A 258448-nucleotide genomic window follows, 5' to 3' on the forward strand; every position below is an offset into this window, starting at 1 on the left:
TGGGTGTGATTTTGATAAGTGGCTACTAGTAGTGCGTTGGTACTGTAATAGGTAATATCGCGTCTATAGTTGTGATTATAATATGGTTGAAGAGATACTTATTTGTTTAGAATACTCGTTTTCAAGAACTTAGAACCAATCGGCTAAGTCATCGAAGACTAATCATCAATTTACAACGAATCTTAATAGATATTTATCAAACTACCTGAAAGAATACCTGGTTGTACCCTGAGTATATCCATCCGGGACTCACCTACTCATCATCTGCTATGGATGATGATTCAATTGCATGTGCAGGATTTGCAAACAATCCTATTGTCTGCAATAGCAACAAAGAGGGGAACAATCAGAAGAGAAATGACAGAACATGAGAAACAAAAACTGCTCCAAATGTCGATGTTTATTCTTTGTCCATCTTCCAAACAATCTAATAACTACTGCATTGTCTCAAAGTGTACAAAGGACTGTATGTACCTAGAGCAACTAGCTTTTTGCATCAGGCCACTTCACTAATCCTTTCATCTACAGCACTTTGATCTCACCAATTCAATTTTATCTCACACACATTTACAAATATTACAATTGTTACACAGTTTTTTCTAAGAAAATTATCAATTTATATAATTTACAGAGCTCGAGAACAAAGACAATAAAGAAATTGCAGGAGTAGATCAGAACCAGCCTGATCATCAACATCATCATCAAAACTCACCACCAGCGCAAACAACATCTCAATTCAAGATCCTCCCCAACGCCATCGGACCAGTCGGAACAATAGGAGAAGAAGGAAGAGAATTCCTCCCATTTGCGAGTCGAACGACAGAAGTAGGAGAGGAATTCTCATTCTCGGGAACATCGACTGTGAGGGCTTGGAACGCGCGAGCAAAAAGTGGGGTTTGATCCCGAGAATCGGAAGCGGGGCTTTTGTCTGCAGTGGGAGAGGAATCTTCATCATCGACGAGATTGATGGGTTGCTCGCGGGATCCAGGGGCGGAGAGTCGGGACGAGGGCTCGGGAGCTGCAGATCGCTGTCTTTGCCGGGGAGCTCGTACTGCAGCGCGATGAGAAATCGCAGCGGTGCGCAGAGGGAAAGGAACTGATGGTCTGGGAGCAGCAGATCGTTGTCTATACTGGAGAGATTGTGAAGCAGCAGCACGAGTAATTGCAGTAGCATTCAGATGAGCTCTTCCCTGCAACTCTCTTCCGAGGACTTGACGGATACGCGGAAGCGGAAGGTGGTTGTTGGCGAATCTTCGCGGAGCTTGAAGATGAGCGCGAGTGAGGGCGAAGGCGGCGTCGCGTTGTAGAGCTTGAGACTCCGGATTTGGGGAGTGGTGCGGAGTTTCTGTGGGGATTCTGGCTAGGATCAGTCCGTTGGGTAGGAGGATGCGCTGGTCTGGGGGGAGGAAAGTGTGGTGTGGGAAACGGGTGGTGCTGCCGGGAATACAGATGGTGCCTGCTGGGAGACGGATGGTGCCTGGAGGAATTGGTGGTCTTGGGGCTCGGTAGATGGGTGCTTGCATTGGAGCTAGGACGGGCACTTGCTGTGGTCGTGGTAAAGCTTGTACGGGCACTTGCTGTAGTTTTGGTGGAGCTTGGGATAGCACTTGCTGTTGCCCCTGTGGAGCTTGGACGGGCGCCCGCACTTGCATCCGTGCCTGCAATTCCAAATCTAGCCTTTGCAATGGCGCAGCCATTCTATCTACTCTTGCACAACATTCGCGATATCTTGTCCAAAAGTGTCTAACTGTTATCGATCTTCGGGGCCAGCGTTCCGAAGAATGAAGATCGCCGCCAGGTAGATGGCGTGCTTGTTCGGTCATAAATATGTTATGAAGCTCGGTGCTGGATAAGTGTCGCGTATACGGTGATTTGTAGAGTAATTCGAGAAACTCGAGCTCAGGGTGGGTCCAAACATAATGATACATGGTGGGCTTTGGAGTGTTGAAGGCTGGATATAAATATTCGGGGTTTCTAACTAGGTTGATTGGTCGTAGTAAGAAGTGTGTTGATTGAGTAGATAGTTTGGAATGCTGAGATAAATTCATGTTGATATTTTCCCTCCACTTTATGTGTGAGCACGTGGATTGTTCAGTAACTTTTCTCGGACAATGTCTTTTTGATTCAATTCGAGTTTCTTTCAGAAGTTATTAGGCAAAGCATTTTCACACAAAGAGTATTTTGATATTAACAATAAGCTCTTGTGCTCTTGTTACTAGTGTGGAGATTGTTCAATTATTGACACGAAAATGTTCACTGATTAGCTGAGTATCAAGGATATATATTTGCGCTCTCCTAAAATAAACGAATAAGACTGTACACTGAGTCAAATGAATAGCATCTAAACAATATTTATATCATCATATAAGTATGGTAACGGCCTAACTCGTGTTTCGATGTTTCTCTTCCATCTGTTAACCATAACTACATACTCTACTCTTTAAATATTTCTAACCGAACTATTCCAAAGACATAGGTAAGTAGACATACCAAGCCCCAACCCTAATCCCCACCCACAAAACTAACCATGCGTACACTTCTCATCCCCTTCCCCCCCACCGAAAAATCCTTCCTCCTCTCCCTCTGCACCCTCCACAACATCCGTCTCAACCACCGCACCAGCCGTAACACCTGGCCGCAAATAATCTTCGCCCTCGAAGTCGAAGCTCCCCTCCACTACCCCGGTGGACAACACTTCGATACCGACCCTTGGCCCCCCAGAATCTACATCACATTATATCTTAGAAGATACGTCGAGCGCTGGATGCGCGAGGCGAAAAGAGATGAGATAGCGAGGTTGAGGGCGGAGGGAGGGAGAACGCTGACGGAGATTATTGACGAACATAATGAATCGGGAGAGTGTGTGAGGACGAATTTTGGGGGGTGGGTTATGGAGCCTGGATGTGTGTAGCGTAGTTTGAGGATGGTGGGGGTAGTTTCGCTTAGATGAGTGCTTGCTTCGGCAAGGGCTTGGCGGATAGATAGATTGAAATAGAAGGAATTACCATTTTTAGATAGAAACTGACATATGAACATGATGAGATAGAAGTGATGAAAAGGTATGAGTGATTATTGAGGTGAGGTAATCCAATTTCTTTTGAACATTTGGCCTAAGATTAGATGATAGTCTGGCTAATTGAACACGGTCACGTGAAAATTTGTCGCCAGATTAGACGACAGCCTAGAGATGTTATTTTCCAAGCAATCTCGTTTGATCGTAGTGTGCTATTTTGTATGCTATCATTTGAGATTAGATATTAATCTATCAGTACTGTAAGAATGATGGTATAGTAGATGCGGCAGTTTCCTAATTGATTCGGTTCATCCATAGCTAATGTCACGCCGACTGTGCGACGCGCCTATGAGTGTTTTAATGTAGGAGGTGCTAGATTTCTCTGATGATATACTGCAGATGGCGGCTTTTTTGTGTATATAAGAGTGATCTGTTTTGTAGCTAGCTACCAGTCTCGATGACCAATTGGTTATACTCATCTTTGTGCTCATGACTATAGAGATCTCGCTCTTAGTTTCAAAGAACCACTGGTTATTTCTCCAGAAGTGAATTCAAGTAATCTCCAAGATAACAAGAGTCAGATACAATTAGATGGGACGATCGCGCCGTCTACTCATCTAATTCGAGATGTGAATTTATTGATAATTCTACCCATGCACTGCCCCATCTGCGCTAATTAGACAAGCTCATATCTTCGCAGTACGGCTGGTCTGCCGTTATCTCCCATTAAACATATGACCATCAAGGTCATTCACTAACTTTTTCAATTAAAGTAGAATCACTCATAACTTCTTCATATCCCACTTGGGCTAATTGGATAAGTTCATGCACGCACAATTCGGTTAAATCAAAGAAATTTTTAAGCGAAACGGGAAGTTCAAAGGTCATCTACCCAGATATTAAACACAGTGAATCCATTTACAGACGTTGGGAACGCATGAAAAGTAACATTTACCGAAGATAAGGTAAACATCAAAGATTGCGCATGCGGGGTAAATCGAAACTGAACTCCAACGGCTGGCTATTTGAGAGATCAACTTTTTCTCTCCCACAATTTTATTTCTTTACCCATACAACAATGTCCACCACCTCCACCTCCACCCTTTGGCTCTTCTCATACCTATTCAAATATTTTTTCTTCCATCCGCAGTCTTTCTCTTTCATTAATTAACCAAATCACCATGGTTCGACAAAGTCAGAGAAAGAAGGCGCGCCTTCCAGAACGTTTTCGCAATGGAGAGGATCAAGAAGATTCTTCTTCATCCCAATCTGCTGCGCCAGCTCCCACCACACCTGCTTCAATTGCTTCTGCATCCTCAACTGCTCCACGACCAACTCCTTCATATTCTTCTTCCTCCTCACCAAATTTTACACTTGACTCTCCTACTCCGGTCGTTAGAAGAGCTGGTAAAGTCTGTAGAGAAGAACAAAAAGCTATGTTGCCGACAAGAGCTGAGGTAGAAGGTTCGCCGGAATCAGATGTCGAAGAATCTCCAGATTCTAGTGCGTCAGCTCAGCCAATTGAGCCTGCCCAGCCGCCAGTTCGCACGCCTGCTGATGACTATGACATCAATTCGCCTTATTTTGGCTTGAACCACACACCAGAGTGGGATGGTTTGGGAATCAATATCGATGATCGAAGCCAGGAGAGATGGTTTCCTCCCGTGAGTTTGATCAATTCATCTTTCTTTTCATAGCTAATCATAATGTTTTCCTAGGGATTGATGGCTCCTCCTTCTTACGACTCCCTTTCCAGCGCTGCGAAGCTGATGCTCTTCCACGAGCTCACCAAGATGATGTCATTCAAGAATCTCGTCTCGTTCCTCGGAATCACCGATCTTCAACTCAACGATTTCGCCAAAATTTACGAAGCCGAGACCCAGCGGGATGAACTGGAACGTGAGCTCACACATCTTGCGATGAACCGATTGGACAGTATTCGAAGAAACGAGAACCGCTGTGTCACAGTTGAGGATTTCGACTTGGCTTTATTGGAGGAGGTCGATTGGAAGCTAACAAATACAGTTCTTGAATCCCCAATCTCGCTTTCGGACATTGGAAAGGCTATCGGCTTTCTTCAGAGCTGTCATGGCTCCCAAATTGCTGGAAATCAGTTGAACAATGGCCGAGGCAGAAACAATAACACGCTCTCATTGTCTGAAGTTAATGAAGTGATTACGGAGATGGGACGATATGCTCGGCTTGGTATTAGCTTTCACTGGGACTTTGAACATGAGTTGGGCTTGAGAGAATATATCGCGAGCGAGACTATTCTTGCTAGGGGTGTTGGAGGAGTCGTGCTTTCTGGTGACGAGGCCGAGCAACCAGCTCAACCTCCCACTGGTCGACCAAAGAAGCGGGGCAAGCATTTCGCTAACAAGCCCCTTCGCAACAAATCAGATCTCTTGAAAATGGTCTTACCTTCCAAGTTGCAGCAAACGGAGAGCATTGGAGACGAGGCTGGAAAGAAGGCTGAGGGTGGTGGTTTGAGCAAGGGAAAGGGTCGGGGAAATTGATAGTCTCATCATCATTTGTAGCGAAACGTTAGGACTTCTTCATAAAAGCATCGATGAATTTTTCAAATTGACTCGTCTGAACTGTTTATCAGAGCAGAGTTCCCAGCCCTTTAAAAAAAAATGTTAATTCTTCTTATCATTATACTACTCGTCTATAAAATGTGACTATCATTCACATTATGTTTCGAAGTCATTATATGTTGAGAGTCGCAGGTAGGTGATGGAGGGGGAAGTACAACATATATATTAGACTGCGGCCAACAGAGTAGTATGTTGGAAAGAGATTCATATTCAAGATGAAGGCTCGCTCTATATCCTCTAGCTAAGCAGCCTTAATATCCATTTTGGCTGGCTGAAGCTACCTATCTTCTTTGCAACTCAGTTATATTCCTTCCATTACGTCTTCTCTGTGTCGCAAATTTACTCGGCGTCAAATCCACATTCTCAGCTTCTCGTTGTGTGGCCATTTAAGCAAGTTTGGATTTTGATAATTTGATTTCGCTATAATTTAAATGTATATAGAGGAAGAGGCGGCTTTGAGAGGAGAAATAAAGCTGTAGTATTCAAAGTCGTACAATACTATTAATGAAAAAGGCCTTGCTCTCGTATTAAACGTATTCAAATCCTGAATGACTAAGGGCGCGTTCGAATTGATTTTTTATATATTTAAGGAAATCTCTAATAATGATAAAATGACAAGGATATTTGTAATATTGAAAGTAATATATATTAAATATGTTTGAATAAAGCTAATATATTTGAAATAATATTAAGATATATAAGATTGAATAGAAAATGTCACGAGGATATAGTTACTAAGTCAGTAGAAGTCTAGACTAATAAAGATAATTATCAAAGGATTTATAGTTAAGATAATTAACGAAATTCATTTTGAGTAATTAATAAGCTTGATATATATTAAAAGGAATTTTATTATTCATAATATTGAATATAAGTATTATGAAATTAAGATATAAAAAAGAGTTTTGATATTATAGAAGGAAATTTATATTATATATAATTTAATATATACTTGAGGTTAACTAAAGTATATAATTAATTTTGAATGTACTAAAGCATATCTATTTATTTATTCCTTATTAAATAATTCAGTGAATAAACGAGTTTATTCGATATATTCTCTATTATAGAATCTTAATAGAAAATAAAGATAATCTTACTGTTTCTTAAACATATTAATTAATAGTGTTTAAAAAATTTATTATTAATATTCATATGAGGAAGGTTAAGAAAATTGAATATATTTATTATTTCAAGATTATTAAGCTTAAAATTTTATTGATTTCAATGTTATATTCACTTTGAAAATATTTGAAGAATTTTAGTTATATATTAGATAATATATTGGGTCTAATATTAAAAAAATCGATCTGGACAGGCCCTAATTAACCTTAATAAGTATTAATCATGTAATATTTCATATCGTCGCAAATCCGTGATCAAGTCGCAAAAGGATTGTATGATTACAATGACCAAAAACAGATCATTAATAGTTTCGCTTGAAAAGACACATAGGTAACAATATTATAAACTTATGATGTAAGTATACATGAGGCAAAAAAATTCACTTGAGGGAGTAGCGCGCTCTGTAGAGTCACTAGTTACTCGATCTTTGCGCCGCTGGTGTTTTTGAAATATTGACCAGCGACCACCCTAGCCCGAAGGCTTATACCTGGCTCAAGGCCTGACTTAACCATTACAGTCGGTCAGGAAAGTGAAATCACTTTCTACCTGGGGCGAATCTGCTTAAAGCTTGGAACGACTCGTGATTCCCTAAGTCAGGTGTCTATTATTCTACGTCCAATCCAAGCTTCAAGGGAGTGAAAGGCGGGAGACCCACGCACCTTTCTCTCCTCCACTTTACGGTCATGCACTGATACAGATACACTCTGCCCAACTGGGTCAACGTAATATGAATAATGATCGATGAAGACTGCCTCTTCAACCGGGTAACGCATCCTCTAGTAACTTGGTGTGTTTCAGGCTCCCCAGGGGGTGATTTCGATTCCCAAGATGTTCAAGTGTTACCCACCACACCAGCCGTTGCTAAAACATTTGTTGAAAATGCGAAGCGTGTACTCTACCATTGAGCCAGCAGCCTGTGGGTGTTCGATACCATACGCGAGTTTATTCAAAATTATATCTATCAAACATGTTTGTCGAAAAGTGAATTGATAATGGTGAGCCACGGCAGATCTGCTACAGCCTAGCACATGACCAAGTTGAGTATGGATATTGCAGTTCGTCACGTTTTGATCAATATTATCTCGAGAGCGTCTTTGGAAGGATCATGTTTGGATACCACAGTTGATGCTACCGTCAAATCCTCAGATTATGTTTCTGCCCACCGCAATGTGTCAAAGTGAAGGCTCGTGTTACACATAATCATAGCCTGTCTCTTTTCTTTTCTTTTCATCTTTTTTTCATGTCCTGCAGTATTCTAATCAGATTCCCATTAACTTGACCAAATTATGGATTCTTATAAACAAAATTCTGCAAAGTCATCGTTTGGACCCCTTGCATTGAGTGAGAGCTAATTTGGCCCAAGAACACCAGACGCTGTATTACAGATTCATTATAGCTTGAATCTACTCACCTCTTATTCACCTCAGAGTGGAGTGTTCACAGTAACAAACCTGGCTTGACTTAACACTCATGTTATTTTGGCGAACAGGCCCACATACATACTCATACTCTCGCGCGAAAGTCTTGATAAAAGAGTGCTCAAAATTTTGAAGTTCTGGATGCTTGAGGAATAGCAAAATTTGATTTCTGAGTCTGTCGAAGATATGGCAGACATCATTCCATGCCTTATCATAAATGTTACGAAGTGAAAGTTCGTCAGACTTCGAGACTTCATAATCTGGTACAGCCTTCCAAGCCAGGATTGAATATCAGCAAGTTGGATGTCACTCTTCAAGACTTGATAGGCTTACTCTGGTATCCATCATAGCACATCGTTAACGGTGTAAAATTTTGGTATCTATTGAATACCTAGGTACAGAATGAGATTTTGCTTCCTTGACCATGAATGTGACGCCTCTTTATCTCTGGTCTACTATGTATCGCCAATTGTAGGCCTTAGAAGTATTGGAAGCGTTATCTATTCAAATTATTTTCACAAACTATGGCATTTGGTAGATATCGACGTCGTCGGAAACTGAGCTTTTTCAGTGAATCTGGCCGATCGCTAAGCTCGAGACCCGTACCATGAGAGACTTATTAGATGATGAGAAACACAGAGGGCATTATCAAGGTGTCGCATTTTGTCAGTGATGGCGAGTAAAGTCCGGGGGTTGTTCAGAATGGTGATCTTATATTTCATTTCATTCAGTTAAATCTTCCTGGCCCAAAAAATGACAGGCAGATAAGGTACATTGCACGCTTTAATTATTGTGGAACTACATAGCAGACGCTCATGGACTCAAAATATGTAGACAGAGCTAATATGAGTACCTAGGTACTTGAAGCATTCTAATGCTACGGTACATAAAGTAATGAAATTTAGCCATCCTCCATGTTGGCTAGTTTGCAGGTACAATAAAAAGGAGTATGCTCTGCAGTCGACTCTCACAATATGCGGCAAAAGATCACAATACTCAGTAAAACTCTGTGTTTTATCAGTAATCGTCCTAGAAGGTTTCTATACCGACATCTTAAGTCTGTTGATCAATCCCCCAAAAGCACCTCCCCGCCCCAATCGTGACAGCCTCAACATATAAAACCCTTCGGTAGCACGAATTCCTCCAAAAATTCTATTCGAGAGTTGCGATTAAGTTGGACGTGATCGTTTGGCAGTTCCAGATAGTAGAGAAACAAAATATCTGCTCAATTTCGACTTCTTGACTTGATAGCTCGGGGTCTTGAATTACCTCACGCTAGTGGCGGATATCCATTTTAATTGTCCTGTCATAGATCTGGATTCGCCGAGCCAGTTTTCTTCTGTGATTTCGCAATCGCACTCTTCAGCCTTGTGTTCCTCGTGCTTCTCGATGTTCTGCAAGATATACGACTCATAGCGTTTTTTGTCTTCTATGAACTTATTCTTAAGGCTAGGGTTGATCATGACTCTGTAGTCAATGTGAATTCCCAAGGGTGTCCTATTAGAGTGCCACCGCTGTTTATTATATGTCAGTCAATGAACTTGTAGCATTTTGGGGGGATAATACATCAATGTAGCATTTCATTGCCCGCCTCAGCTGCTTGAGGGGAATATTGGAATCAAAAGGAAGTTTTCGAGGTCCCAGCATAGGCCGATGCGCCATCTTTGCGCGCTCGAACAATCTAATACATGCTTGTACATCGACATGTTCCTCGCCCCATACACTCGAGAATGACAAGTCGTATGAAGGTGTAAGATTATATTCGGCAATCTTGCGAAGGGAAGTTACTGAGCTGCGGATGTTGCGTGGCTCAACTACATTTCCAGATCCCATGAGTTCTGTGACCATATACCACTTCTCCAACTCAGTAAACAACTTCCAGATATGTTCATTTTGGGCGATATGGGATGGATTCGAATACCAAGCCAAGTTTCTGATGCGCTTCACGTCGTCATCCGGAATCCACCTCACGGTAGTATATAGAAGAGGATTTGTGCTATTGGCCAATTGATCCTCTGGCGACGCCCAAAGCTGACCAGTCATATTGTAATCGATAAGTAAGAAGTCTCGTTCAAAGTCGAACCATACATATGATGTATCCTCATCTGGTTTGTCCTGTCCAGGCTTGCTGCAACGAAATGCGCGGCGATAAATTTGCGAAGCGACAGAGAACGATTCATGATTGACGCGGAGAATAGCAGGGATCGAAGTGTATGATTTCATTGCTCGTGTGGCTGCATCTTGAATGATGTGAACGATGCGCGGCTCAGGAATTGTGCGTTCCCAGATGGAAAGACGGATCTCTTTGGGAAATCGACGAAACGGAGGGAAAGACGACGTATTTACGGCGGAGGACATCGTGGTGTAAGTGTTCATCTACCGCAGAGACAGTGACAAGGAATTTGATGGAAGAAAGGCATGTTGTTGAAGTGAGCGCGAAAGGTTGCTGTTGAAAACGGGAGGTTGAATAAGAGAAGAATGGCAACTGAAAGAAATGGAAACTAATAAGCTTTGCCTTTTTAAGCACTTCTGTGCAAAATTTTGTTTGTGCAAGGTACTCTAGGCTGTGGATTCACTATAGAAATGTTCACATGTTCGAACTATATAAAGGTGGAAGAGGGTGACTCTCATCTCATCAAGAGTCTATCAGAAATCTCCATTCATTGCAATAGCCTTGACCGCTTCTCATAAGCTCACTTGCAAAGATGACAACTGCAGCAGAGGGATATTCCTTTATCTCACAATACACTCGCATGTTTCTCTTACTCTCTATCCATTTGGTAGTAAGTGTAGGGTTTACTTCTAAGTTGTTAGTATAACATGCCCACGTGCAACAAGACGCCTGCTAGTCTACTGTTGTGATCATGCTTCTTTTCCTAGGGTTGATGAACCAACTGATTGTTGTGAGAAGTGTCCCAGAAATAGTAAAAGATGAGGAATACACAACACGTCAATTTTCCCTTTCCCTTACCAACATCTGTAGGTTCATGAGCTACAATACATTGTTCGTCTCTATTTCTCATTCTTGTTCTCATTATCACATGATCCAAACCCATCTCTAAATCTCACCAACAATCAACCCCAACATCGAAGAAGAACCAGTAATATCAATCGCAAGAAGTTTTCCTCCCTCGGTATAAACCCCCTCATTCTTTCCACTCTAACTAGCATACGCCCAACCCAATCCATCATCAGCTCTACCCAACTGAACACTCGTTGGACCAGACAAAACAGTCTCATTTGCACTTCTAGCCAATGTATCGTTAACTCCACCAATAACCACACTCATATCATCATCCTCAAGATCAATCTTCAACACACTGGCTCCAGTTCCATAAGCCAAATAAGCAGCTCTCTGCTCGGGATCCAGTGCGAAATCATCGGCTGCATAAGCATTAGTAAGGATCTCTACTGGTCCTGTGACGTTCAAAGTGCTAAGCGAGAACGGAATTCGTCCAAAGGTCATGAGACCTGTGTTTGTGTAATAGATATATACTTGATCTGTGTCGCCAGTGGTAGGAGTCAAAGCTTTAAGACCACTAACACCAAATGCCAAAGAAGTGGAAACGGGTGGTCTCAACTCTGCGAGGTCTAGAAGAACAGAGTATTCGGAAGTGAGAACGTTGATGGACCAGATAACTCCGAGGATGAGATCAGTTGCGATGATCAAATTTTGGGATTCGGAAAGGGTGGTGAGTCCATTCAGAGATCCGGCGCCGGATATAATTGCTACTTTTGAGACAGAGGCACCGCTGTTGGTGGAGGGGACGTATGATGTGAGATTAACAGAGTAGATGGTGTTGGCACCTGTGAGGGTGCTGGCTACTGAAGAGAGGGTGAAGTTTCTTGTGATGAGGTAGAAATGGGAGAATGAACGAGTGTGCCAGTGTTGTTTGAATCTGGTGCAGATGAGGAAATAGTAGGGTCAGTGTAGTAAAGGTAGGGATTTGTGATATCAGCGGCGAGTATTTTATCACCAGAGGTTATCACAATATTTTCGAGCCAGGTAGGATCAGAAAACTGATGGATTACGCGGGAAGGGAGATCTGGGCGGGGAGCATGGCGGATGGTGGTCGAAAGGGCGGAGGAGAGGAGAGAGGTGGAAACTAAAAGATTTCGAGATGAGAAATACATGATGATTTTGTGATTCACTGAAAGGAAAATCAGAAATTGCAAATAAAATAGATCAATCGAGTTCAAAGCAACGCCAAGAACATAAAGAAGGAATTGACACGAGAAAAAGATCAGCTCGTTTGTACCTGTAGATCTTCATCCAGTCATTGCATCTTCACCCGAACCGTCCAGCAACGCCCGTGTGTAGAACACGCATGCATCTCACAAATATCGAGGATATTCATCCCCAGCTACCCAAATCAGAGTTCTTCGCCGTTGGCGAAAGCATGTCTTGATCGCGCCCAGCAGTGCCAAGGAACTACCGTCACAACGACACCCCCAATTACTCGATTGCGGGGTTGTCAAATCGGTATTTACCTTTTTAATCGTGGATAAGGATGTCAATATCCGTGGGAGATTCCAAAAAGACCTATAATTAGGCGAGAAAGGGGAGAAATGGAATAAGATCCTAGTACGTGGCTAGGTGACTCGTGGACTAAAGTGGAAACAAGCATATTTCTCGGGACCGAAAGTTTATTGCAGAATTTTGATCAAGTGGAAACTATAGTAACAAAGATCTCTGAACTCATTTGATAGTCAAGATTACATGATGATGATAAGCAGTTGTAATGTCGTAAACAGATAAGAAGCAAAATGGCATCATCGAGAATCTGACGTTGAGTCGGAGGTTATTCGGTACATTAAATATCCGATAAACTATGAGACCTCGAAACCCAAACTTAAAAAATCGCATTGCAAGCACACTTTTGACATATAATTCGAAGAATTCAAAGCAAATATCATTTTCTTATTGCTACTATGTTTATCTTATACGACTTGATAGTCTTCGTGTATTGACCGAGATACGTGCTGCTCCTTGACATGCACAATGCTTACGCCTAGTACGCATTTTGTGCCTTACGTTCATCGAAGATCTTCAAAGCTTCCTCAGCGGCTTTCACGCCAGAAAGTGCCATGGCACCAAATGTGGGACCCTGTAGTAAGAAGCTAGTCAGAATTTGTGATGCTGGGTTGAAAAAAGGTCAAACTCTTACCATGCGGTTTGCACCATCGACCTCTGACAATTCCATGCCTCCGACAATCAAACCTGGAACAATTTCCCTAGTTCTTTTGACGATAGCGTCTTCGGCGACCTGAACCATTGGTGTCAGTTTATTTCCATTAATGAGGGAGCCTCGATGCCTTACATTCATATCAAGTCCTCTCATACCACCGAGTTCCTTGATCTGATTCATTGAAACCAAACGCTTGACACAGAACGCGCCAAATGGACCATCATGCCCAGTGGTAGAGATGACAACAGGAGCATTGATTGTGTTTGGATCCATGCAACTCTGGTCATCATGATGCATTGTGACAAGTGTCCAATTTGTCACCACTCCTGCGACTCTGATCTTGCCGTCAGTAGTTTGACGTGTAATGAGATCCTCAACGGCGGTCGCATTGAACAATTTGATGTTAGGAAATGCAAGAACTTTGGATAGAAGAGTTGATGTGAATAAAGCCTGTTGACAGGTATCGTTAGTACCATGATACATGTTGAAACAAAGAACATATAGAAGGGCATGGATAACGAAAGTTCTGAAACATACAGCATGCTTGACCACAACAAAGTCTCCTTCATCTTCAAACGGAACACCCAGGTCAGTCAAGAAGGCATCAGCAGGCTTTCGCATAACCATAGCACTGAAGAGTTGTCCACCCAACCATGCTCCTCCACCCGGAGACACAGAAGCCTCAATGATGGCAATCTTGAGATCGGGACGAGCCTTGCCTAGCATGTAGGCAGTACTGAGACCACAGGAACCAGCACCAACGATGACGATATCAGACTCTGCATACGTATCGAGATCATTGAAGTAGCGGCGGGTCATTGCACGCGAGACTTGAGATTCACGAATAGGAGCAAATGTAAATCCTTGGTCCCATTTCTCAGCAAGCTCAGCCAGTGTCTTGCCTTGAATGACTGCCTGCGAAGATTCGATCTTAACGTCGAAGGCTGATTTCAATTGAGCTCCATCAATAGGAGCTGTTTCCTCGGCGAACAAAGCTGATGGTGGTGCCATTTTCGATATTTTTTTAGATATTACCTGCGAGAGATTAGTGACGTCCACGAGGACGGAATGGAAGAGCATGATCCTTTCGCTGGTATTATCCAGATCAAGTTCATATAACCGTATAATCTCAGAACGACCCCTCATCAACGGCACTCTCATATCATCTCACTGAGTAAGGTGGTAAATGAGAGCCAGGCTGACTATTTACAGGATCGAACACCGGTTCATGCGAGAGTAACTTATACAATTGATGTGATACCTTGATCCGCAGAGCGGATAATCTCCATGCTGAAGGACTACATGACTTCCAACTGCTGGAAGTGAGTTGTACTTGGTACGAGTTGTCGTTTGCTAGGATGAGTGGACGATGTCAGTGATTCCCTCCAACTGAGTGCAAGATGACTGACAAGAACGTTTGTTTAGTTTTGATACGTAAATGGCGAGATTTCTGGAAGATGATGAGGAGAGAGAAGATTGTGTTGGGAATCATACAAAGAATAAGTAGTACGAAAATCATGAGCTAAGTGAGGGGTAAACTTTTAGTGGCCCCGTGCCCAGGAACTAACTTCTTTAAGATGCATCACCGTCGCTATCGCTGTTATCTGATTGACTGATCGAAAATCTGGGATGTCAAAGAATTATCTCACTGGACTGTCAAATTTTGATCATCAATCTAATTGTCATAGTATGTAACAGGCACACTTTGATTGGAGTGGGCTCACAGCTTTCTGCAGTGGTTCGCGAAACTTAAAATCATGTCAAAATTCACCGAATCACAGAGGTGAGTAGAGACAATACCAACAACCACATCCCATGAGTTTTCACATGCACTCTTGAGGCAATTACTTACCTACCTTCCTAGTTAGAAAGAGCCCGATGAGCTTTCTACAACGATGACTCAGCGCAGTGTCGTTCGATTGAGAGAGGAAATGGCAGACTCTGTATACATCTACATCTAGCAGTAGCCAGCAATGCCTGATTCCATTGAATCGCGCTTTAGTGAGCCTGGCAATTCTTCCTCCCTGAGCGAGAATAAAGGATACCTGAACTCTCAATGTTCAGGCAAGACCAATCATCTATTGATCGCTCTCATTCCTATCATAATTAATCTTTCATGCTTTGTACTTCTCAATGACTCTCAAGAAAATGTGATGAATCAATTGATGAGAAACTCAGGAACAGATGATACTTACAGTTTTATTTTCTGTTTCTGCAGCAGGTTATAAGATCATTATCAAGGACCTTTCTTACACTAAACTCCGATGTGTGCTCTAGCTGTGAATGAGCGAGATGCCTGGCGACATTGATTTCAACAAACAACTTCGGTACAACAGGATACCTTTTCTTGATGCAGAGCTCAGTCACACATTCCCGATCTCTTCTGTCTATGCAGACCTGGTACTGGAAGGAGCCACCCTAATACTTCAGATACCCTCAAATAAAGGCATGTGCTCCGGTGTCGAAAGGTCTTCCGCAAACTTATCAAATAAACAACACATATCGATACAGTATATAGCATTTCTTAAATCAATATGGCTATAAATGAGGTGAGGAGCTCCATTAGTCACTGTTGGTATAGAGTTTAAAACAATTGGATATAGATTACACGTCTACCGAAACCAACAGTCGCCCCGACCAACACGCCGGGACCCCCCGGGGAATATGTTTTCTCATTTGGGCGTCACCACTATGTGATCGACTTATCCAAGGTACTTTGGTTGGGAGCATATATCGATTTGGAGCCAAGAGATAATGCAAGTTATACTCAGCCTGGCTATGAGAGCAAATACGAATCAGATCATTCTGTGCCCTATCTATTCATAGCTGCCCAGGGAATCATAAATGGATATCATTGCTGTTTCAATATGCTCCCTCCCGAGCTTTCACATTACTATAAACTCTGCCAAGCGCTTGAAGTTATATCAGCCGAGAATTTGTCTTCAAAACCTGCGTCTCTACAGGAACTCTAGAAGTCAATTGTATTGTATAGGAGATCAAAGACTTCCCAAGATGACAGGATGCTCCACAGGTCAAGAGCTGGCACTGCTGCCTTCAAATTTGTGTATTTGATGATAATGGGCGACTTCCACATCGACTCAAAGGCTCTGAAAGCAACGCAAAAACTGGCAATACAATTCGTGAAGACCGTTTTATCTAATCAAGATGATTTCATGTGGAAAATAAGAAAGGTGGTTCGAGCTGCATATCAAGTCCGTTTCAAGACCACTCCTGGTGTATTTAAGATGTTGAATGATTTTGGGGGGCAAACCGCTTCGAAAATGCAAGATTTTGAAACAAATGAGGCAGCGAAGGAATAATTAGAGAGGAAACCGGGGGGGGAGCACACAGCGTCGATACCACAGCACAAGAACTAGGACTGTGATAATAACTTTGTGTATTCAGGCTTATACAATTTCAGCAATTAGCAGGAATATTTGGGTTAGTAATATCAAATTCTATACACTTTAGACTTGTGTGTTTCAACCATTTGCATTTCTCCACGAAGTCTACAACATAAATGCATGTAATAACAAGTGGTCTACTCTCAAACATTCGGCAGGGCATCAATCTGTCAATTGATCAAAAATCCCATTTTGACGTCATAAAAGGCGCGAGACAGACAAATGTGGCGATGCTTATGTATGTGGTGGAGAAGGTATTATAACAACAAGTGACTCCGTTACGTTTATAAAGCTTGAATATTGCGTTACAATTCTCAAACTAAAAGTCGATCTACTAGATTAAGAAAACGACTGATATTCATTAATTCAAGATCTCAGTCCCTCAGGACAAAATTGACACTCTTCAACAAAACTTTCAATAGCTACTTTTCCTGGCGAGCTGCCTTCCGAGTCGACGTCACGATGGGATCAAGGACCTCCGTTATCCGAAATCCAAAGATTAACTGATAAATGGATGACCTGGGATTAGAGGAGTGAAGAAAACTCACTGAATCAGTACCCGCAATATACAACCAAAATCGATGTATCAGATTTCGGAGAACTGGACATCCATTTCCTCCACCAGGAAAGTCCTGTCAAAAATGCCATTCCATTATTATTTGTTCACGGATGTGAGATGAGTCTCCAACTCCTCATTCTAAAATCATACTTAGAAACAACCATCAGGGCCGGGTTCCTATCTTGAGGTCCTCAAGATTCTCCCCCACTTGCAGAACCCCATCTCCACACCCCAGTTTCCACATCATTGCCCCCTCTCTCCCAAATTTCGGGTTCAGCTCCGGTGTCAAAAAGAGAGGATTTCCGATGGCTCAATATGCGGAAACTCTCAATAAGTTCATGACAAAACTTGGGTATGATGAATGTGTCACTCAAGCGGGTGACTGGGGTTCTGGATCACGAGAGCGATAGGAAAATTGTATCCGGAACACTGCAAAGCAAGTCATCTTGACATGGTATATGCGCAGCCTCCACGCTATTCAGTAATCCGATTGAGACGATTGGAGATATCTTTATGCCCTATAGCGAGCTGAAAAAGAGAACTATTGAGAGGAGGAAATAGTTTCAGGCTGAGAGTAAAGGTGCAGCTTCCTATTTCTTAATAATATCATATACATTCGTGAATTCAGAGCTGATATAAACAGGCTACAGTGTACTCCAATCCACCAAGCCCCAAACCCTAGCATACGGACTAGTCAATTTACTAGTTGCGCTTCTAGGCTGGATATACGAGAAACTACACGATTGGTCTGATGAGTATCCATGGACAAATGACGAAATTCTAACCTGGGTGAGTATATACTACTTTAGCACCACAGGACCAGGAGCTCCTCAGAGAATCTACTATGAAACCACCCATGCACACGCCAGAGGATAAGGAATGTACGGTTGGAAAATTACAGCAATGGACAGCAGATGTGAAATTGGGTCTGGCATACAATCCAAAGGATTTGGAAAATGTTCCAAAGCTATGGGGAAGGACGCTTGGAAATGTGGTTTATGAAGTTGAGAATGATAGTGGAGGCTAAGGTTTTCAATTTCCCCCGAAAAAGGGCTGTGAATCTCACCGATTTGATAGACATTTCTACTCTCATGAGAAACCGGATCTCTTGGTGCGGGACTTGAGAGCTATGTTTGGAAAAGGAGGAGGAGCTTTTAGTATGGTAAATGGAAGGGATGGATATTGATGAACCTATTAATAGCAAGTCTTGGCAGTGATAATTAATGCGGAAATATTGGAATTCTAGATAAGCTCAATATCTGATCTATTCATAAGCTCCAGCACATCAAAAAGGAGTTTGCTGATCACGTGGATTTTTCGTCAAAAAAGGGGGGCTTAAAACATTTTGCTCTCTAACACAAATCCCTCACTACAAGCATGTCCTCACAAACTAGATTCTAATTTTCGGATGACACTTAGTCATTCTGTTTCTCTGAATTTTCATCACAAAAAGCAGAGCACTTTTTGGTTCTTTGATGATTCCCTTTCGTATCCTGTGTGTACAGGATTTTTTTCTTAAAAAAAAGACATATCAATACTAAACTCATAACCTATACAAAGAAGCCATATTTGCCTTTATAATTGAATCAACAGCCCTGAATGACGTTGGTATTCTATCACTTTCGTAATTCATAGATCCCGGGTCTTTCTCGAGAGATATCTCATACTAGACGTACGTAACATATACTAGCCGATTAAAGCCTACCACGGAGCTTCTTCGAAGATCTGTGCGAGCCCCTTATATTGATTCAATGGCGATCCATCTTCATGATCTGGAATCCACGCATCGAAAGAGAAACAGTAAAGCCTGGGCTCGGGCGCCTGCTTCCCCAAAGTTTCCCAATCAGAATTGGTATCAAGCTCGCAAAGGAACGCAATTGTAAGCTTCACACCCTTCCAGCGTTTGAAGTTTCCCTCATAATCTATTTCTTGCAAATACCTTAGATCACCGAAAAAGTCACTTTCCTTAATCTCAGCATCGACAAGCACATCTTGAATGCGATGCATACGAGATCTCTCAATCAAGCGGCCAGAATTGTCCCAATAGTTGTCATACCACATTTCTATGTCAAGGTCGATCAAATGATACCCCCTCCTTTGTCCCGACCGGTAGCGAATTGCAAAACCGTCACCTGGAACATCTGATACTATCCAAAGAACTTTAACATCAGGACACCTTGCGAAAAGACCGTTCAGAAATTCTCTCAGATTTCTCAATGTACTCTGCATAAGCCAATTGAAGTCAGTCAGAAATGAGGTGATTGCAAGGCGCTCAACGTTGGAGAAATCTATGCTTGTTCTGTAATAACTCAGCAACACAAGATCTGCGATATTGATCATCAGGGTGTCTCTCACAGAATCGATGTAAGTTTGAACGAGATGTCTATCATTCGCCCAGAAATGACGAATTGGTACTCCCTCAAAAAACCTTCGCATAGTACCGTGCGGATCTGGTGTCGATAATTTGATGTGTTTCAACTGGCTATGGACCATTTCTCGTGAGAGTTTGCAGGCATTCAAAAGCGGCAGTAAATGGCTCACAGGTGATATCTCATCGTTGATTGAAACCAAAAACTTGCTAGGGTGCGGACAAACTGCAAAGTAGAAATCTACCACTTGTGAATTGCGATCAGGAATAGCTTCCTTGAAGACCAGCATCCGTAGCTCGGGAGACAAAAGCTTGAATTTAGGGAAAGTGGGAATAACATTTTCGGGTGGTGGGAACGATTGTTGTGCAGAGCTGTGATCTGGGAAGGTTTCGTGGGATTGAGTATCAATGGGTGACTCGGAGAGGAAAAGCGGAGAAAGATTTGTTAGAAACTTATTGCTACACACATGCAATTGAAGATTCAATGGAATTGGTACTTTGCGGGTTTGTCCATTCCATAGTGAGGAAAATTGGGAAAATTGGGTGCCAGACCTGAATTTCTAGAATATGGATACCGATGAATGAGGCCGAGGCTGAGTGGAAGAGTATTGTCGTGGGCGATTCTCGTGGTTTCGAAGTTGCAAATGATATGTAGCTTAGGGGTCAAGATTTCGTCTTCGATGGAAAATGGTTTCCTAACTGTATATTGCCACGAAAACGAGGTTGGGATGACTGGCAGCTTGGAAAAATTGTCTTCCGCAGAAGTTCTACCATGCCACTTCAAGGGATCGAAAGATAGGAATAGGAAATAAATATTGTTTGTATGTATAATGATTTCTTGTTCCAAAACCTGAGCTTACGATGAGGATTTGCAGAATTGATCATGTTTGATATTGTAGCTCCTGTGACCTAAGAAACCGACAAGCTAAATTGATAGAGAGTTTCGGTGTTGCAAAGTGCTCATGTAGAAAGTGCTATCAAGTGCCGGATGCATAAGGCAAGAACTTTGCACATGTGATAATCAAGCTCTATCCATTCTGGACATAGTCCACTCTCAAATTTACCACAATATTTAATAAGTTCTCGAACATTTGAAGAAACTCGCAAATTGAGTTGCATGATTTTCATCATTGTGAAGAGAAAAATAACCAGCGAAAAGCGTATTTATGGTATTCTATCTCGATGCATCTAAGTTTAGGTTCGTTGAAAAGAGGATTGATTTTATACTTGATGAGCGAAGGGATGAGCGTCTTAGACCCATGATGTTTTAAATGGACATCTTGATTCTTTGATTATTAGACTGCAAGCTTCTCAACTACCGGCTTTGAAATAGGTGCTCATTGCGCCGGCCAGTTATTGTCAACTCATGTCTAGTAGAACTACAGGTTTTGTATATATTAGACTCAAGTTGCCGCGCTTAAGACGTTATCTTCCTGTTCTACTCTTCAAGTGAACATGGCATCAGAGGTAACTTCTACAATGCTCCTTAGTTAGAAATTCTGGTAAAGTGGGCTGGAATGATCAAACTATCAAATGATACACAAATTACTTTCCAACATTGAAACATGGTGATGGTGTTTAGTGACCAAAATAATGAATCATCAAGTCATGAAGCCTACCCAGAGTCTAATCTTCACATTAATCCTTTAATTTGCATACTATAACGCAGCTCAGGGCATGGCAGACGATCACGGGATCGTTACTTAGACGCGGCACTCAAATAAACATCACAGAACTGAGTCCCCACACTCGAGACAACATACGCAAGGAAGTAATTCTCATAAAAAAGCGCGACACCAGCTAAATTAGAGAACATCTCCTCCGTACCTACTATCCACCCACCACAAATCAAAACATCCCATGTTAAATCAAACAATCCAGCATTCTTCACCAACTAATGTCCTGCCTTCTATGCTCCAAAACCTTGTCACTTCTACTGTAAATCTTTCCACAGCCGGGTCTGGGACACTGATGAGCGTGACGTCCTACTCCGTGAACAGATGCCATGTGGCGTGGAAGATCAGATCGACGAGAGAAAGTACGTGGACAGAGCGTATAGGTAGTACGTTGGGGGCCTTGTTGTCCCGATGGAAGAACGGGCTGTTGAATTGGTACTTGGGCAGGTACATAGGAATTATTGTCTAGATTAATGAAGGGTGGTGGGTATATGGCCGGGCTAAGCATAACGGCCGGTTGATTGGGGGCGATGGCATCGGTATAATCAACGCTTGGGAATCCGTTGAAGAAATCCAGTTCAACATCATTCATGTTCATGCCTGTGAAGTATCCATTCTCAGCAGATTCTTCGACTGGAAAATTAGCGATGAAGGATCCTGGAACCGAAAAGTTGGGACGGTCGGTATTAGGGTACAATGTAGCCGCACTGTTCCAAAACCCGAATTGGGTATCCGGTCCCGTGACTTCTAAGACGGGATAGATTTCATGTTCGAAATGTCCACTGAAGATCGGTGCGGGTTGAATGCCATCAAATCGATCTCGACGCGTACATGCGCAACATCCGTTGGCCGCCGACTATAAAATTTAATTGAAAAAAAAACTCACCCAATCAGCCCGTTCTCAAAACCCATGCCAGGGTAAGGAAACAGTAACAGGCTAATATTTAGGGAAGTTCCTTGTTAGTCGATTGGCTCTGAAGCCATCTCTGATTGTCTCGTGGCGTGCAGCTTGCATGACGGCGATACACTAAAGGCGTTGATTAACCGAGTGTTACTGTAAGCAAATAGCAAGGCTATCGAGGCTGTCCAATGAAGCTCGAAACTGGGTAGGGGATAAGTCCGAACTATATAATTCTTCATTGCGCTGCGAAAAATGTTGTGTTGGCACTGCGTACTCGCCCTTGGCTTCGCCTTCCATGGTAGTATTATCAGGCTGAGGGCGCTGACCCTCATGTCACTGCAAAGCAGTCACTACGAAAGATTCATGCATTTTAAGTGGTTCTGATGCTTGGGTGAAAATGTATTTACATTTTTTTCAGGTTTCTGCATAAGGGTTACCGTCCAATCTGAGTGTTTATAGAAAACGGAAAATTATGAGGAATGAGAAAACAGTAAGAGGTACAGTAAATCCATGTGCTTTTGCTACTTTTCAAATACTGAGTATATAAGTAATCGCTGTATGAATGTAAAAGCAGTTACCAAGAGAGCAGAGGGAAGAAAAGCGTATGAAATATTGGCGATAAAATTGATGGACAACTCTCTTTTGGTAGCAAGGCTAGGGTGAGAACTTGACGTAATCACGTGTGGTAGGTGAATGAGATTTAGTAAAGAGTGTTTAGTACGAAAGGACCTACCTCTCAGAACTTTTGGCGTTGGAGCACTTCTGTTATTTGAGGGGGGGAATTACAAGATGTGCGGGGTGTCTAGACAATATTGAAAGGTGGAGAGGAATGCCGAGTACATTTAAAAGCTTTGACAGGGAAATGTTATATAAAGAGAACGGTGGAAGATTCATATAAGTTATGAAGGCAATATTGTAACAAACGGTCGTTACAAAACTATAGATTTAGTGGACTTTCACCTAACCTTAAGTTTAGTTGTAAGGATGATTAAAGAAGACACATAGAATATTATTGAAAGGATGGCTCAGATGCTAACATTGTCATGAATTTGTGTCATAGAGCTGATCATATCTAGCTCAAAGCAATCCATTGTCAAAGCCCTGCAGTGGTCCATCTACGCAGAATCGCCGTTCTGTTCCTTACTGGACCAACAACTCAACATCTCTGCTTCCCTTCTTCTGCTCCCATAACTCCCAAAACTTAGTGGCAATATGCTTTGGGTTATTGACTGGCTCTTGTTCGCTGACTGGACCTCCAATCGTCACTAGAGCAACATGCACCTCACCCTTCGTCTGCTCAATCAACAGTTTAACCAAATTTGCCTGTGCAGCCTTTGCCATACTGAGCGAGAATACAGGTGCAAAAGGCTGATAAATAATAGGCGAACTGGTGACAAAAAGCGAAGGATGAGACTCCGGCTTCTCCTTTGCTAATGCTTGCAAACCTGGAAGCAACACTTTTGCAGTTGTGTACAATCCCAAGTTTGGAATTTTGAAGTCCTCAACAATGTCGGCTTCGCTGTACTCGCCGAAATTTCCGTAGCTGACGCGGGCCGCATTGTAGACTACTACTTCTGGGGACCCGACTTCTTTGACGGCAGTCTGCAGAGCGAATGTTAGACCGGGGGTATCGATCACATCAGCTGTGTAGGTGTGGATCTTAGCTGATGGAGTTGCGGCGGCAATAAAGTCGCGGGATGCAGAGAGGGTGGATTCAGAACGTGCAAAGAGTGCAATGTGTGCAAAAGTGTGGGTCGCGAAAAGGCGGGGGATGTGAGACCCGATCATGGGGCCAGTACCGACAATGAAAAGAGGTCCTGGGAAAGACATGATGGTGTTTCTTGTTGATTTGAAGAATATTTGTTTGTGTTTGGGATACAGAAATGGAGGAACTCGATTTTAAAGTGGTAGAAATAGGTATACTGTGCCGTACGCTTATGTGGAGGTTCTGCTTGTGAGAAGGTATATTACCATATACATATATTTTAATCGAACCTGCAGGCCCCACAACGGGACGGCCGTAGATGCACTAATTAGACCTTATTTATGTAAGGATTCATTCTATGGTCACTCACAGCCAAGAGCTGCAAGCACCCCATAGTTCTGGGATTGAGGTATGATCATAGCGTTGGACGTACGGGTATCTTGGTAGTATTCGTCAGGACCTAACTAGTTGCCACGATGTGATGGTGAGATTCATATATCCTTGTCCTTGACGAACAAAGCATATACCGCAGAGTAGCAACAGAGTCACGGCGTCACGGAGTTGAAGGGATTCTGGCTGCTTTTGACGCCAAGGTAAGGGAGGAATGGGGTATGAGCTGCATGAGCTGCATGAGCCTATGGTGTTGTGTTATCATTGTAGGATCTGTCGTCATCCATGGCATGATCTGGTGATTGAGATTTATCGCCGATATTGCAATTAATGTGATGAGAGACAAAGAGGTTCTTAGGTATCCTAGAATAGTCTCCCTCCTATCCAAAAACACAGAGTACCTAGTTGGAACAATTCTGACACTATTGTGGCAAGTGCTTGTCAAGGATTGTAGAATAGCGATGTTGGATCGTTCACATACCCGAAATAAGCATGTATTCTGGCATTATGAAGAGGAGTGCCCAGGGGTAAGATCATTCACGACTGAAATATAAGTCAGCGACGGTGATGAGCGCAGATAATTCCGCAATCTATACAAATCGAGGTGAAAAAGGTTGTATTGCAGTCGGTAGTGGAATCATTTTATGGTAAGTTAACCTTTATTACTGTATCGTCTTATGTAAGCATTTAAGCTTCTCCGCAATTGAACCGTTTCGGGGGATGACTGCATTAAGGTTAGTGCCAACTGGAAGTGTGGTTGGATAGAAAAAATGATATCCCGAGGCGTGCAAGCACAGTTTTCTCTCAACGGTATGATTTTGGCCATTGTGCACTGTGGGCATCACATAGTACTGTATGACAATGAAAAGACACTTGTTGCTTCTTGTCTACGTCTATCTAAATCATGGTATTTTTACATTGGCATATAGATTGCAAAACTCGGTATAAAGTTACATGCAATTGCATTTCCCTCACGAAGTAACCAGTATATCAAACTCGGGTTTACTAATTCACGCCTTTGGATGGACCAAAGGAAGAAGCCCAAGGATCATACGAGTCTGATGCCATCAGTTCTTGCATATGTCGTCGACGAATACCTACATTGCCACCGTCAAAAATTGGTAAGACAATGGCTGTGTTCAATAGAGCTGCGAAGGGCTGCTCGGTACTATATGCAGTTCTATAATGGATATTTAGTGACCTTCATACTTTGTGGAGAATGGTGGAATAGAGAACTCACATTCCAACAGCATTGATGGCCTCTGTAACTGCTTTGACGCTCTCTTCCGAGCAATAAATCTTCGCAGCTAATGCCAATTCACGTCTGGCATTATAATCACCTGGTCCATTCTCAAGAGTATGAGCTGCCTTCCATGTCAAAGCTCTGGAAGCTTCTGCCTTCATTTTGATGCCGCTTAGGAGATCTGCGAAAGCTTGTCTTGATAACAGATTTGCTGCCCCTCTACGATTATCGGCTTTGGCAAATGCTAGAGCTGCCTCGAAAGCAGCTCTCATAACACTAACACTCATCGCCCCGACCAAAACAGCAGAACAATCGAATGCTCCAGATACCACAGGAACACCTTGACCTGGTGGACATAGGACGTTCTTGGTAGGAACTCTTAAGTTGGTATATTTGATATGTGGGCCAGAGCAAGCAGGGTGTCCGGCAGTTGGTACATGTTTGAGTGTTTTGAATGCGCCCTTTTCATTACGTTCAATATCGGCTCTGCTTACGAGCAGTATCATGATTGCGTCGGCGGGGTCATCTGAAGTAACACTTGGATCACGGCAGACTACACATTGAAGGTCTGCACCTTCAAAGTCCCAGCCTGCACAATTGGTAGCCCACATCTATTTGCCAAATTAGTTTCAGTTCTAGATGCGGCATCATCTTTCTTAAAGTTTTTCTTGCCTTTTCTCCATTAAGTACCCATTCATCACCCTTAAGTGTGGCCGTTGTGTTGAGCCCCGGAGCACCCTTCTCCAGAAAGTTTGCAACTCCTCCTGGTTCGGAGAAAACCAAACTTGCTAATGGTGCCCCTTTGCTATTCAAAAATGGTTCCAGAAGTTCTTTATGCTCTTCTTTTCCAGCCAAATTCAATGGTGTCAACCCCAATCCAGTTGCAAATATTGTCAAAGATGCGGAGGGGTCAACAGCATACATCTCTTCAACTAAGATAGTTGCTTCAGTTAAGCTGCCACCTGTTCCTCCAATATGAGGTCCTATCAAGCCTTTGATCATGCCCCCAGTTGTTGCATCAGCATAAAACGGCTTTAATGATTGAAATTGTTGCTCGTCTTTCTCCGCGGAGTAAACCTTCTTGATTTCCTTTAGAGGGCCAGCAGCGAATGTAGCTGCATGTTTTCGGATGCCATCCTCAGATGCAGAGAGTTGAAAGTCAATAGGCATATTGTAAAGTTTTTTGAACGAATGGTTTTTGTGAAAAATGCTGTCGGAAAGTTTGCAGAAGAAAAGTATCTGAAACTCTTTGTTCGTTTGTCTGTTTGCAAGTTATTTGTAGAAAATCGGAATTGGGAGTTGTTGAAATACAAAAATAATTCGAACTTTATGAGGGGTAGTATTCCAAAATAAGACTACGGCTGATGTAAAGTGCGGAATTCTCAAATCGGCGTGATCGATTATATGCATATACCCGAGTTCGTTGGAAGGATGTTGGTGACAGGGTTTATCATATTATCGCTGACATTCTGACAGGCCATTTTTGACATGCCTCTTGGCCGATGGTTTTACAGGCATTGCCAATTTGTCAAGCACTGCATGCCACGATCCTATTGTAATACAAGTATCCTGCATTTGAATCTCAATATGTTTTTCATCACCTCAACGGGCAAGATCACAACTCTGTTGGGGATTCACATAGGTAGGATTACCGACATGTATAATTTGTTTTGAGAATGATAGTTGTTGACCCTTCTTCATCATATCTACTGTGCCATTGCCGTGCAGCCCCTGACGTTAAGTATTGGGTTCGCTCGCTTTTTTTCTCTGCGCAGAAGCTGCATATATCTCCTCGGAATAGCAACCAACTGTTTGTTTATTACTCGACTCCTTTATTTACATTTCTAACCCAGTCGACTCGCGATGTCAGCTACGGACCCCAATCTACCGCATGATTCCAAGGTAGATCAGATACTGGGAGTATGTTCTGCTATGTTGGTGATTACTACAGTAGTGGTAGCAGCAAGAATCTGGACCCGCTTGAAGCTTGCTAAAGGTGGACTTGGATCCGATGACTGGTGCATAATTGTTGCTTGGGTTTTGGCTATAGCTTTTGATCTTGATCCAATAAATCGTGAGTTCTTTCTGAAAAGATATACAATGATCTGCTGTTTGCTGTCGAAGTCATGCCATTGCCCTTGGGATAAAGCAAATGTCAAACTCATGGCTGTCACTGACCAGTTTCACAGAAGTAAAATTTGGGTTGGGTCAACACATATATGATTTGCCTGAAAATACAAATTTCAGTGCATCTCTAGAGGTGAATTCAGAAAACTCAGCTATGAATATCCCATCATGTTAACACAAATCCAAGCTTTATTGTTTTGGTGAAATCATCTATTTCATCTGTGTGGCCGTCACAAAAATAGCTATTCTCATTCTATATCTTCGTCTAGCCACTTCCAAAGTCCTTCGAAGCCTCATCTGGGGTGTAATGGCTTTTGTGGCCCTTACATCTTTATCCTGCGTTGTTGCGACTATTTTTCAATGTACGCCGATTTCTAAGGCTTGGGAGCAACCTGTTACGGATAAGGGAAGTTGTATCCAGATCAATGCTTTGTTCTATGCCAATGCCGGCTTGGATATCTTTCAGGACTTGGTTATATACATTTTGCCAATGAGAATGTTGTATTCGATTCAGATACCGAGGAGACAGAAATATGTACTTATGATTGTCTTTGCGGTGGGAGGATTCGTGGTTGTCACGGGCATGATTAGACTTTACTATTTGCAAGGTGCTCAAGCATCGCAGGATCCTTCTTGTGAGTACTTTTCCTATTGATATCAGCAATTCTTTCAGGAGGTTTGTTGTCTAACAGTCATCTAGATGACAATGTAGGTGGTGCCGTCTGGTCCTCCATCGAATGCAACATAGGTGTAGTGTGTGCCTCTCTCCCACATTTCAAACCTCTTTTCGATCGATTCTTTCCTTCATTAATGGGTCGATCCGCCGGCGCCTCAAATCACAATGGTCACTCGGGGCCAGAATTAAGGAAAAATCATGTGAAACAAAATAATGAATATGAGTTGGAAAATGGAGGCGTGAAGAAGAAAATGTGGAAAGATACCTATGAGGGGAAGTATAGGAAAGATTTGGTCAATAAGATCGAGGGAGGTGATACGATATACTGGGGGAATGATAGCGAAGAAAGTTTGAGGGGAGTGACGCCGCCAGAGACGGAGGGTAATAATGGAGGGGGAATCTACAAAAGCACGAGGATTGTGGTTAGTAGGTTGCCGGCTGAGAGGTGAGTTGAATTGAGGGACGGAAGGCGATGTTTGGTATGCAATGAAGGGTTTTTGGAATGGTATATCACGGGTTGGCATGGAAAGGCGTTGGATTTAATGATGGTATTACATATGGACTTGAACTTTAGGTTCAGAAATTCTACAAATAATAGATAGACTCTATGAGGACTTATGCTTCGCGGCTTTGAAATTTTGTAAATTATCTAGATATATATTTTGTACATTGTATTATTAGTTAAACATACTTGAAACCTCTTTTTTTCTTGCGAGTATTTTCTCAGCATACCCCTCCATCTCTATCACCTCACAATCATGCGACGTATTTCCCACATCCCATTTTCCATCCATCTCACTCCCAAATTCCATCTATCTTCCCCCTAACGTTACAGCCGCGGTTGAGAATAAGTAGATACTCACGTCAGACAAAACCAAAGCAAACCAAACCAAACAGAATAGTCCTAGTCAAGTCCCAGGATCGGGTATTAAAAATTCGCCTTCTAGAACTCCTCGGAGTTTAACGTTTCATTCACATCCAAATCAGATCTAAATTTACGCGAAAGGTATTATGTCTTTCCTTTTTTAAGAACCTGGGAATTCTGCAGGGGATATCTATGATGCATATGGATATACATGCAGGGTTAGTAGGGTGTAAAGATCCCGATGTGTGGGTATTGGTGAGGTAGTGTGGTGATCTGATTTCTTTATTGGGGAATGGGGGAATGGGGGAAGCTAATTTGTTGAAGGGGGGTGGTACTTTGAGGTTTCGTGGGTGGTGGATTATAGAATTGGATATGTAAATGGATGTTGCTTTCGTGAGGGAAATACAAAAGATAGGAAAGAAAGGCAGGTATCGATCTATCTATACTTACTCACTAGGTATTTTACGATGTACGTATTCATCTATTGAGTTTTGAAAGGAATCAAATACTAGGTAGGTAGGTAACTGGGTAGGTATGTATCCAAAGATCGAATTCGCCCATCCATCTATCTTCCTTCTAGATCATCCATTTCCCCATACCAACCAACTATCTACCCTCCCCACACAATCAGCACCATCCTATGCCATCCAGGCCATCACCACATCACATGCTACCCTACCAGTTATTCATTACCTTAACCTTACCTTAGCTAGCACCTACTAGGTGGTATTCCTCTATCTCGGGGTACTCCAGACGAGCATCCCCATCGCCATCCCATCGCATCTCAGACCACTCAACATTACCATTCTCGTAAATCTCCAGCTCGGATATCCAATATCCAACATCTGTCTCTCCAAAGTCACACCCTACTTCGAAGGATTCCCATCCACTACTCAATAAAAAAATCCCTCTCCCCCCTTAAGAAACAATACCACCGTAGCACACATCTCTCGCACCAAATATAATTCTAAACTCTAAAATTCCAATACCAGACCACACTATACCATACCACGACACGACACGACATGATAGAAATCAAGCTTAAATCTTTATATCTTAAATTGCCGTGCCCAAAAGGTGCATGCATATACGACATTTCAGTAGCGAGGCGGTATTACCGTAAAGAGGAAGAGGAAGAGGCGTAAATTATCGGCACATGTTTTTGTTTCGGAGCGGGATGCATCTATAGATGTGGCGTTTATATATGAACTGTGAACGCGGTGGGAACGGGAGGGAATCCATGTATGAGTGTGGCACAGTGGCACAGTGGAGGGAAGAAAAAGAAGAATGAAAGAGGAATAGATTGTATGTTACTTGCGAGGGGAGAGTTTCGTGTACTGGATTAATCTTTTTTCTTTGTGAATCATGGACACGTACATATGCATTCTCTTGATCTTATTTACTACTAATCCTCGTTTATGCGGAAATCTCTAAGAAAGTTTGAGACATACCTAGAAAATCATATCTGATACAGATTACTACCTAGTTGTCACAGAGTCCATATTACCCCCCCCCCCCCCCCCCCTTCTCCTCTCAATCTATCTTTCCACTGCTATATCATACAAGTTCATACTAACCACCAGTTACACCACCGAATTAAAATATATAAATCCAATTAATCCCCTCTTTTAACTTAGATTTTAAATATTGAAAGATATCATCTCATCTAAATCGCTTCTCGCATATATTCATATATACCATTTTGCATTAGTAGTTTTTCGGGGCGTTGATTGTATGAATCAGTACAAGTTAAGCTTTTTCTAGGTAGATGAACTTTGGTTCATTTGTGATTTTTGGAAGGATATGTTATGATATAATGAATGGATGATGGGTGGATGGATCGTCGTTGTGGTAGTGGTAGTAGTACATTGTCTATCACCAACCAATATTGCATCTCCACCACCACCACCACCTCTACCACTCAACAAATGATGAATCTCTCTTCCCGCCATCATGAATACCATCACTACTAATCTCGCACCTCGATGCTCACATCTCGCACAACTCAATCTACTCACAACCACCTAATAAGTAGATATATATCAAACACTCACTCGATAAACTATGTACCTCTATCCTCCGTACCAAAAGCAAAAAATGAAGGAATTCAACTAACCCCATGAGATTCTATGTAGTACAGACTAACATTGAAATCTCAATACAAACTGGAGATACGCATTCCTGATAAGTAACAAGCTGCTGTGATTTTGAATCTTATAGATAATGTATTGTATGAATGGATATTGAAATCCAGAAAACAGATATACTTAGTACTGCTCCGAACTGCAGCGAAGTAAACCGAAGCGAAGAAAAAGCAAAGCTAGGAAAGTAACTCTGTCTCTCCTAGAAATCCTATGCAAAAACAAACACAAGCACAAATTCGACTCTCGAGCTCCCAGTTCCAGAATCCAGAACCTAAACCCATCAATCCACAAACCTACCTCCCCACCTACCCACCTGCTTCCAATATCCCCTAAGAAAAACTTAACCTCAACCAAAAATCTCATGCGTAAACACGATCTGGAATTTGACAAACTGTTCGTGCATGTATATATCTATTGGTAGAATCTAAGATTTATATGTAGAAAGACAACGCTGATATCGAAAATGGGCTTGTGAACGGACTTCTTGGGGGGTGAAGATACTGTAGGAATATCAAGAATCAAATTGTTCCTTAGGCTTCGAGTCACTGGACTCGGGGATCTGAGAATTTCATCCTTTTGATGCTCAGTTGACCAATGTTATTCTAAAAATCTGGATTCATTCACCCCTGGCGACTAGAAATCAATTAGCCTCTTTTGTAAAAAAAAAAAAAAAAAAACACACCAGTACTACTTTCCCTTCAGCTTACTCAATTGCCATGAGATGAGTACAATAGCTGTCACCTACAACATGACAAATTACTTGCAGAATCACTAACAAAAGACCAACATAACGGGGGGTAAAGTTAAGACATTCATAGCATTAAGGATATCTATTTCTATTTCTCATCACCTTCAGCTGCCAAAGCATCGATTCTCGAGGCCCTCAAACTACCCGATTTCCCTTTTGTAGAAGATCTCAATGATCTGGTACTTGCGGAATCAGCATCGCCTGAGAGTGGTGTGACCGGTCTCTCACTATCTAGAGATGAGAGACTGGTGAAGCTACTTTCCCTAACTAATGGCGATGGAACATCAGGAGTAGAGGATCTGGAACCTCCAGTTCCCATTCTGGGAGAAGAAGGTGCCAGTTTCTGTCCAGTGGTTGGAACAGGAAGAGTCTTCTTTCTCCTACGTTCAGAGGCAGTAGATGCGCTGCTGGCTTTCCTTGTTTGACTACTGCCGGGTCTTTCATCGGCTTCCGCAGTAGGTGTTGCGCTTCGAGATGAGTTACGAGAATGAGAATGTGATCGTACGCTTGCACTCCTATCACGTTTCGCTGCAGTACTTTGTCGATGAGGTCGATGATGAATCTTCTCAACATCCGTCGCATGGCCTGAACTCCATCCCCGATATCCGGTCCACCATAACCATCCACCTTGTTGCTTTGCTAGTTTCCTTTCCCGGTCCTTCAATTTCTGTCGTAATATTTTTCGCCGCTCGTTTTCCTTTTCCCAGTATTCCGTACGATATATATCCCAATTCTCTCTAAAATTAGGAGAGAAAGGTTTGGGAAGCAATAAAAGCTTCACGTAATCTCCACCAGGGGCCAAGTCTTCTTCATAACGTTTCGTATCATCATCTTCATGTATATTCCGTAGCGCATGATGCCCTCCGTTCTTCGTAGCCTTCTCCGATTCTTTCAATAACGATTGATCCACAAAACGATATGAGCTTCCACCGCTGCTTCCCGAGAACAAGCCGTACGAAAATAGAAATGATAATGCCGACAGTAATTCCTTCCACCACGATTGCTTGATAACCACCAGCTTACAATTAAATCCTCTGAGCCCTCTGTTCGTAATACCCACAAATCTCCGCGGCCATCGAATCCCTCGCTCCCACTGTCCAGTTCCCCAGATTAACAGTGCGGTCACTATACCGCCCATGAAACACATTTTCTCCGTCATTTCCACGACCCAGTATACAGATCCGCCTACACCACTACCATCTTCTCTCGGTGCTAGGAACAAGGCATATCCAAACCATATAATCCATAGCCCCAACAAACTCAAAAAGAACGCATGTTGCCGCCTTCGTGTGCGAAGTTGTAGCCACTGCGCGCGAAGTGAAGCTTCGAGGATTAGAAGATTAAGGTAGATCTGCGGAGGAGAGGAGGGAAGGGATGCGAGAGGATCGGTAATGGAAGGTTCGGACGGTGTAACGCCAGTAGTTGGGATAGGAGGAATATGGGCTCCTGGCGACGGAGCGCCTTTGACTATCTGGTCGAGATTAGACATCGCGATGGATGAACGTCTGTAGTATTTGAAGCTATGGCACTATCATCATGCTCTCCTCGTAGCTATGTGGAACTGTGGAATTGGAGGCTTGTGCGCAACGAGTGGAAAATGTTGGGAAATAGGAAGTTATATTGAAGGACGAAAAATGAAATGCGCTGTGTTTGGTAAACAAAGTCCAATATCAGCTACCAATAGAATAAATTTGGAGTTGTGGAGCAATATGGGGTGGCATAGTTCACCGATAGGTACTGATGTTGGGTTGAGGTTCAATATTCTAGAAGCTCGGCAATCCAGTGATATGTACTGGAGTGTCTCTCTTTTGGATACTGTCATGCAAGCAGCTGACACCGTCATCGGGTGTAGATGGAGGATGTTTTTCCTACTCGACAATTATATCTTGTCTTTCTTAAATCCATCGACAGCCGGTAAACATGTATAATAAATATAATAAATATAATAAATATTTCCCAAACCACTCAATATTATATAGTCGACGCAATCCAAGTATATTTTCCCAATAGGGTCCAATCGGAAAGAAGCAAATGCGAATAGAGGTTCTATGGAACTTCGGCTTGTGGTTGCTCCGATCACCGAGTTTGGCTGATCGCATTCGCATTCGCAATATAAGGATGACGACCTTAAGAACTTACCTAACAAATCGAAGATACATCAAATAAGCCCTTAAATACCCCCCTCGATTGATTGAATGATTGAATGATTTCTACTGCTTGCTACTGCTTGCTACCTTCCAAGGTTTCCCTAGAGTACCTACATCCAGTATACTTAATCCTCACAGTATCCTCTATTCCATCCAAGTCCTTACCCCTACAAATCATAAGCCGGCTGGACATTTAAAGTGGCGTTCACCGGCCGTACCTATTCCAAAGTCCTTAACTCCGCCGACAGTGGAACTAACATTACTCTCTTTATAAGTAATTGAGAGGTGCAAGACTTGCCTCTCAATCATTCAAATTGTATCAACCAAATCTCATATCGCTATTATTGCGGTCAGGACCATCAGACACATTCGGTAGTCGAAAGTCTGCTCTCCCATATCTGAAACGACTTTCCAATCTTACCACCTACACTACAATGGCTACCTCGGACACTGAGGCTTCTCGAAGCCAACAATCTCCACTCGCTTCACGCCGCGAGAACTCCAAGGAAAATGCCCCAGGAAGAGGCTTTTTTCCTTTAGGTTATAAGCCAGCATTCAGTCAGTGGTGGGCAAGCGTCTCACCAGCTGTCGCAGAACATACTGTATTGTCCTTCGTTCCATATCTACAAAAGCCACCTACGCATACTCAGACTGGCTCTGCCCCAGTCTCAGCTGGCACATCAACAATATCAGTAAACGATGATCCGAATGCTGTATCTGCACCCGTACGAACGAATTCTATAAACGATCCTCATGGCCCGAGACAATGGCATTCGAATCTTGTAAAATTGAGTGGGAAGAACAGGGCATTGAATGAGTTTTCCGTGGAAAGAGTGGGAGAACAAGTCGAAGATACATTAGTAATGCTACATGGCTACGGTGCAGGTCTCGGATTCTTCTACAAAAACTTTGAAGGGTTAAGTCGAGTGCCAGGCTGGAAAATATACGCTTTAGATATGCTAGGAATGGGACGAAGCACCCGGCCACCCTTCAAAATAAGCGCCAAGGATCAAGCTGGCAAAATTGCAGAGACAGAAAGTTGGTTTATCGATGCGCTGGAAGAATGGCGCGTTCTAAAGAAACTCGACAAATTCACACTTCTAGGCCACAGTATGGGTGGTTACATGGCTGTTGCATATGCACTCAAATATCCTGGGCATCTCAACAAATTGATACTCGCCTCACCAGTGGGAATTCCTGAAGATCCCTACGCTACCTCAGCAGCCATGCCCGAGCCCGAAGAATCTACTCTCGAAAGCGAATTTACACAAGATCAAGAAGCAGATATCGTCTCTTCATCTTCCTCTTCCAATCCAAGCAGACGCACCACTGGTGACAACAACAATTTCGGAAACATGCGCAACAAACGCGAAAACAACAAATCCAAATCCGAACCTGCCAAGCGACCCCTCCCCTTCTGGCTCACCTACCTTTGGGACGCAAACGTATCCCCCTTTTCACTCGTCCGCTGGGCCGGCCCGTTCGGACCCCGTCTCGTCTCCGGCTGGACATCCCGCCGCTTTTCCCATCTCCCCAATAACGAAAACGAAGCACTACACATGTACGCCTACTCCCTTTTCCGCCAACGCGGATCCGGCGAATACGCACTCCCCTATATCCTCGCCCCAGGGGCCTTCGCTCGCTCCCCACTCATCCGCCGCATCCACGGTGTAGGCCGTCAACCAATTGTTCCCTCTTCCACTTCCTCCTCACCCCTCACCCAAAAAGAACACGGCTACCCCATCCTCCTCATGTACGGCGACAACGACTGGATGGATGTAGCCGGTGGCTACGCCGCCGAACAAGCCTGCAAAGAGGAGCGCGAAAAAATTCTCGCTACCGCATCGAAAGAGGAAAAAGAACTTGAAAACGGGAGCGCAAAAGTCGTCGTTATTCAAAAAGCAGGCCATCATTTGTATTTAGATGGATGGGAAGAATTTAATGAATTCATGAGAGGTGAGATGAAGGAGACGACGGTGGATAATCGGAAGATGAAGAGTGTTTTAGAGAAGTTGGGGGTAGAGGTTGAGGAGAGATCGTAGGGCGTGTGTTGTTTTTAATAGATAGAAGGGAAGTGGATCTTTGGATCTTTGGATGGGATTGAGTTGGGTTCAGAGGGGATATGATGCGGTATCATATCAGATATGGTATCTAATACAGTTGGAGCTTTAGTTTTAATTTTGAAGGTCAAGGAATACAGGATTGTGTGTGGGAATGGAGTTTTGGGGACAGACTGATTACTCTAGATTTACATGGAGAATGGCGAGTAGAGCGAGCAGAGCGAGCAGGGTGTTTTGTTTTTTTTTGATTCTCTTCTTTCTTTTTTATATCCATACTTGTAAAACTACAATACATCCACCCAACCACCAAGCAGCAGACGTATTCATGGAAGATATAGATCCATACATTTAGACCAATTCAAATGAGATTGAATGCACAGTATTACACTTTACACCATAGTATAATTTTGCGAAGACCCTCACATTCAAAATCCCATACTATCAATATCACTATCACTATCACTATCACTATCACTATCACTATCACTATCACTATCACTATCACTATCACTATCACTATCACTATCACTATCACTATCACTATCAATATCATTATCAATATCAATATCAATATCAATATCAATATCAATAATCACCCAAATTATATACACACATAAAATATCCAACACCATTGCTCGCTAGAACCTGCATCTTCCAAAAGCGGCCTGGGTATATAATATAACCTCCACACATGCGCGCCTGACCTGACCTGATCAGTCCGATTCCCATGATTACGCTCGTGATTACATCGCTATATCATCATTACATTTTACATTATCCCTGCTTCGTCGTTCTTTCGTTTGTGCGTTTGTTTCTTCGTTTGTTTCTTCGTTGGTTGGTTGGTTTACTCATTCAAAATTTGGTACCGTTAACATATGGAAGGAGATTTTGTGTGCCTAGCGTGCGACCCTCTGGTGATGGGTAGGTATAGTTAGTACGGAATGATGATTGGGGAGTTTCTTTCTTTTTCCTTTTTGGGGGAGTAAGAGAAACGGAAAGAAAGCAATAGTAGCAGGAATACATACTAACAAACCAAACGATCAAACTCGGCAATTTGAAGTTCCCAGACCGACCCGTAGCTTTACTTCGACCTAGAGCAACCGCAATCATAGGGGCGCCATCTGTTTTATACGCTACTGGATTTTTCGATCTCAGTACTAGATCGAGATTTTTGGCTAGAGCGTGGGCCTGTTTATCGGCGTAGACGAATTGGCTCGGTTGCGCATCGATAATGTCACCTGCGGCCCAGACATCTTCTGCACTGTGGACGCGGAGATGTTGATCTACTTTGACGAAGTTTTGTCCGTCGAGTAGGTCTTTGGGGATGTATTCGCTGTTGGGGATTGTGCCCAGCGTGGGTAGATAGAGGTCGCAAACGAGTTTTCCGCCGTTAGATAATGAAAGTTCGGTTTGAGTAGTGGGGAGAATTTTCGTTGAATTGATTCTAGTTCGAAGCCTTACGTTGACGTTCATTTTTTCTAGTTCTTTCTGTGCTCCTGAGGCTATGGGGCTGGTAACTGCGCCTTTTAGAATTTCATCGCTTGATGTGATCTATTTTTCGGTTAGTATATCATCATTCTGGAGACTAAAACTATACGCGACAGTACGTACTAATATGATATCCTTGGTTTTTCCAAATTCGAATCCTAACTCTCCGACCGTTTCCACACCCGTAGGTCCTGCACCTCCCACTACAATAGTCTTCGCATTTGCAACCTTTTCTCGAAATTTATGAAGTAATTCTTTAGTCTGTTCATATCCAGAAGGAGCTCCTTTCCAAGGCACTTCGCCTATGGTGTGGCTACCGGTAGCAATAACCAACGAATCGTATGATTGAATCGAGTCGGGACCCGCAGTAGTTCTTATTGTGACTGTTTTAGCGACCGGATCCATACTCGTAGCGGTCCCTAAGAGAAACTCGAAGGATTCGCTTGGATATTTGGAAAAGCCAGGCGCAATCTCTGCGAACATCTGGATATAGTGTTAATTACGCAGCTAGAAATTGGGAAAATTTAACACCAAGAATTGGCGTACCTTGTCATCTCCAAACTGCCCTGGAACAATTGCTATTGCCGTCTGTGAGAATAAGATCGAAAGCACGAATAGATATATTGCCACAAACCTCGTACTGAAGCCATATTCCAATATAGATGTGTGGTTGGCGAGACTAAAACTATCTTGAGTTCAGGAACCGCCGATAGAGTCGTTTTCAAAAGCCTATATAGCATTAGTTACACTCTTCATCGCATCACATAGGCAAATATACTGACTTATGCGCAATTGTCAGCCCAACATAAGAAGCACCGAGAATCAGAACAGTTTTCGACATTTTTCTGCTTTTGATCAGTATTCTTTTGAAAAATGAGGTTCTGATCTTTGGTTGTCTTTTGAAACATTGAAGAAATGAAAGATCGTGAATAGTTATAAGAAAATGTGTGAGTAGTAGAGATGAGATAGGAAGTATCAGTGCTGAAACAATAGTTTGATGTCAAAGAATGAGTGTAGCAAAAAGTAATAACCGTTAGTCCTTGTGCGTGGAACATTCTGATATTAATAGCAATGATATTTTGTCTACCTAATACCTATCAGTAGAGCCGCGCCACGAATGGTTCGTCGGTGTGATATTGAAATTACATGAAATCCTAAAGGCTAGATAGTCAAAAATATAGAGGGTCGAAGAAGGGAAGGCGGAAAGGAAAGGTCCACATGAGCGAAAGTTTGTTGTGATATTTATGAAGATGTTTAGGACCTTGGAGCAGAGAAGTCTACTAAGAATGATTTAACCCGAGACCCTGTAATATAACAATTGGTCTGAGAAGATCTACGTCCCTGCACGGACGAGATCCCCAAAGATTTCCTTTGGAGCTCCGTGCGATAGATTCATCTCGATTAAGCCATCTCGTTTCGGACGAAAAGTCTTATGCCAGCCAATGAAAGTGGTGGATCTAGATCAAAACACGTAAATTGCTTGATTTAAAAATGGTCCAAACATTGCGGTTGACTTAGATGTCACCAATTCCACGGGGAAAACATGTGGAAGATAATGCAGGACACGATAGGAGCAAGCTTATTGTCCACTCGATATCACACGGTGTGTGGAAAAGTGCTATATTCTCGAAATCATATGCAGGAGAGAAGAGGGAATACATGCTAGGTAGCCTCCTTTTTCCACTCTCAGTCCACCTCAGGCGAAAGACCCGTGGCAATACATAAGCTCTCCTTGTCAATAGATTAATGATCAATAAATAAAAGTATCAATTGACAGGGACCTCATCTTCAATCGCAAGAGAAACAAATCCGACATCCCAGTGGGAATATGTCATAATGATATTGGTGCCCATATCAGCTTCCTAACCCAATTACTCAGCCATGCAACCAAACATATCAGGTCATATCCATATCCATATTTCCACTTCTTGGGTATCCACAGATTCCCAATGCTTTCAAGTTACCCTAAAATTTCATGAATACCAAAGAAATCCTCCCATATCGTGTCCAAAATATATCTGTTCCAAACCATATCAATGATACCTCCCCTTTCCAAACCTCGTTAAAGAATATTATACAATCATAAAGCTAATTACCTCCATCCAGGACACATCGCTCGCTCCTCTCACCCTGTCATTTCCATCATCATGATTCACGACCAGCTGCCGGTGTAGGTGCACCCAACAGATTAATACAATTGGTCAACAACAAGGCAGCTTCATGCAACAATTGCCATCTCGTTTTTTCAAAAACGCTTTTCAAAACCATCAGCATCCCAGAACATCCATTGAGACCAGTCAACTTTTTCAATTCCTCAGGATTATCCACCGAGCCGAATCGTCGCAAATAGGCTCGCATATCCCGAACTTGGTCGTCCATTGAGTTTGGAGAAGGGACTGTGACATTAGTCGATCCTTCGAGTGCATATCCGTAGCACCATACAATCAAAGCAGCAAAATACATAACCCACGGTCGGTTTAGAAGAATATCGTCGCGAGCTGAATAATCAAATGGCGGATCCGGTTGTGCATGATCATATCCGTGGGAGACTGAGGTAGGTTCGTTGGGAAGAAGTACTGTGCAGAGAAATTTGATTGCATAAAATGTCGCATCCCTAGCTCTAGCGGTCGGTGCCCAAGCATCTTTCATTCTTTTCTGGGCACTGTTTAAGTCCTGTGATCCAATTGTGCGGCCAAGAAGACGTTTTGCTCTTGCAAATATCTGACAGTCAACAACATCAACGTGCATTGCCATATGTGCGAGATGATGAAGCACTGTCCTTGACTGATAGACAACGTTGTTTTCCTTACCAGTATAAGCATAAGGCCCTATCATCGTTTCAGATTGTTGTAGCAAAGACATGTCGAAATCTCGTTTCCAAAGGTCAAATGCTCGAGTCAAGGATCCTCTCCATTTATCCCGACCGCCTAACGCCTGCGATACACCCAATGAGTTGACCTGTAGATCACGCTGATGCATATGCCAGCTAACGCTCAAGAGTCCTGCCATCAATATCGTACGACCAAAAGAGTTTGTTCGCACTGTTTGAGCATTAAGAGTTCGTTTCAGACCTTCCAAAAATGATATAGGCTTGACTCCATTGGCTTGAAGGGTTGACTCCAATCGACCAACTTCAGCACTACTTGTGGCATTCCACATAGCTTCATCGCATGGCAAAGGAAGACGCATCTCGTGAGCAACCATAACTGTAGAATGTCCGAACATCGTTGCGTGCGTGGAGTCGATAACAAAGGCCGCAAATGCGGCCCGTCTTGTAGCTTCATTCGTAATCCAATGATTCCACCACTCGTCAGGTGTGTTAGCTCCTGATGTTGACGATTGGCGTGAATTATTTTGCCCTTGTTCTCTCGCACTCGGAGGCGAATCCAAAGCAGAACGGCCTATCAATGAGCTACCCCGACGCATCAAGGTGATGGTGGTTGCGTGATGGATGTGGGCTCTTTCGTGGAGCGCTCTGGTGGAATACATTTTTTCATATACTTCCAGTAGTAAAAGAGCCTGGAATACCCACAATTTTGCTGGAGGGCGGAATTGTTGGTCACTGAATATCTCCCATCTGAGGTGCCATGCCAAGAAATTTGACAGTTCCGCGCCAGCCTGCGTCACATCTTCAGCGTACGTGTTGTCAAGAAGAGACGCGCCTATGGCCATCATTGCAATTAGAAGGAGGTTCGGTGTGTTATCTGGAGAAAACGTTGGTTTGTGTACTAAAACGAACATTAGCGACCTATACTTGACTTCGATAACGAAACGTAGAAACCCTACATATTGGCATTTGATCGCTAAAATGATACCAGTAACTACCGATATACGTTTGCATCATTTTTCTACTCATCATATGACTGTCATTACTACGGTCCCCATCGAAAAGTGCATCCTTTTTCTGCTTAACAAGGGGTGCGTTTCCAGTCTCATTGAATCTTTCCTTGATCAAGTCAATAATGGCTTGGCTCTTCTCTTCTGACAAAACTGTCTCCGGCAAGCTAGTGTCAAGCAAACTATTTACAGCCATAGGGTGATGGGATTGATGAGAAGTAGGAGGATAAAACCCTCCAAGGCCAATTTCATTAGTGAAATAAGGCGCATAGTACTGCGCTGTAGCGTCAGGGTAGCTGCTAGAAATGTAAATTAGATACTCATCGAACTGGGTAATTGTGTTAGGATACTCACTTTGCGTAAGGCTGTTGACTCATCTGACCCATTTCGTTTTGTTGGCTACTAAAAAGGTATGCTACAAAATCTTCGGGTATGGCGAATGGAGAACGATTGTAGCATCCTTCGCCACCGAATACCGGCATTGTATTTGACGTAGCCATTTGATCTAGAAGCACCATATCTGGACCTGAATGCTGAGCTTGACTGATCTCATTTGAATACTCGGTAGAAACAGGAGTTTGAGATTGTAATTCCGGCTCACGTGAGGGCATCGTGGTTGCAGTCACATTCGCAAATCCTGGTGGTGGTAAGCTGAAAGGAGGAAAGTTTTGTTGGCTTATGTATGCCTGCGGACTATGTGGTTGATTGCCATGGTAGTTTTGGTTGTTTGGGGCGTTCGGTAGCATAGCGTAATGGCCAACATTTGCTTGCAATGGTCTGGAGAAATTTGACGACCTCGTATCGGGAGTTCCGAAGCTTTGATGTCGTTGAACTCTACTATTAGAACCGGCAGATGATGAATTTTGGCCCCTCTGGATCATATCAGAGTCGGAGCGCTTGTACTTGGCAGATGGATATCCATCTGCGCCGTTAACTGCGCTAGCACCAGAGTAAGTTCCGGGTGCTGATTTGGTCACTGGCGAGTATGAAGTGGGTCGAATATCTTGTGGAGACTGGTATGGTATTTGCGTTGTCCGTATCTTGGACCCCATTAGACTCGGTCTTGGTACCTCAGGGGACGCGGAACCTTGAGGTAACTGTGGTTGTGGAATCTGCGATACTGATGACCCTTGACTCAACATTGAATCTTTTCTGTGTAGTTGTGAACCTTTTGCAGTATGCCGGTCTCGATGCCTATTACATAAATCCTGTCTGACAAACGTTCTCGAGCATCCCTCAAAGTCGCAGTTGTATATCTGTTTCGGGGTATGGTTTAATTGGTGGCGATAGCTAAATGGACAAGCTGTCAGCAATATATTCACAGATGATTAAGACTGTGTAGACCTTACAGATGCTCAGCTCTAGAATAGCTCTTCCCACAGCCCGATGTAGAACATTCAAACTTCTTGTCTAGACCTTTGCGACTTCTCCTTCGTTTACGCAAGGGACCGTCATCGCCAGAAGTGTGACCTTCTGCAAGTTCTCCAAGCGAAAGCTCGCCTTCATCTTCTGTGGTTTTCATTGATGTACGGCTTCGACGTCTACCGCGATTTTTGTCGTCAATTTCTCCATTAAACCTGTGTTGTAGCATGGGGTCGGCCATTTGAGACATAGCAGGCGGATCGATTTGAGCCATGATATTATTTTCTGGCAAATTAAGAGGATATGCAGTCAATATCGAAGTCATAATCTCATAATATCTTGTAGTAAATGTCGCAATATGTACGGTGTCTTGGGTTGCTAATACTCTGTCGGAAGGTCTTTGAAAGCCTTAGGGAGTTGAAATTGGCGCATAGGGTGGCGAAATCACTCTACTATCGTCCGAGGTCAGACTGGATGAAGCATTTCATATATGAAGAAAACAAGACAGGGCAAAGCAATGTGAATGAGTGAAGATAAATGGTTAGCTAGACATGATGCAAAATGCAGCAGTATAATCCAAGACTCTCATGCGCATCAAGCAACGCGGGGAAATGTGCTGTAAGCTCCCTGGTCAACACGAGAGTACTCTATGTCGGACGGATGATGGAGTCGCAACGTGAGATGTGGCTAGGTCATGCAAGAACACACGCGGTGGACCGAAGCTGACGAACGCGCATAGGGCGCTTGTATGAGATTAGAAAAGGAGATGGAAATAGAAATTAAAGATTAACATGGTATACAGCTATAAGAATAGTTTCCGATTACTCACTCATGCTTCAAAGTCTGTGTTGTCGATCATAGAAGGAGAAATAGAGGGGAAAAGGCGATGTATCTCGTGCTAAGTTTTGAGTTTGTGCTTGTTGAACCTAAACCATAGATTCTCAAGTGTCTGGGGCCGGAAGCTCTTCTTTTAGCGGATCAGTTGAAGCTGCTGTGGATCTTGTGGGGACATTAACAAACTTGGCTTGGTCAGGTTGTTAGACCACTTTTTCTTTTTCTTTCGTCCTTGTTATGCTCGCCTTCTATCGGTCCGGGGAATGAATGTTGGTCGTACTGATTTGATGTTGTGTTGGATATCGATATACGATGTAATCTCTTCGCATATTGATTGTTTGAAATATCGACTGAGAGAGAGGGGCAGGGGGAGAGGGGTGGTTTTCACAAATCTTATATGTTATAAGATTCAGTTGTTGAAGTGGAATCCGTTTCCTTTGGGAACTTCTTTGCTGAACGATGTTGAGGGTTAAAGTCCATGTTGATTGACCACGACGTTCATTTGTGTTCGTGGAATATTGTTCCGATGGGTTGGGTAAGGTTAAGAACTGGTTGGGGTTATGTAGGATTGAAGGCTTTTCCAAGACATCAAAAGTAGTTAAGACTTGGTAAATAGCTTCTCTGCTTACAGATTGAGGATCGACTTGTGCTTTACGCTTACCAGGCTTAGGCAGGCTTGCAGTGCCAATCCGACGGAACAGGCGATGTGAAGATTCTGGAGTGGTTGGATAATATCTTAACCTTGAAATTTGATTTTATCAGCTGCATGTACTTGTTCTTTCTTGTGCCGTGTGAATGTCTTAAAGTAGAATTTCTGTTCATCCACTGACCTTGTGCTTTTTTGATTGCTTGAGGAAGGGTCACAGTCATTTAGATTCCCATCTCGCTAGATGTCAAATATACATTAGACCTTCTCGTGGGGAGTTCTAGTTACACCCGTCATAAGTCTCCATGTAAGTCATGTGTATTGTGTGGCTTGACGCCGGAATATTGATGAAAGACCTCGCAGGTAGATAATTTGTAGTATCCAACTCGTCTTGAATCAACGTCCTGACTGAGACTTGAAGATATACCGTCCGAAGAAGAAGATTGGCTCTTCTCTACCTTGTTGCACAGCTGCCTGGGTCTAAATTGAGTATAAGTTTTTGGATTAGATCTGATTTCCATCCTTCCTTAGAGAACGATATACGGAGTCCGCCAAATAGAGAAATTTACAAGGAAGAAATGAGGGGTACCTAGGTATGTTTGAGTCTTCCTTGCGGGACTGGAGCCACAGTGACATCAAAATTAGAAGCATAATTAATCCAGATTTATTTGCTATTGTTCCGTGTGATGAAAACTTCTCTGAAACGATGTGAGGAAAGTTACGAACGATATCGCCGTCCTCCGACGAGGCTCGCTTGACTCCCTAATCCTTATCATCCCAAGCTATGATCTAATGCATTGATTGTCAATTTTGATGTGGAAACATTGAGCTCCCCTCTGATTGACTTTGCCGTTCGTGCTCGTACTTGTACATCTCCGTGGAACAACAATACCAGTTCTACAGATAGCTAGCCACTGTAGCTATCAATGGCTTGTCAAACGAAGAGATTGGACTGCTAAACTTTGGAATGCTAATAAATCCCTAATGTGCATTAGCATTACCCGTAAAGTGGTTCTGGATGTCTTGATCCGCTACTAATAAATCCGGGGTACGTAAACTTTACTTAGCAGTATCCAATTTCTTAGCCCCAGTAAACTTTCCTGTTGGTGTGTCGGATCTTTTTTTGTTCACCAGGTCCTTATGACGATCTTTCAACTTTCAACTGAATCTGCTTTCAACACCCAAAAAAATCCAACGATTTTCACTACCAATGCAATCCAAAAACTTGAATATCGAATTTATCAATCAACAAACCAAAGTACAGATTTCAAGCTCCTAGGACCATCTCTCGACCTCTTCCAAGATGCGCAAAGGACCCCGTCCGCAACAGCCTGATGATTCAGAAGCCTCAAGTACCAAAGAGAAAGGAAATCCAATTTCAACGCCAGTTACGAACGGAAAAGGCAAACGGGTAGTAAGCAGTGCAGTTCATGCAAATGTATCGGGCGCAAATAGCACACCCAATGCGTCTGGTGCTATGGCAGGAGCTGCGGGGAGTACCAATACCGACGGAAATTCTAAAGTATTATGAACCACCATCATCACATTTGAAGATCAAGCACGTAGGCTAACAACAACTTCCTTCACAGATACAATGGTCGGAGTTCGACGCATCTTTTTTGCACAGGTATCGATACGAATACGGATTAAATACACCTGCTGCCTTCAACAGTGCATACAATCAAACTGTTCTTTCTCAATCGAGTATTGGCCGCATGTCACCAAGTATGGTTCGTAAGAATAAGAGGCAGAGCAAAGAACAATTGGCCAACGCTGTACGCAAGCATTTCAACAGTCAGTCGGTCAACGAAAATGAATGTGTAGCCAAGACTCTATATAAAGTTCGATATCAGCGTGGGTCAATATGGTGCTATTCATAGCTGGTAGCGACACCGTAGCTGATTGTTCATAGACAAGAAATTCCGCATGAGATTTATGCCACAGGCGCGGCCTACGGAGCGATCTCAGCCTGAACGACCTGCCTAGTCTAGGTATGTAGAACAATTTGTGAGCAACTTAGCTTCAATTCGATCGATATTCAGCGACTATCATCCTAATTCAATAATACAACGAGCATACGACGGGCGACGGGGGGAACGAATGGCTGGTGTTATAAGGACAATCGGGTTAGACTTGTATAATACATTGTATAGAGCACTTTACGGAGAGCCTTTTTACTTCAGGGAGTTGGGGCTTACGAGTTTTCACTGTGGAGTTTAGTTATTTATTAAAATAATGACTGTCATGACCAACGAGCAATAGAATGGAATTAGTACTCCAAACTAATCAATTCATCTACTAATGGAGAGATGTTTGTTTTTGTTTTGCATTTCGAAACTTCTGATGACTTCTGATAACTTTCAGCCTTGTTGCGATTTGTAATAAATGACTGGGGTCAATGACGCTCATCCAATCATAGTTGGTCTATCTCAATTGCCTCGCCGGCAAAGAAAAAAATATTGGAGCTTTCCAGAATGATCGTTGGTATTCATGATAGTTTTAGCTTAACTTCAACAATACATTCACCTGAACTAGTTTTTTATTTGTTCCTATGATCATTGCACTGCACATCTTGATATATCTCTTGCGTACATGGTGAACATCAATCTTTCATAATGAAGACAGGAACAACAGGCCTTCTCTCAAAGGCGGCCAATCCGTCTCGAATTTTATATTCCACACCAGCGAGTCGTCATTGTACATTGAGAAGAGATGATCACAAGCCATCTCAAACACGAAGTCTTTCAACAATTTGCGCATCGAGAGGAAGATGTAGACCTTCTCAGAACGACCTGACATTAAACTCATTACAGCGACGGGTGAGTATCTATCCTATCAAATTACTCAACGTCACATAACAAAGTACTAACATAAAGTTTTCCTAGTCTTTTCATGCGACAACGAGAAACCAAGCCACGAAGAATCCATATGACGTTCTCGGAGTTGACAAAGGCGCTTCCGCTTCAGCCATCAAGAAAGCATACTATGGCCTTGCTAAAAAGTTTCATCCAGACACCAATAAGGACCCAAAAGCCAAAGATAAATTTGCAGAAGCGCAATCTGCCTATGAACTTTTAACCGATCCACAGAAAAAGGCAGCTTGGGATCAGTATGGATCTGCAGTATTCGACCAAGGAGCAGGACCCGGACCTGGTGCTGATCCATTCGGCGGTGCGGGGGGGTTTGGAGGATTTGGTGGTGGATCTGGTGGTTTCCCGGGTGGAGGATTTGGAGCGGATTTCAATTTCGAAGATTTGTTTAAAGGTTTCACTGGAGGCAAACGGGGCAGAGGTGGTGGTCGTAACCCGTTTCAAGAAGAAATACTTGTGGGAGACAGTATTGAGGTTCAAACGAATATCTCCTTCATGGAAGCAGCAAAAGGAACCAGCAAAACCATCAACATATCTCCATTATCTACTTGCAAAATTTGTACTGGAAATGGTATGAAATCTGGGACGAAACGATCGGCGTGTAAGTCCTGTGGAGGAACCGGCACTCGCGTGCATTCTATGGGTGGTTTCCAAATGGCTTCAACATGTAGTGCCTGTGGTGGCCAAGGGATGTCGATTCCACCTGGAGGAGAATGTCGGTCGTGTTCTGGAAATGGTGTCGTGCGTGAGCGGAAAAGTATCAGCGTTGACATACCTGGAGGTATTGAGGACGGTATGCGCTTGAGGTTAGATAGGGAAGGTGATGCTCCAGCTACTGGTCAGGCTGCGAACCCCAATAGCCCTTCACAACCTGGTGATCTTTATGTACTCGTTCGAGTAGCCACAGATCCAAAATTTAGTCGCTCTGGGTCCAACATCTTATACACCGCAACTATTCCTTTTACAACTGCATTACTTGGAGGTGAGGTAAAGATACCAACATTGGATGGAGATGTCAGTGTTAAGGTGGCAACTGGAACCGGCACTGGAGACAAGATCACTCTAGAGGGCATGGGAATGAAGAAGTTAGAGGTACGCAGAGGAGGTAATGGCGACCTGAAAGTTGAATTTAAGGTCAAAATGCCCAAATACCTAAGTGCCAACCAGCGAACAATCGTGGAAATGCTCGCCGATGAGATGGACGATAAAACGGCGAAGCGAATTATGAACGTTGGCCGTGCATCAAGTTCTTCGTAAGTTCAGTGTCATTGTTTTCAATCCATACACTGACGGAGACAGGCCATCTTCCCAATCAAATACTGAAGAGAACAACAAGCAAGAAGGCTTTCTTAAATCCGTCTGGCACAAATTCACAGATGGTGCTAATTCGCCAAATGAAGGCGATAAAGAAGATGATTCCAAGAAGAAATGAAAGAAATGATGAAACTCGCTGTATAATAAATGGCAAAGGTCTAGAAATGCCACTCTGTACAAAGGATAAAGGGGTAAAAATGAAGGAGCATGGCGTCTCCTGATGGTAGGAATGATGAATGGCTGTCAATTTACGAATGCATGTCTTCTAGAATGCCGTTTCGAATATATTCGTGGCCCATACTTATTAGTATAAAATGAAATGATATCTCAACTCACAGCAGTGACATGACTAATGATATATGGAACTCTTCAATGAATATCAGATATCCTTTAGGGTCATCTTCGCTTGATACCCCGTTCAACCCACTTCCGAGAGTATTTCATCTCAGCCTACATGCACGTCGACGACTGGATGTAATGAACCTGGGAAATACGAGGCTTTCCTACCAATCAAACCGTAATACGCATGGCTGCCGTGACGACTACCGTCTGCAAAGAACATACTAGCAACCTAGTACTTATTTTGCATGCTGCCTTCATTTGTGTGCAGAGATAGAGCCTAAATAGCCCAATACTAGACAATCTGTCCATATGAGTACTCCGATTAGTAAATGATGTCTATTGAATATGGCGTATCTTTTGATATATCTTGTACTGAGTCGAGGCTACCTCCTTATCTAAACAGGGCGCTTATTACATACGCTGACACCCTATAGTTTGAGAAACACTCATTCATCGTCAGGTCAATGGTGGGTCATCACCTCATTGTGGTTGAAGAGAGAACAAACTGTTGGGTTGATGGTTCATCACGACCGTCTTCTTGTTTTTGTGCTTGTTGTGTGTGATTGATATCAATTCAATTGCATCCATGTATTGATTGATGATGATGATGAGGATGATAATGATGAGAATGACATCCATATATGGATATAGTACGAAACGGAAACAAACATCCAGAATGTTGGGTGTATAACAATCATTTATATACAAAATGTTCTCTGGCGCTTATCTGAGTAAATCTGGGTCTCCTGAAGGGCCGCAGAAAGAAAAAGAAAAAGCAGTGTAGATTCCCTGTATTGTAGCACCAGCTAGTGCCCTGTAGTCCCACACACTCCATAGCACCAAGTAATGATAGCTTTGGGCACCTGCTTAACATCGATTGATTCTACTTCCAATACCTAGATAGTCACAAATATTTGCTACTCTCCTTCAACATATCAAACTACATAATAATAAATCAATATTGTACTTTGATAGCTTTCTAGGTATGACACAGCCATGACATACATGAGTGAAATTTTGCGCAAGGATCGGACCATTCTTTCAAGATACTGCGCATCCAAATAAATTAACAAATTAACAAGTCTTACCACTGACGACACCAACCCCTCCTCCCCACCGCTTTCCCATCCACATTCGACGAATATCGGTGTACACGATATTGTCCATTATATCTGTTTGATACCTACAGTCAAATCTACTGAAGACCCTTTGAAGTGATATATCTCCTTCACAAATTTTGCCCGGGTATCGATAATCAGGGTGTCGAGCATCATCCTGTCAATCTTCGAGATGCAAGCCCCGATGATATCAGCGCCTCTTAAGGCAACCAACGAAATCGACTGGATACAGCCGTTGAAGAATTATATCAGACAGACATATGGTGACGACCCGGAACGATATGCGGAGGAATGTGCTACCTTGAACCGCTTGCGACAGGATATGCGAGGAGCAGGGAAGGACAGTGCTGCCGGAAGGGACCTACTCTACAGATATTATGGACAGCTGGAGTTATTGGACCTGCGATTCCCGGTCGATGAGAATCACATCAAAATCTCCTTTACTTGGTAGGTTGAATCAAATGAGGGGAATCAGAATCTTACTAATAATGTTGCCAGGTTCGATGCGTTTACACACAAAGCAACTGCACAATACTCTCTGGCGTACGAAAAAGCTTCGATCATATTCAACATTTCTGCCGTACTTTCATGTCATGCAGCGCATCAAAACCGATCGGAGGACTCAGGTTTGAAAACTGCATATCATTCTTTCCAAGCATCTGCCGGCATGTTCACTTATATCAATGAGAACTTTCTCCATGCACCATCTACGGACTTAAGTCGAGATACGGTTAAGACTCTGATTCAGATTATGCTTGCTCAAGGCCAGGAAGTGTTTCTTGAAAAGCAAATTGCGGATGGTAAGAAGGTTGGACTATTAGCAAAACTTGCTAGCCAAGCAGCCTATTTGTATTCTCAAGCGCTGGAAGGAACCCAGGACAACGTAAATAAAGCCATATTCGAAAAGGTTTGGCTTCTGGTGGTACAAGTAGGTGCTTTCAATCTTTTCCAGTTTTATAGAGCACACTTCGATCATAGTGGTGATCCAATAGCAAATTTATACTAACACAAATAGATCAAAGCAAATTACATGTCATCTCTAGCTCAGTACTATCAGGCTCTAGCGGATGATGATGCAAATTCGCATGGTGTAGCTATTGCACGATTACAGGCAGCAGAAATATCATCTAAGGATGCCAGTAAACTTGCAAACAGCTTCCCTGGAAATGTGCCCGTCAATTCAAACTTCACATCAGAGACAGGCACAACCTTGATAGAAATTAACAGGCGTCATCTTACCAATGTCCAGGAAAAACTTGCTGAGCTTATCAAGGATAATGACTATATCTATCACCAGACTGTACCAGCCGAAGCGGCTCTCACTGTGATCCCAAAACTTCCTGCTGCTAAAGCGATACCAGTTAGCGAACTCTATGCTGGTCAAGATATTCAACGTATTACGGGACCTGACATCTTCCAAAAGATAGTGCCCATGTCTGTGACGGAATCGGCTAGCTTATATGATGAAGAAAAGGCTAAGCTGGTACGGGCAGAGACGGAACGTGTAGAAACTGCCAACAGTGAGATGGCTGCAAGTCTTGATTATCTCAGATTACCCGGAGCGTTAAAAGTTCTCAAGGGCGGTTTTGATCAAGAGTTAAGCGGAGGCGAAGATTTCAGGAACTGGTGCGATGATTTAGCCGGACATGTCTCTCCAATGTCAACCTATAATTCCTTGAAATCTAGCAAAGAAGCCATAGTCTCAATATTGGAAAAGAGCAGCAAACAGTTGGATATGGAGGAGAGCGTCTGTGAGAAAATGCGATCAAAGTATGAGGGAGAGTGGACTCAACAACCGAGTTCTCGGCTCACATCTACACTTCGAAACGATATACGAAACTATCGAGAAGCTCTTGAGGAGGCTTCTCGTAGTGATAATCTGCTTTACTCGAAAATGTGCCAGCATGAAGTTGACTTTGATGAAATGCGCTCTGCTGGTGAACTCGGCGAGTCTGATGTGCTCTTTCAGAGAGCGTTGATTCAGGTTGGTGGAAGGTCGAGAAACGCTGCCGGAAGTCCCAGCACACGTGAAGGAAATCTATTAGATGATGATTTCGATGATGGAAAAAAGAGTGTCGCAGACCAGATAGCCAAAGTTGAGGATACACTCAAGAAACTGAATTTGGTCAAGCGGGAAAGGTCGCAAGTTCTGAAAGATCTTAAAGAAAAGGTTTGTTGGATGCTTCATATCTAGATTTGGTCTCGCTAATCAATAAATAGGCGCATAACGATGACATATCTCACGTTCTCATCCTCAACAAGAAAGGTATCTCAAATTATGAGAACCAGCTTTTCCAAGCAGAGCTTGAGAAGTATCGACCCCACCAGAGTCGTTTATTATCTGCGAATCACAAACAATCATCACTAATGAAGGAGCTCACACTCACATTTAATGATCTTCTGCAAGATAAGAGAGTCCGATCTGAGCAAAGCAAATATGAGACCATAACCCGTCAACGAACATCAGTAATGTCGAAGTATAAGCGAATTCATCAAGAATATTTGGATCTACAAGCAGGTCTTGAAGGTGCTAAACAGTGGTATGCCGAGATGAAGGATACTGTTAATAGTCTTGATAAGAATGTCGAGACATTTGTCAATAATCGTAGGTCAGAGGGCGCTCAGCTTTTAAATCAAATCGAGCAAGATCGGGCTAGCAATGCAAATGGACATGCGGATAGGGAGCGTGAACGTCTTAGGGGATTGATGGAACGCATGTCTATGGACCCATCGACCTCGCCAACATCTAGCAAACCTCCTCGTAGGGGATCCAATGCGTATAGTAATACATCTCCATCGACAAGATACCCAAGTACAAACTTTGCGGGACAGTACCAGGTACCAACATCGCCGCCTCCACAAACTACGACTGTACCTCCCGCACGTGGCTCTATACCAGCCTCTACCAATGGAGGATATTACCCTCAACAACAACCTCAAAGAGCCGACCCATACAGCTCCGCCCCTGGAAGATCCTCGCCATATGGACAATACAACCCAAGCGCGCATTCGCGTAATCCCTCTCAACCTCTTTCACCTCCACCCAACCAGAGCCAATTCCCACGTTCACCTCCACCACAGCAAACTCAATTTCAACAGAATCAACATCCATACGCAACAATGGCACCGCAACAACAAGGGCAATATGTACCAGCTGGCTATGTACCACCACCTCCACCACCTGGACCACCACCCCTTGGTCCTCAGCAAACGTATCATCAACCTAGTGGCTCTATGACAGGTCAAAATGATTATGGGTATGGAAACAATACTACCTCTCATCAACGTGGTCAATCACAGCAAAGTGCGAACGATCCTTGGGCTGGGCTTAATGCATGGAAGTGAGGAATGTAGAGTCTATCGGGGCGTTTTCAGTCACAGGATGAGCGGATCATTCAGGGAAGTACACCTTGGCTTATGAGGGACATGGCGCCGAGGAGGAAGGAATGAGTAAATGAAGAATGTGATACCAATTCATTGCGGCGATGACACGGGGGAAGGCAGAAAATGTACTTATATCCAGTGAATCTCAGAACCGTCTGGTCTACTTGATAGTCTAATAATCATCACGTAAGTAATTTTGCAAATGCATATACAGAGCACGCTTATAGTCAGTATGTCAAATGTGGCCGAACATGGTCATGGCTACAATTTTTTACAACCCGTGAGACAGGATTACATGAGCACTATGAATGTTTAAGTTGATGAAAGAAATATTTAATCATCTTTCCCATGATTTAACAAATCAAAAATGGGTGTCTGAATTGAATTTCATTTTAACTGAATCTTTAATTAAACTGGTACACATTTTGAGGTGGTCTCGAGGGGGGGTAACTCAGTCCCGCCGGATTACGTTTATCCGAAGTTCGGGTCACCGATATTACCGATGGGCTTAGAAAGCAGCTTCGAATGTCATGACGAGCAGATAGTGGTGGTAGGGAAGCTCATAGAATACTAATTGTCACCGACTACGATTTACCATTGTCATCCACATCAACCATTTTTTCACGTTCTAAATCAGCGGTTTTTATTCTTTTCTGGTATACAATTTAAAGATTCATTGATCTTCTGTATTCTATTTCTTAATTATCCATTCACTCCACAATCAAAAGCTATGCTTTACGGCCAAAATCTACCGTGGCGGATTGCGCTTCGAAATGTAACCATTAAACAAAATACAGAAGTTTCGAGTACAATATTGAGGAGGACAATCAGACAGTATCATGGCAGAACCGCACAATCGTCGGTCTCTTTACGATCTCGTTCCATTCAGTCGGGTCTCGGTGGCGTCGCGAGATTTTCAACATGTCCTGCTCTGCGAAAAGATGTCCCGAAAGACTTGTTCAATCAAGCAGAAATAACAGCAGCGGAAGAGAAGAAACAGAAAAAGGCAAAGGTTAAGACTGAATCAGTTGAGGAAGTCAGTGGCGAGAAGGCAATAGAAACCAAGATCAAGACAGGCGAAGCAACGTCTTCTGGTAGTAACACTTCTTCTGGAAGTGCGGCTGATGGGAAAGGGAGCACTGCCGGTGGTGCAGGAGATTCTGGCAATAATGATGGCGGAAAGAAAGGTCGCAAAGGAGCTTCGGAAAAGGCTTTACAAAAAGCTATGGTTCCAGAGGTATATCCACAAGTGATGGCAATTCCAATCACCAAGAGACCTCTTTTTCCTGGATTCTACAAGGCTGTCACTGTGCGAGATCCCAATGTTGTAGCTGCTATTCAGGATATGATGAAGCGGGGTCAGCCATACATTGGAGCTTTCTTATTCAAGGACGACAATATGGATAAAGATGTCATTGAGAACATTGATGATGTACATGATGTTGGAGTTTTCGCACAAATTACTAGCGCTTTTCCTGTTCACGGAGATGATTCTGCCTTGACTGCTGTACTTTATCCACATCGTCGAATCAAGATGTCTGCTCTGATCAGTCCTGAGCGTGAGAACTCTGATGCAAATAAGATCGAGGGCACGCAGGCTGAACCACCTGTTCCCGAGATCATACCTCCAAAGGCTGCAAAGGAGGAATCTTCTGAGAAGAAGGGTGATGTTGTAGCTAGTTTCGAAGAAGGAACGGTAACGCAGAAAGCTTCAGACCAACCTGTATTGCCATACGAGCCAATATCGTTCTTACGCAAATACCCAGTAAGTTTTGCAAACGTGGAGAATTTGACCGAAGAGTCATATGATCCTAAAAGCCCCATAATCCGTGCTGTTACAAATGAGATTGTAAATGTGTTCAAGGAAGTGGCAACTCTCAACAGTCTCTTCCGAGATCAAATCTCCACATTTTCAATGAGTCAGTCATCGGGCAACGTTATGTCGGAGCCTGGAAAACTTGCGGATTTTGCTGCGGCCGTTTCTGCTGGCGAGGTCTCTGAGCTTCAAGATGTGCTTGAGACTCTCAATATTGAGGAGAGATTACAAAAGGGTTTGACTGTCTTGAAGAAGGAGTTGATGAACGCTCAATTGCAATCTAAAATTTCAAAAGATGTTGAGAACAAGATTCAAAAGCGTCAACGCGAATATTACTTGATGGAGCAGTTGAAGGGTATTCGTAGAGAGCTTGGTATTGAATCTGATGGCAAAGATAAGCTCGTTGAGAAATTCAAGGAGAAGGCAGCCAAGCTTGCCATGCCGGAAGTAGTCAGGAAAGTTTTTGATGAGGAAATCAACAAACTAGCACATCTTGAACCAGCTGCGTCTGAGTTCAATGTCACGAGAAACTACTTGGATTGGTTGACACAAATCCCATGGGGTCAACGCAGTGCAGAAAACTTCGGGATCAACAATGCTATGACAGTACTTGACGAAGATCACCATGGTCTGAAGGATGTGAAAGATCGTATCTTGGAATTCATCGCGGTTGGCAAACTCAGAGGTACCGTAGAGGGTAAAATCTTATGTTTTGTTGGCCCTCCCGGTGTTGGTAAGACAAGTATTGGTAAGAGTATTGCCAGAGCTCTCAATCGTCAATACTACAGATTTAGTGTGGGAGGTCTCACAGATGTTGCGGAAATCAAGGGTCACAGAAGAACATATGTTGGAGCACTTCCTGGAAGAATCATCCAGGCGTTGAAGAAATGCCAAACTGAAAATCCATTGATCCTGATTGACGAGATTGATAAGATTGGTAGAGGTCATCAAGGTGATCCAGCATCTGCACTTTTGGAATTACTGGATCCTGAACAAAACACCTCTTTCCTCGACCATTACCTTGATGTCCCTGTGGATCTTTCTAAAGTTCTCTTTGTCTGCACAGCCAATATGACCGATACTATTCCTCGTCCTTTACTTGATCGTATGGAGATGATTGAATTGTCAGGATACGTTGCGGATGAAAAGATGGCCATTGCGGAGCGCTATCTTGGACCCGCAGCCAAGGAATTGGCTGGTTTGAAGGAGGTTGATGTTAACCTCAGTAAAGAAGCCATTGAGGAACTCATCAAGTCGTACTGCAGAGAGTCTGGTGTTAGAAACCTCAAGAAACAGATTGAAAAGGTTTACCGTAAATCTGCTCTGAAGATTGTCCAGGACCTTGGAGAGAGTGTTCTTCCTGAAGAGGAAGCTTTGACAGAAGAAGGCAAAGCAGCTCTAGAGGAATCCAAGAAAGATGAGACTGATGTCAAGGAAACACCTGAAACAATTGAAAAGGAGACTACTGAGGTACCTCGAGTAAGTCTTAAGGTTCCTGATGATGTACATGTCACCATTGGAAAGGATAACCTCAAGGATTACGTGGGTCCACCAGTCTTCACTTCGGATCGTCTATATGATGTTACACCTCCTGGTGTAGCTATGGGTCTAGCTTGGACACAAATGGGTGGCGCCGCATTATACGTTGAATCCATCCTCGAAAGTGCCTTGTCCCCCTCCTCCACCCCTGGTCTCGCTACCACCGGTAATCTCCAAGCTGTCATGAAGGAATCCACCACAATCGCTTATTCCTTTGCCAAATCGGTCATGGCCAAAAACTTCCCTGATAATCACTTCTTCGATAAGGCGAAGTTACATCTTCACTGTCCAGAGGGAGCAGTTCCAAAAGATGGACCGAGCGCGGGTATTACAATGGCTACTTCGTTGCTTTCGCTAGCACTGGATAGACCGCTTGATCCAACTATTGCTATGACGGGTGAACTTACTGTTACGGGTAAGGTACTCAGGATTGGAGGATTAAGAGAAAAGACTGTAGCTGCAAGAAGGGCGGGAAGCAAAATGATTATCTTCCCAGATGATAATATGAGCGACTGGTTGGAACTTCCAGCTGTATGTTATTCTTTCTTTACTTATCTGATTGTAAAAGAGAAGAAAATGCTAATTTGAGGAAAAATAGAATATCAAAGATGGAATTGAAGGTAGACCCGCCAAATGGTATTCGGATGTTTTTGATCTCGTCTTCCCAAATCTGGATAAAGAGGCAGCGAATGGGCTTTGGAAAGATAGATTAGTGAAGAAGAAGGGGGAGAAGAATGGAGACGATGAGTGAGAAATTCATTTACTCCATTGGATTGGGTATATGAAGATAAAAATGGGGATATAGTGTAAATGGTAGAAGAAGAATCTGGTGAAAATTACCGTTGTGGTATTATGGCACTGGTGATATTGGTGCTGGTGTGTGCGTGCTTGGGTGTTGAGCAGAGGTGGAGGGGTGGATGGATAGGTGGGCATTTATGGCGTTGGTTAGGGGTTGTTTAGTTTTTTGTTTGGTTTTTAATGATGGATGGATGGATGGATGGATGGACGGATCTCTACTCTAAGAATAAAAATGGATTTACAAATGGATTTTGAGGGCATTGAGGCATGGACGGGTGGATGGGGTTAAAAGCCATTGGAGAGAAGGGGGTAGATATGGATTTGTGGATTGCGGATGAGGGAAGGTATATATGACCTATGTTCATTGACATTTCTTGGTCACTCTGAGAGGGAAGGGAGGGAGATGGGGAGGGTAGGGAGAGAAAGGATGGAAGGTGAAAATGTGAAAAGGGGAAAGGGGAAAGGAGAGAGGTTAATAGTTTACGTGTGATATAATTGTATTTTTATTTTCATTTGAGTTGAGTGTGTATGTATGTATGTGTGTATATATGTATGTGTGTATATGTGTATATATGTATATATGTGTATGTGTGTATATATGTATGTGTGTATGTGTGTATATGTGTATGTGTGTATGTGTGTATATATGTGTAAATATGTGTAAATATGTGTAAATATGTGTATATATGTGTATATATGTATATGTATATGTCTTTAGTGTACTGAATGAATATAGAAGAGAAAATCATGGAGCATTGGGAATTGAGAATTGAGAAACGTATGGTAGCTGTTATTGGATCACGTCCATGATAGTTTTTTTCTGGGGAGGAGGGTGGGGGGGAGCACTCTGAAGAAAACAAATATAATGCTAACTTTGAGGATTACCTGGCGATTGATGATTTGAGTTTTACGAGACTTGTAAATTCTAGGTTAAAGTGAGATTGGATAGATTTTGGGGGGGTTATTTGTTTCGGGGTTTGACTTGAGTGTTAGTTTTTGGTTCTTGGTATTAAATGGAGATGTGTGATTTATATGTTTCAATACTTTATAGGTGATTAGATGATTAGATGGATAGATTTTATAGTTAGGGTTAGGGTTAGGGGGGTAGGTAGATGAGTAGGTTTAGTTTATATGCGTTTATTTATTTATTTATTTAGTTAATGAATAGAAGGAGATATTGATATATTATATAGAATTGAATTGAATTGAATTGAGATTTAGTATTTAGTTTTATTTTTGATTTTGTAATTATTTATAAGTTAGTATCAGATATGTAAATATGTAAATAGATAGATGAATGAATAGATAGATAGATAGATAGATAGAGATAAATATATATATAGAAAGATGAATAAATAGATAAATAGATAAATAAATAAATAAATAAATAGATAAATAAATAGATAAATAAATAGATAAATAAATAGATAAATAAATAGATAAATAAATAGATAAATAAATAGATAAATAAATAGATAGATATATAGAAATAGAAATGAATAAATATATATATATAAATAAATAAATAAATAAATAGATAAATAAATAGATATAGATATAGATATATAATCTAATTTTTGTATAAGAGATGACTTATTTGTATAGGTTACTTAGGAGGGTTAAAGATTGAAGAGAATGAATGAGTTAAGATGGGATGAGATGAGGTGATTGGTTGATGTTGATGTTATACTCTGGAATCAAAAATACCTATTATTATACTAAAACTACATAACACCTACCTAACTTCTATCTTTCCTTTCTTTCCTTTCTTTCGTGGCTATACCTACCTAGGTATGTATACCAAGCATCCTAATCCAAAATCAAACCCATATTTAGAAATCCAATTGCCATCTTCAAAATAGGAGCAGATCGACTTGGAATCTAGGAGCTCTTGCTCCTTTCAATGTAACTTCGCTTCTACTTCATCGTGATATCCCCTCCGATCGCGATCATGAAATCCATTGCGCGAGATGATTCGCTGGGGTTTCTGCATGAATTTTACAGAGCTGGGGGTGGTATGGAAATGTATGGTGAGAAATGTGTGTGGTACCAGATCAGATCATTAGCTTACAACTTGCGCGCCGTCTGCATGATTCCCTCGAGCTGATGTGATTATTTTGAGATGGCGAGGAAACACATGGTCATCGTATGCTCTTGCGAGATTGAGAGTTCCTTTGCTCTCGGAAGAGGTTGGAGGTTCCGGTGTGTGGTGCTGGGAATACTGGGTATGGGGTTGGGGGGTGGTATTGGACTGAACTGGTTGGGAGGAGTGGGGGCTGAGTGGTGGGATTCATGTAAGGAGTGCGGGGACCTACAGGTTATTTTAACGGCAGGCGGGGCGACCGTTGTAGTTTGAGGGGGATTGGAGATGATTGAGAGGAATGATTGATTGAATGATTGATTGGATGATTCATTCATTCATTCATTCATTCATTCATTGAATATTACTTACTCGAGTAGGTGGTAGCTCGTTTATTTCGATTCGTTTCTTCGGGCGTGTGCGGTAGGTAGGTAGGAGGTAGGTTACCATGTTTTTCATACATACCTAGGTGGGTTATAAATATCATTTTGCATCCGATGGATGAATGGATGAATGAATGGATGAATGAATGAATGGATGAATGAATGAATGAATGAATGAATAGATCGATGCAGTAAGCCAAACTTCACAACCCACCACTGGTGAAACGGAATCTTATGATTCCTTCACTCAGCATGCTCGTATCCCATTTGTCGCCATCCTTTCCCGACTCTCAAGGTATGAATGTATGAATCGGATCTTTCCAGGTTACCGCCTCACTCCACGACTAGGGAATGGGAGAAGCACATGATTGCTACGTGGGCAATTGAAACCAAGAAGCCTCATGGCGACCCAAGGAGTGGCTTGTTTTTTTTAGGTTCATGCCCAACGAGATGGTCATTGAGAAGTAGACGGGCGGTTTTGTGATATGATTACGAACGACGGCATGAGGTTATTATTCTAAGGGGAATAGGCAGTGAGCTGATGTTTCGGGTATTGATTGATACGTACGTGAACGTCAGTGATACTTGGTGTTGTTGTTGGTGTTGGGGGGAATGAGAAGAGATGGGTGGGTGGGTGAGTGAGTGTGAGTGAGTGTATCACTAGATACGTATAAAGCATAGAACAGAAGGCTATCGGTATATGGATATGTGTTGGAAAGTACACCGACCTCCTACCCAGGTCATCGTACAAGGCTATGTTTGATAGTAGGTGAGTTGTAACACAGTTTAGAATGAGATTCCGTGGTCACGAAGTAAGTTTGTGTTTTGTGTTTCGAGTTTCGTGTTGAGATTGGAGATTGGAGATTGGAGATTGGAGATTGGAGGGAAGTATGTGGTGTATTTGTAACAATGAAAATATGATGAGTAGGTGTTGTATGAAATATCTGATGATATACACAATCTTGTCATTGTCATTGTCATTGTCGTCCACTGTGTCAGATCAGGGCGTTCAATATCAACGTGAGGCAATTGAAAAGAAAAGAAAGGAAAGATTCAAGAAGAGGCAACCAGTGGGGAAAGAGGATAACAGAGAAGAGGATACACGTTCGTCATTCCCAAACCAAAATCTCCATAATGTTCCTGAAATTCCGGGTGTTGTCATCCACCCACGCACTCAATACCTAACCTAGTAATTCATACTTACTTATGCCACCTCATATATATCTCTGGGGGAAAATACACTCAATCTCAATCTCAATCTCAACCACATCCATATCCATATCCATATCCATATCCATATCCATATCCATATCCATATCCATATCCATATCCACTCATCCACCCACTCACTCAACTCAACTCACTGCATGGGTGCATGTGCATCATACACACAGCAAATAATGATACGGTATTTGATCTTCTTGTTTTTTCCACGTTCCTTTTAATTGGAATTGAGAAAGAGAAAATAAGTCTACATACAGCCTTCTTTTCTCTCTCTTTGCATTGCATCGCATCGCATCTTCTCATCCCTTTTTCTATCCTTAAAATATACATACCTATCCATCTCTACAATTCTCTACAATTCTCTCGGGGGAGTATTGTGATACGAACAAGGCAGGGGAATATTTCAACAGGTTGACCTTATTCACGACCTCCTCAAGAAATCTTTCAATAAATATCGTCGTCAATATTTCCGAATAGAATACTTTTGTTCGCCTCTCATTCTTTGCTTGTATGCTTCTTTGAATTTAATGATACCCCTTCGTCTCAATACATTGAGAAAGCATCGTCTGTCTTCTCTTCTTCATTTTACCGAATACCTGCTTGCTACACTACACAATCAATTCTACTCCGTACAGTCATCTTACAAGCCTACCGAATCATTGATGTGACCTTGCTGAAAACTTTATATTGTTTATCCTTCTGGAGTGTTATTCCTTTTCCGCAGATGTAGGAATCGATTCTCTTTGCCCAACACTTCAATTCGGGTGTACTGACATATATCCCAGTTTATGGGAAAATACTGGCTCAAATTTACGAGAAGGATGATGGCACAAACGGAGCCCGGTTCGCCGGAATCGAACAATCACAGAATATCTTGGTTTCGGAAGTTCATATTTCCCAAGAAGGATGAAAACCACACACCGCCGAGTTCTCCACCGAATGAAGCTCAACCGCCAGGATTGGGTCGTCGACTTTCGAGAAGGGTTGTCCCTGGACTTCCAAGGGCAGGTACCTTTAAGAGACAACAATCGGAGCTGAGAGACAGATTAGAACCAGTCAAACCGAATGCTGGTGAACGGCGGACAGCTTCAGTCGATCGTCGACTTAATAACTCGCATCGTTCGTCATCAGCGGCTGTAAATCATGGACCAAGAACGAGCGCGCCTGAATTTCTAGAAAGAGTGGAAACCATCGATAAGACGTTTGACAATGTATCTGTGCGACCACCTACGCCAACCACAAATGAACATGAGAAAGAGTCTCAAGAGTATGTAGATGTTTCAAAGGAGGAGAAACAGGGTTCATATATCGAAGAGCAATCAGTATCTACAGATACATTCGATGAAACAATACTTGAAGAGCTGGAAAAGAAATGGATTTTGAATCTGAGTATGCATTTTCGAGATAAGTCTAAAAGAGAAAAATTCTTTGTTACTTACGCAGAATCACCAACACGCTGGCGGAGAGTTACAATTTCTCTGGATTATAGAAATGCGCCGAGTAATTCGTTGGAGGAGGAATTACAAAGGACAAGGTTCCAAAGAGACAAGAGTGCGCGCATATATGAGGCCATCAGGGAATCACTCCAGGACATACAATTTTACGATACTGTGACAAATCTCAAGTTAGAAACACAGGATGAACGACTTCATGTTCATGTTGTGGAGGATCTCTCCGAGGTTATTAATTTCCCTCCCATAAAGGCTCTCAATCACCTTCCATGTCGCAGATTTCTAGAAGCAGAGCTTGAATTTGATTCTCATCTATCTGGTTTCGTCTACAAGGTTACCGTGGCCGGCCAAGTTTTTATCAAAAAGGAGATTCCAGGACCGGATCAAGTGGATGAATTTTTGTATGAGATTAATGCCCTTCATCAACTTTCTGGATCTCATAGTGTTATTCAGTTTGGTGGTGTGGTACTCGATAATGAAGCAAAATACGTGAAGGGACTTCTTATTAGCTTCGCTGAACAGGGTGCATTGATTGATGTTATTTATGATGGTGATAATGGGATTCCTTGGGCACGCCGGGAACGTTGGGCTAAACAAATTGTTCATGGGCTTTCCGAGATTCACGAGGCGGGTTTTGTTCAAGGAGATTTCACACTGTCGAATATTGTCATAGATGGGGATGATAATGCGAAAATAATCGATATCAATCGAAGAGGTTGCCCAGTTGGATGGGAACCTCCGGAGGTCGCTGCGTTAATAGAAAGCAACCAGAGGATTTCGATGTATATAGGCGTCAAATCCGATTTGTATCAACTTGGAATGGTTCTCTACGCCTTGGCCACCCAACACGATGAACCGGAAACTCAGAGAACGTTGAAATTATCGGACTTTCCTCCTGATGTGCCGGACTATTTCCTGGAAGTTTGTGGTCGTTGTCTTAGCGATGATCCACGAAATCGATCGCAAGCTGCTGCTCTGTTGGACTATTTTCCACATATTGATGAGTGTCATGGTGCACATGATGATCAATCGCCAACTCCAATTGTGATTGATGTTAGGCATGCCGATGAAGGGGAACTTTTGGTCACTGTTCATGATAATAACGATAGGCGAGATAGCATTTCTGATACACACGACTACGATGTACCGGAAAGGGGCCGATCGCGATCTAAACCTTATTCACCACCATTTATCTCACCCAGATCTCCAGATGCGGCGATTACATACTTGAATACACAGGATATCAAGCCATCACAAATCCAATTGCCCTCATCCACTTCCGGATCTGATTACACGCACGATCCAATCGAGCAACATTATAATTACCAAAATACATCGACCATAGAAAACTCCACCTTAGAAACTCGACAGGAGCAACATTCCGATCGCCCTTCATATTCAGAAAATGATAAAACTGATATTCAACCCAATTCAACGACAGAACCGCGAAACACGGCAGCGACAAATAATTTATCAATGGCATTTGCGGGGGATTTAGCACACATTGGAACAGGTGTTGATAGTGCACATATGGGAACACTTTTTGGAGCGGTCAATTTAGATGATGATGATTTAACGATAGATAATGATGGGAATGGTGTCTTGTTTATGACGTCGGAGGAAAAGATGGCGGTTGCATAGTTAGCATAAGGATGGAGTGAGACCTCGGGAGGCAAATGTGCTTTGGATAAATCTTTTTCAGCAGCCGGTATAATGAATTTTTTTCCCTTCCAACGGATTGCGTGTGTTATTCTGGGATCAAAAGCTTTTGGACGGTGGATGGGAGTAGGTATGCTATTTCGGAAATGTACGATATCAGGAATGTGAATGGGATTGGAATGAGTTAGACTCGATTGATTCGATGACATGAGGTCACTATCGCACCTTAAACCCTTTCACTTTTCTTTTTAACATGGTTATTGTAGCCGTCTTCCGCAATATCAACGTCGATATCAATATCTATATTTCTTTCCTCGAAAATGTCTACAAACCCCCCTTCGGGTCCGTGATCGGCTACGGAGGGCTCCGCCCAATAAGCTAACGTAGCTAGCATGAAGATCATTGGATTTCTATTGGATTTCTCGACCCCCAGCGTGTTCCGACGGATTGGGGGGAGTGATAACCAGAGCGATAAGAGCTTATCTATCCAATTGTATTACTCGATTAGAATAGCTTTTTGAATCGTCAAACTTTTTCTCTTACGCCTCGACAAATGTCAGTGTTGGGTTTTTCCTTATCGCCACGATTGCAGATGTGGTCAAGCTGCGTGGGCAGCGAGCTACGGTAAGGGGCGGACTCCATTTTTTATTTTGTCTTGCTGGTGCTGGTGCTGGTGCTGGTGGGAATTGGGAATCTAGAGTGAGGGTTTGTGGAATTGTGACTGGGTTTGGGGGGGGAGATGGGGTGTGGGTGCTGGTGTCGTATCTAGGCGTGGAGAATGAATGAAATTTGATGGGTGGGTTGAGCTGGGTAACCTAGTGTGTACGATACTAGATTAACCTATTGTTTGTGAGGGGGGCGAGCTAGACTTCCTTCCTGTGATATGATATGATACTGGCAGCTTGGAATTTACAAACTACAGATTGGATTTCAGTTTCTTGGGATTTCCGTCCGGAGTGGAAGTGGATGTCTCCGATTTTTTCCTCGGGGGTTAATTTATATTTATTCGCATACTTACTTATCGGCGAGAGCTGTGGTTGGGGTTGGGTGGAGAGGATATATAGAGTTGACGATCCTCTTTTCTTTTTTTTTAAATTGCTATCATTGTGTTTTGTTCTGTTATGTTGTCTTATTTGCATTGGATTTATTGCATTTGTTCAAGTGCCTTCCACTGCGTTTAATTCTCTGGACTCCACGATAGAACGATCTAGTATCTACCTAGCTTGGAATTCCGATTTTGACTTTGAGATCGTCGTCAAAGAAGCTATCTACGCGAGTAATAGCCTTACTTAACCGCAACGCAACTTCGAAATTAGTTGATTGATACTCGACAATTGTGTCGTGGAAAGAGATATAATGGCGGTTACGATTGATAGTGGACCGCAGGATGGACCGGATAGAATTGTGCCTGAGAATTCGAGGGAGAGGACAATGGGTGAGAGGGTGAGGGGGACTGTGAGGGCTTTTACGACGAAGGAGGGGTTGGTGGGGAATTATGATTATGGTAGGTTTGAAATTTGAATTGGGGATGAGATGGGATGTTCTTTCATCTCGTCCTCTCTGCTTCAGTTTTCTCATAAATGATTCCAAAACTAAATCATCATAGCTTTTCTCTTCAAACCCAATCTTCCCTTCATGAAGAAATCCAAAAGACGAGCTCCTTTTTTCGGCCTCCAAGATCGTATGCCAGTATTACTAGGTCTTCTTCTCGGATTTCAACATGCTCTAGCTATGTTAGCTGGTATTATTACCCCTCCTATTCTCATAGCCGGATCCGCATATTTCGACACGAAAACTACTCAATATCTCGTTTCTACTTCTCTGATTGTGTCGGGTGTTCTATCTGCGGTTCAGATCACTCGGTTCAAGATTATGAAAACACCTTATTATATTGGTACGGGTTTGATCTCGGTCGTGGGTACTTCGTTTGCCATTATTCCTCTTGCTTCAAAGGGATTCTCACAAATGTACGCAAATGGTATGTGTAAAACGGCGGAAGATGGAACGCCATTACCTTGTCCGGAGGGTTATGGTGCATTACTTGGAACAGCGTCATTATGTGCACTTCTCGAAATAGGACTCTCGTTTATGACGCCTAAACTTCTCAAGAAACTTTTCGCACCGATTGTTACGGGTCCAACGGTTATGCTGATTGGTGTTTCGCTTATCCTGACGGGATTGGAAGGTTGGGCTGGAGGAAGTGGAACTTGTATGTCGAGACCTACTTCGGGGGATTATATGTTTTGCCCTTCTAATGCTGCACCGCATCCACTTCCTTGGGGATCTGCTGAGTTTATCGGTCTTGGTTTCTCGGTCTTCATCACTATTATCATTTGCGAACGTTTCGGATCGCCAATTATGAAATCTCTCGCTGTGGTTCTCGGTCTTTTGGTCGGTTGCATTATCGCAGCTGCATGTGGCTATTTCGACAGCAGTGGAATTAAAGCAGCTCCGGTCGCTTCTTTTATCTGGGTTAAGACTTTCCCACTGAGCGTCTACGGTCCTTTCATATTACCTCTTCTAGCTATCTACCTCATCCTCATGATGGAAGCTATTGGTGATATTACCGCCACTTGCGATGTATCTCGTCTCCAAGTCGACGGTATCCTCTTCGATTCGCGTATTCAAGGAGGTGTCCTCGCAGATGGTCTTAATGGCATGTTAGCCGGCCTCTGCACCATCACCCCCATGTCAACCTTTGCTCAAAACAACGGAGTCATCGCCTTAACGCGTTGCGCCAACCGCAAAGCCGGGTTCGCCGCATGCTTTTTCCTCGTCGTCATGGGTGTCTTTGCCAAGTTCGCAGCGGCGATCACGTCAATCCCGAATGCGGTTCTCGGCGGCATGACGACCTTCCTCTTCGCGAGTGTAGCGGTCTCGGGTCTGAGAATCATCTCGACCGTGCCGTTTACGAGGAGAACGAGATTTATCCTGACGGCGAGTTTGGCGTTGGGATATGGAGCGACGCTCGTGCCCACGTGGTTTTCGTACGTTTTTACGTATACTGGGGATAATAGGGCGAAGGCGGGATTCTTTGATGCGATTGTTTTGGTGATGGAGACGGGGTTTGCGGTCACGGCGTTTGTGGCTGTGGCGTTGAATTTGGGGTTGCCGGAGGAGGATGAGGATGAGGAGGTGGAGAGTTTGGCGGGGGATTTGGGGGAGAGGGAGGCGGAGGAGAGGGCGTTGGAGGGGAGGGTGGGGGAACAAGGGAGTGGGAGTGGAAGTTTTGAGATGGGGAAGGCGGGGGAGGTGGGGTTGGGGAGGGAGGGGAAATAGTTGCTGAGAGGGTTGGATAATGAGTCGGGTTCGTTCATGTGTGTATGTGGGAAATGTTGGATAAATATGGGATTTGGGAAAGGAGTTTGTGTTTGACGGCTGGTAAATCGGATTTGGTGATGAGAGGAAAGGATGAAGAATATCTTTTTGGAGATATTTACTAGAGATAAGCTGAGTTGCTGGGCTCAGAAGTTATGAATTGGAAATTTAATATTATGATATATGTTATGTTCATGTCCAAATCGGACTGTTGCTTTGCTTTGGGGTTGAGAGGATGATGTGCGTTCATACATAAGGTGAGTGCGAATGTAAGGTTACTGCTGTATGCAAGAATAGCGGATCTGATGAAGAATGATTTATATCACGGGGTGAGGTTTAATTTATGATGATAAGCCGGAATGTATTGAGAGTAATGGATTAAAAGCAAAGTAAGACCTTTGATATATAATATAGTCTCTATAAGCATTAAATAGATATACTGTGACGTATCGGGGATTGGGAAATCTTGAGCTATGATTTGGTTGTAATGATAGAAAGAGAGGGATGGATGGATGGTAGGTATGGATGGTTACACATTCACACACACTTCCTCCCTCATTCATGATTCCCCACACCATCCATCAAACCTCTTTCCCTCCCCCCAAAACCCAACTCATCTCGTACCTGCGCCCGCATCTCCACGCTAGCAATATAGTACCATACTGTCTGCCCTGCACGGAGTCTCACAAGTTACAAACCATCCAACACTATCATAATTATTCATCCCATCTCATCCCATCCCATCCCATCTCCTTCCAACTCGGTACCCTCCCTCGTACTCTCATACCCTTCGCTTCGGTCCCCATCCCATTCAAGGACCCGAGCGACCGCGCATACATCGGAATCCAATCTGCATCTGCATCTAGATTCTGCAGGCACACCTCAAATCCAGAAACCCATCTGCAACGGCAAGATTTCCCGAAATGGATATGTTTCCGTTGATGGTGCGCAGGCAGGGCGTCTGATGATTCGTGGATCCTGGATGTGGAGATGTCGATATGGATGGGTGGATGGATGGGGGGGACTTCGTATTCCGACCATGCTCTTGATTTGAATCTGTCGTGCACACTTTGAATTTGGAGTTTTTTCACAGATGCAGGTGTACCTGGCCTGGATACGAGGATAGGTAGGTACCAAATTCAATTTTTTTCACCCGCGTGCTTAAAGAAGTGGGAGTCCTGTCAGTCATTTCATGTCAGCATTGCAGATAGCTATCCATAGAGGGCCCCAGCACGAACGAAAGCTTCACAAATAAGTAAGGAAATAGGTAAGTAGATTAGGAAGAGATAAATACATAAGTAAGCAAGCAAGCCACTTACAAAAAATATCCAGATGCACAACCGCAAAACAGGTACACCGGTATATTGTCTCTAACGGTTTAATTAAGGTTACATAAATCTCTGTGCTGTGTATCTCGTACCGCATCGTGTGGATGGATATACAATTTGCGAGGCACTCCAGTCCTGTCCAATCCACTCTTGGATGAGAAATACATGAATGTCAGGAATTCCCCGGGGGTTTTTGTTGATTTTTTTGAGGAGGGCGGTCTGATTTGGACTGGTTTGGATTAATCTTTATTGAAATTCGAAAGAGGTGGGAGGGATGCATGTGTTACTATCGTAGGAATCCATCCGACTGCGCTGGCTTTGAATTTTTATCTATATATATAGATATATACACATGCAGAGATATATTCCCTCGCCGCAATTTTTGTTCGTCATTCGTTTTACTGTACTGGGGTTCTCTTTTTACATACGATATAACGGGTGGTTTTATATTACTTCTTTACGTTTTGCAAATCATCGCGCTCGTTGTCACTGCACTGTTTAAGTGCTTGGGAAATTCAAGATTTAATCGTTTATTAATTTTTCTTCACAATTCATATAGTTCTTCAAGTGGAAGTCCACAGATCTTCATCATGAAAGTCCTGCGAGTTATAAGTTTCGTCGCACAATTTGCGATGGTGGTGAGAGGAGTATCTCCAATTTGTCAAACGCAGATTGATCCGAGGAGTGTTAACGATGCTACACGTTGTGAGTGGTTTAATTTATTTTCGTTATGTTATAATTTATTAGAATGCACTATGAGAATCCGAAAACCTAATTCTATCCAGATCAATGGTGCAAAGTTCAAATCAACACCTGCGAAACCCTATGCGGTGGATTTACAGATGAAAATACATGTGATATAGTACGTATCCATCATCTCTCATCCCATCTCAAATCTCTCCCTTCATACACATCTTCCCTCAACCCCTAACACACACCCTAGAACTCCCTCTGCTATTCCTGCACCTGTACTTCCAACTCCTCTCCCGCTCTCCAACTCTACACCTCCACAATCCCATTTTTCGTTTGCGAATATATCTATTCAGAATGTATTGCAGCCGGAGTAGATGATCCCGCTGCTCAGAAAGTATGTCAAGAAACCGAAGAACAGAATTGTGGAACGATAAATCCAGAGATGGTTTCTTTTCCCGCTTCGGCTTCGGTTTCGGCTTCTACTTTGCCGTCGATATTGTCGGGGATACCTACTCCGGTACCGCAGATGACATCGCAAACGGGGATAGATACGGGGGAATGGGTAACTAGCACGACGGAAACGGTGACGCCGATTCCGACCCCGACGGGAACAACGACTGTGTGGAGTACTTCTACGGCTTCTTCTGGGAGTGAAAGTGGGGGAAATGGGACGGTAAGGAGTGGAAGTGGAAGTGTTACGGGGAGTTTGTCGTCGTTGTTGGGGGTGACGGGGGTTAGTAGTAGTACTGCAACATCGACGGTGTCGAGGACGAGTAGTTCAAAGACGGCGACGGGAACAGCGACGGGAACGAGTACACCGAGTACGATTAGTGAGGGTGGCGCGGAGAGAATGAGAAGTGGGGGAGCGTGGGTAATTTGGGGTGTGTTGATGGTTGGAGGTGGATTTGGGGTTATGGGATTGTAGGGTTTAAAGAGTCTATATGATTTATAGGAGAGCGAAATGCTCTGAAGTGGGGAAGATGCCGGTTGATAATGAAGGAAATGTGGAGGGCGAATGTCCCAAGTTGGGGGAGATGTCGATTGATCAATAGTGATGGAAATGCGTAGGAAATGCGGAGGAAATGCGGAGGAAATGTTAAAATCCCACAGTTAAATGAGGGTGAGAAATCAAGCGAGAAATGGAAGGGAAGTTTCCAAGGAGATTAATACCCATTTGAGTTTATATGAACGGGGCGGGGGGGGGAGGTTGACAGAAGAAGGCATGCACAGCTTTCCAGGCAATTCATAGCCATTCAAATCTCTAATTATAAATACAAGCGATATTACCTCATCCAAACTGCTCTCCCTCCGTACCCTATCCCCAACCCCTACAAATTCCTCAAAGAAGCCACATCCGGATTACCAAAGTGCTTCCGTCTAAACTGCACGATTTTCCAGGGACCAATTTCTGAGCGCGATACTTCTTCCTGCAAGGCTGCTATAAAAGCTTCGTGTCGAGGAACACGCAGAATTCCATTCTCTTTAGAAATGGGATTGGAGGCCCAGAAATGAAAATTCAGTCCGGAGTATTGACGGAATTGGAGGAGAGAGCGTATCCATGGTGCGGGATTGTCGAATCGTGTTGAGAAAGGGATGTGGTTGCGGGGACGGGGACGGAAGAAGGTGCTTTGTGCTAGAGGAGAGGGGGGCGTTAGTAAGAAAAGGGAAGGCAGGGATGGGGGATTAATTGACGAATTGAAAGAAAGGGGGAGAGACGAAGAAGAGGAGCTGAAGAAAATAACTCGCCGACTTCCGGATAGCTCATCCCGATATCGATTCTGGGCTCGGCTTTGTAGCGGAGAGATGCAATATCAATATCCCAACTCGAGTCACCGAATGAGACTTGCCATTTTTTGTACATTCGATCCCTGTTTTCGCGGTAATAACAGGCGGAATATTTGAAGCACCATGGTCTTTTCCAAAACCTTGAAGTGTTGTCATATAGATGGAGCTGGTATGACAAAGTAAATCAGTATTCATAGCTCCGATAAAACAGACAAGCCCCAAAAAATCGAAGAAAAGAGAGAAGAGAAAAAAACACATACTGTTGATCGAACCCAGGGACAACTAAAATAATTCATAATCGCTTCCCAAGCTCTAAACTCCATTCCCTCATCACAATCCTTCATCGCCAACGAATACGGAACCGGTAATCTAATATGCGTAATCGCCGCTCGATCCCTTTCCTTCAACCCGAAAACAAACTCCTGCGCATCCTCCAAATTATCAAAATGCAACGCGTTCTTCGCAAAGAAAGTTGCTCTCGCTTCGGGAAGCTCCAGATTCATCTGTTTGCACACCAAACGATGAGAAGGGAAATCCGAGCGACTAGTTCTCGCGCACAACGCATGATCTCCTTCTCCCGCCGGACAGGCCGAACTTTTGAGTCCGGTGGTCGCCACGCACGAATGATACTTAAAAGATATCGACGACGACGAAGAAGCATTTTCATCTTCAACCCGGGAAATATGCACTATATTCCCCTGCACGACATCCTTCCAAATCGTATCTCTAATTTCCCTCGGAAGACGCAGAAGCGTGGATTTTCTCTGCGTCTTGTAAGCTCGTATGTGCGCAGCTTGTCTTTTCGCACTTGCGATTATCCGAAGCGCTTCTTTCTCCTCCTCTTCTACTATTTTCCTCGCCAGCTCAAAATCATCTCGTTCATCGAAAAGTATACAGATTCGCTGATATTCTTGAATCAGATCATCATGGCCTTTCAAAATCTCTCCAACTGTTGCTTCAAGAATTTCGCGTGGCATTTCCACATCTTCATGAAAATTCTTAATAATCTCTATAAATCGTTTATAAGTCTGTGATTCATCTGGGAATCGATCCTACGCTTTGTGATTAGTCTCATTGTCTATATTCCAAAAGCTAAGCTTGGATGGCTTGGTACTGTGAGCATGTGTAAATAGTTTCGGATCGTAGAACAGACAGTGGACTCCTGAGTCTCGAACAATAATCCTGGTTGATAAAATTGAAGAGCATTGGATTCCATAACGATGATTTCGTTCTCGTTTTAATTTATGAGGGAGAAAAGTTGGAAGAGAAGATAGATTTTGGCAAGTCAGCAATATAGAATTGGGTTGACACGGAGCTTATATACTTGTATTCACATTCCTACCTAGAAAGACATGTACCAGGTACGCATTTTTCTATTTAGTTTAGGAAGTACCGTGTCACATGACCCTCGATCAAGCATATTCGGGATGCTTGCCTTCTTTGCTTGGTTCGCTCTCATACCTGAGAAATAGAGATAATTGAGGCATTGACTTGAAATTTTGTATATATTATTATTAATTCGATAGAAGACTTTTAAGAGTCAGATTTTGTACTTCATAAGTAAATTATTTCATGGACATTCTGGTATGCGCCATGCCAATAAATTTCCAGACTCCGATCCCCTCCCATTTCCCAAAACGACCTTCCAAATTTCATTCATTATACAACTATTGTAATACACGATGAGGAAATAGTTTTCGTCCCGCCACATTCACTTGATATTCATGAATTCCATCTCCTGCACCAACATATCTGTGAATGGTTAGCATTGTTAATATGAGAAAACATACAAAAGCACATACAGTAGCCTACTATCTTCGCTCCAAGCGAGTCCCATGGTGTCCACTGGCTCACTCCTACTCTCTCGCTCTCGTCTCAATATATTACTATCGTTCCTCACGTCAAGACTAAGTCTAGTAAGCGCATCCAAGGGACGCCATGGCTGTCTTGATCTTTGAGTGGATGCTTGATTCTCCTCCTCTTCCTCTTCAGGTTGATCTCGAGAGTACCGTGTTCGATACACTTCTTCAAGTTCAGCCCAAGCATTAGGGGCTGCTTCATAGCCAATGGTTGGAAGACGAGGAGCGAGTGACAGACGCTCTAACCCAGAAAAGGTATCTGCACTTGTCCGTACGGTTCTGTCAGACTCGGCATCCACGGTGGTATTATCTAATACTGATGATGCTTGTTGTCGCCTGATCACATTCCTAATTTCGTTCTGTACTACACGCCTTTCACGGTCCTGATTCTGTCTTTCTATGAAGGCTCGAAAGGAAGCCGGCGTTCGGTCTGAATTGACAAATTCTCGTAAAGCACTTGGGAGACCAGCTGTAGATATGCGGCGTTCTGTGTCAGCAAAAATATCTGTGATTCTACCTCCTTCCAAAATGCCCCATCTAGAGGTGGTTCCCATTTCTCGGGCCTCACGGATTGCATCCCTTTGTCGACGAGCTGTTCGATGTGCCTGTAATATCTCCATCTCGTCAGCAGTTGGTGAGAGTTGGTGTCTGTTTGTCAAATCACGGGCCAGGCTCGTTAGTTGTTGCTGATCAAAATCCAAGCCTAGGTAGTCTGGCATTGCGCTGGTAGAAGCCTCAGAAGGTGACTCTGTGTGAGAAGCACGAAGCCTTGCATCTAGCCTAGCCTCTATTGACAGAGTATTATTTGAGCGCTCAGTAACCCAGACTCGTTCAACGCCCTCCCCGCGAGAATTTATATCGATTACCTGCCTGGAAGTGAACAAATCCCGGACATCTGCTACTCCAACACGTCCGCTAGCTTCAGTCCAAGCGAGTAAATCAAAATTATTTGGTGAGAATCCCATGGCTCTAACAGCCCCAGATTCAACATTAGGTCGTGATGTAGTAAAACTAACTTCCAAAGGATCGACATCGTCTCTAGTTAGTTGTTCGGTCAAGAATATCGATATAAGTCCATATTGAGTGGCCACAGCAAGATATTTGCCCGAATTAGAAAAGCATGCTGCAAATGAACCTCTCATGGCACTTTTGTCCGATAGTCGTTGTCCTTCGAGCTGAATCCTGCCTGAAAATACCCACTCATACTCCTCATTCATATGCGAAGTAAAATGAGTCTTTGAGACCTGTTTCGGCTGCCTTTTGTGGATATATAGGAATGGATCATCGCATCTATTTCAAATTAATAAAGTGTCAACGTCTAGTGAACTTGAGGAGCATACATTGCAATGAGGATACTCCCTTTCGGTGATATTACAGCGCGGTTCACATAATCAGGATAAGTGAGAGCATCCATCATCTCGGAGTCATGTAAGTTGAGTATAGCAACAGAACTGTCGTTGAGCGCTGCAACAGCAACAGGTTCCTTGTATGCCATGGGCAACGATGATTCTGAAGGGAACCAAAGTGTTATACAGTTTACTACGTCGGAACCTATCTTCTTGGACACATGCGGAGTGGTAGCATCAGGACTAGATCTTCGGGAGTCATCGGTGGATTCCCTTTGAGTTGGTCTTGCTGACGGTTGTAGGATGAGAGGTAATCGAGCATCGGCATCAGCGCTCAAATCCAAAAGCGAATCAGTCTTTCCAGGTCTCTCTCCTTCTCCCACATAAAAGCTTGTGAATTGTCCTCTATCTCCTCCGGCGCATACCCAATCCTTTACGGCCGTCAAACATCGCGGCTCGTATTTTAAAGTTGCGAGGAGCTCGCGCTCGCGAGATTTTGTATCGAGACAGATTATGTCGTGCGAACTCGGGTAGTAAATAACATACTGTTTCGGAGAGCTCAGCAAATCGTGCAATTGCCAATGACTATAAGAAGTTAGAAACCCCATCAATCTATTCGGCAGATACTAGCAACTGCTATGGAAGGCAGTGTAATTCCGACTGATTTTTTTATAAGAAACAGTAGTTGATGGAAGCCTTCAACAATTCTGCAGCAACGAAAAAACTTCAACATCTTTGGATCTGTTTCGAACGTGAATGCGCAAACAGAGTATCTTCCGTACCTTGGGCTAATGGAGGCTCGATAGTATCTCCGTGGCGACAATCGAATTAGGTCATCAGTAGGATGATATCTATCAAAGTACAAGTGATCAGAATGCGAATCAGAACTGAATAGTCATAACGAGCATTACGTTGTACAAACTCACGAGCTTTCTTCTTTGACAGCCATACTGTCATGCATTCAAGATATTGCAGCCATGCACAACAGGATGTAAACCAAGTATTCAAGTAGCAGGCTGCGATTAAACTGTGAAGATACTGAATATTAATTATGCGCTCATATGTGGTCTTTCAACAGACTCCTATTCTTTTGATAGAAGGGATAATTTGAAGGTTTCCAAACTGTAAAGTGTATTGAGGAGATACAGAAACAGATGTTGTGATTGATATATGACAAGCTCAAAGTTTCAATATTCATTTCACGACGTCAAGTTCACTAGTCTCGGCAACTATTCTATCCCGCATTCTGAGTGGATAATGACATAAGCACATATTCGATAACCTGATAACCTCATAATCCTTGCCACACCAAATGTGTCCGTGTGTCTTTGCATTCGAGCACGTGCTTGTGGTTTCGATGATGTTCTACCAATTGACCAAGAAAAAGACGCTAAAACTAAAAATGACATTTTTTCATTGTGGCCCGCCGTTGATTTATTATATTTTCTCCCTCCATCGCCTCAATCTTGCTAATCATCTACTCACACCTTTCTTCTACCCATTCCTTTTTCTCATACTTAATTCATATTACTTCTACAATTGAGTTTCCTGTATTATAGAAGCAATACAAATAAAGATGTTTGCTTCCAGAATTTCCAGAGCTGTAAGTTTTCGAATTGAAGCAGAGTAACTGCTATGACATTATCAACACAAAAGCTAACATTTGTTGCTCAATAGCTTCCAAGAGCAACTTCATCCGTCACACGCACAGCACCTCTCCGCACACCATTAGGATCATCGTTTGCTAGACGATGGAACTCAGATGATGCGGATAAGAAGGTCAAAGGACCAGTCATTGGTATCGATTTAGGTATGTTTATTCCACGTAGTGGCAAGCAAGTTTTTTCGAATCACATACTAATCTCTTCACAGGTACCACAAACTCAGCGGTTGCTGTGATGGAAGGGCAAACTGCTAAAATTATCGAGAACTCAGAAGGTAATTACTACCTCCCAATTTCACTGCTGTTGACCCGCACTAATTCGATTCCTAGGTGCCCGTACAACTCCATCCGTAGTAGCTTTCGCACAAGATGGTGAGAGATTGGTCGGTGTGTCTGCAAAGCGTCAAGCTGTTGTCAACCCAGAGAACACTTTGTTCGCAACCAAGCGTTTGATCGGACGAAAGTTCACTGACGCTGAGGTTCAACGTGACATCAAGGAGGTTCCATACAAGATCGTTCAACACACAAACGGTGATGCTTGGGTTTCTGCTCGCGGCGAGAAATACTCTCCATCGCAAATTGGTGGATTCGTCTTGCAAAAGATGAAGGAAACCGCTGAGGCTTACCTTACCAAGCCTGTTCAAAATGCCGTTGTTACCGTTCCAGCCTACTTCAACGATTCCCAACGTCAAGCCACCAAGGATGCTGGTCAAATTGCCGGTTTGAACGTTCTCAGAGTCGTAAACGAGCCAACTGCTGCCGCTCTGGCCTACGGATTGGAGAAGGATGAGGACAAGATCATCGCTGTCTACGATTTGGGTGGAGGTACTTTCGATATCTCTGTCCTCGAGATCCAAAAGGGTGTTTTCGAAGTCAAGTCTACCAACGGAGATACTCACTTGGGAGGTGAAGATTTCGATATCCACTTGGTTCGCCACTTGGTTCAACAATTCAAGAAGGATTCCGGCATTGATCTCTCCGGTGATCGTATGGCCATTCAGCGTATACGTGAAGCCGCTGAGAAGGCTAAGATCGAGTTGTCTTCCTCTATGCAAACTGATATCAATCTTCCTTTCATCACTGCCGACTCTTCTGGACCAAAGCACATCAACCAAAAGCTTTCTAGATCTCAACTCGAGAAACTCGTCGATCCATTGATCACCCGCACTATCGAGCCAGTAAGAAAGGCTTTGAAGGATGCCAACCTCGCCGCTAAGGATATTCAAGAAGTTATCTTGGTCGGTGGAATGACCCGTATGCCAAAGGTCAGCGAGTCAGTCAAGTCCATCTTTGGTCGTGACCCCGCCAAGTCCGTCAACCCAGATGAGGCAGTTGCCATGGGTGCCGCTATTCAAGGTGGTGTTCTCGCTGGAAACGTTACCGATGTCCTTCTCTTGGATGTCACCCCATTGTCTCTTGGTATTGAGACCCTCGGAGGTGTATTCACCAGATTGATCAACCGAAACACTACCATCCCTACCAAGAAATCTCAAATCTTCTCTACCGCCGCCGATTTTCAAACTGCTGTCGAGATCAAGGTTTACCAAGGTGAGCGGGAACTTGTCCGCGACAACAAGATGCTCGGAAACTTCCAACTTGTTGGTATCCCACCTGCTCACAGAGGTGTTCCTCAAATTGAGGTCACTTTTGACATTGATGCCGACGCCATCGTCCACGTCCACGCCAAGGACAAGTCAACCAACAAGGATCACTCCATCACCATTGCCTCCGGCTCTGGTCTTTCTGATGCTGAGATCCAAAACATGGTTGATGACTCTGAGAGATATGCCGAGTCTGATAAGGAGCGCAAGGCTGCTATCGAGGCTGCCAACAGATCTGACAGTGTTCTCAACGACACCGAGAAGGCTTTGAACGAATTCGCCGACAGACTCGACAAGACCGAGGCTGATGGTATCCGTGAGAAGATTACCGCACTCCGTGAGTTCGTCAGCAAGAGTCAGTCCGGAGAAGGTACTGCCACTGCTGCTGAGTTGAAGGAGAAGACCGATGAGCTCCAAATGGCTAGCTTGAACCTCTTCGATAAGATGCACAAGGCCCGCGCCGAGTCCGGTGAGGCCAAGTCAGAAGGTACCGAGGGCAGCGCATCAGAAGGCGAGGCTAAGGACGGCGAGAAGAAGCCTTGAAAACATTAATATAGGCATATTTCATCTCAACTCTTTTTAGCGATATCCAGGGGCACACATAGAACTACCGTTCATTGTATTTTTGTACTCATATGTTGCATATAGGCAACAATTTCCCTTGTCATAAATACTCCTTTCTTTTACTCTTCATAGCTTTGGGAAAAAAGGCGTTAGAGCAACCAATACTGTTCGCTAGATTTGAGCGTTCAGGGAATGTGTTATGAGGCAAGATTACGGAAAATGGCATTACTCTAGCTGTGTATAAAAATTAGGATAAGACGACGAATAATATGACATCCCCTCTCATGACTCATTTCAAAAATCCCAACATCTAATTACACTTGACATTGATGACTCTTTTGTGCTCTACTTTAAACTGATGTTTGACTTTGCATGAGGCTCATGCTCCGCCCTTTCGAGTGAGTTAAAAATAAGATAAGATATGTTACTTGAATACCATAATGAATTGATCAATGGTCTAAACTTGAAAATAGTTGCGCATTTCTTTTGCCAACTCAGAGATGATTAACAACTTGACAGAGATAGCATGCGATCCCTCCTTATGGCTGGCAGGCTCATTGAACTATTAGAATTGCCTACTCAATGAGACTTGCCACAATACTACCTCAATGATACTACTAGTAACCTTACAAGACCGGTACTTATCAGGTTAAATGGAATCTGTCCAGATGAGTCAAAAGACTGTGGTGGAATGCTTTGAAAGCATTGAAGCCTTGAATGGGTGCGAGGGGAGCAAGACAAGGCTGTATATTACCCCGCTAGTGCCGGAAGTGGTTAGACCAATTATTGGATAACGAAAGCTCGCCCTAGCAAATTTGCCCACCCACTCAAAGCGATATTTTAAATAAGAACTTCACGTTGAACATCGAACCACCCCACAATCGAAGTCACGATCAACCACTCTGCCATCGAAATTTCGCAGAGATAATTAAGGGAGCTTGATACAGCAAAAAGCTCGTATCTTGGGGTCGTGATAAGCGCATTGCATCACCCTACAAAGGCAAAAAGCACACCTATCAAAAAAATGTCTAGAGTCGCAAAGTGAGAAAATTCGCCATTTTTAACCAAGCCTCAGCATAATCTAACAAATGCCATAGTAATCGCGATTGGGCTGATGATGAGGATCTCGAGGATTCTAACGAGCTCCCACAGTCAACCACCACTACCAATAAAGATGGCACACAAACGATTGTAACCTGGAGATTCAACGATGATGGAAAGAAGGTCAAGACTACTCGCCGCATCAGATTCACTAAAGTCAAAGAAATCGTGAACCCAAGAGTCGCTGAGAGAAAGTCCTGGAGCAAATTCGGATTGTCCCAAAAGGATGCTGCAGGGGTGAGTTCAAAAGGGTTCCAATCTAGGGGGAAATGTTGACTGATTTGTTTATAACTTCAGCCTGCTTCGGATACAACCAGTGTAGGAGAGAACATTATATTCAGACCAAGCACAAACTGGAGAAAGGATGCCAAGGAGGAGGTTTCGGATGCCGGAGCTATGAAGAACAAGTTGAAGGACAAGCAAGTCAAATGTCGTATTTGTAGCGGAGAGCATTTCACAGCCAAGTGTCCTTTCAAAGGCACAATGGCACCTTTGGGCGAGGAAGGAGCAGTCGATGTTGCAGCTGGTCACGCAGATACTCCAGAGGGTCCAGGTGGTCTTGGTGCTGGCAAATCTTCATACGTACCACCCCATCTCAGAAATGGCGGTACTGCTGGTGGTGAGAGAATGGGTGGCGGCAAGTTCGAGAGAGATGATTTGGCTACTCTACGTGTCACTAATGTAAGTTCTCTATTTTCTGTTAACTTATTTTCCTTCGCTAATCCACAGATTAGGTCTCAGAAATGGCCGAGGAACAAGAACTTCGGGATATGTTCGAACGTTTCGGCAGAGTCACAAGAGTCTTTTTGGCAAAGGACAGAGAAACTGGTTTGGCAAAGGGCTTTGCATTCATTAGTTTCCAGGAAAGATCAGATGCTGCAAAGGCTTGCGAAAAAATGGATGGCTATGGTTTCAAGCATTTGATTTTACGAGTCGAGTTCGCAAAGAAAGCTTCATAGATATATCGACATTTATGAAAGGGCGGTTATGTGTAATGGAATATCATTGTTTCCTTGCCTTTATTGGTCATGGCTTATGGATTTTATGAACTTTTCTTCATGATTAGAACTGTTCTTACCGCAAGTATGGAAAAATCAATCACGCGAGATACCTTTGAACCAAAATACCGTCCTTGTACCTGAATATTGAAATGTAGCCCAAGACTACAAGTGAAGATGTAAAACACTAGGGTAATCAGCGCCGCATTGTAAAGCCTCGATTTGAATCAAATCCATATGTACGACACCACGTTGTTCTCTCGAGTCATTATTGAAAGTTTTAGTCCGAGAGCCTTCAATAGCGCAGACACACAGACATCATTGCCTATCACAATCTCCCTTTCATCTCAAGTCTCAAATACTTTCTGAGCCACTGACCAAAAAAAATATTCTCAATAGTGTGAAGCTTAAGATCAAAATCGAACCAATTTCCCATCTCATGTGGTATTAAAACCGAGGCCTTGATGCTCTAGAGTCTAGAGTCAGAGGCTTAGAAAACCGGCGGGGGAAGCAGGGTCTGATATATATCTGTGTCTGTGTGATTGCTATTTGCATTGCCACTGATGCATGCGCAGGTGCATGTGCGACATCCACCCGAATTCTGCACGGAGTCTTTATTATAAATTATGCCATCCATCGGAGATTCTAAGATATCTACCCCCATGATCCATCGTTTGAGAGTTCTCTTTCTGCACCCGGATTGGATGAAAGATAAGATTGTAAGGATTCTCCGCATGTTCTTCCTCATTGCCCCCAAGTGGCCCCCAAGTGGCCAATGATGGTTCCGTATCAGCGGCACGGCAAGGTCGTACTCTGTAGATGTGGTAACTTGGTAAGAAGATGAATTGCAGGACTGGTCTAAGTGAAAAAGATGGAATGCGCTTTTCATGGAATCGAGGCTGGTCACAGCACAGCGAAAATGCTTAACCGCAGACCGTTCGGCTTTAATCGCCGTAGTACCCTCGTGGAAATGTTTACTTCCCTCTCTTTCTCTTCTCGTTCTTACTTTTGCTAATTGCTGTCTCTAATTTCTCTTACTGGTTAATACTGGTCCTATTTACATATACATCTTTGTCTTCGCTTGACGTATTGATATGAGATGCATCTTACTTTCTTTTGAACCCTTCCCACTATCTATTGAATTCGAGAAAGCTAGTAGTGTCTCATTCACTCCACAATCTTTTGCAGTCTTTTTTTGGATCTACATTATATCTCCCTTTCCTTTCGATCTCCAACGAGTTTTTTTACGTCTGAAGTCGCAGAGACCACTTGCAACATGCAAAAACCTCCCGCCTGGGTAATAGCCGCTTGGCCTGAGCCCAATTATGTCGATCCAGAAACACATGGATGGGGGAATGTTATTCTGAATATCGTGTTATACATAGTCCTTTGTTGCTTTATTTCACTGAGGATATGGACGAGGACAAGACTGAGGGCTTCTTTTGGGGCGGATGACATGATGATCTTATTTGCTATGGTTGGTTTTACCTATTCTTCAGGCCAGAGTCTGCGCGTGCAAAGAAGATTGGTGTGATATTATACGATTGGAGATGCTAATGTCATGATGATGTAGATTCCTACGACCGGGTTCTTTGTTCTGAGTCTGCTGGCAGATTTGAAATTCATGTGGACCAGACATCAAGTATACACCCCTCTCACCATACAAACCCTTGTCTGTAACCATCACTAACAATAATCTAGTACGACATCCCAAGCTCACATGTGGAATTTGGACTGAAGATGGTCCTCTTGATAGAGATCATGTTCGCATCAGCATGCACGTTCACCAAATTATCCATGTTAATGCTTGTTCGTCGCATGTTAACCAGTGCCACGATATTCTGGAGACGGGTGACTCTGGCTGCTATTTGCATAGTAGGGTTACAAGGAGCCTTATTTTGTATTGTGTTGGTGTTTCAATGTAGGTTAGTTAAAATCATTGCTTCTTCCTTATGTTTGATATGCCAACGGAGGGGGCAAGTGTCGAGATGTGCAATGATTTACATACTAAAACATCATAGACCCCCGCAGGATTACTGGAAAATAACAGACGAGCCCCAACCAAACTGCATAGATCAATCCTCTACACTCCTTTTCGCCGGAATTATCAACACTCTTACAGATTTTCTCGTGGTCATCCTTCCCATCCGTACAGTGGTTAGTCATCTCATTCTCCTCATCCAAAAACCAAATTCTAACTAGAACAAAATAGTACTCAACAAATCTCCCCCGTCGTCAAACCCTCATCGTCTCTTTCCTCTTCACCCTCGGTTTCCTATCATGTTTTGCAGGTGTCATTCGTACATACTACATGTACCAAGTAACACAAACATATGATCAAGTATGGGCTTCTTTCCCCGTATGGGTTTCTGCAGCTGTAGAATTATATGTTGGAATTGTAAGTGTCTCAATGCTCTCCTTTCCTATACTTCCGGATCCTAACACTTCCCAACTAGATATGCACCTCCATTCCGGCCACCAAAGTCTTCTTCGCAACCTACATTCCCAAAATCTTTAATTCCCACCCCTCTCGCCCCTCTCAATCTTCTTTCAGTGCCCCAAATATTTTCAAGAGTATCCCAGTCCCACCTTCCGGCTTCGGCATCACATCCACCTCCCAATCCACGCACTCTCTCCCTAAATCAAAATCACGCTCCAACTCCAACTCCAATGTCCTCAGCAATCAAAGCTCCCAAATTCCCCTCTACGGAAGCGAAGAAGACACCCATTACGACAACGACACCGACCTCGACCAAACCATCGGAACGAGCATTTTCGAACTCGGCACCTACACAAACCGCTCGAGCAAATCGAGCAAAACAAGCAGCACATGCCCGATCATCGCAGATGAGGAAATGCACATCGGAACCGCATCCGTCATCTCACCGCTAAACAGCAATCCAGTCCTCAACAGCACCCACAATATCGCGAACCTAGGCCGCAATATCCTGGGTTCTGTGCGACGAGATAAATTATCGCTTGGCAGCGATCGCTCGCGCAATCGATCGAGGTCGAGGAATCGCTCGAGGAATCAGGAGAGAGAAAATGATGATCTCTATTTGTCTCTCTCGGAGGAATCAGGACGGAAGGAAAAGGAAGGGGGCTGGGATATACATATTGATGTGGTGAGGACGGTGGAGGTGGAAGAGGAATGTATTGCGGGGAGGATATGATACGATGTGATGCGATGTGATGTGCTAATTGATAATGGATAGGCCCTGGAGGCTCAACTTGAGATTTTACAGTCTTGAGAGTCAAAAGTAGTCTTGAAGGTCGTTGGTTGATGTTTTCGTGTATATAATTTCTTCTTCTTCAAACAGTATTTTATTGTATGTATGTATGTAGCTTGATTGTTGGACTTTGTATGTAATGATCCTAATGAAGAGATTTTGAGATATTCTAGCATATTACATATGATTTGATTGTGAGCCTGTGGTGGATACCAAGCTTTGAGCAAATAACCTGGAGAACTGATTCAACCGACATCAATTCTGATGAGAATATCTAGACTAGATACTCAGAATCTTGTTATGTTTGCCACACCAAAATCATCGCACATCAACATCAAGAAACGTTCAATTCACGCAGCATCACATCACAAGGTACTTTGAAATGAGGTAACGCACAATCCATTTAATTGCTACGTCAAATCCCTCTCTCTGCCCATCATACCCGCAACCGTCCCCTATCCAGCGAGTTTTTGCGCAGCTCCATAATCGAAACGCCAGCCAGTCATAAAAGAGTCTAGCAGCCAGAGCAAGTTATTCCCTCCTGTGTACTCCGCTAAAAAAGAAAGCCAAGCCCCATATATGCCCCGTAGCAAATACAAGTCTTGTGCCATTAATTAGAGAAACGAGGATACTATGTATTTAGCCGTGTGAAATTATTCATGCTATTTCGACCGATACGTGCGGTATTCATGAAAATGTATGATTCCGCCCGTCGAGAAAAAAAGACCGAATTTGACTATGGGTTGTGTTGCATAAATTAAAACCGATCTTCGACTCTTTCCAAGTCGTCGTAAGATAATGTGAATTCCCGCTACAACAAAGTTAGTAAACCATACTAGGGATAGAATATCTCTATACTTACTCGTTGTCTTGACCAAGTCTTTACATCGAAAAAGATGTAGTAGCCTTGCTCCATCTGTTGGGTAAGTTGACGAGGAACCATCAAATCATCCTTGGTAAGCCAAACTTGCATCTTTTTATGATACCGCCAATTCCTATTGCCACTATCAAGCGAAGAGTGTATTAGTAAATGAATTGCGATGGAACAAGTACTTTACTTACAGCTCCCTAGCTGCCATAAGCTGCTGCTTGTCCCCCGGATTACTGTAGAACATAAACAATAGGGCTTCTTCGTTGAAATTAGGCATCTTGCTTTCGAGAGGAGCAACATTAAGAACGCGATAACATTCAGGTAGGTTGAAACGAGTGACATCTGGTCGTGGGGGCTCGTTGTCCCATAAAGAGTAAATTTGACTTGAGATAGGTCTTGTGAACTGTTAGCATGGCTGAGATATTTGTTTCGAAAGGCAGAAGGCTATCCAGCCAGTACTCACTGCTCGGAATTCAGATCGAGGCCTAAATGGCTGATGTCAGTTCCAGTAACAAGAGCAGCATAGTCGGGAAAATTGTTCATCATATAGGAAAATCCCTTGAGTCCAAATCTGTCGGCATCACTCATGTGAGCTAATGGATCTTGTACTTTGGATTCCGCATTATCAGCACTTCTTGATAGAGAACTAGGGTCGAGTTCTTGTGCTTGAGTCAGGGTTGATGGGCCATCTGCTCGAGAGTTGGTCGCTGTAGGCATATTAAATTGTTGATTGTCGTCTTCTCTGAGTGATATTGGATTTGACGAGCCAAAATTAGTATCTGGAAAGCTCTAGACAAATTGATCAGCAGAGGCTCAATAAATTAAAGGGATTATTTATAATACCCCGACTTCATTCTCTCCAAGGCGTGGTAAACCTTGCCGGCTGGTGTCTATTGGGGATCTATTTGTGGATGGGCCTGAATAAAAGATAAGATTAGCCGAGCAGGACAATTATATATCACCCAATCAACATTGGCAATTTACTCACCTGACAAACTTGCTGGTGAATCAATTCTATTACCTGGTGCCACTCGACCACCAGTGGATAATGCACTTAAAAGACCATTACTCCTGGCTTGCTGTTGCTGTGGTGGGTTATTAGAACCAAATCCCAATCCACCACCGGCTCCAAACCCCACATTTTGTAGTAGACCAGAGCTTCGATCTTGGCCAATCTCTCCATTCGAATTCCCCAGAGGTGGAAAATCATCTGCGCTTCTCGGTTGTGAAGACTGACCAACTGCATTTTGAGCCCCAAATCTGAAACCACCCGAATTGTTCGATAATTGAGTTGATGAGTTGAAGAGCTCGTCTTGTTGCTGTTGTTGTTGCGCAGCATGTTGTGCGGATAATCCAGCTGATTGCTGTAACCGTATATTTGCTGGGCCAATATTACGTGCTCCTGCCGCTCCCCATGTTGACTGATTGTGCTGAGGCTGGTTTCCTGATAGTGAGGGAAATTCACTAAATGATGTGAGCAAAGTCAACTGTCAAGATTTGTAGTGTTGAGAAAGAAAATAATGAAACTCAGACAGGTTTAAGCAGACGGTATAATCTGTACTTAATGCAACGGAGCTATGAATTGTATCTCTGACGTATAAAACCTGACTGTGTATGTTTGAAGATTTTTGGGAATTTTAATACCTTCCAGGAGAATGTGGACGTGGGGGGTCATCATATCTTGAACGTGTTTTCCCCATATTTGAGTAGTTGTTGTAGGAAGGAGGGAAAGGTTGCGGTAATAAGATGTGGTCTCTACAAACCCTGGGAAGTACAAAAATCAAAAGTAGAAACAACTTACGACAAATCTAGTGGTGTTGCTGGTTGCGAAGATCCTCCTATTGTTTGTGCAAAGCTTGCCATAGGTCCATTGTTTGGACGTGGATTTCCTAGACCTGCTCCCCCCATCGGTACACCTCCAAATGCCCATGTCGCTCCATTGTTTGCTAGAAGTCATAGACAAACATCAGTATACATGAAGTCTCCTCCTATTCTTTCAAATATGAGGGGTGTGAATCGTACCCATTTTCCCACTGGGTGGTATCCTATTTGATACGTTCCTGTTCTGCATCTGCTGTTGATTGGGGAATCCATTGGGTATGCCACGCATGGCCTGCGGTCCTACACCTGGGAAAACAAAGTCAGCACATTTCCGTAACTAGTCCCCCTGTACAGAAAGTTCAATGAAAGCCCATGATAGCTGCAGGTTAATGCGCCCAAACACTTTCTAGCCACACGAGCACTCCCTTCGCCTTCGGATGTCAGATCTCGGTTTCACTCTTTCAAACCACGCCAGCAGACCTAGCAACTGCCCCTTCATGGAAGCTCTCTCATCCGATCTCATCTGGGTTGTAAAATCCGACTTCATGCAGAGCTTGTGCAAGATTTCCGCGGTCCATCCATAATCCAAGCCTTAGGGCAGCGCCTATATACTGCTGGCAGTCCGCTAGATCCCGTATCCTTCTGACAGCCGGTATTCTCTCGCATTTGAAATATCATCCAATGCAAGCTGTCTCCCTTCTCTCTGGCAGCCGTGCAGCGGGGCAGCTGTGGGGTGGAAAAGGGAGTTGGAGAGCCTCATACCTGGTCGATTCATAGTCGATGCTGTGATTCCCGATATCAATGACTTTGTATTATTTTCCGAATCAGGACGATAACTTGTGCGCTTCTGAATGTGCTGTGATAGTAGAGTCGTTGGTTCAATTAACCATTGAATTTCATGAAGCTTGGGGAACCTTATTGCGCGCATGGGCACATGCCTCCCCGTAGTCTACTTCTGGATACCTAGGTAAGGTCGGTTACAACTTACAAGGAACCAACAACAAGAATACATCACATCGTCTATAAGAGATCATCAATGCATCAAACGTAGAGTATAGAAGATTGAAATATGTATATAAAAGAACACTCACTTCAAAATTTCATTAGTATTTACGCTACTATCGATTACCTGCCTAGATGGTGCTTGTTGAAACTGGAATCCAGACAACCTTATGCTCACATGTATATGGAGGTAAATCTTTGAATATCTATACAAATGTTCATTTTATTGTTCACTTCGCACAACGCCAAGGTCAATGGTTGCTCAGTAATTCATTAGAATTTTGGTGTCGAATTGACATTATTGGGTTGTCAGATTTTACAACGCAGGAAGCATTGACATACGATCACATACTCTGTGCAGGCAATGCTTCTCTGTAGCATCTGATGGCCATTGCTTCACCCTAGGGAAGACGGGACCCCGCCCCTGTACCCTCTCCTTGAGGACTACAACCACGCGGTCATTACGACTACGTTACTCTGTACTGAATTTTAGTAAATTGTCCCATTTCTCCTTCTCTTGAATTTCCTCATGGAATGGTTTGAAGACGATGTCCTCGAGTCGGATTGTTGGATTGACTCTGAAGCGCCGTCACGACAGGCGTCTGAACGAACACCACGCAGCTATTCCAATTAATGGTATTCATACGATACGTTTGGTTTCCGAAAATTCGTCTTATTCATCAATAACCCCCAGTTTGATTGTTCCAGGAAGACTGTTCGCTCCTAGAGTCGCCTCCATATTCATTTTGACTGTAATCATTACTTGTCTGAGCAGGAGACCACCCCGAGCTGCTAGCTACGTCGAAGTCCGTGGCCACTGACTTTCCCTTGTTGCTCATTTGAGGTGAGCTATCACTCTGGTCACTGATGTCCATAGCAGAGAAAACTGCCTTCATGTCCTGCACATCTTTGCTCTCAGCGTTCTTTGGCGAGGAGGTTCGATCCTCGACAAATTTTCGTACAGATCGAATTATTGGATGATACAGTTCGTCATTTGGCAACCACCAATGCATGCAAGAATTATCTCGAAATAGTTCTGCCATTTTGCTCCTGAACGCGAAAGTTTGTATGAAACTGGTTGTTGTATTAGCAGTAGAACATCTGTGAATAGTAGTGCACATTACCCCTGAGACTCTATCGTTGCCAACTTTCGGCGCATCCACATATTATATGCTTCATCTTTGGATAGGAAGAAGACAGCAATACCAAGACCCCCTTGGAGACCAACGGCTGCCCCTTTTGGTGTCTCTGGATGATGCAAAATTGACTCATACATCTGACATAAATCTTCGGACAACCTGTTCATAACTTCAAAATCGGGTGGCATCTGCATCGCCTGAGCGGTATGCAGTCCATGCATCAAGGCTACAGCATACCGATCCATTGTATCTATGTTAATCGCCCAGAGCGGCCCACGATAAAGTACACCTGGCATGCATGGATCAAATAGACTCCCGGGTTGTGCTGGGGGAAAACCAGTGACCAAATATCGACTGTCCAACAGCGCTGGGTCCATATTGTCCTTCCAATCTTTCATCCGCTGTGTCATCTTTGCATTTTCAAAGATAAATTGTTCATGGGTAATTTCTCCTTTTCCTTGCTTCGCAAATAAAGTCGACATGTCTTTGCCTACAAGACGCATTGCTGAAGCCTGATGCTCCAATTTCCATACGAGGCTATCTGGTTCTTGCGCGATTCGACTCTTGAAATATTCCTGTGCATATGAAAACCATTCTCGTGAGATGGAGGCATCAAAACCACCCATGATTCCAGCCATGACATCGAAACGTGTGTACCACCCGAAAATGGCGCGGCCTATACTTGTCTCAAAGATTGTTTGCGGGGAATATATATCTACCAATATTTCGTATGCAGCTTTTTGATGGCCTAAAAGATTTGCCCAGTCCCCAAGATACTCCTGTAAGTAATCAGCATGTCATCCTGGAGAATTTGTTTGCGGTACATACTTCGATCGTTGCCAATTGTAAGATAGCTAAAATTGTACCTGTAGTATGCTGGGCACCTTTCTTCAGTGAGATTAAAAGTAACGATACTGCTTTATTGTAGTATTGTAGAAAGTCTTGGATTTTGCCTTCTTGTTTCTCTACTGCATATTGGAAAGCTGCAAACCCTACCACTGCGTAAAGAAGAGCTTCATGGCGGATGGCGACATCTAATAACAATTTGTGAATAAAGCCCTCATTGTTGGACCTCAAGCTATAATGCATGAAGGTGATATTTTGGCAATAATATGCCAAGTAAAATTGTAGATCGGGTGGTAAATGCGACCAGCTGCTCCTCGAGTTGTCGGGTCCCAAGTCATTTGTGAATGTCTGGTCGTAGAATTGCGGACTACCGCTAAATTGATCAAATGAAGAATAACCAATAGAGCCTTCAGTTGAAGGCGTCGGGGAAGAGCCTGTTTCTTGTATCAAAGAAGGAGTCTCTGAGCTTTGCCTTGTGCCAGTTTTAATACGAGTGGAAGAATGCGAACTTTGTGCGCTGGCATTGAGGTTCGAACTATTTTTCGAATACTTGGATTGGCTTTCAATCTCATCTTCATCTCGGATAACTTCCAGACGCTCAACGTCTCGGTCCTCGTATTCATCCTCAGATGAACCAGGGCTTTCTGATGGCTTTGATTGCCCAGCTTTAGATGAAATGTTTGCCGCGCCCTTTGCCGATTTCTGCACATCAGGGTATACACATTCTCGATTGCCTTTTGTGCATCCTATAGGTTGAGGTTAGCAGCATGTTACAAAATATAAGCTCATAATCTCACTATCACATTTTGGGCGGTGTTCGTCACACTGGAAAGTTAGCGCCCGTTTTTTTTGGAAAATTGCAGTTGTTAAGTGAGTACCTTCACTCGTCTACTGCGACAAGTATAACACCCAGATCTTGTCCGACGATGCTTCACATGCTCAATTCCCTGACTTGATTTTCGTCGATTTGATTTCGGAATGGGCCCAATCATTGTTATATCCTGGGCCCCAAAAAGATAGTTCAGATCCGCATAGGACCGGGCCGAACTTAGGAACTGTTGAGAATGTTGTGCTTGAGGGTCGCGTTCGAGTGTGAGAAGATGTTGACCCGGTATTGATTGCTTAGGCAGGTCTAAACGACCTGTACCCGTCATGATGATAACGAGATGTGGTGAGCTACGAGCAGCACCTTTCGTACGAAATTCAAATAGATCGGAATGTAAGTTTAGTTGTAGTGTCCTAAGCACCTTCTACATCAAACTATTCGCTCTATTGTGGAATTTGGAGCATCTTTCGGGGATACTCCAACGTTGGTGGGGACTGTAGAGGGTATAATCTTCAAGTACAGCAGTCGATGATGTATGAATGGATCAGCATATACATTTATGGAGCACACGGATAGCTGAAATTTCGACCGTTCTGGAAGTACCCAGCTTATGCACAGTGCCCTTCCGTGGTGATGTCTGTCGATATGGATTTGGAACTGGTTGCGGTGTACAGATCTTTTGTCATGTGGTGTGGATATTAAAGTTTAAATAAGATAAAATGACACCAAACTTAATCCACAGAGCAATCGAAGGGTTTCTGGAAATGCAAGCCTAGCTAGCTGCATCGGAATTGAGATGCAGCAAGGCGAGGGGTTTTAGTTGTCCAACGAATAATATGATCTGATGTCAGGATCAGGAATATATCCAATGTTAATATAATGAGAGAAAGGGGATTTTATCTGCCGGAGGTCGCATACGTGTAAGTCCTGACAGGAGTAAATGGGTGATTAGAGTCCAGAAAGAGCTGATAATGTCGAGATTTGATTACTGGTGTAACGACTAGACAAGGGAACTCGTGTGCCTCATTAATCTCGAGAGAACCTTTAATGCGTCGTAGACCCAAATTCTGGGAGTTGCAATCTAGGGTGGAGTTGGTCAAAGGTGAGAATTTCTGTGCATAGGAAAGTACGGTAGTGTAGTAATTCTTTTGTGGATTTGGGACATAAGGATCAAAAGAGAATTGGATTGTGGGTGAGCTGCAGTACAATGTGGAGATGAATTTAAGGAGCGCCACATTTTCTGTCTGTGCAAGTTCTGGTGACAAGGTCCAGGGTAAGGCCAGTCAAAAAAGAACAATACAAATATTTGGATTCCAAAATTTCAGAAGCTGTCCTCTTGGATGCCTCGACGTGCAGCCCTGAAATCACCGAGTTGAGTATTTTTAAGGTTTTTCATGACGTGCACTAAGAGAATGGAGAACAGCTTCCATTCCACCACCTAGATGCATGAACCAAGCATGCATAGGTTCCAGAGCCAAATCAATGGAAGGGCAACCCTCGTAGTACTCAAGCTCCACACAGCACTGTCAGGCTAGTACTAGCAGCAGTCATCACGGCGAAGATTGGTAGGTCATGGCTGCTACTTTTTCGGAAACAGATCTTATCAGGTCAACAGTCATGAAGGATCAAGATCTGAATAGGATTCCAGAAATCCAGAAATCCAGAATTCAAAGAATCCCAGCTCAAAATCCCAACACATCGATCGGAATATAGAAAACCTAGGACTTGGTAAAAGTTTGATGAGGGGCTGGAACATCAGCTCAGTGAGTGCATGAAAGACCTTCAGTGAGAGCCGGGGTAATGTTCCAGATGGGATGGCATCAATATTGAACTCAATTTATAGCGTCCGGATTAGAGTCGGACGAGGTGATTGGCAGTTGTGTAACAGACAACAACGATCGGGACAACCCTGTGCCGTGCCGGTAGTGGTGACAGTAATTCGATGCATTTAGCTCATCACCAACGTTCTTTAGCCACATCAAAGGGAGCATACTAGCATTTTACCTCACGCTGCATTTCTCAAGCTTGGTGACCAACATCAATGGGTGTTTTGCAACCTGCCAATGGTGCCTGTACATTCCAGCTAATATGTAATCTCATCGTCGGAGAACAATCACCACGATAAGATTCTATTGGTCTCGGAATTAGGAAAAGCTGTCTAGTGCCGGAGTGTTCCCAAAGCAGTAAATTGGTGGCAGGAAGTCGACCAGGTAAGGACGGGCCGACAATCGATCATGCCCGAACCAAGGTGATGGGACTTCCATTCCTTCGTAAGTGCATACCGAGCTGGAATTTAGATCAATGACTTAATGTATGGGAAATAGGAAACGGCATTATTTTCTGATTATCAGACCTTGATTTCAGATCATCACACACTTCGTCTCGTAATGTTGTATCTGAATGCGTGTGTATATGCTTGCTATTGATATGTATGCTCCGAAAATGTCTGCTTTCTACCTGGTTGACCATGTAGTATGAAGTATGGTGGTATATTGTTGCTGCTCTAGCTTCACGCAACACCGAGGTTGATCTGCATTGTGTGAAAGAAGAAGGCCAAGAACAGGGCTCCGGAAGGCTTGTAAGATTCATCCGTGGAAGAATTTGTAGATCATTCTGTGTACGGAGCATGGCTATGTTTGATAAACCCCGTACTAGTTGAGCAACGAACCACACACAGGTGGGCCATGGTGATACAAAATGACAATCGTGTGAATGGTTCCCCAGCCATCTTACATGTACACACATACGAAACCGATAATTAGGCACAATTGCGGTATTTGCGGTATTTGATAGGTGGGCAAGATCTTGCGAGCGATGTGAGAAGGGGAATTCTCGAATCTATCTCGTCTCTGATTCATTTACCTAGGTAGGCTAACTTATAAATGCATGCATGGCAAAATGACCTAATTAGTTGAAGAATGAAAGCGGTGTCACACAACCTTGGGTGAAATGGTTAATTTCCAACCGTGTTTTCGTACTGCCCACCTTATCCTCACTCTCTCACGCTCTCGCAATATAACATATCATCATTCTGCTTTGACGGTACGCATAAAAGCCCAATGCTGAGGACTTTCAAGTCTACCATTCGAGTACGATACGAATGCATCAAAATCGGACAAAATCCACTTCTAATTGGACTCATATGTACTACCTTTGTGGTGCTGGACTGAATCCTCATATTAACATAGTGAAGGTGGCGGCTCCACGGGCAAAGCACTAGAATACTTTTAACTCCACCACGAATCCTTAATTGTGCCATGTGTCCTTCTCTCATGGCAAGTTCCTTGGTGTGATGTCAGAATGTCAGACTTGCAGCGCAACTTTTTTCTTAATTATATAGAATTGGACCGACGCATCCTCATGTTCTTCTGTTCATCATTTCTCAGCCCATACGATCATGCTTTTGGGTCTGGATTTACTCTAAAGAATTGATCTACCTGTCCACAACGTACGATACGATCATCACCTAATAGATTTGCAAGGCAAATAGTAATAATTTACTGGTGGAAGTATTTACCATAGATTTTCGTACTACAGTGCTCCCGCCCTACCGAACGGTCCAAAATCACACCGAGAAGATTTTCAAACCAACTCGTCATTCCTAGCTGTACAACTGAGAATCGAGATGTCTCTATAGCAGCTTCTTAAAGATATGTGATCGAATATATACAATACCAGTCTCTACCACTAGCCCTGAAATGCTGCTGGATTAGTTCGTTCGCATACTGTACGAGTGTACCCTAAGCCCCATGCCGTTTTGTAAAGAATAATGGGGACTTCGTGGAGACTGCCGGGGGCATTTACGTTACTCAGCGACGATCATGGCATGAGCCTGGTAAGACTTCGGCGATTGGTCTTCCATTGCTAGTTCGGCCACAACCTTTCGCACCCCTCGGTCGGCACCGAATCGAGCAAGAACCAGTTCCACTTCAGAGCTTAATATCGACCCATCACCCCCCCCCCCAAACTTCCTAGTGTGATTGACAAATAAGGCTTGTTGGATATATAATACGATGCTATAAATGTCAAGTCTTTGACAGGCTGATGGTGTATGAACGAGTGAAATGAGGTCTGAGAAGTCTGAAAACTGTTTATAATCGTCGACTTGCAAGCCCGTTAACATCAGTCGAGCATGCAATGAAATTTCCCTGAGTAGACAGTCGATTTGCTTCCTGTTGAACATCGTATGCACAAAGACATCACATTCACGTGCAATATAACTCTCTGCCAAGTGGCTGCAATCAGTTTGCAATCCTAGTCTATTTAACAACAAGTGCTGGTTCAACTTTTTTTTTCTTTTTCTAAAATCCATGACAATGCCAGATATCTTGAATGAGTGAGGGCATATCTGGGAGAAATAATAACCACCCTAGGCTTTTGGGCTAGATGGTTCTTTGAAGAAACTTTAATAATCCCAATCCTACAAGGGAACGAAAACCTCAATGGAAGGTAACGAAAAATAACCAAGGAAAGGAAATGCCATCCAAACGGTCAGGATATTCGAAAACGCGAAATTTCATCCACCACACCCAATTAAATCCTAATATCCCAAACGAGGAGGACATTCCAAAAACAAATGGAAGAAGAAATTTTTCATATCACATCCAACTTGAGAGCTTGGCTCTTCTCCAGTTATGTACTGTTATCCAAAGGAAGGGACCCTATGGATATCTTAGTTTCTTATTCGTGGCTTCGGTCTGTGAATCTAGGATGACTGATTGGCCACCATACACCCTCACGATCCCGAATTTTAACCGACGGTACACTGAGCTCTTGATCAGTTTTATTTTCATAGGCCCAAATGGGTTCTCCAGAAGCATACTTGGTCGTATTCAATGTAGAGTCATAGCTTTGTACAGGTGGTGCAGGGTGTGACGCGGTTGCAGGTGGTGTGTAAACATGTCCGCTTTTTGATCCTGCGGGACTGTGTTTGCCAGTTTCTCGGGAATAGTACTTGTTTTTAGGCGATGCAGAGTATAAATCGGTTTCAGGTGATGCGTAATTGTCCCTGCTTTCGGATTCTGCGGTACTATTTCTGTTAGGCGGCGGGTATTGATTTTCGTGTCTCGACGATGCAAATCCAGAGTCGGTCGCAGGCAAACGTGAATTGCCTTCGTTTGTCGGAAACGATGCTGCGACTTCTGCAGATTCATACACGCCAGGGCTTGCAGAAGGATGAGGATGCGACAGCGTTAATTTTGAGAATTCTTCGTCGTCAGACCATCCCGTATCTGCGGAATAATCCTCGCTTGTAAGCAATGCGGAGCCATCGTTGCTCTCGGATACTGCTGCTTGATTTTCTCCCGATCTTTCATGATAACTCTTCCTACCATTACTTGCTATCCGCTCCCGGCGGATTTTCCCTAGTTCAGGGTTGTTCAGCGGATTCCTATATTCTACATCATAAAGAGCTGTCTTTGCCTTGCTCTGGGGATCTTCACGTCTTTCCCGCTGCATTCTATTGTATTCCAGTCTTTTTGCTTCCGCTGCTTCGGGGTGGTTCCTACGCAGCGCTTCCTTTATATCCCGTGCACTTTTGTTCTTCCTCTCTCTCAGCGCTTTTCTTGCTTCGGGGTCTTTAAGCGCCTTTTGATATTTCTCCTGATTATATGCATTTCTTCTATCTCTGTTCTCCCTGTCTATTTCCTCTGGGGTCTGCATAATTTTGATTCGTGGGTGCTAAAATCGAAGCCGAGAAAGGCTAAGTAAACGATTCTGCGATGCTGGGATCGTTAGTGAAGTGCTGGGCCTTGGCGTGATGATGTGTGGTTTGATCTTTGAGCCAGTGTCTGATATCGAGCTATATGGCCGAGACGGAGTGGTGATGGCGGGATCTGGTAAATGCTTTGATATGGAGAGGTAATATGAAGCTACGATATGGAAGTAATATGGAGAGCGATATGTAGCGGAGTGTATTGTTGAATGATTTGACGAGCTTCGTGTTCAAGTATTTCGCTTTGGAAACCTCATGTTAGATATTTCGATATGTTTTGTATTCGATTATCTTGCTCTGGAAATTTGTGTTCGAGTTGGTTTTGGAAATGGAGGGAGAGGGGATACTTCTAACCTACTTGAGCACATTTGACCTTACTTTAGCGAGCTTTGAGAGAAAGATAATGACTACAATATCCTCGATTTGTGACTAGGAATGGTCAATTTGACTCCCAAAAGGAAGTTTTGACTTCTTATCAACATAATGACTGCGGAGAATGAGATTCGTTGGTGGGGAGAGGTCACAAGTGACTGTAATTAAACGATATGACGCGGGGGTTTGAACTCTTGACTCTAAACACTCATAATGGTTTGAAAATATATCTTTGTGATTGAATATATTGACACTTGATGACGAGAAATAGATATCTTGACTCCCAACGGATATTTCCTCACCCAATATCAACAGAGTGACTAAAAAATATCTTCATGAGTAGAAATAAGCTTATAAGTGACTCAAATGAATGATATGACGTATATTTTTCGACAGTTTTTGACTGCGGATAAGCAGGATGATTGAGAAGAATTGTCTCCGTAAATGGGGATTGGCAGATGGATGACTTGAAATGACTATTTTGACTGTTTATTGATAGACCTTTGGCTCTAATAAGCGTTGTGATCCAGAAAAGTCATCTCCAGGCCTAGAAATGAACATATTGAATCATGACTAGTTTTCTACTCAAAATGCACAAGGTGACTATAGATAACTACATCGATGAATGTGAGAACTACGATGATTACTGTGTTTCAAATGATGTATGATTTGAAATCGTCAACGTTTGTTGTTATGAATATCATATATGACTGGAAATATCGACAGTGACTCTTTATCATAGCATAGTAGAGTCGCGACGGACATATTCACTTGTATGATCACGCCATGATTAAGTATAGTAGTATCCATTATATGTGAGCTAAAAGGTGACTCGAGATATTGTATTCTGAGTGGCGACGGGAAGAATGATAATGCAGGGCAGTAATTATATATACCCTTTGACGCACCGTGAAGAATCCGAGCTCTGGTGTTTGCCTTTCACTACCCGTGGTCTATTTACCCCGGAATCCCACCAACGCTTTTTGGCTGGCGGATGTTGAGGATTCATACTGCCCCCTGACTTTTTGACAGCCCCTTCCCCTTTGTCGCCCGCTTAGTGCTAGTAGAACAAGAGTAATCTCAGCCTTAAGTTAGAGTACTGCCACCAAACCCAACAAATCTTCTATCCGGTGCATGGTATATTCATATCTCAGAACTCCCTTTGCATGAAGCTTGATAGAGATCGCCCTAAGCATGATAGGTAAATGATGCACGAAGTATTCAAGCCAAAAGGTATCAGGAAGGCTTAAATAGCTCTCCTTTATAGGTACGCGGGTACTTGATGTACAATTCATCAATGAGCTGGGCTATTATTTTTCAAGCTTCAAACGAAGTTTCCTGGCAAAGAATTTTGAAAATTCAAAATATTGAGTACTGCATGGCAAACCGTACAAAGCTGAAAGGGGGAAATATCAAAACATCCGAGATTCATTGTCATTAGTCTCATAATGTAACAAGCTCGCTTGAGCCTTCGTGCAGCTGACTCACCACTGTTAGATCTTTGTTTTCACATCTCCAACGCCCCCTTAAAACTCTACATGACCTCTCTTATTACCCATTGCCAACGTGAATGTAGTACTATCTTGACTTCTTCCATCTTATCTAGCCCCAGGGTCTTCAGCTTCCAATCCAGCAACCATTATACGTATCTGGATCAGATTTTCGGAAATTTCATAGGAAACCTACAATATCCGATGCCAGAGCTACTATACCTTTTACCTTATCTGAAACTCACCTTGAAATTTGGCGAGTGGGGTGCTGGTGAAAGTGTTTTGAATGTATCTTTTCGGTGAGTGTTGAATATTGAGACCCGAAAATTGAGATCAGTGAGTTTGAATATACCACATAGTAAACCATAAAATAGACGCACTTCCATTAATGGTGCCAGTTGCCTTTTTCGAGGTCTCGTCTTCCTGTGCTATATTGACTTCGCTCGTGGTAAACCAAGCAAAATATGGAATCATTGCACGACTACAGGCTAATCAACGCACCTATCCTTTCATGGCTATATAGTGAGTAGTGATTTACTGCAATTTCAATACTATGCGCATTTACATTTGAATGATGCGAAATTGTACAAATTTTTGATGAAAGTCTGATGTGTCTGAATAAAGTTTAAGGATGAGGAGGGGTACGGAAAGGAATAACCAAATGATCCGAGGTTGCTGCGGACCCAAATTGTGTTGTTTACTCTCACGCGCAAATCAAAATATAAAATAAATATTTACGACTTTACGACCAACAATATTACGACTCGATACCGCCATAATGAGGATAGTAGAAGTCATTATAGATGTATGTCTCATAAACAAACTCCTCAAAATCCTTAGATCTCTTGACTAACTCATGTGTAGGGTTTCAAATCGTACGCTGTGCGTACTGTAATTTCAGGATGGTAAACAATGCAAACGAAAGATTCTTTGGTACATATTCTTACATCTTATTTAGGGATGAGAGTTTCAATTCGATTACTGGTCTGAATGGTAGTGGTAAATCGAATATCCTCGACTCAATATGTTTTGTTCTTGGTATTACGAATATGACAACAGTTCGGGCGCAGAATCTTCAGGTATATTATAACCCCTCACATGGGCATGAAGCGTATTGACGAACCTCTTTAGGATCTAATATACAAGCGTGGACAAGCCGGAGTAACGAAAGCTAGTGTGACGATTGTTTTCGACAATCGAGACAAGAAGAAATCGCCCATCGGTTTCGAGGAATATGCTCAAATCAGTGTTACTCGACAAATTGTCCTGGGAGGCACCAGCAAATATCTTATCAATGGACATCGAGCACAACAACAGACTGTGCAAAACCTTTTCCAATCCGTTCAGCTCAATATCAACAACCCCAATTTCTTGATTATGCAAGGACGAATTACAAAAGTGTTGAATATGAAAGCGGTTGAAATTCTTGCCATGATTGAGGAGGCGGCAGGGACACGGATGTTCGAGGACAGGAGAGATAAGGCTTTCAAGACGATGGCTAAGAAGGAAATGAAGGTCCAAGAGATCACCGAGTTATTGAAAGAAGAAATCGAGCCAAAGTTAGAAAAGCTGCGGACGGAGAAACGGGCTTTCCTAGATTATCAACAAACACAAAATGATTTGGAGAGACTCACGAGAGTGGTTGTGGCGCATGATTACTTGAAGAATCAGGAAAAAGTTGCCCAATCAGCTAATGATCTCGAGCTCAAGAAACAACGGGCGATAGAATTGGAGGAATCGGCGAATCGATTGAAAAGCGAAATCTCATTCTTGGAAGAGGATATCAAAAGGGTGAAGGCACAACGGGAGAAAGAATTAAAGAAGGGTGGGAAAGCCTCAGCTTTAGAGGAAGAGGTTAAGAAATATTCTCATGAATTGGTTCGACTTGCGACGGTAATGGATCTGAAAAAATCGAGTATGGCGGAAGAGCAGGAACGAAAGTTGGTGACTCAAAAGATGGTTTCCGAGATGGAATCTCTACTCGAACAGAAAACCAAAGTTTACGAAAAAATACAAGCGCAATACGATAAGGCCAAGGAAGATTTAGAGAAGCAAAATCTAGAAGCAGAGACAAAAGAGGAACTTTTGCAAACTTTACAAACTGGTGTCGCATCCAAGGAAGGCCAAGAGAGTGGATATCAAGGACAATTGCAAGATGCAAGAAATCGAATGAGTGCTGCATCTACCGAGCAAGAACAAGCCAAATTGAAGATTACTCATCTTGAGAAGCGAATCAAAGAAGAAGAGCCAAGGTCGAAAAAGGCTAAAGAGCAAAATGCTGGACTACTTGGGGACCTTGAGGGATTACGATCTCAAGCTCAGAAACTCGAAAAGGAGCTTCAAAAATTGGGCTTCGAAGCAGGCAAAGAGGATGATATGTACAAGCAAGAATCCACTATTCAGCAGAACATCCGAAGAATTCGGGAACAAGCAGATGGCTTGAAACGTAAAGTAGCAAATGTGGACTTCAATTACGCAGATCCTACTCCAAATTTCGATAGATCGAAAGTGAAGGGTTTGGTGGCTCAACTTTTCACAATTGATAAGAACCACACAGCTGCGGGAACAGCCCTCGAAATTTGTGCAGGTGGTCGTTTGTACAATGTTGTCGTTGACACAGAAGTTACTGGTACCCAATTACTTCAAAATGGAAAACTAAGGAAGCGAGTCACTATCATCCCTTTGAACAAGATTGCCGCTTTCCGAGCTTCAGCAGAAAAGATTGGTGCTGCTCAAAAAATTGCTCCGGGCAAAGTAGATCTCGCACTATCCTTGGTTGGATACGATGAAGAAGTTTCGACTGCTATGGATTACGTATTCGGAAATACTCTCATCTGCGCAGATGCTGCTACAGCCAAGCGAGTTACATTTGATCCTTCCGTTCGCATGAAGAGTATCACATTGGAAGGTGACTCCTATGATCCATCTGGTACACTGTCTGGAGGTAGTTCTCCCAACTCGAGTGGAGTTCTAGTCACGATGCAGAAGTTAAATGAGCTTAACAAAGAACTCAAATCACAAGAGAGAGAGCTGGCTGACCTTCAGGCCACAATTGCCAGAGAGAAGAAGAAGATGGACCAAGCACGAAAGATCAAACAAGAATTAGATCTCAAGTCTCATGAGGTCAAGCTTACGGAAGAACAAATCGGAAGCAACTCCTCCTCGTCCATTATCCAGGAGATTGAGAATATGAAGGCTAGCATTATTCAACTCAAGCAAGACCTGGTCGATGCAAAGAAACGACAGGATGAAGCTACAAAAGATATCAAACGTATTGAGAAGGATATGAAAGAGTTTGATAGCAATAAAGATGGCAAGCTTGTTGAGTTGCAAAGCTCTCTTAATTCTTTGAGAAAGGCACTCACCAAGAACTCTGCGGCTGTTAAGGCATTACATAAAGAGTTGCAAAGTGCCCAAATGGACACGGAACAAGTTGGAGGTGATCTTTCAAATGCTCAAGAACAACTCCAAGAAGTTGAGCAAACATTGAAAGCCCAGGATGAAGAAATTACAAGTTTAGTCTCCGAACAGGCCCAGGTTAAGGTTAGTAATCATCTCAAAATCGTATATACAAAACTAATGTGGTGTAGGATTCGCATGATATCTCACAGGCACATCTCGACGACGAACGAGCTAAATTGACAGGATTTGATGATGAATTACATTCTCTTGAGCAAGCATCAAGATCAAAAGCTTCTCGTATTACCGAAGAAGGTTTAGAAATGCAAAAGCTTGGTCATCAGATTGAGAAATTTCACAAAGAGCAACAAGCGGCTGTGCAAACAGTATCGCACATGGAACAAGAGCACGAATGGATTGCTGATGAGAAAGATAATTTTGGTCGAACTGGAACTCCTTACGATTTCAAGAGTCAAAATATCGCAGAATGTAAAGCTACATTGAGGAATCTTACCGAGCGCTCTCAAGGGATGAAAAAGAAGATCAATCCTAAGGTCATGAACATGATTGAAAGTGTTGAAAAGAAGGAAATTGCACTTAAGAATATGATGAAGACGGTCATCAGAGATAAGAAGAAGATTGAAGAAACTATTAGCAGTCTTGATGAGTACAAGAAGAAAGCTTTGCTAGAGACATGGCAAAAGGTTAATAAAAATTTCGGACAAATCTTCGCCGAATTATTACCAGGCAGTTTTGCAAAGTTGGATCCTCCTGAGGGAAAGACTATTGCCGATGGATTAGAAGTCAAGGTATCTCTTGGTAAAGTGTGGAAACAGAGTTTAACAGAATTGAGTGGTGGACAAAGGTATTTACTTCTTCAAGCTTTTTGGCTCAATACATCTGCTAACTCACAAATCACAGATCGCTAATTGCACTTTCACTCATCATGGCTCTATTACAATTCAACCCAGCACCAATCTATATTCTCGATGAAGTAGATGCTGCGCTTGATTTGTCACATACACAAAATATTGGTCGTTTGATCAAAACTCGTTTTGGTGGCAGTCAATTTATTGTTGTTAGTTTGAAAGATGGCATGTTCCAAAATGCAAATCGCATTTTTAGAACGAGATTTAGTGAAGGAACGAGTGTGGTGCAGAGTTTGACGGCGGCAGATTTTAATTGATTGGTTGTTGAGGGGGACGGGAATTGATGATTAAATAGGCAGGTTGTTCATTGAATTTTGGTCACTTGGGTCGATAGTGATATGGATGAATGTATGGATGAATGGTTGGATGGGTGGTTGGATGGATGAATGAATAATGGCGTTGGTGCTATATGTATGGCGTATTGGAATTGGGAGCAGGCTTTGGAATAGGCGAAATCCTTTGAATGTTACCTACCTTGGCATGAGGGGGAAATAGAAGGGGAGGGGTGGGTGGGGAGAATAACTGAAGTAATGATTGTATGAATGAATATGAATCTACAGATATTTACACTGAGTTTTTCGTCGTGATGTTATGATGAAATGATGGTGGTAGGAAGATGTTGAGATGGTTAGAGATGGATGACTTGTGTTTGTATTTGCATTTTTGGTATTTAGTTTTTGTTCACCTATTTAGGTAGGTAGGTAATTTCATGCTATGAAATACCTAGTAAGTAGAGAACTTCCATCAATTGCGACGTCGATTAGAGAGATGTCGCATATCGCATCTTATCAACACCCATTGTACCGGTAAGTAGGCAGGCTAGATGAGGTAGCGCAATTTATTGATTAAATTGATAGATTTATAGATCGATGCTAAGATATTCATTCAAATGACCAAGGGTTTAAACTGTAATGGGTGAGGTTTATTTGTTATTTATTGATGTATTGATGTATTGATGTATTGATGTATTGATATATTGATGGATGTATTTGATATGTGGATGTGTATATGGTATGGAATGGGACGCGAAAGCCAAGATGTGGGATGAAGTGAGATGGGTCTTGTCTGCTTTGGTATGTGTATGGATGGGATGATATATCACTTGGGTTTGAAGCATGTGCATGTGTAGGTATGTTATCGACGCCTTTTTTGTCGATAGTGGATGGCATGGGATGACCGACATGTAGGATAGGATGGATGGATGGATGGTGTTCCGTTTGGTTTTTTCATGCATGCATGTATTGCATCCATTGCGTGGGGAGAAACTTGGGAGGAACTAGACTCGGCTCGGCTGGATTGGATTGGATTGAACGAGGGGAGGGGAGGGGATGGGAGTTTGAGATTGGAGTTGGGGGTTGGGGGTTTTCACATGTTAGTTGGCATTCGGTAGATGAGATGGATGGGGAAGTCGATTGGAGCTCGATAGCTTGGTTGCTTGGTGCGTCGGTTGTATGTTTGGATTTGGATTTGGATGTGGAGGTTGTATGCGTAAGTTTGAGAGTTGGAGTTTGTAGTTGGAGTTTGTAGTTGTTGGTCGCGGGTAGGAGAGGGGGAGAAGGGAGGCGGAGGCGGAGGGGTGTAGAATCTAGGGTTTAGAATCTAGAATTTAGAATCTAGATGTAATGGGGATCATGGGATTGAATTGGATTGGCTTGGGATTAATAGATAGATGCGGCTAGGTGCGGTTCGGTGTGTAGAGCCGAATCGAGGATGTGGGATATGGGATCTGAATATGGAATATGGATGTGATGTAATGAAATCTAGATGCGATGGGATGGACTGGGCTACAATGATAAGATGGATTGATTTACGGATAGACAGGCTCGGTAGATAGAACCGGGTTTAGTGCAGTGTATGGTATAATCTAGGTAGGTAGTAAAATACCTACCCAGCTCCCTAGCAAAAACTAAATGTACATAGGTACGTAAAGGTGGCGAAATATGAGCCTGTCTCGACTCTCGACTCTCGACTCTCGAGCTTGCCTCGGTGCTGCACCTATGCTCCTATGTATGTAAAGAATCCGTTTCCATGAATGAATAGTTCGGAAATTAGATAGGATATCTAGCTCTAGGTGGTAAGAGCTCTAGAACCTCCTCATCATATAGATTTCGGTTTCCCTGTTAAAATCATTAATTCTTCCACTTTTAAACCCTCTATTTATTCATTGAATCTTTTTATTAAATAAGAGAAAAAAGTTAAAATTAATTAATTAATAAATATTTTAATTAAATTTAAAAAAAAAGAGCTAGTTTGATTTTAAATATTTCATTCAAGAAGTTATAAGTTATTAAAGATAAAAATCATTAATGTTTTAAAAGAATCGTTTATTTTATATAGAAAAAGTTTTACAAATTAGAAATTTTTAAGTTTTTAATTTTTAATTTGTATAATTTATAAACAAAAATAAAGAAAATAAAAATTACATACTTTTTTCAATAATATATAATATTAATTGCTTATTTTGAAATTTTGAAGGTAAAATTTATTAAATTGAAAAAGTTATTAATTTTTTTAACTTTTATAAGAAAATTTCATTTTTTGTAAAGATTTTTTTATAAAACTTATAAAATGTAGTAAGAGGTTTTAGAATTCTTATAATAAAACTTGATTATATTAAATTAGAATACATCTAAATCTCGAATATATTAGACTTTTTTATAACGTAGTTCATTAGTATATAGGTTATATTATTATATGAGCTACTTTATTTTATATATAAAATTCGTCTGTATATAATCGTATACTTTCTTTATTAGTAAATAGAATTTTCCAAAAACTCTTTATATAAATTTTAACTTTTTGATTATTCAAAAATCTAGTTATTATTAAAGTTATTAAAGAAAAAGGGTATTTATAATACAAAATATAATAATTTCAAACTAAAATAAACTATTTAATAAAAACCCTAATTCTATAAATATTTCATTTTTATTATAATTCTTCATAATTTCTTCTTTTAAAAATAATAATTAATTATTAAAGTATAAATATCAAGAAAACCTTAATTGTAATACTTTTTTAAAGTAGTCGTCTATATACTAATAAACCATATTAAATTTTTATGAAATTATATATAACTATTAGATATTAAAGCAAAACCAAAATATTAAATTGATTTCTATAAAATCAATATAAGTTCTAGTAATAGATTTAACAAAAGAAGCTATTTTTTAAATAAGTAAGTTTGATTAATTATAATTATATAATATTTTTTAAAATATTAAGATTTGAAGTTAAAATCTGATAAAAATATTAATTAAAACATTTAAATTACTAATTTTTATATCAAAATCTTGTTTATACTAGATTTTATTAATTGAGTTTTCTAGTTTGATATAGTTAGGTTTTATTATAGGTAGATATCTTCTAAGGTACGAAAAATGAGCTTCGAAAGTGATTCGTACGTAGAGTAAGAATATTATTAACTTTTATAAATAAAAGTCTTTATATTATAGTAGTAGTAGTAGTAAATTTATAATCGATTCGTTCTATTTAGTTATACTAAGACCATGCGATACACCTGTTACGGAGGTACCCGCACCGCAACATGGATTATAAGATAAACCTAAGGCCTTGGTGTTGGAACCTACGAAAACAGCACTGTAGGGACAGTTGGATTAAAGGGTAACGAAAGATAGCGGTAACCGAATCAATAAGCAATGATTAAAAGATAGGTACCTATCTTTTGTTGGCACCTATCCTACAGTAGGCACAGGAGGGATAGCGGTTACAGGTTATCTAGTAAGCACAGGTTAGATAAGCAGTAGTATCATATAGGTCACGGGGCAAGTGTCACGTGATGGATAGACAGGATAGGCAAGCTATCCAGGCTATCCGTGGATAGACAGGATAGACAGTCTACCCAAGCTATCCAGACGAGAACGAAGGTCTATATAAGGGAATGGGTTTCATTACAATGTAGAGCTTCGTGCTCAAGATCAATCATTAGTTTCATACTATAGTTACGAGAATTGCAACCAGTTACAACCTTATTGAATTCCTACTTGAAGTCTAGTCTAAACCACCTCGAGAGATCTCTAGACACTTCCACGTGACCCTAGAGGCAGCTCCCGTAACAACACCTATATATAGTTCTAATTAAATAAAGTAGATAAAAAAAGAAAATAAAAACTTATTCCTTTTTGAACTTCCTTATTAAGATCTACAAGCAATCTTTTAAACAATCCTTTTAAATCCTTCAAATTATTTATATTATAGATCTATTATATCTAAAAACCTTTCCTTTATTAAATCCTTTAATATACTTATAAAAACCTTATACTTTCTATTCTATTATAATAATTCCTTTCTTTTTATTCAACTCTTTTCAAAATATTATAAAACTATAATTAATTATAATGTTATATCCCTTTCAAAAGGTTATCTTTGTTCTCTAATACTTCGAGTCCTTTAGAAATCCTATTATAACCTTCAATCTATTACTTATAAGCCTTATATCCACCTTCTCACATAATACATTAATAATATATAATTTCTTTTTAAAACTTAATATCTTCTATTCCCTTTCCTCTTATCAAATTACCCTATCAATATAGAATATAATATATTAAAATCTACCAAATCACTTTATCAATACAAAGAACAAAACTATATTATAGAATTAGATAATTAAATAAGATCGAAATAATAGATATAATAATATCGAGATACTATTACTTTAATAATATATATTCTATATTGAAGAGTTACTACTTCTTGTTACGGGAGCTGCCTCTAGGGTCACGTGGAAGTGTCTAGAGTTCTTTCGAGATGGTTTAGACTAGATTTCAAATAGGAATTCAATAAGATTATAATTGATTGCAATTCTTGTAACTATAGTAATAAAACTAATGATTGTTTTTAAGCACGAAGCTCTACATTGTAATGAAACCACTTCCCTATATAGACCTTTGTACTGAAATCGACCAACAAGTCGATCGGCTTTTGATCATATGACATTTGTCCTGTGATTCCTATTGTCCTAGTTTGTCCTTTTGTTTTAGGGCTAATCCTCTAAGGCATTACTAATCTTAGTGGAGCCTTCTTGTTTACTGTGTTCTGTCTTTCCTAGAACCTATTATCCTGGGAACTATATTTTAGATTTCTAGGGTATCCTATAACTAATACTATATATATGCCTAAGGCGTCTCTTAGGTGCCTAATATCCCCCGGTATACTACAACTGAATCACTAAGGCCTATAATACCATTATAGCTTATAAGTCAGTGATTCTACAGCCTGTTACTAATCCGTTGTAACACTTCTTTAATTATAATTAATAGTATATTATTTACTATACAAGATAATATTGAAATCAATATTTCGTAGTAATATTATATATTGATATAAAGTACTATATATCTAAATCAATATATTATAAATGTTTTTCGAAAGGTCTGACTTTTCTTTTTATTATATAGAATAACTATAAATATACTAATAGAATATTAAATATTATATTAATATATCTTTTATAAAATAGTTCTTGAAAAAAGTAAAGCCTTTTAAAGAGTTTTCATTCTTTATTTTCCTATATTCAAGAATCTTTTTCTTTATAATTAAAACCCTTCTATAAAGTCTCCAAATATTAAAAAGCCTAGATTATTATAGGAATCTATAATTTAATCTCTTTCATTAATTATATTCAATATAATAAATTTATTAATAATAATATTAATATTAATAATTCTAATATAAATTTATTAAACTCCTCTCCCCAATATCAATAATAATATCTCCTCAACTCAAATAGATATCAATTCAACAATTTTAAGAAAAAATAGAAAATGATATTCTAATTCAAATATAATAAAGATTAATGAGTTTTTCTAAGAAAATTTTTTCCTTAGTTTTTTCGTATTTTTCATTATATTATATTTAAAGATTAAGAATTATTAAATTATTAATAAATATATCAACTATATCTCGATCTTTTTTTATTAAAAAATAATAATTAATTGGTTTTATATATATTATTACAATTCATCTTTTGAAATCAATAATATTTGATTAGAATTCTCAGAACTCTATGGATTTGATTGATTGATAAGCCCCTATTAAGCGACGGAGCCCATTTCTCGCACCTTAGGGGATAATAGATAGCCTTACGCATTTCGGAGTGGAAGCCCGCGTCCGAGGTTTGGGTTGTGAGTTTTAGGGTTGTGAGGTTTGAGGTTTGAGAAGCGAGTCCGAGTCCGAGGTTTAAGAACGAGGCATGGGATTTGGGGGAGTTTCGGGTTGGAGAGGAAAGTTTGACGAGTGATGATAGATTGTAGAATGTAGTTTATACCTATATTACAGTGTACACACTGAACTCTAATCAACCACACTGTGATCGACTCGTACTCGTTTTGAAATCCCCCAGTACCTACCTAGTCCGTAAGAATGAGCGTACGAATCAACCACGGAAAGCGGAATATAAAATACAGATACGGACAATTCGATTGTTAGATCGAAGCCGCCTCCGCTGCGTATTTTGGAGCCGTAGATTCCTTGTTGGTAGATTTCTAGATCCTGTGTGTTTGGATCAAATGCTAAGATCAAAGATGAGATATACTCGTACGGGTACCGGTAGATAAATATCTCTTTTGAATATCTCTTTTGAATTTCGACTCGAAAAATGGATGGAGGGGTTGATTTGTTGGGAAGCTTGTAAGAGAGAGGGATAGAGAGATAGAATAGAATACGCGTGGTGTAGTAGTGTAGTGGTGTAGTGTCGTGTTTAAGCTCGAGGTTAGGAGGTTAGAACATTAAATCTATATACTAGAGGAGCTAGAAACCGGATCATCGGAGAGAGAGAGAGAGAGAGAGATGGAAAAAAAGAATTGGGATTTTGTTGGTAATGCATTACGATATGATATGATAGATACGGTACGGTACGGTACGACATGATGGGTTAGATAGATATGTAGATACGATGAATACGGTGATATGTATCGTAGCTCGAATCTACATCTACGGACTCGAGACGGATTAGTACATGTGTATGCGTATATGTATGTTACTAAGCTATATACGACGTATGCAGTATAATATGGTTTGGTATGATATGCTATGATATCTAAGCTCGCAAGCACACAGCCACCATATTTCTTCACGACGTACAGCTTCGTTTTCGGTATGGAATGCCTGGTGTGCAAGTGAACTGCATTTACATGCGCATTGATATGATGGGTGTAGATTGCATTACAGACCAATCCTCAGATACACTTTGAAATTTGGAGTTTAAAGTTTACTTTGGTTTGGAACTCAATTGAGTATTTGAGCATCTGAGCATTTCGAGTTCGATTTAGGTTAGGGTTAGTGTTGTTATGTATATATGTTTACCTGTGTGTTGTAGGTAATGAAGTCACAGATTATATAAATTTCGAGATCAAGTTTTTGCATCTTCCAGTTTCAGGGTATTTCCTATTTGTAGGATTATCAGTGATCTTTTGATAGGTGGTGAGTGGTTTGAGTGGATAAGGGAGGGTTTCGATTCGGAGGGTTTTGTGGATAGGGAGGGTTTGAGGGTGTTTTGATGGAGAGGAGAGGGAAGAGAGAGAGAGAGAAGGTTGAGTTATTACTTATTATTCTTCTTCTTCTTCTTCTTCTTCTTCTTCTTCTTCTTGTTATTATTAGTGTGGAAGGAAGTTTGGGAATCTTCAATCTTGGGAGTTTCTTGGGTAATAGTGGTGGGGATGGTGGGGATGGTGGGAATGGTGGGCATGAATTGGTTTCGATTGAAATAAATAGAATGAATAGAATAATAAAATGGAACATGGATAGAAAACTTGGAATAAGGGTCCTGGGGTATTTACTAGGTAGAGAATTGGATGTAATAGATCCCCCCCCGTTTATAAGTGATGAATGATGATACTTTTGTATCAATGCTTGAGCAAGGAGGACCCAGTGAGTGTCCACTGTTAAAATGTTAATTGAGTGGTTTATATCATTATATGAGTGTGATTGTTGTATTGGAGACCCCTATTATTATATCTTGTCCCTATGTTATGTTATATCATTTCATCATGTGAAGTTTCTTGGTTCGGGAAATTAGTATGGAGATTGAAGATTGAAGATTTTCATCAGGTGATTTTCTATGTATTGATATCTTACACTCACACCATAATGATCCTATACATCTCGATATCGGCTCACACTATACTGATCCTATATATACTGAACACATCTCATATTATACTGATTCTGTAAACACTAGATATATCTCACATGATATCAATCCTATATACACTGAACATATCTCATATTATACTGATTCTATATACACTAAACATATCTCACACCATATCAATCCTATATACCGATATACCGAATATATCTACTGATACCAAACTAAAAATGGCTTCCCGATTCCACAGACCAAGAAACTTCTTAAAAGGAAATTACTTGATTAAATAAACATCACCCACTGACCCCTACCTCGCTGAAAATATAATCAGGGGCCCGGGGGTTACATTACGAAGTACATCTAGAAGATTATCTAGAAGAACGTTAGCGTGTAAGACCAGATGAAATTGAATTCCTGTAACGAAGATCTGGAAGAGAATCTTGTGGCCGAGACCACGACCCTGATTTTTTGGTAAAAGTGGAATGAGATCGAATGAATGGATGGCATGGCGTGGAAGAGGGAGGGGCTTGGATGGGTTGTACGTCGTACCTTACGGATTATGGGGCAAGATGGCTTGGATGGTGCAGAAAGGAGTACGGTAGTACCGTAGGAGAGGTGGAGATGGGTATGTATAGGGTGAGGGACCGAGAGTGGTAGTTGAGATAGGAGAGATCTTGGAAACATTAGAAAGATTAATTAGAACGATGTGATAACGTCAATTTCCATGGTAAATATCTAGATCACTGGGTGACTACGTAGCTAACTCACCAAGGTAACAAATGGGAGGTTCCTTTGATATGATGTATATGATAGGTATGTTGGTAAAACTGGTATACTGGTATACCAACCATCAATTGAATCGAACTGACCGACTCAACTGACCGACTCAACTTGACTGATTGACCTTACGGCACTCACTTCCTTCCTTCAAAGCACCATCTGTGACCCGTGAGCCAACCCAACCAAGCCAACTTGGAACTTTACCCGTTTGCACAGCCCATTAAGATCATCCAAAAGTGGAAAGCAGGACGCGCCTTCAGTTCCAAGGTTATCATGCTACCTAGGTAGCTCGATCTTGGCGTTGATGGATTAAACTTTTTTCCTCTCTTTCCTATTGTTATTTTTAATTCGAGGATCCTGGAAATTTTGATTCAAATCAATCGGTGTGTGCTGGGAGGGTGAAGAACGTTTGGGATTTTGGTGGAGAGTAGAGAGAGGTAGAGTGGTGAATAGACTGAATAGACTGAATAGACTGAATAGACTGAATAGATTGAATGGACTCGATAGACTCTCAATATCGTGGATCTTGAACCCTTGAATGAGAAACGCGTAACTGGATATTAATACATCTCCTTTCTCTAATTCGCTTCAATGATATTTATTATATCCTCGATTACTTGTACAGACACACAGAAGCATGAATTACATTTGCCCCCCTTCTTTTCCATGATACCCTTTGAACCCTTTTTGTTTCTAGTTCACCCATGAAGAGAAAACCCCACTGAAGATCACGGATTCATGCCAAGGTGTAACTCATTGCTCAAACCCTGGGCAGGCTGTTATTATTAGCTATGTGTCTGTACAAACGGATATGATTTGTGCTACCTCGTTATATACTCTGTAGAGTCTTCTCATGTGACCGCTGATGACTAACTCTCGTATATCGTTCTCATCATCATTATACGAAGAAGAAGGTGTATTCCGTAGCAAATGGAGACAATCTATCTTCACATCCCCTGCTTATCTATCATACTTTTGTTCTACTCGAGCACATCAAAACTCTAGAAACAACAGAAACAACAGAAACCACCGCGCATCAAGAATGATTTCTCCCCACTAAACGACGAATATCAAACGTGTGTCTGACTAGGGGATCCAATACCATCCGCGGGAACTTGATCGTCGTATTGGGTTTAGTCTGAGATTCAATCAAACCCAGGATTCTGATTCATCCACACAGACATACGCGGATTTGCTCTTCTTCTTATTATTATTTAAAATTCTTTTTATTATCAACGCTAGGTAGATACACATACCCTTAGCACTAGGAAACTTGGAGCTTAATTTCTTAAATTGGAATTATTTCCTGGAAATTCGTGTGTGCTCCTATCTTGCATTTGACGCTAGTACTTTGACAAAAAAAGAACTGGTACGAGTAACAAGAGCTACTTCAAAAGTCTCAAACGAATAATACTTTCGACTTTCTGTCCACTGCCTTCCTTCTATCTTTTCCCTTCTCAACGCCTCTCATCATTTCTCAAATTCATATCCAATTCATTCAACTTCTCCCCAAGAATTAAATCTGTTGCATTGACGAGTTGCTGCTATCTTCTGCTGCTGCCTCTATTCCTTCAATCCTATTCTTGACATTTCATTCCTTCTCTTCTTACGCTCTTTAATTCGCATCTTCCATGTACATTTTCTGGTAATACCAATTCACTTCCATGTCACAGAGGCAATTAGACATCAGAAAGCTAACATCTTTCACTAGAACTTAGATTGCACATAATAGTGCTTTTTGTCTCAAATCAACTCACTCACTCACCATGTCGTCACTCATTCAACCATATCTCGACCTTGCCCTGCAGCAACTCGAAATTTACAAGGACCAATTGATCCAACAACTGCCAGTTATCTCTACGACCACATATGTCCTAACGATTCTGGCAATCTGTATACCCCCTATTGCCCTTTTAGTGTTCTACGAACTCGAACAATCGCGACAATGTGCCGAACAACCTAAAGGTTGTAGAAAACTGGGATTGAAAATTGACAGCAATCTTACCAATGAATTCGATCCCAAATTCTCCGAGGGACGTCCTCCCAGTACCGAAGAAACATCTGCAGAATGGTGGAGATTGAAGAGTATGTGGATTTATCCAGTCAAGAGTTGCAAGGGGGTTGAATTGGGTAGAGGAACCATTGTTGCAAGTGGAATGGAATACGATCGTCAATTTACCTTTGCTCAATTGAAAAGTCCATTTCCCGTCGCAGAGAACGATCCGAATTCAAAGAAAGCAGCACATCAATGGGAATTCATCACTCAACGACAATTCCCATTGTTGGCGAAAGTTAGAACCGAAATTTGGGTTCCGGATCAAAGCGTGGATTCATATGCTCCTCATATCGATGATGTTGAGAGTGGAGGAGTTATAATCATGAGTTTCCCATATCAAGAATCTGGATGGAGAGGAACCGTTGCAAGTTGGGGTGCCAAAGTCATGGGAACAGTACCTGAAAAACAATTCCGTGTGCCATTCGATCCTTCGCCAGTACAAATTGAGAAAGCAGGTTATACTGTTGAAAAGATGACAATCTGGAAAGAAACGGTTGATGCTTTGAATGTGGAAATTGAGATTCCAGAAGAACTCAGATATTACCTTGGTATCAGCAACAAGTTGGGTTTGTTCAGAGTCAATAGCGCAAAGCCGAGAGAAGTTTTCAGAAATGCGCCTTCAAAGGAAGACCTTGGATATCAACCAGTTACTGGATTTCAAGATGCTGTAAGTTTTTCAAACGCTGAAAATGTACTGTATGATTTCTTTGCTAATTCGATATAGTACCCTATCCACCTTATCAACCTTGCTAGTATTCGTGATGTTGAAAGTAAAATGCCAAAGGTTAAGGGGGCACCAAGATTGTCTGCAGGACAATTCCGTGCCAATTTAATCAGTATGTTATTCAATCTCGCAATCTATTCGTTTCATTACTAACATCTTTCAGTTACCGGACCTCCAGCTTACCACGAAGATGATTGGCGACGAATTAAGATTGGTTTTTACGAATACGACGTTTCTTGTCGTACAGTAAGATGCAAAATGCCAAATGTAAATCAAGAAACTGGAATTAGACATCCATCCGAACCCGATAAAACTTTACGAACCTTCAGAGCTATTGATGAAGGAGCCGGAAAGAATTTAGGATGTTTGGGTATGCAATTAGTACCTACTACTAAAGATGGAGCACTGAGGGTTGGGGATGAAATTACGGTGTTGGAAGTTGGTGAACATCATTATCAAAAATTATTCCCGGAACTGAATAATTGATTGCTAGGCGAGCATTCTTTGTAATGTGTTGGCTGTGTATCAAGAGAGTACAGGAGTAATGGACATATAAAATATGGAATGGTAGCAAGGAGTTTGGGATTTATTAATTGGTCGGCTGGATGGATGGCTGACTGATTGATTGACTTTACATACAATTACTCTTTTTTTCCTCTTCAACTTTTTTTTTCGATTCGCTCTGTTTGTATGTGTGTTTGTGTTTTTGTCTGTGTCTGTATTTTTGTTAGTGGGTTGGTGCTTGAAGATGCGCTACTTGCTTGCTTGCGTGTTCTTATGTGTAGATATGTATATCTTGTAAGCGGGTTAGAGATTCCGGGGGGTTATTTTCTATTTTCTCTTTCTTTCTGTGCTTTTGTGCTTGTGAAGGAAGACAGAGAGAGGTAGATGGGTGTATGTAAGGGGGGGTTAGTGACTATGATCGATTATTCATTTTGTAATTGCTTTTTTTGTTGTATGTTGGTTTTGAGATTTGAAAGTTGGGAGGGGGGAGGAGAGAGGGATGGAGATAGGAGAGGGAGAGGGAGAGGGAGAGGGAGAGGGAGAGGGAGAGGGAGAAATGCAAGAGGGGTTAGGAAAGGGGGAGTGTCTTTTGAAGTGGATATATGGATATATGGATGGATGGGTTGAGATGAAAGTTGAGATTAGGAGGTAGGGAATGGTAGAGGGGAAGTGGATATGGGAATAAGGAGTGAGGAAATAGAAGAGAGGGGAAAGAAAATAAAAGGAAGTGTGTATGTATATATTTATGTATGTGTGGATTTCAATGTTATATTATGTTCTATAAGTAAATATCAGTATATACATGTATGAATGTATCAGACAGATGAATCTAGAAATATATCATGAGAGAGATGTAGAGAGAGATGTAGAGAGAGATGTAGAGGGAGATGTAGAGAGAGATGTAGAGAGAGATGCAGAGAGAGATGCAGAGAAAGATATAGAGAGGAGAAGAAAATGAGAATGAGAGAGATAGGGGAACAGAGACAAGAAGTAGAAATTCTAACGTAGTTAATTTTTCTATTTACAAAATAGGATTTTGATTCTAATTTATTTTTTTAAATTATCAGATAAACAAAAATTCAAAATTAATATATCTTATTATTTTTAAAATTTCAAAATACAAATATTATTAAAAAGATTTCATGTTAAAGATTGTGTATAAATCTTTAATCAAATTTCAAATTTCAAATCATATGATTCATCAATAAGTCCTTATTAAGCGAAGGCGTCGTAAGTTCGCACTCTAGGGGCTAGGTATGGAAATTCGAATCGGAAGTCTGCGAGGAGAATTAGAGAGACCTTGTGTTTGGGTACTTGTGTTTATGTTTTCGGGTATGTAATATGTTATTTTTCGATGGTCGTGAGATTCGGAATGAGATTGTGAGTGGAGGAGTCGGGGTGGGGAGAGGAGTGTATATCTGATGTTGATGTATGGAGGGTGGTGTGTAAGGAAGATGGAGATGGAGATGGAGATGGATATGGATACATATCCTTAAAATTACGAAATGATTCCATGTCTGGTTCTTGGAGGGTGATAGTTTAGAGGTTGAGGTTCGAGGTTCGAGGGGATTTGGATATGTAGGTATGTGCGATCTGGTTTGATAGGATTTAGATTAAGAAAAGAGGTATATACTTGATCTGGATAGCGGGGATGGTGGTTTGATGTGAGGACTGAGGACTGAGGGGGTTTGGAGGATATACTGATGTGATGTGATGTGATGTGTATAAATCGTAATGTGACTAGGTAGGTAGTAGGATGTATAGATTGGAGATTGGAGTTTTGGTTTATATCTATCTGTTTATTTATTTATTTATTCATCTATATACCCCTCTCTCTTTTTCCTTTCCCCTCTTCCTCTCCTTCCCCTCTCCTTCTCTCTCCATCCTCATACCCCTTTCCTTTCCTCTCTTCTCACCCCTCCCCATCCCATAGCTCATAACCCTCACCCCCAAATCTACAACTTTGACTCTTTTCCCTTTCCCTCTCCCTCTTTCTTCTCCTTCTCCTTTGAACCAGAAGCAGGTAATTCCACACCCACAATATTCACTTTACTATGTTCGCAAATGGCTAGGACTTCTCCGGTTCTGCGTTTCATTGTTCCTAGGGGTTGGGGTGGAGTGTTAGTTTTATTCTTTTTATTTGGGGGTTTTTGAATGTGGTTTGGTTTAATGTTTTTGGTTTCTTCTCAGTGGTGGGGGGTGTTGTGCTTGGGAAGTTTTGCTGTGGAGTAGGAATAGGGAGTTTTGGAATGGGGATTAATGGTTTTGAAGACTTCTTCAATTGGTTGGTGGATGGTGGATGGTGGAGGAGAGTGTGCTGAATCTGTTGGGATTGGATTTCTAGACTGAGGTAAAGGGATGGGGCTATGAAATAGAGTAGAGGGGATGAATGGGTGGTGACGTGATGTGGTTTAAGGAATGGAGAGGGTAGATCGAGAAGGGGGGGTAAGAAAAAGAAAGGAAAATATGTAAATAAACCAAAACCAAAAGTACCACCTCATCCCATCTCATCTCATCCAACTTTCCAAATCCAAATCCAAATCCTTCTCAAAAAGAACACAAAAAAAACAATAAAACTAACCTCTCAAAACCACATTTCTCTTTCCCAACCCCCCCACAACTTCACACTCTACCAAAACATCATTCTTCCCTTTTTCTTCTCCTTCAGATTCCTCAAAAATACTAATTCCCTTGATATAAGTACATCCCAATCCTCTACTCACACCACCACCACCCCATTTCTGAGCACTGTAGCGACCCATCAGTGCAACGGATGTGCAGGCATCGAAGACGGTTGCGATGCAGCCGCCGTGGACGGTGGAGTTTGCGTTACTGGGGGGAGAGGGTTAGTGGGGTGTGGAAATGGGGGATGGAGAAGGGGATGGGGAGGGGGTTGTAGATAGGGTACGAGGGCGTGTTTTAATTGAGGGCCCGGATCCGTGCATATGCGTAAATAATGAGGGCCCTCATCAAAAACACGCCCTCGTATAAGATTATACATTTTGGAATGACTTTTTGGACGGGAAGAAGCTCTTGATGAATGAGGTGATATGATGGGGAGAAAGGAAGGTTTCAATCAAATTCTCTCCAGTTCTCAATGAGATTTCACAAGAAACAAACTGAAACCCCCTCCCCCCACAAACAGCAAGAACCCAACACCTCCCAAAAAGTCACCTCCTACCCCCGTTCCTTCTTCCCTTCCTCCTTTTAAGAAAACAACCAAAAAACAGGACAAACAAAAAAAACTAACCAATGATGCACCGTCGGTTTAAAAACAAACGTCGTCACATTCTCCAAATGATGTTCCGCATCTGTAGAAAGTGAGAGTGAAGGTAGGAGATCATGACCCCATCCCTAGAAAAGAGGGAGGAGATGTGTTAGTTGTGTTTTTTGGGGATTGAGATGTAGGTGTTAATATATATGTAGGGGGACCGGGAATGTGGAAATGTGAGAATATTGATGTTGATGTGAGTGATCAGGGATGGGAAGGGGAAAGGATAAGATGGACTGGACTTCCAGCTTGGAAGTTGTTGGGTTTGATCGTGAGGTTAGATTAGGAGATCAGGGGAAATTTTTGGGTTTGGAAGACTGAAGAATTGAAGGGCGAGAGAATTGGAGAGATGAATGAGGATGAGAATAGGAGTTGCGCTGAGGGGCATGGAGATAAGGTGAAGGGCATGGAGATGGGATAGGAAGAGGAGATGGAAAAAGGAAAAGAGAAAAGGAAGGGAAGAGTATGCAAACCCGCAACTTGCAACTCGCAAAGCTCAAATACGCAATCTCCCTCTCAATGCCATCCCAATCCCAATCTCAATCTCTCGAAGCAGGCATCATGACAAAAACCAACTCCAAGAAATCTGAAACACACATCTCCCTCTCTCTTGCCTCTCCACCAAAGACCCTCAAACAATCCCTCTCGACCAAATAAACCACAACCAAGAACCACCTCCAAAAACCACCTCCAAAAACCACCCCCCTCCACCCCCCCAATCCCCTCCCCCCTCTCCTCCCACTTCTCCCCCAAACAACACAAAATCAACAACCACACAAAAATCAATATAAAATCAAACCCACAATATACCCCTCCCCACTACTCTTCCACCCCTTCATCAAGAAACCCAACCTTTTCAATCCCACATCATTTTTCGCGTCGAATGTTGTTTGCATTTGCATTTGCGTTTCTGAAGGCATGTTTCTTCTCCTTTTTCTCCTTCTTCTTATCTTGTTTCCTTGGTTGATTGATTGATCGATTGTTTGTTTTCGAGATTGAATGGATTAAATGAACCAAATCACTCAAAATCAAAATCAAAATTAAAAGATACCAGGTAGGTAGGTAGGTAGGTAGGTAGGTAGGTAGATATATATCTCCGTATCTCTCAAACACAAAACCAAATTCACAAGCAGTAGAAATCAAAGAGTCCGCCCCCCCCCCCCAATTTCCACCCGCCATTTCCATTGAACCTCGGCACACATGCACGCTCACACATGCACACACATAAAACCCCGAATCCGAATCCGGGGTTTTAGTGCCCGTTGTTGGGATGTGATAGGATGGATATGGGTATGGATACTGATGTTAATGCTGATGTTAATGCTGATGTTCTATCGATATAAAAAAATTGATCAGATAGGAGAACATGAAGATCTATACTAGGTGTGAACATGCACATACGGTTTCGAGATTCGATAAAATGGTATGAATCAAAGCAATCCTAATGGTCGATGATCCGTCAGATCTTTTGTACAGATCATATGAAAGTTACACATTTCATAGCAAAGTCAAACGTTATCACATCCCACAGAACAGCTTTGAAAACAAGTGATGTGAAAGTAACAGTTTTAATTCTTTCGACTCAAATATTTATGAGCCATCATCATTCCCTTTCAAAATATAAAGTCGTTCTTTCTTTCACGCTTGTCTAAGATACATAATCTGAACCATTTATCATCTTGCTCAGTTTGGAAAAAAGCAACCCATTCCACCGTCCGTTCCTTGATTTTAGTATCAAAATCACCATGTTGACCAGTATTACCAACGCCCCAGTCTAGAACGACACACTAACCCACGCTTGTTAAGAAAAAGAAATGCAATTTTTATTTTTGCCATTCAATGAAGGCATTCGGATCATCCACTCCATACACGAGAATGCTTATGCGGCATCTGCTGAAGGAACAGGTTCCGCGATACGGGTTACCTGACTGCCAGCTCGGATAATCTTTTGACCAGCGGTGTCACTGACAAAAGAAATGTCCTTATTCTCACGTTGAGCACGCTTCCAAATCTCGACTTCACATCCACCACGTAGGACACCTACACGCATGGTTGAAAGAAGGTTGTGGGCAGCGTTGGAATGATTATAAACACCACCATTGAAGATCGCAGTTGCATCTTTGCCGATACCAGATGAGATAAGTGCCTTGCCACCTGGATGTTCCTTTACGAAGTCGGTGACATCGTGAATAACACCAGCAACAGCCACGAGAGCACGTCCATTCTTAGCTTCGGTTTGATAGGTATCCCAATCGATGATTGGCAATTGTTCAAGAGGAATACCCCAGTCAAGAGTTTGTCTCTTTTGATCAAGTTTCTTTTGAAGTTGTTGAAGACGGCCCTTTTCAATTTCGTTGGACTTGAATTGCTTCAGATCATAGGCGAGACCGAGTTGCTTCCACATCCAGATGGACCATTTAGTTGGGTCATATTGATGCCATTCGATAGCATTACGGTAATCGGACGGGAATTCGTGATGAAAGTTGTGGTAACCTTCTCCGAGAGTGACGAGAGCAGTGATGACGTGATCACGAGGAGAATTGCGGTCATCGAAAGGTTGGTCGCCGAGCCAATGAGCCAAAGAATTGACACAGAAAGTTGCCTGTTGCACAACGAAGATTCTGAGGATGCCGGCATAGATGAAACCACCGAACCAATCACCCCATCCAAGACCAGTGACGAGACATGGGAAGACCATACCCATGAAGATGACAGCCTTGATGTAGTTGCGATGTTGCCAAACGACAACTGGGTCATCGTTCAGATCAGAGATATCAGTACGTCCAATACGCTTGGGGTTTTGTTTCATGACCATCCATCCGAAGTGAGAGTATAGGAGACCTTTTCGTACGGAGTATGGATCCTTATCGGTATCGGTGTATCTGTGATGAGCTCTGTGGTCTCTTGACCACCATCTGATAGAACCTTGGACGGCTCCAGCTCCAACAGCTGCGAGGAAAATCTTCAATGGAAGTGTGGCAGAGTATGAGGAATGTGCCCAGTGTCTGTGGTAACCTAGAGGAATGCGTTAGATGTGATCGATCATGGGAAATAATCTAGTAGAACCTACCAGCTGTGATACCCAAACCAGTCATGAAGTAGTAAACAAAAGCCCAGACAGCAGTCTTCCACTGCAAAGGAGTCCAGTAGGTCATGATCATTCCGTATATGGGAACAGCGATAATGAGAGTGACGTTAAGCCAGTTAACGTGTTTATGCCAATTTGCATTGGTAATTGGCTCCTCGGTGATGTGAGGCTTCTTTGGGTCGTACTTTTTGTTACGATTTGGCTCGGAAGTCTTCGCCATGCTCGAAGGTTGCGACGCGTTCGAAGCCATCTTGAGAGAATGTCGATAATATGGGGAGAAGAAAGCGTGGGAGAAGGAGGAAAGAAACGTATGGACAGAGGAGTGGTTGAACTTATAAGTAGATTTGATGGTGTTTGGAAATGTGCTAAATTGTACTTTCCGAACAAGGATATGTAGGGATGGAGAATTGAATGGGTAAGGAAGTTCAAGGGACTGGGTGAATCGGTAAGTCGGTTGGGTGATCAAACGTAAGGTAAAAATGGAGACTTTTTATTTGATTTTTATGGTCGATTTTATTTTATTTTGATGGGAAAACCTAGAAAATACTCGTAACAGCAAGCGTGGAGCTATTTTCTTAATTAATCTTTCTTTAATTTTTTTTAATTGTTAAGCTTGTCAATCAATCCAGGTAAAATCTTGAACTTCGCCACTTTGAAGGCAAAAGAGGGATTAGAATTACAGTGTAGACCAGGGTGAGAGGTTGAAGAAGGTCTCGAGGGATTGTAATCTTCGGTTTATCTTCCCCTTGCAAATAAAAGCATCGACGTTCATACATGGTTGGATCTTTTAATGAGAGTTTCAAGACAATACACAGTAGGAATGAGTGAGTTACATTTGGGGAAAGAATCATGTCCTGATTTATTACCGTGAAAAATGAATAAAACATAAAAGATAAAACATAAAACTACGGGTTGGAATATTTCCTCTTTCTTCTTCTTTCCTCGGTGATTTCCTCGTTGGAATTAGTCATTTCTTTTCCTATTTATTACATGTGGTGGTCATTGATCATAATCATAGACAGGTTGGCAGGCCGTGAGTGATTATTGATATCCCCCAAATCCTCAACGTCCCAACAGATTTCAGCATTGTGGTTAATTGATTGGTTCATGAAGCGAGCTTAGATACATTCACAGGAATCTCCTGCGTAGTGAACTTCTATCATCGGATCAATTAGGAAGTTATTACCTAGATAACTGCATAATACCTGTTTTTTGGATATCATATCAAACGTGATGAACTCTATCCAGGTATGTGGTATATATAGTTTTATCATTAGGAAATTCTAAAATGTCTCAACCACGCAATCTATCAATCAATATGATTATCAATTCAATTCAATTCCATTCCATTCAACTCAAGTCAAGTACCAAAAGTCAAGATTGGGTACCGGATTAAAAGTGCCAGTCCAAGCATAAGCACAACCACAACCACAACCACAACCACAACCTTACCTAGCACAAACAACTACACAAGCCACATGTGAGACCTTCTTTTGGACCCTTACTCTTTAAATAACTTTGGGATCCCACTAATTAATCTCTTAACAACCTAACATCTCACAGCCTTAGACATACATGTTGGACTCGGACCTGCATTATCGTTCCATGTCCGGGCAGGTCGGGAGGACCTGGTAGGTTTACCAAAGTTGCATTTCTTCCTAGAGTCAGAGATAACTTCTTCAATATAAATATGCTTTCCTAAATCCTTAATTCTTGTCTATTCTCAATGAGGATATTTTGCCCATGAAAATTAAATGACCCCGTTTCCCGTTCGATTCCCATTTAATACCTTTCTTCTCCATTCCAGTCTCTCCATCGCCAGTTTATGCAACATCAACGAACCAAATCTTGGTCAAATCACCATGTTCCATTGGTCGGAAATTCAAATATTATTCTTACCCAATCAAAATCATAGAATTGAAGATGGACCTGTCACTTCACTCCCGATTCCCCAACATGGAACAGCCCTCAGACCACATCCGGTTTTCACCCTTTCCCTAGTGGTGGACCAAGTATCAAATCACTTTTTTGTTGAGAAGCGGGCGGAATAGGAATAAACTTACCACCGATAAGATTGTCGAGGAAAATATACACGAATCCTTCTTTTCTCCACAAATTTCATGCATCGAGAATAATCCATGCAGCCACCTCCACAGTCACATCCTTTACCGAGGCTGGGAATCTCATCGATTTTTGCCACCGAAGCGGTCGTTGGTTGGTCCATCTATCCATTCTTTGAGTAACAGCTGGTTGGTCTATGGCGTGTTCACGGAAGTTATGGATATCCTGTCTCAGTCTGGTACCACAGTGGACACACGATCAACCCACTTCGGATGGCGTGGTGTTTGATAAGATCGTAAGGATCAATGGGGGCAAAGACTTTGTTGGGCATTGAGTATGCGAACACGAGAGGGGGAGAGGCGGGGTCGTGGATTCAATGCAGTGTAGTGCAGTGTAGTGCAGTGTAGATGATGAAGATGTTTGGAATGGTGTATGGAAATCTCACGACAGTATGTCGGGATTTGAATGGAATTCTACAATGTTCTTTGATTACCGAAAAAAACTGGATGGCTAGTTGCCAGAGATCTGGAAATATATGGCTCTCTTCAAAGCACAGCAGATACTTCACACCAAGACCTCATCGCTATACTTCAAGTAAAGTCATAGTGATCAATCAATCATCTTTCAATCTCAATTTATATTTATTTACATTTTATATCTCCACATTCCTATCGAAAGATTGTCCGGGTTCCAGACCCCCTCAGATATTGCACTTGATGACTCCCCTTCTCCACCCTCAAAATGGAATACTCTTATAAGTGGCAAAACAACTAAGTTTCATGAGCTTAGGATAACCTTCAATGAATTCTCCACTACAACTATATGGCGAACCCCCAGACCCTGTTCTCAAGCAACTCTGTACAGTAGTCTGCCACCACGGCAGTGGTCCCCGGAGGGTCAGCGAAGCTTCTTCTTGTATGGGGGCAAGCCCCCAAACCCCTATAGCTCGCTTCGCTCAAATATCAAGTTTATGTTGAAGATCTGTTGTTTGGAACATGAAACTTCATGTAAAGTCTAGGCGAATTTTGTTCGCTAAAAGGGTCTTCTCTCTAACGTTCCTGGTGTCACTAATGTCTGTATTGGGCTTCTGAAATACATTCTTGCATGACAAACACACAGTGCGAGAAAATCATTGGTTGTCGAGACACACAGAAATGACAGTGGTTTGAGAAATCACTGTTCCCCTGATAATTCAGCAGCGGCAATCCAGAAATGGCTCTTGCAACAATAAATGCGACGGAGCTCGGAGCAGCTCCTCATGTGACAAAACCTACATCTATCAAAAGAACATTTAGAGGAGGACGGTTTCGACGGCTTAGAAAGTGTATTGTCTTTCCGAATTATATTTAAAATGAACCCCAGGTTAATAAGTATGCGCTTCCGCGTCAGCCCACGTCTGGGAAAGAACTCCCATTCCCCTATCATTTCTGGTACAACCTCTGAACATGTTGGCTCATATGTTCACCTCGGCTACTGAGAAGAACTGGAGGAGTCGGTCGAAAGATCAATCATTGAAATGAAGATGTACCGTGGAGAAGATGGTGTGGTCTAGAGCAACTAGAAACATACTCGTGGAGAAACAAACTAGCACAGGAAATGGCTGGTTGGAAGACTACTCTTGAAAGGTTTCTTTGGGTGGAATCGGGGTGGCATTACAAATGATTACCACATACTCGGAGCTCTCGTGGAGCTGTGTTGTACTCAGCTCAAAAGAACTTTTCATATTCGACTTTCTTGTTTTGCAATTCTTCTGTCAGGAATTGGGCCAAGATTCCCGAAGCATGTTGTATTTATGCGTTGGCTTAGGATGGGTTTACAATGAGATGTATTCAAGCCTAACATATGGCAGGGGGAAGTGGAAGACCCTTAATTGTATAATCAAGGGAGTTTTGAGCAAGGGGAGTTTGAAGTATTGTATGGTTTGTGGGGTCGGATCATGGTGCTAAACAAAAGTATAATGGCGATGTAGATGCTTTGGGCAAGTTAAAGCTAATCTCTCAGGAGCTCATGCTGATGCTTGAATCAACTTGATGTTCTAGCAAGTATAGGTTGTTTTCTTCCTAATAGAGATGAAGGTTCGCAGGTACTGCATGGAGTTTATATAGTATTGATATCAAGTAATATTATCTACATATCAAGAAATAGTCATAACCATATACTTAAAAGCGCATCTACTTCTTAAAACCATTAATTATGTTTCATTCTATAAACTAGATCGACATATAATAACCTCAAATGCTATATAAGTAAAATATAAATCTAGATTGATCCCACACACCAGGGCGGGGTGTCATATTAGAGCGAAGCGAAAAAGCCTGCACGGCAGTGGCCCAGCGGAGCGTCAATCAACTTTAAAGACGATCCTTCACTTGAGCATGACTGAAAGTGAGATGAGCTTTTCTCATTCTTTGGGGCTAATTATATGATAGATGATATTGGGTTTGAATCTGTTAAGACCCAACCGCCAGCGAGATTTATATGATCCTGATTGGTCAAATGCGCATGATGAGTCAGCAGCCCATCCTTCGCCCTCATCGTACGTACAATAACCTCGAGCTTCGATTTCACACAACACATGATAAGAATTATAAGAACTTTCTGTGGGTTGTCAAGTAATCATTCTGCATGTCAAGGCATAGATATGAACGCTTGTAATATCATCACTGCCACTGTCTGATTGGGGCGCTTTCCTTGGCTGCTGCCTATGCCTCTTTCATCAGTATCGAATTTCCAAAATTGAAATACACTTCTCCCAAAATAGTATCATAGTTGTGTGATGCTACAAGAACTATCTGAAAGCCATGTCAAAAGTCCCACCTGTTCAATTGGATGAGGGAACCTCAGACATGTCCCCTGCGACGTCGACCATCACCTCATCTTCGAAACCACAACGTGTACTCGCTTGTCTGCGTTGTCAACAGAGAAAGATAAAGTGTGATCGCAGATACCCTTGTTCTGCTTGTATCAAGTCACGGGTACAATGTATACCAGCAACACAACTTCCTCGTCGGCGACGACGCAGGTTTCCAGAACGAGAACTACTAGATCGTCTTCGTAAGTACGAAGATCTTCTACGCCAAAATAATATCAAATTTGAGCCACTTCACAAAGAATCTCCTCAGATAGAAACTCACAATGATTCCGATGAACAGTCAAAAGCGACTACAAACACATCATCTCTATCAACTACCAATTCTGAAAAAGTAGATGGGGCTATGTATGTAATTTTCAAGAAGCTAGTTGACCCCCACTAACAGTATCAGGAACCTGTGGCACGCTATGAGCCAAGAAGTATGAATTCAAGTCCTCTCTTATGATACTTTCTTTTCATTCGCTGACGGTGGATTAGTTTCGAGAACCTGATAATATCAGTGATTCTGATGATGACGATGTGCGTGAAGCCGATGTGAAAAAAGTATGGGATCAAATATCTGACAACGATAATTTTTTATTTGGATCGCGTGTATCAAACGTCGATATCTCTACTTTTCATCCAGAACCAGTTCAAATTTTCAGACTTTGGCAAATTTACCTGGAAAATATTGATCCGTTACTCAAGATTACGCACACGCCCAGTCTCCAGGCACAGATCATAGGAGCTGCTGGTAATCTCCGGAATATTAAACCTCAGCTGGAAGCGTTAATGTTTGGTATTTATTGCATAGCAATTTCGAGTCTTTCCTATGAGGATTGCCAGCTTTTGTTTTACGCACCGAAACCAGACCTCTTGATGAGATATCAGTTTGGGTGTCAGCAGGGTCTATTAAATAGTGGTTTCTTACGGAATAGAGATGATCGGGACACCTTGACCGCATTATTTTTCTACCTGGTAAGTGTAGTTGGCAATGAAATATGTATTTTCTAACCGTGTTAGATGTCTTTCAGAACCAAATCAGTCCCTCAATCTCTGTCTTCCCTGTTGGCAATTGCTGTTCGGATTGCACAGCGTATGGATTGCCACAACGAATTGGCTTTATCTAAACTTAATCCTCTAGAGGCTGAAATGCGACGAAGACTTTGGTGGTCACTTATACTTTACGATACTCGTATCGGCGAAATTGCTGATTCAAAGCACGTCAACTTAAATCCCACTTGGAGTTGCAAAGTCCCTCTTAATGCGAGCGACTCGGATTTCCATGTAAAGATGAAAGATCCTCCGCAAAGTCAGCCAAAACCAACCGAGGCGATTTTCGCCGTTTTACGCGGCGAACTGGGAAACTTTATTCGAAATACCACATTTCATCTTGATTTTAGTAATCCGGCTCTAAAATCTGCAGCTAAACATCCTCAGCATAATCCTACTACTGAAGGCAGCGAACTCACTGATTTAGAAAAGATGGTTGAGGAAAAATATCTCAGATTCTGTGATCCGAAAATCCCACTCCATTTCACCACTATCTGGACTACACGAATGAGTCTCGCCAAATGGCATTTAGTAGAACATTGGCACTTTTCCGGAAAGAATCACTCCTCAAAAGTAGGTTTAGTACGCGATTCTACTATCGTCCACGCCCTCAATATGCTCGAATGCGATACGAAACTCATAACATCTCCGCTCGCGAAAGGCTTCATGTGGATGTCCAACATGTATTTTCCCTTCCCGGCATACTTCCAAATCGTGCAGAATTTCAAACGCAGACCGCTGAGTCAACAGGCTGAACGCGCTTGGGAAGCAATGACGGCGAATTATGAAGCGAGGTTTAATTCTACTCTGTATGATGAGATTCCTGGACCTTTTTTTCTCATTTTTGCGAAAATCATTCTGCAGGCTTGGGAGGTGAGGGAGTTGGCTTTTAGGAGTATGGGAGAGGTGGTTAAGGAACCGGGGATTGTGGGGAGTGTGAGGCGGAGGATGGTGGAATTGGCGGGGTTGGGGGAGGAAGGGGGGAAGAGGGGTGGGGATGCGGATGCGGATGGAGATTCGGATGATTTTTCGAGGGTTTCGCCGATGGCTTTCTATGGGCTGGGTGAGGATTTGCAATCTACTGGATTGGGAACGGCATCACCTGGAGCGGGGGCGCCTATTAATGCCCAGGGAATGGGGTTGATCGATGCGGATATCAGTACGTTGGATTGGTCGGTAATGGATTGGGGAGCGGTGGATGTGAATATTTCGTCTGAGGAGGGCGGGCTTTCTTTTTAGGAAATAGGGTGGGAAAGCTGTGGATGTTGTATTTATAGATTTAACAGTTGCGGGTAGAGTGATCATCGGTCTCCCTTTCCCCTCTCCCTCATTAGATGAGATAGGTAGATATATATATACTCGACCTAACTACTCCACACAGATAAATCTCAATCTCAATCACAAACATGAACATCCATGGATAATCAGAATCCAAAACTCCATTGTTCACCTGTCTATTGAATACACAACTAAAGCTTCGGTATGAAATTAACAACTTGGATTCCCTCGAAAATCCCTTTTTCATGGAACTTCCTCCCCCCTCCCCCCCTCCTTCCCTATCATCTAAACCCCTTCACCCTTACACTCCCACCCTTCGAAATTATATCCAACCTTTCCCTTTTTCTCTGTCTCTTTCTTTTCCTTTTCCTTTTTCTTTTCTTCTTTCTCTTTCTCTTTCTTTTCCCTTTCCTTTTCCTTTCCTTCTTCTACATCAACTCCATCCTTTAGAACCCCCTTTCCCGCCTCTTTCAAACCTTCTTCACCTTCACCTTCACCCTCTCCTCCTCCGAGAAAAAAACCCACCCTCCCAAAAACACAAAAACATAGAAACATATATCCCCATATCCTAAACCTTCCAGTCGCCAGCGATCCCTTTTCCGACGAATCCATCACCCGAATCCATCAACACGATGAATAGTACCGGGGGCGACAGAAATTTGAAGTGAGGCGCTATCCGCCTCCTAGCAGCTATTATGTATGGTATCAGAGGATTTGATGATGGTGATATCTATTTGTACTAGTGAGTAGTGACTAACATATTGTTTGAGAGAGATGAGAGAGATGAGTAGGACGATTATACTTACTACGGATGTTCTGTACACCCACCCAGGACCTCAAAAAACTATATACATATATACATATATATACCGTTCAAGCTAAAAAAGAAGTTATCCTCGCGCCAGACTCCCAAACTCCCAAATCAATCGAATTACCTATGCGGGATTAATTCTACAACTCTACAACTCTGTTTTCGAATCTACTTTCAGATCTGTATATTCTAGTACCTACTACCTACTTATCGATAAATCATAATGTAAATATGGAAACATGGGAGAATCTCTACTCCGTAGGATCATTTTAATTATGTATTTTCATTTTCCTCTCATTTTCATTTTCATTCAAAATACAAGTATAAATATAAAAAAACATGAAAATAAAACAGCAGATACACTAACACAAACGATAGGATAGATAGTGTTGCGATTGGGGGTAATGGGGACAAATATGAGATATAAAATATAAAATACGAGTCAGAAGAGCAGATCCTTTGCAGCTGGGGGAAATTTCGCCAGGGGAGGGGGGGGACTCACCAGTTGTGTGTAGATTTTCTCGGGAGAGCGGAGAGGAATGGAAGGGTTTAGTGAAGAGATATGAAATGGGAGATTGAGGATACGAACAAGACACTTTTCTCAAAATCGCATACAAAATTTATAAGATTACATTTTCTTTTCCGCACCCAACGAAGACTCTGGAGAAGAATTTTCCTACGCCTAACGCTGTGTTTGGGAATTTTTTTCATCCCAAGGCCAGCTCAGCGATACCATCGAAGCAAAACCCAAGTACAAGATCCAATACTAGAAATATTGCAGATCCACCTAGAAACTATCACCATCACTTATGGATTACTGCATCTGCTCTCCCGCTCAACCATCCATATATATCACCCGCTCCAATCCGAAATTCCTACACAGATGAATCCCAATATCTTTCTCGTCCCTCGATCTCGAAATTCCCCCTCGCACATCCACTGTATCTTTAAGATTATTTCCTCCCCTCCTCTGGAGTCTTTCTATACTCCTCAAACCTTCCGAAGGAGAAAACCACGGTGGGCTTTCTAAGTTCTGATATTACGGATCTCGATGCCGTCAAGATTATGTGAGGAAAGCAGGACTGAGTACATGGCACCCAATAAGTACATATGCCATGTCACTTTTAGAAAAAAGAGGGGCTGTGAGTGAAAAGAGATAGTGTATGGAACGAAGAACGTGAGGATTAGGGATACGAGTTATATTCCCTTTGTCTACGAGAAGTAATTATCAGACTACTGTTTATGCGGTTGCGGAGAAAGCGGCGGATTTGATTATGCGGGATCGTGAGTTTGAGGTCTGAATTCTGAAGTGTGTTTAGAGATGGTGCGGTGCAGGTTATAGTTGAAAATTGCAATATCTTATTCTTTTTGATCATTCTGTATATTTTGCATACTTGAAAAGCGATGCTCTGGATATAGCCGATTTTTGAACGCAAACGATGAATACAGGTATTCTATATTTGTTCTACAAGCGAAGGAGATCCGAGTGTTTTAAGAGGGTAATTTCAGGAGGTTCTTTCATCGTCCCTTGTGAGGAACCTTCCAAAACGCCGTACATGATTCAATTCACTGAGCTCGAAACTTCACAAGCTCTATACAAGCAAAAACAATACTGTCAAACATATAGTCTTCTTCAAAATCTTGAGCATCTGAATCTGGGAGACTCCTTGGCTCACAGGTCTGGACAACAAATATTGAAGAATGCCACTAGAATCTGACCCTAATAAGAGAGATAATTTGTCTGTCAAACCTAAGAAATGTGGCATGGAAGGGCGTTGAAACTAGAATTTAGCAAAATATTTTTATTATCCATTGCTTTCCCGTACACTAGTAGGCGGGATTCCCAGGACATTCCAGATATAGTGCAACTTTTATCATTCGTAATTTTTGATACAACGTACTATCAGCGGAACATATAGTCAAGCATTCTTCTACAAGCAAGAATTCCATGTGCATTAATGTCATTCATTCATGTCAATTGAGATGTCTAAGATTGACTAGTCCATGCTAGATTGAATCCAGACTTTTCTCGTTATTCGAAATCTTAATTAGCAGGTAAGCGTTCAACAACAGCTGCCATCTCCTCATCAGTGTAAATTCGGAAACCCTTCTCCTTGGTAACACTAGCCAATTGCACATTCTTCGAATCTAATTTCTCTTCCATGACCTGCTTCAACGTCTTCAACACCAAAGTTTCTGCCTCTTCAATTGTGAGTGACTAAAGTTTAGGTCAGCGAAAAATCATCTATAGGTGATCATGTATCTTATTATACCTTGTGAAACTCGTTCTGTAATTCGGCTTGAGCGCCCTCTGAACCTGAACCAATAGCCTTTGCATCATATCTATAAAAGGTTCCACTTGGCTCAGCATGATATAATTGTGGTCCATCTTCATCGTATCCGGCAATCAAAAGAGCAACACCAAATGGTCTACTCATGATACTCTCTTCTCCATCCGCACCCTCACCAAATCTCAATGCCAAATCACAGATAGCTTGAGTACAACTCTCGACTCTCAAAGGCTCGTTGTAATGGAAGCTGTGATTTTGGGATTCGACTCGGGCGTGTTCTACCATTGATCGTGCATCTGCTTGAAGTCCCGACATGGCACATCCAATGTGACGATCGATTTCGACAATCTTCTCAACGGAAGAGGTTTCGAGTAAAGTAGAGGTTACGCGCTTTTCGACACCGAGAACCACTCCGCCTCCGGTTGCAACTCCTATTGCTGTTGATCCTAATTTGATGGCCTCTAGAGAGTATTCTACTTGGAACAAACGACCTTCCGGGGAAAAGGTGCTGGAGTTATATTAATATTGACCTGAAATGTGGGATGCTTGTTGTAGCTAAGACTTTGACATACTTGATACCTCGATCTGCGAATTTGTTAGTTGATTTAACAAAGGTATAGGCGCCGCAGAAAGCCTTCAAGTAACTCACCATATTCAGATCTTGCAATAAACATCTTGAGAAACAGCCGCTGGCAAAAGTAAGAGAGGGTATATGCTTGTTGACGAAGAGATGAGGTTTCGATAGAATGCGCTGACTGTATGAAAATAAGTAACTTGAAGGTATTCGCGGAGAGATAATTTCAGGACGTTGACGTTATGAACGAACAGCTTGTTGCAGAGGTTGGTAGCTATCAGATTTAGGAGCTACTTTAGGCAAGCACAGGCATGCGAAGCTATCAAATGGCCCGTTCCTGAGGTTTTGGTAGCAAAATAACTAGGGTCAAATAGGCTTAGCGTAATCTACACGTCTCTCAAGGAAGTTTATTGTATCCAAACGCGTGAAGGGAGGGGAAGATAGGACTTATAGAAAATAAATTAATAGTCACGGCAATGGAGATATACGGTTCACTGTCGCATACAATTAATTACCATTCTCAATTTAATATCTTCTCGACTTCTTCGTGCTTATAGTTTACAAACCCAGATGTGATAATTATGTCTGCGCAAGCTAGAGTTTCTTCACAATCTGAGCGAAGGTCGAATGAGAATCCTAGATCTCGCCCGCCGTCCGCACTGGCTGGCACAAGGAATGAGAGACCAGATGCACGTCGACGTCCTTCACCGCCACCAGGAGCTACGGAATCGAATCATCGGAGAGCCCAATCGAGCTCACAACGGAGTAATAGAGGGGTAGAGGAGAGGAGGACTGAACGGGTACATATCTCAAGTAGAGAGACAGTGACGTCTAGAACAAGAAGTCCTGATCGTCGCGCACCTACGGAACGTCCTAGAGCCAATGATACATCTAGATCGCGCGGGGAAGAGATTCCGCTAAAAGCATCAAAAGCCGAAACTCAACCTGGTAAGATACGTTCTGAGGGGGAACATATGCAGTTATTCTAAAAATTATGATTTTAGTATTACCATGGGATCCTCAAGTATCCTTAGTGCCGCATACAACTGCGCCATTAGCGTCCAGAATCTCCATTCCACCACTTGCTTCTCAAGCTCCCCAAGCCTTGCAGCCTCAGCCCCTTCACGAATTGTCCCTGGAAGTACAAGAGGCAGCTATATTGGAGGATCTTCTGTTTGTTTTCATGGGATATGAAGGGCAATATATTAGGTTTGGCAAGGCCTATGATCCCCTCAATGAGAAGGATCGTCTTGCGGGTCCCAGCTTTAGGATATTACCTGGCTTGGACCCTAGTTTACAGGACCTAACCACGACTATGCTCAAGATGGCTACGAATTACGGAGCAACAGAGGCTTTTGTTGAAGTACAAAGCCGGGAGGAATTTGGAGCTGTCAACCATGCATTATGCGCTGCCATGAGGAAGCTCCTACAAGATTACCTCATCTTGATCGCTCAGCTCGAGACCCAATTTCTTACCAATCCATCGTTTACTTTACACGTTTTAAACCTTCATACTCTTCCTACGAGCCACATGATGCTTCAGTTATCTTCACTTGCCCATGAAATATTGAAGAGAAATTCCATGCTTGAGGAAGATGAGGAGGATGGGGACGGTATGGATGATTTTGAGAATATCTTAGAAAGTCTCCGTGAGGGTGGAGACCTTGGGCTTGGGAATATTCCAGGTAAAAAGATTTGCAAAGGTGGAAGTGTTTTGGGTCTCATCACAAAGCGACTGGAGACAATGTCTGGCGATCCGGCCGCTCGATCTCTCCTGACTTCACTGTTGAGAGATGCTAGTCGACCTTATATGGTGATGCTCAACGAGTGGTTGCATCACGGAAGCATCAAAGACCCTCATGCGGAGTTCCTAGTGAGAGAACAGAAGAGTATAAAGAGGGAGAGGTTGGAGGAAGATTACACCGATGAGTACTGGGAGAGACGATACACGATTAGGGATACTGATGTACCTCCTCAATTGGAAGGCGTGAAAGATAAAGTTCTCTTGGCCGGTAAATATTTGAATGTCGTCCGTGAATGTGGGGGTGTCGATGTGAGCAAAGAGGTGAAAGACGTTCCTCGATCATTTGATGACAATCGATTTCTGGAAAATGTCAATAGTGCCTACGCGCATGCCAATGAGTCTTTACTCAACTTGTTATTGACTGCTCATTCATTACCTGCACGTTTAAGATCATTGAAGCACTATTTCTTTTTGGACCGCTCGGACTTCTTCTCTTATTTCCTCGAGCTCGGTAATTCTGAGTTGCGAAAACCTCTTAAAGCTGTTAACACTAGTAAGCTTCAGTCATTACTGGATCTTGTTCTTCGACAGCCTGGAAGTGTTGCTGCCCAGGATCCTTTCAAGGAAGACATCAAAGTTGAGATGAATGATATTAGCTTAACGAATATGTTGACCAGAGTAGTCAATATATCGGGTATTGAACAGGGAGAATCACTACAAACTGCTGCTCAACCAGTCACAGAAAATGATAAGGCTGCTGTGGGTTTTACTTCTCTTCAACTCGATTATTCTGTCCCATTTCCAGTATCCCTTGTCATCAGTAGGAAGACAGTCTGGAGATATCAAGCACTCTTTCGATATTTGTTATCTTTGCGTTATCTCGAGCAACAACTCGTCACCTGTTGGCAAACCCACAACCGAGCCGCTACTTGGTCTCACAAAAGCTCAAATCGAAACCTTGAATTGTGGAAGCGAAGAGTGTTTACGTTGCGAGCACGAATGCTGGTATTTGTGCAACAACTTCTCTATTTTTGTACATCTGAAGTCATCGAACCAAACTGGCAGGGTTTGATGGCTCGACTCAATGCAAAAGAAGATGATAAAGTAGGGAAAACACCAGCGGTCAGAACAGTCGATGAACTCATGCAAGATCATGTCGACTTCCTTGATACTTGTATGAAGGAGTGCATGCTTACGAATAGCAGACTTTTGAGGGTATGTTTACCTATAACTATTGCTTCGTTAAGCTCTACTAATACTCTACAGATTCATTCTAAATTAATGTCAACCTGTACGATGTTCGCAACCTTCACTTCATGGCTCTCAAGAGAATTGGAGAAGATTGACACAGATTTACTGGGAACAGAAAGACCTAGTACAATGAACTCACAGCAATGGGCTCGCTACCAGCGTGATCGAGGTGCTAGAAATGGAGAACCTAACCGGGGGAACCCGTCTGCGGAAGGAGGTTTCGATGAAGCTCGACTCGAAAAGATGTACGAGATCATCAGAAAATACGAGTTCAACTTTAGCAAGCATTTGCAAATTTTGTTGGATGCTCTTAACCATTATGCTGCCACAGAAACTGTGGTGTTACTGGGATTGTGTGCAAGATTGAGTACTGCCAATCAAGGCACTCAATTTAATGGCTTGCGAACTGATGAAGACGGTGCGGGACAACAATAGTGTTTTTGTTTAGTTGGCATTTTTGTCGGTCGAGAATTTGGCATGGCATGTTGTGATGATATCCAGGGATGAAAATATGGAGTGCCGGCGTTGGTTAATACTCATGTTTATTGGCGGTGTTGTTGAGATACTGGAAGCGAATCCTTTGTGACGATTTGCGTGTAGAAATAAAACCAGAGATACTTCAAGCTACATAGTGGAACACAACAACAACAACAACAACAACAACAACAACAATAACAACAATAACAACAATAACAACAATAACAACAATAACAACAATAACAACAATAACAACAATAACAACAATAACAACAATAACAACAATAACAACAATAACAACAATAACAACAATAACAACAACAACAATAACAACAACAACAAGAACAACCTTAGATCGTGTTCGGTTCAACATTGTAGAATAATCCCATTGAAGTTTGACTCCACGGAGTTCATATATACGACACTGGGGTATTCGTCTCCACACCGTCGGAATATCATGGCTAAATGTGACCTTGTGCCGTGCCGTAGGAGGGGCAATGTTCTCGGCGCCCGAAAGTTTTTGTGACAAATTGTGTAGGGAATACCAACCTCCGCGAAATTAAATGGTGGTACTGGTGTATTGTACAAGCAAACACACTTCAAACTGTGAGACAAAGCTTCCAAGCTCCGAGAAATCGTTAAAAGGGTACTTAGGTAATAGGTATGTATTGATAAGATAGATCTACTGCTCTTTGAGAATTCATGGTTCTATTGTTCATTGCACCCATCATTGGAAGAAAAACTATGAAATGTGGAGTTGATACATCATCATTGGCCCAAATTTGGTTTCGATTGACATCTATATAATTTTCTAGAACCTTTTCTACCACCTCCCTCTCTTAGCTTTGTACATCTATCAGTACTTCACCACCAATTTGTTTGCAGCAAACCTCAGTAGTACAATCATCAACACAAGATAATCCAAGTACATGCTGCGAGACGTAGCAGATCGTTGGGCTCGTAAAAGGTATTTCGGCTAGTATCCATCTAGTCCTCTTCATTCTTTATTATCATTTCGAGGATCTAGTCTAGCCTACTTGACAAGAGTATATCTTCACAAAAGACAACAAAAAGGTACCATACTTCACTCCCGGCCCTTGCATTCAATCTGCCAATCTCTGCTGCGTTACTCAGGGCTTTAATTCTGCTATTGGTGAAGGCGTTGCGGGGTTGGTACAAATTTGACAACCTCACGGTTTGTCGCCGCCTTCGCCGCCTTCCCCGCCCAGATATCTTAGAAGCTTCATTGAATTATTGCTAATATCGTTTGTTTTCAGTTTCTATATCAATACGACAGCGACACCATTTGCAGATTCTTAACTTTCAAGATGCACATCAAAGACATGCTCTCGGAGGCCGAAAGGTCGGGCAACCCCTCTTTCTCTTTCGAATTTTTCCCACCAAAGACTGCTCAAGGTGTACAAAATCTTTACGATCGTATGGACCGCATGCATGGGTTAGGACCTAGTTTCATTGATATTACCTGGGGTGCAGGTGGCCGTCTCGCTCAATTGACCTGTGAGATGGTAGGGGTGGCTCAATCGCAATATGGATTGGAGACTTGCATGCATTTGACTTGTACCGACATGGGAAAAGAGAAAGTAGATGAAGCGCTTAGAAATGCCTACAAAGCCGGATGCACGAACATTCTTGCCCTTAGAGGAGATCCACCGAGAGAGAAGGAAAAGTGGGAGGCAACTGAAGGAGGATTTCAATACGCGAAAGATCTTGTTCACCATATTCGTCAAACATATGGCAATCATTTTGATATTGGAGTTGCTGGATATCCCGAGGGTTGCGATGACCAGGACGATGAAGATCTGTTATTAGATCATTTGAAGGAGAAAGTTGATGCGGGTGCCACTTTTATTGTCACTCAAATGTTCTACGATGTCGACAATTTCATTGATTGGTTGGGAAAAGTCAAAGCAAGAGGTGTCAACGTTCCTGTAATCCCAGGAATCATGCCCATTAACACATACGCAAGTTTCCTTCGAAGATGTAACCATATGGGGTGCAAGATTCCACCAAAGTGGAGTGCAGCTCTCGAAGAGGTCAAGAATGATGATGCTGCTGTGCGAAACATCGGAAAAGATCTAGTTGCTGAGATGTGTCGTCGAATTCTTGACGCTGGAGTATATCATCTACATTTCTACACCATGAACTTGGCTCAGGCAACTCGTATGGTGCTCGACGAACTTCGTTTGACTCCATCAAACCAACGTCCATTGAAGCATGCCCTTCCATGGAGACAATCTCTTGGCCTAGGTCGTAGAGAGGAAGATGTTCGTCCAATTTTCTGGAAAAACCGAAACAAGTCTTACGTGGCTAGAACCCAGGATTGGGATGAATTCCCCAACGGTAGATGGGGAGACTCGAGATCTCCTGCTTTCGGTGAATTAGATGCTTATGGAATCGGGTTGAAGGGCAGCAACGAACAAAACATTAAGCTCTGGGGTCAGCCCAAGTCTATCAAAGATATTGCGGAACTATTCGTCAGCTACCTTGAGACTGGCATAGAAAGTCTTCCTTGGAGTGAAGCTCCAATCTCAAGCGAAGCAGATATCATCAAGTCTGATTTGATTGAGCTCAACCGACGTGGATTTCTTACCATCAACTCTCAGCCTGCTGTTGATGGTGTCAAATCATCTGATCCTGTTTATGGTTGGGGACCTACCAATGGCTATGTCTACCAGAAAGCTTATTTGGAACTTTTGGTTGCTCCTGATATGATGCCAGAGTTAGTGCGTCGTATTCAGCACGAACCTGATCTGACATACTATGCTGTCAAGAAGACCGGAGATTTGCAAACAAACGCACAAAGTGATGGACCAAATGCTGTCACTTGGGGAGTATTCCCTGGAAAGGAAATTGTTCAACCTACTATTGTCGAGACCATTAGTTTCTTGGCATGGAAAGACGAGGCATTCCGTCTGGGAACAGACTGGGCTCATTGCCATTCTGCACTTAGCCCAAGTCGTGGACTCATTGAATCTATTATGGACTCATGGTATCTTGTCAATATTGGTAAGTTGATTCTCAATCTCTACTTTTGAGATTGCAAATGAAGCTAACATAAAATTCAGTTCATAACGACTTTCATAAGTCACATGGGCTCTTCCCACTTTTCGATGGGCTCACTGTAAAGAATCTCAACGAACCTTTCGAAACTTCCGAGAATGGTGACGTTAATGGTGTACGATTTATCGAACCCCAAACCGTCCCACTAACAAACGGAGAGGCTAATGGCCATTAATACTTTTAACATGATTGATTATACTTACTTAAACTTTTCAACACGATTTTACGATTCAACATGCATGAGGATGGGTTCACAATGGTTTTATGGCATTTAACATTGCATTTAGCGCTGGTGTTTATGGGCAAACTTCAACAAGTTTGGCGTTCAAAAAGGGATTTCAACGATCTCTAATATGGAATGGAATGAAAGGGAATGGGTGGGGTTTATAAAAGCAACGGCCAATATTTTTTTAATGGAATGGGGCACGTACTTGGACGGACTTGTGATATCATTGCCTTCAACGGCGCTTTTATAGATGAGCGATTCGTCAGTGTTTATTGTTGCAGACAGCTTCTTTCGAGATCTTGGTATTGGAGCACATGATACATCGAACTAATTGAAGATTGTTTCTTAGCATACTATTTTGAGATTTTATCGTTATGTGAATGAAGGAATTTTGAATGCTCTGGTAGCCATCTCGCTGAAAGTATCTAGATAGCTCGACTTTTTTGGTCACTGGATAAATAATTATCTTGCAATTCCTTTCAATCTTCGACGTTTTCTCTGTCTTCGCCACATGCTGCTCAGCTGCGACCTTAGCACCCCGCATCCCATCTCACCCCATCTCATCTCACTATTCCCTCCGCACACACACATCTTCTTTCATTTCCTCTCCTTTCCTCCCCTCTCGGCCCGCTCACAAAAACCTAGACACAAATCCTCTCCATCCTTCCCAACTCATATATCATATCCTACATCTACTAACGATTATTCCCCATCTTCCCATTGTAATTCAAGATCCCCATTCCTCAAACCCCCTCTTCACAATCCCTCCTACAATTCTACTTCTAGCTACTCTACTCATTGCATATCCTATTCACTATAAAGAAGTACATATATTTTTACGGCCATCTCTTCTCACTTCCTCAATCCCTCATCTCACACACACAAAACACAACACAAATCAAGAAATCAAAACAGTATACAAGAAAGCCCTTTCATAAATTTTAAAACTTTTTTTGATTCTATCTAGTAGATAATATAATACCCCCCGAATTCCTTCTCTTCCTAACAAAAGAATTTCATCAAGAGGTACCAATCAATCGTTTTATCTTAACCCATCGCAATATACCCATGCATTCCACCCCAATTTTCCCCTCAAGCTGTGTAACGCAATGTAAAGTAAGCAAATAATAAACAAACACCTGAAAAGAGCAAGCGAGCGCAACCCCCGAAAAAGCTGAGCTGTGAACAAATAGAGAAGTCTTGTATATTAAAAGATATACAGCCCTTTCTATTAATCGCGCCCCTTTTCTGTCCCGCCAACTATCTCATCCAGCAAGCAAGAAGCTAAAGCTGCATGAAATTGTAATACCAAAGTCTAGGGTTCCGGTGTGGTGATATTGTATTTTTTTTGTCCTTGTCTGTTGCGTGAGCGAAGGCCAATCCTCTTTTCTTCCACCCAAATCGTCTCATATGCTTTTCATCGCCCCGGTCAAAGGACATCTCATCTTCTCCCCCAACAACCCATCATAACAACGTCTCTATAAACAAGGTACCAATTGAGAAAAAAGCAAGGCCATCTAATGCAGCGCTTCAAGAAGCTGGTATCCGTTTGTAACATTTTCTTTCATTTCCCCATTCCCGAAATCTGAATGAAATGTAATATTGTCCTGCTGAACAGGGACAACAAAAGCGAATGAAATAAAATCCGCAGCAACACAAAAATTGCTGGGCCTCTAATCACAACTCATCCCTTCGCCGCCAAATGCAATGCTAATATATAAAACCACGCAAACTTTTCTTGAAATCGAATGTACTCTGTAAATCTCGACGCTGTTGGATGGAGCGGAGTAAACTAAAGGAAAATGTAACAACGCCCATGCAATGCAATGAAAACCGTCTATATGTTGCCCCGCCCAAACGTATTATTCGTGTCATTTCGCTCTTAAATGTTGGTATGTACACCCTGCACCGGAGAATCGATCTTTGCGTTTACTGGCCTGAACAATTGAGCCATGTCTAGTGTCAAGTTCGCTACTCCAAAGTCCTTGTCAATGTCACTAATTGATCCAGGCTCCTCTCCTCGTTTTGCTGTGTCAGTGGAGGCCCATCGCTTGGAAAACTTCAGCAGTTGAATCACATGTGTGAATCTTTGGTCCGAAGGCATCTGCCAATCGGGTTTTTGAGAAAGCATACACTTCTGAAGCCAGTAAAAATGTGCACCATCGCGACAGAATCCGAAACGGCGTGAGTAAGAGGATCCTGGAGGATATTGAACACTGATATCCTCGTCCCAAGATTTCTTCCACTTTTCAAAGGCAGTTGTAACAGTTTTTAGAAGTTGATGAGAATGTGGAGATTGGCCGTCAACGGGAGTTGCTCGCCCACTGTTGTTTGCACTTGGTGCTCCACTACCGCCTTGATCTCCGCCCCGGACAACCCAATCGTTTTGACTTAATGGTGTGTTTGCTCCACTGTTCAAGGATGCAGTGATTTGTCCAGATTCTTGTGACATCTGTTTTTGAGCAGTCCACAATTGTACATGAAGGGCATGGATTAGAACAAATTTGGAGAATAAGTTCGTGGTTCCTGGCTGCATTTCATATGTGTGATGCATCAGGGTTCTAAGCACGGTGTGCATTTCCGGTTGCTTGCGTCGACGGTTACCTTCAGGGTTCTTCTGGGCCGAGACCGCGGCGCCATTGAGCCCAAGAGCATCGGCGCACTCTGCAGAAGTACGAGCTTCCCATGCAGCGTCATCGGCGGGAAGAGGAAGGCGAATCTCCAGCGCATCGAATGAAGGAGCAATATTGAAGAATATAACCAAGGCGGAATCCAGCAGGAAGATCATATACAGTAGCCTCGATCTCTTTTCCTGCTCAACCCACGCGTTCCAATCAAAGTTTGCAGCAACAAAAGCATCAACGTTTACATGACCTTGGTGCAAAACGCTGAAAGGGTTCGTGGTCATTGGTTGGGTAAGACCCGCCCTTCTGGCCAAAGAAACAACCATGGGGAAGTCACGTCGGGCTTTCTCGCGCTGTAGTGGTGTACCATGCCATGTAAAAAGCACTTGCATCAAGAAAATTGCTGCGATTTGTTCAATTTCAGATTTGGATGATCCAATTGGTTCATTGGAATATTCAGCATTTGGCGCGCGAGAAATCACCGAGTAGACTTGAGAATTGGACTCTATAACCATCTTTACAATCTCCATCATCTCGCGGACTTGGGCTGGACTCATACGATCAGAGTAAACTGCACCAATGCAGATCATACCTAGTAGAAGACCTTCATAAGAATCGGTGATACGAAATGTTGACATGTGGATGATAGGAAAATGGCCCTGGAAATTGCTGAACTGTTCAAGAAAGTGTTTAATATTATCGGCTGAAAGGAATTTTCTAATTTCTTGGCTGCGAGCATTGAATTGTGGATTTGTGGTAAGGCAAAAATTTAGCAATTGACTTGAAATTTGCTGGAGCGGATCATTTGGAGCTGGAATGTTCCAATTGGAGAAATCAGAACCGGGAATCTCAGAAGCACCAGGATAGACACCAGTGAGGAAACCATGGTTAGAAGGTTCTTGTTTTATTTGTAATTGTGAGTTCGCGAGGTTCGAGTTGTATGGTTCTTGTTTTATCTGCATTTGTTGATTTGCGAGGTTCGAGTTGTTGTAAGGAGTCATGAAGTTGTTTTGACCGTTCGATTGCATGTGAGGCCATTCGAGTATCGAATGTTGGCCGGCGTTCGCTCCTGCATAGACAGGCATCGGAGGTCGTCCGTTAGAAACAGTTGACATTCCCTCCATCGACTGCGCGTGCAAGTTAGCAGTGTTGCCTTGAGAAGCAAAATCGTAGCTCTGACTGTAAGAATGACCATTCTGTCCATTTGGCATACTGAATGCCATGGCAGGGTTCATAGCGGAAGACATAGTACTCGGCATCCCTCCTCCGTAACCTTGATCAAAACTCGATCGACTTGAACCGCCTGCAGCAGGTCCACCAATTCTTCGGTCTCTATTATCGGGATTGCCTAGTCGCTGAAGGTCGTTCGAAGCTTTCGAAGCTTGATCATCTGTTAGGTTAGAGCTAGCATCGGCAATACTTCCGTCGGGAACAACACCAAATGGGTGCATTGAGCCATCATTTGGCATACCGTTATTTGGCATGCCATTCATGCCATTCATACCCATAATATCAGATTCGGGGCCCATTGTCTGATGTGCCTTTGGTCCCGGGTGTGACTTCTTTAGATGTGCTTGTGCATGAGACAAGTGACTTGCTCCTGTAGGGTTTCCACGGCGGATTGAACATTTTTGGAAATGTCGTTTCAAAATATCACTGCGAGAAAAGGTATCACGACAAAGTACGCACATGTACGGACGATCTCCAGTATCTAGGGGATGTTAAAGGCTTATACAATAATTGACGGACATGATATTGGGATGGGGGGGTACTCACGTCTCAATAAATGACGCTTGAGATGCTTGGCGTGAAGGTACGTCTTGGTACAATGAGGACAAGGGAATTTTCCATCAGCATCCTTTGCGGGGATCATGGCATTTTTTGTGGATCCAGGACCAGTAGCAGTGACCTGCGGGCGACCCGGAGCACTAGGTAATATCCCTCTTCGACCCTGCGAACCCACTACATGGGTAGGAGGTTCCTCTGCAAGCACTTGCTGTAGCATATTGGGCTGAGAGTAAGCCGAATGCATCGACAGATGTTGTGGGACATTGCTTGCCGGCATTGGTCTCAGAGGGGGGCCTCTACTACTTGCAGGAGCTGGAGCAATTGGCTGATTGTGTGATAAAGCGCCAGACGATTGGGGCATCATCGAGGGTGAAGGGCGGTATTGATGCTGCGGGGGTTGCTGTGGATAAGAATTTCCATACATCATTTGTGCAGGCCTTGATTGTGCCCCAACCTGTTGATATCCTAAGCTAGCAGATCCTGGAGTGTTTGGAGTGCCTGGAGTGCGGGGAGTATGAGGCGCGCTCCATGATTGCTGTTGCTGCTGCTGTTGTTGTTGCTGCTGCTGCTGCTGCTGTTGTTGTTGTTGCATGGCAGCGTGTTGCTGCGGTTGAAGAGGCGGCAACGTGTGAGGAGGCAAGTTCGAATTATGTTGAAGCTGGTGCGGTGAGATACCAGGAAGCGGCGAATATGGCGAGTTTCCGTTGCTCATCGCGTTTGAATGATATTGGGCGTTGTCCATTACGAGTATGGACTTTTTCGTTCAAACTTTCTTGACTGAACGATCGATTACTCAATCATAAAAACCTTTCGCTGTACCGTGTATGTGACTGACTCTTGATATCTAGTTCTTGTGATTGAACTGTGATAAACTGCGACCCAATTGGTTTGGTCGCGTCGAAATATGTACAAGTGAAGTTTTCGAGTTTTCTTTTTTTTCCGTCAACAGATGTACGTATTGCAGTGCAGGTCTTGTCAATGGGATTAAACCGTAGAAAGTTTGAATGGTCCCTGCGTCAAGAATGATGCGCGCTGTAACCAATATGATATCAAGGCCGTTATGGAGAATAGATAACACTTGGGGGTAGCTTGAACGAAGCGCGACGAAGTCTTGCTTTGAGGCTCAAGATGTTTGCTCTGAATTGTTCGTGTTCGAAGCAATAAGTGGATCCAAAGAAGACTTTATCCGTCCAAAGATGGGCGCAAATAAACGCGGTGGTGGGGAACTTTTTTTTTTTTTCCAAGTATGAGGATGCGGTCGATCAACAGGGTCCCTTCAACGCTTTTTAGGAACCAGAAAAAAAATTAAGAATCCGCCAAAGAAGTTTGAAAGCTGTCGCTCTGTAGCACGGCGTCTATTAAACTGGAGATTGAGGGGGTGGGATGCGGGAAGGAAGGTATGCTTGCTGCCTTTTTACCTTTCCTCGATCAATCTTCAGACCGGATGGGAAAAGTTATAAGAGTGGACACTGAGTAGGTTTGGTGGGTTGAAAGATGGATGGTAAGAAAGGTAGTAAGATGGAGAAGAAAAACGACGGACGACGGATTGAGTGGAGAGGGCGTCACAAGAAATTTTCACTCTCTCGGTCTCTTCTTGAAGAAAAAAAAAGTAAAAGGGAAAAATCGAATAGTACTAGGTAGTGTTCGGTATTTAGTGCGGTGAATGAGTAAGGATTTTCTTCCCTGAATCAATAAGATAATGCCGCTTTATGGTAGATATGTTCCTCTTTCGGTGATAGAATGAATGAAAGAAAGTGGTTTCCAAACCAATATTCCTTCGCATTCATGGATTGAAATAGAATAGTTTGGTTTTATAACGGTGAGGATGGGATGATGGGATGATGGTTGAGAGCAGAAAAATGCATTAGCTTAACAAAGCATTGACATGGCAAGCACGATGAGTAGACAGGACAAGGTAGAGACAGGAAGAAGTACGGGTTAGAGTTTAGATGTCTGCTTCCGAAACTTTGGTCTGTGTTCATTCACTTGGTCGTCGAGTATCAATACTTTCGAGAGTTTAAAGATTTAGATTCACTATATCTTGCTTTGGTAGATGTTTGTTCAAATTTCAGACTCGTGGTGTCTAGGTACCCTCTTGTCAATCTGTCACTACAGTATGTTTCTTCGTAGAACTGAGGCATCTGGTACGTTGTATGTACCTCTAAGTATCTAGACGCTGCTGCTCGATTATCTTGAGAGTTTCCATACCATAAGCTTCTCTGTATGCAGAGAGTGAGTGTTTTATTACTTGATACAGAGTAGAACGTAAATAGTTGCCGCTGACTATTGTCCATTCTCTCTAGCTCAAGATACTTTTTCCATGTCCATACGTAGCAAGTACCTGTCTGTGTATGTATGTATGTATGTACTGCGGTCTACAAACGGTTCCTTCTAAAAGTTACTTTCCCAAAATCGGCATCCGAATCTCATTGACAGAGAAGGAATCAATCTTGAGTCGCTATGTTTTCGGTCCCGGACTAAATGCTGCAACTGTACAAAACTTTCTACCGTATATGTACCATGACTTGGTTGAGCAATGAGTAATGAGTAGACAGTTAGACGCTTACCAAACTCTCTTGTAAAGGGGGTTAATGTCATGTTAGAAAAGTCACAGATTTCTAACCATACCTAGCTAGGCGTTTAGCAGTTACCAGACAATAAAATATACCCTGGTCCTCGAATTCCGAAAGAACAAGAGGAATTCTTCTACTGTGCATTCAAAGTTTTGCCGAATTTCCTGCGTAGGCGATGGAATAGATGAAAATGGCATTGTCTCCCGATTCCTAATTCATCTCGAATCAACAAACTTACGAGGCTTACATCTACCGGCCGGCATGTGAGCAAGGTTGGGGTCGACTCACAGCTCGCCATTTCTTCCTAATGCTTTTTGTTTAATCATCTTTTCTATGGGTGGCAGCTATACTTTCCGCTTGTATATGAGCTACGTAGGTAATAAACAGTATTGATTCGACAGCATGGCTGCGAGAAGTAGTTCGATGGTGCTTCGAAAGAGCTTCCACTAATAAAGATTGAGCCTTCCCAAACCTCTTTTTCCACATCCCTCGACGCATCCAACCATCCATTTGTGAATCCCGAAGTTTCTTCGCACCGTCAAACTCGCAATGCTACCTAACACTCTTCAATAACATGCCACCAACGCACCATCTGATAACACAAGAAACGGTTTGCTCCGTGATATCATCTACCTCAAACAGCTTAATACCCAGCAAGCCAAATGCAGCACCATGTACTGTGTACAACACATTCAAAACATTGTCCTACTAAGTCCTACTTGGTCAATCAACTCACACGCTACCGCCAGCTCAGGCCCTGATGCATTTCATCACTTTCAGAACAGCCACGCTGCCTTCGCACACTCGTCCACGAATGCTATGCGGCCAAGTATGATCGTGAGGCAATGAAACTCAACCAAAGCCGCACGTCCGGCTGGTGACAGGTCTTTTCCCGGATAGAGACACCCTACAAGTTACGAAGTACTCCTTTAATGCTCAAATTTCTTTTTTGGGCAAAGTCTATATTCAGAAGATCTCTCCAATAGGAGCACAGATTCCGAACTCCCGAGTTGCCATGGCCACTGAAAACAAGAAGTTGGCCATGGGTTCCTCACAGTCACGACGAATTGGAAAATGGAAGTTGACGATCCTTTCTTTTCCACCTCCAACGCTGATCAAGTTGTGTTGGTGAGAAGATTTTGTTATTTTATTGTATGGGTTTTCAAGCAGCCGTCAGAGTGTTTTCTGCATGCCGCTTTTTTATTAAAGTCCCGGCACACTTGCCGAATTATGTGACATGGATTCCAAGAATGTTGTACTGCGTGCTGCGTCATCTAGAAGAAACACACAAACGGTGTGGCGGTACGGAGTAATATGTGCTAGGTACCTGCTACCAACCAGGTCGATACTGTGGATGTAATCTTTTGATTTTCATTCATTTGTGAAAAGGTTCGGGATTTCTTATCGATTCGGCTTATCACTGGTCAATCTTCCTGTTAAACTTCTCTTGGTGTCATAAGTTCATAACATCCAAACTTTCAAGATCAATGTTGTTGTTGTTGTTGACTACCTAGTCACCTAATGTTCCGAAATTGGGATCTATATGATTACTTACCACTATCGTCTTCGTCGTCGTCATCAGGAAGTATTCGGATTGCTCTGAGCCATTGATAAAAATAACAACTATCCCGCGACCAAGCACAACAGCGGCTATATGCTCGGTTGAGAGAAATGTTATCCTTTTCTGTGTGGCGCTACCACTGCATTATCGACATGCTCAAATCATCCAAGGCGGCCATGTTTACCACTCTGTACGGGAACTTAAGAATCAGGATAGGCTCTTAACTGCTTACAGGCTTGGATGAAAGTTAAACCTAGCTTCTACTTCGTTTCTTTGCTTCATTTGGGTCGTCTATCCGTCCTAAACCATGCAGCACTCGTCCCGTTCACGAATCACCATTGGTATTCGGCGTTTATAGCATGATGATGGAACAATCCCCAATTTTCAGATAGTTGGGTGTTCTCTACATATCTCAGTGCTACTGCAGTCTGCAGCTCTCAAGGTTTCTACACTATGAACGCATAATATTTTATTCAGAAAGATCAAACGTCAAACTGATACCCTCTAAGAAAGCCAAGTCATTGACCAACTTCGTATCGATAAACTTCAAACCTTGCACCAATGAAAGCCGCCATGCTAACACCTAAAGGCTTCTAGTGCATTCTCGATCTTATCTTATGGAAACTATGTAAATCTCTAACACGACTCATGACTCGTGACTGGTGCAATATATCGCAATATTGGAAGTATACCGCCCAAATTCTTAATGCAATACCTACCGCACTTTGACTTTTCTTTACCGAGGTTCAGGCGATAAGCTGCTCTTCTATCGAGAGCGGAGAGCAAGTCTCGATCTCCAAAAACAGTTTTTCTTCCGTACGCGTGCGTGGCTGCCAGCGATCAAATATAGCTGGCTGGCTGCCCTACCTTCGATATCGTGAGGGTTGGGAATTTTAACCCCTTGCTATCCGACAACAATTTCCCCAAGTGCTCTTTTCGACATACCACACGATGGTAATGGCGCCGAAGGGATTTTACACCGCTCGCCTCCACATGCTGACTGGAAGATATTCTATGAATCAAGTCCTCGATGTACAATGTCAGGTGATTGTAAAGGATTACATGAAGTACCTACGTTTTGTAGACACATCATCCGGCCTATTGAAAGCTTGCTAGATGGAAGATTCGAAAGGGTTGATGCACTGGAAGACCCGCGTACGAAGCATCCATCATGCGGTGTAACAGGAGTATTTTCCCTGTACACAAAATCAGCAGCATTCACAGCGTTTTAAATCGTCTTTGTTCATGATTCGTTAATCTAACGATTCTGATCTGAGAGAAAGTCAGGGTCGAATCTAACAAATTGCATTATGAGCTTCGTGTCAAAAGGATCGAACCAAAAAGTCTCACCAATACATAATTGGATTGCTAGATTGCCAGACAACTCATTATTTAACGGAAGAGGCTGGCAGGTTACATTCCAAAACGAGATCTGCAAGGATTTATGCTTGATCCTCTCCCAAGTCAACCTGTCAAGCAGGGGGAAAAGAGGTCAGACCCATTTCTTTGCGCTTCCATGCCCATTTTTTTATTCTTCAGGGCGCGCCGTTTCCGCTACTGTTGACAGTGTTGATTTCTCTTCTTCGATGTCTTGCTGTTATAACAATAATGCCACGTTCCTAACTTCTTACGAGTCATGCATGGAAAAGCCCGTGTTTCAGTGCATCAAAAGTGGGATGCTATTGTATCGTCCGAATAAGCATTGTTGAGGCGGTACTGTGCGACAGAAGTTGTGTATATCAATACTCGATATTCCACTGCCTCGCCTCGCGACCTGGTACCACAGACTTATTGCCAAAACTGTCCGTAATATATACTCGAGGTAATGTTTGTTCTCTGAGCAGGATGATACGATCTGAATATAGCACATTTTAAAATTAGTGTGCTCTCGATCAGACTCTTCAACTTCAAGTGAAGTAATTTCAAGGATCATTTGATTCTTTCACATGTTCTATTGCCTCGCTCCTCTTAATTTCTTTTACTCTGTACTATAGGTCTACCATGACCGCTATGATCACAAATTCTGGACTTCGGGTCTAGATTGAACAATAATTCATTTCCACCGATAGCTTGAGTAGGTGTATTCTCTTACACTTATTTCTGCTGTCTTCGTATGTAAGATGAGGCGGATTGAAAAAGTTTCAAACATTAATTGACATCCAAGAAGATCTTCGCTTCACCTTGTCTCGCCTGGATTTCATGATAAAATCTCGTAATTCGGGTCACATGATTCACCCTGCCTCCAGAATTCTGGATTGATGATCGTTCTATATATAAATTTTACCGAGATAAGAAGAAGTGGTGCCCCTTACAAGGCTGTGTAATTTCCTATTGCCACAAATAAAAGAAGCTTAGTATTTGAACCATCGATTCTCTGCTTTCTTTTGCAAATACACTCACTGACAAACAAACAAACCACCTTCGTTTTATTTCACACAATTCTACAAGCTCAAGCTTTTTGATCTCGAAAACCTTTGAAAATAATATCAACCACCTTTCTCATCACCAATTCACTCCTCGTTCAAAATGCAGCCTTCCATCTTCCTCGTTGCTTTCGCATCTATTGCAGCAGCCGCTACTGCATCTTCTGATTCCTCATCTGCAACCAGCGCTGTCGCCCCACTCGCCAGCGGCACCTTCACCAACGGAACCGCATCCAACGGTACTCTTAGCGGCTCCGCGACTCGTTCTCCTTCGGCTTCATCTACTGGAGATGCGGCTGGTTCAGCAACTAGCAAGGCTGCTGGTTCCGCCAACTTTGTCTCAGGAGGTGCATTCGCCGCAGCCGCTGCAGGAATGGTCTACCTCTTGTAGTTTTCGATCGATCTTTGGCTTTCAAATTGTTGTGATACCCGGGTCATTGCATGCGAGAATGTCACCCTCTTGATTACTATTTGGCATGCATGGCGTTGCTTAGGGTACTCTTCCAGATAAGATTGAGTGTGCATTGGAGGAGCTTCGGAACGGTGGAGAGCATAAGGCTTAGACGGAGACGTACATTCAGATGTGGAGATAATATAACTATCCTGGCATTCTTTACATGCTAGCTTCAATTCTATCATACCCTCTTTAGACTACCAGTTGCCAATGAATGTGATAACTTTTAAATATTAGACGTCATTGACTATCCTCTATCTACGAATGAAAAAGCAGTACTCATAAGCTTTCTGAGAGAATCGTATATTGAAGATGTTTGAATTTCAGAATTTCACAATGATATCAATTTGCGTTCAGACACGAATGGGCCCAGAAGATATAACAGCTTCATAGCCCATCAATGTTCTGGTTCAACTTCCGATTTTAAATACCGATTGTTCAATTCGATAATGAATATTGAATAGAGCATATATTTTCGATGACCCGTCCGTTCTGTCCTTCTGGGACTAGCTTCAACAAATTGATTCTCCATGGATTATCACCAACCACGATCTAACCTTTAAACATCGGAACAATAGACCATCAAAAGCAATGCTACTATGATAAATGACAGAGTACAAGGCGTCTTACAGAAACGATCATCCCCAGCTCGCTGGAAACCAATACCAAGCACTAGACACGACTGTAGAACATAGCACCAAAACAGCTAAACATGCAAACGAATCTAGATCCAGCTCCTGTGACTTCAATTTCATGCATGCAATAGGATATGGATGTCCTGGGCGGATCTATGCCTTTGTTTGTGCGAGTCGTAGCAGAAATATCGCCATCGTACCACCGCACTAGCAGGGCTTCAGGCTGATAGGTATTCCAAGCAGCTTCATGCTTGAGAAAGAAATGACTATCCCGGAGAAACATGTGTCGCGTCTAACATGCAACTATACATTCGGCATCGGCATAGTGCATTTGTGCCGCTTTGATCAGCATTGGTGGTGTCGCACATGTCATATTAATCCAATCATAGATTATTAGAAGCCATGATATGCATTGTTAGACAAATGGAGAATAAAGGGAGAGCCGATGGGGCCTAGAATAGCTTCAGCTTATTTCTCGGTTCGGTATGATATGTTGGAGACTTTAGGTTGGGCATTTCATTTGGAGCATCGGGCGCAAATCCGATATGCAACAAAACTTCTTGTGTGAGACCCGAAAGACCGTTAGAAGGATGATTGTGTGACAGGTGGTTACTCAAGTCATGTGGTTGCAATAAATTCTGGATATACATTGACTTGCGCATTAGGCCTTAATTTTTACCCCACCTGAAATTTATACGGTAGCCGAAATAATTTATCGAGTTTTCGAGATTCTTGACTGATGAGGAAGTAATCTGGAGCCGGTGATTGCATCGCCATTGACAACCTCAACATAAGATGTCGACCTCTACAGTTATTCGACCTGCAGTTCGCAGTCTGCTACGAGTACGAAAGGCAGCAAATACCCCGCCAGCATTCCTCCTTCCCTGCCTACAAAGCTCCTCCACAACTTCATCATGCACTCAATCCACCTCCTTCTCTACCAGCAGCACATACCTATATCCCCGGGATATGAACCGTCTGCGCGGAGTATCTACACAAAGACGAACGGGGCCCCGTCAACCTCTCTCAGTATCCAATGCGAAACTACCCCAGCCAGTCCTAGATGAATCGAAACGATTAAAAGTTAAGGTTGATGAGAATCACGGGTTATATGATTTTTTCAGACATAAGGATAAGGCACTTAGCACGCCAGCTGAGGAGGGAAGTCATGGTAGACCATGGAGCGCAGAGGAGCTGAGGGGGAAAAGCTGGGAAGATTTACACTCTCTTTGGTGGATTTGCTGTAAGGAGAGGAATCGCATTGCCACGGAAAGTTACGAGAGACAGAGGTTGGAGGCGGGTTACGGCGATGAGGATGCGGAGAAGAGGGATATGACTGTGAGTGGTTATCTCGGCTTATGTCCTATTTGGCTCATGTGCCGCGCAAATTTAAGGATTGAGGATAGAAGCTAATTTCGGGGATCACAGGTTCGGAGAACACAGAGAGCTATCAAACAAGTTTTGACTGAAAGATATTATTCGTGGCAAGAAGCGGAGGTTATTGCGAAGGATGATCCAGAAATTGACTTTTCAGGCGAAGGACCATTATACACCCCCAGAGATTTTGAGGAAGATATTGAGGAGGATGTGTTGGCTGAAGCTGAAGGAGAGGCAGAGCCAAAGCCTGCTCAGGTTACGGCTTAGATCATGGAAGATGTATGATAGAGGATCATACCCCTTGATCAAAAACAATGAGTCTTAGGGAGGGAGATGTGTCTCCAATTGGCATGAATGATTTGGTTTCCTACAGCCATCATCTGTATAAGTAGAAACGCATATGGGGCAAAACAGCTATGGCCGCATTATGCATTTATGTGAATCTGAGAAAAGGATTATCTGTGTCTAGAACAATTGGAAAGATTGATACTGTACAAATAGAATCTTTCAATACTTGGTACTGTTCAGAAAGATATCAAAGTGAAAGTTTCAATATATGTGAGTACCGTTAGAAATTCAAATTAACAGATTCCATGCACCAAATACATATATCAATTTGTCAAGACCCAAATTCAATCGCGACAATTTACCAGGAACTCCACAAATTCGCCCCTGAGCATAATTACACCAAGACAAAATCTACCAGCAGCAACAACAAAGCGGTACTCCAGTTTCCCCTTTAGCGAGGCCAATCAAGAGAATTGGTGAAGCAGAACGACGTTGTACGTCTCACCGACCATTTCCATAACTGCCCTTGCAATTTCAGCATAAACCACATTTGCGATTTTTCCTCAGCAAGAAAGCTTTCTATATTCTTCTTCTTCTACTTCTTTTCCCAAATCAACCCTACTACCTAATAAATATCAAGATTCTAATTCAAGATGGATGAAATCGCCCCCGAATATGATGTTGTCGTTTTGGGCACTGGTAAGCTTGCTTAACCCCGCATCGGCTGGAGGGGCATGGATAGGAGCATTTATGCTTTTTTTGGAGGATATATGGCTAATACTGAACTCTAGGTTTGACGGAATGTGTTCTTTCTGGGTATGTCGACTTGGGAAAAGTTGATGAGGTTCTATACTGATGTTTGGGGGATAGAGTTTTGAGTGTCAAGGGTCAAAAGGTCTTGCATATTGATCGAAATGATCACTATGGAGGGTATGTATCTCAAGCTTGCAAAATGGGTAGATAAGTCAACAAAAGCTAATCTCTTAATAGTGAAGCTGCTTCCGTCAATATCGAAGCTGTGAGTACGATTTTTGGGTCTGCGAAGCTCTGTTCTGACAATCACGATAGCTCTTCAAGAAGTACGGAAATTATAATAAGGGGGAGGAGCCATGGAAGAAGTACGGACGTGCCAATGATTGGAATATCGATTTGGTGCCAAAGCTTTTGATGTCCTCGGGTGAACTCACAAATATCCTCGTTTCAACTGATGTTACGAGATATCTTGAGTTCAGATCTGTGGCTGGAAGTTATGTACAACAAGGTACTGGTCAAAAGGCCATGGTTGCCAAGGTTCCATCTGATGCTGGTGAGGCTTTGAGATCATCTTTAATGGGCATCTTTGAGAAAAGAAGAATGAAGAGTTTCCTCGAGTGGATTGGCACATTCGATGCTGCGGATCCTGCTACTCACAAGGGTAAGATGGTTGAAACATCTCCTATTCAAGAATTTACTGACAGAATCAAGGACTCAACATGAGCACCTGCACCATGAAGGATGTTTACGACAAATTCGGACTCGAGACTGGTACTCGAGACTTCCTTGGTCATGCTATGGCTCTATACCAAACCGATGACTATATCAACGAGAAGGGCACAGCTCCAGCAACCATCGATCGCATTCGTTTGTATGGAAACTCAGTCGCCCGTTACGGAAAGTCCCCATACATTTACCCAGCATACGGTCTCGGTGAACTTCCTCAAGGTTTCGCTCGTTTGTCTGCTATTTACGGTGGTACCTATATGCTTAATGCAAGCATTGACGAGTTCAAATATGATGGAGATAAGATCTGCGGTATCAAGGCTTCTATGCACGAGAAGGATGCTCAGGGAAATGACTCCATCATGAATTTCGAGACTAAGACAAAGAAGATCATTGCAGACCCATCATACTTCCCTGACAAGGTTCGCGTTGTCGGTCAACTCTTGAAGGCGATTTGCATCTTGAACCACCCACTTTCTGGAACGGATAATGCTGATTCTGCCCAACTTATCATTCCTCAATCTCAAGTCGGACGCAAGAACGGTATGTTTCTTGAGGATTAAAAGCATTGCGGTATTGTGACTGACATTTATAGATATCTACATTGCCGTTGTTTCCAGCGCCCATAGTGTTTGTCCAAAGGGTTACTACATCGCCATTGTCTCCACCATTGCCGAGACCGATTCAAACCACCATTTGGAACTTGCGCCAGGTCTTGAGCGTCTTGGAAAGATTGAGGAGAAGTTCATGGTAAGTAATTCTTCTTGTACCACTATTCGGCGTGCCCAAAATTCCTCAGAGCTAACATAAACTACTAAATAGGGCCCACCAATTCCTCTCTATGAACCACTCGAAAGCGGCGAGAAAGACCGTATCTTCATCTCTAAATCTTACGACGCCACATCCCATTTTGAAACTACTACAGATGATGTTAAGGATATCTATCGCCGGGCTGAGGGACATGATTTGGTTGTCGAGGGTTTGAGAGAGGGTACTAATTTGGTTGGAGGGGAGCAATAAATCTTGATTGATGATACATGCATGAGCGGAGAACATTCAGAGAATTGAGGAGTAGATAGTTAAGGTTATACGTACATAGTGAGGATGAATATGGATAGGAGGTCCTTGAGCTATCGAGTGGACAGAAAGCTTATGTATAGGAATGGTATAAGGTACTTTTTTTGCCTGTGCAGTTTTTGATTTATGTTTATAGTTTTAGTAATTGTTTGATTCGTTTGTTTATGCACAGCCAATCTTCTTTATAATAGCAAGTCCTTATTTTTTTCAACTAGGAGCGAAGATGAGAAAATTTTCAATATCTTTTTTTATGTATGGACGTGTATTTTCTATGTTTTGATGTTCGTTTTAGTCTTTCCTTTTGCCTTTGCCTCTATCTTTATGTTATCGAGCTTGGGCTTAGCCTTCGAAAGGGAGAGGGGGTATAAGTATGGTTGGATGGGAGATATGAATGGATACAGGGGAGAGGGATGATGGCGTGCGAGGTGTGCATGGGCGTGTTTTAAGCTGCGAGTCTCATGATGTGATCCTATTCTTTATAGTTCGGAGGAAGGAGGGGGAGGTATGAGGGAGATAGATAGAAGGCTTGGGGTGGTGAAGGGGGTCCTGGATTGCCCGGTTACTAGAACAATGAATTCGTGTCTGGTATGCTTGGGTTTGAGTTTTGGTTTGCGTGAGTCCGTGTCGGGGAAGAAAGGGGGGAATTTCCGGACGTTGATGATGGATGGTAATAGTTTTGGTGGTTACATTTGAATGTGTTTGGATTGGATTGGGCTAGGTCTAAACTTTTGGATGGGTGTGGTTAGTTTATTCTGAGGAGTTGCGGGTTACTGGTTACGGGTTACTTGGACACTTAAATTCTGTTGGATGAGGCGTAGTCTGGACTCTGTGTTGATTGTGAGGTGGTGGTGGGTGCCTGTGTGAAGAGTTGTGTTGTTTGTGAAGAGGTGTGTATTTGGATTTGGATTTGTAGAAAGAAAAGTCTGAGAGATCTTGCCCGATATTGTAACTCCACGGACTGACTTGGGCTAGCGATTCGATAGATAGAAGCCTAGGTTGTTCGCTAAGAGTTGGTTAGGGGGGTGATGGGACGATGGATGGTTGGTAGCTGGGCGGTGAGTTTATGTTGGATTGCAGGTGAGGTGCTTGGGGGGTTGCTTGTTTGGGTTGGGTTGGGTTGTTGGTGGAAGGATGGGGGTATGAGGATGGGAGGGAATGGAAGGGAATGGGAGCAGGGTGTATGTGTGAGGGAGAGAATAGAGGGGGCTTTTTGGATATTGTGTAAGCGTGTCTATCTTGCTTATTGCATCATATCATCCATTCGTTCGTCGGTTCTATTTGCAACCAAGTCAAGATTGGATTTGGGTACTTGATCACCCTGATACAAAAAAGAAAAGAAAAGTGAAAGTATAAAGCAATAGTAACGGCCGTGAAGAGGAGCCACTTTGGGATAAGTCGACGTTCGAGATAGTAAATCTGGAGGGGGAGATTTAGAGGTAGATTGCAATGAGTGGCTTCGATGAAGGTGGATTTGAATTAGAATGATAGGGGATTGGGTAGATGGTTTATTGGTACTTTAGTTTAGTGGTGGGCATAAAATGAGATAAGCCGGGAAGAATGGAAAATTTGGATGAATGCATGAAGCAGTGAACACTGATAGATGTGTGTAGGTATCCGAATTTACGCAAAGAGAAAGCATATTAAGACTTCTTTACAATTCTATGGTGTTTTTTAAGCCAAGATATATTTCAGCTATAAATCCATCAACCAACCCCTACAACTTGAATAACATGACCTGACAAACCCAAAGATCCCCTACAAAAGTTCAACTAAACAAACAATTGCTCTCCCCAGCAACTTCATAGCCCTTTCTCATACCGCTACCACAGATCTCGACCTCAAGTTACCATGGCCAGAAAGTGACCGCGTTAAACCGAGGAAGGATTCTTGTTATCCTGATTTGTGTATATATACTCCATCTTCCTCTTCCAGATGATTGCCACCCATCGTACCCTATCAAATTGTTCTTCCTTCTCCATCAAACCCCCCGATCAACAACGCAGAGGCCAAGAACGTTCTACAAGGATTATAGAAATCTCTCAATACATGGAGAAGGAGGCTAGTGGCGAGGGATTTCTTTAAAGGGTTACTAAAGAATAGTGAGGTGGTCGGGATGTCGCGAGAATCAGTTGAAATGCTTTCAGTGCTTTGCCTCCACCAAAACTTGAAACGGAGATGGATGTTGACGCTGAGTCGCTGACATGTGGTCGCTCCTGGTTACCTGTCGTCTATTGCAAATAGAACAATCAATTAGCAGGAGGATTAAGCTTCGATCTATTTGTTCTTGTGTGTGAATAATCTTTAGAGGGAGGAAAAGCTTTGCACAACCTAACCACATCGACATTGAGCCCTTAATACTATGACAATCATCGTCGTCCTCGTTAATTACTGGTGCATTCATGCAAATGGAAGGAAAATGAGTATAGTCCTTTGATTATATTCTTGCCGCTCGTATCGTCCTCTGTTGTTGCAGCCGCTAACACATATGACGATGGCTAATAGAGCGGGGTCGTGGTATGTGAACACGCATGGATGTCGTCATTATGAGTTGTGGTTGTTGAGATGTACCTTAAAGTATCGTTGCCATTCAGCTAACGAATAAAGAAGACACTATAAGGATAGAAGTAAGGCGTCATGAGAAAGCAATCCACAGTTAGTGACTCAACATTGCTTCCGGAAGTGATTGTCTCGATGCCGACTGAGAAACGAAAGCAGAAGAAGAAAATGAATTGGGAGTTCGAAAAGCTCGAAAAGTTCTTACTTGACACCCCGTACCATGGGGTTCTCCGTGATACGATCGCAATGCAACGTAGCTGGAGGTACAGAATATGTATGTAGAAACCGAAGCCAAAATTCTGTCAGCGAAAGGATTGGATATATGCTTATCAATCTCTGGAGCTTAAGCTAAACCACGGCTTGCTAGCTCATGGTGAGATGTTCCTGAGACTTCATGCACCGTGCGAATGTTCAGTTGGGTACTGGCGATTGGAGTGCCGAGTACTTGGCTTGCTCTCTCGAGGCCGCATGGTCCAATGATGTGCTGTGTATTCGTCAAGGAGATAAGAGCGATGGAATATGCCGACTTGTGCAGTGATTGTGATGCCAGCAGTCTGTTTCGTAGTTTGATCAGAAGTATTGTTGGAGCAACACACCTTGGTTGCTAAGGTGTAATGAGACGTTGGGATGCAACTTAAAGGTTGGCTTGTTCGGAGATTTGGTGCAAACAGTCTTCTTCAAATGAATTCCAAAAGATGATTGTCCGAATAGATCTGCACATTGGCAGTGAACAGCAAGTGCTCCTTAGTCGACATGTAGGTCCCGAAGTACTAAAATAACGATGATCAGTGAATAGCTCCGAGCCAAATCTCAACCACTACGACGAAACTAAAAGTCCTGTTCTTATGTTGAGCGGCGTGGAAGGAACAGTGATGTCTAAGATTAAAGAAACGCTATCACTTGCGGATCAAAGAAGTGTTTTCAGGAGAGCAACAAGTTATGGACAAATGATGCTAGCAGCAAAGTGATAGTGGTTGTAGTTGATGAAGATGCGATGATAGATTCGATGAGGAAGTCGGCGGATTGTGTATTGGAAAACTAAAGCAGTAACAAGAACTGTGACCGTAGGACTCAGCATATGAACTGCTCTCTCCATTCCTCTATTGGGTCCATAATTGACTGTCACCGGAGTAGAAGCGATCCTCTGAGCAGATATAGTGCCAATTACCCAAGAGAGTGGAGCAAATATCAATCTCTGCAACCAGAACTGAAGTCTTGTGTTGATATAGCCGACCAGCTATCATTCTGCAAAGCAAAACACAGCTCATTCATGCGAGAGAGCAACAGGAATTGAGGTTGGGTATTGATACAGCTGAAAGGCCACTAATCCGAAGAGCGAAGCAAAGCTCAATCCCTGTAACAATTTAACGAAAACCGAGATTGGGTATCGACACAACTGAACGACTGTTACTCTGGAGAGCAAAGCAAAGGTTGATCAAAGTCGCGAACCCCGAAATCCTTGTATCGATATAGTTGACCGGGGGAGGGTCTACGCTAGTGCCATCGGGCCACCTGATTTGAATATTAGGAAATGAAAAAAGGCCTGTATTATATTTAATAAGAGATGAAAGCTTACCGGCTCCCTCCACGACCCTGTTATTGCCAAGAACCATTTTAACGCCTACTTGTCTCTATCGTCCGAAACGGTTGGCTTGGAAGACTGGACCTCGTTACCAGCATAATAATTGTTGTTAACAATATTCTGCTGGCCCATGACTGTTGGCTTTACTGCCTTGAGTGTTGAACCCAAGGTTAGAAAAACGGCCGCAACAATACCGTGACTGACCAAGGCCCGAGTCTTTGGGGTTGATTATCGCCATCCAGCGGCGATACGTGAGCTGAAAGAGGTAAACATTGCTTTCCAGAGTGATCACTTGTCTCGATGAATCGGGGGGGGGGGGAGGGTAAAGTAGAGTAAGTATAAAAACGCTGTACTTTTGCTGTTGATATCAATCGAGAAACGTGCTGGGGAAATGGCTGAAGAAAAAAGAAAAGAAGGAGAAGAAGAGAGAAAAGGTGGGAATGTGAGCACTTAAGTAGTCTGTGACATTTGTTTGTTGTTCTTCCCTCAAGTGCATTTGGAAAGTTCTTCTTATGGCAGCCACGGAGATCATGGGACTCGTTGGGCAATAGCAGATTGGCGATCGATGATGACGACTGACTATTATTGGACTTACTTCCTACCGGATCTCAATTAATCCCCAATAAGAACGCAAATGTAAGGACTATGGGAATACCTACCTTAAGACAACAAAGTGTGCAATATAATGGCTGATCAAGAAAGAGCGACACATATAGTCAAGTAGAATACACAACTGATAAAATGCTCGAGAAATGTATACGCACATCGACTAAGGATTTGACTTCCATCTCACATTTCGAGGTCTGTCATCGTAACGATCGAAACAATCAGGTTCCAGTCCTGTAAAACGACTCCTAAGAAAAACAAAAAGCACTCGATGGTACTCTGCCATTTCACCCTTTGCCTTCTACTTCTGAAATGCGACATTATATCCTTGAATGCCAGAATTTACTACCCAGCATACCTACCTAGTAGGCAGAGCATTGTGTGAAATGAACATTCGGTCCAAGAGAATACATTTTCGAATATATCGGGAACATCGAACGCCCTTTGCTCCTCTCCCGTCTTTTTCTTCTCGTCAATATTTCATTGCCAGAATCTTTACTCGACTCTCTAATCATCCGGCATAGTATTGAACTCCCCTATTTTCCCCTCGTGTTTCTCGTTGTATAATATAATATCTTCACAACAATATATTCTGAAACTCTTCTCTCTTCAACTATTTGCAATAGCAGAGTATAAACATAACGTTGAGAGAATTCTTCGATCCAGCCGATCCTGGCATCACCAAATTGGTGACGCATGATGCATCAATTGGCTGTCGACTTGATCGAGTATTGTGTGCTGGTTTGAAAGGATGTTTGGGATGTTTTGAACAATATTCATAAAACTACCCTGCGGTGTGCGCGCGCGTGTGTGTATGTATGTATGTATGTATGTATGTATGTATGTATGTATGTATGTATGTATATATATGTATGTATATATATATGTATGTATATATATATGTATGTATATGTGAATAATGAATAGAAACTACCTACTGGTACTTCAATCCTGCGGTACGTATTACAATGGTCTGTAGCTTTCGTGATATGGATATCTAATCCAAATAGATCGTTGTTGACATGCTGCAATTGTGATGCAAGTTGGATATCCACAACAATAAATACTCTTGCAATACTTTGTTTCGCAGAAAGTAATAACATGCTTCAATATTGGTCATATAAAAAGATAATACCATTAGGAAAATATTTCATATGCAATTGTGTTAAGTCTAGCGCGATTGCGATACTTGTACATTGCCCTTATCCCACCATTCATGAATATCAAAAGAATTCAGAGTAGTCTATGTAATGCCAGTCGACGGTATGCGATTCAGAACTCGCTGTACAATTTCTATCTTCCTCGCGCCTGCGGTGTTCAAAAGACTCTCCAGATGATTGTGACTTGATGGCTCGATCCACTTGCAAAAGCAACACTGCCATTCCAACAAAATCCGTTCATCCCCATTAATATTCCACACATTGACGGACCCCAGCAAAAACACTTGCGAAACGGCTGCTTTTGATCTCGATATCTCCAAACACCATACATCCCGCGTCGGCAACCGTGAATAATGGTGGATAAGCTGATTTGATTGAATTATGCGGTTTGACCAGTGTGAGGACCCAATCCTCACTTTTTGGTTTCCTCATCAATGGTTACAATTCCGTCTTTCGCTTGACCGTTTTCTCTCTTCATTTTCTCCTCCTCCCCCCCTCTCCTTCATCTGGGCAAACCCCTTCAGCACACCTCCTAAATTCCATCTAATAGTACATTTTGGGTTATTCTCGCGCGTCTGACTCTCGATATATTCGGTCTCGACACCATGTTTCTTGAGTAGAAGACCCGTTTCTTTGAAGGCTTGTTCGAGCTCCTTGTTTTCAAACTTGATTTCAATATATCATTGCTCTATATGTTCGCCGAGGCATTGTTTGAGTCGCCATGTGGAGAGGCTCATGCCTAGCAATAGACCTGATGCAGCTGATGTCATTGCGACAAAGGTAATGAACGGGGTCGTTCTTGAAGCGCTGGGCAAAGCGTTGAAGGTGAGATTTTAGTGGTGGCATAATAAATTGAGAGCTCTTTATTACTAATTGATGAATGGGATGTTTCTGGGCGGGTAATTTTTTTATAACTCGTGTCCCAAAGAAACGAAACTAAAATTAGCTAAGTCATGTGGTAACATTAGCATCAATGAAAGTGGTTTCCGTACTTAATCATCGCACTGGCTACGGCCTACCAAACAATTCCACCCAATATTGTAGAGAGAACCTTTCTGTATACTTGGTCCAGCCAATTGGAGTTATTGATATTGTAAAAGCTCTATTGAATTCTACTTGAGCGAGTATGATGTGAGCCAGAATTGAGAAGGCTGCAGCTTCACTCGGTTGGTTGGGCTTACATGATGGGAGACAAATTTGTCTTAGACTGCGTAATTGTGATGATTACGGTGTGCAACTCCCTAGGTCGTCTTTATGCTACACTAAGCTCACAACTTCAATGTATTCAGCCTTGCCCGGGGGTGCATGTAGCCATAAAACTGTTCTTTGATGGCTTTTGATTCCCCAATCTTGAACCACATCTATTCAGAGTTTACACTCAATCTCATAGTATGCTCTGCATTGAACACTTCAAACAGATTTGCGAACACATCATTATTTTCAACTTTGAAATAAGCGCGAGTGTCTGTACCTCCCATGCCAGTCTTTGTAAGTGGAAAATATAACAAGAGTCTGACAATCTGACAATTCCTTTCACACTTTTGCGTCGTGCTTCTAACACATGCACCTGTTGAAGTACATCCCTTAAAGCGTGTGGATATCAGATTCTACAATTCCCGTAGTACCGTATTCCATTGACTTGACGCCTAGTGCGCACTTCGATGTGGAAATCAAAGGAACGCGCGTATCTTGTACACAAAGTTCCTACATAGGCTGGACAAGCCGTTGTAGAATAAAAAAAATTAGTGGACAGACTCCATTTTGTTTGTATGAACCAAGACGGTTCGGTGCAGCCACAGTGAGATAGCTAGCGATCTTGTCTCTGTTATATTTCCAATCTTTTGGAAGTTCATAATGCATAAATATACCATGAATCGGCAGTGGGATTACAAGGTGAGGACATTTAGAGGATAGTAACTTGTCGAGTTGCCAAATTGCCGAGGGCAGCAATATCGATAGAAGTCCATCACGGAAGTGTCTCCTCTTCATAGCTTTCAAAGCACTGCCGAAAAGAGCCCCCTGACAGGCGACGGAAAGTGTAGAAGAAATCTTAAGGCAAGGCTCCTCCAAAAGGATTTCCAAACAGACAATGCGGATATATTTGATGTATGCAAACAGCTTCCAGTTATTTTACCGGCCACTATTCGTAAAGGGGGTGAGTATCGTTGCTCAGGCGTCGACCCAAAGCTTTTCTTGGAATCTCCCCCTCAACTCCCCGGTTCCCCAGTTGTTACAGCCTAACCCTCAGTATGTGCAATCCCCGTCTCCCCCCACAATTGGCCATAATACCTTCAAGGTCTGTACAAACACCTCTTAAGCTCTAGTTATCGTTTCCAAGTCGATTCGTCTCTCTCTGCTGTGCTGTGCCACTGTTTACTCTGTCTGCAACACATCCATCCCTCACAACGAATTCAGTTCTCTTTCTCAACAACCGTAAACTTAGGCATCTTCGCTTTATCCTGCTCGGTAGGTTCAAAGCCAAGCTTCTTTTCCGCCGTATCAGACAAATAGAGACCGATTGTACCCCAAGCGATGAAGCTTGCGCCTATCATTGCGCGTGTGCGCGAAGGGAGTGCTCGAAAGGATCTGTTTGATGAAGAAAAATTAGTTGAGAATAAAAACGGGAAACAAGTATGAGAGTCGAAGGAGAGACAGGGAGAGGACATACGACAATAACGACATTTTCGAAGGGTGAACGGGACTACAGTACCTAGTATTTACCAAAACGGACGTGTAGGATTTGTGGTTATTGATATTGAAAATCGATATTCTCGGCTTATTCCGAGACATTTCGGATATCAAATATGAATCCGACATGCCGATGATGGTAGGGGTATTCAAGGTTATGCGAGACTAAAAGGCGTACTTGCATCGGTGCCCCCGCGCAAATCCAGTTTGTAGTTACCTACCTAGTAGCTACCTAGTAGCCACTGAAAGACATATAATTGATTGTCTGTCTTAGTATTATATCATGATCAGCTACTACATAAGTTTTGTTGCGAGTCTTGGAAGATAAGTGTCAGCCGCTCTGAATCAAATTGTTCGATTAAAGTATTGATCAATCCCGGAGAAGCCTTCATCGAAAGTTATCATCACCTCCCAGTCGTCACAAATGGCAGATGTCAAAGCCCCTCCAACGCTCTCCTCAGATTTCTTGTCACTACCCGTCGAGCTCATGAGATTTGTGATCCTTTATATGGACTTACCCGCTATCAAGTCTACCCGTTTGACTTGCAAGTTTCTCTCCTTTCTCAGTACACCATACCTCATCCTTCCCAAATTCCATGGTTTCGCCCATCGTCCCGATTTCAATCGTCTCCTCCAACTATGCCGTCATCCAACCTTCTCATCCTGTATTCAATCTATCGAACTCAATCTTGGCGACATCGATGAATTTCATGCAAGGCGGAATGCGTATTTCCTCTCTCCAGAACCTAATATATTCAATCCAGACACTCGTGCAGAACTAGCTGAAGAAGCTTGGTTTCGATATTCTAGTCTCAAGTTCTTGAAAGAGGAATACAGCTCCCGAATATGTGATCCGGATATATTGTCTGAAGTCTTCCGTTCCCTGCCTAATTTTTCAGCCCTGTCTGTTTCTATGGCCAATTTCCCCTTACCCGATGAACCGGCACTTTCTCTACTAGCATCGGTTTGGAGAGTTCCTTCGACGAGATTGCTCCGCAGAGAACTGACCAAGGAGCGTTTTACCACTATTCTAGTTTCACTACTCCGCAGTGTTGAGGTTCTGAAGCTCAGAAAACTGTCTCATGATTGCTTACCATTTGAGTTTTTGGCGCAGAACAAGGCTCTATTCGAGTCTATAACACCTATCTTTTACAATCTTACAGATTTACGCTTGGCTCTGGATTATAGCGATATACCTAATGATTTGAGTTTCCAAGAAGTATTTGCGAACATCGCTACATGCTTGAACGCTGCTACGAATTTGGAGAATTTCAACCTGTGCTTTCAGTCAAAGCGTAAGATTGATATTACACTACTGCTTGAGGAGCTTTTGTCAAAATCTAAAGAATCGAATCATATTTTACCTTCCCTTCGAAGCCTACATATAGAAGGCGTGTCAAGTAGATTCCATGCACTGGAAAGCTTTCTTACATCATTGGCGTCTACTCTCGAAGTAATAGAGTTTGGAGGAGATGGATGTCATGAGCCCAATCGATTTTCTAACGGAGGGATACATTTACTGGATGGGAAATTTCGAAGATTATTTGAGAATGTGGAGAGAGCTGTTGGAGACTCATTGACGAGATTTGTTGTTAGGGGTGATTTAGTGGAGATCGAGGGCGGGGGTTCTTGGTTCCTCAATAGGGAAGTTGGATGGCACGGGGCTATGGATTGAGATAGGGTTGATGAGACAATAACAAAGTGCGAGATCAGCAACTGCTTTAGTACTCACGCGCTTCGCCGTTACGTACTCAGCAGCGACCCCGGAAAACACCAAGCCGAAGGAACCACATAATGTTTCACGCACTGCCAATACTGGGGCCTGGCTCTCAGGCCATAATGCCCTGTGGTTTTGGTCAACTTCTCCTACTTCCACTTCCGATACAGATGGGGGTCTGAAGACTTTTAATACGGCCAGCCAAATGGCCCATGCTTATGGTTCATCTCTGACTTCTATCATCAAATCTGTTATGGATATTATACACACTGTGTATAGATTGCACGCCTCACTAAGGCCGTTGATACGTAGGAAGTTAGCACGTGAGCTGAAGGTAGAAGCGGGTGTCCAAGGAGGAAATTTTCGATCGGATATATCACTATTCCACGTTACTATTGTGGAAACAAGTTACATTATCCAGTCGTCGCTGCAACCTTGGCTCCGAGTGTTGTCGTGCCGATGTGAGCATGAGAGTGAGCAATCATAAGATATGGCGGTTCTCGGTTTTGGCCTCACCTCTTCTATAATGAAGCGGTGATATCTTGATCGAGCCTTGGAGATTAATTTAATAACTGAGAGTAACCAAAACGGGTACTGCTTGCTCGAGCACTATCTCATACAGAAACGCCTTTTCAAAGCGGATATTCTGGACTTGTTAACCTGTGGTCTGGAGGATGATATTTTTATGTTGTGTTCTTGGTCTGATTTGACAAGATCTAGAAGTTCTGCTCCGGGGATTGCATATAACAGTGGAGGCTAGAAACCAAGGCTTTATATATATCTATAGATATGCTTCAATATACAGGCTTTATTAAGATGCATGCGCAAGACTTTAATTCCAATTCGCGTAGCCCTCCACATCAGGAATATCTAAATTCAAACCATATAAGTACATTCCGTAGGTAGGGAATGAGGGAGAGACAGTGGTATGGTAAGGAAAGCTTCAATACCATCTATCGCTAAAAGTCCAATTGGTACAAATTTACTCTAGTTTTTCCGAGATTTCTGTTGCCAATCCAAACGATTCGGAAATAAAACAATAGCTATCGAATACATCCTGGCAGAAGCAGGGTCGTGGAGGAAATCAGTGAGTTTCTGTCACCTACGATACGATCGATATAGTTTCATTTTCTAATCTCCGTCTTGGGTTGTTATATGGTATCGACATAGAATTTCCGGTTGGTCGTATCAGGATAAGAGCTTTAGGCTTTATTCTGTTGATTGCGAAATGCTTTGCTTTCTGATATCATGGCTGTTTAGCTATACAGGCACGGAACTTCTTTTCTCTTGTTTGTAGTAATCGAGGTGCAGAAGTCAGTATTCAGTCGATCGGTTTACTTTGATCTTCAAAGTTTTCGTTCCTGCATGCAACCTCTCATTCACCATCTATTTCCCTCCTTCCACACTTTCACATCCCTACTAGATATCCCCCTCCAAAATAATATTAAAGTATTCCCTATCCCATCCCATCTCCATACCCTCCCATCCCAAACTATCCCAATCCCTATTCCATCCCGACTCTCCACTCTCCACTCCCCTAACCCCCGATCCCCAAAAATACAAGAATCCGAACTCAAAACTCAAACCCCTATTCAATCACGCAACACTTAACCGAATGACGTAACAGACAGTGCTCCACTATCACCATCCCCTTCCTATTCCCATTTCACATCTCATTTCCCATCCCCCCATCCCCATCCCCATGCCAATCCCGCTCCCCATTCGATACATCGAAATGCTATATCGAAATCCCAGAAACCCCAGAAACCCCAGCAAATCCCTTATTTAAACCTCACTCTCTTCCCTGATCAAGTTCCCATCCACGAACGTATATACCCACCCCAAGCCATCCCAAACCCAAACCACAGCATCGGATTCGGAATTTTTCATCTCAAGAACGCGGGGATTATTGAAGATTCGCTCTAGGCCGTATCTAGCTACTTGGATATCTGATACCAGGTACCCAGGAGGTATGACTTACATATAATATAGTGTACATCATACCTGCATCATATATACATGCATATTCATACATACAGATACATCCCAGGGACTAGCTATATGTAGCTAGGTAGGTATATATATCATCTCAACATCACAAATATGAATCCTAACGTCTTCCTCCTTCAGGACACGGCATCAAAGACACCCCAAAATAATTCCTTCATATAAACCAAACAATTCATTCAACATCTTAAATTTTATTTTCATATTCTAATCACTAATAAGCATCTTTTCTCTTCCTTCCTTCCCTATCTTATCTTTTCCTTTCTTATCCAAACCAATCCAATCAACCCCGTCACCAGTCCAAAAACGCCAGCCCAGTGCCGCTAAACGCTATCGTATACAAACACCAATACGCCTTCAATTTCTAGAATTTTCCCAACCCTCACATCCAACTCCATCCATGCATCATTTTTCGTTGATCTTTTCGTACACTCATTTTCCTTCCCATTTTCCCTTCTCCATTACCATTATCCCCTACTCATCCCGTACCGACTCCGAATCCGAATTGTTTTCTGAAGATGAAGTCGAATCAACCTCAATCACCGTAACTGCAGGGACCATCTTGTTTTTACTATCTTTTCTCCTTGCACCAATCCATTGATCCCCTTCTTCCTCAACCCCCTCATCCCTTCTCGTTCTCTTAACCATAAAACATTGAGCCGCTCCCACCACTGCCACAAGTGCACTTCCAAGCCAAGCCAGTGCTGTGAAATTTGTCTTACTACCAAGCGCATACAAGTATCCCGCAACAGGTGGAGCTACAGTCCTACAAGCTGCACCTGCCGATGCTGCAAGGCCATTGACTTTTCCGAGAACGTTTGGAGAGGGTGTAGCTTCTTTGATGAGGATGAGAAGAACGGGGTATATTAGTATTGAAAGAAGATTGCGGACAAATAGAGTCGTGTAAAGACCAATAAAGAGATACGAAGCGGGAAGATAGACGAGGACAGGTACCATAAGATACGCAATTGGATGTAGGACGCTGACTACAATGAAGAGTTTATAAGTGCCGAGAAATTCTGCAGCCCAAGGAAATATGACTGCTTGGACAAATAACGCAATAATGCCATTTATAGACATAATTACACCAACTTGTTGAACAGATAGACCAAGACCTCCAGGCATCATAAATTCGCTAGTCATGATGGATATGCTTTCCCTCGGGCCCTTTGTATCTTCAAGGAAAATGGGAAGTAAATGATCATATGTCATGGAGTGATATGTGAATATTCCCAATGCGATAATCAAAGCCACAACATTTTTGTTGAAAATTTGGGGAGAGATCGATTTAGTGGGCGTGTTTCTCCACTCACTATCATCACTGCCCTCGAAAGTTCCGTAAGTTTCGGCGCGCAAGTCGACCGCGGGTGTTTTAATGGCATCGGCAGTGGCCATCAATGGGGTTTCCTCGGAATGGTATGTATCATCTGGTAGAGAAACCCGAGGTTGCATATCCGGATGTGTCTCTTGAAGGAGGAAGTATCCCGCTAGAATACTGATGAATAGTAGACCAGCACACATCAAATTTGGAAGCAAATATGGGAATGTGTTGAAGATACCGTCCGGTGCGAAAACGTTTGGAAAGGTCGATGTAGGATCTGCGAATGTGCCACCAATCGCAGGACCGATAATAGTACCTATACTCCAAACAAATGGCATGACTGAGTATGCTCGAGCTGTGAAGAAAAAATTAGTTCTTGATCTCTGTGTAATCGCCAGAATGGAATCAAACTTACGCTCATGTTCTTTCTTGGTGACCATTTCGCCAACCATAGTCTGAATAACGCCTATATTTCCATTCAAGAAGCCTCCAAGAGCTCTGCCGAGGAGCGCGACCCAAATGTTTGATGCAAATCCAACCATAATCATACTCAACATCGTTCCGCAACATCCTGCTAGCAATACTGGCTTTCGTCCGACTCTATCAGACAATCCTCCCCAGTACATGCCCGTCAAAGATTCCGCCAGCGCAAAGGCTGAGATGAGAAGGCCCGCATAGAAAGAAGCATCATCTTCGTTGCCGACTTTGAATTTCTTTACGAGTGCCCACGCGTAGGGGAAGATAGAGGTGAGGGCAATAGGTTCCGCGAGACGGACGATTGCTGAAACGATGTTAATAATGGGTTTCGAATTGATCGTGGCCGTGGCGCAGTTATGGAATGTGGGAATGAAACCTACCAAGGAGAAAAAGTTGAGCGGTAGGAAATTTATCGGGATCCTGTCGAGAATTCCGAATTCCTCGGGGCATTGCTCGTGAGCCAGATATGACTTTTCTGGCTTTCGATGACGATCAAAGATTGAACCTTTATTAGTAGAGAGAGAGAGAGAGAGAGAGAGAGAGAGAGATGTTCAATCTGAGAGTTGTAAAAACTTTTCTATCGACGTCCTGAAAGACTAATAGGCAAGAGAGAGGAGTTGGAAGGGAATGTAGGAAGTGCGACGCAATAGGTGAGGGTGACGATGCTATTAGGATTTTAGATAATGATAATATTGATTGAGTTTGCGGAAACGGAAGATCATTCAGAGATGGAATTAAATGTTTGATAGCCAAGTGCAAATGGAGGGGGGAAGGAAGTGTTCACTCTATATGTCGGACTATCCTTCTGTTTGCGCTCAAGCTTCCGCACTGAGTGTTTTAAGAACCACATGCAGATCCATAAATTTTCCCTACCTACTTGACTTGACCTGGTACCTTACCGCTGTGCATACAGAGATAATATATCTCGTTTATCCTTACCCTTTGATTTTCTGAGAGCGTACATCGTATACGTTGTATTGTTTCCTTGATTTTGTGGTGGGGAGGGAGGGGGGGAGAAAAAGATTGAGCTTGTTGTCGCTGTTGCTACCAAACCTTTTCGGAGATTTATGCCGCGACTCTGCCATATCCCATTTGGATTGGTGTTCCTCTAGATCGATAATAACCATGAAAAGATCTACTGGAGTAATAAATAGCTCGAAAGGTCGGCCGATATTTCCTACCGCTAATGCATATGCATGATAAGGTGTAGCCGACTTGCTAGTGGAGATTGCTAGTGAATATTGCTAGTGGATATTGCTAGTGTGGAGTAATATGTGTAATGTGTTAGTCGAATGATGGACTAGAGTCGTGTTATTTCATGCGGACAAGGATTCACAGGATGTTAGACTGTCATCTAGACTTATTCGTCTCAATTATTGGATGAATCGAGGTGAACGAGATAATGGATTGAACGCTTATTATTACCTAGTGGGTAACATTGCAACGCTAGAAGGGAGTATTGAAAAGGCTAATAAGTTATTAATCGGCACAAATCATAGAGTAGACCATCAAAATGTAATGTCATGTACTCCGCCCGGTACTTTGAATTCGACCTCCCAGGTAGATACAGTAAAGAAACACTGGAGTACAGCTTTGACCACGCTCTTGTGATGTGAAAGATATTTGGAGTAAGATGCTTTAGATTCAATTGATGAGGGAATTAGTCGAGGTAAAGTCCCCAGGTCGTGTTGTCAATCTTCCACCTGTGTTCTACCTCGCCTGAATATAGCAGCACTGGAGAATGTGCTTCGTGTAGTTCGTGTATCGTGTATCACGTATGTAACGAAAGATATTCGGAACATGGGGGAAGATTGAAAGTAAGCCGGCATCCTAGACCTAATCTCAATACCTACTACACACAATAAAGTTGTATACGAAAGCACAAGTGAACCATCGAATGAGAGTGGTGCGATTTGACACTTCAGGTATTTGATCCTCTCATCCTCTATCCTTTTATCTTGTTTACTCCCATACTCCGAACAAACATCTAACATCTAACATCTAACATCTACCATCTACTTGTATATTTACTTTGAGAATGACTTCAAACTTCCTGACAAGTCAATCAATCAATCAAACAACCATACACAAGTCGTCATAATTAACTCACTCAAAAGCATGTTTTCACACGAGGTTTGAGATTTTGAGGTTGTTTTGAGTGAAGGTATGAAAATACTTTTTTTTTCTTTTCTTCTCCTTGTCCCACCGTTTCTTTTCCATGTCAAGGCGGGGAATGAGTTTCCCTAGAACGGTACACCCCCTGTATAAAATTCAATGGGGGCGAATCTAAGACATCCGAAACCGCTTTTGCAGGGACCAGTGCGTGCATTGATACGACGCACAGATCAATGGATGATACCTCCTTCTGATCTCTTATTCAGACACACCTCAAGTATGGCTAAATATGGCTAAAATCCTTTCTTTATGACATATTTTTCCTTCTTCGGTCTTAGTATCGAATCTTCTAGATATTCCGACCCGAGACTCTACTTCTCTTATCCAATATCAGTTTTCTCACCGCGACTCCACTCAGCCAACTTCTGAATTTCCTAGTCAAAATTCTCCCAAGTCATAATTACTTCCATTGTGATTTCTTTGACTAACATTTTCTGATGATACTACGGCAATTCTTACCCTGTGAAGTGGTACGAATTTCTACAATTGTTCAGTTCAGCCAGTGGCCAAAGCAATCCATGGTCAATGAAGAGTAGCTCTTGGTGAGCCGTGAAGTCGTGATACCGGTGACACCGCACGAATGCATTTCCTCACGATATTCTCATAGATGCCCTCATGCAGATGAAGAGATAAATGCTTTCGTACCACTTTTCCGTCTAATTTCTTCCAACAATGCTCATGGTTATTTACCAATTGAACAAAATGATTCGACATTGACAAACGGAGTAAATTCCACCTATAGGAATATCTTCCGATCATGTAGCCACTACATAACATGGGAGAATCATGAAACGATATCTGGATAAGATGTTAGTCTGCTACCAACACGCTGGCAACGCTCGAGCTTACTATAGTGTTGATGTTTGGTAACATCTTTTTTACCTGCCTCGACATGTATAAATACTGGCATGCCAAAACACTTCTCTCGGAAATTATTGATCGAGAATCATGAAGAGCTTGGGGAAGTGAACCGAGAGAATGACAGCTCATACTCGCATATTCTTAATACATTGGATGGTCTATATGTTGTGCCCCTAGTAAGTGCTAACTCCATTTCTGTCATATTTTCTTCAACACCGATATGAGTTCTTGCGATCCTGTCACCTTTTCTCTATCTACTTGCGCGCGTTCCTCAGTCAGCGATGTCTGTTATCGGCTTGTGTAAATGCTGCTGCTATTATTGCATATTGACCCTGGATCTCGGAATGTCACTGGGTTTTGTCTCGTTCAATTGTCGGATGTCCCAATATAGATGATGCCACCTCATATTATTTGAACTGCTGGATTTTTTTCACATCACGAGAGTTTGGATCTTGACTGGGGTCTCAGTCGAGATAATCCAAATGCATATATGGCTACATAACATTTCACAGCTTAATGTATGACCAAGGATCTCCTGTATCGTCGTTAGAAAGCTGAAGGTACTCTTAAACCTCAACCTCGAACGCCGTTTATTCCATCTCAAGAACTCGCTACCAAATTTTCAATCAATTGAAATATACGGACAGATTTAATTTTCTGCTTGCAGTTCTGCATTTCGAGCTCATCTGATGTTTACTCAGACTGAGGTTTGATGCATCTATTCTCACCCCTCGTATCTGATGTGTTCAAAGCGAAACACAACTTTAAAGGTGGTAGTTCATCTTCTCGTATTTTTTTACCTAAGATGGTAATATAAAAGTTTCATTGAATTACAAACTCACCCCACCCACAATATTGCATTCTTCCTCCATACTCTTAGATTTGTTTGCCCACGGAAATGTCAAATTCGACACTTTTGTGAAATCTGTTCTCCTCATCGCGAGCCTACAGTTCCACTGCCTCACATCTCGTAGGGATTATGTGGGGTTATATGCATTGGAGATCTCGGTATTTTGTTACATTTCTGCGGTGATACAGCTTAGGCGTGTTGATGATAATGCTCGGCAAGGTCATTTGATGTGCACAAAATAGGAAGAGGCAGATCTGCATTATGGGAGGCGAATCCACGATCTTATCATCTGAAGAGGAAATCATCATGTTGGGAAATCATTGGGGACGGATTTTTGATGAGATTTGGAATGTGATCACATTGGATGAATGTGACTCATGTTCATCTGAAGATGCCTATGACCAAACCTATTCTTCTCGCAATGTTGCACTCTCAAAGTTATCGTGCTCTCCATTTGTCTTCATTAGTTATGGGATCGCTTACAGTGGCGAAAGGGTGAATAGAAGGGAATTGTATATTTACCTGGTACCCATTGGGTCCGAAAGTCTCAAACGGAGTGGAAGATTTTTGCCCGTGTGGTTGATCTACAATTTCATCGATGATTTCAATATTTCAAGGGTTGAAGCAACAGTCCTTGAAATTTCGCCTTTTAGCGATCTATAAATCCTCTATCCTATCTTCCCTTCATCCCGATCTTCTGATCTTTTCGGTTTTACTTTCTTTCCATTCAACTAACCGATGAACTTATCACTCGATACACGTACCCGCTGTGAATACGCCTGCTTAGACCCCTTCGAAAAATGGAGTACATAAGGCTGCCGTCTCATTCCCACACCTTTTCCCCCCACCACATTCATCTAATCCATATTGATGATCCACCTAGACAGCTAGCTGGAAGCGAAAAGCGAGAAGTTCTGAGAATGCAAGTAAGCGCTTTTATATACACACTACTTTGTCTTGAGAAATTTTACTGGGGCAATTTTCGCCATCTCTATTTCTATTTAGTTATCTACTTGAGATCAAATTACCCTATGCTATCTTTTTCTTCTTCTTTCCTTTCCATTCAATTGGTTTTTATAGATGAGGTATGTAGCTATACTTATACCCCTATTAATCGGAAATCCTTGAACTCGAGTAGAACTCATCATTTCAGAGCAAACATAAATCGAACTTGGAGAGAAATTTTCGAAATTTAGAGAATAGAAAAATGGTAGTCGTAGTCGACTCTTAAATCTCCCCTACCTTATGTTTTGGAATCCTCGTGGTGGTGAGAATGAAATGTGCAGTAGATTGTCGATGTCTATTCACATCATGTCTTTGATATTCTCTTCTCACTCGCATCTGTGTACACATTAAAATGGAATTCCAATCCATCCCATTCCCAATTCCTAAATCCAATTCCAATCCCAATCCAAACATCTCGAATCCGAAATCTGGATGTTGTGTTGTTTCACATATACCCAAAATCCCAAATCCATCCATACACATCAAAAAAATAACTACGTCACCGACGTCATTTTATTTCATCTCTCGTCATCATCATCATCATCGACGTCATGAAGTTATGCGATATGCAACAAATTTTGGGGGGGATTTGCTTTTTGTGATTGATGACGTAGATGTGATACATATATATAATATACATTAAGAAGAGGGAGAGAAATGAATTATTATCGGGTTGTTAGTTGCTTGGGTGATGCGAGCGATAATGAGAGGAATCAACGAATCAATCATTCGTTCATTCATTCATTCAGTAGATGGTTATTTGTTCATCCAAAAGATTGGGAAGAGGTAAGTTGAATTGATTAATTAATACGTATATTATAGGTAATAAATAGAAGAATGAATGAATGAATGAATTTAATTCTCCAATTCGCTCATGAGTAAACTTCATATCAAGTTTATTGATACCGGTCGGTATAAACAACATCGTGTGTATGTGTGGTTTTGTAATATATACATACCAACCAACCATTAACCATCATCAATCATTGCGCGCGCTCCTACTCCCACATGCGCATCTGCAGATAATCTACATACCATTTCCTGTGCCCTTCCCTCGTGTCTCATATCCCCCTTTCACCCATTCACACTCACCCTCGCTCATTCTAACCCCAACCCCCAACCATCAAGAAAGAAAGATCCATCCTTCAATCTTCAATCTTCAATCTTCAATCTTCAATCTTCAATCTTCAATCTTCAACCTTCAACCTTCAATCCTCAATCTTCAATCTTCAATCTTCAATCTTCAACCTTCAACCTTCAATCCTCTTCCAACTCCAATCAACACAATCATATCATAAGAAACCTTCATTAACCAATCAATACTCAACGAGTGCTCAAAAAGTACTCAATATTCAAACTCAAAAAGTACTCAAATCCCCCAAAATTCCAATTCCCTCCTTTTCATACCTAGTAAGTAATCTCCAAACGCACCAAGCGCATCAATCAATCAATTCCGACCTAACCTGAACCAACCAGTAAGTACCCATTGAATAATAACAATATAAACAGCCAATTCCTAACTAAATAATAACCAATGAATATCGTAACTCCATCGCTTATGCTCGCTAATTTTTTCGAAATTATGTGTGTGGGGGTGATATTTTGTAAGGTTGATGGATGTTTCGCTCCATCTCGTTTTCATCTCCTCTCATGATTTCTCGTTATAAGGTATTATTACTTCTGTTTTGTTCCGTCGCGTCATGTGTGTTTGCGTTTTGTTGTATATCAAATACACACACACTTTTTATTATTTTTCGTTTCTCTGTTTCCTCAAGTTCCTCCTCTTTTTCTGCCCTATCCTCTTAAAGCTTAACAGGAAACCTTTTCCTCACCCTCCCTCCAAACTTGTAAATAATCATCGGCGCCGGGATTAACGCCAGTGCAATAAATCCCAAAACACTATTTCCCCATCCATACCCTAAATTTTCATACATAGCCGGTCCTACAAGTGGTAAAAATGCTCCGAATAAGGATCGTGATACTGTTAATGCTGCGATTCCTGACGCAGCAAAGGATGGAAAGCTGTCGATGACGTATGTTTGAATGGGAATGAAGATTCCCATCATACCGAAACCGAAGGGGATGAGGCCGATTATGGGAACGATCCACTGGAGGGGATGTTAGACTCTTTGAGAAAGGTTGAAGGGGAGTGAGAGGTTAGGGAGGAAAAGGAGTACTTACATGAACGCCACCCTCAATGCTCCAACCATACCAGAAAAAACTAATCGGTATAAAACAAGCAAAAAATATACAAGCCGGTAATCGCATTTCAGGCTCAAAGATTCCGTTATTTGCTTTCGTCATGCGGACTACCGTAACGTCCGAGATACGAGCTACTACTACGAGACCAAGGAAGAAACCAAAACCTAGACCTATGTACTAGCTGACAGTTAGATTGGCCGTACAAGGGAGGAGGGAGATTTTGGAGGCGAAAGAGATGAAGAGATATACTCACGGCTAATCCACCCAATTCTGGCGCCCAATGATATTTATCCGTAAAAACAGTCGTAATAGTAGTAAACAATAAATACAAAAGCCCATAAACAACAGCCATATACAAACTCAGAATAAACACAATAGGACTAAAAATTAACATTTTCAGGGGTCGAATCATGGCATTTGCTAGAACAGAAGCGTTTGAATGATGTGCTGAATTACTTGGATCGTATACGCTGCGGAGATCAGATCGATTGAGTTCTTTGGAGAGACGCGCTACTTTGCGCTTTATAAGGAGACGTGGGTTGGTTTCTACGTTGAGACATTCGATACCGATAGTTATGATGGTCCCGGCAATGAAAAGAATCCAAAACACCCAACGCCAGCCGATTCTTTGGGCTACGAAACCTGGAGAATGATTAGATGTACTGTAATTTGATGAGTATAAGGAATGGAGAAAATACCTCCAGCTATTGGACCAATAACAGGACCAAACAAAGGACCCAGACTGAAAAGTGAAGTCGCCAATCCTCTCCTATCCGCATGAAATAAATCCGCAATCATTCCAGCACCGATGGTCAAACAACCCGAACCACCCAATCCAGCCATAAATCGAAATCCTATCAATGTACTCAAGCTAGGTGCCAATGCACACCCAATCTGCCATACACAAAATATTATATTACCACCCGTAAGAACATATCTTCTCCCATACATCTCAGACAAAGGCGCAAGTATTAATGGCCCAACGACATATCCCAAGACAAAGATGCTCACGGTGAAAGAGCTCAATATCAAACTGGAATTATGGAACTCCTTGTCTGCAAATGTTACACCGGGCGCAAACATACTAGAAGCGAGCGGAGATATAAAAGTAATGCTCGCCAGTAAACCCGTCAGCACCCATTTCTTGGTTTCCGGAAAATTCAGAGGCATTTCGGGATCGTTCTGGCTTTCCCATCCTACGATACCGTTTGCGAGATTGGAGATTGGAATAGGTCGCGGTGGAAGTTTGGCGCGCGGAGTATGAGATCGATGGGCTAGGCGGGCGAGTCTGGAACCGCTGGAGGATTTCGAGTTCGTGCTGGTTTTATCGTTCGAGTCGGAGTTTGGATGTGCGCGATGACAAGATGGTCCGACTTTTATTGATTCGGTGGTTGTCTAAATGAGAAGGGAATGTTAGTTAGGTATTTCGAAAATGCGCAATGCGAGTGGTTGTTTCGAACCTTTTGCCTTTCGAGATCATCGATGTTGCCTTCATCCAATGTTTTGACCGCTTCAAGATTCGAATCTCGGTCGGCGATGGAGGGATTTGCAGAACCATCATTTTGCGGCGAAGGGTTTCTCGAATTATCGGATTGGTATGTAGTTGATTCTGTTTTCGTTCCATTTTCATGTTCCTGTTCATGTTTCTCCTCTGCCAATATTCCTTTCTCGAGATCCTGAGGCAAACTCATTATTGACCTCTAAAAAGGCAGCGCAGATGGGATTTCCAAGAGTAAATCAATAGAAGAGCTTCTAGTAAAGACTCTGTGGGGGCTGGGGAATTATTATCATCGGCAGTTATGCATTTAAGGGATGTATGTACAAAATATCGCTGTAGGGAAAAACGTTGAAGATCGATCAGCGGTATAACGGTTTAAGACAAAAAAGGTGGGAGGGATATGGGGAAATCTGATGGTCGGTGAAGACTCCGTCCAATCCAGAGGGCAGGAATCAAGACTTGAAAAGGATATAAGGGTAAAAATATGGGCGAGAATCCGATGGATGCAATGTGCAAACAAGACTGAACTGAACTGAACCGAACTAACTACGAAGTACGGAGAGAGAAAATTACCGCAGCGGATAAGAAATGAGTTTTGTAGACAGAGCTCGTACACGCGATCGATCAATCAATCCTACCTTGACCCAACCGAACATGTTTGATTTTTAGTGTTGACCACATGTTATACCAATGGCTTCTCATTTGCTTTTGGAAGGAAGCTGTCAGTGTTCTTTCCTATTGTCTTGGTATGATTGTTGGGTTGTGGTCGGGTACCTTTTCAAGCTTGGATTCCATGGGCTGCCAAGACTGCTGGATGAAGGAAAGAACCTCAGACCGTCAGACCTGTCTTGCTTGTTTTCAAGACTCAAGACTCAAGACTCAAGACTCAAGACTCAAGAGTTATTTGTTTATTGTTAAACTATATGAACGAGACTAGACCGGAGCCTAGTTTGGACAGCTTGGACAGCTTAGACTTTGATCATGACAGAAAGGATGGAATGGAAGCTAAATACGTGATCCCCGGGCTCGGGTTATAAGGATAGAGCCTGGTTGAGAAAGGAGTAACGGCAGGGAGCAAGGTCGATGATATTGAGAGAGGAAAAAATGGAAAGCGAATGCAAGCTACCGAGTTACGAATATATCAGAGACTTGAATTGTATTTATACCTACCTAGGTACACACACACACGCACACTATGTATGCTACGTATGTTAGAAGAGATGATGAAGAGATTGACTACTTGTTTTGATTGCGAACATGTGGTGTGTACACAATGTACATGGCAAAGTCATGAACTACACAGTGCAGACGACTAGGTACCTACTCGGTATGGAATTGAGCCATCAGTAAGCTAGAAAGACAGACCTGGTAGACCACAGCCACTCTGCCTTGTCCATCACTTTCATGCTAACCGTGATGGTGTGGTAACAGCCGTCATGGTCAGCAACAACTTGGTGAGACTTAATACCATTTAGGAAGGCTCGCCGTGTTGATGGTCCAAGCACCAAAATGTACTCGAAGTACCGGCATTCTAGATTACATAACCATGTCTTGAAGCTTATCAGCTGAAAATTCTAGCTCAGCTCCAATTCGAGTATCCGTGGATTGTCTATCAACTGGAACTGGTTCTTCCCGATTGCAACTCAAGCTTTATTGACACAATCAAGTACCGACTGCTGTCTTGACCATACCAATCCGTGCCCAAGGTCTACGGCAGAAACAATCGAATCTTCTTCAAGATAGAATCATCCATCATCGATCAACGATCAACTAACCTATTTCGAAGGCAGGATGCGAGATACTTCAAATAGGTTCATTCATCTCCGGCCGAGAATTTCATCACTGCTTGGAATTTGCTATCATCACTTGAATAGTTACCAAGCTTCCTCATATAGAATCGCTGAAGTTAAATGAGTCTTATCGTTTGAATTGTTCGCTCTCACCATTGCTTTGCATCGGTTTTCTTCCACGTGGGAAGAATACTTATAAAATGGCCGGAAGCAATTGTTATGACCAAGACCATCAAAGAGCGTCTTTGAAGCGTTGAAGAAAACTGCAAAGGAATCGAAATGAAAGAACGTTGTGATTCTCGGAGAACAATGAAATCAGATCTCTCTTTTATCCTCAATCGCATCTACATTCTTAGTCTCGTATGCGCTTACTCGAGGAATGCTAACACTACTGCTACATGTCTAACACTCTCTGCTTTGGATTAACAAATTTTCATCAAGATTTTAGTGTAGTGAAAATCCGTCTCTGAAATCCGTATTTTGTTGTCGACATTATGGCAGAAGTGTTCCCAGACAACTCACACCAAGGTGTGGTGAAGGGTGGAGTATCAAAGCCATGGGATCCTACAAGTCTAGCAATTGGGGGAGCTATGTGTAAGTGTCATTCTTGACTACAGTCCTGCTTGTCTAAAATGATGAATCTAGTGGCACCTCGAGCACCAGCTCCAAGTTTAACTGGCCCTGTCCATCCATTGTTTGCACGCAATAGATGGGAAGTCTCTGATGAGGACTACCAGCTCTTAATGCCAAGTATGCGACTTGCCACACGACTTTTAGAAGTCGGAATGCCGTATTTAGCAAGTTTTTTGCCATCAAGCATCATATTTGGCTCGCCGCAAGAAGTATCGCACGCTGAACATAGCCATCTTGTCTGTCCAAAAGTGATTCTGTTAAAACAAACCGTTTTGATCAAGGATCTCCAAGCAGCAGAGTTGGAGCTTGAAGCGATCGCAAGATGTATCAAATGGAGATTGAATGATAGAATGCATGCGACTCGGAATTGGAATGGTGTCACAAGAATAGTAGATTACGGAGAAGCAGACTTTCACGAACTCGATGAGAACGAGATCAGGGAATCGGATTTACAAGCTGCTCAAGCAGGCCAGGTACGACGGCCACTCGTTATTTCCATTATGGATTTATTATTAGTACCAATGCGTACCCACCCAGTTGATTCCGAAATTCGCCTTAAAGCACAGTTTATGGCGGCAGTTACAATGGTTCATGAACTTGGACATGCAACATTCCTTCAAGATTATCGGTCTTTCAACCCACCTTTTGGTGATGAGCCTTACGTTGAGAAAGACGTGGATAGCGAACTAGGAAGGTCTTTCGTGAGCTGGATTTTTAATGGTTTCCATCCTCAATTTTGTGAATCTTATGACCAAGATGCCAAGTTTGGTAGTCTGGGGTGGTCGTTGTATTGGCAACCTTTATTTAAAACCAATAAATTATTTGGCAGAGACAAAGAACACAAGCGGCCATTATACGAAAAACTCTATGCAATTCCTGTCAATTATCTCTCAAATACATTTCGGCAGACTTGGTGGGAAGCTAATCAACGCGGTGTCCCTCTACATCAACTTGCTGCGACCTTGAAAAAGAGCTTAAATTTGGATTACAGTGACAAAGCCGGGGCTGCCATCTCCGTGAAGGCAAATTGGTGGATGGATCCGATTGCGAAACTTCCTAGATGGAAAGGCCACTATAGAATTACAAAGTTCTCTTCAGGTCAGCCTGTCCAAGGACTCGTAAAGGACCAAATCGTCGCGCAAATGAAATTAGAAAAGCAGTCCTTTACGTTCACTCTACATAATGAAATAGATAAAAATTACGATGCTGAGCTTGAAAGATTGCTACGAGAACAAACCCCCTGCTCATGGGAAGACAAGGTCATCGCAGGGAACGATAACAGAACGGTAATTGCTTATAGCATCGAGACGCACGATGATGGAATGCTAGATGAGGATATAGGTTACATTCAAGATGATGATTCTGAAATCGTGACGCAAATCGAAGTTCGCTATCGTCCGACGACAGATTTTCAGCCTAGGTCGACAAAACTGATTCCACCAAACAAATTGGTGGAAGAGGCTCGGAAAGAGGTTTGGGCTGAGATAGCTGCCGAAGAAAAAGCAGCAGCCTCTGAGATGTTCTCATCAGGTCCAAAGGTCAAAAAGCGCGGAAGCTTGAACAGTTTTCTCTCAGGACCAAGCAAACGCTTGAGAACATTTGTTGAAGCAGATAAGGTGGATGAGAATTCTACACTTACAGAAAAAGTTTTGAAAGCACTTAGCCAAGCATCGGCAAATGAGATTGGCCATTGGACAAGAATCCAAGCATGGTATTATTGCTTGCAACATGGCCTTTCGTTGCTCCAGTTACCTAAAACTGCTGCAGCACAACAAGCAAAACTGGACAACGGTACGGAAATAGGGTATAAAATCATGCGGAAAATACAGTACCATCTACTAGAGAAACTTTGGGGAGAGATTCATGACAATGGCTTAAACCCAGAGTCGGTTCTTGTAGCACAGTACATCCTTGGCCTGATAGATTTCTTTTTGGATGAAGATATTGACAGTTTAGCTATAAGATTGAAACTACTTATTCCAACTACTCCTAGTCAGAGGGCGGACGTCAGAGCTGCGGCTAAACGTTACTTTGAAAGAGTAATCAATGGCGAGGAATTGAGGCAGCCCTCACCTCGATTCGGCCTCACTTTAGAGCAGCAACTAGCGCCTCTACACAAGTTGGCTCCAGAACCATCCCAGTGGTCAGAAGATGATTTAAGATCTTGGTGTCGCCACAAATCAATTCCACAGTGGGGATCCATCTCTGGCTTGATCACCCGCATCAATCGTTTCAGAGAGGAAGAGAAGAACGTCAAAGTGGGTGTAGCCGGACGAATTAAACCTCCTCCTGGTAGGACTGATCGTACTGGCACTGAAGTTTATCGTTTCAGCGCGGTCCTCCGACATAGTTCTCTTGATGCTCTCAAAAGCTCTCTTTTTATTGCCGGTAATTTTCCTTCAGACACCGAACTCGATCTCTGGGTTAATTCGGATCATGTCCTTCAACCCGGTCCCTTAAGTGAGCAGATCTCCACCGTAGATTGGAAGCGTCTTGTTCTACGCGCATGGCGTACAGCAACTCCTAAAGAACCAATCAAAATCAGCCGAGAAGAGCGCATTGAAAAGATAAATAGACATAACGAACTCATCGACAGTAAACTCCGAAGTGAACAGCGAAAGTCTACAAAAGAACTGATAAATGAAGAAATAGTAATAGAATATCCACATCCCGGTTCCGTTCTCAACAAAGTCACGGATATTTCTCAACGCGCACTCGCTTTAACTCGTATTCGTAATGCGCCGGGTACAATACCAGGACAGAGTTATAAGAAACACGATCGTGCTCATTTAATCAAGGGGAGACATTTGAATGATATGATGATGGATTTGGAAGATTTGGAGACGAAGGTGAAGGAGAGTAGGGAGAAGAAAACGGGGAGTGGTGATATGGAACAGAGGGAATCGAGGCATTGGAAGGAGTTGAGCGAAAGAGAGGCGAGGAGAATCACGAATATGAAGTTGGTGGAGAATAGGTTCACGAAGCAATGGGGGACAGGTGAGAGGTTGGGTGTGGGCGAGGAAGAAGTGCCTGAGGACCTTAAGGGAAAGAAGGGGGAGGATGTGGAGGAAGATGATTGGCATGAGGATTATGTGTGAGGGTTTGCGGATGTGCGGTTTGTCTGTTTATCTTGTTGTTTGTTATGCTTCTGTAATTTTTATTTTCTTCGTAATGTATCGAATGAGATGGGGTAACATAGTATGATATCTCGTTGTCCATTTACATTTCTCTATACTCGCCAAGCTTATAGAGAACTTGTTTGGTATCCATTTTAAATGTGAGTGAATGTTTCATACCGAATACCATCATATTATCACCCCATAACCGACTTCTCTTCGTAACTCCCAGTGATATTTCTTCAACTAATGCTATTTTATTTTATTATCTTCCTCTTCCCATCTCCCCAAATCAGATGTTCTATCTCTACCGACCTACCTACCTATCTCTCTCTCTCTTTCTCTATACACCAATTCAAAATCCACATTCACTCAATACACACACACTCTCTCCATCAAAAATCAAAAGCGGAAGAAGGTAAGGAGAAAAGCCCATCCATCTATCCATCCATCCATGAACTTCATATTCTCCTCTTCCTGCCCTCTTCCACCCTCCCCAATCCCCAACCCACCCCCAAAAAACAAGTAAAAGCAAGCAAAAGAGATAAACAAAAAGGGAGCGAACTAAAGACCTCTTACAAATATGCACCATACATAAACCAAAGCAAGAATTCTACTACTGAACTATAGTTTAGATTGTTAGCAATCATCTCGTTTTTCATAGAATAGCTATAGATTTTTTCTCATCTATTAAACTACAGTTTATACTATTTGATAGAAAAGTATATACAAGTTTTATCTATATATTATTGTTTATAAATCAATCTAATTTTTTTCAATTATTATTATAATACAAATAATTCGAATTGAATTGTTCAATTTTCATTATAATAAATTAATAATTCAAATTAAATGATTCGATAATTAAATATATTCTCAAATTACAGATAAATCTACATATATAAATTTAAAATTATAAAATTAAACTTTAATAAAATATTTTAATTTTTCGTTTCTTCATTTATTATTTGTTTATTCTTATTAATTCATTTTTTATTTTTTATTTTTTATTTTTTATTTTTTATTTTTTATTTTTATTTTTTATTTTTTATTTTTTATTTTTTATTTTTTATTTTTTATTTTTTATTTTTTATTTTTTATTTTTTATTTTTTATTTTTTATTTTTTATTTTTTATTTTTTATTTTTTATTTATTATTTATTATTTATTATTTATTATTTCTTATTTATTGTTTATTATTTATTGTTTATTATTATTAATTTATTAATAAATATTCAATTCCTATAACTTTTATATTAAACTATTTACTTATCTTATTATAAACTTAAAGAACTATAAGTCGGGTACCCTACTTTCTGTTACGGGAGCTGCCTCTAGGGTCACGTGGAAGTGTCTAGAGATCTCTCGAGGTGGTTTAGACTAGACTTCAAGTAGGAATTCAATAAGGTTGTAACTGGTTGCAATTCTCGTAACTATAGTAATGAAACTAATGATTGTTCTTGAGCACGAAGCTCTACATTGTAATGAAACCCATTCCCTTATATAGACCTTCGTTCTCGTCTGGATAGCTTGGGTAGACTGTCTATCCATCACGTGACACTTGCCCCGTGACCTACATGATACTACTGCTTATCTAACCTGTGCTTACTAGATAACCTGTACCGCTATCCCTCCTGTGCCTACTGTAGGGTAGGTGCCAACAAAAGATAGGTACCTATCTTTTAATCATTGCTTATTGATTCGGTTACCGCTATCTTTCGTTACCCTTTAATCCAACTGTCCCTACAGTGCTGTTTTCGTAGGTTCCAACACCAAGGCCTTAGGTTTATCTTATAATCCATGTTGCGGTGCGGGTACCTCCGTAACACTTTCGGGCCATTCTCCTTTTGAGCTACTTTTTTGTTACGGGAGCTGCCTCTAGGGTTACGTAGAAGTGACTAGAGATCTCTCGAAGTGGTTTAAATTAAACTTCAAATAGGAATTCAATAAGGTTGTAATTGATTATAATTATAATAATAAAATTAATGATTATTCTTAAGTATAAAGCTCTATATTATAATGAAACCCATTCCCTTATATAGATCTTCATTCTTCTTGAATAATTGAAATAGTTAGGCACTTTTAGAGTATTATTGTTTTTGAATTGTTTATTATAGAACATTAATCCTGTAACTCTTAATATTCTAACTTATTCTTTTGTTCTAAATTAATCCTTTAAAACATTATTAATCTTAATGAAACCTTTTTGCTTATTATGTTCTGTTTTTCCTAGAACCTATTATCTTAAGAACTATATCCTATATTTCTAAGGTATCCTATAACTAATATTATATATATATCTAAGGCTCTCCTAAATGCCTAACATCCTTTGATATACTATAGCTGAATCACTGAGGTTTATAATATCATTATAGCCTATACATTAATAATTCTATAATCTATTACTAACCCGTTGTAACACTATCCCCTTTTTAATCTAACATTTGTTCTAAACGTTTATATTAATATGTCTTCCTTTTCATCTACTTAATGATTATAATGCTTCTTTTCTTTTTCATTATATCTCCTTTAAATACTAACAAAAGAAAAAAACAAATCCATCTTGCTCGTTTTGTTGAACAAAAAGGTTTCGAAATGTCCTTATATTCGTTGTATAAATGTACTAATCATAAATGTATTATTTCATCTTTTGATTTATTGTAGTACAATGAATACATTCGTAGTAGTAAGAAATGCGATGTTCAAGGTCTGTTTGAAAGTAATTAGAAAAGTTTATCCTAATAAAAGAAGAGATTGGATTAAGAAGAGGAAGAGATTATAATTAAAATTTTATGGTTATAAAAACAGAAGTGTTTTTTGTTGAAGTGTAAATTCGAAATGCTTTGTTATGATTTACAGATTTTCAATGAATTAGTAGAGGAAGAAGAGAAGGAAAAATTGGAAAAGGAGTGTATGGAAAAGGAAACTATTGATACCACTATACTCATTTTTAATGGTTTCTTTTCTTTCAATTTCTTCAATTCTTTGTTACCTCCACTATCTAATACTGAGTTTGAAGTTTTATTAGTAGATATGAGTACTTTAGGTGGAATACCTATAGTTTCTTAGAACAGTTGAGATTCTTCTTGAGTTCCTATATATTTTCCGAATATAAATAGTCTAATTATTTAATTAAATATTTAACCTTGTCTCTAATATATTTACAATCTAGTATTGTTTCAATATTGTATATAACTTCTAGGTTAACTGGTTCGATTTCTATGAATAATGTATTAAATATTTCTAATAATGCTAATTTGAGCAAGGATATATGAAATACTAAATAAATATTTATTATATTTGATAATTTCAATTAATAATTAATTGTTCCTATTACCTTATCAATCTTAAATAATTTTAGTTTCTTGTAATCGAGTTTATTATTTAGTCTTTTAGTTTTGATATTTCGTTATAATAAATAAACTTTATTTCCCTTTTTAAATATAGATTTTATATTACATTTTGTATTATAATAGATTATTATTTTAAAAGAAATAAATCTTAGATTAAAAGTAAGTTACTTTTATAAATCTTTTAATTATTCGACTTATATTATTATCGATTTAGTATTAACTTTTTATAGTATTAATATTTAATATACTTTAGAATTGAACTTAAAGTTGATATATACTAATATTATTTTTATAGTTTTCATTTTCAATATATTATATATAAACTATATTATAAATAATAATTCTATTTAATTGTTTTGTTAATAATTTATATAGTATTTAAGATATATTTTTATTATTTAATTAATCCTTTCTATTTGATTATTTATTTGTAAATAAAAGGCTATCAATAGCTTTCTCTTAATATTTATAAGTATTAATAAGGTAGCCCAGAATTTCAAGGTAAAGAGTTTATCTCAATTCGAGATTATCTCATCTAATATTCTATATATACTTATTATAATCCTAAGAAATATATATATTAACTGTTTAATATCTTATGTTTTTTTGAATAATATTATATATATAAATTTGATTAGTTTGTTTATTATATTGAGTATTATATTATATTTGATTTTTATAATAGAATCTTTTGAGAATAGTAATTTAATTATAAAGTTCTATATAATAGATTTCCATAATTGAGAAGGTATATTTGAGATCTGGAGCTAATTATATAGGACATATTGTAATAACTTATTATATATACAAGTATTATAATTTCCAATAATTTCTTCAATTATCGTTCTCATTTATAAGAAATAACTAATTTCCTAGATTCTTATAAATGTTCTTGTAATCCTTTAATATTTGTATGTTAATAATTTATATTATTTTATTATAAATTCCTTAATTATTTGACTCAAAATGTATACTTTCTTATAAAAGTATATAATTTCATTTTCTATTATCTTATATATGTGTATAACTATAGCATTCTTGTTATAATATAATTGGATTTGGTTTCTAAGATAATTATCTTTCAATATATAAGTAGCTATAAGTTATAATACATTGTAAATTAGTGATTCGCCTTTTTTCTTGAATATTGTATATAACTTATATAACTTATTTTCTTGATATTCTAGTTTTCAATTAAAAACATTGACTTTAGTGTATTTTGATCCTTTAATATATAAGATCTTGAAATTATAATTGGTTATAATCTTCAACCATTTAACCTATCGTCTATTTAACTATTTCATTATAATAAAGTAAATTAAGTTTTTATAATCTATATATACTTATATTGAATATTTTAATCCTTTCAAATAAACTTGCTATTCTTTAAATGTATTAATTATTATCAATAATTCTTTATTATATATTTCGTAATTTAATTCGACTAATAATAGTTTTCGAGAATAGAATATAATTAATTGTTATTTCTTATTCTAGCCTAGTTGACTCAAAACTATATCTATAATAAAATCTGAGGAATCCGTTTCCATTATAATTGGCTTTTCAGAATCAAATATTAATAATATTAGTTCTTTCGTTACTATTTGTTTAAATATATTAAATGGCTTTTATACCTTAGTAGTTCATTCGAAACTTTCTTAATCTTTTTTAATTAAATTAATTAAAAATGTTATAATCCCTGAATAACCTTTAATAAACCTTTGATAAAAGTTAACAAATCTTAGAAAGAATTATAATTCTTTAATTATATTTGGCTATTTCTATTCAAACATTGTCTTAACTTTATTCTTATTTATCTTGAGTTTTTGATTTGATATAATAAATCTTAGAAACTCCATTTCCGTAATATAGAATTCATATTTACTTAATTTATATAGCAAATCGGTTTTGACTAAACTTTTAAGAATATTATTGATATTTTTGATATGTTGAATCTTATTATTTGAATATACTAGAATATTGTTTAAATAGTATATATAACAAATGTTCAAATATTATAATAGTATATTATTTATAAGTCTTATAAAAATAGCTGGTATATTAGTTAATCTGAATAGTATAACTTAATATTTGTATAGCTTATATCTTATTTTAAAAGCAGTTTTTTATTCCTTGCCTTTTTTTATTCTAATCAAATAGTACCTGTTTTGTAAATCCATCTTGGTAAATATTGTTGCTTTGTTTAAGCGATCTTTTAATTCTATAGTTAATAGAAGTAAATATCGATCTTTCTTTATAAGTATATTGAGCTTTTTGTAATCTATAACTAATTTCTTAGTACTATTTTTCTTAAATATCCATATAATTGAACTTGTTATTTGAAATATAGATTCTCTAATCTATCCCTTGGTTAAATTGTTGTCAATATATTCCTTAAGTGTCTTTAGCTTATCGATTGATATTGAATAAATTGAGATGTGTATAGGCATTTTGTCTTCCTTCAATATTATTTTATGATCCTATAGCTTATATTCTGGTAAAGCTTTATGGATCCCTGGTTCTTTGAAAACATATTTGTATTTCTTGTACTGTTTTGGTATTATAAACTTCTTTATCTTGATTACGATTTCCTACTATGTTGTTAACTTCTGCATTTATAGAGGAGGTGTATTAGTCTTTGTTCTTAATGAAGGACTCTAAACTAGATGTCCTATATCGCTAATATTATTCACATTCAACTCTCCTTGGCGCGTATTATGTCTCGTGAATACCTTAAACATATTGTTATGACTATTCTTACACTAATCAAATGTTACTATTCCTTATAATCAATTTGTTCTGGAATTATATACCTTCAACTATAGTATTTCTAAGATGATCTATTATTGACCTAATAGTACAACATTAAGCTATATAACCTTCAAATATTAGATCATATTTATTTATACTGGTTGTATCTCCTATAAAACATTCCTATTAGATCCTACTAACTGTCCATCAACTAACTACAATTAATAAGGGTTTTGTTTCTTCTAAAGTAAAACTCTTAAGTACTTTATAGCTTTTAATATAATAAAATTTCCTGTAGCTTTTAAATCTATTATGATTTACTATATTTGTCCGTTTATTTTGATTCTATAGTATATTTATTTTACTTATCCTATAGCATTCAACTATAATGTAATTTGCTCATTTTTGTTATTCTAAATAATCTTATTCTCTAATATTACCCACCAAGGCTCTTCTTCTTCTAAATAAACGGCGCTAATTCCTAATCTAATCTTATCATTGAGTAAATCTTTCTATAAAATATATCGACACATCCTTTAGATTACTCTCATTACTGTCTTTATCACCGGCGATAGTAATATGGCCTGGGTCTAGATACAGTACTCTTCTTCAACCTTTTTATAAAAGAATAGAGTTTGATCCTCATTATTCTTCAACATATAATAATAAAAGACTTCCCATAGCTCCCCTTAGCCTAGCCATTCTAAATGTTTATTATTAATTTTCTCCAAGAAGAATAAATTTGTAATAATTTCGAACTATAGGATTCAATATTAATCGATATACCGGACCTTATAAATCTCACTCTTTTCAGTATTTATTACACTAAGGTTATAGTTGATAGTTTCTTCATTAATATCTTCAAATCTCCAAATACAACGGTTCTATTAGTTGATTTGTCGAATAATTTATAATTCTCCTAATTATGGGTCTTTGTTTACCTATAAAAGGTATTTAACCTCTTCTTCTTCTTCAAACTCTTCTTTGTAAACTAATAATAGTATAACTAGCCCTATTATACTAACAGTATACAATTATAACGTAAAGGTAGTATTAAATTAACCCTTATCAAATTTATTCTTAAAGTTGCCCTTTTTACCCTCTGTTTTCTTACTTCAATATTTTACTATTTGATACTCTACTTTTCCATATTCAAAGTATAAGTTATTTTCTCACCTTTATTTCTTTTCCGGATTATTATTCCCATCTTTATAATATATAGTATTGAGTTCTATAAGATCTTTATATTTTTATGAATTATAATATAATCTTCCCTCATTCTTATAGTAATACCTTTACTTTTGATTTCCTTAGGGTTTGTATAATCTGATTCGATAAAGTCTTAAATTAGATCGTTCAAATCTATACTTTCAACAAATCTTTCTAACTCTAATCTGATTTCTAATTTGAGTCCTTTACAATAATAACTTATAATAGCAACTTCATTTTACTTAATTATTCCCACATATCTTTGAAATTCTATAGTATACTTCAATACTAATCCTATCTACTTAAAATTGAAGATCTTATTTTCCACTATCTCTAGCTCATTAAAGTTCCTAAAGATTCTACAAATCTCTATTTTAAATCCTTTAAAACTATTGAAGATTGTTTAAATAAATTATATATAATCCTATTCGTTATACTCAAAATAATTTCACAAATATAACTGAATCTATTTACTTACTTCTCCTTTGAAGTAGAATGTAGTTTATATACTCTTGGATTCTATAGCTGTAAACTTATCCTTATTGAATTGAAAATAGATTTCTAATTACAAAAGGAAAGTATCAAATTCCTATTAATTACCTTAATACTTATCTAATAAGGCAATCTTAAAAGTGTTACGGGAGCTGCCTCTAGGGTCACGTGGAAGTGTCTAGAGTTCTCTCGAGGTGGTTTAGACTAAACTTCAAGTAGGAATTCAATAAGGTTGGTAACTGGTTGCAATTCTCGTAACTATAGTAATGAAACTAATGATTGTTCTTGAGCACGAAGCTCTACATTGTAATGAAACCCATTCCCTTATATAGACCTTCGTACTTTGATCGAATCGTCAAGTCTACTCGACTACTCGAGTCGACAAGTCGAATCGACTTTCCTTCACGTGACACTTGTCCTCGTGACCTGGTAAGGCTACCGCTTATTTAACCTGTGCTTACTAGCTAATCTGTAACCGTTGTGCAACCTGTGCCTACTGTGGGGTAGGTGCCAATAAAAGATAGGTACCTATCTTTTAATCACTGCTTATTTATTCGGTTACCGCTATCTTTAGTTACCCTTTAATTCAACTGTCCCTACAGTGCTGTTTTCGTAGGTCCCAACACCAAGGCCTTAGGTTTATCTTATAATCCATGTTGCGGTGCGGGTACCTCCGTAACAAAAAGTTTCATTAATAATAATCTCCTATAAAGTATTAATCATTTCGATATTATTAATGTTTATTATTGGTGTAGATTAATCTATAGTAATATTTCTGATTGTTATATTTCAGCAATAGATTATTGAATCGGTACTTAAAGTAAAAAGAGTATTTAAAGTATTACGGAAACTGCCTCTAAGGTTATATAAAAATAATTAGAGATCTTTTAAGATAATTTAAACTAAATTTCAAATAGGAATTCAATAAGATTATAATTGATTATAATTCTTGTAATTATAATAATGAAATTAATAATTGTTCTTGAGTATAAAGCTTTATATTATAATGAAATCTATTCCCTTATATAGATCTTCATCCTTTTTGAATAGTTAGAATAGCCAGGTGCTTCTAGAGCATTGTTATTTCTGAGCTATTCATTATGAGACATTAATTCTATGACTTTTAATATTCTAGCTTATTCTTTTGTCCTAAGCTAATCCTCTAGGACATTATTAATCCTAGTGAAGCCTTCTTATTTATTATATTCTATCTTTCCTAGGACCTATTATCCTGAGAACTATATCCTATATTTCTAGGATATTCTATAACTAATACTATATACATATCTGAGGCTTTTCTGAATGCCTAGCATCCCTTGATATACTACAGCTGAATCACCAAGATTTATAGTATCGTTATAGCCTATACGTTGGTGATTTTACAGCCTATTACTAACCTGTTATAACATTTTTATATCAAAAATGGAATTTTTAACTTTCTTATTTATGAATAGAATTCATTGAAAATTTATATATATATAATTTAGATCATTTTTAGTTTATTTTGAAAATTTCAGATTTTTAGGAATTTTCTATATTGAGATCTAGAGCTTCAAAATATCGATTTTTAAATTTGTATGAGAATTATATATAAATTTGAAACTTTTATAAAATCTTTAATAATTTTTTAATAAAAATTGTTAAAAATAAATTATAAAAATTTATTACAAATTTATAATATATTTATTTTAAAGGATTCAGAAAAAAAAGAAAATTTTCTATAAATAGATATTTAAAAGAATACCCTTAAAATTGTAGGGATTATTTATATTACTTTAAACTCATTGTATATTATATCTCTATATTTATTAATTTTCTTTAATTTTCTTTTAATAATAATTATCAAAAAGTTATTAAAGATTTTATAAAAGTTTCAAATTTGTATATAATTCCTATACAAATTTAAAAATCGATATTTTGAAGCTTTAGATCTTAATACAGAAAATTCCTAAAAATTTCAAAATTTCAGAATAAGTTTAAAATGACTTAAATTATATATATTTAGATTTTTATTAGATTAGATTATATATTGATAGAGATATTAATAGGCCAAAAAAGCGATTTTTAATATAAAAGAGTGGCCCAAAACAGAGGTGGCCCGAAAGTAGAGTGGTCGACTTAATAAATACTAATAACTTTCTCCTAATTCTTAATTTTCTAAATCTACTTAATCTGTTTATTTTCATTTTTATTAACAATAACTTTATTTATTAAGAAATATTCATTTTTAATTACAAAATCATATCTATATCGTTTATAATCATATCATCTATATATATTCTTATATTCAAAGAATTTCTTATTAAACTCAATAATAATATTTCAATTTGAAAGAATCGTTATTATATATTCTTATAATTCAAAAAGAATACAACTTGATCTAGAAATATCAGGAAAAATAAGTTATTATTTTAATATTATACTATTGAGTCTTATTATTAATATATATTCTAAAAATTATTTTGAACGAATAAATCAGCCTTTATTAATATCAAGTATAAAGATTATAAAGATTTTCTTTTAAATATTAATAATAAAGTATTCAGAGTAAATAAGTAATAATATTTCGATATAGATATTGATAAATTATATTATTCGCTTTTAAACGATCTATAAATATAAGTATAAAATAAATCTTGATTTAATAAAATTATTTCAAAATATAAGTTTTAGAATAATAATACTTTAATTCACTAAGAAATCCTATTAATTGTTTTATTTAATACTTAAAATATATTCTTATATAACAACTCAAATTAAATATAAAGATAAGAAAAAAGCTTATAGCTTGTATAACAAATATATAGAGTCTGATAGAATATTTTTAAAGAAATAATCTTTATAATTATATATATAAACAAATACAGATATAATTAGATCTAATAATATTATTGTTAACTTTTATTATATTATAATCTAATATTATTATTGAATTACTAATATATTGCTTTTCGGAATAGACTATGTATTATAAGATATATAATTTAATTATTAAATATTACTTTCTTTATTAAATTATGTTAAAGAATTTAAAGTTTTTATTTTAATAAGATCTAAAGAGTAATTGATTGTTTGTAATCTTAAAGGTTTCCTTTAATCTTAGGAAAAATAAGAAAGAAGATAATAGAAAAGAATATATTTTATATATTCCTATAACGTAGTTCATTAGCATATAGATTATATTACTATATAAACTACTTCATTTTCTATACAAAATTCGATTATATATAATTTTACACTTTCTTTATTAGTCAATAGAATTTTCTGAACCTTCTTATATAAAACCTAATTTTTCAATTATTTCAAAAATCAATTTTTTTTTTAACAATTTCAATTATTATTAAAGTTATTAAAGAAAAAGAGTTTTTGTAACGCAAAGCGTGATAATTTCAAGTTAAAATGGATTATTTAGAAAAAAATCTAAATGTTAGAAATATTTTATTTTTATTATAATTTTTATTTATTTTTTCTTTCAAAAATAATGATTAATTATTAAAATATAAATATCAAGAAAACCTTGATTTTGATGTATTTTCGAAGTGGTCCACATAGTGATATGGCCTATATGCTCATGAACCACGTTATATATAAATATATTCATTACAACTGTTGAGAATGAGGGAATGAGGGAATGGTTAGAGTTGAGATGAGATTAGAAGGGGAAAAGTTCTTTGTTGTGTGTTGGGAATGGGTTGGAACTTGGAAGGATGATTGATGGATGGATGGATGGAAGTATGGAGATAGCTTCTTTGTTATTGTGTGTGTGATATGCAATGGGGAGGGGTTTTTTGTAGAGGAGATGTTTGGTTGGAGTTGAAATATAACATGCTCTGTGTATTTTTATTGGAGGTAGGACCTTATGATTGACTAGTATAGGATTCTTAATCTCTTGAAAGTCATCTACAGAAGTATTAAAGAGATTGCGCTTACCTGGTATACAGTCCTCTCACATCCTTGGACTCGGAGTCTGGGCCGAAATTGTAATTATGCTCGGTATATTTTCATCGATTTATATACCAGTTATTCCTCGCTTGTAATCCTGAAACTCGTGAGCCTCTACAATGATCTCTGAGTATCATAAATTAACAATTACCTAAATGTTGTATCAACTTTCAAGTAAGACCATCTAAATTCATCCAAGGTCCTCTACTCCAATCCAACTCATTCAACCAATCCAGATTCCCAAATGCTCCCACATCATCACCTATTGCATCTATATCGTCTACTCCCATCATACCCACATCTACATTCCCATTTCCGTTCTCACCTCCCAACCCAACGTTTCCATCCTCAACCAAGCCCATGCCACTCCTTTCCCCTTCTTGTCCCTGTCCCTGCGAGTGCCCACGCCCACCAACCCGCTGATTCAAAATCTGATCCAATATCCTCTTCACCAATTTACTCATGCGTCCACACAGCAAATAATTCCCCGCACTGGGTTTAATCCACTCAAAAAACCCCACCAACAAACTTAAATTCTGCACAATTTCCGAGGTCGGGAGTTTAATCGTCGATTCCTGCGGGGCTTTCATCTGTTTAAGGATTTCGACACACAAGACGCCGCTGGAGGGAACACCCCAACACATAAGCATCCAATCGTAATCGTGATGGTGTTCGACGAAGCGATCGCGTTGCACCCAGAAGAGAACGGTCAGCTGGAGCATTTCGAGAGCGCAGGAGATCATGGATTGGCCCGAGAGAAGGAGAGACTTGTGAGCGAGTCGTTCGAGCGTGAGTCGTTGTTCGAGGTATGTGAGTCGTAGAACGATGCGACGCCATAGTACACCGTCGGATATTGAAGGAGAGTTTACGTCGTTGGGACGGTAATGGGTGTAATAGGGGAAACTATCGTAGGTTTCTTGTAGACGGGCTAGAAGATCGGTAATGCGGGTATCGCTGATATTACCGGTGAGAGATAATTCGAGGATCTCATCGGTGATTATGGTGAGATAACCGTAAGCCCGAATGTACGTTGCGTTTGTCAATCTGCCTTCTTGATTCCAGCCATTGGCGTCTAATTTCTCCGCCGCGTTTCTTAGTGCTTCGGGACCTTGAGCAAATATTGCTTCGTCGATGTCAAGAGGGAAGCGGAAACGTGTATAGCGGTAACTTAGAGCTGGTGGACGACCTGTAAGGTGAGCAGAACTTTTATCGACATTGAATATTATTGTAAATAAACGTCTTTTACACTCGGATAAGAATGTGACGGGTCCATCATTATCTGGTTGGCGATGCAGACCAAGTGCTGTTGACATGCTGACCAAATCTCCTATTTGTCTCCAGACAATCAAACTCGCATCGCCCATAATCACATTAGCAATAATAAGATTTTGTGTCAAAAGTCCTACCATGACTGTATTAATGTAGTCCATATAATTAGACAATGTAACACAAGCTTGAATGCAATCTTTTAACTCTAGAGCGAAATGTTTTCGATCTTTCCTTTGCCCAGGCTGAGTTGTGAAGAAGGGATCTCTCTCAGAAAGTGACAAAATGGATTGACATAGAGCTGCAATTATGAGTCCCACGGATTCCCATCTCATATTAGGTCCTGTAATACTATCTAACCAGGGTTGGTAATCCTCTGCCTCCTGTAGATGATGCTCGGAGTTCCTGCATAGATGCGTAGATATACGTTCCATATCATCGAGAAGTCTTGGTTCCTTGAATTCCTTTCCCCACTGGGACCACAACGAATGTGCTATTTGTACTGAAATCTGTCTTGGGGTATAAGAACTACACTCGCCCATCCTTTCCAAAAACCATCTTAGCAAATGGTCACATGTTCGTTTGTCAGGCAGTTTTTGCAAGATCTTGATTCCGAGCTGGATTCGTGGGGATCCTCCCAATGCATTTCCGGGTAGCATGAGAAAATTATGACTCTGGAGACTGTCATAAGATGGAAGCGCACCAGAGTCATTGGAGATTGGTATATCGTTACCGATATTATCCCGATTTTCCTCGAATACAGCGGAGAAGTTTGTTGGGCCAAAGAAACCCCCGGATTGTATTCTTCCTGGTTCTGTAGGCCTACTATCAGGCGAAAGCAGATGATCATGTGAAGATATAATAGAAGGAGTTGGAGTGGGAGTGGGAGTGGGGGTTGATAGAATACCGGTAGTATGTTCGTGCTCCCTACTGGTATTGGAGTCCCCTGTAGGTGGTCGACGGGCCATAGGTGCTGAGAGGTATACACACTTTGCCGATGCTTTCCGTCGCTTACATCGATCACATACGGGAAGACTATGATCACAAGAACTTTTTGCTCTTCTGCATGGCTCACACGCGGGCTGTTTGCCATTTCGTCTTCGTGGGACAACTTCGTGTCCGTTCTCTCTGCGGATCGACATATATATTGCGTTTATAGACTTCTGTGAGGAATTATCGCATTGTAATGATAGCTATTTGAATTTTGTATGTAGGACTCAGAAGATGATGAGAGAAATTGAAAAGATGTGTCGAGATGAGACAAGTTGATAGAGGAATAGCAATACTGTTCGTGACGGAGTCCAACATCGGTACTCGGAGTAAGCTAGATTTTCAATTGATCCCGGCCCAAATCTAATCATAAAAAATCCAGCAACATGATTATCTGTATCGAGTATGTCTACACCGTCTCCAATTACTCTATCGATACTGAAGATAGTTCTTCGATATCCTAGTAGCAGTACATCATTAGATGAACAAAACCACTCGAGCATTTGGAGCAGAAGGTACAAGTGTTGTTAACGTTGTTGAGGTACATTTTCCTTTACGAGTCTCTTGCTTTAATATGGGTTGTAACTAGGATATTATCTTGCCACTGAGGAGCCTCCTATCGCGATATACTTTTCGACTTGCTTCACAAGAAGTTCCAAATGTACCGTTCTTATACATCACCAACGACAGTTTAATGAGTATCGTGTATGACCTGTACCTACTTTTTCCTCATACTGGTGGATTCTTAGACGTACTCATCAGACAACAACTGCTCCGCAGATGTCTCAAGGGTGATAGCATAACCATAATCAATATGCTATATGTCAACTTCATCAAATTTGTTCGTCGTAATAAACTACCATTGTGAACAGATCCAAGTGGACTTACTGGGTCTTACTGTTGCATCCCCGTCTGGAATAGAGTAGAGTACATCGTTGATGAATTTGACAGACAGTCAAATATTTCTCGACGCTCACCACAAATTTTGACAAGATCTAAATTCTGGGCAAGCAGACATTTCACCATTTTGAAAGCTGCCCGCATGGTTGATAGCAAAAGCCACATCAATTGTCAGTTCTCGAAGGCTGGGTGATTCTATATCTCAAATATATAACATGAGATTGAGAGCCACTTATTTTGAAATATATTACGCGCCTTCAGTCAGTAGAAACTAACATCTCAAATCCCCATTGGAAGCATTTTCTCCCATCCACAATGTTGTCAATGTAACCTCGGGATTTATGGGTACACAAGGACAATTATCGACTTTCCTAGATAGTCTTGGAAATCTTTCCAACTTATTTACAGGAGATCAATGTTCCACCAGATCAAAAACAAAGTTGCGATTGGCTCATTTGCATCCAAGCCCTTTTCTTCCTACTCTTCATCTGAAATCCTAAACCTCCCAGCACAGACAACAACCGGCATTGAAACGCACGGCATTCATATCTCCATTGGTTTCACAGCACTCTCAATCACTTGTTTTTGTTGAAGAAAGGTTTTCCTTGTCAATTAAATATGTGCCATGCCATGGCTCGTGCGACAATAATACCTAGGTATTTCCTAATCGGGGTTTGATTGCGAGAGAACACTTTGGTGGAAGTGCTTCTCTAGTCTCAAATTCTTCAGTCTGATCATGCCCGGGAGTGCGGACGATCCACTACAAGTGCTTGGGTTCAGCCACTACACGGGATGGTTTCCATCGCTCGACATAGCGGTCTGAATTAGAATTCGTGAAGATATCCCAAAAACGGAAATGTAACGAAAATACTACAAAGGGTCGTCTTTCTTATTGATGAACTTATAGGGCTGGGAAATCTTATATATGATCTATTTCTCGTTGATTTCTGAGTATAGCATTCTTGTACACATTCATTCATCCGTCGGTTAATCAATCTTCACTCGATTCATTTCAAAATACAATTACCAGTACCAGCTGCGCTGTCTACCATTCTTTCATTACCATTCAATATCATTTAAACCAAATCGAATCAAAATGTACTCCTCATCCATCCTCCTCTCTCTAGCCCTCACAACCCTCGCCTCCGCATCCAGAATCTCCTCTCCCCTCTACCCCCGCGCAAACTCCAGCACCTCTAGTACCTCCTCCACCTGCGTCCCCGCCGGCGCAATCCACATGATCGTTGCCCGCGCCTCCACCGAAGCCCCGGGCGAAGGAATCATCGGTTCCGTCGCCACCATGGTCAAAGCCTCTCTCCCCGGCTCCGACTCCGAAGCCGTAGATTATCCAGCTACACTCACGCAATACCAAGCCTCCGAAGCTTCGGGCGTAGCCGCCATGCAGAAATTGGTCCAGGCGTATGCGGAAAAGTGTCCTGAGAGTAAGATGGCGGTCATGGGGTATTCGCAGGGAGCACAGGTGGCGGCGGATGTTATGTGTGGGACTTCTGAAATGGGGTTTACGGGGAACACTCAAGCGTTGTCGGGGAATTTTAGTAGTAATGGTGAGATTTAATTTTTCTTGTTGCAATTCGGAACGTAAGAAGAGGGAACTTGACTAACGGAAATTCAGTCGTGGCAATGGTTCTAATGGGCGATCCATCTCACGTCCCAGCCGAAACATTCAACGCCGGTACCGCCAAGAACAATGGACTTTTTGCCCGTCAAAATATCGCGGCTTGTCCTGCCGAGAAAACAGTCTCTTATTGTGATGATCAGGATGAGTAAGTTATTTTCTCCCCCTCTCCCCATCACCATCCCCTCATCCCCCGAACCCCCAAAAATTTCTATCGTCCCCTCTAACACCTCAATCAGATTCTGCGACTCCGGCACCTCCCTCCAAGTCCACCTCTCTTACGTCACCACCTACGGAACCGCCGCGGCGAAATTCATCACTGATAAAATGGCTGGTGAATCTACTTCCACTTCCACTTCCTCCACAAACGAGACCACAACCGCAAATGCAGAAAGCACAGAAAGTCTTACGCGCGCAGCCGCTACTGGCAGTAATACTAGTACGAACGATGTCCCGAAGATGGGGGTTTCTTGGGGTATGCTGCTGCTTGTGTTTTTGGGAGCGGGAGTTTTGATTTAGGATTTGGGTTTGGATATTTTGTTTTATTTTTTTATTATTTTTTTTGACGATTACGTGGATTTGAGGGAAGGAACTAATAGGTATGGCATCGTTCTATCGTTTATCGTTTATGGGACATCGGGACATGGAAGGCGAAGACGTATACTAGGCGTATGGGACGATAAAAGGAAAGGAAAGGAAAGGAAAGGAAGGGTTAATTGATATCCATTTTTATTTCAATCTCTATCTCTTGATTATCAGATTTTAAATCGAAGATTCGAAGATTCGATGATTCTACTAAATAGATACCTACCCAAAAGTAATTGATCATGTCATATCATATTATATAAATACTTCAATTTATTCAATATAACATGGTTTATCAGTACATATACTATATCAATATATGCACCACTTCAAAATACATCAAAATTAGTCTTTTATTAATATTTTTATTTAAATCATTAATTATTAGTTTTTCTCTAAAAAAGTTTCCTTATAAATAATAAAAATGAAATATTTATAAAATTTAATCTTTTTATAGATATCTCAATTATAATTCAGGAATATCATACTTTATATTATAAAAATCTATTTCTTTAAATAACTTTATTATTATTATAAGATTTTACTATTTTAATTCATTTTTATATTATTTATATAAATAAATATAATATATATAAGGAAAAATTAAATTATATCAATAAATAAAGAAAGTGTATGATTATATATGACCATTTTTTATATATAAAAATAATAATGTATATACTGATATAATATACGTACTGATAAACCACGTTAGAATATATATAATTAATCTATACTATCAAATCATCAGCCTCAAGCAATATTTAATTCTCATATGAAATGAAATGAGTTTTGGGTTTACCATGTAATATGTATGATATGATATTATCATCTTACGTGATATAAGATTATGATATGGGATGTGTGAATCTGACTCTGCGTTATAATACATGAAACTCAACAAGTGAGTATCCAACCAACCAACCAACAAACTAACTAGCAGATAACTCCATCACCCATCACCCATCACCCATCTACAAAATAATTCAGCATATCTCATCATCACAACCTCATCTCCTATACACCCTCAAAGACAGTATATCCAATAGTCTGCTAGTTTTCCGTCCGGACGACGAGCTAGACGGATTGAATAGCATTCTTTAGGCCTACATAGATCATTAGGGAGGATTCAATATATACTGTTTAAACTAACTTACCTAATCTGATATTATAAAGTCTAAACTATAGTCCGGACTTTTAAACTGGATAGAAATTAGCACATAATACATTGAGTCTATTAAATCAATGATATCTTTGTAACCGAATTGGAAAGTTGAAGATGTACTAATTTGTGAAGTAATATCAATCACATGATCTATCCAGTTCAGTTCATCTGGACTTTTGAATTAGCAGTTCAGCTGATTGGGGATTTTAATATTATAAACAGATTATTTAAAATATAATTAGACTTAAGCTTAACTGTTTGATTTAAATAATCTAGTCCGTCCTGTAGGCCGGACTATTGAACACACTGCTCGAAGACTTCCTTCCCTCTTTGATTCAAGATTATATTGTAATGCGTGACTCAATCTCTACTAGAGCCCCCCAGGACTTCGATTGTATCTTTGTCTTTGTCTTTGTCTGCATCTCCATCTCCATATCTGCTTCTAGGGACACCCGAGCTTGGATTCGCGGGAATATTACTCCCGTTCTCACTCTCATTTCCCTCTCCGCTACTCCTAGGTGGTATGTGACTTTCTGTATTCTTGTCATCAATATCATCAATAAAGAAAACATGTCGTTTCACCCCATCATCTCCATCTCCATCATCATTCCCATCCTCATCCTGGTTATCAATCGAGCCACCTTTCCATCTCGAACTATCTCCCACCCCACTCCGCCCCGACCCCCTTTTCTATTCCGGACATGGGGTTCTCGGTCCCGGGTGTGCAGGATAATGCAAATCATGCTTCGCCTTCCTATGAGGATGTTTTTTCTCCTTCTCCTCCATCCTATCCATCTCAGCCCGTTCCTTTCTCGTCACTCTTCCCTGTCGTCTCGTATACCTATTCAAACTCTCACATAGCCGATCTAATACCCATTCACTCTCGCTAACATCCGCTAACATCGGACTATCCTCACCAATCCAATCCCATTCGACCAATCCCTCATCTTCCTCTTCCTCTTCAACTTCCTTTGCATTGTGCGTGCTGAATCTGATTAAGCGAGTGAACTCCACCCATTCCTCATAACTATATTTCTTTGGTTTATCAGCTCGTAGATCATTCGCGACGCGTTTAATAGCTGTTGCTAATTTTCGGGCTAGATCATGTTCGGTATGTTCAGGAGGTTCCTCGATTTCCTCAACAACCTGACCAAGAGATGATTCCAGATCTGGTTCGACGTCGTCAATTATAGGTATTTGTCTATCATCTGGATTTTGCACATCGAAACCATGACGAATACGCTTTTTAGCTTCTCTCTCATTGGTCTTCTTCGATAACCATGCATGTATTCTTGGATGATTCATGAGAAAATCATGCCAAACTCCTGCTTTAGGCATAATTGTCCAATCGGCTAATGTAAATGTACCACGATTGATGGCTGCTATAACAGTAGAACTCATATCCGAAATGAGAATCGTCATTGTAGGTATCGCAATCAAAGACCAAACGACAAAGAAGGGTTTCCCAGCATTGGATTTTGGTGCGAAATCGCCGTAACCAATAGTCAGAAGAGAAACATAGCAAAAATACAAAGCTTGAAAGTATGTTAAGTCTTGTTCACGTTTTTCGGCTCTCCAGAAAACAGTGGCACCTCCGCACCAAAGAATTGAGAAAGCGAAAATAGACATGGACAGGGCGTAGTATTGCTTGAATTTTCGGACATTAGTCTGGATCTGGCGCATAGCATCAAAACGATCCTTTTCTTCTCTGAGCAGAATTAATTTCTCTCGACGCTTAGCATGCTTTACTCGAGGAGTCTTGTTTTCGGCATGTTTAAGAAGCTTAGCGTCGCGACTAAGAGGCGTGAATGAATTGTGTTTCAGCCCAGCTCCACCTCGACCACCAGACGAGTAAAAGCTCCTTTGATGGAAAGTGATCTTTTGGCCTTGAATATCAAAATGACCATACCGGTCAAGCGAAGGACGACGCATTGAACCTGAGCCAAAAACTCCGGAAGAATCTCCAACTGCACTACGACGAGGTATGTCGGATTTGGGAGGTAAGCCAAGACGGTCGCGGATCTCTTTCTCATTCGTGACAGACCGACCAAAAGTTTCCTGTTGTTGACGCATTGTATGATGCTTGACAATCTTGTCCTGTGACATACCAGAAGCGAACTTGCGCAAACTATTGATCATAAGACCAAGGAAGATGATACCAATGACAGCGTATGGAAAAAGAAGCCCTCGACCAAGACCATTGTTAGGTACGAAATCTCCGAAACCGACCGTCAAGATTGTGACATCACAAAAATAGAGAGCATCAGCGTATTGAAAGCCACACACTGTTTGGTAAACTCCAGCTCCACCAGCTAACCATATAAAGAACATCATGGTTTGTAAGATCAAAGTTCTTTGATCGTCGTCGAGTTCAAAATGTTGTGGGTAATGCCCTAGGAAATAGCCAAGCATATTGACCATGAGAACCATTGATCCTATGAAATATAATGAAGCTGCCATGACTGCGGACCAGAATCCCTGAGACCAAGTTTGACCAGGACGAATAGGTGGGACGTACTCGTTCATAGCTAATAAGATACCAATAAGCTATGAAATACATGTTAGAGTTGAAATCAGCACAAGGACCTCAGACTCACGATGCCAGTAGACAAGTACCAGAAGATTATCGATAGAGGTAATGCGACGATATACCTAACCCTGCGCATAAAGTTTAGGAGCAAGAAAAGATTGCCAGCAAACCCACATCCAAGAGAGATAGCATTAAGGATGATTTCCCTTAAATCTCGAATTAGTAACATTCGTGAGTTTCTTCAAAGATCTCCCACCATTCTGGATCAGGTATGCCAACGCCATTTTCGTCAGCACCAAATGGCAATTGTCCATCATCGGGTAGGTCAGCCCTCCATTTTGTAACCAGAGCGGAGATTGACAAAACATTTGCCAAGGGTCCAATTGTGGCAGCGATGAGAGGGAATGCAGTTGATGCAACCCACCAATCTCTATTGGACTATATGTTAGTGTATAAAATCAAGCAAAGAAGATGAACTCAACGAACTGTGGTAGATCATCCGTCTTTGCTCTGAACTTGAATCTCCCAATTCTCAGTAGACCCGGCCTTGAAAGTTCATTACTCAGAGTGAGCCGACTACCGTTATGACCGCCGTTGGGCATAGTGTGGCCATTGTTCATGAAGCTGGCTTCAGAATTGTTACCACCCATTGTCATGGTTTATTGAGCAAGATCATCATGTCTCTGGCGCATGTCTTACCTCTCGAGTAGTTGCGCTTGTTACTATTGACCGACGGATTTTGTAATTGATTTTTCTTGAAAGGGCAGACTTCAATTTTCCTCACTTGGTTGCTTTACCCAGATAATCTATTCAAGAACTCAAATTGATATTGGCCGATGTCTTTGTTCCTTGGCAGTTCACCGAGCTTAACCTTGACTAGGTATATGTACGCTAACGGTGAGTTGAATTGATGTACCTACTTCTCTCAAGGTTTGAAATCCAAATATCTTCAAAATTAAAAGCGGTTAACTGGAATCAACGTAAGTACACAAAAGATCGAAGAGAATGTAAAGTAAACTAAGTCTCTGTAGTGGGATGACAGCTTCCCAGAAGTTTGATCGCCATCACGCTGCATGCGACATGCCGCCGGGGGTGTATATATACATGCGGGCTAGATTACGTAAGGTCAACTAATGCATGAGAATGTGATCTAGATCGTTCCCAGAACTTCCATTGTGTTAACAGGGGGGCTATACCGGATGAGTATCAAAGACAGCGATGTTACTGTAAATGCAATTCTATTAATTTAGAATGAGAAAGGAGAAACCATGCAGAATGCCATTCACATTGGAGTCGGGTAAAGTTACTCATTACGAAGTAGTCTCTCTGTGCTGCTCATAATTCATCGAGGAGACCTACAAATATTGGCACATAGGTACATGAAATTTGTGCGGGGAAGCTGCTTGCGAAGAAGCAGCTATCACTCAAATAGATGAAGCCATTTAAAGCTGTAGAAACATTTTCAGATTTCTCCAACACACGCCATTCGTTAGAGCCCAAGAATATGTGTGACGAGTTTAGTCGTGCGCGGACGAGATAAATGATAGGCTTTCGTGGCTTAAAACATCCTGATTGGCGTTTAAATAAAGTTTCTCTTCGCATGCTTTAGATCTATATCTAAATGATGTTATGACAAATGAAAAAGGCGCTCTCATCTACTCCTATTATCGCATTAGTGTTGAGACGATGAGAGTAGCTTCAAGTCTCAGTGCTCGCTGACATATAAAACAATTCCAATGTACAAATTTTGCTTTTCTATTTTTTCAACCCAACTGATATATACCCAACGCCTTGCCTTCAATTGGCCCATATTTACTAAAGAAAAAAATATTGTCTGAAGAGACAGAGATAGTATGTACTCATTCGGCCTCTTCTCGACCACCCACCCTTTCCACAAGCCTGGAAGAAACATTAGCAACGATGAAAAGATATAAATCTCAGACGAGGGAACGTACCGGAATATGCTAACTGCAAAAGTCATTCCCCATGCGAGCAATGCTATAGTTATTATGGCACAGAGTGTTTTAGCTCTATGGCATACCACACCGTTGTATCCCGTATTTCCGACTTTACAGCTCCCGCTATCATCTGATATCGCATCAAAAGCTAATGTCAAATTAGAAGCCTCAAGAATAATGAAAAAGAGATCTAAAAGAACGAGTCGAATTTTGGCTTTCGGTGCTCGAAGGCCTAAAGGTTTACCCGTATATTCATCCCAGGTCATGTAGAGAGTATACGGAATTGCAATCACATCTACTACAATTGCCATAGTTGTAGATGGACTTTGAGAATAGGAGTATTTGTTCGAAAGATGATGAACCGAGGCTGCAATGCTCAAGGCGATTATTGAAGTTATAAGCACAATGAGTCGAAAGATAAGGGGAACATAGGGGTTCATGAGAATGGTTTGCTAGATGCTGTTAGCCAATCATTCATTACAAAAGTAGAGAGTGGAGCTTACCTGCACGCGTTTCAAAAAGGTTTCCCGTTTCCTTTTGTTGTATATGAGAGATGTAATGTTATCGTCATCGTCACCTTCACCCTTCTCAAGATCCCCGCACCATGGTCTATCGTAACCGGGAGTTAAATTATTTAAAAATGACTGATCGACTAATTTGCGATCCTCTCCTTCGGGCACACCATACGATGATGCTTTGATAAAGGTTCGCCATACAGCTGCATTTGGTTGTACCCCGGCTCTGAGAATGACAGGTTCCGCGTCTCTAGCATGATCCCATTTCCTACCTCTGACCGGTTCGCGCAGACCTCCAAAGAATCCCGTCTCTACTTTCTTGTCGCTTATGGCATTATACGTATCATCATCGGATTCAACATATCCATCGAGAGATATTCTTCGCGAAGATTGAGTTGGTGTCGAATTATGCTGTGCTGGATGTATTCTCAAAGGGGTGGAAACTCTTTTGGATTGTAGCGATGCTGGATCGTCCTCTTCATATGAATCTATCCAGGCTTTTGACAGGTAAGCTCAGGTCGAAAATTCGACTGTGGGCCAATAACTTACAAGGAAGTGAACGAACCTCTCTTTGAGCTGCTCGATTCTGTGCATGCGTGCTAGTTGTCGATTGTGTGTTTTGCGTACTGTAGGTCCTATATGAGGCGGACGAGTAGGTTTTGGGTCGAACAGCATGCTGAGAACCAGCTCTCTTTTTCCCTTTCATGGCAACATTCTCCGATGAACCGACGCTCGCAGAATCCGAGAATTGATGTGGGACTGAAAGGGAATCATGTTGAAAATTATTATTATATGCTTCGAATGGCAGTCCCAGGCCTGGTGTGGTCCGTGGCAATCTATCTGATGTTGCCATAATACTAGGATCCTCCCCAATTTGTGTGTCGCAGAGTTAAGACGTTTGAAATTTTCGACACTTTTTGCAATTCTTTCTTCAAGTCCTAACACGCGATGGAGCAACCCTGAACGACGCTTCAATCGCGGTCGACCCCTCTCCTATTCCTGCATTGTTGCCTCTCGTAATAAGAATTGAAACACGAATTAGCTTTTAGTTATGAATTGAATACGATAAGAAAGGAAATTGGTTGATTTGATTGAGGGGGAAAAGAATTGAGTAAATGAGTGTATGAATGAATAATGAATTAGAAGAAAGAATTGAAGAAAGTGACAAGAGGAAGTTGGGATTGAAATTTTGGATGTTTGTTTCGCGGTTAGTTTAAGATTAGAGATGTAGTTGCAATTCTGTAGCTATGAATAAAAGATTAAATGATCTACGGAGGACCACACAAGCCCATTAAACATCTATGGGATTACATGGATTTTATGGATTATTACCACAAACGAAACGCTGTGAAGATGGGAGAGCAAGGGGGTGAGGAATGATAATAAGGATAAAAATGATGATAATAAGACAATTCAAGGTATAAATTGGAGTTTGGGAGCATGGGGGAGTCTCCAAGCTTTATAAGGATTCCCTACTAGGTGTCTATAATTGTAGGCAGTGTTGTGAATATGTATGTATATGTATATATATATACACTTAGTGTATACATATATATTCATGGTATTCAAGGTGTTCACGATATTCACGATCTTCATAGTGTCCTGCTAGGTGAGTAGATCCTCACGTGGCACTCTATATATGGATCAGGCAGGTAATAACATCTCTACCTAGTGAGATATTACTTGCATCGTGTCGTATTGGTGAATCTTCACCCACTTCTTTCCTCGCCTCCTTTCCTTCCCTTCCCCTCCCCCTCCCCTCCCACCATTTCTCCCACCAAATACTCAAAATACCTATCGAGCCTATCATCTCACTCCTCACTCCTCACTCACCTACCTAGTACACATCTATCTAGATCAACCTTTTCTTCTCCCCCACTTGGAAAATATTTAGGTATTTATTCACTAGGTATTCAAGGTTATTCTCATGCGTCATTCTGCCTACCTACAAGTGTGAAAATGGATCTTATCTTAGCTCAGCCTCCATGAATCCAGGCAAAAAGGTTTTCGATTTTTAGGTTTTTTTTGTAGCTTGATGTTCATCTACCGGTAGTTTTCATCAGTGAAAAAAAGAGAAAGAAAGAAAGAAGTGCAAAACGCTACTCACCTAACCAGCACCATCTTCTCATCTTAACTTTCATACATACTTCAATGCAATTGAAGTAACAAACGGCAATTCACGCGCAGACGCATAACGGCCATTTTACGTATAACGCCTAACGATCTCGTACGACATAATACCCATCTCGAGGAACGGAATTGTATGATTGTATAAATTTTCCATCGAATTTGCTGGTCCACGAAAAACGAACTATGCGCCTCTACCTACTTCCCATCTCCACAAGGCGAACCCTCATTTACTGCCAGCGACTCAATGCCACCACTACAAATGAGGTTTCCCTACTAGATAAGACAACTACAAAGGCGAATAATCTTTGGAGTAGTTGGGAGAAGAAGGAATCAGGATGGCAGAAGAAGGTGGTCGAGTTTGGGAACAAGGCTCTGCAAAGGATACCATATGAGGAATGGGGTTTAAAATCGATTCCTCCCTTGTCTAAACGAAGGCGAGCAGAAGAGTTGGGCGATAGAGAGAAAGTTGAGATCTCATTTCCCTCAAATTTTCTTCCACAGGAAAGCATTTCGAAAATCTTGCAGATACTTGGCACAGAGAGGAGGCAACTTCATAAGACGAGGTTATGGGGTTCAATCATTGGAATGCCTTTGGTTGCTCCTTTCGCACTTGTTCCGATGTAAGTGCAGCTATAGCCTCGCCGATAATATTCGGGAGCTAATATCACTCAGTATCCCAAATTTACCTTTCTTCTATCTCTGCTTTCGTGCATATAGTCATTGGAAAGCGTTAGCAGGGTCTAAACACATTGACTTCCTTTTGAAGAAAAATCTCATTGCACCCAAGCCATCCAAGATATTAGACGAGTTATATTTGAATAACAAGATTCCGTCTCCCGACTCGAAAAGTGCGGCTGATACACTATCATCAAATTCGAATGTATCGGATGTTGAGACGATGCTACTTCATGCTTCTGATGGAAAGGAAATTGCCAAAGCATTAGACATACCAGAATTGCAAATGGAACTTGATCGAGCAGTTTGGCAAGTAGAAAATGATCTGGAAGCTAAAAGGAAAACGAGGGAGGAAAAGGACCAATTGGCCTTGACCAAGGAGGAGGCCAAGAAATAATAGACACCTTGTTGTACATTCGTAATACAACCGAACGTAACATATTAGCATAGGGTAGTCTAGATTATGGCTACCATAGGAGAAATGACGCATTGTAAGCATAGCGAGCGTGTCACGCGCCCAACAAGATAGAAATACAAGAGACTATTCACTACCCTTCAGAAGAAAATCGTACCATAGATCCATTAATCGCCGATCAAGGCAATTAGTTTTCTGGGTTATCAATTTTGGCGATGGATAGACTTCTAGACCTTTACCTAATAGAGAAAGTACTAAAAGAACTAATTCCGAACTAAAATATCTACCGACCAAGTAGATAAACCTGCCCTTGCTGTGCTGTACTCAGCTGTGAATCATTCACATTACCCAACCCTTTTTATATTCATTATTGTTGTCTACCGGGAAAATTCTTCAATTATATCCAATCTCACTTTGGACCATTCCAACAAATTTCTAGCCTGACGTGCAGTCCCGATAAGAGATAAAAGCGGCAAATATTTATATTCCATACAAGGATTAGAACGATCTAATTTCACCTTGGGATTTTATAAATATCGCGACCGATTACGTCTCGATCAACGCGACTTAAAAACATGCCCCCACGACGATCTCGAGACAGCGATACTATCGTTGTTGATAAAGATGGTGATGATGAGTGGGCAGCACCATCTTCACCTGAATCAATAGGATCTGATATTGATTTCGCACCACGAAACAAAATGGCGGCCGTTAGTCCTCAAAACCTCGAGTCGCCGGAGCCAGAACTGGCTGACGAACCTGCGATCGCGACGCCCAGTTCAGCATCTAAACGATATAGCCCCAGCACACCTCCGAAGTATTTAAATCAAATTTCATTCAGAGATCCAAACTCATCAACAATGGAGGAAAGATTACAAATGATGCCTGCAAAACGTGCTCTACCTTGGAGGGAAGGAGTCGAAGCGGGCTCTGAGATCGAGACTGGAGGAGATTCCCGTAGGAAGCAAATTAGATTTGGTTGTTTACTCGCAACTCGAGGCAATGTAGTTGAGGATCCTTGCCTCTCATGTGCCAATGCTCGGGGAAAGTTCACCTTATGTATCGCACTGCCAGGATTTTTCAAGGGAGCATGCGCTAGCTGTCAATTAAGTGGCAGACCAAACCGCTGCAGCATCAAGACTAATGAAGAAAGTAAGTTTTTCTTTCCAAGAAATTAACACCAATTACTAATTGCATGCCGATCTAGTCGAACCCGATGAATTTACTGCAGAAGACGGAATTCGTGTAACTCCAGAACCTGAATCCTCAAGTACACGGAGAGCATCAGCAAAGAATGCCGTCAAAGAGACGCCAGATAAATCTAGTACAAAAAATAAAGCCGAAGAAAACAACCATTCTGGTCCGCCAGCAAAGAAAGCCCGTGTCGAAGAACCAGAAAAGCCAATTCAAACGGGATGGCAAGAACCTCCTGTAGTAGACACAGGTTTGGGATCTACAAAGACGCGCGGAGGGCGCCCACCTCGTTCATCTTTATCCTCATGGGCACCTGTCAATTCTCCGTCTATGGCTACGCGCAACTCGTCCACACCCAACACTCGAAACGGCGGTTTACGCAAGTCTGTTGGCAAATCTGCCGAGAAGGAACCGACTGCCAAGGAACCAACCAGAAAGCCAAGCAATACTCCAAGTGCAGGTACTCCTCAGTCAGCTCCGAGTAGACCGGCATCTACAACTTGGGCCTCTGTCAACCAAACCCAAGCAGGATCCCAACCTACATTTCCAAATTTACCTAGACCACAAATTCCAAAACCACAACATGAGCAGTCCAAGCCAGAGCAACAGCAAGATAAATCAGACCCGAAACAAGCCAAACCACCACAAGCTCAACCACAAGCTCAACCACAAGCTCAACCACAACAACCCCCTCAAACTAGACTACAGCAACATCAAGCTCAAGTACAACAACAGCAGATTCAGGCCCAAGTCCAGCAACAGCAACAGGCGCAATACCAATCTCCATTTCCACCTCCACCTCCACCTCCACCGCCAGTCCAACATCAACCCCAACCCCAACATCAACCCCTACCCCTACCCCAACACCATCCGCAACCTCAACTACCCCATCCGCAATTTCAAGTTCAACCTAATCACAGTCCCAGCGTCTTTGCAGGCCAGCAACAAGTTATCATGAGTAATGGATCAACTATATCACAACCCCCACCCCAGAAAGCGGGCAACAAACGTCAACAACGAGAATACCAACCAACTTTTGTTACTACTCCGAATGGACTAAGTTTTGCCGCGGCTCCACTCATAGAGACTTTGCCAAAGCGAAAGCAACTACAGCTAATGGGAATTATCAGTGGTCTTCAAGGAGGTATTGATAATATTCAGAGAGAACTTAATACGTTGAAGAAAACACTTGGCGTGGAGGATGATGATAATTGATATGTTGCTTTGATGATATTCTGAATTTCACAAGCATTACGGCATGAGCGTACATACAATTTGTAAAGTAGCCTATATTAAACCTAATAGCAATAAAAATGCGTGAATCTAGAACTCATACTTGTTGATAATCTCACGATGTTACAGGTGATTCAAATGATACAGTAGTCGTAATATGATATCTGCAGTGCTCTGAAAAGACTTCAAAATGAACTCTAGATGCCCAATGTAGGAGATCAGCTAATTCGATGAAGAATCTCTTCATAAGCGAAAACATGCGAGCGTTCAAGCTGTGCCCTGAAGTCAAGATATCAAATCCCCTTCAAGTAGGTACCTAGGGAGCTTCAACAGATAATATTGAATCAAAAGATTTTCTCAATTCACGCTTTATGAATCCTGTATTGTTAGGGAAGGAATTGAGGAATCGATTTCACGGTGATGCTTTACATCTAATTCATAATTTTGTCTAGGAACCCTTTGCCGAGTCAGTCTAGTTAAATGTACGGTTTCGGAACATAGGCACACTGATAAGAGCAAAATTTAAGGTTATCGCTTAGGCCTAACCACCTCAAGCTAGACAAATCACTTACTTAGCTCTGCACATAACAAAATCTCTCGCTGTCAAGTCCCGCTGACCAGCTAGTAAACCACATCATATAAAATGGAACTTCGCGACCGAGGTAACGCATCTACCAAAACAAGATATTCAGCCAACGGACCAGGACTCTGGACGCGACAGCCTGCCGACTACGCGCCAACTCCTGAACCGCGCAATCCTTCTGAAGCAAATTCAACTTCGCCGTCACCAGAAAGAAAATCAAAACGAAAAAGAGAGGAAAGAAATATGCGTCCCAGGAGACATAGGGCGCCTTCGTCCAGAGTGGATATGACGGATGATGTAGAAATGAGTGAGACTCCAGAGAGAGGTCCAGGACAGAACTACCCACAGAACGGACAATCGCCAGAAAATAGGAATGAGGAAAGAGTCAATGGACGAGAATTAAGCGTTGGAGATACCTCTGCAGACGACGCAAACGATAAGTACTACTCACTTGGAAATCATAGAAACGAGCCGACTTTCCTCGACCGCATCAAAGTTCTACCCGAAATGCGCGATCTACCATGGCGCGAAGACCAGGAATTACCACCGGAAAGATCGACTGAGAGTCAACGCGTTCAGCAGAGGGGTGCATGTATGGTAGCCACCAGAGGAAGAATCATGACAAACCCATGTTCGCATTGTAAACAGGGCTATGGACGATTCTCTCACTGTATTGTGTTGGACGAATGGTTTCAAGGAGCTTGCGCAACTTGTATTTTTACAAGTAAAGGGAATAAATGCAGTTTGAGAATTAAAAATCTGGGTATTTACATCCTATGCTTTATGATCTTGTCTGGTGAGAATACTTTTACTAACCCTTGGATGTTACAATTGTAGGAGATCAAGATGCCAGAGCTTTAAGATATACGGAAAAACCCGACCCCTCCACCAAGCGAAAGCGATCCGAATTCGAAAAGCCAACCATTGAAGAGGAGAACAGCATATTCAGTAAATTCAATTCACCAGGTCATTATGTCAGTCCATACCCACCTCTTCCATCCATACCACGACCACCATTAAGAACCCCCGGATTGAAGGAAGCTCAAGAAGCAGAATTGGATTCCCTGTTACAAGCTCAAATTGCCCGCGAAGAACTCGATCAAGGAAATATGGATGAAGGCGAACCCGGCGCAAATGGGCAACATTCACGAACAGCTCCAATAGTATTGCATCGACCACGATTCTACGAAACTCCTGCGATTAAACAAGGCATGCAACAGGGAGGTCCACCTCTTCAAAATCATCAATTCGCCCAGCCGATACCAATGCATAATTTTCCCAATAATCCAATTGTTCAATATCCCATCTCAGCTGACGGTTCCATGATGAAAGAACGGGCCCTTATCGACGACATCCCAAAGACTACGCAAAAACAATTTTTTACTGTTCTAAGCGGAGTGGCAGGAGGACTCCAACAACTACAAAAAGAATTGAATTCGTTGAAGTCGGTTCTGGGATGGGATAATGAAGATGATGAAGAGGAAGTCGTTCGGCAACAAAACGCATTGTTGCGCAAAGATTCTCGACATGGTCCTTGAGCTACATACTTGACATGAGAAGAGCTAGCTAGAGCTTATTAATTACTTGGGTGTCTATGAGGCCCATATACATATATGTAGGGATATTACACGAGGAGATCAACCACGTGGTTTGTCAGACTTAACAGAGCGGATTTGCATCTTCCGAAGAGAAGTTAAGAATTCGTTGCCGAATTTATAGAACTCGAGATTCATTGGTTGGGCATGATGATTTTGAATTAGCTTTTGGGCTGGAGGGTATGGAGGGATGGAACAGAGAGAAAAGTTTATGAATAAATTGCTCGAGAATGGGGATTTGTTTTACGTGTTCTGCATCGATATTACTCGAAATTGGAATGGAATGGAAGGAAATGGATGAATGAATGAATGAGAAGTCTGGAATTCAAGACACGAAAAGTGATGAATTTGGAGAGAGCGGGGTTTGTGGGAACACAATTAATTGATTGATGATGGACACAACATTTTCGGAAGGAAGAAAAAGAGGATGGTAATAGGCGTATGTATGTTCTACGTGTATACTGTATGAGCGAGTGAGGGATGGATTACGGATTATGAAGTATGGAAATGTGGAAATCCGGAATGAATGGACGCACAGATGATCTTCATGAAGTGCTTAGGAGAGCATGAGGATTGATTAAGCATTCTCAGGTGTGCGGACAATAGATATACGATGGTATATGTATTTGTATTTGTATATGTCTGTGTGAATGAGCTAGGTAGGCAAAAATGGAGAATTAATAAAGTTAAAGGCTGGAGTTGAAGTTTGATTTCGTCATATACTCTATTTAGTAGGTATTTGTATGTATGTATGTATGTATGTATGTATGTATGTATGTATGTATGTATGTATGTATGTATGTATGTATGTATGTATGTATATATGTATATATGTATGTATGTATGTATGTATGTATGTATGTATGTATGTATATATGTATGTATGTGTATATGTATATGTATGTTTATATATAACTTATAAGTATGCCCAAAAATTAGCTACTATACTACGGTATGAAAAGTATGAAAAGTAGGTAGGTAGGTATGAGATATAAAATGCATGCGTATGTATGTGTATATGTACCGGTATATATTGAAATCGATAGCGGGATGTACTGAATGAAAGTATTGTATGTATTGTTTGTATTGTATTATGTCATGGGTTAAGAATCAAAAGCGAGATAAGGCTTTCCTTGTTTATTTCCAAGGTTGTTTGTTTGTGTGGTCGGTACTAGTGGGTGGATCCGCAGATGGCGTGGATGGGTAGAAGGGTGAGGAAGGTTAGACGCATATAACGTTCGTTAGTGGCGTTGGGATGGGCGAGGGTATGAGATAGGTTGTAGATTTTGTGGAGCTTCTTTGGTGTGTGATGGTGTGTGGTGAGTATTGTTTTGGCCAGGGAATCTTTATGTATTTGTTGAATGGACGGTAGAATGAAAATTGATTGAATATTTGGATATCGAATTGATATATATGGATATCTTCACCTCGATACCATATCTCTATCTTGCAATTAGATAGATATCAAAGTATCTGAATACGATACACCACCCACGGACTCGCAAAAGTATACCGGTACAAGAGATATGGCTTTCTTTCCACGTGCATATTCGACATTTCGACTCGATTCTATCTAAAGGAGAAGAGTAACCGAGATGGGATTGGGTGGTTGTGAACTTGTAAAGGTTAATTGGTGGGTAGTGACGGATAGGTAGATAGGTATGTGTGTACTAGATATGTATGTATGTATGTATGTCTGTACTAGGTATGTATGTATGTATGTATGTCTATACTAGGTATGTATGTATATGTGCATTGCGTTGGAATTTATCCTTTAGCACTTGCAGTCACTTAGACTTGTGAGTGTATGTACGAGGACTAGCTAGGTATTTTACTAGGCATGAGCTGCTTTTCGTTTCATTATCTTGGTTTCTTTCCATTTCTTCCCCTTCCCCTTCTCCATTTTCCTCCTCCTCTTCTTCGCCTTCTGTCTCCACTCTCCTGTCGTTTTCACTTCATCTAAATCATCACTGTCGCTTTCGCATATATATCTCTAGAGCTTTATCATCGGTGATCAACACGATAGATAATTACTATTGATATACTCTCAATCGTTTCAATTCCTATAAATAAATAAATAAATAAATAAATAAATAAATTCTTTCTTCCTTCTTTCGTTTTGAAGTCCCAATAACCTTAAGCTTGATCTTCAATTCTGGGGAAGTTCTCCACCGAAAGCTCTTTATCAGTCACCAACTCCACATTCCAAAGCTCCATACGATAAAAATACTCGAGTACATCATAGCCAATTCCGGACAGCTCTAGAATTTTCGGAACCTCCTTTGTCGTTTTCGGAAAATATCTATTTATTTATATTTATAGATATCTTCGGATTCAAAACGTCACGCAGGCTCTTGGCAGATTGCTTTGGGTTGTGTGGTTGTGTCGTTCGCCAAATTCGCAATGCGATTTTGACTGTGAGGGTTGGGTTACTTGAGTGAAATGGCTGATTATTCACTACTTGATGTATGAACAATTTCTTGATGAAATTTCTGCTGGGAAATTCGATTTTATGTAGGTTTTATAAAGTATATTGTGTTTAGTTTGGTTTAACTGGAATTATTAACTTGAGAGGTACTTGGAGATTTGATTATCTGGTTCAACAAATCAAGTGAGAGATTCCACACACAATGTCACCATTACGAAAAGTCTCTCCTCCTGCAAAGGTTGAGATGCGCAATTCTCAACAACCTCTTATGGAAATGGTTCAAGCTGGACGTTCCAATGTCTCGTTAGCAACAGATCTCAACATGGGCCCATCGAATTCACCTAGTTCTACTACAGATATCGTCAGACCGGATTCACGCAGACTTTCACATACTCCACCCATGGAACGACGTGCATCTAATTTAAGTATGAATCGAAAATCATATTTGCCAGTTATCCCATCTCCTCTTAATCCTTCGACTTCATCAACAACAGTCAATAGTAGTGACGAAACGAAAGTGGTTTAATGGGTGGTACGGTTTCACCTGCAGGTTATTCTTCTTCTGGAGATCTACCTCTTCCCACATCGACAAATTCGAGTGGAAATACACCAACTGACGAAAATACAAATAAGAGAGGAAAGGGTCTTAGTTCTCCTCAGCAACTTCTGAGACGCAAATCAGAATTGGCAGGAATTGGCTTACAGATGGGAGATCCATCACGAACGGGCACACCAAAAGGATTAAAAGATCTAGGCCATGATTACTCTCGCTATCCCAATTCCCGCAGACCATCTTCATATGGATCGGAACTAAACGCTCCTTGCCCACTTTTCATATCAGAAGCATCTACATCATCCGACTCCTTATCTTCTCCTATACCCCGAAACCCGTTTCGCGATTCCAGCACCGCTCTCATTGATAATCCTGAAAAATGGAATTATCCTGACGACCGCGTAGCAGCATTCGATCCCTATTTCGGAGGTGAAAAGGGATTTATATTATATGATGATGAGATTGAAGATGATGATAATCTTCACATGCCAAATGAGAATGATGATCGGGATTTTAAACCGACGTTTCATGAGTGGATGGAAAGGAAAGTTTGATAAATGCTATTGGAGCGGTTTTTATGGTTATTGGGTTACTTTGCGTTTTTATCTTGTTGCCGGTGTTAACTTTCACGACGAGGGTTTGGGGGACGGGGGGAGGGGGTGGTGGGAACTATGTGGATTATGGACCGGCCTGGGCGCATGTTAATAATGTTAGTTTGGTCTTTCTTTGTCTTGCCTTTGGTTTTCTCTCAATCTGTACCCTTTCTCTTCCCGATTCTTTCATTCTAACTCCCCCAACAGAGAACTTATCCCCTCCTGCGCAATGTTCGCACAACCTTAATCGATCCCGACACACCCCAATCTTCGAGAACTAGACAATCAACATTTAATGGAGAAACTCTCAATCTCGTCTTCTCGGATGAATTTAATAATAATAATCGAACTTTTTATCCTGGGGATGATCCGTTTTGGACGGCGCCGAATATTTGGTATGGGGCTACGCAGGATATGGAGTGGTATGGTGAGTTTTTGAGATTTTCTCTTTGTTTGGGAAGATGGGGATGGTGATTGAGGGAGAAGGTTTGTGTATTGGATTTTGAGGTTTGGCGAAAATCAAGGGGAAGAGAGGAGGCGAGAGAAGAACCGAGAAAATAAAGGTGGGATTAAGGTTGTGGGGTTCTTGGCATGCATGACGAGCATATCAGATTTGGTTCCCATGTCTTCCGAATGATGCATGGCGCTCTAAACTTTAAATCTTGAAAAAAGTATTCACTACTCATATACTAATACTCCTATAGATCCCGTAGCCGTCACAACCGGAGGAGGTACTCTTCAATTACGCATGGATGCTTTTGCAAACCATAACCTCGGATACCAATCCGGTATGCTTAATTCTTGGAACCAACTTTGTTTCAAAGGTGGTATCCTCGAAGTATCCATCTCCCTTCCAGGCCCCTCGGCAGTTCCTGGTCTCTGGCCCGGTGTCTGGTCCATGGGAAATTTAGGTCGTCCAGGCTACAAAGCCACCACCGAAGGTGTATGGCCTTACACCTACAACTCCTGCGATTACGGCATCACCCCCAACCAATCCTCTCCCGATGGACTCTCCGAGCTCCCCGGTCAAAAACTCAATTCCTGCACCTGCAAAGGCCAAGACCACCCCACCCCGGGAACGGGTCGCGGCGCCCCCGAAATCGACGTCCTGGAAGGAAGCGTCGATCCCAATAATCGCATCGGCGTCGTCACCCAATCCTTCCAAGTCGCCCCCTTCGACATCTTCTATCGTCCCAATCACGCTTTCCTCCAAATCCTCAACTACAACACCACAAATATGAATGCCTACTGCGGCGGTCCCTTTCAACAAGCGATCTCCGGCACCACCCTTCTCAACAATAACTGGTACGATGGTCTCCAATACCAAAAATACGCATTTGAATACACACCCGGCGTTTCCTCGACGGGGAAAATCGCCTGGTTCGTAGGCGACGAACAAACGTTCATGATGGACGGTCGCGCCATCGGTCAAAATGGAAATGTCGCCCAGCGACTCGTAAGCGAGGAACCCATGAGTGTGATTCTGAATCTGGGGATTAGTGGCGCCTGGAGTCAGATTTTATTAGGGGATCTCAGGTTTCCGACCACCATGCATGTGGATTATGTGAGGATTTATCAGAGGGAGGGCAAGGAGAGTGTCACGTGTGATCCGGAAGGTTGGGAGACGACGGAGTATATTGAGAAACATCCGGTGGCGTATCGGAATGCGAATTTGACGGTATGTTGCTTTGATTACGTACTCCTCTCCTTATCTTCCCTTCCCTTTCCCCCCCTTTTCCCCCCAAGCACAATCACACACACGCACACACGCATATAAATAAACCCTTCAAACTACCCACCTGCTCATCAAATTACCTATCCACCCCCTTTATCTCTACTCCCCAGCAAAATAAACAGAACAAAACAGAACAAAACAGAAAGAAAAAGCAGACCAAGCCAAACAAACAACAAAGACCCCAGCTAACAACTCCCCTCTACAACCAATAGGCATGGAATCAAACAGGCTATGAATGGCCGACTAATTCGTTGATGAATGACTGTTCATAGATATGGTGATAGAGAGATGGATGGATGGATGGATGAATGGATGAATATGATGAATGAATATAATGAATATGATAATCGTAATTGTTAATATTTATTTATAATATAATTATATTTCATATTAATCAAAACATATATACACACACATACATATACACACATACATATACACACATATACATACATACATACATACATATATACATACATATATAAGTATTAACTAATTTATAAATTTACAAATATAAACATATAAATATATAAATATATAAATATTATAAATATTATTTATTATTCTTAAAGATTAAATTCTCGAATAATAATAATAATAATAATTCAATAGTAGTAGAAGACTTAGTTCTTTCTAGACTTTTAGAAATATATAAAATAATAGTCGACTTAAAGTTAAATTACAAGAAAAAACTAAATTAAATTTAAATTTACTTATATTTTTTCTAGGTTTTTTTTAAAGAATATTCAAGGTTTATTATCGGAACGTACGATCACGTGCTTAAGCAAATCACATGATTCTTTGTAAGAAGGAGAAGAATTATATCTTTATATAGATTATTTAAATTTGTATTATTTCTTTTATATAGACTTTTATAGTACTCTACCTGGTGATTCGAATTCTAATCCCCTTCAAGTAGTATAAACATTTATATAGTTTATAATATTATATTACTTAAATTTTACAATAAATTCCACATCGTATTGTATTACATTATATCATTTCACATCTCATTACATTACATTACATAACATTATATAGATTTCATAATAAATAACAAACAATAAATAATAACGTAATTTATTAGTACATTTATTATTGGTTCGAGAAGGATACGGAAGATGTAGTACTCATGGTATTCGTAGGTCCTAAATGTCTATATTGTATTCTATCTAAAGAGCTAGTCAAGTTACAGGAAGTTGTAGGTTTTATATAGACGCTACAAGAGGAGCTAGTCTCTTCTGCTTTCACTTGAGACTACTGTATTCCGCATTCGCTAAAGACTGTAATATAGTAGCTAATGAATTGAAGCTATTTACTAGATCCTAAAGATTAGTATTCATATATATATTATATCAATATATAATTGTAGTAAATTCATAATCGATTCGGTCTATAAAGCTATACTAAGATTATATAATATGTTTATATATGATTCTAATTGAATAAAGTAGATGAGAAAAAGAAATAAAAATCTATTCGCTTTTAAAAAAAATTTATTAAAATTCTTAAGCAATTTTCTAAGCAATCCTTTTAAGTTTTTCAAATCGTCTATATTATATACCTATTCTATTCAAAAAGCTTTCATTTATAAATCCTCTAATATATTTATAAAAACCTTAAACTTTCTACTTTATTATAATAATCCCTTTTTTTCTATTCAACTCCTTTTAAAATATTATAAAAGTTATAATTAATAATAATATCATATCCCTTTTGAAGGATTATCTTCATCTTCTAATATTTCGAGTCCTTTAAAGATTGTTCTATTATAATCTCTAATTTATTATTTATAAATTATATATCCACATTCTCCTATAATACATTAATAATATATAATTTCTTTTTAAAGCTTAATATCTCCTATTCCCTTTTCTTTTACTAGATTACTTTATCGATATAGAATATATTATATTAAGACCTACTGAATCATTTTATTAATATAAAAAATAAAACTATATTATAAAACTAAATGATTGAATAAGATCAAAATAATCAATATAATAATATCAGAATACTATTATTTTAATAATATATACTCTATATTAAAGAATCATTATTCCTTTAGTTATAATCGGTAATATATCATATACTATACAAAATAATAGTATCATAATCAATATTTTGGAATAATATTATATACTAATATAAAATACTATACACCTGAATCGGACATATTATAAATGTTTTTCAAAAGGTCTGGCTTTTCTTTTCATTTATATAAAATAGCTATAAATATATTAATAGGATATTAAATACTGTGACAAACCTAATAAACGTTTAAAGATCAACCTTAGAATTAAAAGCTATAGAATTAAAGAGAGTGTACTATAGAGCTATATATATAATCAGCTTGGAGCTTAATGTTATACTAATTTAATTGGATATGATTAACTTATATATATATTATAATATTATTCTTTTTTTTTGAGAAATTCGCCTCAAATTTACTTTAAACAAATAACTTAAGTATAAAATATAATTAATAAATTTTATTATTATTATTATTATTACCATTTTCTTTATTAATTTTTTATAAAATATCTTGAAAAACTAAATATATCATTATTAAATAAAAAGTATTAATAGAAGTTTATATCTTTTTTAAATAATTTTCAAAATATTAGCCATTAATTACCTCACCTAAATCCTTATTATTATTATTGTTATAAAAGTTAATAGAAATAAATGTAATAATTGAAATAGATTTTTTCAATCTTGAATATTTTAATATAAATTAAGTAAGTAGAATTATACTTAATAAAAAGTATTTCCATATTAAATATACTTGTTTTTCTTATATAATTGAATTCTTTCAATAAAAGAAAATTTAAGTACTTTAATATAAAATAGAATTAAAATATAATCGATTTTATTCAAAAAAGTATTAAAAGCATTAAAAACATTAAGATTACTAACATCCATTGAATCATAATTTTAAAAATGAAATGAATTCTATAATAAATATAAAAGACTTTAGGTTTATTAAAATAGAATAATATAGAGAATTCATTTGCTATATATATAACTAATTATTATATAATCTAAATAAAATTAAAATACAAATAAAATAATAAAAACTATTAAAAAAGATAATTTCTAAGAATAATATTAAATTTATTATAAAAGATTAAGATCTTATTTGAATTAGATTAGTTCTAGCCTTTTATTTTATAAAAAGTTCTTTTAAATTTTGTAATATAAATATATAAAGAATTGATTTTTTATTTAAAATTAAATAGCTTATCTTTAGCTTCCTATACTTTATTTGAATTGTTATAGATATATATAAATTGATTTAGAATTATTATATAATTTAAGAAAACGTTTTAATTAAAAAAAGAAAGTTGAAGTAATATTATAACTTATATATAAAATTTGAAATTAAAATAAACATAATAAAATTGAGTAATAGAATTGTCGATTATAGTATTATCTATTTATAGTTTTATTTAAATTAAGAGTAATTATATATTAAATTTCTAAGAGTTATTATTAAACTTTTTAGAATTAAAAAAAAGGATTTCAATTAAGAAAATGTTTGAATAATAAAAGTATAGGAATAAGATTTCATTCTATTAACAAATTATTTTACTACAAAGTTCTATAATTGTAAGGTTTATTAAATTGTAATTTATAATTAAGAAATTAAGAATAAGAAAAGAAACAATACCTTTGAATAATATTAAGAAGATTTGTATACAAATAAAAGAATAGAAATAATATATTTAAACAAAAGTAAGTAGAATATACATAAGGGTTTTATTTATAAGTATATATTAATATTATTCCATTTTTTATTTGAAAAAGCTTTTAATAATGTAATAAATCTAGTAAACATTTAAAAATCAATCTTAAAATTAAAAGCTATAAAACTAAAGAGAATATATTATAGAGCTATATATATAATCGACTCGGAGCTTAATATTATACTAATCTGATCGAATGCGATCATGTGTATATCATGACAAATACTATATTAATTTATCTTTTGTAAAATATTTCTTAAAAAAAACAAACCCTTTTGAAAAGTTTTCATTTTTCATTTTCTTATATTTAAAAACCTTCTTCTTTATAGTTAAGATTTCTTTATAAGACTTTTAAGTATTGAAAAGCCTAGATTATTATAAAAATTTATAATTTAAACTTTTTTATTAATTATATTTAATATAATAAGTTTATTATTGATAATATCGATATAAATATACTAAACCTCTCTTCTTAATACTAATAATAATATCTTTTTAATTCAGATAGATATCAACTTAATAATTATAGAAAGGAATATTAAAAGGTTTTCTGCTTTAAATATAATAAAGATTAATGGGTTTTTCTAAGAAAATCTTTCCTTAGTTTTTTTGTATTTTTCTATCAATACATACATCATTTCAAAATAGACTAAAATCAATCTTTTCTTACTATTTATATTTTAATAGTCAATTAAAAAATTTCAAAAAAGAAAACATATTTAATAATAACAAAAATATAGATAATTAGAAATTATAAATATTTCTATTATATTTCAAAAATAGAGGAAATTGTTACGATTTTTATTATAAACATACTATTCTTATAATAATTATTATGTAAAATTAAATTTCTAATTATTGATTGGAAATTTGTATTATTTATATAGAGAATTATAATATTTAGAAAAAGAATTAAATTATACCGATAAGTAAAGAAAGTATATGATTATGTATAAACGAATTTTATATAACGTAACGTATGGGGAACTCGGACATATGGGGAACTCGGACACTTTTAGCCCATCACCAACTTGAAACCGCAATAACTTTTATTATGCATACCCAATCACCTTCTACATCTGCTCAAATTGAAGAGAAGCTTCAAAAGGCTATAATTTCACTTCAATTGAAAGAATTTAAATCAATTAGAAAGGCTGCAGAGCATTTTGAAGTCCCTAAGTCTACCCTAGCTGATAGGCTGGCTGGGAAGAAAACACGTTCCCAAACCCACGAAATGGCTCAAATTCTTTCAAACGCAGAAGAAAATACTCTTGTACGATGGATTTCACGACTTACCATCACTGGATTCCCTGCTACACCTATGTTGGTGAAGGAAATGGCCGACGAAATTCGTCTTCGACGCGTTCGGGTCGCGTCATCTCGAAATCCTACCTCGACAGAAATTCCACCTATAGGCCACGAATGGATCTATAGATTCCAAAAACGACATCCAGAACTTAAAACATGCTATTCACGTCAATTAGAGTCTAATCGGGCTAAAGAAGCAACTCCGGAGAATATTCAGGCTTGGTTTGACGCGTTTCGCACGCGTCTCATTGAGCGAAAGTATGAATTAGATGATATGTATAATATGGATGAAACCGGATTTGGAGTTGGAAGTACTCAAAGTACGCGCATTATAGTCGATTCTACTCAGAAATCGAATTGGAAAGTTACAGCTGGCAAGCAAGAATGGATAACTGCATTTGAATGTGTCAATGCAGCTGGAAATGCTCTATCACCTATGGTCATTTTCAAGGCTCAGAATACGAATTCTGCATGGATTCCAAAGGACACACCTCAAAGCTGGCAGTTCTCTACTAGTACAAATGGATGGACCTCAAATAGCCATGGATTAGAATGGTTAAAAAGGGTTTTCGAACCAGAATCCAAGAAAGTGTCAGGTGACCGACCTCGACTTTTGATCATGGATGGCCATTCAAGCCATATTACAGGTAGCTTTATTGCTTTCTGTATAGATAATGATATTGATTTACTTATATTACCTCCTCATTGCTCTCACTTGCTTCAGCCACTTGATATTGCGGTGTATGGGCCAATGAAACGATATCATGCTTTAGAGGTCGATCGATATTCTCGAGCTGGTGTAAAGCGAATCCAAAGAGCTGAATGGGTAGAACTCTTTCAAAATATTAGAAAAAAAGCATTGAATTCTTCTAATATTAAAGCTGGCTGGAGAGGAGCTGGTTTAGTACCTTTTGCCCCACGAAAAGTACTCGATTCATTACCATTTAACTCCTCCCAGCAACCTTCTACTCCACAAATGAGAACCCCCAATCAAGACCTAGACTTGTCTATACTCAGGAGTTCTCCTCCAGATGGAACAGAACTAAGGCAAGCAAATCAGATCTTTAATACAGCTCTAGCAAGCAGTGGTTCTCCTGCATCGCCAACTCGTCGATATGCCAAGAGAATGACTAGGCTTGTAGAATCTCAAAATGCTGAGATAGCCCTACTTCGGAAACAGCTCTCTGATGCTCAGGAGGTAATTGAGACTCGAAAGAAAAGAACTAAAGGCAAAAGAGTCAAATTACAAGGTCAATTTGTCTTTAGTACTAAGGAAGTATTGAAAATGGTACGTGAGGCGGAGGAAAAACCGAAGGAGAAAAAGCCACGAGGACGGCCATGCAAACGCCCAATTGAAGAATCAGAAGAAGAGATTGAAGAAGAAGAGCTAGAGAATAGTTCAAGTGATTCGGAATTGGAATTGGAGGATTGTGTGGCTTGTAGAACAAGATCGCGTGTAGAATAATTGAAAAAGTGTCCGAGTTCCCCATATGTCCGAGTTCCCCATACGTTACGTTATATTTTAATGTAGTACATGTATTGATATAGTATATGTACTAATAAACCATGTTAAATAAAGAATGGAAAATGATGTAATGAATAAGATAGAATACGGAGGAAAGGGTAGGGTAGGGTAGGATTGAATAGGGAAAAGAAGAGAAGAGAGGGAGAAGATACGAGAGAGAGGGAGAGGATACAAGAGGAGAGTAAACTGTACATAGATACATATACAAGCGATATAAGCAAAGTGAAATAGAGTGAAACAGAGTAAAGTGAAGTGGTTAATTAATGCTAATACATGCACACACATATATATACATCATCATCATTATTATTCAAACCCTAAAACACTAAACTAAATCAACTTAACATCATTTCATATCATTTCATTCATTTCGTTTAGTGCAAGAGAACCCTAGACTATAATCTAGATATCTACTATCCATGCCATGCCATGCCATACCATTAAATTTCATTTTCCTTCATTTCCCATACAATATCCCCCTTTCATCGCATCGCGTTGCAAAACTTTTCTTTCCCATCACTCATTCTCATCATTCCATATTCATCATACAACGCATTGTGTAAGTGATCAATCAGGCATATACGAATGATATCAATCCGCTCCCAGCATAAAAAAAGCAAATCAAAATGACTAGCTAGCTCGAGCTCAATGCAAGTAAACTCCTTAAATCGCAAGCGAAGTTGTGAGGGAAAAAAGTGAAAATCAAAGGGTAAAAAACACCAGACCTCCCTAAATCCACCCGAAGAAAAAATATCTGGCAACTAATAATCGGTAAATCAAATGAATTTACCAATCAAGTGGTTCCTTGATTTCCTCTCCCCGGTTAGTCGTAGGTACCGGCTTTGGTTTGACCGCCAACTTTCCATTCTTTCCTCTCTTCAAATATCCACTACCATCTAACCATGGTGTCTCCTTTGTCATCTTCTTCTCAAAATTCGAAATCTTATCTTCCATTTGAAGAGTCAATCCAATATCATCCAATCCATTGACTAAACAATGTTTTCTGAATTCTTCCACCTCGAAGCTACAGATCTTCTTTCCGGATTCATCATTGATAACTTGATTTGGAAGATCAATTTCAATTTCCTTGCCTGCATATGCTTCTGCTGCAATGGCATCGAGATCGGCTTTGTTGGTGATTGGGATTGGAAGCATGCCATTCTTGAAAGTATTGTTGAAGAAGATATCAGCAAAAGATGGGGCAATGATACATTTGATACCGAAATCAAGAAGAGCCCAAGGAGCGTGTTCACGAGAACTTCCACATCCGAAATTGGGTCCAGTGACGACGAGAACCTTGGCCTTTCTATATGGTTCTTGGTTGAGAACGAAGTCAGGCTTCTCAGTTCCATCTTCATTGAAACGGAGAGCATAGAAAAGAGCAGATCCAAGACCAGTTCTCTTGATAGTCTTCAAGAATTGTTTAGGAATGATGGCGTCGGTATCGGCATTGGCTCTGTCTAATGGTGCTGCGATTCCCTTGTAGACTTCGAATTTTGGAAGACCAGCAGAGGAGCGTGCAGCGATGGTGTTGGTGTGTGGGGAGTTATCTTCTGGTTGATCACCAATGACTTCTCGCTCATCATCATCAGTCTCGACACGTTCATCAACATGTGCCTTGCCTTGATAGCTAGTTGGTGATACCTTCTTTGGTGCTGAATCGGCGCCCTCGGCAAATTTTCTCACATCTGTAAGCTTACCAACAATAGCGGAAGCTGCTGCTGAAGCTGGCGATACCAGATGAGTACGACTTCCAGCTCCTTGACGACCTTCGAAATTTCTGTTGCTGGTACTAGCACATCTCTCCTTTGGTGCCAAAATATCAGGGTTCATTCCGAGACACATACTGCAACCAGCTTCTCTCCATTCGAAGCCAGCATCCATGAAAATCTTATCAAGACCTTCATCTTCTGCCATACTCTTGACAAGACCGGAACCTGGAACCACCATTGCTCGCTTGATATTGTCGGCAATCTTCTTTCCCTTGACAATACCAGCTGCCGCTCGGAGATCCTCAATTCTGGCATTTGTACAAGAACCAATGAACACCTTATCCAAAACTATCTCTTCCATCGGAGTTCCGGCAGTCAGTCCCATATATTGCAACATCTTGATGGCATTCTCCTTCTTTCCTTTGTCGGTGTAAGATTCTGGATCTGGGACTGAACCGGTAATTGGAACGACATCTTCAGGACTGGTACCCCAAGTAACTGTTGGAGCAACATCCTTTGCATCAATGAAGACATCAATATCGTACTTGGCGTTTTCATCGGATTGTAAACTCTTCCAGTATTTTATAGCTCTCTCCCATTCCTCAGAACCATACTTTGGAGCAAGTGGTCTATCCTTGAGATATTCAAATGTGACCTCATCTGGAGCAATCATACCAGCTCTGGCACCACCCTCAATAGACATGTTACAGATCGACATTCTACCTTCCATACTCAAGCTTCGAATAACCGAACCACAGAACTCAATAACAGCACCGGTTCCACCAGCCGTACCAATTCTTCCGATCGCATGTAAGACGACATCCTTTGCGGTAACCCCTGGTGCAAGTCCACCATCGATTTGAATTCTCATGTTCTTGCTTCGTTTGGTAATCAAAGTTTGTGTAGCAAGTACATGCTCCACTTCACTCGTACCAATTCCGAAAGCCAAAGATCCAAATGCACCATGTGTGGAAGTGTGACTGTCACCACAAACAACCGTGGTACCCGGAAGAGTGAAACCTTGTTCAGGACCAATGATATGCACAATACCTTGACGCTTATCACCCAGACCAAAGTATGTGATTCCAAAATCCCTGACATTATCTTCGAGTGTCATACATTGAAGTCTAGAATCTTCTTCCTCGACGAAAGTTTCGATATTTTTGAGAGATTTTCGGGAACTGGTTGGGACGTTCTAAGGGGGATATTAGATTTTGAGTTTCATGGATTTGACAGACCAAGACTTACATGATCGGTTGTCGCGAGAGTACAATCTGGTCTTCTAACCTTTCTCCCGGCATTTTTTAAACCCTCGAAAGCTTGCTATAAAAGTTGGTTAGAAAATGGACTCCGTGATGAGGTACCAAAAGGAACATACCGGCGAAGTAACTTCATGTACCAAATGTCTGTCTGTATCAAGAATCAGTATTTGAATCCTCGATTCTTTTCGAGATGCACATACCGATGTAAAGTAAGAGGGTGCCATCCAGTCTCTCATCTACGATGTGGTCCTGAAGAACCTTGTCGTAGAGAGTTTGAGGTCTACCTTCAGCAGTAGGCATATTGACGATGTGAATTGAAAATAACAAGACCCAGCTTTCCTTCTAATCTCGTATCTCTTTCTTTCCTCTGGTGGTCGGCTTGGTATCGAATTCCCCGAAAGAACAAACTCTCAAAACTCCTCCGACTGGAACTTTTATGAATGAAACGAAAAGAATTGCAGAGGAAGATTTACAATAGAAGAAGTGGAAGAAGTAGAAGAAGTAGAAGAAGTAGAAGTAGGTAAGTAGGTAAGTAGGTAGGTAGGTAGGGAGTCGAGAGAATAACCTTCCCGAGAGTGCGGGGTGGATATTATTTTATGATGCTCTCCTCTAGAACAAACTCCAAGATCCATGGGGCCGATATCGGGGGAGCTCCCAGTTGATCTCCGGTCGGTGTAGATCCGGTGGCCAATGAAATGCAAGGTATTACCTCTTCTGCCATTTTCTGGTCTTTTGTCATTATTGAATCCACTTTGGATTTGGGAAAATCAAGCTTTGAGATGGTGGTATTGACCAATTAAATTACATATATCATTGACTAATAAACTGGTCCCCATTAGTGGTTTCTATACCGTACATTCATCGTCCATCCATCGTCTACATACCGAGAGAGTACTACTGGGTACAGGTAATCAATCCAATGACTCAATAATGTCCTCGCGAAAGCGGAAGGGGTTGAATCGTCGAGACTCCAGTATCGGAATGTTGGGACCCCTCACTCACAATCTAGATGATACCTTGATCTATGTTAAATCTCCGGTTGGTGAGATGATATGGCACATATACTACGAGGATAGGGAGTATAATATATGATATATAATATATAACATATAATATATCTATACTTCCTATCAAATACCGTACTTATAGTAGTAATAAGAATATTCAACTCATCTCAATATACTCGCAATTGTAACTGCGATCTCGCATATCTATTTTCTAATTTCCTAATTTTCTTACCCTCATGCTCATACTCATACTCATACTCATACCCGATTCTCGGAGTTCTCTTTGCAGATTTGTTTATTCACTACTACCTATCATCTAATGGGTATTAGGTCTTCACTGGGTATCTTACTAATAAGTACTCATTAAGTATTAGGTACTCACCATCTACTCACCCCACCCCATCCTATTCTATCTCATCCCAATTCCTCCTCCTCCTCCTCCTCAACTATCCCCTTCCCTTCCCATCCCATCCCTTCCCTTCCCTTCCCTTCCCATCCCATCCCACCCCATCATCAATCTCACCACTCAATCTCACCATTCAATCTCACCAATCAACCCACCAACCATTCAAATACCAATACAGCAACACCACCCTACCCCATTTCCCACATCTGCTCCCCTATCAACATCCCACCACATCTATATTTCCTCGCTACCATTCCCACAGTATCACAAGTTCACAACTCATCACGTTATCGGTTACTCCCCTTAACACTAATTCTCCTCTTCCTCCCGATTTGATTTCAGGACCCAGGAGGATAGGTATCCTAAGAGTAATGTAATTGTAATCTTACAATGACTACCTAGATAGTTCTTCATTCATTTTACCGAGTTACTCACATTAAATTTCTAATACCTAACTAGCACGCATAAATACATACATGCATGCATTACATTGTATTGATTTTTCTTCCCCCCCTCCCCCCACTCCCAAGATCTAGCAAATTTCCTTTCAGATCCTCGGATACAATACCATCTCTATCGGAAATATGCTGTATAAACTCCCAGAAGAACTTTTCTTTCCTCCCATTTCCCCAACTCCATACCATTAGAAAACCCACATAAACCCATATACAACAAGAATCCCCAATATCTGCATCCCACCATCCCACCATCCCACAATCTACTCCCAACCCCCTCTTCATCCTCACATACCCACCCCAATCCATCTTCCCCTCCCCCTCCCCCTCCCCCTCCTCCTTCCATCCCTCTCCCTTCCCATCCCACAAACCCAATCCACAAAGATGTCTCATCGTCGGTCTCCCATGCGGACAATTCCACGGCTGTTCAATCTCCCCCATATGTCTTACCACTTTTTCCATCTGTCCCTGTGTCAATGATTTCCCAATCATAATACTACTCCTACACGCCCTCATCGCAAACATTTTTCTAACTTTACTCGGTCTTACCATTCCGGCTCTACCGCCACTTTCCGCCAATAGCGCAATCAGTTCCTCAAGATCATCGATTGAAAAGGTTGTTTCTCTCGAAACGGGAAGAGAGACAAGTTGACATCTTCCCCCTACATTTTGGGATGATTGATCGATGGTCAAAATAAATCCATTTTGTTCCAAAATATCGAGATTTTCAGCTACAATTTCTTCCTCGAGTGCTGTGAGAGAGAGTGTTTTGGGGTAAACTAATCTTTGTGATTGTACTATTGTGGTAGCTTGCAATCGTTCAAAATTGTACTTTTCGTCTGATGAATGTTGATCGATGATGAAAACATTATCTGCCGTTTGTATTCCGCCATTTTCAGGTGTCGGCTCAGGGGCTTTCGATGCGAGGATAAAGCCGAGATTGAATTGACCAATGATTTTCATCTTGGCGAAATCACTCTTGGAAATTGTAAGGGAGAGCCGCTCTTCGGCACCGTCAGAATCAAGAGCTTCGTCTTGAGAAGTATAAGTAGTTTGATTTGCGTATAAAGAAAGCGCATCTTGCAAAGATTCAAACTGTTGGTTGATATCAAGAACAGTTGTGTCAACAGTCTGTGTTAGATTGAATGTGGATTCCTTCCTCTTCGCGGCACCCTTGATAAGTAATTTTGTACGTGAAATGTTGTCTTGAGATGGTAGCGCGGCCGTTCTTTCAGCATCCTCAATCATCTCTTGGACTTTCGCTTCTTCGCGAACCTTTTTCTCCTTCTCGTCCAAGTACTCTCCATCTTCCTCCTCTCCATCCGCAGTATGCTCTGGAGAAACTTCTGATGGCATAGGAGCATCCTCATCTACAGGAGAAGCTGTTGGTGAATTATTTCCATCCGCATCTGCATCAGAAGCGCTTGAGGAATTAGGTGAAGCGGTTTCTAACGTAGACTCTGGCTCTTCTGAATCGATCATATTCGTATCATCACTAGCTTCTGAGATTTGAGTTCCAGGTGCACCGAATCGTTGGAGAAGTCGTTTCCCAAAAGATGGCATAGGTAAATTCCTCTGAAGCTTCCCACTCTCACGCAGGGAAGCAGAATTATTGTCAACTTTCAATCTCTTAGGGGGGGGTGTTCCAATAGAGCTCGTCACAGTATGATCACCTATCGTTATTGTAGCCATCTCTTGTTGAGAACGTTGTGGTCTGCTACTTCCAAGCGAGCTCAGTACTCCTGGAGTAGACATCGGGGATGGTGATATAAGTTGGGGAATGGGCAGTTCTGACTGGGATGGACTGGGCGGATCTTCAGCGCCTTCCAAGGCTTTTGACCCTTCTCTTGAGACGCTAGCCTCAGCCATCCGGTCATTAAAATCAGCAACGTGTCGAGGGGGTCTATAAGTGGGCGCAGCTTGAGAGTCTTGAGTTGTCACAATCGAGCTTTCAGGGCTTACAAGATCATCTTCAGCTTCCTCGACCCGAGCAGCTTCCCTGCCAAACCTGGATATCAATCTCTGCTTTTCCTTTGACGGGCCGTGGTTGACATTTTGCATAGCCTTCGGAGGTGCTGGTTGTTGATCACTCCGTTCTTCAGACTTACGACCGACCCAATTCGTAATCAAAGTTATAGCTGTGCCATCTTGCGACAGTGAGTTTCGTGACATAGAAGAACGTTTTGCTTTTGAATTCGACTGCACGTGAGAATCCTGACTAGCTATGCTTTGAGCGTTACTAGATCGTCTAGAATTCGAGATTGCGCCCGAAGCTTGTTCTTCCTCTTCATCTTCTTCCGCGTCATCTTCCTCGGCAGATTGTGGAGATGCTTGCGGGCGCTTTTGCAAACTTTTGGATGCACTAGCAGCCTCTCGATTAATAGTCAATTGTTTAAACTGCGGTTGCTTCTGTGCTAGCAATTGAGATACTGGTATCGTATGGTCCTGACCTTCAAAAAGTCCAGCAAGAGCCGTCTTGAGGTTCTCCAACATACGACTTTGATCATGTAGTAAAATGGTACGTTTATCAGGGCTAACATTGACATCATACAAATGAGTGTCTAATTCGATATTAGCAAATATAAATGGGGACTGAGTGCTTCCCCATCCATTGTATGATTTATAGACCTCGTTGAAAGCCTTTGCCACTTGAGGAAGTCCACACGGTCTCGAATTTACGAAAAACATTTGTCTATCAGGAGTTTGACGTCCTTCTCCCGTAGCTGGACGCGAAATATGACCAATAATTCGGATGTCCTTAGTCTCACCATCATCCTGTGCACTCCGTCTTTGACTGGAGCCACCCGTAGGCTCCAACTCTAGACGTAAATCCATTGGTATTAATTGGGTAAGAGTCTTCGCACCAAAAACATTAACAATGTTCTCTCTGGTAGTAGGATTCCCTTTTGTAGAAAAGATTGTTGTCTTTTTGCCCTTAGCTGCCTGCTGCGAGACTGTAAACTTGATACCTGTTTGTATACAAGCATATTGTCCCAGAACACCTGTAACCTTGCTCCATTCTCGTTTTATGTTTTTCTCAAGCTCTCGTCGTCTCACTGGCAGATTGTTGAATAAGTTCTCTACTATCACCGTAGTTCCTTTCTGCGCCGCTACAACAGATGTGCCTTTTAACTTCCCTGAGATTTCGAATTCGAGCTTCGTACCTTTCGGGGCACTTTCTGGCATGCATGTAATGACGGAGAAATTTGAAAGTGCACATAGTGAAGATAAGGCTTCACCACGGAATCCAAATGTTTGAAGCGTCGTCAGGTCGTTGTATGTGGTCAATTTCGAGGTATGATGTTTGAGTGCTAAGGTATCATAATTGTGCGGAGAAATTCCACCACCATTATCCTGTACCTCGATTGCTTCGAGTCCTTGATTCTTAAATCGCACATCTATTTAATCTTTAGCATGCGAAATCCAAAGAGTGTAGATATATACATGTTCTTACCAATACTCGTTGCTCCAGCATCCAGACTATTCTCCACCAGTTCTTTCACGACCGAACATAAATCAACAATTACCTGGCCAGACTGGATCTGATGGATCTGTAGACATATAAATCATTAGTTAGTATTATATAGCAAGCTGAGATCCTAGAGATATTCTCACCGTCCGGCCTTCAATAGGTTTTATAGTAGCCATATCATTTTCCTTTGATCGTTGAACGCGATTGATGTTGGGCAGACGCGCCTGAAGATCCACGAGTTTAACGTGGTTGGTTTTCGCGTCATAAATGTCACTTCGATTTCAATGTGATGGATGGGAATATAATTTTTATCGTTTATCTTATTATTTTAATGGGTCTAGAAGTAAAATACTACATGTTCGAAGAGAAGGAGCACTGGTTAATTGAATTATCAGATGGGAAACCAGATATAGCGACTACAATCGCTGACACAGGCTCTACGTTGGAGAAAAAAGAGGCCGGAATTGACCACTGGTAAAGCCCTTCAATAATCCAAATGTTCCATTCCGGTTTAAAAAATTAAATCTTTAAATAATTTTTATGATTGAAAATTATTCCAGGATTTAATTAATATTATTAATTTTAGCATTTTATTATTAATCGATTTATTATAGAATTTGTTAGAATGATCAACTTTGGCCTCTTTTTTCTCCTACAAATAGACAGGCTCTAGAGTAAACGGAGTTGGTGGGGGTCAGACCACCAGAGCACACCAGAGCACACCAGAGCACATCAAAACAAGTACTATGGAATTCGGTCCAGCTCCTCTCTTTCGCTAAATCACAAGTATCGACTTGAGCCAATTCCCATAAACACAGTTTATTAGCTAGTTTACTACTATACTTTCAAGCTTGTCAGTTGATTCAAGCTAGATTCCAGTTTGACCAATAAAGGTTGATAATATCCTCTTCTTCTTACACTAGGTTATACGCATCACAATCGTTAGCTAATCATTTCGTGGGAATCTTCACCGCTTTCGTCGATCATCGATGTCGGGAGAAAAGGAGATAGAGAGATAGCATGATAAGACAGAGATAGGCTCGAAGATAAGAGATTTTTTCATCATTATTTGCAGCATCACATCAGCATCATGTTATGAAAAAGGAAGATCCAACAGAGTATTCAGAACCATGAACTTTTATTTTGCTCTCGAAACGCTTGCATCTTATCAGCAACGGCCAAACTATATCACGACGCTGCCATCCGCTTCCTATTCAAATAACTGACCGACATTCGTTGGAAAAAGGGAAGCGATAGTGCATGAACATGCATGGACAGCACGAGCTTTTATTTTTGCGTCGTGCATGAGCAGAAGGGGGAAGAAAACCTGGCGAGGAAGATTACCACTTCATATCTACTCCTAACTCTCCATGGAAACTCATAGCTTGGAGTTCCTCTTTCCCTCGACAGCGTTGCCATTCGTGAAGTATACATCAGGCTTCATGCTGTTGCATGTCCAAGTCTTAGATTGGTGTCGTGAGTTGCAATAGCTAAAGATGCCGAAAGCGAAAGGTGGGTGGGTTATTATTTTGACATTAAAGTGGTGACGCGACCATCCATGCGTCTACCCGAATAATTTTTTTGGTAATATGATGAGGATCCTAAACATAACATGGGAAAGAAATGCAAGAAAGGAAGCGCATATTTTTGTAGTAGTACAATCCATCAATGTAGGTGGATACTGGAGTACCAGTAGCAGTTTGATGGGAAGAGAATGCAAACAAATTTCCATTGGGATCAATGTGCTGCACTAGAGTAGAGGAAAGAGATCGTTATGTGGTATCATCCATCGACAAGAAGCAAAGAAAAAAACGCCACGCGCCAATCTTGATATTTTCATGAATCGCATAAAATCAATGAGAGGTGGTGGTGATTTTGCTGAACTATGAAGTGGCTGATTGTGGAGTTGATGACTCGCTGTCTCCAACCATATCTGCAACACGCATTTTCTTAGCGCGAGGTGCCCCGTCACGCAATTCGTTGAGTTCACGCTCAACATCATCCAGGCGACGCTTCAATTGATTTTCTCGACGTTGAGATTCTTCAAGTCGATTCACTAGATTATTCTCTGATTCTCTGAGCATCGCCACTCCTTGGTTCGCATTGGCTTCATCCTGTTCAAGCTGGGTGACTCGACCACGAAAGAGTTCGTTTATAACCTCCAGCTCGTTGACGCGAGTTTTCAAAGAAGAATTCTGGGCGATAAGCTGTTCGTATGTCTGAGGTACTTCGAGACCATGCGGACCATTCATAGATGGGGACGTAGACCGTATATCGCCAGGGGAAGGTTGTCGAATGTGCATAGGCGGAAGAGAAGGGGAATGATTGTAATGATGTTCTTCCAAACCATTTCCGTTGAATGGGGGTAAATGATTACCGTACATCGAAGGAGTCGCAGTTCTGGAGATGGGAGAATTCGATCCATCTGAATGACCGTTGGCAGACTTTCCTGATGCTCTTCTATGCCCAAGTGAACCTGGCGGTGGTGTGCCAGCTTGCGATCGCGCTTGGTCAAGACCATTAGCTTCGTATAGAGTCTGCGACAGAACGCGTTAGTTATCGTGCCATTACTACAGAATAAATTACAATAGTATGAATAAATACATACCTTTTTCTTTGCACCCTGAGCAGTACCTGAACTCTTGACGCGATTTCGACTCTTGATAACATCTGTCTTGAGGCTTATCGGCCGAGGCCGCCCGTGCAATTTCAGGAAGAGACCACAAGCATTGCATAATACAGATCCTATTTCATCTCTCCGCCATAAGGGAGTCGTTGAAGTCTGACAATTCTGACAGGTAGGCTGTTGGGTTTCGCGATCATTGTTAGCCATTGTAGCCATGATTGTGGTATTGATAATATGATAATTTGCAAAATCGCTATCGTTATCGGAGATTGGGAAGGAACGAAAATTCTCGCAGATTGCTCTTGCTGATATCGCTTGAGCGCTTGAGTTGTGAAGTAGTGGGATGGGAAGGCACGGACGGGAAATCCCGAGTACGGTTGATCTTAAAAGACTAAATGACAAGGAATGACCGATAAAGAAAAGGTGACCGTATAATACTTATCGGCACATTAATCCCAAAGGATTGGTAGGATTGGTAGGATAGGAAGGACAGGAAGGACAGGAAGGACAGGAGGAGAATATGGATTAGGAAAGGAAGAAAACGAAAAAGATGAATAAATCTGTAACATGGAGATCAGATCATCAGACTCAGAGAGAGAGAGAGACATTATAGAATGTTCCCGGTGATTTTCTGAACACAATGACCATATCAAGAATAGAACGTGAGATTGATACAAATAGACAATGTATAGTATCGCGGCATAAAGTGGGAGGGAAAAAGAGAGAATATACAACATACTGGTGAATTGTTTTGCCCTCCTCCGGATGTAGCAGATGGCGATGATGTCGCATACCCCATATTTACATTTTGTCCAACATTGAATGCTCTATAGTGTGCTAAATTAGCTTTTGAACTATGCTTTATTATGTTGCACATCATAGAATTCAAATATACGAAACTATAATTCCCGTATCCATGAAAGCTTCAAGGAATCCCAATATGTCTTTGTCCATTCAATAAGAAATAAGAAACAAGAAACAAGAAGCATTAAACTCAAAACTTTCATCTCCAATTGAATTGAAACCCTTCCATCATCCGAGACAATAGTAACATCAGTTTATATTTTCCTCCGCAATGCGAACGTACCTCAATTGTGGTGAACTTGTACCCGAAGCTAATGAAGCCAGTGCGGAGAGACCAGGTAGTTGCGGCAGTGAAGCGCTATGGTGTAAAGAAGAGTTCACTGTTGAGGTCGAGGATGGTCGAGAAATTGGATCCATGGGTGGCATGATTGGCAATGATTGCCTTCCATCGCTCATCGATGGTGACATTCGGAAAGGAGGCAGATCTCGACTTGAGTCTCCTGAAGAAGGCCGCAGATGAATATCGAGGGGCGATGCCCGATAAATGGGAGCGAGTGTAGAAGCCGTGGTTGCGGTTTGAGGGGGTTTGTTATTAAATCACGTCCGAAAGAGAACGCGAGGTATGTGGTTGTAGTAAGGTGGAAATCGACTGTTCCTTAACTTTATCTATCTCCAAATGTCTATATCGAAAATAGCAGAGATCGTTCGAATTGTAACTAGAAGGAAGGCGACTACGCTGACACTAGTAGCGAGAACGAAATTATTCTTCGAGAATTGCAAGTAAGTGAATGAAGCACGAGACTTTTTCGGTTGACCCAAACGAATGACAATGATATTCAAACTTTTCAAGGGGAGTGATTTGAATTCTGGGTATATGAGAACGATGAATGAAGAGACAGTAAATGATGTTACAGTGCAAAGTAGCAAATCAGAGTTACAAAGATTGAGAAAGAAGTTATTGAGGAAAAAGGAATGGCAGCTGGATCCTGGCCGCCCCTTATCCATTCGCGCTACCCTGCAATCGAAACAATCTATAAAAAGGATACTCCCGGACGCAAGGTACCTGATCATGACATTATGACAAGCTCCAAAAATGTACAAATTTTTACTACGAGGAATGATGAGTTATCTACCTACGCATCATTACTTTTGAAGTCAAAGAATGTATTTGAAATTGGGAGTCCCATACGGAGGAGTTTCACATTGTTATGATTGAATTGAACCACTTCATCTCCTCGGACTCCCCTCGACTCGATACCAATCTCTAGGTACAGCATTGAGCACATCAATCGATGCATGCAAGATCGGAACATCTCACCAACGCTGCTGCTAAGAAGCTGTGGGAACATGAAGTTTCAAGATTCAGATAGATGGACGGAGAAGAAAAAGCAATCTTCTAGAAGCAGTACGACCGAACGAGAATGAAAGAGTGGAAAGCAATCATCACTCAAAGTAAGCTTATCATCTAGATTGAGTGTCACCTCTCTTCCTCCTCTCATGCGATCAATGCAAGCCCTAATTATCACAATCTATACATAACAGTTGGTATGCTAGGTCTACTCCGGCTGATTCGATCAAGCTATACGATATGATATATAATGATATGTATCCGGGTGGGGGTTATGAGGAGATGATCCACGACCATGGCGCTAAGGCGGCACAAGGGTTTGAGAGTTCCTGACGGACTGAGATGATTGAGTGGATCAGCTTAATCGGCAGTCGATAAACAATCGAGACAATCTCAAAAGCGTACAAGGAAATTAACAAGGCTGACCATTAAGAATCCTTGAAAACGAGCCACCGAGAACAGCTTTAGTTTACCCCTGAGATCGAAATTAAGATTACAGTACGGTCACTTCTGGAGGTTAAAAGGAAGCTCAAGGAAGGAAAGGACAAAAATAAAATGTGTCACGAGCCAGTTGGAAACAAGAGATTAGTCTTTTTCCTGTCCTGATCATGCGTGCGTATAAACGACAAACGTACGGAGCACAGTGGACCTATTGTGAGATGCTCGGGTCTATTGTGTGTATATCCCTTGACCCCGATAAGCTGATCAGCGTAAAATCGATCAATGATATGCATGAATGATATAAACTGGCATGGACGGTATACACGGCATTAACGAGTAGCTTACCATTGCAATCCGACATAAGACGAGGGAGGGTGTTGAGCTGGTAGCACGAGGGCCGCGTGGTAGTTGTACTGAGTACTGAGGACTGAGGACTGAGGACTGGAGTACGGAGTACAGTACGGAGTAGAAACGGTTAAGGATGACGAATTCGTGGAACACGATTTGATAACTCTAATCCTAATCGCCTCAATGCCAACAATCTGGAAATCTGTCAATCTTGTCAATCAATCATCCGCTTGAGTATTCAGGGGTGAACGAACATTCCGGTCCAGCCGATCCAAAATTGGACCTCGTGACATTTATCACGTGATGACTACATTCGTGGCGGGTTTCGATGACCCTAGTTGTAAGCTAGCAAGCTACTACGGAAACCTAGATCAAATGCAAAGTCTCAAAAATATTCTTATTCTGCCAATGACTTTTTTTTGAGTAGGAATTTTAATTTTGAAGCTTCACCAGTCAAACACCCCTCACCATCAGCATTCACAATGCCTTCGGTATACAATAAAGAAAAGCCTTGGGACACAGATGATATTGATAAGTGGAAGGTAAATTCTTCAAGACCTCTCAGGTTTTCCAATTTCATTGGGTCGGCGCAATACTAATTAATACCTACTAGATTGAAGCATTCACACCTGCCGATAATGCAGGTGGTACCTTCACAGAAGAGTCCTCCTTCGCAACACTCTTCCCCAAATATCGCGAAGTATATCTCAAGACAGTCTGGCCACTTATAATGAAATCGCTGGAGAAATATGGTATTGCTGCGACACTTGATTTGCGCGAAGGCTCTATGACGGTCAAGACTACCCGAAAGACATACGATCCAGCCGCTATTCTCAACGCACGAGATCTTATTAAGCTACTTGCGAGAAGTGTGCCTGCGCCACAAGCGATCAAGATCCTTGAAGATGGTGTAGCATGCGATGTCATTAAGATTCGTAACCTGGTTCGAAATAAGGAACGATTCGTGAAGAGAAGACAGAGAATCTTAGGTCCAAACGGAAGCACCTTGAAAGCGTTGGAACTCCTCACAGAATGCTATCTACTAGTTCAAGGAAATACTGTATCAGCAATGGGTCCTTACAAAGGCTTAAAAGAGATTCGACGAATCATCGAAGATTGCATGGCCAACATTCATCCTATATATCACATCAAGGAATTAATGATCAAGCGAGAGTTGGCTAAGGACCCAGAATTAGCGGGCGAGAGTTGGGATAGATTTCTGCCACAATTCAAGAAGAGGAATTTGAACAAGAGAAGAGTGCCCAGAAACGTTACCGACAAGAGCAAGAAGGTTTACACCCCATTCCCACCAGCACAAGAGAAGAGTAAGGTTGATCTACAGATTGAGAGTGGAGAGTACTTTTTGGGCAAGCAAGCAAAGGAGAGGAAAGCTCAAGAGGAAAGAATAGAGAAGCAGAGGGAGGAGAAAGAAGAGAAGATGAAGAAGAGGGCCGAAGAATTCGAGGCACCAGCTGAAGATGGGGAGAAGAAAGAGAAGAAGAGAAAGAGAGATAAGGATAGCGGGGAAAAGAAGGAAAAAAAGAAATCGAAAAAGAAGAAGAGCAGTGATGCTGATGGGGACATTGATATGGCCGAAGACTAAAACTAATTTATCATGTATATCAAGGATGATATATCGAGGCGCAATCGGGCGTTCGTGGGAAAAAGATACCTAATACAGTTTTGTATGTGGTAGATAGGATGATCTGTCTAGGCTTCGTAGACTCGTACGAATTCAAGTATTTTCTACAAGCTCATCTCTGTAGAGATTTCCTTTGCAACTGCAGCCTCATCCCCGATGGCCGGGCGGACAATGGAGAAACTTGACATGGGAATTCCGTTTGCAATATAGAAATATGGACGTGTACAAACCGATTGCAAGCCGATTGGCAAAATAGGAAGATGGATCCGCTGACAAAGATCACACTTCTCCAAGTTTAGCAGATCCCCCGAACACTTATTACTAAACAACCTTGATACTCTAATGGTTTATAATCACGACGCAACCTTCAATTCATATCTCCAAGCACACATGTAAAGATGATTGGTTATCTTCTATCTAAGTCCCTGTAAATTCATGTCTGACCTGCATACATGCGGAGAAGACGGTAGTTGCTAGTTCTCTTTTTCATTCCAACCATACAATGAGCGACGATACTCTTGATGCTGAAAATGTATGTATGATATCGGGAAGGTGGTTGAATTGTGGCTAACGTGCATGCTTCTAGAATGAGTAGCTTATGGCCTGGCGAGCGCTTGGCATTCCACTCATGAGCATTGCTGGACACCAGCTTTTGGAATCCTTGCATAAATTTGAAGAAGAACAAAAATCTTGGCGGACAACGGCCGTCCCCGATTTATGCTATCAGTGGTTTGGGATATGCGCGTCGAAGTCGTTTCGTATCTTTGATGTGTTATTCGTGGGTGGTGTTGAAGATCTCTGAGGGTGGGTGCAAAATGGGTGGAATGGGAAGGCAACATAAATGGTACCTGCCTCTTTCATAACCGCCATCACGGAGGGGAAAAACGATGTGGATAGCTTCACATCTAGGGCGTCACAATCCACATTGATGCCACTCTCAGGTTGTGAAAAAAGCAATCCGTTGTCTGAAGTATAAATAGTCATATATTTCCCTCCGAGCTTTCGATCAACCAGCAATCCTCTCCCACAGCAGATCAATCCCCACGGCCATTTCCTCCATCTTTCTTGGCATTCCAACTTCATCATGAAGGTTCAAACCAGTGCAGCTCTTCTCCTTTCTTCTTGGGTCCCAGCTACATACGCTTGGGGTACCTTGGGGCATTATACTGTTGGATACGTCGCCACTAACTTCGGTGAGTACTGATCTTTACCGTGATATCACACGTATCTCTAATATCTCGCTTCCTCAGTCTCTACTGCCACAAAGACCTATTTCCAAGACCTATTGGGTGATACCAGCACAGACTACTTGGCTTCTGTTGCTACCTGGGTTAGTCTTCCAATATATATGAAAGTGAACATGCATTTTTTCTAAGCCCTCTACAGGCTGATTCATACCGATACACCACTGCTGGAACTTTCTCGGCACCTTTCCATTATATCGATGCTCAAGATAGCCCACCTACTTGTAAGTAAACAGAATTTTATCACAAATTCCTTAAGAAGAATAAATAGGGGAAATTTTTCTGCTCAACTCAATCACCTTATCGAGTACAACGATACTGATATAACACCTTTTAGCTTGTGGTGTTTCATACTCCAGAGATTGTGGATCTGCAGGATGTGTCGTCAGTGCCATCAACAACTACGTGAGTTTGTCGTAGATCAATGACATTCACGAGTGATACTAATCCACTATAGACAACCATCTTACAAAAGGGCACTGCAAGTGCTGCCAATTTGGACATCGCTGCCAAGGTAAGCTCTAATCCGCTTTTCGAAAGCTGTTACTGATATTCTCTAGATGATCATTCACGTATGTTCTGATTTTCTCTCCCAATTCTGGATTCCATCATGTCTCCATTCTCCTTATTCTACATGTCATTTCCAAGGCACATGGACATCTCGCACAAAAAAGATGCTCCGTACCATATTTGTCCCCACGTGGGCGAAGCGTCAATATATCCAAAATCACCCCTTGCTCATACATCCTAGTTCCTCGGCGACATCCACCAACCTCTCCACGATGAAAACCTCGATGTAGGTGGCAACACCATCGCCGTCACCTACGCCGGCAAAACCACCAACCTCCATTCAATCTGGGACACTGCTATTCCCGAACAATACACAGGCGGTTACGCACTTTCCGATGCCAAGACATGGGCAGCAACTCTCACCACCGCCATCAAAACCGGAACATATTCTTCATTGAAAGCAGGCTGGACTAAAAATATGGATATCGATGACCCAATTACTTCCTCAATGGTTTGGGCATCCGACACAAATGCCTATGTTTGCAGTACCGTTTTGCCCAAAGGAGTTACGGCGGTTGAGTCAGGTGATTTGAGTACCAATGGATATTACACAGCTGCGATTCCAGTGGTCAAGTTGCAGATTGCCAAGGCAGGATACAGGTTAGTAGTAGTTCCTCACGTTCTTTATTTCGATCCAGAATTGGGATTGGGATTTGGAGAGTAAGAAAGCTAATTATTGATAACAACAGACTTGCAGCTTGGTTGGACTTGATTGCTACTGGTACTACTAACCTCTAAATGAAATGAAGGTTGGGAGTAGGGGGGAAATGAGAGAAGAAGGTGGGAAGGAAGTGTATATAGGGCCCGTTTCAAAATGTCAATATTCATACCTAGGTAACTGTCATATGCACAATATATACATGCTTAACAAATAAATCGAATCACTTCTGTTGAAATAATAACGAAGAATCATTCAAGATGGAATTACACTTCAGAGAGGTTAGGGTATCTAGTCGATATTACAAACTACAGTTTTTTTTTCTACCAACCTTACTAGCAAAGCTCTCTGAGATCTCCTAATTCAATGCTCATCACATTCTACTCGAAGCTATATAGTCGAATCATCAAAATAGATAGAAGAATACCTGGATATACAATCCCTATCTATCTTAGCCAAAATGAACAAGGAATTGTGATCACACATAGGTAGTAATACATTGATAAATATATACGAGTATAAGAAATCTTGTCATTACATCATGTAGACTAATTTTTCATGTATTATATACTATATATATATATATGATGAAAAAACACGAAAAAACTAAGGAAAGATTTTCTTGGAAAAACCCATTAATTTTTATTGTATTTGAATCAGAATATTATTCTTTATTCTTTTTCGAAGTTATCGAATTGATATTTACCTGGGTTAAAAAGATATTATTATTAATATTAAAAAGGGAGGTCTGGTATATCTATATTGAAATTATTAATATTAATATTATTAATAATAGGCTTATTATATTGAATATAATTAATAAAAAAGGTTAAATTATAAATTCTTATAATAATTTGAGCTTTTTAATACTCAAAAAACCTTATGGGTGTTACGGGAGCTGCCTCTAGGGTCACGTGGAAGTGTCTAGAGATCTCTCGAGGTGGTTTAGACTAGACTTCAAGTAGGAATTCAATAAGGTTGTAACTGGTTGCAATTCTCGTAACTATAGTAATGAAACTAATGATTGTTCTTGAGCACGAAGCTCTACATTATAATGAAACCCATTCCCTTATATAGATCTTCGTACCTTATGAATCGACAAGTCGATTACCGTAAAGCCGATTTCGACAAGTCGGTTTCCTGATCACGTGATGTCCATCCCGTGACTGGTAATGATGCCACCGCTTATCTAACCTGTGCTCTCTAGCCGACCTGTGACTGCTGCTTACCCTGTGCCCACTGTAGGGTAGGTAACAACAAAAGATAGGTACCTATCTTTTAATCACTGATTACTTATCTGGTTACCGCTATCTTTCGTTACCCTTCAATTCAACTATCCCTACAGTGCTGTTTTCGTAGGTTCCAACACCAAGGCCTTAGGTTTATCTTATAATCCATGTTGCGGTGCGGGTACCTCCGTAACAATATGATTGTCAACCTTTGTTGGAACTGAGCCTAATATTAGGAGTCAGGATAATATTATACTCGAGTAATTATATAGGATAATTGTGGAATAATACTGGAATAGTGTATATATAATGTGGTTTGTTAGTATATACATTATATTAATACATATAATACTTTGAAATATATACAAAGTTTGTTTATACATAATGATTTTTTTTTGATTTATCGATATAATTTAATTCTTTTTTCTAAATATTATAATTCTCTATATAAATAATATAAATTTCTAATTAATAATTAGAAATTTGATTTTATATAATAATTATTATATAAATAATATTCTTATAATAGAAATCATAACAATTTCCATTATTTTTGAAATATACTAAAAACATTTATGATTTCTAATTATCTATATAAAATCTCTATCATTAAATATATTTTCTTTTTTGAAAAATATTAATTAACTATTGAAATATAAATATTAGGAAAAGATCAATTTTAATATATCTTGAAATGATACATATATTGATATAATATATATACTAATTAACTACGTTATATATAACCGATATCCCTGCATCGTGCACGACCCTGTATCTTGCACGCTTTAATTTATTGAATTAAAAATTGATTATGAATCTAAAACTATTTATAATAATATCAAAATTTATAAAAAACAAATTGAAGATTAATGAAATATAAATCTATATTTAAAAGAATTTATTTTTTTAAAAAAAAAGTCCTTAAATTTCATAATATTCCTAATAATTTTACAGATTAAATATAATTATAATTTAATATTATAATATATTCTGTTTTTTATTAATATTCAAATTAGTTCTATTTTTAATAAATTTAAAAGAAAATCTTTTTTAGAAATATCTTATTATTAATTATATAATCCTAATATTTAACTTTTATAATTCTTTTAATAATTGATTATATATATATATATTTAATAAAATATAGTTTTTTTTAGTCTTTTAATTAAAATTAATTTATTAATAATATTATATAATTAAAAAAATTAAAAATTATTATAAAATACTTGATTTATAATTAATTTTTATTTTAAAAAAGATTATTTATAAAAACTTAGAATAATATATTGATATAATATCAAATTTACAATATAAAAACTTAATTTTTTCAATTCTTTATATTAAAATATATTCAAATTTATAAAAAAAAAATCAAATTTCGTTATTCCTATTAATAAATAAATTAATATATGATATTTTTATATTAATAATTTTAATATTAAAATTATATTATATATAATAATTATTTTCATATTTTAATTACTTTATAAGAAATAAATAGTAATATAATATATTATTTATAATTATTAATAGAACTCAATAATTGGTTGATTATATATTGAATTTAGAATATCTTTTTTAAAAGAAATAAAAGTGTGCACGATATAGGGGCGTGCACGATGTAGGGATATCGGTTATACATATATATAAATATCCTTGAATCCTTCTCATTCATACTAAACCGCTATTAGAGCTACCAAATAAACGACATCTATACACTCCCACTCTAGGAAATCTTTCCAAAATTTCCACATATACCTACACCTACACCTACCTAGCTAGGTATTGCTTCAAGCGCGAAAGAATTATTCGTTTGTTAATCTATTTGATTTGATCTGATCTGATTTGTTTCGTTTCGTTTCGTTTCGATCCGATCTGATTCAATAACATATTTGCAACAGCTTGATATCAACACAAACCACCCACTAAATTTTAATACTCCTTCTATATATATAAATAAATAAATATCCAGATAGATACCTATTCAGATAATGCGTTTTTATCTACACTTCTTTATAGAAATATAGGAAAAACTATAATAATCTTGTCCTTTAAAGAGAGTTCGAGACTAGTTATTCTCTCATGTATAGATATGGAGCTTTTGATAGAATAGGTGGATGTATATGTATATGTATCAGTGAGATGGAGTGAGATATTTGGGGTTTGGGGTTTAGGGTTTGTTTTGGTGATGGGATTGGAATGGGATGGAATAACCATCGTGTAAAAGTTGTGATGTAAACTGTAATGTCGAGATTTCCAACACCCTTATAGCATGAAGTGGAGGGATAGGTACGACGTTATCACAATGAGCAATCAAACAAACAAAGTAGTTACCAACGTCGAAATAATATCGCCATTCATCTCTCCAGACTTCACTACATAACCAAACCATCCTCTTCACTCTCACCTCATATCTTCCACTCCACCACCCGATTCCGTACCAAATCAGCATGTCTTTTCTTCTTCCTTCCCGTCTTCCCTCATCTACTACTTCCAATTCCAAATCACCCATCACTAGTATCAGCCCCTCCACCACCCAAACATCGCCATATCTCAATTTAGATATAAATGTTATACGTGAAATTCCCGAATCCAGCCACCCACCCGCCAAGTATAGCTCGCCAAGCCCACTCGCTTTTCCAACCCCCCTAGTCCAATCCTCACCCGAAAGAGAGAGGATAGAAACTATCCCTTTAAAAAGTTCGTTCCAAAAAAAAAAGACTAGGAGTCCGCGCCAAAAGAATCGTGTATGAACATCAATCACATATACGCATCATAAAAAGTATAAAAAAAAGTAATCAAGTAAAAACACTCAAATCCATCGCTCCGTCTCCCTCCAATCCGTGATACGAATAGAGCATAAAGATAGGGGTATAAATACGACAGAAAAAAAAATGGCAAGGAAACTAGTTCCGGTAGACTTCAAAAGTGTCATGTCTAGGATATAGAGTATTGAGGAACTCCTGCACCTCAGGTAATATATTTGGTTTGAAGAAATAATTTGAAGTAAAAGTGAATGTTGCGTTGAGCAAAAGTAATATAAGAATGTATGTGTTGGACAGAAAGTGAAGTCATGATAGGGGCGAAGCCGGTGAAAATATTACGTGGTCCAGGCGTATTAGAAAATTGTATTTGAAAAGACATCCAGGAGATGAGAAATTATACGATGAGAATGAAGATAGAGTATCATCAAATGGCAGTGATCAGATTAAGCAGCCGATGGTAAGGAGTAAGACGAGGCCAAATATCGAATTCGATAATTCAGTTGATGTAGCTGCCGATTTCTTGGTACTTGACGCTGTTGCAGAGGCGGTTTCGGCGGCACTTGCGATTGGACTCATTGCTCTAGTGCCGGTGCCAGTGCTGGACACTGTTTGGGCTAGGGAAACACTCGATGCGCCAACAGTAGAATTTCCAGCTTGAAGAAACACGTGAGCTTCGTCGGTTGGATAGGCAGAAGCAACAATAGAGGTCGTTGTGTGGCTGAAAAGTGAGGAAGCTTGGCTCGCTTTGGTAGAAATCGACAAGGATAAGATTGCGGAAGAGGTAGAGGAAGAGGAGGAAGAAGAAGAAGAGGAGGAAGAAGAAGAGGAGGAGGAGGAGGATGAGGATGAGGAGGAGGAAGACGAAGAAGACGAAGAAGAAGAAGAAGAAGAAGAAGAAGAAGAAGAAGAAGAAGAAGAAGAAGAAGAAGAAGAAGAAGAAGAAGAAGAAGAAGAAGAAGAAGAAAAAGATGTAGATGCGGATGTAGATGTAGACGAGATAGTACTGCTAGTTGACGGAGGTGGGGTCGACGAAGTAGTTGGAATCGAAGATGATGAGCTGTGTGTCGGGGTTGGTGAAGGAGTTGGCGAAGCACTGCTTGAAGCAGCTTTAGATGACGAGGAAGCCGAAGATCCAGAACCGCCAAGCTCAAACACCACAACATCAGCAGTTAGGCCTGAAGGAACATTAACAACACAAAAGTTGGCACCTCCAGCCCCTGAAGCTTGATCGGCGCTGGTAACTCCACCAATTCCATCAACTGATGGATCAATTGAACAAGGAAGCCCATTACATCCAGACCCAGAACATTCGATTTTGATACCAAAAGTAGGCATGGTATCTGAAAGGGAGGAGGATGTCCAAATTGGGTTCCAACCAATTTTAAGGTAGGTATCACCGTTGGCGACAGTGTTAGCTCCGGCAACATATGGAGCCCAATTTCCGATAGGTTTTGAACCATCACCCCAAATACAAGCATCGGCAGTCGAGACACCTGGAGCATTGATATAATAGCTATAGACTGTTAGGATAATGAAATCACGGTATGATGTTCAATACTCACTGAGCTGCGGTTTCACACCAGTAGCTTGTACCTGGAACCGCCAATTTTGAGGATCCATCCACTGATGTTGGAATTAACATAGCCTCATTCCCAGGTAGGACCGTCTGACAAAACGAAACCGGTCCACCACAGCTGTTTACGACTCCAACTGTACCCGTTCCTGACACACAATAAGGTTGATTGGAGAATGGTTTGCTAACTTTGCCGTTCGAGTCGCAGTATAATCCTCCATCCTGCAAAACGATCAGTATTTTATTTAGGCCCAAAATTATCCGAACATACCATAGACAATGGATAAGTGTATGAAGTGGCTTTTGGATTCCATTGCGCCATGACTTGACCAGGAGGGCAAGCATACGGACAATATGAGCCTGGAGTACAAGCCTGATCTGGACTCATTGCCCATCCTGCATTTTTAGAGTTGGGTGTAACAGCAACCAATCCAGCGTCCGTTGGAAATTCGCAAGTACCACGCTTTTGTAACAAGTTCTTAGAATCTTCTGCTCGTGGTGATGCATGAATTCTATTATGAGAGTGCCGTTTTTGTAAGATATCGAGATGGGAAAGTCCATGGCCTAGCTTGGCTTCGCAAGGTAATAATAAGATTGCCGCCGCAGCAATTGCGATTGGTACGTTGAGGAACTTCATTGTGAAAGTAGTGAAGTCTGCGATCAACCAAATTCAGCTCGTGTTGCAAGATCTTTGATGCGCTTCTTGTTCTGCGTATATCCTTTCTTCCTCTCGTATGTGTTGGCGAAAACTCGGCGTATTATATTTTCCCCTCAAACTAATGATACCCGCGATGGTAATAAAATCAATAACGAGCCAGATTCAAAATGAGTAAGGTGCTTTCTATAGCAAATTTAATGAGCGTAATGGCGACGAGCAACCAAAAAAGAGTGAACTTTGAACACACTTGATGTTGAAGAGAAGGACGAGGGTAAAAGATGTAGGGGAGTGAAGGTGGGCGGGTGGATAAACGGTTCAGTTGGAGGTATCTGCGCTTGCAGGTCACCGATTCCATACAGGAATGGCTTAGGAACGTCCACCAAAAAGGTCAAGGCATTTCCCCATTTCCTCTTCCCTATCTTTCTCATCACACGTTAGTTCATATTGAGTCTTTGACAGGCTTTGCACAGGCGGTATAGGAAATTGGATGATAGGAACCATGAATTTAACCTCAATTAGGCTTTTATCTTCCCTTCAATTTCAAGGTTGATTGGATACGTGAAAAGCCATAATGTTGTGTTCCTGGAGCTAATGTTGAACGGGAATTAAAATGAAGAGATCGACCAATGATAAGACCCATGTAATTGAGATAGTTTAAATTAAATGAACCAAATAAGGTTTAGAGCTGATTGAAAGACATGCTTCTGATCCTTGTGTATTCTTCTTGGCTGTTGGCGGGAAATATCATCAGTTGAATGATAAAATTTGACATTCGTAACAGACCGCGAGGAGAGTCGAATCAATCAAATCAATACTAAGAACATTTCTCGTTAAAAGATTTGCATCCCCTCTTCTCGCAAATTGTTACATCTCGAACTTTGAAGATCAGTTCCCCCCTTTTCTTCTCCAATTCAATAGTTACAGACTCAGACTGCTAGCATTCGTATGTTTGGAGATAAGAAGAAAGGTATTGACGTAATTATTTTATTTCTTGCAACGCCAGGTATGCGTAGACTCGAGTATACGTATGGAAGCATTCTCCCGATTGTTTACTATGGAAACCAGCTGGAATGCGGATACATATCCATACTGATATGTATTAAGCCAATTTTTCGGCAAAACTCATGAAATATCGGATAAGTTCAAGGAGGCACAGCACAAAACCGGTACCTGGGTATGTATTGGAAAAAGAGGTACCGGGGATCAAGCGATTGCGGAGGTGAACCCTTCTTGCAACTATGCCGAAAGGAGATCACAAAAGGAGATCACGACACTGAACAACTTCGGCATCCGTTCGTGATACTCTCATCTCCATGCTCCCAAATTGTAAGTGTCAAACTTTAGATACGTGTATTGAGACAGGAACTTGTCTGAATGTGGCCAATCTCAGAGTACTACTCAGATCCTTTTGACGGATGCGTCTTGCAAATCTATGCGAAGGCTGAGGACGCTTCTTTTCTTCATGTTGTGTGCTTCTGGCGGTAAACAAAGGATTTTAATATTCACATCGCATGTTGCGCTCATGGCTTTCCTCGTAACAGTCATGTTGCAACCCAAATAATCTTGCGGTGGAATAAATCTTTATAGCAATGGTCCAATCGGCGACATCATGGAACTTGCTTATTAAGAATATGGTTGTAGTCACGTGGGAGCTCCCAGAGTGAGTCGTCAGCCTCACCCAAGGCTACCCAGCCTTGGGCTAGAACCCCACCACAGCTTGGAGCTCCAACATACATTGATTGCCTTCATTCATCACGGCCATTGAGACATAGTCTTTCAATACGCATCAAACTGTCGCCTCATCAATGTCGGCACAGCAAATACCCAACCTTCTCTCATTGCGAGGTGGTTCTCGGTCTCGTGGCAGAGGTAGAGGGCAAGGCCTGCGCGATCCTTTGAATCCTCATTCGGAGGTCTCTTCAAACCGTAGAGACAATGCCATTCAAGGAACCGATACAGATGCAGCTGTATCTCGTCTTAGTGCAGTCAATCTTGGCTATCTAGAGGACCGATTTGCTCATTATTTCGTCAAAGGAAGTGGAACACGAAGGCTGCCAATCATAAATAGAGGTTCGTTAGTCTTCGTTGCTGCGAGTGCAGTCCACTGACCTATTCGGAACCAGCTAATCTGTGACTTTGATTAGGTACATATTCTCGTACTACTGCTTTAGACCTCCTCATCGAATCCTTCTTATCTCAACCTGATACTTCTCCTTCACAGCAAAAACAAATAATATCTTTGGGCGCGGGAACAGATACTCGCTATTTTCGTCTTCGGGCGAAGAACATGCATAATAATGTCATTTACCATGAATTTGATTTCCCATCTGTATGCGTTGCGAAAAGTCGGTTAGTACAACAGAATCAAGCAGAACTCATCAAAAATGAAAATTACTTTGAAATCGGACAAAAAGAGGGCGTGCATGGAGAATTCACGGCGGCTAGTGGGCCACAAGAGAATACAGAATGGGGATTTAGCCGCACTTTTAAGACTCGATCAGAAGTTGGATACGTGTGCCATCCTTTGGACCTCCGAAAACTACCCGGCGCAACTAGTCTCGATTCATTTCATGGTATCAAGAGCGACATGGCCACGCTGATAATATCCGAATGCTGTCTATGTTATCTTGAGGTGAACGCGGCACAAAGCATAATAAAATGGTTCACAGACAAGATTCCAAGTATCGGGATTGTTCTTTATGAGCCAGTGGGAGTACATGATGCTTTTGGACAAATGATGGTAGAAAATCTAGCATCAAGGGGAATCACTATGCCTACGGTGCAGAAGTATAAGACGCTTAAGGACCAGAGGGATAGACTAGTAGGTCTTGGGTTTGGTAACGCGAAGGGTGGTATTAATGCCGTGAGCATAGAAGATTTCTGGGAACATTGGGTCGCACGCAGAGAAAGAGAAAGAGTGGACAGGCTTGAAGGTCTAGATGAAGTTGAGGAGTGGCTTCTACTGGCAAGACATTATTCTGTTGTCTGGGGGTGGACAGACGATTTAGGATTTGAGGGTCTAAAGGCGCTAAACTCTTGACCTATGAATAATGAAAGTCCATGAATATTTACAGGTGCACCGCTCTGAGCTAAAATTTCCATTTCATTGCCTTTACAGATTTTGTAAGCTCAAAGCGAACCTCTTGTTCTCTAAATGGCTGACGTTACTAGAATCCATGTAATCCTCTTCACGAAACTCATAGTTTTAGCTCGAAAGTCGAGTCAACTATTGTTATGTTCCCCCACTCCCCCTTCATCTTCCCCAGAAACATGATGAAACAAACATAACTCCGCCCAATGCTTCATACATTATGGCCGTTCGTCCGCTCTGAGAGTTCAAGAATTTGCGTGCATTATGAGATATGGTTACTTTTAGCCGAGTCTTTCATGAGGTCTAAGACTCAAGGAGGTTGCGATTGATTGTCTCAAGAGTAAGATGGTCAATTCGCAATTTCGCATGGAGGGCGTGTAGCGTTTACGATCAAACCAATGCCATGACAATCTAACCACAGAGGTCCATGTTGCAAAAGGGGCAAATTCAAGTCCAAGTTATCAACCACTAGTATCTATGTATTGTATCTCAACACAATGGCACTGAATGCGATTTTTTTTCGGACAATCCGGAATTTGACGTGTACTCAAGCACTTATTACATCATTGACCTTCATGAAGATTCATTGAAGTATCTGGTACCCATTTCACGATACTCATCAGAAAACAATGACTTTGAAATATACCCTCTGTCTCCTAAGAGTCCAAACACTCTTAGCTCTTGATTGTCTATAAAATGCCAAAACTAATGGTGTTTCGAATCCGTTTGAACATCACAAACATGCCAACTGATGAATCGGAACAACTCCGGAAACAAGCCACATCCACTCGTACCGATGCGCTAAAACAGGATACGGATTCAAGTAAAAGCACATACATTTCTCGTCCTCCTCCAGAACAATAAAATTTCACATCATTCGAGCGTGAATACTATTTTTTTGAATTTTTTTGTATTCGATGATACCAACAGAGTAACTTCAAATTCATGGAAGATGGCGGTTCTGGGCTACGAGCCCCACGCTACCCAGCGGAAGATACAAGTCCAACAACCGATCGAGAGCTGAGAGGATTTTTTTGTTATGGATTGGCAGCTGAGGTATTCGCTGTTTGTGCTGTCGGTACGTTATACTCTCGAATTCGAAAACGCCAATATTGACACGGTAAACAGGTTCATTTTTACCCGTTACATTAGAACAACTTGCCCGTGAACAAGGCGTCCTTTTTACAGACAAAATCACACCTTGCACGGCGAAGAATGCAACCGCTATTGCAAATGCTACTGTCAATGCATTGATGTCAAGAGCTGAAGGCTCAGATACACATCAATGCATCGTCAACGTGTTTGGCACTGAGTTGACCACAGCAAGCTTTGCTATGTACACATTTTCCGTTTCTGTGTTTATGCAGGCTCTTGCCCTTGTCTCTGTCAGCTCGGTTGCTGATCATGGTATGTTTGTTTTTAGTAATCCTACTACCTGCTTTAATCTGACAGTTTCCAGGTACTTGGCGTAAGAAGCTTTTAGCAGGATTTGGCTTCACGGGATCTGTGTCTGCCATGCTTTTCCTCCTGGTAGTTCCACAGATTTTTGTGGTGGGTTCCTTGCTGACTGTCATTTGTGTTGTGTGTCTTGGATGCTCTTTTGTCATTCTTAATTCGTACTTGCCATTATTAGTTCTGAATCATCCACTTGCTCAGAGTAATGAAGGTAACTCACATGGCTCTTTATCTGTTCCTCTTCGGTCAATATCTCCCGGACAAAGTAACCGAAAGCCGAGAGAGAGCTTCCGCCAAGAAGTCGACAAGGAAGTCATTATAGGATCCAAGGCCGATTCTTCAGACCTTCAACTTTCAACACAAATATCATCTAAAGGAGTAGGGATTGGATACATGGCTGCAGTTTCCGTGCAAGTGGTTTGCATTCTTATATTATTCTTAATGAACAAAATGGGGGTTTCGTCAACACTTCCTCTGCGAACAGTGTTATTCTTCGTTGGGTCTTGGTGGCTTACATTTACAATTCCATCAATTGTGTGGCTTCGAGATAGACCTGGACCACCATTACCAACAGCCCTGTATGAAGGACGAGCTTTCATGCGAACTTGTATGTCGTATACCATTTTCGCTTGGAAGTCGTTATGGAAAACAGTCAAGATTGCCGTCAAACTTCGACAAGTTTTAATTTTCCTTGTTGCTTGGTTCCTCCTATCAGATGCTGTGGCCACTATTTCAGCAACTGCTATCTTGTTCGCTAGGACTGAGTTACAAATGGGAACTGTAGCTGTCGCTGTGCTCTCGATAGTGGCTACAAGTTCCGGGATTGTTGGTGCTACGGTTTGGCCTATTATATCGAAACGATTCAGTTTGAGGACAAATCATATCATCGTCTGTTGTCTCTTGCTTCTAGAATTGGTTCCATTGTATGGACTTCTCGGTTTCGTACCGTTTGTACAGGCTTGGGGAGTAGGAGGTCTGCAGCAGTGGTATGAGATTTACCCTCTAGGTATTATTCACGGAATGGTGATGGGTGGTCTATCTTCATACTGCCGATCGTTTTATGGTCTATTAATACCGCCCGGTAGTGAAGCTGCATTCTATGCATTATTCGCAATCACAGATAAAGGAAGCTCGGCAGTAGGACCTGCTATTGTTGGCAAAATTGTAGATGCAACGGGACAAATTCGACCGGCATTTGGATTTTTAGCAGTTTTAATTGCGTTGCCCATTCCGCTTATTTGGATGGTAGATGTGGAAAAAGGACAAGAGGATGCTATTCGGATGGCGGGATTGATGAAGACTACTGATGATGGCCATGAAGATTTCGATTCTATTGAAGGATCATCTGATGGCCATGAAGCGGAAGGGCTCATGCGAGATCATGATTAAGTGGCATACCTATATACCACAGTTACGAATGAAATGATATATAACTTCTGAGTTTGCTATTGGCTGGCCACGAATATTTCTCCCTTATACGCCAATATGTCGCTGACTCAGCAAGGTCACAATTCCTACTGAATCTCAGCACCTTGTATTAGCTTATCTCAATTCAGACTCCTCTCGTCAATAAATCGTTTTTCATTATATTACTAAAGTACAGCTATTTATTAAACACTAAAATTATACTAAAACTCATATAATTTAGTAATATATTATAAGTTTCATATCAATCTCTTTATTTTTAATAAATTTTAATAAAAATAAAATCATGTATTTGTTATTAGGATTTTTATTAATTTTAATATCTAACGTAGTTTAACACCGAGTAGTCTATATTATCGAATAGCTTATTTCACCTCAATTTATATCTTTCTCTTTTAATATATATTTTTATAATAATTTATAATGAATTCGAATAATCAAAAAGCTTGTATACTCCTTATTATCGAAATTACTTATAAGATAAAGCGAGTTCGAGGTGTTTTGGCCGCTACATTCGGCGGGCTTCGTCGCTGTTTTACGCAGCCTCAGCACGCGCTAACGGCATCGTTCACATGCATTAGCGCGAACTCCACCCCACTAAAATTCATGATTGTTATCCATTACCATTTCCCGTTTCCCATTTTCAACATCACCATTCTAATTAAAAAAGAGCCAAAAATGACTGTATTCAAGTTATTTAAACCATAACCTTCCCACTTCTCTTTTCCTTAACACCTTTTTACCCCAATCAGTAATATACCTTCATTTATATTCAAACTATTTTCAATTTACCTTTTCCCTCTATCTTTTAAATCTTCTAGTATCGATTATGGCTAATACTTCGAAAAAGCGCCGCCTCTGTGATGATGTCCCAGGGAATATTAACCTCCAGAAATTCCTTGTACAACGTAGTAATCTTCAACAACAGACAAAAAAACCTAAGCTTACGCTAAAGGACTGCGAAATTAATATTCAAAAGCTGAATAAAGATGGTCCTATTGCATCAAAAAATATAGACACTACAAAGGAAAGCATTATTAATATATACCACAAATAAAAAAGATAAGAAAACAATCACCTATCTTAATTTTCATTTTGTAAAGCTAATACATAATATTAGATTTTGCGAATTCAGAAACAAGTAATACTAACGAGCAGCTATTCAAAAATACAATAAAGGGATTATTATAATATTCTTCCAATATATTTATAAGAATTATAGAGTGTACACATTCAGTTCTGTACATTAATATCTACTTCAATTTAAATAGCTTTATAACAAAATCAATAAACAATATATAAATACAAATGATGCGAAAGAAGTTTTGAAAATCTGATAATATACTTTATTACTATTTTCTAATATTTTACTAATTATATAATTCTAGTATCTTAATACTATCTTAGTCAAAAAGTTTACTTTAAGATAATGTTACGGGAGCTGCCTCTAGGGTCACGTGGAAGTGTCTAGAGATCTCTCGAGGTGGTTTAGACTAGACTTCAAGTAGGAATTCAATAAGGTTGTAACTGGTTGCAATTCTCGTAACTATAGTAATGAAACTAATGATTGTTCTTGAGCACGAAGCTCTACATTGTAATGAAACCCATTCCCTTATATAGACCTTCGTTCCTTGTTGTCCCATTGATCCCATCGTGTCCCACCAGGTGGGAGCAGTGGGATCCAGTGGGAATCTCTAATCCCGTGACTTTCTGATCAGGTGACTCGGTATGTTAGATGTCGTCGTAACACTATCCCCTTCCTAGCTTAGCGCTTGTCCCAAGCGTTCATAAAGTGAGTTTCCCCCACTTGATTAATTCCGTAGTGCCTTCCTTTCTGTTTGTTATGATGTCCGTTATTCGTTCTTCAAAATCTGTTGCTAGTCGTAAAAATATTTATTTTCGTTCTAAAGACAAAGGTGTCATTATGTCTTACAAGTGTAGTCGCTGTTTGGAGAAGAACCTTGAGTGTCGGGTGCTTCCAAATGCTGTGCGCTGTGGTGAATGTATAAAGAGTGTGGGCAGTGGTCGTTGTGATGTGTATGGCCACTCTGCGGGCGATTGGTCTCGTGTTAATTCTGAGGAAGAGCGTCTTGAGTTCG

General features: G+C 41.0%; 71 protein-coding genes across 71 annotated transcripts; 36 read left to right on the forward strand and 35 right to left on the reverse strand.

The window, feature by feature from the left end:
- Positions 1-731: 731 nt before the first annotated feature.
- On the reverse strand, positions 732-1928 carry EAF01_011471 (uncharacterized protein; the record flags this gene model as incomplete). Its single annotated transcript, XM_038919729.1, has 1 exon — positions 732-1928. The coding sequence occupies one exon, from the start codon at positions 1926-1928 to the stop codon at positions 732-734; it is 1197 nt and encodes a 398-aa protein (XP_038764662.1).
- A 599-nt stretch (positions 1929-2527) lies between these two features.
- On the forward strand, positions 2528-2911 carry EAF01_011472 (uncharacterized protein; the record flags this gene model as incomplete). Its single annotated transcript, XM_038919730.1, has 1 exon — positions 2528-2911. The coding sequence occupies one exon, from the start codon at positions 2528-2530 to the stop codon at positions 2909-2911; it is 384 nt and encodes a 127-aa protein (XP_038764663.1).
- A 1283-nt stretch (positions 2912-4194) lies between these two features.
- Positions 4195-5529, forward strand: EAF01_011473 (uncharacterized protein; the record flags this gene model as incomplete). The annotated part of the gene is made up of 2 exons (XM_038919731.1): positions 4195-4677; positions 4732-5529. The coding sequence occupies 2 exons, from the start codon at positions 4195-4197 to the stop codon at positions 5527-5529; spliced, it is 1281 nt and encodes a 426-aa protein (XP_038764664.1).
- Positions 5530-9418: 3889 nt separating this feature from the next.
- EAF01_011474 (uncharacterized protein) lies at positions 9419-10511 on the reverse strand (the record flags this gene model as incomplete). The annotated part of the gene is made up of 2 exons (XM_038919732.1): positions 9419-9667; positions 9720-10511. 2 exons carry the CDS (start codon positions 10509-10511, stop codon positions 9419-9421), a joined length of 1041 nt encoding a protein of 346 aa, XP_038764665.1.
- Positions 10512-11313: 802 nt separating this feature from the next.
- EAF01_011475 (uncharacterized protein) lies at positions 11314-12287 on the reverse strand (the record flags this gene model as incomplete). Its single annotated transcript, XM_038919733.1, has 2 exons — positions 11314-11978; positions 12131-12287. The coding sequence occupies 2 exons, from the start codon at positions 12285-12287 to the stop codon at positions 11314-11316; spliced, it is 822 nt and encodes a 273-aa protein (XP_038764666.1).
- An 878-nt stretch (positions 12288-13165) lies between these two features.
- Positions 13166-14353, reverse strand: EAF01_011476 (uncharacterized protein; the record flags this gene model as incomplete). The annotated part of the gene is made up of 4 exons (XM_038919734.1): positions 13166-13261; positions 13322-13420; positions 13475-13792; positions 13880-14353. 4 exons carry the CDS (start codon positions 14351-14353, stop codon positions 13166-13168), a joined length of 987 nt encoding a protein of 328 aa, XP_038764667.1.
- Positions 14354-15876: 1523 nt separating this feature from the next.
- On the forward strand, positions 15877-16314 carry EAF01_011477 (uncharacterized protein; the record flags this gene model as incomplete). Its single annotated transcript, XM_038919735.1, has 2 exons — positions 15877-15891; positions 15946-16314. 2 exons carry the CDS (start codon positions 15877-15879, stop codon positions 16312-16314), a joined length of 384 nt encoding a protein of 127 aa, XP_038764668.1.
- A 48-nt stretch (positions 16315-16362) lies between these two features.
- On the forward strand, positions 16363-16662 carry EAF01_011478 (uncharacterized protein; the record flags this gene model as incomplete). Its single annotated transcript, XM_038919736.1, has 1 exon — positions 16363-16662. The coding sequence occupies one exon, from the start codon at positions 16363-16365 to the stop codon at positions 16660-16662; it is 300 nt and encodes a 99-aa protein (XP_038764669.1).
- A 1156-nt stretch (positions 16663-17818) lies between these two features.
- On the forward strand, positions 17819-18491 carry EAF01_011479 (uncharacterized protein; the record flags this gene model as incomplete). Its single annotated transcript, XM_038919737.1, has 4 exons — positions 17819-17865; positions 17956-18094; positions 18123-18299; positions 18357-18491. 4 exons carry the CDS (start codon positions 17819-17821, stop codon positions 18489-18491), a joined length of 498 nt encoding a protein of 165 aa, XP_038764670.1.
- A 515-nt stretch (positions 18492-19006) lies between these two features.
- EAF01_011480 (uncharacterized protein) lies at positions 19007-20192 on the reverse strand (the record flags this gene model as incomplete). Its single annotated transcript, XM_038919738.1, has 2 exons — positions 19007-20052; positions 20141-20192. The coding sequence occupies 2 exons, from the start codon at positions 20190-20192 to the stop codon at positions 19007-19009; spliced, it is 1098 nt and encodes a 365-aa protein (XP_038764671.1).
- A 1368-nt stretch (positions 20193-21560) lies between these two features.
- EAF01_011481 (uncharacterized protein) lies at positions 21561-22191 on the reverse strand (the record flags this gene model as incomplete). The annotated part of the gene is made up of 2 exons (XM_038919739.1): positions 21561-22131; positions 22181-22191. 2 exons carry the CDS (start codon positions 22189-22191, stop codon positions 21561-21563), a joined length of 582 nt encoding a protein of 193 aa, XP_038764672.1.
- Positions 22192-23390: 1199 nt separating this feature from the next.
- On the reverse strand, positions 23391-24080 carry EAF01_011482 (uncharacterized protein; the record flags this gene model as incomplete). Its single annotated transcript, XM_038919740.1, has 1 exon — positions 23391-24080. The coding sequence occupies one exon, from the start codon at positions 24078-24080 to the stop codon at positions 23391-23393; it is 690 nt and encodes a 229-aa protein (XP_038764673.1).
- Positions 24081-25350: 1270 nt separating this feature from the next.
- EAF01_011483 (uncharacterized protein) lies at positions 25351-26758 on the reverse strand (the record flags this gene model as incomplete). The annotated part of the gene is made up of 3 exons (XM_038919741.1): positions 25351-25525; positions 25586-26199; positions 26261-26758. 3 exons carry the CDS (start codon positions 26756-26758, stop codon positions 25351-25353), a joined length of 1287 nt encoding a protein of 428 aa, XP_038764674.1.
- A 642-nt stretch (positions 26759-27400) lies between these two features.
- On the forward strand, positions 27401-29022 carry EAF01_011484 (uncharacterized protein). The gene is made up of 4 exons (XM_038919742.1): positions 27401-27662; positions 27778-27848; positions 27903-28350; positions 28416-29022. Exons 1-4 carry the CDS (start codon positions 27452-27454, stop codon positions 28838-28840), a joined length of 1155 nt encoding a protein of 384 aa, XP_038764675.1. The 5' UTR covers positions 27401-27451; the 3' UTR covers positions 28841-29022.
- A 3214-nt stretch (positions 29023-32236) lies between these two features.
- EAF01_011485 (uncharacterized protein) lies at positions 32237-33637 on the reverse strand (the record flags this gene model as incomplete). Its single annotated transcript, XM_038919743.1, has 1 exon — positions 32237-33637. One exon carries the CDS (start codon positions 33635-33637, stop codon positions 32237-32239), a length of 1401 nt encoding a protein of 466 aa, XP_038764676.1.
- A 1092-nt stretch (positions 33638-34729) lies between these two features.
- EAF01_011486 (uncharacterized protein) lies at positions 34730-36337 on the forward strand (the record flags this gene model as incomplete). The annotated part of the gene is made up of 1 exon (XM_038919744.1): positions 34730-36337. The coding sequence occupies one exon, from the start codon at positions 34730-34732 to the stop codon at positions 36335-36337; it is 1608 nt and encodes a 535-aa protein (XP_038764677.1).
- Positions 36338-36780: 443 nt separating this feature from the next.
- Positions 36781-37084, reverse strand: EAF01_011487 (uncharacterized protein; the record flags this gene model as incomplete). The annotated part of the gene is made up of 2 exons (XM_038919745.1): positions 36781-36895; positions 36969-37084. 2 exons carry the CDS (start codon positions 37082-37084, stop codon positions 36781-36783), a joined length of 231 nt encoding a protein of 76 aa, XP_038764678.1.
- Positions 37085-37207: 123 nt separating this feature from the next.
- EAF01_011488 (uncharacterized protein) lies at positions 37208-38684 on the reverse strand (the record flags this gene model as incomplete). Its single annotated transcript, XM_038919746.1, has 6 exons — positions 37208-37325; positions 37389-37906; positions 37967-38326; positions 38390-38421; positions 38478-38572; positions 38626-38684. 6 exons carry the CDS (start codon positions 38682-38684, stop codon positions 37208-37210), a joined length of 1182 nt encoding a protein of 393 aa, XP_038764679.1.
- A 1304-nt stretch (positions 38685-39988) lies between these two features.
- Positions 39989-44641, reverse strand: EAF01_011489 (uncharacterized protein; the record flags this gene model as incomplete). The annotated part of the gene is made up of 6 exons (XM_038919747.1): positions 44063-44641; positions 43872-44009; positions 43030-43494; positions 42035-42970; positions 41630-41979; positions 39989-41571 (listed from the first exon to the last, which is right to left on the reverse strand). The coding sequence occupies exons 3-6, from the start codon at positions 43365-43367 to the stop codon at positions 39989-39991; spliced, it is 3207 nt and encodes a 1068-aa protein (XP_038764680.1). The 5' UTR covers positions 43368-43494; positions 43872-44009; positions 44063-44641.
- A 1184-nt stretch (positions 44642-45825) lies between these two features.
- Positions 45826-46508, forward strand: EAF01_011490 (uncharacterized protein; the record flags this gene model as incomplete). Its single annotated transcript, XM_038919748.1, has 3 exons — positions 45826-46044; positions 46112-46376; positions 46435-46508. The coding sequence occupies 3 exons, from the start codon at positions 45826-45828 to the stop codon at positions 46506-46508; spliced, it is 558 nt and encodes a 185-aa protein (XP_038764681.1).
- Positions 46509-47137: 629 nt separating this feature from the next.
- EAF01_011491 (uncharacterized protein) lies at positions 47138-48824 on the forward strand (the record flags this gene model as incomplete). Its single annotated transcript, XM_038919749.1, has 3 exons — positions 47138-47341; positions 47408-48645; positions 48692-48824. 3 exons carry the CDS (start codon positions 47138-47140, stop codon positions 48822-48824), a joined length of 1575 nt encoding a protein of 524 aa, XP_038764682.1.
- A 1514-nt stretch (positions 48825-50338) lies between these two features.
- EAF01_011492 (uncharacterized protein) lies at positions 50339-53511 on the forward strand (the record flags this gene model as incomplete). Its single annotated transcript, XM_038919750.1, has 4 exons — positions 50339-50613; positions 50665-51094; positions 51182-52336; positions 52387-53511. 4 exons carry the CDS (start codon positions 50339-50341, stop codon positions 53509-53511), a joined length of 2985 nt encoding a protein of 994 aa, XP_038764683.1.
- A 769-nt stretch (positions 53512-54280) lies between these two features.
- On the forward strand, positions 54281-57656 carry EAF01_011493 (uncharacterized protein; the record flags this gene model as incomplete). The annotated part of the gene is made up of 2 exons (XM_038919751.1): positions 54281-57436; positions 57504-57656. The coding sequence occupies 2 exons, from the start codon at positions 54281-54283 to the stop codon at positions 57654-57656; spliced, it is 3309 nt and encodes a 1102-aa protein (XP_038764684.1).
- Positions 57657-62211: 4555 nt separating this feature from the next.
- Positions 62212-64482, forward strand: EAF01_011494 (uncharacterized protein; the record flags this gene model as incomplete). Its single annotated transcript, XM_038919752.1, has 1 exon — positions 62212-64482. The coding sequence occupies one exon, from the start codon at positions 62212-62214 to the stop codon at positions 64480-64482; it is 2271 nt and encodes a 756-aa protein (XP_038764685.1).
- Positions 64483-65856: 1374 nt separating this feature from the next.
- On the forward strand, positions 65857-67779 carry EAF01_011495 (uncharacterized protein; the record flags this gene model as incomplete). Its single annotated transcript, XM_038919753.1, has 2 exons — positions 65857-66004; positions 66107-67779. 2 exons carry the CDS (start codon positions 65857-65859, stop codon positions 67777-67779), a joined length of 1821 nt encoding a protein of 606 aa, XP_038764686.1.
- A 1957-nt stretch (positions 67780-69736) lies between these two features.
- EAF01_011496 (uncharacterized protein) lies at positions 69737-70764 on the forward strand (the record flags this gene model as incomplete). The annotated part of the gene is made up of 3 exons (XM_038919754.1): positions 69737-69851; positions 69932-70008; positions 70090-70764. 3 exons carry the CDS (start codon positions 69737-69739, stop codon positions 70762-70764), a joined length of 867 nt encoding a protein of 288 aa, XP_038764687.1.
- Positions 70765-71167: 403 nt separating this feature from the next.
- On the reverse strand, positions 71168-72840 carry EAF01_011497 (uncharacterized protein; the record flags this gene model as incomplete). The annotated part of the gene is made up of 4 exons (XM_038919755.1): positions 71168-71472; positions 71532-71790; positions 71885-72676; positions 72739-72840. The coding sequence occupies 4 exons, from the start codon at positions 72838-72840 to the stop codon at positions 71168-71170; spliced, it is 1458 nt and encodes a 485-aa protein (XP_038764688.1).
- A 451-nt stretch (positions 72841-73291) lies between these two features.
- Positions 73292-75778, reverse strand: EAF01_011498 (uncharacterized protein; the record flags this gene model as incomplete). Its single annotated transcript, XM_038919756.1, has 5 exons — positions 73292-73376; positions 73427-74773; positions 74824-75414; positions 75612-75680; positions 75756-75778. The coding sequence occupies 5 exons, from the start codon at positions 75776-75778 to the stop codon at positions 73292-73294; spliced, it is 2115 nt and encodes a 704-aa protein (XP_038764689.1).
- Positions 75779-76405: 627 nt separating this feature from the next.
- Positions 76406-78636, forward strand: EAF01_011499 (uncharacterized protein; the record flags this gene model as incomplete). Its single annotated transcript, XM_038919757.1, has 4 exons — positions 76406-76432; positions 76507-76639; positions 76702-76767; positions 76823-78636. 4 exons carry the CDS (start codon positions 76406-76408, stop codon positions 78634-78636), a joined length of 2040 nt encoding a protein of 679 aa, XP_038764690.1.
- A 1045-nt stretch (positions 78637-79681) lies between these two features.
- On the forward strand, positions 79682-80717 carry EAF01_011500 (uncharacterized protein; the record flags this gene model as incomplete). The annotated part of the gene is made up of 4 exons (XM_038919758.1): positions 79682-79698; positions 79755-79995; positions 80056-80439; positions 80493-80717. The coding sequence occupies 4 exons, from the start codon at positions 79682-79684 to the stop codon at positions 80715-80717; spliced, it is 867 nt and encodes a 288-aa protein (XP_038764691.1).
- A 233-nt stretch (positions 80718-80950) lies between these two features.
- EAF01_011501 (uncharacterized protein) lies at positions 80951-84115 on the forward strand. Its single transcript, XM_038919759.1, has 7 exons — positions 80951-81271; positions 81332-82233; positions 82330-82398; positions 82458-82681; positions 82778-82913; positions 82969-83154; positions 83213-84115. Exons 2-7 carry the CDS (start codon positions 82033-82035, stop codon positions 83927-83929), a joined length of 1533 nt encoding a protein of 510 aa, XP_038764692.1. The 5' UTR covers positions 80951-81271; positions 81332-82032; the 3' UTR covers positions 83930-84115.
- A 628-nt stretch (positions 84116-84743) lies between these two features.
- EAF01_011502 (uncharacterized protein) lies at positions 84744-87453 on the reverse strand (the record flags this gene model as incomplete). Its single annotated transcript, XM_038919760.1, has 9 exons — positions 84744-84797; positions 84849-84990; positions 85049-85252; positions 85321-85646; positions 85701-85774; positions 85846-86321; positions 86659-86803; positions 86880-86984; positions 87441-87453. The coding sequence occupies 9 exons, from the start codon at positions 87451-87453 to the stop codon at positions 84744-84746; spliced, it is 1539 nt and encodes a 512-aa protein (XP_038764693.1).
- Positions 87454-88360: 907 nt separating this feature from the next.
- On the reverse strand, positions 88361-90819 carry EAF01_011503 (uncharacterized protein; the record flags this gene model as incomplete). The annotated part of the gene is made up of 5 exons (XM_038919761.1): positions 88361-88754; positions 88805-89598; positions 89648-90411; positions 90463-90490; positions 90544-90819. 5 exons carry the CDS (start codon positions 90817-90819, stop codon positions 88361-88363), a joined length of 2256 nt encoding a protein of 751 aa, XP_038764694.1.
- Positions 90820-95171: 4352 nt separating this feature from the next.
- EAF01_011504 (uncharacterized protein) lies at positions 95172-96152 on the reverse strand (the record flags this gene model as incomplete). Its single annotated transcript, XM_038919762.1, has 1 exon — positions 95172-96152. The coding sequence occupies one exon, from the start codon at positions 96150-96152 to the stop codon at positions 95172-95174; it is 981 nt and encodes a 326-aa protein (XP_038764695.1).
- A 2692-nt stretch (positions 96153-98844) lies between these two features.
- EAF01_011505 (uncharacterized protein) lies at positions 98845-102870 on the forward strand (the record flags this gene model as incomplete). Its single annotated transcript, XM_038919763.1, has 6 exons — positions 98845-98871; positions 98931-98971; positions 99025-99145; positions 99198-101609; positions 101657-102330; positions 102387-102870. 6 exons carry the CDS (start codon positions 98845-98847, stop codon positions 102649-102651), a joined length of 3540 nt encoding a protein of 1179 aa, XP_038764696.1. The 3' UTR covers positions 102652-102870.
- Positions 102871-113050: 10180 nt separating this feature from the next.
- On the forward strand, positions 113051-114550 carry EAF01_011506 (uncharacterized protein; the record flags this gene model as incomplete). Its single annotated transcript, XM_038919764.1, has 3 exons — positions 113051-114007; positions 114065-114176; positions 114228-114550. 3 exons carry the CDS (start codon positions 113051-113053, stop codon positions 114548-114550), a joined length of 1392 nt encoding a protein of 463 aa, XP_038764697.1.
- Positions 114551-116484: 1934 nt separating this feature from the next.
- EAF01_011507 (uncharacterized protein) lies at positions 116485-118925 on the reverse strand. The gene is made up of 4 exons (XM_038919765.1): positions 118643-118925; positions 117819-117922; positions 117150-117400; positions 116485-116669 (listed from the first exon to the last, which is right to left on the reverse strand). The coding sequence occupies exons 1-4, from the start codon at positions 118757-118759 to the stop codon at positions 116524-116526; spliced, it is 618 nt and encodes a 205-aa protein (XP_038764698.1). The 5' UTR covers positions 118760-118925; the 3' UTR covers positions 116485-116523.
- A 322-nt stretch (positions 118926-119247) lies between these two features.
- EAF01_011508 (uncharacterized protein) lies at positions 119248-121768 on the reverse strand. Its single transcript, XM_038919766.1, has 2 exons — positions 120910-121768; positions 119248-120854 (listed from the first exon to the last, which is right to left on the reverse strand). The coding sequence occupies exons 1-2, from the start codon at positions 121175-121177 to the stop codon at positions 119719-119721; spliced, it is 1404 nt and encodes a 467-aa protein (XP_038764699.1). The 5' UTR covers positions 121178-121768; the 3' UTR covers positions 119248-119718.
- Positions 121769-125789: 4021 nt separating this feature from the next.
- Positions 125790-128131, forward strand: EAF01_011509 (uncharacterized protein; the record flags this gene model as incomplete). Its single annotated transcript, XM_038919767.1, has 4 exons — positions 125790-126205; positions 126252-126279; positions 126338-126817; positions 126863-128131. The coding sequence occupies 4 exons, from the start codon at positions 125790-125792 to the stop codon at positions 128129-128131; spliced, it is 2193 nt and encodes a 730-aa protein (XP_038764700.1).
- Positions 128132-128455: 324 nt separating this feature from the next.
- Positions 128456-128782, reverse strand: EAF01_011510 (uncharacterized protein; the record flags this gene model as incomplete). The annotated part of the gene is made up of 1 exon (XM_038919768.1): positions 128456-128782. One exon carries the CDS (start codon positions 128780-128782, stop codon positions 128456-128458), a length of 327 nt encoding a protein of 108 aa, XP_038764701.1.
- A 2243-nt stretch (positions 128783-131025) lies between these two features.
- EAF01_011511 (uncharacterized protein) lies at positions 131026-131946 on the reverse strand (the record flags this gene model as incomplete). Its single annotated transcript, XM_038919769.1, has 4 exons — positions 131026-131199; positions 131255-131780; positions 131845-131857; positions 131922-131946. The coding sequence occupies 4 exons, from the start codon at positions 131944-131946 to the stop codon at positions 131026-131028; spliced, it is 738 nt and encodes a 245-aa protein (XP_038764702.1).
- A 481-nt stretch (positions 131947-132427) lies between these two features.
- On the forward strand, positions 132428-135276 carry EAF01_011512 (uncharacterized protein; the record flags this gene model as incomplete). Its single annotated transcript, XM_038919770.1, has 3 exons — positions 132428-132794; positions 132851-134805; positions 134857-135276. The coding sequence occupies 3 exons, from the start codon at positions 132428-132430 to the stop codon at positions 135274-135276; spliced, it is 2742 nt and encodes a 913-aa protein (XP_038764703.1).
- Positions 135277-135460: 184 nt separating this feature from the next.
- On the reverse strand, positions 135461-135691 carry EAF01_011513 (uncharacterized protein; the record flags this gene model as incomplete). Its single annotated transcript, XM_038919771.1, has 1 exon — positions 135461-135691. One exon carries the CDS (start codon positions 135689-135691, stop codon positions 135461-135463), a length of 231 nt encoding a protein of 76 aa, XP_038764704.1.
- A 955-nt stretch (positions 135692-136646) lies between these two features.
- EAF01_011514 (uncharacterized protein) lies at positions 136647-138574 on the forward strand (the record flags this gene model as incomplete). The annotated part of the gene is made up of 2 exons (XM_038919772.1): positions 136647-138345; positions 138405-138574. 2 exons carry the CDS (start codon positions 136647-136649, stop codon positions 138572-138574), a joined length of 1869 nt encoding a protein of 622 aa, XP_038764705.1.
- Positions 138575-139545: 971 nt separating this feature from the next.
- On the reverse strand, positions 139546-144643 carry EAF01_011515 (uncharacterized protein). Its single transcript, XM_038919773.1, has 2 exons — positions 143026-144643; positions 139546-142960 (listed from the first exon to the last, which is right to left on the reverse strand). Exons 1-2 carry the CDS (start codon positions 143777-143779, stop codon positions 140508-140510), a joined length of 3207 nt encoding a protein of 1068 aa, XP_038764706.1. The 5' UTR covers positions 143780-144643; the 3' UTR covers positions 139546-140507.
- Positions 144644-149697: 5054 nt separating this feature from the next.
- On the forward strand, positions 149698-149985 carry EAF01_011516 (uncharacterized protein; the record flags this gene model as incomplete). The annotated part of the gene is made up of 1 exon (XM_038919774.1): positions 149698-149985. The coding sequence occupies one exon, from the start codon at positions 149698-149700 to the stop codon at positions 149983-149985; it is 288 nt and encodes a 95-aa protein (XP_038764707.1).
- Positions 149986-150343: 358 nt separating this feature from the next.
- Positions 150344-152680, forward strand: EAF01_011517 (uncharacterized protein). The gene is made up of 2 exons (XM_038919775.1): positions 150344-152021; positions 152112-152680. Exons 1-2 carry the CDS (start codon positions 151479-151481, stop codon positions 152325-152327), a joined length of 759 nt encoding a protein of 252 aa, XP_038764708.1. The 5' UTR covers positions 150344-151478; the 3' UTR covers positions 152328-152680.
- Positions 152681-153001: 321 nt separating this feature from the next.
- On the forward strand, positions 153002-154847 carry EAF01_011518 (uncharacterized protein; the record flags this gene model as incomplete). The annotated part of the gene is made up of 8 exons (XM_038919776.1): positions 153002-153047; positions 153140-153164; positions 153219-153278; positions 153339-153366; positions 153417-153762; positions 153813-154370; positions 154423-154577; positions 154650-154847. The coding sequence occupies 8 exons, from the start codon at positions 153002-153004 to the stop codon at positions 154845-154847; spliced, it is 1416 nt and encodes a 471-aa protein (XP_038764709.1).
- Positions 154848-158824: 3977 nt separating this feature from the next.
- Positions 158825-159073, reverse strand: EAF01_011519 (uncharacterized protein; the record flags this gene model as incomplete). The annotated part of the gene is made up of 2 exons (XM_038919777.1): positions 158825-159003; positions 159037-159073. The coding sequence occupies 2 exons, from the start codon at positions 159071-159073 to the stop codon at positions 158825-158827; spliced, it is 216 nt and encodes a 71-aa protein (XP_038764710.1).
- Positions 159074-161239: 2166 nt separating this feature from the next.
- Positions 161240-161654, reverse strand: EAF01_011520 (uncharacterized protein; the record flags this gene model as incomplete). Its single annotated transcript, XM_038919778.1, has 2 exons — positions 161240-161473; positions 161598-161654. 2 exons carry the CDS (start codon positions 161652-161654, stop codon positions 161240-161242), a joined length of 291 nt encoding a protein of 96 aa, XP_038764711.1.
- Positions 161655-163219: 1565 nt separating this feature from the next.
- On the reverse strand, positions 163220-163625 carry EAF01_011521 (uncharacterized protein; the record flags this gene model as incomplete). Its single annotated transcript, XM_038919779.1, has 2 exons — positions 163220-163394; positions 163477-163625. 2 exons carry the CDS (start codon positions 163623-163625, stop codon positions 163220-163222), a joined length of 324 nt encoding a protein of 107 aa, XP_038764712.1.
- Positions 163626-163920: 295 nt separating this feature from the next.
- Positions 163921-165171, forward strand: EAF01_011522 (uncharacterized protein; the record flags this gene model as incomplete). The annotated part of the gene is made up of 1 exon (XM_038919780.1): positions 163921-165171. The coding sequence occupies one exon, from the start codon at positions 163921-163923 to the stop codon at positions 165169-165171; it is 1251 nt and encodes a 416-aa protein (XP_038764713.1).
- Positions 165172-167694: 2523 nt separating this feature from the next.
- Positions 167695-169468, reverse strand: EAF01_011523 (uncharacterized protein; the record flags this gene model as incomplete). The annotated part of the gene is made up of 3 exons (XM_038919781.1): positions 167695-168896; positions 168957-169322; positions 169399-169468. 3 exons carry the CDS (start codon positions 169466-169468, stop codon positions 167695-167697), a joined length of 1638 nt encoding a protein of 545 aa, XP_038764714.1.
- A 5678-nt stretch (positions 169469-175146) lies between these two features.
- Positions 175147-178510, reverse strand: EAF01_011524 (uncharacterized protein). The gene is made up of 5 exons (XM_038919782.1): positions 177572-178510; positions 176810-177506; positions 176365-176753; positions 176091-176288; positions 175147-176017 (listed from the first exon to the last, which is right to left on the reverse strand). The coding sequence occupies exons 1-5, from the start codon at positions 177800-177802 to the stop codon at positions 175712-175714; spliced, it is 1821 nt and encodes a 606-aa protein (XP_038764715.1). The 5' UTR covers positions 177803-178510; the 3' UTR covers positions 175147-175711.
- Positions 178511-179893: 1383 nt separating this feature from the next.
- On the forward strand, positions 179894-183130 carry EAF01_011525 (uncharacterized protein; the record flags this gene model as incomplete). The annotated part of the gene is made up of 2 exons (XM_038919783.1): positions 179894-179993; positions 180045-183130. The coding sequence occupies 2 exons, from the start codon at positions 179894-179896 to the stop codon at positions 183128-183130; spliced, it is 3186 nt and encodes a 1061-aa protein (XP_038764716.1).
- An 11934-nt stretch (positions 183131-195064) lies between these two features.
- Positions 195065-197302, reverse strand: EAF01_011526 (uncharacterized protein; the record flags this gene model as incomplete). Its single annotated transcript, XM_038919784.1, has 1 exon — positions 195065-197302. One exon carries the CDS (start codon positions 197300-197302, stop codon positions 195065-195067), a length of 2238 nt encoding a protein of 745 aa, XP_038764717.1.
- A 1419-nt stretch (positions 197303-198721) lies between these two features.
- On the forward strand, positions 198722-200519 carry EAF01_011527 (uncharacterized protein). Its single transcript, XM_038919785.1, has 3 exons — positions 198722-199615; positions 199684-199834; positions 199926-200519. Exons 1-3 carry the CDS (start codon positions 199147-199149, stop codon positions 200203-200205), a joined length of 900 nt encoding a protein of 299 aa, XP_038764718.1. The 5' UTR covers positions 198722-199146; the 3' UTR covers positions 200206-200519.
- Positions 200520-201796: 1277 nt separating this feature from the next.
- On the reverse strand, positions 201797-205006 carry EAF01_011528 (uncharacterized protein; the record flags this gene model as incomplete). Its single annotated transcript, XM_038919786.1, has 5 exons — positions 204453-205006; positions 204223-204396; positions 204034-204172; positions 202138-203983; positions 201797-202077 (listed from the first exon to the last, which is right to left on the reverse strand). The coding sequence occupies exons 1-5, from the start codon at positions 204620-204622 to the stop codon at positions 201797-201799; spliced, it is 2610 nt and encodes an 869-aa protein (XP_038764719.1). The 5' UTR covers positions 204623-205006.
- Positions 205007-205278: 272 nt separating this feature from the next.
- Positions 205279-207660, reverse strand: EAF01_011529 (uncharacterized protein). Its single transcript, XM_038919787.1, has 4 exons — positions 206989-207660; positions 206428-206936; positions 205922-206376; positions 205279-205865 (listed from the first exon to the last, which is right to left on the reverse strand). The coding sequence occupies exons 1-4, from the start codon at positions 207290-207292 to the stop codon at positions 205826-205828; spliced, it is 1308 nt and encodes a 435-aa protein (XP_038764720.1). The 5' UTR covers positions 207293-207660; the 3' UTR covers positions 205279-205825.
- Positions 207661-208752: 1092 nt separating this feature from the next.
- On the forward strand, positions 208753-209641 carry EAF01_011530 (uncharacterized protein; the record flags this gene model as incomplete). Its single annotated transcript, XM_038919788.1, has 2 exons — positions 208753-209189; positions 209242-209641. The coding sequence occupies 2 exons, from the start codon at positions 208753-208755 to the stop codon at positions 209639-209641; spliced, it is 837 nt and encodes a 278-aa protein (XP_038764721.1).
- A 593-nt stretch (positions 209642-210234) lies between these two features.
- Positions 210235-212068, forward strand: EAF01_011531 (uncharacterized protein; the record flags this gene model as incomplete). Its single annotated transcript, XM_038919789.1, has 2 exons — positions 210235-210811; positions 210867-212068. The coding sequence occupies 2 exons, from the start codon at positions 210235-210237 to the stop codon at positions 212066-212068; spliced, it is 1779 nt and encodes a 592-aa protein (XP_038764722.1).
- A 661-nt stretch (positions 212069-212729) lies between these two features.
- Positions 212730-214207, forward strand: EAF01_011532 (uncharacterized protein; the record flags this gene model as incomplete). The annotated part of the gene is made up of 2 exons (XM_038919790.1): positions 212730-213432; positions 213507-214207. The coding sequence occupies 2 exons, from the start codon at positions 212730-212732 to the stop codon at positions 214205-214207; spliced, it is 1404 nt and encodes a 467-aa protein (XP_038764723.1).
- A 2687-nt stretch (positions 214208-216894) lies between these two features.
- Positions 216895-219985, forward strand: EAF01_011533 (uncharacterized protein; the record flags this gene model as incomplete). The annotated part of the gene is made up of 5 exons (XM_038919791.1): positions 216895-217192; positions 217243-217793; positions 218046-218265; positions 218543-219516; positions 219786-219985. 5 exons carry the CDS (start codon positions 216895-216897, stop codon positions 219843-219845), a joined length of 2103 nt encoding a protein of 700 aa, XP_038764724.1. The 3' UTR covers positions 219846-219985.
- A 6956-nt stretch (positions 219986-226941) lies between these two features.
- Positions 226942-229429, reverse strand: EAF01_011534 (uncharacterized protein; the record flags this gene model as incomplete). The annotated part of the gene is made up of 4 exons (XM_038919792.1): positions 226942-229062; positions 229116-229190; positions 229246-229277; positions 229330-229429. 4 exons carry the CDS (start codon positions 229427-229429, stop codon positions 226942-226944), a joined length of 2328 nt encoding a protein of 775 aa, XP_038764725.1.
- Positions 229430-231020: 1591 nt separating this feature from the next.
- On the reverse strand, positions 231021-234765 carry EAF01_011535 (uncharacterized protein). The gene is made up of 3 exons (XM_038919793.1): positions 234613-234765; positions 234452-234548; positions 231021-234395 (listed from the first exon to the last, which is right to left on the reverse strand). Exons 1-3 carry the CDS (start codon positions 234643-234645, stop codon positions 231028-231030), a joined length of 3498 nt encoding a protein of 1165 aa, XP_038764726.1. The 5' UTR covers positions 234646-234765; the 3' UTR covers positions 231021-231027.
- Positions 234766-236352: 1587 nt separating this feature from the next.
- Positions 236353-238325, reverse strand: EAF01_011536 (uncharacterized protein; the record flags this gene model as incomplete). Its single annotated transcript, XM_038919794.1, has 4 exons — positions 236353-237006; positions 237078-237272; positions 237835-237922; positions 238183-238325. The coding sequence occupies 4 exons, from the start codon at positions 238323-238325 to the stop codon at positions 236353-236355; spliced, it is 1080 nt and encodes a 359-aa protein (XP_038764727.1).
- Positions 238326-240518: 2193 nt separating this feature from the next.
- EAF01_011537 (uncharacterized protein) lies at positions 240519-241639 on the forward strand (the record flags this gene model as incomplete). The annotated part of the gene is made up of 2 exons (XM_038919795.1): positions 240519-240578; positions 240650-241639. 2 exons carry the CDS (start codon positions 240519-240521, stop codon positions 241637-241639), a joined length of 1050 nt encoding a protein of 349 aa, XP_038764728.1.
- Positions 241640-242762: 1123 nt separating this feature from the next.
- EAF01_011538 (uncharacterized protein) lies at positions 242763-244230 on the forward strand (the record flags this gene model as incomplete). The annotated part of the gene is made up of 8 exons (XM_038919796.1): positions 242763-242871; positions 242929-243008; positions 243065-243146; positions 243260-243327; positions 243380-243436; positions 243483-243494; positions 243674-244092; positions 244182-244230. 8 exons carry the CDS (start codon positions 242763-242765, stop codon positions 244228-244230), a joined length of 876 nt encoding a protein of 291 aa, XP_038764729.1.
- Positions 244231-248408: 4178 nt separating this feature from the next.
- On the reverse strand, positions 248409-250357 carry EAF01_011539 (uncharacterized protein; the record flags this gene model as incomplete). Its single annotated transcript, XM_038919797.1, has 3 exons — positions 248409-249660; positions 249710-249942; positions 249992-250357. 3 exons carry the CDS (start codon positions 250355-250357, stop codon positions 248586-248588), a joined length of 1674 nt encoding a protein of 557 aa, XP_038764730.1. The 3' UTR covers positions 248409-248585.
- Positions 250358-252042: 1685 nt separating this feature from the next.
- On the forward strand, positions 252043-253905 carry EAF01_011540 (uncharacterized protein). Its single transcript, XM_038919798.1, has 3 exons — positions 252043-252448; positions 252523-253501; positions 253550-253905. The coding sequence occupies exons 1-2, from the start codon at positions 252184-252186 to the stop codon at positions 253416-253418; spliced, it is 1161 nt and encodes a 386-aa protein (XP_038764731.1). The 5' UTR covers positions 252043-252183; the 3' UTR covers positions 253419-253501; positions 253550-253905.
- Positions 253906-254414: 509 nt separating this feature from the next.
- Positions 254415-256313, forward strand: EAF01_011541 (uncharacterized protein; the record flags this gene model as incomplete). The annotated part of the gene is made up of 3 exons (XM_038919799.1): positions 254415-254547; positions 254598-254876; positions 254929-256313. 3 exons carry the CDS (start codon positions 254415-254417, stop codon positions 256311-256313), a joined length of 1797 nt encoding a protein of 598 aa, XP_038764732.1.
- Positions 256314-258448: the final 2135 nt, after the last annotated feature.

Source organism: Botrytis porri, assembly GCF_014898465.1.
Source record: "Botrytis porri strain MUCL 3234 chromosome Unknown BPOR_022, whole genome shotgun sequence".
In the NCBI taxonomy this organism is placed as follows: domain Eukaryota; kingdom Fungi; phylum Ascomycota; class Leotiomycetes; order Helotiales; family Sclerotiniaceae; genus Botrytis; species Botrytis porri.

Bases quoted from the DNA above. Each gene is read 5' to 3' on its own strand.
- EAF01_011484 (XM_038919742.1), top strand. From the start codon at position 27,452: ATGTCAGCTACGGACCCCAATCTACCGCATGATTCCAAGGTAGATCAG. The intron at 27,663-27,777 runs GTGAGTTCTTTC...CCAGTTTCACAG, and splicing joins TGATCTTGATCCAATAAATC to AAGTAAAATTTGGGTTGGGT. The intron at 28,351-28,415 runs GTGAGTACTTTT...ACAGTCATCTAG, and splicing joins AGCATCGCAGGATCCTTCTT to ATGACAATGTAGGTGGTGCC.
- EAF01_011501 (XM_038919759.1), top strand. From the start codon at position 82,033: ATGCAAAAACCTCCCGCCTGGGTAATAGCCGCTTGGCCTGAGCCCAAT. The intron at 82,682-82,777 runs GTTAGTTAAAAT...AAAACATCATAG, and splicing joins GTGTTGGTGTTTCAATGTAG to ACCCCCGCAGGATTACTGGA. The intron at 83,155-83,212 runs GTAAGTGTCTCA...CTTCCCAACTAG, and splicing joins TAGAATTATATGTTGGAATT to ATATGCACCTCCATTCCGGC.
- EAF01_011507 (XM_038919765.1), bottom strand. From the start codon at position 118,759: ATGCCTTCAGAAACGCAAATGCAAATGCAAACAACATTCGACGCGAAA. The intron at 117,401-117,818 runs GTTAGTTTTTTT...CTCTCCCCCCAG, and splicing joins AAACCGACGGTGCATCATTG to TAACGCAAACTCCACCGTCC. The intron at 116,670-117,149 runs GTTAGTTTTATT...CCCAACCCCTAG, and splicing joins GAGAAATGTGGTTTTGAGAG to GAACAATGAAACGCAGAACC.
- EAF01_011508 (XM_038919766.1), bottom strand. From the start codon at position 121,177: ATGGCTTCGAACGCGTCGCAACCTTCGAGCATGGCGAAGACTTCCGAG. The intron at 120,855-120,909 runs GTAGGTTCTACT...GCATTCCTCTAG, and splicing joins TGGTTTGGGTATCACAGCTG to GTTACCACAGACACTGGGCA.
- EAF01_011515 (XM_038919773.1), bottom strand. From the start codon at position 143,779: ATGGACAACGCCCAATATCATTCAAACGCGATGAGCAACGGAAACTCG. The intron at 142,961-143,025 runs GTGAGTACCCCC...AACATCCCCTAG, and splicing joins CAAGCGTCATTTATTGAGAC to ATACTGGAGATCGTCCGTAC.
- EAF01_011517 (XM_038919775.1), top strand. From the start codon at position 151,479: ATGTCGACCTCTACAGTTATTCGACCTGCAGTTCGCAGTCTGCTACGA. The intron at 152,022-152,111 runs GTGAGTGGTTAT...CGGGGATCACAG, and splicing joins CGGAGAAGAGGGATATGACT to GTTCGGAGAACACAGAGAGC.
- EAF01_011524 (XM_038919782.1), bottom strand. From the start codon at position 177,802: ATGAGTTTGCCTCAGGATCTCGAGAAAGGAATATTGGCAGAGGAGAAA. The intron at 176,289-176,364 runs GTGAGTATATCT...ACTGTCAGCTAG, and splicing joins CAGAATTGGGTGGATTAGCC to TACATAGGTCTAGGTTTTGG. The intron at 176,018-176,090 runs GTAAGTACTCCT...CATCCCCTCCAG, and splicing joins GCATTGAGGGTGGCGTTCAT to TGGATCGTTCCCATAATCGG.
- EAF01_011527 (XM_038919785.1), top strand. From the start codon at position 199,147: ATGTACTCCTCATCCATCCTCCTCTCTCTAGCCCTCACAACCCTCGCC. The intron at 199,616-199,683 runs GTGAGATTTAAT...ACGGAAATTCAG, and splicing joins GGGGAATTTTAGTAGTAATG to TCGTGGCAATGGTTCTAATG. The intron at 199,835-199,925 runs GTAAGTTATTTT...CACCTCAATCAG, and splicing joins TATTGTGATGATCAGGATGA to ATTCTGCGACTCCGGCACCT.
- EAF01_011529 (XM_038919787.1), bottom strand. From the start codon at position 207,292: ATGGCAACATCAGATAGATTGCCACGGACCACACCAGGCCTGGGACTG. The intron at 206,377-206,427 runs GTAAGCTCCACT...AACAGCATCTAG, and splicing joins CCTTTTTGAAACGCGTGCAG to CAAACCATTCTCATGAACCC. The intron at 205,866-205,921 runs GTACGTTCCCTC...TGTTTCTTCCAG, and splicing joins TTTGCAGTTAGCATATTCCG to GCTTGTGGAAAGGGTGGGTG.
- EAF01_011535 (XM_038919793.1), bottom strand. From the start codon at position 234,645: ATGGCTACTATAAAACCTATTGAAGGCCGGACG. The intron at 234,549-234,612 runs GTGAGAATATCT...ATATGTCTACAG, and splicing joins AACCTATTGAAGGCCGGACG to ATCCATCAGATCCAGTCTGG. The intron at 234,396-234,451 runs GTAAGAACATGT...AAGATTAAATAG, and splicing joins TGCTGGAGCAACGAGTATTG to ATGTGCGATTTAAGAATCAA.
- EAF01_011540 (XM_038919798.1), top strand. From the start codon at position 252,184: ATGTCGGCACAGCAAATACCCAACCTTCTCTCATTGCGAGGTGGTTCT. The intron at 252,449-252,522 runs GTTCGTTAGTCT...GACTTTGATTAG, and splicing joins GCTGCCAATCATAAATAGAG to GTACATATTCTCGTACTACT.